This window comes from Vanessa cardui, chromosome Z (genome assembly GCF_905220365.1).
Source record: "Vanessa cardui chromosome Z, ilVanCard2.1, whole genome shotgun sequence".
NCBI lineage: Eukaryota > Metazoa > Arthropoda > Insecta > Lepidoptera > Nymphalidae > Vanessa > Vanessa cardui.
This window is the reverse complement of record NC_061154.1, coordinates 2,118,019-2,341,456: the sequence shown is the minus strand read 5'-3', so window position 1 is coordinate 2,341,456 and position 223,438 is coordinate 2,118,019. Positions and strand designations below refer to the sequence as shown.

General features: G+C 32.3%; 5 protein-coding genes across 11 annotated transcripts; 2 read left to right on the top strand and 3 right to left on the bottom strand.

The window, feature by feature from the left end:
- Window positions 1-7,687: 7,687 nt before the first annotated feature.
- LOC124543180 (probable cytochrome P450 305a1) lies at window positions 7,688-21,260 on the bottom strand. The gene is made up of 8 exons (XM_047121261.1): window positions 21,109-21,260; window positions 15,260-15,514; window positions 14,243-14,461; window positions 12,558-12,739; window positions 12,078-12,174; window positions 10,262-10,439; window positions 9,401-9,660; window positions 7,688-7,974 (listed from the first exon to the last, which is right to left on the bottom strand). The coding sequence occupies exons 1-8, from the start codon at window positions 21,191-21,193 to the stop codon at window positions 7,787-7,789; spliced, it is 1,464 nt and encodes a 487-aa protein (XP_046977217.1). The 5' UTR covers window positions 21,194-21,260; the 3' UTR covers window positions 7,688-7,786.
- Window positions 21,261-23,156: 1,896 nt separating this feature from the next.
- LOC124543368 lies at window positions 23,157-33,613 on the top strand. 2 transcript variants are annotated; one of them, XM_047121565.1, is made up of 8 exons: window positions 23,157-23,405; window positions 23,816-23,915; window positions 24,202-24,244; window positions 24,849-24,898; window positions 26,568-26,661; window positions 27,992-28,130; window positions 33,162-33,219; window positions 33,340-33,613. In XM_047121565.1, exons 1-6 carry the CDS (start codon window positions 23,259-23,261, stop codon window positions 28,125-28,127), a joined length of 570 nt encoding a protein of 189 aa, XP_046977521.1. In that variant the 5' UTR covers window positions 23,157-23,258; the 3' UTR covers window positions 28,128-28,130; window positions 33,162-33,219; window positions 33,340-33,613. The 2 variants fall into 2 exon arrangements, with proteins under 2 accessions (XP_046977521.1, XP_046977522.1); XM_047121566.1 differs by lacking the exon at window positions 26,568-26,661.
- A 5,615-nt stretch (window positions 33,614-39,228) lies between these two features.
- Window positions 39,229-81,420, top strand: LOC124543231 (cold shock domain-containing protein E1). Of its 3 annotated transcripts, none has more exons than XM_047121371.1 (16): window positions 39,229-39,379; window positions 40,088-40,541; window positions 40,623-40,846; window positions 41,105-41,481; window positions 41,620-41,827; window positions 43,636-43,824; window positions 51,718-51,869; window positions 57,275-57,407; window positions 58,943-59,140; window positions 63,448-63,570; window positions 64,612-64,793; window positions 66,220-66,437; window positions 70,141-70,317; window positions 73,880-74,051; window positions 74,705-74,865; window positions 76,563-81,420. In XM_047121371.1, the coding sequence occupies exons 2-16, from the start codon at window positions 40,424-40,426 to the stop codon at window positions 76,577-76,579; spliced, it is 2,649 nt and encodes an 882-aa protein (XP_046977327.1). In that variant the 5' UTR covers window positions 39,229-39,379; window positions 40,088-40,423; the 3' UTR covers window positions 76,580-81,420. The 3 variants fall into 3 exon arrangements, with proteins under 3 accessions (XP_046977327.1, XP_046977325.1, XP_046977326.1); XM_047121369.1 differs by having other exon boundaries at window positions 74,702-74,865; XM_047121370.1 differs by having other exon boundaries at window positions 39,320-39,379; window positions 40,091-40,541; window positions 74,702-74,865.
- A 3,675-nt stretch (window positions 81,421-85,095) lies between these two features.
- LOC124542940 (peptidoglycan recognition protein-like) lies at window positions 85,096-112,713 on the bottom strand. Of its 3 annotated transcripts, XM_047120885.1 has the most exons (5): window positions 112,246-112,702; window positions 92,864-93,022; window positions 86,477-86,678; window positions 85,967-86,079; window positions 85,096-85,572 (listed from the first exon to the last, which is right to left on the bottom strand). In XM_047120885.1, exons 1-5 carry the CDS (start codon window positions 112,454-112,456, stop codon window positions 85,295-85,297), a joined length of 963 nt encoding a protein of 320 aa, XP_046976841.1. In that variant the 5' UTR covers window positions 112,457-112,702; the 3' UTR covers window positions 85,096-85,294. The 3 variants fall into 3 exon arrangements, with proteins under 3 accessions (XP_046976841.1, XP_046976843.1, XP_046976842.1); XM_047120887.1 differs by lacking the exon at window positions 92,864-93,022 and having other exon boundaries at window positions 112,246-112,706; XM_047120886.1 differs by lacking the exons at window positions 85,096-85,572; window positions 85,967-86,079; window positions 86,477-86,678; window positions 92,864-93,022 and adding exons at window positions 102,941-105,668; window positions 105,871-106,029 and having other exon boundaries at window positions 112,246-112,713.
- Window positions 112,714-120,809: 8,096 nt separating this feature from the next.
- LOC124542899 (UNC93-like protein) lies at window positions 120,810-209,873 on the bottom strand. 2 transcript variants are annotated; one of them, XM_047120809.1, is made up of 8 exons: window positions 209,641-209,873; window positions 160,396-160,477; window positions 131,061-131,749; window positions 130,460-130,682; window positions 129,646-129,808; window positions 129,119-129,386; window positions 123,515-123,711; window positions 120,810-123,232 (listed from the first exon to the last, which is right to left on the bottom strand). In XM_047120809.1, the coding sequence occupies exons 3-8, from the start codon at window positions 131,728-131,730 to the stop codon at window positions 123,110-123,112; spliced, it is 1,644 nt and encodes a 547-aa protein (XP_046976765.1). In that variant the 5' UTR covers window positions 131,731-131,749; window positions 160,396-160,477; window positions 209,641-209,873; the 3' UTR covers window positions 120,810-123,109. The 2 variants fall into 2 exon arrangements, with proteins under 2 accessions (XP_046976765.1, XP_046976766.1); XM_047120810.1 differs by lacking the exon at window positions 160,396-160,477.
- Window positions 209,874-223,438: the final 13,565 nt, after the last annotated feature.

The following is a 223,438-nucleotide window of genomic DNA, read 5'->3' as shown; positions in this document are numbered from 1 at the left end:
ATTATGACATCATCAAAATATCTAATATGTCTGAATATTACAATAATTTGGCAAAATGATAAATAATATTTAAAATTGATATTAATTGATACTAGTTGACGGATGCGGTTTCCGTTGCCTTATAGGGTCTAGTAAAGTGTTAAGTATAATTTATTTAATTTTTTTTTTATGACATAGGTGGCAAACGAGCAGGAGGCTCGCCTGATGGAAAGTGACTACCACCGCCCATGGACATCTGCAACACCAGGGGGCTTGCAGGTGCGTTGCGGGTCTTTAAGAAAGGCTTCTTTGGGGTTCAAGCTTGCATCATACCAAAAATCATCAAATTCTGCTTTATGGGTTCTGTTGTAAGCGTAACAGACATACAGAGTTAATTTTGCATGTATAATAATAGTAAAGTCATTTTTATAGAGACTAATTGCTTTATATATGAAACATGAGTCATGTATCTATGTACACAGCATAATGATTTATATATGATTCCATGCTAATTAATATTTACATGCGTACCTTCTATAACATAAGTAATGCAATAAATTATTTATTATTCATTTTTATATTCAGCAAATTAATTAATAAAAATATAATACATAAATAATAGGTAGGCATCAATGGTATCAATCTTTGGAATTAAGATGTTATGTAGCCTAAAATATATAATTATGTGGGTAAAAATTCTGTCATACCTAACCAAACCTATATCCTTCTCAATACTGACACTAAGGATTGTTGATAAAATTATTGCTATCTCCTTTTAATGTACCCAAATTAGCTTAGTTTAGAAAGTGTACAACAGAAGAATCAGAGTATGTACGTTTACATCAATTCACACTTCAGTCTGATCTGTATGCCAATACAAATAACAAAAATATTTTTCCATCGATATTTGTTTCTAGAATATTCTGTTCGGTTTTCAAATATTTGTAGAGGTCATAGTAACGGAAAACTATATAGGAGATAATTATTGCAGTGTGTGTGCGTGCGGAAACTCAGAAGCACCCTTTACTATCATTTCCATCATCCGATGTTACGCCGTTAACTATTTCGAATTCCTAACTAACTTCAGTAGTTGATAATAGAATACTTAAATAACTTTTCAATGACGATTTGAAATCATAACTTCGGAGTAGCCAGTTCATAATATGAATCTTTGAGATGCATTTCTTTCTAATTAAACAATATTTTATTATTTAAACATACATTAAACCGATACAGCAAGTATTATTATAATGTACTGATTGAAAAAAAATCCTTTGTTAAATATACCGTTAAATTACAAAACAAAATATCTTTATTTCTACTCTTGGTTTTATAATAACAAATTTTAAAACAAAACATATTGTGTTTCGTATTCATTAATTGTAAGCGCCTGAAAATAAAATATAGCAAGCCAATATTAAGAGGAATTGCATTATACACATCTTAAGGTACTCTGATTGCATTTAATTCTGCCATGAGCTCATCACCATTCGTAATTACATTTATTCATGTCACTTCTACAGCAGACATATGACAAGTAATACGTTTAAAGTTTATATTAAAAATTAATTAATAAACAAGTCATAATAATTCAATACACGATTGGCTATAGCGATGACTAACTGCTCGTACCAACTGTGCACGAATAAAATAATGTTTTTTTTTTCGAATGAGTTATATACAAATATTTCCCAACTGTTACGTTTTCATACGCTCATGTATTTCAAAATATCCTAATATTTCTAGGAAATCAATGTTATATGAGAGATTTGTAGATAAGTTAAAACACTGAAAGAAGAATCAACGACATTAACAAGTACTAGTGAAAATAAATTAATTAGAGTTTATCGATAAAAAAAAAACTATATTTTTGTTTACATTTCAGTCATAGTTCCGCTCTTTAACCGGCCAGTAAATTCTGCTCTCTGATATACAAAACAATTTAGTAAATAGCAATTAAGAATCCTCTTTATTTTTCTACACATCTACGGCTAGAGCTCTACAAAGTGAGACTGTAACTAATTTTCTATGTGCAACTATCCTACCATAATTAATGGGACAAAAATCGACTTACGCTATTAATATAAATAAGATATCTATTATAGAACTAAAACATCTCAGCAAAAAGCAAAATCCGTTCGAAGGTGTCTTAGTAAGTGATGTAACTATAAAATTAAAACTTTTAAGTAGTGTCCCTTTGACAAAAAGAAACAAAAACAAAATGAAAAATGAGTCCAAATAAAAAAAGATGCCTTTGCGTTTAGAGCTTAAAAAGTTCAATTTTCAGACTTTTTATTTTGGTAGAGAAGACCTCGAAATATTCTGGTATAAACAACGAAAGTGTTTTTTACTTTTAAAAATTCCATTTGGATGTGTTTAACAATACCGTGATGGGATGTAAAAGCGTACGATATACAAGCCAAACAAAATGCACCCTGAAAACATACCAACATGACGAACAGCCTCGTCATTCTTATAAAAATATTCGTTAATTTTATTATTATTTCCGATCAAGATAATGGAACATAATATAAGGAACCTATAATTTTATTCTTTCGGCTAGAATATCTTCAATACAAGAGCCCTGGACCCTGGGTCCGTTGGATCGCTTGGTATGCATTTCACTGTAGACTGTGACTGATACTCTTCAAGGGGCGAAAATAATCATGCCTTCCTGCTTTACTGTGCGTTCTTTGTGAGAGAGAAAGTCGAGCAGTGAACGAACATAACCTGATAAAATTATGGAATGTAATTGATAGTTTATTTAATTAATATTAATAATAGAACCAGTAGTGATAACAAATATGAGATGCTGTATGCCCAAGAAAATGGGAAGGCAGACAGTCTATAGCCATAACAGGTTACGTTACGAAGTATACTCGAAGTTTACTCTCATAAGAAGTTATCACTTCAATAATACAAAATTCACATTATATAGAAATGTTATTATAAACTCACCATTTTCAAACAGCTCATTCACACAATGTGTAAATTATTATAAAGGTAATACTGTTAAAATATAAATTGATATGACTGTCAGTAAGCTGTGGTGTTGCGAGATATTGTAACAGTATCGATCTGAAGGGACACGTGTAACCTCGCTTGTAAAATCTCAATAAAAATGTACTTGCAATAATAAAACATCAAACGTTAAGTATAGAATATCATTGAATTACTCTGTGCAACGAATATCAAAGCTTTTTAGAAATTATATTTTATATGAATTTTCAATGGACCAGCATTAGAGCTTCTAAGTAACTTTAATAAGGCTTCGTACTTATTTACCGACGCTTAAAAGCCTGTATATTTACCACTGCTGGGTTAAGACCTCCTTTCCTTGGAACAGAAGGTTTGAAGCTTCGCACATGTTGTAGAATTTCGTCGTAATCAGACACATGCAGGTTTCCTCACAACATTTTTATTCACCGAACACGAGATGAATTATAAATACAAATTAAGCGAATGGAAATCCAGTGGTGCTTGGTTTGAACCCGCCATCATCGGTTGATGTAACTTGGCCATATCGGCCGAACAGAATTTTATTAATTACAAATTAATTTTATCACTTAATTATATGAAATATATAAAATAATCTACGTCAACGAGGAAAGCAATCTGATTGTATAGTACTTCTTAAGTCTATTTCTGAATATTGTGTAATACGTCTGAAATTAAAGTGTACCTCGGTAATCCTCAGCAAATCTCGGGAGCCTAGTGTAATAGGAAAATTATTATGAAATTTATTTGATAAATATTATTACCTTGTGATTTTTATTTTAGTATGTAATAGTCGTTATTATTTTCAATTTTTTAAATATATAAATACCAATTTGTTTTTATTTATAAAATATACTGTATACTGTAACGTACTGAATACTTTTTTAAAGACCGTCACATGTCACAAATTGTTTTTTTTTTTTAAATCGAGTGTGGTCTTACCTCATCGAATTTTACCTTCGAAAATCAAATTTTAAATTTATATTTGAAATATTCTCACCAAGCGGAGTAGCTTTAAAAAAAATGTCTATTTTCGTCATATTTTCTGTACATATTATAAAAAGGTCTGTTTGTAATATGAAAATAACCGCTTTTTACTTATTAAATATTTACGGTGTACACGGTGTATATACCAAAATATCATTTTATAAGTCTTTCTACCTGTCTGTTTGTTCCGCTCAATCTCTGGAACGACTGAACCGATTTTGACGGGACTTTCACTGGCAGAAAGCTGATGAAAGTAGTAACATAGGCTACAACAATTACTTCTTTATTAAATTCAAACACGTACGGTAACGCGGGTATAGCTAGTATATTAATATAGTTATAGGTATGTAGCACACAGTATTGTAAAATCGTACATATTTTTTTGTTTTTCTTTTATGGCATCGGTAGGCAGGCGGGTATTTAGGCCACCTGTTGACAAGTCACCATGTATGGATTTTTACATAAACAATCTCGGGGACTAAGATTTTACGTTCCTCTCCCTTATAGTTACACTGTCTTACACATCAATCAACAATGCTTAAATATATCTACTTGGTGGTATATAATATCACTGGGTGGTACCTACCCAAACAAACTTATATTCCTACCAACTAGCACTTACAGTGTTAAAGTAATTACCTATTAAGTATGTATTTTAAGTTTATAGTTTATTTCATGGTGGCATAATTTATTCGAAAAAACTAAACATATTGCTGTCTGTTGTTCACGACTTGATTAGAAAAGGCTAATATGCGAATTATATCGAAATTATTGAGTATACGAAGTTTGTGCTCAACAAATCATTAATTATTAATCATTATTATTAGGATACGATACTTGATTACGTTTTATAATGCGTAATATTTGAACGTCATTACTGTCAATGTAATAAAACCTACTATGGGTTTATTAAATCTGCTAGCGTTTTCATAATGCTAAACTCAGTTTATATAATTGTAAAGCACTAAAAATGGTAAATAGGTATGTCGAATCAAGGTTACAGCCCAAAAGTGGTCCAAAACATCAAGAAATGGTGGTTTTTATAATTAGCGGATGGTGCCCCATGTAAATTTATGGTAGAGGATGCCTTGGAACCCTCGACGACGATAGAATGTAAAGTACATACAAACGGTAACATATGATTGGTCTTAAATTTACATGGGACACCATGCGTTAATGATAAAAAATATAAAAGAAAATATTGGACCACTTTTGGGTTGTAGCCCTTTTTTTTGTTTGACGAGAAAGAGAGGCCGCCTTCCGCCCGGCCGGGGGATCGGGACGGGTATGGGAGACTCAACCGGCGCCATAAGGGCTCCGTGCCAGGGCTGAAAGTCCTGTCCTAGCCACTAAAACCATCATCGGGTTTCCACCATGCCGCCGAGTGGTGGGACAACGGGATCGCCCAGGGTATGCAACCGCGACCCCACCAGCGGCAGCCGGCAAACGTGGAAAGCGCACCTAGTGCGCGCCTTCCTCCTCATCCTACATGTGCTCATGTGATGAAATCCCCCGAGTCCGCCACTGGAGGTTGGGCGTCAACGAAACTGGCGCCCTGCGGCGAAAAAGATGGTAGGCTCCGCCGCTGACCGCCGCTGTAAAACACCTGGGAGGCTTGAGTAGCGAGCCTTACTACTCCCTCCTAGCCAACGAGGCTACTCACATGGTCCGCCCTGACGCCATCCAGGAACGTACCAGGAGCAGACCCGCGGCATCCCTCCCGCCAGTCTTAGCCGTGTCCGACGAGCAAGCTCAAGCCGGCCCCGTTGCCCAGGGTGCACCACGAGGAGGTGACTGACATGCACCCCTTTGGGCTGTAGCCCTGATTAAACATATTATTTACCCTAAAAATAAAGAATAATAAAGCTGACCTGACTGACTGAAGTAATACGTGACTACAATAAAAAAAATATACGTTGAATCTACTCAGAAATAGTGTTACTGAGGGTAAAAACGCCAAATTGTGATGTTATATAATCACTGTAAAATCTCTTCTAGAGTAGTAAATCGAGTCAATTGAGGCGTAACCTTCCATCCGTAAGTAATCGTGTTGCGCAAACGTAATTTATTTTAAATTCATTTATTACGACGTTCAAGTATAGCTGGGTTGACGTCGGCGTAGGTGTAAAAATGTGATTACACGTTCGGTTTTCATACTGTCTAATGAACAAGCGGTAAATAGTTGAGTAGCTTACTCTATATCAATTATTCAATCACGCAACGATTATAAATAACGTAAATTAGTAACGATTACTTTAAGGCTATGGAGCTACTTTTTCAGAACTCGTTTTGAACTTCACTCATTTTGAAATTGTTATTTTGAAAAAGTACTTTTATAATACGGTTTTTAAATATCAGTCTTATTTATTATTAATAATATGTGTGCAGGTCTACGATAAATCCGATTGAAATTATAAATTAAATATTAAGATATTACGATATTACATCCATAAAATTCAACGGACAACGACATGACAGTTGAACGGGCAGCCATATTTGAAATTTACGGGTGCGTTCAAAAATTGTGTTAATAGTTAAACTTAATTTATTTTTGAGCGAACGGAACCGGTTTTCATCTAGTATAACGTAAATATCATAGCGGTTACGCCTCAACCGATCATAAAGGTACTTTTTAAGAATTCGCTTTTTTAAATGTTGCAAAAATGATATGCCATTGTAATATCAATTCATAATATAAAATATATATTCCTTCTTTAATTTAATATGAATTATGTATATGTGATTTTTTATTATATTATGATGGTTTCTCTACTTACTAAAAACCTGGTAGAAAAGTACAGTACTTGACTAGCGTTGAATATAAGTTAAATAAATTCGTTTAATTTATCTATTCACGTTACCGCTTCGCAGTTAAAGCTTCCTATTTGCATTTGTCCTGGGGTCTCGGGCTATATTATATAAAATGTCGGCAATTCGAGCAAGAACAATATTAGAACAATCAGTAATACATTTTAAAGTACGACATTTTTTATATCACGAGGGAACTTCGGGTACAACGAAAAAATTTATACTTTCCCACGAATAGACTTGTAACTTGGAAAGAAAAATATAAATATGATGATTTATCTATACTGAAATTATAAATGCTGTATTTGAAATTGTTCACGCTTAACTCGCTCTAGAGATTTAGATGAAATTCGGTAAATAGTTTGAGTCCCGAGGAAGGCCACACTGATGGTTTGTGTGCTACGGGCAGAACGTTATGAATTTCGCGCGGGAAATACCGCAGATTCAGCGAGTTTCAAAATAATTACGATAAAAATATTCCCTTAATTTTTCGTTTGTCTAACCTTCAAAGTTAAATTAATCAACTCGATAATTGACTACGCAGTATGACATCATTGGTAGGAGCCCAATAGTATCATTTGATAACATGTTCTACGGCGATAACTAATTATGTATCTTCAATTTTTTTTATTCTGCTTTTAAAAATCCAAGCGGAATAGATAGTTAAATATGACACTTTACACTAGTAAATATATCAACAAAATCTTTCTAATATTGTTCTTGCACACAACGATTGCTACTGTTTTAATTTTTTTTTTTAATTTACAAACGAAATGAAGAACGATAAATAAATTATACAAAATATTCGATATTTAATTTTGTTAATCAGAGTTTCATTAACGTTCGAAAAGCGAAGGTAGTAATTGATGAACAAATTTTTTTTTTATTAATTTATTTTATTCTAGAATAAGCTTTTTTGAAATTGTCTGTCTGTGTGTCTTATATGAAGCGATCGCATTTTAAAGATATGTTATTAAGCAGCAATATAATAAATAAGATACTTTAATAATAGAAGTCACTGGTTTGATTTTCTTTTAATAAATCTGGCGGTAAATGGACGAGGTTCTGCGAGCAACCCGATGTAAGGTTCATCTGAAGGGAGCACGCCATTACTGGATACTATTTTGTATTTCTGTAAAATCGCTACCAACGATGTCAATAGGAAAGGTTTAGCCAACGGTTCCCCGGGACAGCGTCTGCGACCTGTGGGTGAAAATACAATAGGTATATATATCATAACGCGTCATCAAAGTTATACTGTTTAAAATACCTAAAGGAGTTTCTCATTTGCAATATTAAAACATAGTGTGGAATTCTTTCCGAATCGAAAGAACCTCGGAAATATAATTTTGTTAGGGTTGGAACATATTGATTTTTTTTAACTAATTTTCCGTTTGCGTTCTAAATGTTGTACTGTGTGTACTCTTAGTATGAGGGCAATTTACATCGTGTATTGTGTGCTTTGTAAGAAAATCTTAACTTAATAGTTTTATTTATTAGTTTATAATTTAGAAATACTTGTGTCAAAAATGGGAAACATGAATAGTGATTTTATTTTGACGTTTGCTGCGGAACAGTTGGACGATGATATTTGATTTATTTATTACATACATAAATAATTCTGATATCTTATTATAAATAATTCATTCGCATTTTAAATTTATATTTTGTTAAATCAAAGTAAAATAGATGCCGGCACCAGTGGACATATGTCATCTAATATTTATCATTGCTTATTTCTCACTTCTCATAAGTAAGGATTAATAGTTATTCGAAAGAAATGACTTGTCAAATTACTTTAATAGACTTTTCTTTTACGCATTAGTATATAATTCCGATCGAACAAGATAAGGTATACTTAGTATAGACTATGACTTGAATGCAATAGCTGATAAAGATAAAAGCTGTGGTATAATAAAAAGTAGTAAAACTTTATTTAAAAGTATACTAACGTGACTTTTAACGCCATCTATTGACGATTGAGAGTAAGTGTTTTAGTGACATCTAGCGAGAAACACAGATATCATAAAGCGTAAAAATAAGGAACTTGTATGTACTTTAATTCATAATAAAAACAGTAGAATGCCTCAATTAACGATAACACGTAGGATATATTTTTATACTTTTCAACTTACATTGCCCAATTGTTCTTCATGATAAATGCTTTTATTTTAACAGGATAATACCTATTATATATCTATAGCGTATTAGTAAGGTTTACTTTACAAATTAGTCATATTTTTATTGAAATCGGTTGAGCTTCGAATATTACAAATTAAATAATTAAAAAGTGAAAAAATAGTGGGCGCAGAGAGCTTTGGAACTACTTGTCTATTTTATATTAATACAATGATAATTGATTGAAAAAATTTAGAAAATGAAACAACAAAATAAAGGAATATAAAATAAGTAAAATAATCATTCAAATTCCTATATAAATGTAGGATGAAGGAGTTTAACAAAACACTGATTAAATTTATCGCATAATAAAAATCCTACATTATTGGTATTCGCAAAGCTTAAAATGAAATCAAATTAAATTAATACACAAACAATAATAATAAGCACGTTACGGACAAGTGATAGCTTTTATTACCTCAAAAAAAAAAATTAAAAAAAAAACACTTACCCAAACCAAACGGCAGTGAAAGTGTCGAAGTTTTCAGCGAGCCTTTCGCATCGATAAATCTCATCGGTTCGAATTTAGCCGGCTCGTCCCACAGCTCCGGGTCCGCGTGTAAGTCGCCGAGAGACACGAGAACAGTCGTACCCGAGGGAATTGTATAGCCATCCACGGTGACGTCACTAAGCGTCCTTCTAGCACCAGAAAATACGGCTATTGTATAAAATCTTTGGACCTCGCACAGAAACGCTGTAGTGTACACGAGTCTGAAATAAAATTGTTATTTGACAAAGTTAAAATGTTTATAGTATTGCATTAGTTTATATTATATATAAAAGCTTACAACTTAACGGACTGTATAGATCAGACTATATTAAAGTCAAAGTCAATTTTTTTATTCAAAATAGAAGTGATTACTGATTGAAGTGATATTCAAATTACACTTCCTTACTGATAGTCAAAAAATCTACCACCGGTTCGGAATTTAATATCTCAGACCTGAGAAGAACCGGCGAAAGAAAATCAGCGGTATCATTTATATATATATAATATATATAAACCAAATATACAAAATAAATTAGAATTATTAATAACGGGACCAAAAGTTGAGTTAACTGATAATTTATATTTTATGAAAGTAAAATCCACAGTAAATATATACAAAGTAAATAATGTAATAGCATCAAAATGCTTTATAGAGATTGGCTATAGTAGTTGTGATTACACACCCATTACACACACACAATTACACGCACATAAGTCTAAAAATGCCAAAAAATGGTTACAAATCATTTTCTAAACTGATTTCCATGATAGTTAGTAAATTACTCAAACACTTGTATACACAGTTTTTGCTATTATACTTACCTCTTTATATCTGACCAATTATAATCTTCTTCACCTAGAACACTAACAATTTCTTGGTATATTTTCTCTTGTATATCCGCGTATCGTAATGCTGCTAATATCATAAAATCGAACGAACTTCCCGTCGTCTGTGCACCAGCAATAAGAAAATCTAAACATATACCTATCAATTGATCCTCTGAAAGAATACAAATAAGTAAGAATAAACAACTGTGTAATTGAGACGAAGGTGTTGTAGTAGGTATGTAAATAGCATTTCTTATTATTATTATTTACTAACATTCCCACAAAAATTTAATTCAATTCAACGACATTAAAGAGACATTTTTATACTATAGGTTCATTTAAAGGACATAATTTAATTGACCATTGAAACAATAGGTTGTATTCGAGTCATGTTCAAAAATTCTAAACTTATTCATCTAAAATAAGTATATTTGTAGTATAAAAAGGACTGTTCAACTTGATGAATTTTTGTATAAATTGATAGCTTATGTAAATGATAACTAGTTTTTTTTTTAATCACGCCATTAACGAATCTTCTGAGCAATATAAGTAAACGTAAAATTAAACGTCAGTTAGGCAAAAAGTATATAATTACATATGTAGCGGTAAAAAAATTATAACGGCCTCAAATACATTTTATGTGTAATACCATAAAAAGGTGTTAAATTATCTGTGACAAGACAAATCGGAATTGTTTTCAACGAATTGAGACACTAAAAAGTTAAAAATAATGAATTATAGCTCTTTAGGACTTTATTTATCGAAATGGCATCTTAAGAATCTTGAAATGGAGAGAGGAAGAACAAGGGAATATTAACCGAATATTCCTGGGCAAGCATAACTGAATTATGACATATTTCATCTCCTTGAGTGATAGAGAAAGCAATACTACGTACGTAACCATCAAACCGCGTGGATCTTAATACAATAAGCTATAGACTGTCAAGTATAAGTTGGCGTTCTTGTGGCAGCACCGGCTACTACACCCTTTGTTTTGCCACTTTTTTGTTTATTTTACCAATATCTCTCTAGAAAATAATTCTCTACGTCTCATTTTTAATAGATTTTGGTTAAGTTTTCTTAATAAGGGCAAATAAAACAAATAAGATATAAATGAACAAAAAAAAATAGTACATGTTTTTGCCACACGCCAACTTACAATTGACGTGCTATACATACATTGTGAAAAGAATAGGAGACCATTAGATGGCTAGAGCTTAAACCATCAGTGACACAATTACAGGCTACTTATTAATACAGCTAGGCGGATTATAAAATGTGCCATGTAAATGGTCACCAACATCCATAGACGTTATGCATGTAATAATATAAACCATTCACAACATCAATTTAATTAGTGGTAATGCGCCACCAACCTTGGAACTAAGATGTTTCGTCCCTTGTGCCTCATTTACCTTTCAAACCGAAACGCAATGATACTCAGTATTGCTGTTTAGGAGTAGAATATCCAATGGGGGAATCTATTCCGGCTTCATAAATCACTACATAGTATTAAACAAATTCGCTTCCCGCTGTCTATTTGTGGATTTTGATGCGTTTTTTTATAGATATAGTAATTCAACAGGAAGGTTTTAATGTGTTACAACATGCACAATATAGTAGAAAAACACTGATATAACTTTAAAGGTTTCTAATGTGATGTCGTAAATAAATATATTGCGCTTACAACTGCAGATACTGGTTGAACCCTACGAGATAGATAATATTCAAAGACATTCTGTAATATATTTAGTATAGCATTGCACCCATTAGATGCAAATGGCTTGTTGTTTTTATAACATCAACTCACCTGTGTACGTTTCTTTATTTTGACGCATTTCATCCATAAAAGCATATATATAATCTGTTCCTTTAACTGATCTATTTTTGTGTTTATTTATTGACTCCTGAAACCAAAACGACCATTAATTAAGGATATAATCTTATCCTTTTTGATGATTGTTTTGTGGCTGCAAATTAGATACTTGAGTTGAATCCCTGTTAGGTCCATTTATGTAAAATATATCGGTTATAAGTCCCAAATGATTATTAATCCCCAAACCTCTTACAGAAGATAGAGCTCTAATAATGCTTCTAGCCCACCTAGATACCTAATCGAGGTATTATTGTCACAATTGAAGATTAGACACTTGAAGCTTCTAATCTTGAAAGAGTATTCTGCTTTGAATAACCTTAAAAGTAATGAAACAACACTTCAACACTATTGCAGGGTTATTGGGTGTTTAATGCCAGTTGAACTTTATATACGAGTGAGTAAATTTTGACTTACTATAATAATGTCATAGAGTTGCTCATTCATTCTCTTAATAACAGCATAACCACTCCATTCAGGTGCGATAAATCTTAGGAAAGGCCACTGGTTCAGCCACCCTCCGGCCATCGTAAAGATTTTCGACCTAGCGCTCAGCAATTCTATTATTTTCTTTAGTTGCGATTCTTTTATAGGTTCGCCTGAAATTACGTTAATTTTATAAATAATAACACATTATTTTCTGTTTTGTCATTAACTTGTTTATTATGTCAGTGTAAATTTACATCAATTACTGAAGATACATCCATGTTGTAATCCCTTACTGGGAAATCAGACAAAATAGAAGATACATAAAACCAACACCAGAAGGTGTAGCGCATTTTGGAGAATATTTTGCGTGGATAAAAATATGGCTATAAGTCGAAGCGCTTCGCGGATTCACGTTCTTTAAATTTAGACCATTGACGTCATTAATTAAGGAAAAACAGTATAGGTCGTGTCAAATTTATATAGAGAAGCACTAAAAATATTCATACAGACTATTGTAGTTCTTATACAATAGGAACAAAAATAAAAACCATCCAATCGACTATCTTTTAACGTCCAAAACGAAATACAATTATGGCAAGAATGAGTGAGGACCACTTCCAGTAAAATTATGTAGCGCTACGCCAGCGCTACGTAATTTTAACAAGCTAGACAAACTAGGCGTAATAGTGTTTAGCGTTGTAGCATCAATATGTCACATGTTGTTTCGCATGACTTAGAGCTGGTTTAAATTAGGCCAAACTAACATATCTAATATGACAACCGTACGTAGGTGTGAACATTTTAATAGCATGATTGATTAATACGAGAGGTCACCTATGAAATTGCCGTTCTGCAATACTGGACGTTATAAATCAAAATATTTCTTGTTTGATTAAGAATTATTATGTTAATATTATTTTATTATAGTATCGAGTATTTGTTACATATGAATACCGCCACGTTACTTGCTGATTGTTTTGTTTATCAATAAAAATAAAAATAATAGAAAAAGAAAATTGACGGTAGTTGATAGGTGCCGGTGTTTATATTTGGTAGATAACTATCGGCGACGATATTATTACCGGTAGACATAGACTTAAGAACCTAAATGATGGCAGGCGAAGAAAGACGGTAACGGAATTGTGGCTGAATTAAAGGAAGTTTAGCGAGCCGACGATAGCTAGAGTCAATTATGGACCAGATTAAATCAGGCCATATACTAGCGGCTTAAAAGAAGGACGTTGATATTGATGAAAGTTAGTTCACCATCAATAATAAGTTGACTGTAGATATGACTGATAGTTTGGTCTCGATCGATTGTAAACTTTTACGTAAAATATCTGATAAACTTACTAAAGTCTAAATTTGATACCGTCTTTGTAATACGAAACAGTAGTATCCGGTATATTAGATAAAAATTCAAGAATAAAAGTATAAGGCGTAGGTAGGACTTGCGTGGGATGTGTAGGCGAAGGGAACGTTTCGCGCGATTACTCTAATCGATCAACCTCCGATTACTGAAACGTTCAAATTCAGATTTACTAACTAAATTTTAAACGCTCATATATTGCGTCATCGGTTAACACCGACCAATTACAAATCAGATTTTGTAATCATAAATAAGGCAGCATCAGGAACTGAAGGTCTGAGCGAACGTTATTTTATACAATTACCTGCTACATACTTCCACAGTATGTTCATGGCGGTCATTGCGACTGCAGCTTTTATATTTATTGGATTTCCATTGCTGCTGTCGATAATATTCAGTATATTTGTCAAATTTTCTTTGATGTCTTTATGCATCAACTGTTTCCCATAACCCAAATTTCTTAAATATTTAAATGTGAACAATCTGTGTTCTTTCCAAAGAGGACCATCTACGAAAGTGATACCTGGAAAATGAATAATGATTATTATTAAGTCTAATCGCATATACTCCTTGTATTAATAATTAACTTGAACCTCGAAAAATTCACCAAATACCCCTAACTTTCCCATCGTTAGTGATACTATTATTAGAACTGAAAATACAAGACTAAATAAAGAAATAAAATTATAATTTGTCTAACATCTCGCTGTTTCTTAACGTGGAACTCCACTCATTTATGAGATTATGTCTTACAATGTACAGCAATAATTTCCATTGCTGAGCTCCGAATTAATGTTGAAAAGGAAGAGCACGAATATAATGGGTACAACATTATTTCATTATATTTCTATATTAATCTCTAATCTGTATACTGGTGTGTACACCGGTTTTCATGGGTACGCCACTCCGAGGTCCCAGGTTCGATTCCGGACCGGGTCAATGTAGATTATTATTAGTTTTCTATGTTGTCTTGGGTCTGGGTGTTAGTGGTACCGTCGTTACTTCTGATTTTCCATAACACAAGTTCTTTAGCTACTTACATTGGGATCAGAGTGATGTATGTGATTTTGTCTCATATTTATTATTTATTTCTTATATAAAAACATGAATGTTATCAATGACCCATCTAAATTACATTACATTACATTAAAAGCCTGTAAATATCCCACTACTGGGCTAAGGCCCCCTCTCCCTTTGAGGAGAAGAATGGAGGCGCATTTTTATATCTTAAAAGTAATATTATGTCTGATAAGTTCATTGAACTCTTAATTGTTTCAAATTGTATAATTTTTATTACCAAATTTTAAAGACCAAAACTAACCAGCCCTTCTACCAAACGACCTTAGTCTTAAGAAAAAGCTGTCTGGCCGAGCATCGAACTCTTTGTCATTGCTGACTTGCCGGATATTTTTCTCTCCATACACGACTACTACCCTCTCGTTTCCCATTTTCAATCCTAGAACATTCGTGGAATATTCTTTCGCCATTTCGGATATTGCTTTCCACTGCGAACCGTGTTTAATAGTTCTTGTGTGTAAAATATTATTACAACCGAAAAATGGATACCATCTGGGACCTGTAATTTAATAATATATTGAACTAATTATACATATATAAAAAATATAAAAAAGTTAAGGTATATAAATGTCACACTCTCCGGACTGATTTTGAGATAGTTTCTGCTAATTTAACCACGCAGTTCCATAGCTGATTGTTGGTTCAGTGTGGCAAATTATCATAAATGCAGATTTCCTTACGATGTTTTCCTTCATTGCCGAGCGTGGAAAAATAATAAAAGCAAATTAAAATACACCACAATAATAATCAGTGTTTGTCCTAGTATGAACTCGCTGTCTTCAGATGGAAATATAATTGTAATAAAATACACCAAATATCATTATTAATAATAATTATTACAGTACCATTCATTAAGTGTATATTATGCATGTAATGTTTATGTACCTAAATAATTAAAGTATTTTTTACTCCTTTTGCGTCATACGCAGGAAAACTAGTGAACGTATCTGTATTAGAGGATGACCAATCGCAATAATCCGTAGATGGTTTTTTTTTCGTTACGCCCAACGATGCGCTTGGGTAACCATACATGTAATATTCAAATTATAAATGCCATAATTCTTGTAAACTGTACACATTAAAATTTACTTATATACTTTAATCTATATCATAACTTACAATAATATTCATTACTTTATTAACATATTACTATCAAAAGTTTGGTTTTTTAAGCATTGTCGATGTCAACTCTCGACATCATATTCTGAGCATTAACTTAAAAAATCAACAAAAGGGTAATAATATTTATTATTAAATAATATTTACCGGTAGTGATAATATCATATATTAATAACGTTTCTCGATAATTAACTTATTTTGAACGACCGTTAATTCTATTATAAAAATTATATCTTATTTGTACTTCCTACAATATTGCATTAAGTTGCAATAAATTGCCAATTACTTCTATTCATTCGATACGCCGTAATGATGTTTTCAATATGAAAGAAAAAAATGTAGATCAGCGGGAGTACAAATTATCCATACAGCGTTTCTTCGAATGCAGATACCGGCAAGTTGTCGAGATTTAAAATATAAAATATTGCAGGGAATATTACCGGGCGGGTACCCGGGTATACACGTGTAACCTTGGGGGGGAGTTGAGTCTAAATGCAATGAAAGACTTAATCCGCTTGTGCGAGTACACTATACCAATATCGCGTTCCGTTTAATATGGGACTTTGTGATCAACTTATATGGAAAACGTCTAATAGTGAAACGTCAGCTGTTTAAAATTAGAATTATCTTCTTGAATTTAACATAATCTATATATTTGTATGTTTTGTTAGCTGTACTAATACTGTAGATGCAAGTAACTTCTGTCCGTCTGCTTCGCTTTTGTCCAATACACTGAACTGATATTGTTTTAATCTAAGGGACTAATTAAAGAAAAATATTGATTGTTAACTAACTCATTCTATAAATAAATAAGTGTAATATAATTATGAAAAAAACAATGTTTACTGTGATCCCCATAAAAAAAAAACAGTAACCATGACGTTCCCAGATAAAAGTATTTAAAGTTTAGTTTATTTCCAGTTAAATAATAATTAATTAATTGATTTGTCCCAGTAAAGCAAGGCCAACAGAAAAACGGTCAATTACGATTTGCATCATTATCTTAATTTCATTAACACCGATTCCTTATTGAGCATCTATTACCTTACGGGTTTAATGACTCAACTTATAAGGCTGTGAATCTACAGTCCTGGCATATATCGGATGTCGGCTCAGTAAAACATTCTCTTGTCTATGTCGACTATTTTCATTTTGTTTACTAGTTACCAACTAGCTTTATTTAGCAATATCAAATAGAGAACATTATCCATAAAATAAAAAAAAAAAACGATTCATAGAGTAATAATTTCCTGTTGTATTATTACCTTGAGCACAGATTATCAAAATAAAAAATATAAAAGTTAATGCTGACATATATGGTAGTGATTAATAGAACTTGTCACTTTGTTGTAACTCGTCATCATATGGCAACACATCAAATTTGATGCCTTTCAACAGGTCACCGTGTCAATTGGCTCCTATATAGATAAATAAAGGTCGTCTGCAGCACGTCTGCCTGGCATTAAGTTTTAAATGTTGGCAATAAAAATCCAATTAAATTTATGAAACTTACAAATTGACGTAAGTATGTACAAAGTTAAAATAGCGTGATGCTGTTTCATATGACTTTGTTATAATACGTGCAAAAAAAAACATGATTTATAAATGACATTAATTATTATTTTAGTAGTAGTTATAACAAACAATTTTTTATTCATAATAAAACTGACTATATAATATATCACATTGAATAAATTACATTGTGTTATACTTATATTGTTCTTGTAATGATTATTTATTTATACTCATTTTTAATATGAGTCATAAGAAAGAATAATTTATGAATAACTGACTATAAAATCGATAATACTTATTAAAAATACGCATCAAAAATGTAACCTTCACCTTTTTTAAATCGATTAAGACGTGTGTGTATATTGACATCAAAACCCGAATAAAAATTTAAAAAGATTTTATTTCCTATCGTTATTGCGATTTCTATAGATAAAAAAAATAATTATGAAAATGCTTGTAATTCTAAATATCTAATTAGGATTTTAAGTGGTATATGACATAATATCGGCTGCACTGTGTAATAAATGTTCTGTGTGTCTAATTAAGATACAACCTAACATAAATTTTAACAGTACACCGTGATAAAGTTTATTTTTTAAAACTGTTTCCATTGTTCGCGAGAGACAAATAATTGTTTTTAAATACCTCAAGAGTTTCATTAAATTGTGGCATGTGTAATCTAGGAATGTATCCTACTGAGTTTCCATATGATTAACTTGTGTTGTCTAATTTGAGGTTGTTATAGGGACGGAGGAATTTGTTTTATACTATGTGATGCCATTAAACAAATAATTAACTGAAATTCACAGACATACATTTAAATACAATAAAGATAGAATTCCAAAATGAAATACGCCCGCCCAAACATTCAGTATGCACGTACGAACATGAATATAAATACATATATATCAAATTTCATGTCTTAAAGTCAATATCAGAAAAAATATATTTTGCAACGTTTTTGTAATAAATAATTATTAATATTTGAGGAATATGTTTATTAGATATATAATTTTCGCGTCTATTTGGTGCTTTACGGTTGAAACACCACACAAAGTTAGACAAGGGACAGAACAGGCCATCTGTTAGACGTCACTTCGAGCGTGGAGGCAAAGGCTATCTAAGACCATCAATGGTTTTAGCAGCAGACGAAGTTCGGTATCTGTACTATAAGCAGAACTTTATCACAGGGGCAGACTAGAGGCTGGGATGGTACTAGTGATGAAGTAGATTTAATGAACGATATTTACTTACAAAATCTTTCCGTATAAATTATTCCGAATAGACAGATAAGCTTCTAACTAAAGGCACAATGGACATAACGTAGGTATTATCTTCTTAGGTTGGTGGAACATTGGTGTAATGTAAGGAATGGTTATTGTTACCTACAGCGCCAATATGTATGGGCGGTGTTAAAAACTTATCATCACGAATAACTTTTTCGTAAATATTCCATAAAAACCTATAATTAATTTAACAACTGAAAAATAATAATACTTCTTAGTAGGTAAATACTTTTTACAGATAAAATTAAAATATGGAACCGTCATCTCTTACCTACGGAACTCACTACTAAGTAAATGAATAAAATTTCATGCATAAGACTTAAAAATATTAAATCAAATAAAATATAAAAATTATTATACAAAAATTAAAATTCGCAACATAAATACAATTTCACACAAAAGCCAAAATCGGATGAATAGATAATTTCTTTGTTATTCATAAATAAATATATCAATATAAAAGAATAAACAGGCTTTTTAGGTTTTGAGAGTATATATTTTGGAAATATAATATGTTATGATAATAAACACTATCATGAAACTTCGCCATAATTTTACTTAATTAGAAACACAATATTCTAGGACACCTTTTTATTTCGAAATAGCTACCAATTAGTAATTTTACCGACAGATCAAGTTCCGGGAAATGATTGTCTGCTAAGGCAACATATTTGGTAAATCAAATACAATCGAATACAATATTTAATTTTATTTTAAACTGATCAAATGAAAAGTCAAATTAAGTCGTTAATTATTCATATTTAAATGGGTCTTTTTTATATAGTAGGGCAGGAAATGGGAAGCTTGATGTAACCGCGTATACACAGTAGAACGCCGATTATCCGAATGAATTGGGGCTGGGCTCGATTCGGATAATTGGACAAAAACTAATAATAATTAAAAAAAACTAGTATAAAAGAACACACACAGCAACAAACACAGTTCTACAAAAACGCTCACTAGAACATCTCAATCAGAGTAAGTTGCAACCACACCCAGCCTTAATTAAAGTAATATGTGTAAAATTACTTGGGTTTTACAGGACGCTCAAGAGCGATTCGGATAATTTGCGATTCGGTTAATTGGTGTTCGGATAATCGGCGTTCTACTGTATTTACATTAGCGCTGTAAGAAATATTAACCATGGCATACATCGATTGAAGTAGAACCTTCTATCACCACCAATAACTATTATTATTTATACATAATAAAAAAAATCCCTACGGGATTAAAAAAATGAAGCAAAACATCACGTTTTCAATATTAGTTATACTAATAATAGTGATCAATTAACGATTGTAAATATTTACACTTAAATACTAAGTGTATTTATGTGTAAATATATACAATCATTAATGAACACAAAAAAATTATATTGTCGAATTAGTTCGTAAAAAAAATATATTTAAATGCGTATAATATGTAAATGTGTATCTTTGTAATACTTATCTATCGTTAAAGATACTTCGATAGCTATTTTTCGTTGAAAAAAGACAAGATCAAAAGAAATATGGATACCAGAACAACCCTTAAAATTAAATATATTGTGAGAATATTTCTTAGTTCGGCTCTTTATTAAGAAATTAGCGCATCCAAGTTTTGAATGTGTTTTTTCTGACTGAGATGCACCTTATTTAAAAAAGGAATGTTCAAGTAATCACTTTGTGGGTGTCTCGGCATAACGATCGCAATGGGACATAACCACTAAACCTAACCATACCACCACCACCACCACCACCCACTAACCACCAAAACGGAATATTGTAATAGTAATAGTAATAGTAACAAGATCGCTCTGAACTCTTTATCCTCTTATATTAACCACTTTTGTGGTTTTCTATATTATTCTATTGTTTTTTTTCTCAATGATTTAGAGACGTTTTTTGTTGTCAATGAGAAAGCAATTGATTAGAATCATTTCTCCTAATAATAAAATACACATTTTTTTAGATTTCACTCGATAGGTTAAACTGTCGTTTTTACTAGCCGTTAATAATGAAAACCATTTAAATATTAACTAAAACCTGATAACTGATCGTTATATAATGTTTGTTAATTAGAAAATATATTTACTAATTAACGCGAATAAAATATGATTACAAAAAGAATTTCGCCTGCAATCTTAATTCATTCTAATTTCGATATTGTTAATAAAAGTGGGAATCGCTCTCACCTGGTGGATAATTTTTCGGCTTAACGATCATGTTGACGAGAACGGACAGCAATAGAACCGTCGTGATTAAAATCCATAATAACATGATGGTATCGAAATAAAACTATACAAATTTATTTATTTGAGACGACGAGATTCTCGACCGTTTTAGGCTAAATGATAATGTAATTGAACGCTTTGGCGCTATCATTCTCATTATATACCCCTCCGAACCTTAATAAGCATATCATAACATGACTGTTTTTCTCAGGTAAAACCTAACGTCAGCAAAATCGCTGACGACGAACGACAAATGCCGCTTCTTTATATTAACTACCGCCCCGTCCCAGCTTCGTTCAGCGCTAAATTTCTGAAGTACATAATATATTTGATCGAAAATTACAAAGAACGTCATATCATTCGATGATCCAGATATGTTAGATATCAAGACGGAATGTTCTTGGTATTATTTGCGATTTACAATTAAGATACGACTGAACGGATTCTAATGTGGTTTAGTACAGAAGTCGATTAAGCCTTCGTTCGTGCTCGCGAACCCATACTTTGCTGCCTATTTTTGATTAGGGATCATTGCACGGTTCGTCTTTTAAAATTGAAAGGCATTACGCACGATTAACTTATTGAGTTGCCTTTTACGTAGTCTTAAAATTGCAGGATACCTTTACAATCTTTGGAGCCTTTTTGTAGAACGGGATGCATAGGTATTTAATTAACGCTGGTCTTTTTAGCTTAACTTATTATGGCTATATTTATATTTCTTTGTACTAAAGAGAATGGCATGTTGACGGTGATGATCATACTTGAACATTCGGAGTTGCAACAGACTTAAATTTAAAATAATGTCATTTAGAATTGGAGTTCGTTACGAGTGACATCTATGTTGCATTGAATGATTTATAAATTGACTGTGTCAGTGGTCAGTTTCGTCGAACGAAACCACCGGACATGACAACCACAAGGACGTGACAACCAAAGGATTGGACCACTTACACAAGGACGAAGACACCACCTGGTATGACGCGGTAGCCGAGGCTACGGAGGAGGAACAGTCCGGATAAGGAGGGCAACCTCGAGACCCCACCCAAGCCTAGTCTAGGCCAGGCAGGGAGACCAGTGATGAGTGGTCAGTTGTATCTACAGTCGAACTTATGAAAATCCAGCAGATTCGGCGTTATTTCATTGAAATTGGAAGGTAGAGCCGTTGACTTTTTCCTGGGAAGAAATGTTTACAACTAGCCTACAGTTTGTATGCCGGCTGTGTTAACATCCTGTCTCGGAAGTCGGAATGTGCCTCAACGGCACAGTACATTATTTCAATCGCGTCTGTTTTAGCTTCCATAGATCGTGCACTTGTTTTAGTGGACATACAACTCGCCTCAGAACACGATAGCGATATTTCAGAATGTGTGAATTCAAATTTGACTAAAATAATTACAGAACTATACGATACCCGAAATAATAAATCTACTTGTAAATATTTCACAAGTGTTCTTAATGTAATTTTACGTGCACGTGCTAAAATTTCTGTTTTAATGGCAGTTTTGTAAATTAAATTTCATACATTTTCAAAAGATAATATTATCCATGAAAACTACTGCTACCTCAGATTAAAAGAACAAGCATAAGTGATTGAGTAGTTCTTCTCTCATGTTAATGAATATTGTATAGATATTACAAACGTTTTTTTGCCGTTTGTGCCGTTTGTGTTACTACACAAGCACACAGGCCCAAAAGTTTTTTTTGAAGTGCTTGATTAGTACATAAACATTACTTTTTGGATATGTATTATATTACTAATTATTTTTTTTACCTAATCTTTAAAACTTTGGATTTTTAACAGGAAATATATACTTGAATAAAACTTTTATAATCACATGATTTTTATTGTTTGTAATAATAACCCTATAATGTATATGTAAATATTAACAAATACTAAAAAGATAAAGATGTAGATTTAATGTTTTTTAATTTGATATTTTGTTTTTTATAAAACAATTCTACATTTTTTCTCTATACTGGGGCTGGCAACACTGCCTTAAAGGCTCAAACTCAGGAGTGTCAACTCTCAGTACTTACAATCACGAAATGCTTAGTTGCTCACGCTGCAGTTGTTTACCAAAAGTGTATCAATAAAAAATATATATAGCACAATGGTTATAAAAGAAAATAGCGATAGCGAAATTGAATACAATGGATTTGAAGTTTCAAAAGCAAGAAAGAGGCAACATAAAAAGCGAAACCCAAAAAACTCTAATCATAGAAATTCGTGCCAAGAACATACGTGCATAAATAACAATGTAAGTTTTATTAACCTTCAAACAAATTACTCAATTAAATAAATGAATGAAATAAAAGAAATCCTTATATTTTTAAATAAAATTATCGTTGATAGTACTAATAACATTAACTGACAATCGTTCCGGTCATTATAAAGTTATATGAAATATTGCTTGTGTTAGCGTCATCTAAGTCAATATGGTTTTTTGGTAAATGAGTTGTGGTTAGGTTCAGTATTATTAGTCGCAACAGACACAATCTCTTTGGAAAGACATTAACAACTTTGTCATAAGTAGATTAAGGAATCGTTTATATCTAACTCTTGTAATAACAATAATTTTAAATCATGGTGCATATCAGGTGAGTTGTTTATTACCATGTCAAATATGTATGGATCAATGTCATTAAATATCATGTACAAATTTTACAGGAAACCTGTACATCAAGTAGTAGCTCATCAAGTAATAGTCAGCTTTTACAAAGATTCAATGAGTCCATTCAAACAAGAGAGCTACATCACAATTCAGAAGGTAAAATGTCAATATACGTTATTTCTATGTATTCAATAGTACATATATATATATAAAGTAACTTATAATTTGTCAATTCTTAGAAGTTTTTGCTATTTCTTTAAAATTGAGTCATTTATCAGATTAGCTATTGCAGTATTTTGTGTATTTATTCTTAACTGTAAAAACAGTATATGAAATGCTAGACATTAGACTTTTTATGTAGTTAGCATGTGCAATTTTTTGTCCAGCGTCATTTGTTTGGATAGAATTATGTTATTATTAATGAATAATGTTATTATTACAGAACCTGCAACATATGCTCCACATCATTCTTCTGTTCCTTTTGAGTGAGTAATTTTAATTTTACTGAAATATAATAAAACTTTCATGTAAAAACATAATTTTAACTTATATAATATCCCGTCTGTATGGAAAGATATGACTACAATTTTAGAAAATATTTCTTTGAACGTTGATTCAGTGTAAAATACTTTATATAAACTATATTATATTACTTTCTCACAATTAAGAATCACGAATCCTTCCTTTGTAATGCAAAATTTCATATGCTATGATGACAATGACGGTAGCAAATATTATGTACATTTCCCAAGTAATGTATATTGGTTTGTTCATCTGATTTAAGTGCATGGTTTTATGAATGTTTCACCAATACTGCTTAACATTGCTGTTAGTCTGTCAAACAAATGAAGGCTATGTTTTATTGCTTTTTGCCATAAGAGAGATAGTTAATGAAAATTCAGATGTCGACATAACATGTTTCATCTTTTCGTCGAAAGTACATTGGAAATATACTAGGTACTAAATATAATACTACAATGTAATAAAATTACATGTTTTTTTAAATTATTTGTAATCTGTATTTGTTAAAATTACTTAAAAATACATTTATAAAAAATAAATTATATATTTATTATATTGTATTTTCAGAGAACAAAACAACTTCATTGTTCAACCATGTACTCCAACATATAATCAATGTAAGTATAAAACATACTAATATTATATAAATGTTATATGTATAAGAATATTTAGATATTAGTTTTTGTTGAGTATTTAAAAGTTTAGAAATGCTCTACTTTTACTGTTTCAGTAGTTATTTGTATGTTTCAAGCTATGAGTTAATTATTTATAATATGCAGCCAATCCGTATTTGTTACTTTATGATTATATCAAAGCGACTTTTTTACATTTTGTATTATATTATGTACTAACAATTTACTTACTACCAGACATAAACAAAAAATATATTAATAAAGAATATGATCTGAAGCATATTTTCCAGACAATAATTCTAAATCCACTTTGATGACCTCCATGGTCAAGTAGTGTGTACACTGGTTTTCATGGGTACACTATTCCGAGATGCCGGGTTTGATTCCCGGCTAAGTCGATTTAGAAAAAGTTCATTAGTTTTCTATGTTGTTTTGAGTGCCTGGATGTTTGTTGTGCCTTACTTCTGATTTTCCATAACATAAGTGCTTTAGTTACTTACATTGAGATCAGAGTAATGTATGTGATTTTGTCCAATATTTATTATTTATTAATATTTACTTTGCCGTTATCATGTTTTGTAGTCTTTATTCAAATTCAGTTTTGATACAAGTGTTGGGATATATATATTGCAAATTAAATATTCTAAGCCTTAATGGAATGTTTAATAGGGTTTAATTTAATCTGACGGGATAGCGAGTCATGCGAAGTGGGGTGGTAGGATGGGGTAAGGGATGAGGCATCAAAGCCAGCCTTTCCCTACTTCGATGCTACGGCCGATAGATGTCACTGAACGAAATTAAATCGCGCTAACAAAGTTCCCATTCGTAGCAATGTATCCCTCAGAACCCTATGACTGGTCATAACTAGTTGTAAGTGTTGAATTTGTTAATTTTAATAATATTTAACTGTCAACACCTTCAATAAACGATCAAATAAGAAAATTTTTTGAAACGGAACACCCCGTGTAAACTCTCCTTATCGTAATGTTTTGTATTCACAAGGGCCGGAATGGGATAGTTGCAACAGAAATGAGACATATGATTGATGAAATTAAAACGGACATGAAATCCTGACATACATTTTTACACATGTATGTGTTCATTGATTCGTTTATTGACTGAGGTATCTCTCATAAAAAAAACTCAATTTATAATGTGTGTTTTTATATATTAGCTGTACATACCGACTTCGTTCGTTTAAAATATTTTTTTATGTACACACTTCCCAATTGCAACGCTGCTTACCGAATGCAATCCGATTTTTTTTAAATGAGTCCTGGAGTAGTATACATATACATAAATATGTTAATTTTTTATCCTTCATCATAAATATGGAGTCGACTAATTAGAGCATATTCCTTAATTAGTATGAAAATTGAACGTAATTCTTATTGTTAATGCTTTTATTATTTATATTATTACGTTTTATAAGGTCAATGTTACATGAGGTAGTTCATTGTTTTCTTACTTCTAAATTTCAATGTGAATTTACAAAGCTCATAGACACATAAAAAATATATTTTTAAATTTTACCATACTATATATAAACTTGACGATAACTATAGTATAATTGTTCCTATTGCTAATATCAGCTAGCTACGCATGCCGACGATTTAAAATATATTGCGATCGTATTTTTTTCTTTCTTCTTCAGCTCGTAAATTGCAAAAAAAGCGAAAGATGCGCGTTCGTCGTGACCGTCAATGTTCAAAGAGAACGTGTGCAAATTGCGAAATTAACAAAAACAGGTTTGATTTAATCTTATATTAATACTAGCAATAACGTATTCCCAACCTTCCATTTGATATTCCCTTTTCAAATATTAAACAACAAAAACAACAGTCTGTAAATTCCCACTGCTGGGCTAAAGGCCTCCTCTCCCTTTTGAGGAGAAGGTTTGGAACATATTCCACCACGCTGTTCCAATGCGGGTTGGTGGAATACACGCGTGGCAGAATTTCTATGAAATTTGTAACACGCAGGTTTCCTCACGATGTTTTCCCTCACCGCTGAGCACGAGATGAATTATAAAGATAAATTAAGCACATGAATCAGCGGTGCTTGCCTGGGTTTGAACCCGCAATCATCGGTTAAGATGCACGCGTTCTAACCACTGGGCCATTTCGACTCCTAAATCTTAAATAATTAAAGCGAAATATTAAACAATATGACATGGCGTTTAGTTACTATCAAATTAAAGCTTGATTATGTCAAGACTACATTTACAGATTTGATATTATATTTGCATGATTATTGCGAAGTGTTATGTGTGTTAAAAATAAGTTATTCGTTTTATTTAAACTCGAACACTGCGAATGTAATCAGATACTTTATAATATGTGTTGTTTATTTGAAATTTCATTACGTATGTAATTTATATGGTCTACTCGACAATGAGTGGTCACCGCAACCCACAATAATTGATATCTAGAATTATGAACCCATCCTGCTACCATACTAACATGGAAACCACCGTGTTATGTTCTGTCTTTAATTGCAACAAACAGTGGCGGATTTACAAATTTGCCGCTAATAGGCTAGTAGGCTATTATATTTTTGCCGCCCCTACTTTTTTTTGCAACATTTATGATTTGTGTTCTATCGTCCTCATTACATCGGCTTTTTCCCGTTATTAGTATGATTTTAAACTATGTGATATTTCAGTCAGTTACTAGATTCGTTTTCCAAACCGCTATGCAGTGACGTGTATACGGATTACGGACGTAATGTGTATGCATATAATTATAAGTTTTTTTTTTAATTGCTGTAAGATAATAACAAATTTGGGCTAAATTTGCCGCCTTAGGCTCCAACCTACTTAGCCTATTGGTAAATCTGCCACTGGCAACAATCTTTCTGCTGAGCAATTCACCAACTCTTATTTGTCGTTTTATTGAATGACAGTGACGAGAAATCTATATAACAACAGTTGTCACATAGATTTCTCGTCACTGTCACAGTGACTGTCATTTGTTATTTAATGATTCTAATCAACAAGTGTTAGTTGTTGATTCGTTACTGTGTTTATTATTATTAATTAATTAGATTCATATTAATATCTATCTATGTCAATTTCAGGTTGCAATATAGCGAAAGAAAAGTAGAAACCATCAGAAGGACAAATGAATTACTAAGGAGAAATATTCTCCTCTTAAATAGGAGATCTGAACAATTGTACAATATACTTGTCGCAACCGGATTAACGGAGCAGTAGTAAGTAAGTTAATTTTCACTACGATTTTTTGTCGTATATTTTATTATGCTTTTTTTTAATTTTCTTTATAATATTTATTAGTGTATATAAGTATTATTTTATAAACTAGTTCACACTTTCTTCTGTCTCTGAATCTCTGGTCGCAGGATTTAGTTAGAAAAAGTAGAATATGTTCCTCCATTACATTACATTAATATATAATTGTATTTAAGTAATATGATTGTATTTTTTAAATGTTGAAAAAGAGTAACTATTGAATTTCTTGCCGGTTCTTCTCGGTAGAATCTACTTTCCGAACCGGTGGTAGCTTCACTTAATTGTTATATGTCGATTCAAAAGTGCTTGTAAAAGCCCACCTGAATAAAGTTTATTTTGATTTTTTGATCTTCGGAACCAATGTTGTTTCATACCAAATTTCATGTAATTTTAGTTCAGTAGTTTGGGCTTGAAATCATAACAGATAGACTGACAAATTAAAGATATTTGTAAGTACATGTATATATTTTTAAGTTTGTTAATTTTTGTGGATGTTCACCTTGCTTAGATTATTATAATGAGTTGTTGAGTGAGCCATCAATTTTCACAGCTGAGAATAAAGATGTAAATGACTTAATCTGTATGATTCAGAATGATATCATTGGTTTTGCACTGCATTCATTAAAATCAATCGACTGTGTAAAAAAATAAGATATAGCCACTAATCCAATTCAATTGTAATTGAACTTGTAACCCCCAGTTTTCGTTTGCATACGGTAAATAGAACGTTTTGGGCAATGGTATAAGCATATATATAATAAGATACCGGAAAATATAATCAATTTACCATTTCCAACATTAAAAAAGATTATTAAGACTAAAGTAATAAATAAATCATATTATTCATTAAAAGAGTACTTTTTATAAAGAAACGCCTGGAGTTAGGTTAGGACACTAATTACTGTAAATTGCACATTTACAACAGCATTGTAAATATATTTATTTGAAAAAAGCAACTATGCGAGTTTCTTGCCGTTTCTTCTCGCTAGAAATTGCTTTCCGAAACGGTGGTAGTATTTAATTATTGACGATTCAAAAACGATTCAAAAACGCTTCATTAACGCTTCATTGTGAAGTTTACTTGAATAAAATTGATTTGATTTGATTGATTGAATTTTAAACTACTTACTTATTGCTTCGAAGGTTGAACAATGTTTGCCGAGTGGGTTTTATTTCACATATGAATATTTAAATAAATGTAAATAATCAAAGTCTCTGCCTTAGAAGTCCTGCAAACAGGAAGCGAGCACGTCCAAAATATTTGTAATTTTTCACACCTCAGGATCTTGTACTAAACAACACCGGCACCGATTCACCATGATCACAATTTTTTTATTCATATTATGTTTGGGTTACTTGCCTCTCTGTCCTGTATTTCGAATGTCATATAGTTTCCACATTTCGAAACAAGTTTGAATCTGAATTAGAGTCGTCTTAAAAGCATGTGTGCCCATTTAACAAGTTAAGGCAGGCTTCAATACGATTTCATTAATGTCAAATGTCTGAAGACATACTGGACTTAAATAAAACTGCGAAAATGTTCTACAAATGCCGAATTCCACATATAATTCATACTGCTTATATGTGTCTATTTACTAATCTATTAATATTGAGTGCCCCATTAATTATTTGAATTTATGGGAATGCCACGAAAGTACTTTGTTTCTGTGACTTATGATTCTCTTTGCATGTTTATATGACCAACATTAAGCGTAGTAATTAATTTTGTCTCTTTACTATTGATAATATATTATACTGTTTTATTTTTCGGATGATTCAAAATTGTAAATTTCTCTTCTATTTGTTTATAAAACTGAACAAGAAAAAAAATGTTACCGAAAATATGTATCGAGTCATTCGTATCAAAAATAAAAAAACATTATTAAAGTATAGTACGACACAAGTTAGATGTAGCATCGGAAAATGCAATGGAATGAAAATAAAACCGACTACTGCCGATTTACACAACCAATAGAAATAGCTCCCTATCGCGCCATCCGACGCTATTCGTCGCTATAGATTCTCGCGTCAGAGAAAGCAAGTGCATGTAAAGCGACGTGTCAAATTGACGAATATATTAGGTCATATGATATTACAAGTTATTACGTTTGTGCAAAGATCAAATTTGCATGAGAAATAAATATTGATAATTGGGAAAGCGTACTTAATTCGGATGTGATCGCTTTTACGAATTTTGCCGATGCTACATCTAAGTTGTGTCGTACTAGGCTTTTATAAGCACTTTTGAATAGTCATTTTACAATTAAGCGAAGCTACCACCGGTTCCGAAAGTAGAATCTACCGAGAAGAACCGGAATAACTCAGTAGTTACTCTTTTTTAACATTTAAAAAATACAAAGTCATGTTAGTTAAATACAATTATTTAAATTAATATAACCTGTTTGGAAGTCAACAGGTATGAATGATACCCTGGGTCAAAATAGATCTTTGAAGGATGAGACAGACAAAGACTCGAACCCTAGAAGAGCTATTTCCATTTACATCGACCATCTGAAATCGATTGCTTAAGTACGAATATTTTAACAAGTTGTCCAACGTTGTCCATCGAACGATTCTTTGTAAAAACAAATTGTTTATTGTGTTTATCACAGTTTAGGTGCACAATTCATAATAAAACTATTATGAATTTTTCAGCTATGAAATAACAAACTTAAATATTAAATATCTAATAGAAGGTGCAATTACCTCAATCATTAAATAAGTCGTACTTAATCATTCATAGTAGTTATTTTCACTTTATCAATTACCCTAATTAATACAAAATACAAAGAGATTAATCTGTATCATTGTTTTTAAATAATGACTCGGCGATGGTAGGTTCTTTGTAATTGGAAGTATAATATTCCATCTTGGTACTGTTGAGTCATTGTTATATTTTAATATTTAAAAATAGAACTCATTATTACATTTTCTTAATGAATTCTACAAAAAAATTGAACATTTTAAATTTTTTATGTTTATGAATCACATAACATAATCGCCAAATTATAAAACATTTTATATTAAAAATATTTTAAGAGGGTTTTTTTCTATATGTCAATAAGGGTATGTATATCGACGGCACTACCCAATAGTAAAATCTAACGTATACGTATCGTAAGATATTTTGATATAGTCACGTCATATCCGCATCAGTTTAAATTAGTTTATTTGACCACGCATGCTGAGTCTACTGCCAATTTACTAATGTGAAGCTTAAAAAAGTTAATATATATATGTGTATATATATATATTTAGTCATTGATTTCTAAAGCTTTTTTATTAGAGATAACAGAGATAACAATGACAAAAGGCATCATCAGCTATACGACCTTATTCGTGTCTTATCAGACGCAGCAAGTCATTATACAAATAAGGAAGAGAAATTGACCAAAAATAAATCCCTGAGAGATGATTTTCAGACATACACTAAACTTTCGGTAGATCTCTTACCATTCACATAATCGCTCTGAACTTAATTGTTCAGAAACGAAATCACTAGATTTCCCCTAAAGCTGTCGTGGCTTCTTGGCCATTATTTCATGTTGCACGCGATCGAATATTAGATAAAAACCACATAATATGCAGCATGCATACTACATTAATCTCCCGAGCTAACCACATTTCCCGGGCTTAAAATTTTTTAAAACACTAATAAGCATCGTTTTCGGGCAATCGTTGTAAACCCAACTAGTATTTTGAATAGCAACTTATTTTTACATTTGAGTAGCTATTAATTTTTCAAAGAGCTTGCTGAGAGTTGGCAGAGCAGTGATAAGTATATTGTTATTGGGATCTGTACTATTTGGTTTAATTGCTATTAATTAACCATCAAATTCATAAGATTATGAAACACGACACTAATATAACAGGTGTTGAATGTTGTGACCGAATAGCTATAAAATCAGTTAATAAATTGGATACCTTTACATAGATCCCGTGATTATCATTATCATATAATAGATGTTTAATATGTGTTTAAAATAGACAGTGATGTTCTTTAAAATTAACAATATCCGCAGAATCTTTTAATCCTCTAAGGACGGTAAAAGCATTGCCATGAGTTTATTTATACTTGATAAATTTTCAATTTTAGAAATCACAAAGGATCACTTAAATATTTTAAAGTAAGTTTTAACAATAATAAAAAAGTCCGATTATATGATTTTTATTTTTCAGGAAAAAATTAATTGAATTGATAGGAAATTCCTCAAATTGACTTTCTATTAAGTAAAGATGACATTAAATTATTTTTTTATTATTGTAAGTAGTTTTCTTGAAAAATCCACTTAATACCTACAAAATCGAATAGCTGGAATGGGTCTTTGTCTTCTTACATTAAAAATTAACTAGATGGACCCATGGCTTTAACCGTAAATCATTAATTTTGGAGGCCGCCTAGATCTCTCACAGAGCTTTTTTAAAATTTTAATTTTAATAAGGATTTATATATCGTTTATAGAAACAAAATATTTAAATTTTCAAGTAGCACACATAATGCAGCGTTGATGAAAAAAATCACATGTATATTCCACGGAGTTAGTTGTAAGACCAATGTTTGTGTAATATTTAGTTCATAACCCAATGATTTAGTTAGCACACCTATAAAGCAGCTCAATAGCGCTTTTTTTTACTTTCACACTAACACCATTATACTAAATTTAAGTCTATATATTGCTATCTTATGCGATATATGTATAATGCATAACTTGCAAAAAATTCTGACGGATTTGGATATAAGATTTGTTAAAATTTAATTAATTAGTTCGGAAAAGTTCAGTGATTTCAAAGAAACAAATCTCCTCTTTATTCTGTTCTACAGTGTCTATTTTTCGAGAAATCAAAGTAACCCATAATATAATAGAGACTAATCTGTACCAGTTCTAAATTTCATCCAGATCCGTGCAATTATTTTTGCGTGTTTGTGTAACAAACAACAATCATCCATCCATCTTTTGGCTTTTATAATATTAGTAAGATTATATTGTCTTGTTTCAGAACACGGACTGGACCATCTTCGTGTAAAGAAAATAGCTTTTATTCTACAACTATCTAAGTATAATAGTTTTTTACTTATGCATAATCTACATTTTTATGCACTTATTGTTTCTGTTAAAAAAAATTGTGTTAGTATCAAGCGATGTCATCGTTCACATCAAATGTTTTTTTTTTTCAGGTACAATGGATATTGGTCCTTCAAAATTTGTGAATATTTTGTTAAGGTAGAAGTTATTGGCGACGGCTCCGGCTTTTGATCTGTTAATTTTCGTCTTATCTACTTCAATCCGTTCGAATACGAAAAGTATATAAATTAATGTGGAACATTAAATCCGACGGTATTTATGTAAGTGATTTTATTTTAACAATAGGTTACTTACGGTTTTACTCTTCAAACGTATTTTTTATGTTTTTGTAAACACTTCCTTCTTTAATAAATTAATAATTTATGTTATAAGTATTTTATTTTAAAAAGTGTAAGTGAAATTCAGATTCATCATGTTAATATTGGAATACTATGTCCAAGAATGTAGATCAGATATATGGCTGTAGAGACTGCTAGTATATTATAAGGCTGCCGATAACGCTATGTTTAAATTATTGGTGTAAAAAATTCAGATCAAGAAATGGATACAAATAAATTAATTATAGATACGATATTATTTCGAATTATCCGATTGTTTTGGCTATTATATAGAAGTTTATTTTAGTCAGAAATTGTATAGAAGAAAACTAATAGATTTGAAGACAATTAGTAACTAATACAGTTTTTAAAATTATAAAACACGATGATTATTGGATTCGGTTTCAGATGTACTTATTTTTATTTCGTATGTTCGGAGAAACATATTGTGAGGAAGGCCTTGAGCATGGATGTGGATGGATATAGAGGTAGAGGACGACCAAGGAAACGATGGATGGATTGTGTGAAGGACGATATGGTTAGAATGAATGTTACTTGTGAGATGTCGTCTGATAGAGAAGTATGGAAGGAGAAGACATGCTGCACTAACCCCAAATAAAATTGTGAAAAGGGCAGGATGATGATGTCCGATAGTTTCGGTTACCGTTATGGTAATTCATAATTTGAGCATCGCTAGTTTCAAAATCTTATGAAAAATTTCGTGGTAAATTTTCCCGTAATCTACCGTACTCGTTACTTAAAGTAGGTGGACTGAAATGGAAACGAATATAGGATAAGGAAATGTTTGCACTATAATATGCTGTGAACGAAAATGATTAGGAGGACATCTTCATGTTCGTCTCAATCGAATAGAAATGTATCTCATTGTTATCAGACAATTGTTCAGATTTGTTGTAAGAAGTAACAATATGCAGTGTAAAATAAATCGAAGCTACCTTGTTTGTTACCATTCCCTATTTCCCAATTTCCATGAAAAAAATATGTCCATTAATAGTAATCTAGATGGTTTCGTTAAATCATAACAATGAATGAACAGTCTGCAAATATTTCGTTGCCAAAATTTACAAAAGGAGAAAAGTGCCTATTTGCGCATTTAGTACTGACTTTCTCGTTGACATTGCTCGTTGCAATAATATACTTGGTTCATTTGTTCCTTGTCGATCATAATGTTCACGAAGTTTTTATTACTAGGAAATACTTAGCTGATAATAATGGTGAGTACGATTAAATTGTCATTATTTATCTATAAAATATTCTGACCAGAACTATTTTTTACTAATTTTCCCGTACTTTTTATAAACATTCAACTGGGTCCGTTATTTTGAATACTAACTATTGTGGCAGTTTCGGTTATAAAGGGTTTATGTGGGATGCAATCGACCGCACTAGCAGACAAGTGTCAAGCATACAAGTAAACAACATGTGCTTAAGCAGGTTTAAAATAATATAGACTGGCTTCAAAATGGATATAATATTAATATTTTTTGTGTTCTGTTAAATCAAGTACCTGTGAAAAGTCCAGTGACCCCGCCAGCCTCTCCGTTAAAAATCTTATAGATAATGCGAAAAGAACATAACTTAATTCCTATGAACTATTTAAGAGAATTTGTTTAAAGGGAATGCCATCAATTTATTATTTTTAAAGGAACACCATGTTTTTGTCCTCCAAAACCTGTACATAGCTTGTACAGGTACGTTCGAAGAAACTACCCGAAATCATTATTATTTACAGATTATCCTGAACTCGATACCGTACCGGTAGGGCAATTGTTTATAAAAGTCAATCCTATTATTAATATTTGTAACATTATGTTATTGACACCTGGGTGGTCGGTTGGTCCTGGACATTGTATGGCCATGAAATCAGACCCAGAACTCTCCCATCTATTATACGCTTGGAGAATAAAGTATAAATTTAGAAATGCAGGTAAATTCTTAAAAATTAAATTATTTTATATTCAATAATAATATCACAGATATTTTTCACACGGCATTTGTTTGTTAATAAAATATCTGATAAATACAGATACAATGTGAATATGAACTTGCATAACAGGATTTTAGAGACACTAAATACTACTCTTTACGCAGATGTTACAATCAAAAGAAGCATTGTCCATCCTCATTTCAATAGGGACACGTTTGCTAATAATATTGGACTCGTACAACATGTTACTATTCGTGGTCATATGAAGTATAATAGTAAGTATTTTAATTCACTGTGAGCATTCAAGAACTTAGTGATGAATTCTTTTCAGGCAAACGTTGGGGTTCATAATCGAATAAGGATAATGTTTTTTTTTTTTATTTATAATAATGGGCTTTACTTCTTCATTGAAGATGGCATATCTCTATGATACAAGTACTAAGACATTGTTGTTTTTATATACTTAATTAGATGAAAAAAGATTATTTCAAGCTAAGATAATAATTTATTTTGTTAATGGTTACATTCATAAAAACTGTTTTTTATTTTAAAAAATGGGATTTTTTTTAAGACTAACTTAAGTAATCTCTAAACGTGTTTTACCTGATGGCTTTGATCACGCCCGTGGGCAGGTATCAACCAATCATCATATTATATTCTACCGTCAAAGAACAATATTTATGTGTTCAACTGAGAAGGTCCATTTTCTATAGGCAAAGGTCACTCAAAACAAGGTAGCATATTTATGCACCCGACAACAATGTGTTATAAAAAAATGTTAATTCTAAAGCAATGCAATCAATATGATTACTCGAGTTGTGACATAAGTTGATCTTGACTGTATCCCTGTTACTTTTTGTGTTAAAAAATTAAGTCATTTAGTTGCGAACCAATAAGTAAAGAATATATATAAATTCGTGCGAACGTAACGAGCATTGTAAAATAACTATTTCCAATCAGTCAGTTCTTGTGGAACGAAAATTTAAAATTGTAGTTTATTAAAAAATATATACCAACTTATTACGCATAATCGATTATCGGTAGGTAAGAAGCATCTAGTTAATATGTTATTATGTATTATTGCAAATCTTCGACTAAGTACTATAACAACCGTATTACTATTATTGATGGTTGGTTCCATGACTATTTTTTTGAGGATGTTATTTATCTTTACTAGTTATCAAGTATACTACCCATTTAACTTTTTAAACAATTTACGTGGAGCTGATTTAAATAAAAATATTTTCATAAAAAATAATCCTATGGACTAGATACTTGTCAAATAAAGCTGTGAAGGGAATCTCGTAATACTTTTCATTTCATATAAAGTCGATGTGAGGGGAATCTTGTTGTTTTACTACAGCTTTGCTAAAACGCCATGATTACATGTCTACCTGAATTCAAAATGTAACTGGAACAAGACATTTTTTCATTTGTAGTTTATAAAATTGTTAAAGTTTATGTTATCATTCCTTGGACTTGGCAAAAAATTCAACAGATTTTTACTTTGTGGTGGTTTCTCTTTTTTTCTTAAATATGCAAATATTTTATTTTATCTTTATCTCCAAGATTAATTTCTTAAATTACCTTAATTTATCTTAGTGTTACAAATTTAATTTTTTACAGCTTTATAATTCTTTGCAGTGGGCAGTCACATCGACAATAACTTAATTAATGATAAAATTGATAACATTGTTATAGTAAGCTGGAATTTCGATACAACTCAACATAAAGGTAAACTCGTTTTTGTGAGAATAATTTATGGGCATTTTTTTTTTTCTTTTAACACTAATAACATTGGAAAAGGATGATTATTCGCCAGTGTTCCGTTTCGTTTTTGAACCTCTGTATCATAATGCCGGCAGTCTTATACATGGTTACTAATATATGTAGCTAGTTTTCCTTTACCGACGAGAACGAGATCCATTATTAAAAGTGGAAACCTTTCAGTTGCAATAAGTAGAGCTCTTCGGTAGGAGCGGACGCAGCTAAGACTTTCAAAAGGGGTTCATGATTATGAAATATGGGTATAAGGTAAAAGGAAGCCTTCTTATATAATTGGCCAGCAGATTATATTTGAGACTGGTTATAGAGATAACCATTCAAGAGTGATAAAATTAAAATAATCAAGATTTCTGGTTCTTAAAAATTTCGAAATTATTTCTTGTATATTTTTGAAAGATTTTAAATTAACATATACAGTTTTTCATGGCCCTATGAATATTCCTACAGAACCTCTTACATTCTTATGACTATGGAATGACTCTAAAGCAAGTACTTCACCTGAACTTACTCTACTTATCTCTTTAGAATATAAATTTTAATATCGAAACTACTCACGACGAAAGGCAAACATTTATTTTGATGAGAATACTTAATCACTCTATAAATTCAATTTTATCTTATGTACTCCTCAGCTATGTTATATAGATTCTTTATAAATAATGAATTCCTAAGGAATACATGGAAGTTTCGAAAAAAAATATATAATACTAAAAAGCATTGTTTTCTTTCTTTACTTAACAACAAATATATAAATATTTTTTAATTGATACTTTCAGAATACTTTAATTTTTGTAAAGGACTGTGGACCCATCGTAAATGATATTGATGCAGTTGCTATTTTCAAATAAATATATTTAAAATATGATCTCATTTTAGATGAAAATATTGTTATAAATCCTATTCAATTTTTAAACAAGGAAAACTGTACATTCTTTATGTCACCAATAATAGAATTGAGAAGCTATGAATTTTGTACCACAATTGGAAATCATATTAATACAATAATAGGTTAGTTTAGTTCATATGTTTAGTCTATTCTCACTAAGGGTGAACTACAATATTTAACTACACATAATACTTAAAAACCTAATAAATATAATTCTTCACTAAATATATTTTTAATACTTTGTAGTCCACATTTTTCCTAAGTCACAAAGAGACCCTTAATGACCGTTGGTAGTTAACACAATGTACCTATATTATTTTTCGTACTTAATGAAAATTTCTACATTGAAATGAAACATAATCAAGATTTTTTTTTATTTTCAGGCCATGGAGCTTTGATTGTTAATAGGAAAGATTCACGTACTTTGGGATTTTTTACATGGGGAGAGAGACAGGAAAGTTTTTTGCCACTCGTTATTCTTAACCTAACCAATTTTCAAGAGTGGTTAAAAATTATTGTAACATAATTAAAATATGACATTTGCAAATATACCTATGTGCACTAAAATTGTTTTATTTCAACAACTGAAAATTTATATGCGACTACAAAGAATAAATCACACTTCCTAATCTTACTTCATAAAATTTCCGTGTAGAGGATTTATGGTAAACAACAATAACAAAATACTAATATTAACAACAAACACATGTCAAAAAGTCATCTGTGACCTGACATAAGAAATTCCAGCCACAGATTAGCGAACGAATAAATGAAACTTAATACATTGCCAAAGGTAATAAATTACTAATGATCATATTATTTGTAGAATTAAGTACAAATAATATGCGCAATAAATACAGCAAAAAAGTAGTTACACGTAATTAGTACAAAAAAATATTTATTTAATTTAAAAAGTAAGTAACAAACATTAGCCACCTCATTTTTTAATGAAAGCTATAAAATAGAGAAAAAATAAATGTATGATTGATTTTTCGCTTTAGACAAAAAACAAGCACAAAATTTTAAAAAATTCTTTATATTTACAAATCCGTGAGTCAAAGTAAATTATTTTATTAACAAACTTGGAAATAAAGGAATTTGAAACAAAGTTAAATTTGTTTGTATGGCATGATCAAAGGCGCGATTATGTTGACATTCAATATGGCGGTATGTCGTCAGTGCTGTGCTGTGTCGTGGTGAGATTTGATAATTTTATGGATTGTGTTTATATACTTCCTCTATTATTTATTTCCATTTAGTCTTAATTTGCCATAAGCTAATAAATTCATACGAAGTATTAAATTAGGTTCGATATATGTCGAGTAAAGTCGAGCGGTAGGGGACAACGTTATAATTTCTGCACATCGTCGCTCGGGTCGGGCAGCCGATACCTACCTAGATAGCAATAATAAAATGTAGAACGATATTCCGATGCGACGCTTTGTTATAATTCAGTTGTTTCATGAAGTTAACGTGCATAAACGAGATAGTATTTACTTATAAACGATTATTATCCGTGGAGGCAGTTCTCACGGCTCGATTTTCTGATTAGCAAGATTTTGTATCGTTGTTCGGATAGTATTTTTCAATTGAATCAACTATAGGCATAAAACGTCAAGTGAGTTTGTGAGGGTATGAGTACATTGCGCTATCAGATGTTACCCCACTGTTGGCGAGTACGGACACATTTTTTGCTAAAGGTTTAATAAGAAAATTTGCGGCGCGCGCAAGCAGTCTGTTAAATTACTTTAAATTTAACATCTCAATGTTCAAGTTAGATTCAAGTAGGTAGTGTTGTGTTTAAAACGTTTTCAATACAAATCAATGGTTAGATTGTGATAATTAGTAAGGATTAACCTGAAATCGAATAACTGTAAAAAATAATGAATTGTAATTTGTTGCAGTAGGTAGTGTGAGTAACCAAACCATACAAATCCAAACAAGCCTATGCACAGGAGAGCTCCGATTCAGCAAGCATTGAAGACATCTGAGGATCTAGTGTAGTTTATTCTTAAGTACATATTCTTTTGCAATAAAAGTGTTTTGGTGTATAAATTTGTGACTTCTGTGAAGAGACTTTGTGTTATCCTAAACATTTAGTATAAAAAAAAAATGTGATTTGTTTTTTAAAATTTATATCTGTTAGTAACTTTAACACCACACCTTCTTCTGTGATATATTGGTACATAATACTGAGATTTTTTGACTTATATACAAGGAAAGAAATACTGTCAAAAATTATGTCGAGTAATCCTCAGTGGAAAATGTTCCAGCCGCCAGATTCACACTCCTCACCTTTACAGGAAATATTAGATCTACAGCAATCAAATATGCAGGCAAAACAGGGGTACCGTAATGGTAAGTTTGATAAAATCATTATTAATATATCTATAATTACTTCTATTGTATCATTTACAACATTTGCTTCATTATTTATAGGTACTTACAGTAGTGAGTATCCGAGTTCACCGAGAGATAATTATCATAATATGGGCAAGTCAGGTGGTAGTAATAGATTTTCCCTTGGCAATTTTAACTTGGACTCATGCCCTATGGGAGATTCAGCGGGAGTGTACTCATCTAGTTCGAACAACAGCCAACCTCAATATGATTCTATGAATCATCCTCCTATTAGGGAGACAGGAATTATCGAAAAATTACTTGTAAGTTATTTTTGATTATTAAAGAAAATGAAAATGTTGCATATTATATATATTTTTTGATTAAGATATATTAAAATACACTGGTAAGATTTGGTATGATTTTAGCTTCTTTGTGTGTGTGTAGAACTAAAAACATATTATAAATTTTGTTAACAATTAGATAAAAATATATTTATATGTATTAATATGGAAATATGTTTATATTGGATAATGTATTTGTTGGTTGGATTGTTGTACAATTTATATTTTTTATTGTAGCATTCCTATGGCTTTATACAATGTTGTGAAAGGCAAGCACGTCTGTTCTTTCACTTTAGCCAGTTTGGGGGCAATATAGACCATTTAAAGATAGGAGATCCCGTTGAATTTGAAATGACATATGACCGTCGTACTGGTAAACCTATCGCTTCAACCGTAACAAAGATAGCACCCGAGGTGGTGTTGAGCGAAGCCCGTGTCACAGGTGTTGTTACCACTGAAGTAAAGGGAGAGGGTTCAGGTGACAGTACGGGAAGGATTTCCTATGAGAATAGAGGGGAATGTTTTTTTCTGCCTTACACGAAAGACGATGTTGAGGGCAACGTCACTCTGAGAACCGGTGATGCTGTAAGCTTTCAAATTGCAACCAACCAAAGGTGAGAGCTATGGATTGCCTAATTAACACTTAACAATAGAAAGACCCATCTAACAACTGATTTTGTTACTTTGATAAGGTCCTACTTGTGACAGTATGTATATAATATAATTAATACTAACGTCAAAATTGTTTCCAGAGGTACTTTAGGTGCGTGTCACGTGCGTTTCGAAAATCCGGCTCATCCAGTGAAATATCACGGTGTGGTCTGTTCCAAGAAGGAAAACTTTGGTTTCATTGAACGAGCCGATGTTGTCAAGGAGATATTCTTTCACTATTCCGAGGCCAAGATAAAGGAGGAGTTGTCTCTCGGTGATGATGTCGAATTTATTATTCAAACTAGAAATGTGAGTTTTTTTTTTAAATTATATTTACATAATACATTCACACCAAATAAAAAAAAATTAATTATCTATATATTTAGTGACAAATGAAATCCAAAACATAGATAATAGAACACTGCCGTTGAAATTATATCAATAGTATATAGATGCCTATGTACTTGAATTGACAATACAGGGATGCTTACATTATGTACAATGATATAATAATTATGGAAGGGCTTAAAGCCGGTTTGATTTTAACAATGTGCATTACATTCGGACAATATGTGTTCGTAATGCAAAGTGCACAGTGAAGCGTGTTTCGTCGAGTTACACATTTCGGATTAAAGAGACTTTCATTAAACGGAACGTTCAGAATAAACGGAGAGATGGTGGTTAATTTTGTTTATTGTCGACGTCACCTGTGACGTCATATAAATATATATGTATATGTTTTATAAAAGTGAAAGCTTGAATGTTATCGTCGCTCTTTTAAAAGTTAAACGGATTTTCATATAGTTCATTGTCAGTTTATTTTGTTATTGAACGATCACGGCCGATTTTTCATATCGTATTTTAATTCAGTTAAAAAACGTTGCGTATTCTAACGAAGTACGTTTAGTCTCGAATAGTTTTTCATTTGATTCTATTAAAAGCACTTGAATCCGTCGTAAAAAGAGGAATATCACTCCCGATACGTTAGGAGTGATTGTTTTATTTCTTTTTAAATTCGACGTACCAGAACTATGGAAAAAGTGGAACGGACGCTAAACGAGCGAGCTCGCAAATATGCAAATATTTTGCATACTCACCCCGCTCGGATTCGCGTCCTTTTATCTAATCACGGGCGCTGGACGGCGAAAATACTCAAATCTTGCGTTTCGAAAAATTCTATTCAATTCCACAGACAGTTGATCACTTGTTCAAACGACAAATATATGCAATAAATGTTTTCTATATGTGTATAAACTATGCCCGCGACTTAGTACGCGTTTGAAATTAACAAAAATCCTATTATTGTAGCTTCAGTTACTCCTTATTATATCAGTTATCTGCCTGTGAAAGTCCCGTCAAAATCGTTCCAGCCGTTCCAGAGTTTAGCCGAAACAAACAGACAGACAAAAATTGTAAAAAAATGTTATTTTGGTATATGTACCGTTTATATGCATTGAGTAAAAAAGGGCTATTTTAATATTACAAACAGACACTCCAATTTTATTATATGTACATATAGATATAATCAATAAGTTACTCATTAGTTCTAAATTCATTAGATAACAAGTCTATTACTGTTATTTGATATATTTGATTTGAAGTAATAACATTAACACGATTCGGGAAAAGCCGCGCGAAACACGAAGCTAAATACGTTACCGCCCCCCCCCCCACACGCGTCTGTCGCAGTTTAATTGCGTTAATTAGTAAATTAAATGCATCGCATGCCCTATCCAGGGATTATTGTTCGCATGTTTTCCATTTCGACGCGTTATTCTCTCTCACAATTCAATGAAAGGAATATCTTTCACTCGTATCAATCAAATTTATACGAGCTGTAAACATACCATACAAAACGTACGCTGTCGACGATAAATGGTAAACTACGCTGTTAATATTTTTAAAATGTTTATTGTTTTATTAAGCAAAAAGTTCGTTGTAAATAAAAATAGCTTTTATATTTTATATAACGCAATCTTCGTCTTCTCTGGTCGGTCCTCAGATTCGTCGTTAGATCATTTATTCGTTATACTTTGCCTCTTTTAATCGATATGTGTAACATCACTAGCAATTATATCGAGAATGGTTTACTTGACAATATTTAAATGTATGTTTAGGGTAAAGAGGTGGCGTGCAACATAACAAAGCTGCCCAGTGGTTCAGTCGTTTTTGAAGATGTCAGTCCGGAGATAATGCGAGGTCAGGTTTTGAAACCTCTGGAGCGAGGGAACATGGTACGGGTACCGCAGAACGATCCCCTGCCAGGGCGGATTAGATATCGTGCCGCCGATCACTCTGAAGTTGAGGTAAGTTAATTTCAGATATAATATAATGCAAGTACATATTAAAATATATGAAGATAATCTCGTTGTTCTTTTAGAAGAGTTACAACCCTGTTTTAATTTGTTAACAAAATGGTGTGTTCGCTTTTTAATTCACGAACTATTCGACACATTCAATGAAGATATTTTAAAATATACAAAAAACATCTATCAAGGTATATTAACATAATATGCGGGCTATTTATTAGATATAGTTAAATTTGTCTGAGGAAAAATTGTTGGTCCAAACGCTTTCGTAGCGAACGCTGCCAAAATTATAACAAATATCTAAGAGATTTGTAGGTTTATATTTTAAAGATACAGGTAGATACAATAGGTATTTTTTATATTTAGGAAAAAAAAGAATGTCTTATTACTTCGGACTTATCGAAATATTGTCTTTTACATTTTCGAATCAGTACCCATTGATTATTTTTATATCTAGATATGCTTTCTAAAATGTGAAACGCCAACGGTTGGCCTATAGGTCTAAGTAAACGCACACAAGTAAAGTAGAATGACTTGGCGAGTGTTATGCACACCAATATAAAAGCATGGCTAGTTATATATATCTTTTATAGTACGACCCTCTTTCTAGAATTATAAATAATCTATGCCGGTGGCTTTATAAATGTTACGAGATGTTTCAATTAAAGTATGAAAATTAAGCGGGGCGTGTTGTACATACATACATACATAGATTCACTAACACAGTACGGGCGATTTGGTAGGAGGGCTCCGTGCGAGACCGTCTGGATGGGTACCACCCATTCATTCAGATTCTACCGCCAAATAGCAATAATAAGTATTGAGCCAGTGTCATTACAGTGCATGAGATACATAACATCTTAGTTACCAAGGAATATGGTTACTATTTCTTACGCCGTCAATGTCTATGCCGTCATTTGCTGGTCTACCCACATATTACATATGTACGAAGTCGGGTTAGTGTATCATGTAAATGATTTACTGTGCAGAGTGGCTCGTTTGAAACCAATAGAGATGTTAGATTAAATTTAGTGTTCCACTAACGTTTCTTCGCATTCACCCCTGACACTCCCTCGCGTACCTCGGCCTAGTTGAATCTCTTATTTTATTAATACCTATTCATTTCACATCTTGATTCACTTTAATCAACTTGAAATCTGACTTATATTGCCTACAATTGTATTATGCTACTTTGAATTTGAAAAAAGTCTACAAAGGATTTTTTATACATAGATATAATTCAAATAGATACTGCTTCTAACTTATAATCTTTATATATATACGTACATAAATTGATTATATCAATTAGATAACATATGTTTTCATAAGTACGATTTTTTTAATAGTAGGTAGGCTGATGGGCAAGTATATAATCGTCGTGATAAGACGAGAGACGAAGAGATTTTAACCACTAAGGGACCCCTAGATGTTTCATCGGAAACATTTTTAGAAACACTTCAAATCTTCTAATGCATTGAATTTATTGATAACAAACTTACATCCTATGTACATAAACCCCTTAAGCATACAACCTTTAACTCTTAAGTAGAAGTCATAATCGAATTCCACATGCTTTTCATTTTACTCTGGTAATTGATAATTTTTCGGAAAAGCTTTACAATCGTCTCGACGTCATTACCAAAATCCAACTACCGATGTAAATTCTAACGTCTGAAATTATGAACTTCCAAACAAATTTTCATCTATTTTGAAAAATCCTTTCATAATGTTCACCTACTTCATATAATGAATTCCTCTGCAAAATTACATCCTGTTAACCCGAACAGTTAGGTTTTGCGTTGCGTACCAGTCAGTCTTTTTAACGTTTTTTTTTTAAAGTAGTTATGAATTTAGTAGGAAACAATTACTGTATGTAATTACGTTTCTTTTTTCATATTTTATATTTAATCTCCATAGGACGCGTCCGTGCGCTTCTGTAATTTTAATTAATGTACTACAGATCTAATAGTAAAATGTGCTTATATTATCTGTGTATGATTAAGTGAAGCAATAACTTTGTAACCCTTTTTAACATATTTTTTATAAAATATGCATTAGAAATACATAGAAATAATAAAAAAAAAACATTGCACACACTACGATATATTTAACACATACATGTTTATCTATATAATATTTAATATGAGACGTTCATAGTTTACTTATATACCGGCAATGACTACACACGCCATGTCAAAGATGAAAAACAATATCATATTTTTTTAATTTGTTTTTTTTTTTTTTTTTTTTTTTTAAATTGTATTAGTGACAATGTGATAAGCAATGCATTTTATATTCTATTAGCAATGAATTACGGTCGAATTTCGACCAAATGCGACCACTAGTATTTTATAATATAAAATAGTGAGCAACTGATTCTCTTGTCGGGTCTTCTCGATACTTACTCACGCTGCTTTGGCTTTTCGTCTAATTGACATCGTAATCTTGTAAAATGACATTTTATAAGTTGTTACTAACTTCAGACTCTTTACGCGAAGTTTATTTTAATTCAGTATCTGAATTTTACTAACAGAATATTGTTATAAAGCCTTATGCATTTGTTCATAACATGAACAATATGATTTTGTATTTTTTTTTAAATGTTCTCTAGGTATAATTATCACGAATACCAAGAAAAATTGTAGATTATATTTCTGCATACGGTATGGATAATTTATAATAGTGGGTTATTTTTAAATATAAAACCTATCTTTGTCATATAATGGTTCAAACTTCGAGGCTTAAATCAATTTGTTCTTCAATAAGTGTCTTGTATGTATATATATAATATACATAATACGAACGGTACATATTAGACTAATTTTTCCTCTTATATATATTTTTCTTACTCATTATTTTATTTTACAGACATAATCATTAATATAGAATTATAAGTATATAAGAGAATGTATACATATTTTCGGTGATGATACCTTGGAAACCGATGTATAAAAATAAATATATAATTGTCTGGGTATATTTTCTCGAGGTGGGTGGATTTTAACAATCAATAAGTGTATCGAATGAACATTTTGACTTTGATTTGACTTTCAATATTACTTGAAAATATAAATATTACATTAATTTGTTTTAATATTTAATATATTATAAATAACTTGGAAATTATCGTAGTTTCTTTTGACGGTTCTTCACTTGTTTTTCTTTCCGTAGCCGTGTTAGGATTTTGACAATCAGTAACAAAAGTTATCAAAAATAGTATATCGACTAAATGAAAAAATATGTTGATATTAATACATATTTGACTCTACCACTATGTACCTAATGATAAAAGTGCGAGTGTTTGTTAGTCTATCCATACCTAATTCTATGAAATTCGGTACGGAGCAAACGTAACCCATGGAAGGTTATAAGCTACTTCTTATGACTAACACTTATAGACCGATATCTAAATTGAGCAAAGTCACAGGCGACTATATGTTTGACAATTTCTCATCCCGTCGTTCACTTCAATCCAAAGTTAATATTTCACTTCAATTCGCATTGTACAATGTCAATACTAATTATGCGATCGAGATGAATATCGAATATTACCCTATCGCAGACACATCGCCGGCTAATTTAATTGACAAACTACACAGTACACATGTATACTGTTAATAACGAATTTGACTATTGATTCTCGACTCGACTGTAACACGTTGATAACCCATCGTCGGTGATACTCGTCGTATGGATCGTATCGTTTATGGGGGTCGAAAAGAAAAAGGTTATAAAAGAAAGTTAATGCCGGTCGTCTGTTTGTTTGCTGGAAGGGGGTTGCTTTCATCATACGGGTTTTGAGGCGTAGATTGCTAATGTTATGATTATTGCGTTATGCTAGGTTACTATATTCAATTCGTTTGTGATACTGATATTTTAAGTGTCTATCGGGCGCAATTCAGACCCGAACTTTAATTAAGATTGCTTCTTAAGCTTACGAATAACTAGTATTTATTTAATGTACACGACACACAACGACACTTATATACATATGTACATCTAAAATGAACGTTTTGATTGGTTCTTCTGAAACTCACACATTGAAATGTCCCTCTATTGGTAATTGGTGGTAACCATCGTCATCACAAATGCCTGTATCCTTTAGTCGCTAACTTTTATTGGTCACAAAAATAAAGGTCCGTCGGTTTCCTTCGAAATTATGACAAGGAACTTGTGGGAGTTGTCATGTTTCATTTTGTGTTTAAGGCAGAAAAATATCGCGAAGACTATGTTTTAGAAAAGATGTTCGACACAACCTAGATGTAGCAAGAGAAAATTCAATAAAACCGATTATTTCCGATTTATACAACCAATAAAAATATCTATTGGTTCTATCTCGCTATTCGTCCCTGTACCTTCACGCGTCAATTCAACCCGAGAAAGCAAATCGAAGACGAATATATTAGGTCAAATGATATTACAAGTTATTACGTTTGTGTAAAGATCATATACGCATAAAAAATAAATATTGACAACTTGGGATAGCGTACTGTATTCGGATGTGATCATTTTTACGAATTTTGCCGATGCTAAATCTTAGTTGTGTCAGCCGCAACTGTATAATAACAGCTGCGGCTCATTTTTAGGTTGTTTCCTTCTAATACTATAATTACACAACATACATATATTACAAACAGTAATGTTCCAATTTCTAGTCGAGTCTGTTCCGATGTTATTCTGGCAGAGAAGCCCGCACAGGTTCGATTCCTGCAGTAACCGTTGTTACGATTTCGAAATGTTTCAATATAGCATTTCATTCAACGAAATTTATGAGTGTTTAAATAAAATTTTAACTTAAAAGTCTTAAGTTCTCGTTGCGGAATTAAAGCAATTGTTTAGTTCGTTAGCTGCGAACCCCTAGAAGGTTGTAACGTATTTGATTTTCTTCAAAAGTCCGGAGTTTAAAACCGCCTTTGTATCAAACGTTTTCCCGGTGATTTTGCGGTGGTTATTATTATCGCTATAAAATATACTTGTAAATTAATTTATTGTTTACTTTTTAAATTTGAATTTTAATTACGAGTTTTACATAGTTAAATTTCGTAAAGACTGTGTACTATAATTTATATAATATTTGCATGTAAGGAGATCGATATATTTTTGATTATAAAATACAATGCTAGTAAAGTAGAAAGCATAAAAAATGTCGATTGATGAGCATGATGATTAAGATATATTATCTCAAATCCTAGTCATTTTAAAGTTATACTAAATGAATTAAAATCATTGTTGTATAACACGAAAAAATGTTGTTAAATATGTAATCGATGAAAAAAGATACTTTTATAAATATTGACTCTATGCCTTGTCTAGAAGCAAAGCTTTGTACCATATTAAAAGTATTGATAAATATTCTACTGCTAAGCAACCGCTGCTGTACAAAGGCTTTGAATTCCTGACCGGGTTAAGAGAATTTGAAGCGTATTGCTCTACGTTAATTTAAATTCAAATTAAGAAAATTTTCTATTATCCGACTGAATAAAACTACAAAACCAATATACATAATAATTACACACCAACATTCTGAAATTGTTTAAGTATGAAATGTTTGTATTTTATATGAATACAATAACATTATTGTAGCCTAAGTTACTCCTTATTATATCACTTATCTGTCAGTGAAAAAATGTTATTTTGGTATATGTACCGTGTACATATACATATGCATTGATTAAAAAGGGCTATTTTAATATAACAAACAGACTCAAATTATATGACATGTATAGATATGTGCTTCGCAGTTTCTCTGTAAAATTTAGAATTGACATATGAAGCGTGAATTTTATATTTTTGTATTATGTAAATAATGATTACGATATTTAAGCGTCATCGGTAAGGTGTATATTACGTGTCAGATCGCTACGAACACTGAATAGTACGATCAAGGTAGGATGATATACAAAACTAGTGTTTCAGTAAGAAAATTTGTAGATGCCAAATAGATTTGTCTAGTTTTTTGAATACATTAAGCTGGCCTCAGAAAAATACCGAACCCGAGTGGACTCATGAAGGAAATTTGATGGTATTTTAGTTGCGATCTACATTTGTGTCTTTATAAATTTGTGTACAATATAATAGCATAGAGTAGTAGATAGCTATATATGTTTGAAATGAACTTGAAACTTAGCTTTAAGCAAGTTCCACGTTATCACACACTACACTACAAAACTTTCCTTGGTATTGTTGTATCATGGTTTAAAGGGAGAGTGATCCAGTGTTTCTAACTGTTTTGGTGCACTTACGATAAAACTGAAGGTTAATTTTCATAACAGTCTCTATAGTTGGTCACCTTATTATCCAATAAAATTAAAAATGAATACAATCTTATACACATACATGCGTCAGAATTTCTTTCGACTTTCAACAAGTTATCTCACGATGATCTCGAATCACGGAATGAATTATAAACCGGAAACTCCCCTGGATGTTAAACCTAACTAACGTAGGTAACTTTATCTAATTTAGTTCACCCAGTAGGTATGTCATCGCGACCCTAAATTTAATCAAGCTGTTTGACAAACACTTTGGAATCATCATTTTTAAAAGACTAATTAAACATAAAATTCGTTTCGTAAAAGTCAATTATTTTGAAAGGAAACGGAAAGGAAATATTCAGTGGTTTTATGAATTTAGCTTTTTAAACTTTCTTTATATTCATTATTAATTTTTATAATTTTACGTGTCAAACAATGTTATATTATATTAAAGATTCATGACTATGTTTAGGCTCATCGTTACCTTTCCTTTCTTGCTTTCCTTTTAAGGAGGACACGGAGGTTTCCTCACGGTGTATTTTTTCGAGAACGGGATACATTATAAACAAATTAACGCTTGAAAAATGTTTGTATATTTACGAAAGAACGATATAAAAAATAATTTATTCTTCGATGTAGACATGTATATGTTTTGTATCTATGTAAATATACATATAACGATACATTTACTAGAGATATATCTTTGTTCAATTATATTAAATCCATACAATTAGATTAAATTTATTCAGAAACACTCACTATGGTGTTGGATTTATTGATAAATGTAATACATATTGACATTTCTACAGTGCTTAATTCAAAGAATTTTAAATAAAATCTATATTATCTATATCTTAAGAAAATTAAAAAAAAAGTTGTCCGCCTTTGTTAAGGCAAAGGTATCTCGACAGTGCAGCTTTGTGATGTTCCTTTGAAGAAGACCAGATTTAAAAGGAAAACCTATGGCAATAAAAAAAGTAGAGTACAAAGAAGGATTTTCATAGTACTTTACTACTATGAAAATCCTACTAGCTTTTCATATTACTTTGCTGGATCATTTTTTTTTAAATTCAAATTATAGTTTTGATAATAGCTCGTAAATGAGATAATATATCTCTTTTTCGAATATAACATGATTAATTTTCAGTATGAGTCGAATGTTTACATAGTCATTTAGGTATGAGTGTTATTAATCTACAGAAGCACTTTAACATTATGATGTTACAAATATTCGTATCGCGCTTTGTAATCCAGATTATCGGTTTTTTATTCATAATATTTTTTATATAAATAACAACTAATAAATATAGGACAACATCACATACATTATTCTGATACCAATGTAAGGAGTTAAAGCACTTGTGTTATGGAAAATCAGTAGTAATGACGGTACCACAAACACCCAGACCCAAGACAATAACTAATCAACTTTATCTTCATCGACTCGGCCGAGCATCGAAGCCGGGATTAGGGTGCCCATGAAAACCAGTGTACACACTACTCGACCTCAGAGGTCGTCGTAATTATATCTACTATATACTACATGTAAATATATACTACACGTATAGATTTTTATTTAAATCAGTCATCAAAATATCCAATTATGTGTTGTTAAAAGATCGTATTCCTACACCAGGTACCCTTCGGGGATAAAGACCAGTGTGGGGAGTTCACGCTGCGGCACGGCGATTGGGTCCAATTTCAAGTGGCTACGGACAGACGGGACCAGTTGAAACGCGCAACTAATATATCGCTGCTCGACGAATCTTTCAATGTTTCGGGTGAAAGGTAAGAGAAAGAAACTTTTTTGTTTTATTTTTATGGTATAGGTTGGCGGACGAGCATATGGGCCACCTGATGGTAAGTGGTCACAATCACCCATAGACAATGACGCTGCAAGGAATATTAACTATTCTTTACATCGTCAATGTACCACGAACCTTGGGAACTAACATGTTATGTCCCTTGTGCCTGTAGTTACACTGGCTCACTCACCCTTCAAACCGGAACACAATAATACTGAGTACTGTTATTTGGCGGAAGAATAACTGATGGGTGGGTGGTACCTACCCTGATGGGCAAAGCCCTACCGCCAAGTAGACTTACTTGGTGGTGGGGTAACTTTTTTGTAGGTCTATATTTGATTATGTTTATACATATGTACAGTCGGGGTTAGAAAAGGTTCGCCACTTTAAGATCCATGTGAGCGATAATCTGCTTTACCGATTGAGAATGACATATTGCGTCGCAATGTCATTATAAGTCGCACTTTTTGAAATTTGAACCAAGTTATCATTATATTTAAGTTTAATTTTATATGTCTTTTTTGTGCTTTAGTTTCAAAAGGTATTAAGAGTTTTAGACTTGTTAATGTAATGAATTTGAAAACTGACGAAGGTTTAAGAAGAATTCTTACTCTTGACTGTACTTTTATTCATTTGTTTTTATTTTAATCTGTTAATATGTAATAATATGTGACGTGTGTCTGGTTCCATTGAATTCTCTATTTGTTTGATCGCGATAAACGTTCTTGTTTTTGGATTGGAAATTTATTAAGGTCCTTCGTAGTTTGATAAGTCTAGACGTATTCATAGACCCGAGACACGAGACGGCTCACAGTCAAAGTTCCGATACTTCTCGGACTTTCGAGACGTTTCTAAATAAACAAATACTTTAATAATAACAATGTAACAATACTATTATTATTTTAAGATTTATTTTATTATAACCCAAACAGTTTGAGAAGTCTCGAGTAATTTTATATTAGATTATTTTAGACAATAAAATTTTGTATTTATAATACAGACTAGTAAATTGTTATACTAATTTGCCGCCTTGTAAAATACAATGCGAGCTGTTTTATCAAAAGCCATAGAAAAAATTTAGTGGGTATTTTAATTTTATCAATCAATGTCAATAATTGCTCTGTGAAAAATGAAGGGTATTTTTATTGATGCCGTATGAAAAACCGACGAATGGAATTTTATTTTGACTGTTTGTAAAAGCGAGCATCTACATCATCCACTCTGATATCAATTTTCAAATTTTCAATCCAAAACACAGCATACGAATAAAATGGACCACATATCCCGTTCTATAGATAAGACTGCCTTTGTGCTGCATATATTTTTTTCGTATATTTTCAACCTGTTTGATTTGACGATATATTTCGCGTCCTGAACCTCCTAGATGTTAGGGTATTTTGTGTATGAATGATTTTATTTTGGCATTCATATAATCAATATAGGTTTAGTTTGAACCAATCTCCGATCCTTTGTTCATTTATGCGCTTAAAACGGATATGAAGTTTAGTACAATGCTTAATTACAATAAAAGTAACGCTCGAAAATAATGCATATTTGTGCCACTTATGGGGCTTATATATCGTGGCGGAGTAAGCTTACATGCGATTAATGTATATTTTTCCGAAGAATTTTCGTCTGAGTATTACTCATTTGTTAAAGATATTAAAAACATATATGGAATAGATAAACCCTTGGCACCACCAGAATCCCCTCCCCCCCTCTCATTAGACGTCTGGTCTAATACAACAACAGGAGTGTTAAAGACAAACAAAGAACTTGGAAATAAATTAACACGATATCATTGAGATCAATAATAATCTGCGATACGCGTTATGGATTCGCGAAAAGAGTTTTTAATCCCAGGGAATTGGCTATCGAAACTTTAAATTTAAAATTAAAGTGGATATATGTAAGTATTTAAGTGTAGCAACGTATTATAAATAAATATTTTAATTGTGAATTGTTTATCGTACACGATATAGCAGGGCTGTTACCAAATAACTTGAAATATGTAAGCTTTGCTGATATGGCCCAGTGGTTAGAACGCGTGCATCTTAACCGATGATTTCGGGTTCAAACCCAGGCAAGCGCCACTATATATATGTGCTTAATTTGTGATAATTCCTCTCGAGCTCGGCGGTCAAGGAAAACATCGCGAGGAAACATGCATGTGTCTAAAATTTCATCGAAATTCTGCCACATGTGCATTCCACCAACCCGCATTGGAACAGCGTGGTGGAATATGTTCCAAACCCTCTCCTTAATGGTAGAGGAGGCCTTATCCCAGCAGCGGGAAATTTAGACTGTTACTTTTTTAAGCTTTGTTCAAATTAAATCCTTCATCGATTCGAATAGGCTAAGAATTCAACATATGTTTTGGTTTGGGTAAAAATTCAAAGTGGAATTCGATCGTTACGTTTCTGACGCGAGGTTTCCCTGTCACCGATACTGAAATGTTCGCACTGTAATTTTTTATTTGTGTCTGCGACCTTCCCTAAAATGAATGCCACCGTACGGATTATTTCGTGGTCATGTTTAACTTAAATCTTTCTTTATTGGAGATTTAATTATATATCAAAGGATCTATGTAACATTATGTTTATATTCAAAAATTATATCATTAGTAATAGACATAAAAATTGGAATACTCGTTGATATACAATTCTTAAATATTAGTAGCGTAAGTCGATTTTTGTCCCAGTAATTATGGAACGATATGTACTTATCACACTGCAAAAATCGATTATAGTCTCATTTTAAAGAGCCCCATGTGCTGAAGAATAACCAGGATTCTTGATTGAAATTTATTAAACTTACAAATTAGTTAATGATTCATTTTAGAGAGCGAAGAAAAGTTACTGGCGATTATAGAAAACTAATGTATTTGACATTCCAAATTTAACTAAAAAAAATCCGTCAATAGTTTAAAATTAAATAAATGATTTGAAATACCTAAAACTCTATAAATCGGGCGACTCACTAGTATTTGATTCAAACTACAATTGATTTTCTTAATGCAGTTACTGTTATGGAAAATTATATTATTATTACATTATACGTTGAATGAAATTTGTTGAAAGTCTAGTCTCTGTTGCAAGTTTTCCTTAAGCAAAACAAAAGAAACGTTCATTGATAATATTATTGAATATGAGGTTGTGGGTTAAAGTCCCTGGTTGGTTGGCGAAAGAGTTTAGACTGTTTCGGATTTTTCGATTTTCCGTATTATTTTGAAAGGGAAAGTCGTGCCCAATTCTGCAGTAGTATATGTCGGGGCCAGCGGTCTCGTGTCCCGGGTCAAACTTTGCTACCGATTCATACACGAATATTTGTATACAACAACAACAACAACCGGTAGATTCCCACTTCTGGGCTAAAGGCCTCCTCTCCCTTTGAGGAGAAGGTTTGGAACATATTCCACCACGATGTTCCAATACGGGTTGGTGGAATACACATGTGGCAGAATTTCTATGAAATTTGTCACATGCAGGTTTCCTCGCGATGTTTTCCTTCACCGCTGAGCATGAGATGAATTATAAAGACAAATTAAGCACATGAAACAGCGGTGCTTGGTTTGAACCCGCAATCATCGGTTAAGATGCACGCATTCTGACCACTGGGCCATTTCGACTACGAATATTTGTATATTAACTTTAAAACTATGTATACATTGAAAAATATTTTAACGATCCCCGCTCATCCATTGATAATTAGTCATAGTTTCCTTAAGATTTAATACGAATACAGTAACGTGACCAGATTAAGCGCAGGTCGATTGTTCTATCACCTGTGAAATGGCAATGCAAATCACAGTGATTTGATTCAAATTATTCGTCTATCTCGAGATAATAATTATCTATAGATATCAATTTGCGATAACAACCGGCTAATTGTCAATCGCACCGGTAGTTGTAATCCAGTGAACGTTTAAAATGATCGTATATAACAATTAGATGATATGGCGATTTAACTATCTATATATTTTAAACTAGCTGTGCCCGCGACCTTATACGCATTTGAATGTATCGAAAATAAAATATTATTGTAGCTTCAGTTACTCTTTGTAATAGTAGTTATCTGCCAGTGAAAGTCCCGTCAAAATCGGTCCAGCCGATCCAGAGATTAACCGGAACAAACAGACTGACAGACCGACAAAAATAGTACAAAATGTTATTTTGGTATGTGTACCGTGTATACATACATATGCATTGAGTAAAAAAAGGGCTATTTTAATATCACAAACAGACGCTACGATTTTATTATATGTATATATATAAAAGTAACGAAAATTTGCTTTTATTTTGTTATTGAATGGCGACCGATATACTAATGATATTCTGATAGCATTTGATGTCGAAACCGAATACGTACAACGCGTAATTGCACCTAGGATGCATGTTTTATTAATTTTTAATTTAAAAATGATTGACGCATATTAATATCCGCCCAACGAAGCGAACAAGAGATCACAACATATTATAACATCGATTTCCTATAAACCGACTTTACAGCGTCGTACACGGTGCACCTCATGAGTACCAGATCGTTTAATATTGAAGCTGGCATTTTTTTTCCATGGTACTCGATGCATCAAAGACAAGTAGTATTATGATTTAATCAACGACTTTTTCCCGATGTGTGAAGAGTTTAATGAATGAATCTATAGAGTAATTCATTGAAATATGACATCGTTTAATATTTCTTTTACGAAATGTCATTAGCGTCGTCGATTATATTATAGTTTAATTAAATACTTAACCATTGTATTAAGTCAAAGATACGGTCATCATTACATAGAACAAAGCCGCTTAAAACGGTCTGTTTCTATGCATGCTTAGATCTTTAAAATTACGTAATGATTTCGATGAGATTCTTTTTAATAGATAGAGTGATTCGAGAGGAAGGTTTTTGTATATAATACATGGACAATATAGTTAGGAAACACTTATAAGTTTAGAAGTTTCTAATGTGATGTCGTAAATAAATAAATTATGTGCTGTATTTGGTATCAGTATTGCATCCGTGCGAAGCCGGGGCAGATCGCTAGTTACAAAATAAATAAACAGATACATTTATTATGCCTCAATTTCATTTTATTTGATTAGTACTTTGATATGAATTCGGTTTATTCGATTTTCGTCTCGCCTGACATGAATTATTAGGTAAATATTGGCTTACATTGACAAGTTATACGCTTGCTAGTTTATAATCTGTGGTACATGAGCACTATGCCAATTAACGTGCTTCAATCTATCCGCGTGTCGGATTGAACGACGAACGCTCCAGGCGTTTCGGCCGGATTAATGAATGACTCTTGGACATGTATAATGCATTGGAAATTTGGATAATTGGTTTGTTGGATTTAATTTTTTTTTTTTTAATTTTAAACAGGAGGGAACAAGGCGTCGTCTCTTCCCTTAAGGAGGGCTTCGGGTTTATACGTTGCGTCGAGAGGGAGCAAACAATGTTCTTCCACTTTGCCGAGGTGCTCCGTCTCGGACAGGAGCTCAGTGTTGGTGATGAGGTAAGAATAATGCTTTTTTATACTGCTGTCATCGAATAAAACCTTTTTTGTAACTCGATCTTATAAACTTATTTTTTTTTAAGAACGTTTTTGAATTTCGTAAACAATTCAACAGTACGTAAATAAACGGAGTTTATTTTTCTGAATATTGTGACGTAAATATTATTATACTCAAATAAGATGCTTGTACCTAACAATACAGTACGCGAGCTTGGTTATTTTTATGACAATTTATAGGTTTCTGTAAGAGGATTCCGGTTAAAGTGTTAAAAATATCAATTGTAGAATTAAATATACCAATAAACGATCGCCGTTTAAAATAAAAACAATATGTAACATATATATTACAGTCAATTTTGTTTTGTTTGTACCGTTTGATATGATACTTTCATATTATTTTAGATTATACCTTCCGGTTGTGATATAGTATGTTGTAGTTGCATTGAGAGTTTAATATGTCGATGTACTTGGCGAGAATATTGTCGGCTTAATTGCTTTTAAAACGAACGATGTCCGAACTTTAATAGGTGGACGGAAATTTCTATAAGAGTTGACTCTTCAATATATATTTGGCTATGAGTTTATAGAACTACAACAAGTCTGTAAATTTCCACACTGCTCGACTAAGGCCTCTTCATTTGAGGAGAAGGTTTGAAACATGTTCCTCTACCCTGTTCCAATGTGCGTTGGTGGAATACACAACAGTATTTCTATGAAATAACATGCAGGTTTCCTCACAATGTTTTCTCTTTCGGCCGAGCACGAAATGAATTACAAACACAAAATAAGCACCATGATACACTCGTTCTAACCACTGGGCCAACTCGCTTGGTTGTGAGTTTGATTGGTTTTTTTTTATGGTATAGGTTGGTGGACGAGCATATCGGCCACCTGATGGTAAGTGGTCATCACCCATAGACAATGACGCTGTAAGAAATGTTAATATTTCTTATTTCGTCAATGTGCCACCAACCTTGGGAACTAACATGTTATGTCCCTTGTGCCTGTAGTTACACTGGCTCACTCACCCTTCAAACCGGAACACAACAATACTGAGTACTGTTGTTTGGCGGAAAAATAACTAATGAGTTGGTTGGTACTTACCCATACGGGCTAGCACAAAGCCCTACCACCAAGATAGGGTAATATTTTTTGTAAGATAGATTATATTACAACAACAACAACAACAACAGCCTGTAAATTCCCACTGCTGGGCTAAAGGCCTCCTCTCCTTTTGAGGAGAAGGTTTGGAACATATTCCACCACGCTGTTCCAATGCGGGTTGGTGGAATATACATGTGGCAGAATTTCTATGAAATTTGTCACATGCAGGTTTCCTCACGATGTTTTCCTTCACCGCTGAGCACGAGATGAATTATAAAGGCAAATTAAGCACATGAATCAGCGGTGCTTGCCTGGTTTTGAACCCGCAATCATCGGTTAAGATGCACGCGTTCTAACCACGCGGCCATCTTGATTCAGATTAATAAGATTATGTTAACAGATAGTTTAATACGTTTGATGTTTGTCACCAGGTCGAGTTCACAGTGGACCCCGTGTCGACGTTCTCGAATATGAACACGCGTCAGTCTGCGATACGAATCAAGCATCTGACGCCCGGCACCGTGCAGTTTGAGACTCTTCTCGAACGTGGCGTGCGCGGCATCATCGCCAAGGAAGCGCAAGCGTTTTCGTCTTCTTCGTCTTTCAGCCCCACTAGACAGCCGCCTGTTGTGAGTTAAACATGCTTTAAGTATTGAATTAAGGACCGATTGTATTGATAACCAACGCGGTCTTACCAATTTGTTACCAAAAAAGTGGCCTATGTCCAATGATATTCTAATAAACAGATATGTTATACCCATACTAAATAACAGAAAAAAGTGTGCGAGTATGATATGTATTGATAACCAACGTGGTCTTACCAATTTGTTGCCAAAAAGTTGCTTTTGTCCAATGATATTCTAATAAACAGATATGTTATACCCATACTAAATATCAGAAAAAAGTGTGCCGCGCCGGGGACCGTTTATTTTACATTTCGTTACAAGTAAAAAGGATAGCTTGATAAAAACAATAAGTAAAAGGGATAACTAGATGTTTTAATTACGCAAAACGTATTACTACGTAATTATGATGTATTATGACGTATTACTACGTAAAACGACTAAAGGCAAACGTCCCAATTAGGACGTTTTCTAGTCTTCACTTTTTCACCGTAATAACATTGCATGCATGCGTTTACTAGAACATCATTGCCTTTGTCCTTTCTCGGGTTCCTGACTGTTTCGTGTACAAACTTTCATTAAAATCGATCCAGTAGTTTTGGCGTGAAATCGAGACAGACAAACAGAGTTACTTTTTTACTTTCGCATTTATAATATTAGTAGGATTCCTGGCATCGTCAACATTAAGAACAAAGATATAATGTTCCGATACACTGGCTAACTCAACTTATTAACCATCACAATGATACTAAGTATTGCTGCTTGGCGGTAGGATGTCTGGTACCTACCCAAAGTCCTACTACAAAGTTAGTTGTACCTTTCGAGATTAAAATTTATAAAAGGTTTACCTGAAGTAAAATGTTTTACCAAGCGATTTAATTAATCATCCTACGTCCACCTTGCTCTATAGATTACATATTACTTCGTCGTTGTGACCAAATAATGATATATGAAGTAATTATACAAGCAGGTAGACAACAAAAAAGTTTTTATATAAAATAATAAATGTTAAACATCAGGATGCAATCGCTCTTATTCATATACCTTGTTACATTTACGTCTATATATAGAGTTGGGGGAGAGATGACGAAACCGCGTCATGAAACTGTAGAATTACAAATCGATAGACAGGGCGGCTCTTTGAACACCTCTGACGTTGATTGGATATAATTATAGTATGTCATGTAAAATAAACTCCAGTCATCAAATATAGCTTCCATTATTGTTTCAGTAACCTAGATATAAAAATAGATTCAGTCGACTTCAATTTGTACCAAGCTAGCGAACCGGGTCCGATGTTTATTTATAAAGAATATTAACTTAACTTGAATTAAATTTATTTTGTTTGATTATATAGAAGATATAAACGCGTGGGATTAATAATTTTTGACTTCCAGACAGGATATATTACATACATATATAATTGTATATAATCATGACTAATTTTTGGATGTTGAAAAAGAGTAACTACTAAATGTCTTGCCGGTTCTTCACCGGTGGTAGCTTCACTTAATATAGTTGTTAAATGACAATTCAAAAGTGCTTATAATGCCTTCTTTAATAAAGTAGTCTTTGATTTTTTTTATTATGAAAATTTTAAGAATACATTTCCTTTAGATAACGCTTGTTTCACGTTATGAGGATCATTAAAAGTGATCAGTTGTTTATATTTAGACTATTGTATAAGAGTTTTGCTTCTTATAAGTATATTTTATATTATAACCCACGCCGTCTTTCCACGGATGCATTTATTATTAAAGAAATTGATGTTATATAAATATTATTTATAACGTGTAACACATGATTATGCAACTTTGTACCATTTATAAAAAATACTTGTTAGTTCCGTGTTATGTATAAACAAACAAGTTTGACATCATGATAATATTAGTACATATTTATTTATATGTAACTATTTTTATTTGAAAATATTTTGATACATGTTATATTGGCTAAGACATTAACATGTGAAGTTACACGAAGGTTCTGCTGCTACTAAAACTATTGAGTCAGAAATTTAACTGATGTTATGGAAGGTTTTTTTTTTATTTATTGTAAACTATGGTATCGCCCGCGGTTTAAGTAAAGTAAGTTTAAGTAATTAATCATCTCATCAAATTTAATCAAATTCAGCTTCCACTGTTTTGGTCGTGAAAATATAGCAGAATATGCAAAATGTCTGACAGAGTTATTTTCGCTTTTATAATATTAGTATATCATAGATTATTTTCTCATTCAAATATTTTATAAATAGTAAATTGGAGCCGAAAGCTTTTATCTCATTAGTGTCTCTTGACGTGACTGCAAAATAATTTGATCAATTTTTGCAATAACATCATCAGTTTGCTTGAAGCGTTCACACGTAAAGTTCAAACGTTCCAATATAACGCTGGCGATTAAATATCGTTTGTAATTTCGTGTATGCTATTTATACGCTTATTACGTTTGTAATAAGGTACATTATTGTCGAAATCGTAACACCCCCCCGATGGTAGGGTACGCACGCAGCATTAATGACTAACGTATAATCTGTTGTGTATATCGCACGGTTTTATTAGGCGGTTCGGACGGATTGTGAATGCAATTTTTGATTGTGCACGAATCTTTGTATGGTAATTGGGAATTGAATGCTAGGTCATATTTATTGATCGTGATGCTTGTTTATGTACTATATGTCGCGAATTGCTTTTTTTTTTATTTTGTTTCAATCAACTAATGGACTTTGGTTGCTCTTTATGTTTGTTGAAGCGTTATTTTTTTTGTAGGCTCGTTGGGATCATTTTTTGATGTTGGTAATGTTTTAAATATTCATTTATAAGGTCTCGACATGATTGCGGAGTAATTAGTCTTAATATCGTATTATTTATGTGAATTATTTTTTTTTTCTTAATATTGATTTCCGTTGCCTTAAAAATAACAATACACGATACCAAGAAAATTAAGCGTTTTCTGTTTTTTTTTTTAGTTTAATTAAATTTAAAATATTTGTGCTGGCAACACGTGTTAACAATTTATCTGGAATACGTTAAGTTGTCAAGAAAAAAATTATGTACATATATCTGAAGAATTGCATTTGCTACAAGTATTTCATTGCAACAATTTCAGTGTCATGCAATACTAGTTGTAAACTGTGCTTGAGCAATGGAGTTATAAATTTGCAACTTAAAGAGTCAAAGTAACTTAGCGTATTCCAGCTAGCCGACCTCGCTGTCCCGTTTATGTCATTTCTGCTTACGAATTTATTGTACGAAGAAAAGTTCTATGAAACAAGTCGTTGTGGGAAATGAACGCGTTTGCGGTAAATTGTATTATTCTATTGGCGCTAAGTGCTTTATCGATTTTATAATACGTTTTCTTGCTGTAAGTTTTAGAAAAAAATAATTCTTCTATTCATATAAAATTCGCTTTTATTACGAAATTTAATTTTTTTTTTATTGCTGTGATCCAGTATTAAGCACGAAGGACATGTCATGTTAGGTCTTGTAATTGACAGCGCACTAACGACGTTAAAAGCGATTTATAATTCTGACTTATGATATGCAGATGACTACTAGTAGTCGCGCGCGGCTTCGCACGGGTTTTCGTGTGTTAGTTGTCACGTGTCAAGCTAAAAAGGTAGCCTATGTTCTTTCTTGAAGTTTAATTTTGCTTCATACCAAATTTCATCAAAATCGGTTCAGCGGTTTGGTCGTGAAAGAACGACAAATAGAGTTACTTTCACATTTATAATTTTCTATCTATATGAAAAACGTTACGACGGTTTAAGTGATCATTTTCATAATGAGAATATTAGCACTTTTATATACTTAACCCGTTCATTTCATTTAATGATAGGGTTTTGTGAAATCCCGACATTGTAGTTACCTGCTTATGATATTAATGGTTCTATCTATACAGCAATAAAATGTTTAACTGTTTTTAATAATTGTGTTAAGTTGAGAGTGACCCAGTGTATCTACGGGCAACTTAGGTATCTGTGTTGTCAAGGTTGGCGCCGCGTAGGCGTCTGGAACGATTTATATTTGTCACATTGTCTATTGGTAGCGATGATCACTTATCGTCAGGTGGCCTATAAGCAACGGGAGTTTGTTATATAGCAACAATATATATATTTTTAACGTTTTTATTGTACTTGTCTTAATTAAAGTGAATGGGTAGGTTTTATGACGTCACCCCCCCAGGCGTCATTTTACCCCCAAGTCTCTTTTAGATCAGGTTTTTTCCACTTTAGTTTTAATTATATATATACATCCATATATTAAATTATTGACTTTTTTTTGTGTTTATAATATTAATTATATTCTTTTTTTTAGGAAACTGGTATAATAACATGTCAAATCAACAATATGAAAAAGTCAATCTCGTATACGGCAAAGAAATGCGAATCGAAAATGCTTCCACGCGTCGGCGACAAAGTCACCTTCGATATATATCAGGTGAGCAGTTTTTTTTTTTTATGAAAGTGAAGTAAAGCTAATGAGGAGCTTCGGTTATAATGGTGTATTTACGGAGCTTTAGAGGGTATTATCTATTTTTGTACGGGGATTATCCGATATTCAATCTCTAGTGTTCGACTAACCGCTGTCCTTATTTTCCTCGGCCCGAGATATAAATAGTTGTATCTTATAAATGTTTCTAATCAATATTAACACATTTAAATTTTTTGCTTTATTAAAATAATCATACAAACGTTTAATAAGAATTTGTTTAGTGTTACAAACTTATACATCTCGAGCTGAGATGGCCGCGTGGTTAGAACTCGTGCATCCGATGATTGCGGGTTCAAACTCAGGCAAGCACCGCTATATATATGTGCTTAATTTGTGTCTATAATTCATCTCGTGGTTAGCGGTGAAGGAAAACATCGTGAGGAAACCTGCATGTGTCTAATTTCATCGAAATTCTGCCTCATGTGTATTCCACCAACCCGCATTGGAACAACGTGGTGGAATATGTTCCTTAATGGAAGAGGAGGCCTTATCTCAGCAGTGGGAAATGTACAGGCTGTTACTTTACTTTACAAACTTATTATGATTATATGTGTTAATTAAGACGATGAAATCTTTATTAATAAAGACAGTTGTATTTTTAACATACTATTTGTATGATATAAATATATTTTACTCTATAAGGAATAATTAGTATTATACACGTAAAAAAACGATATTTTCCCCTGTATCCAAACAAACAATATGAGACAACATCACATACATTACTCTTATCCCAATGTAAGTCGCTAAAGCACTTGTGTTATGGAAAATCAGAAGTAACAAAGGTACCACAAACACCCAGACCCAAGACAACATAGAAAACTTATGGTAATCTACATCGACTCGGCCGGGAATCGAACCCGGGACCTCGGAGTGGCGTACCCATGAAAACCGGTGTACACACCACTCGACCAGGGAGGTCGTCGAAATAATAATATAAATATAGGTTAAAACGATGTTAACATCTTATTGGTTTTTGTTTCCCAGGTGAAAAGGACGAAGGAGTTAATTGCGATGTCAATCCAGATACAGCACAGCCTCACGAACGGTAATACGAACGGCGGTAACAACATGCGGCCCATCATGCAGGGCTTCATAGCCGCGCTGAAGGACGGATTCGGTTTCATCGAAACAGCTGATCACACCAAGGAGGTGTTCTTTCATTTCAGGTGAATTGAAATAAGTTAAGAAAAGTATCTTTGAACGAATATGCATTTTGTATTGATTTGTATGTAAGCGTTGCGACTGATTATTCATAGCGTTCTTTTATTTTATGAATGTATGTAATTATATTTTTAAAACGATAAGCGCCTTCGCTTTGTGGTTAGTTCGTGTTTTGAATGTTCGTGTATTGAATTTTGTTGCGTTGCGTTTTTTTTTTTTATTTAATTATTAATTTTTCATTTATTTTTTGTACTCTGTTGTCTATTGATATCGTTGCAATGCGAAATTGGTGATTATTTTGTGCTTTATTTTTATTTGCGTCTTTTTTCGTTTTATTTTTGTTTTAATATCGTGTGCCGAGCGAAATGTATGCGTCTTGCTGATTTATTATTTGACGAATGCGTTTGTTGATTTTAATTGTATGAAAGTATTTTAAGTGACAAATACTGCAAACCGATTAGGAATATACACAGCACGATTGTTATAATAAGAAATCAATGTGAATCCAGTTTGATTCTTTGATGAGCTATATCAGCGTCTTTGTCAGTGATGGTACTCTTGTGAAAACGCTCCGCTTTATTGATCATTGCACATCGAATATATCTACTAACATATTTGTCTTACAAAAGCAAACATGAAAAAAATATCTAAGTAACATATCAGTACAAATTATACTTTTGTATGTATATATAATTTATGCCATATGTTGTACATTGTTCGGAAATAATGGGGTAGGTGTGTGCTTGTGTGTAATTACGGTATATTTAATAGTTGAATTATTTTTGTAGTGCTGTGTGGATTGTTTATACAGTGTGATGTTATTTACAGTTACAATATGATCGATTTTTCCTTTAAAATAATAATTCTTTCGACCTACTTTTTTATTTAAATTTGTGAATAATTTATTTGATTGATTATAGTGTTGGTTGTGCTTTATTTTGTATTCAATCGTATTATAATATTTAATGTAACGGTAGCCGTTGTACTGGCTGTCTATAATAGTTGATCTACGATATTATTTTAATAAAACACGTATTTAAGTTATATGATTATTATATATCAGATATAATATGATAATATATGGATCTAGGTCGATTACATTTGCATTTTATGAGCTATGATTTTTGTACTAAAATTTTCATCCCAATTTCACTTTCTCGAGAGGTGAAAAACAAACAAAAAAGCTATATGCCTTGTCATAAACTCAAACTATCAATGAAGGAAATTCCATTTAAATCGGTTCAGTGGTTTAATCGTGAAGATATTACTTTCGCATTTAAAACAGATTGATGTATAGGATATGATTATCATATAAATTTGTTTGTGTGTTTGTTTGTCGAAATTTAAAGGAGCATACGAAATACACCATTAACAAGCCACGTGTTGCTAATTTATTAACTCTTGAATACGATAAATGAAATTTCGTTTCAGTAATTTGGAAGGCAGTCCCGACGGTTTGGAGTTGGGTACGGAGGTCGAGTACAGTCTCGGTCGCATCAACGGCTCGGGCGGCGGCTGCGCCAGCGCGGAGTTCGTGAGGGTGCTGCCGCGGGGCACGGTCACGATCGCTAAGCCCCTCGACCCGACCCTCAATGGAACGGTCACGCGCACACTGCGAGCGCTGAATCCGGATCAGGCGAAATATTCAGGTATATTATAAGAGAGACAACATCACATACATTACTCTAATCCCAATGTAAGTAGCTGAAGCACTTGTGTTATGGAAATCAGAAGTAACGACGGTACCACAAACACCCAGACCCAAGACAACATAGAAAACTAATGGTAATCTACATCGACTCGGCCGGGAATCGAACCCGGGACCTCGGAGTGGCGTACCCATGAAAACCGGTGTACACACCACTCGACCATGGAGGTCGTCAAATTATATATATTGTAAGAGTCGAGATGATTGCGGGTTCGAGGCAAGCACCGCTGATTCATGCGCTTAATTTGTCTTTATAATTCATCTCGTGCTCAGCGGTGAAGCAAACATCGTGAGGAAACCTGCATGTGACAAATTTCATAGAAATTCTGCCATATGTGTATTCCGCCAACCGGCATTGGAATAGCGTGGTGGAATATGTTCCAAACCTTCTCCTCAAAGGAAGAGGTGGCCTTAGATCAGTACTGGGAAATTTACAGGCTATTGTTGTTGTTGTTGTATATTGTAACTAGCTGTGTCCACGGTCTTGTACGCGTTTGAATGTGACAAAGAAAAATATTATTGTAGCCTAAGTTACTTCCTATTATATCAGTTATCTGCTAGTAAAAGTCCCGTCAAAATCGGTCCAGCCGTTCCAGAGATTAACGGGAACAAACAGACAGACAAAAATTGTAAAAATGTTATTTTGGTGTATGTACCATGTATAAATACAAACGCATTGAGTAAAAAGGGCTATTTTAATATTACAAACAGACACCCCAATTTTATTATATGTATAGATGGACATGGTTGGTCTGGGACAATAAAGATCTCAGTGTATAACTTGTCATTAAACGAAATATAGATTAGGGGCTGGTTATCCCAGCTAGGCTAATTAAGTAAAGGATAATCACTCCTGAAAGTTGAAATAATCGAAAGACATATAGCTTAGTCTATTACAAGACATGTTCTATGAATAAGATTTTTATAAAGTATTAACATTTTAATAATATTTTTTGACATTTAGAGATATGACTATGATGAATATTGGTGAATTTCAACCTTGAGCGTCAATGAAGTTCTAAATAAAACGTTATTATTTGAGTCGATTTACGACGTTATCGTCAGATTAACTTGTATACCAGATCCCCTTCGTGTTGTACTTAATATATTATTAACTTGACGGAATAGATCGAATGCACTCAAATATACACATTAACTGACTTGTTGCTGAAATGGTTAGACGTTAACACGGATTCCGAGGTCCTGGGTTCAAATCCCGGGCCGATAAAAAATACACTTATGATTCAGCTCCCGATCTCAATATAATCATAACTACAACCACAAGGGACATAAGATCTTAGTTCCCAAGTTTAGTGGCAAATTGACGATGTAAGGAATAGTTAATATTTCTTACAGCTTCATCGTCTATGGGTGATGGTGACTTACCATCAGGTGGCCCATTAGCTCGTCCGTCAACCAATACCAAAGAAAAAATAATCGTATCGGATTGTGATAGTCTGGGAATAGAAAGTGCACCAGTGTTTACGTTCACACTTGTTCACGATATAACTTCCTGTTTAGTTGGTTAGCCTCCCTTGAGATTGATTGATTGGAGCGTTTGAATCGGCCAGGGAAACATCATACACTTGAAACCTTACGCGCGATGAAATTCGGGAAAGCACTACTAAGTTATCACGTGGTTTATTTTGTGTTTCTAATCCATCTCGTGTTCCGAATGGAAGGGAAATTAAGAGATTGATGACTCGTATAAAATGCAACCTGCACAACCAATGCAGCGAGTCGATGTATCTTCAATTAAATATAACCTTTCCTTAAGAGAAAAGTAATAGGTTGGGGAAAAAGTTTCTTCGTATTTTATATGAAAATTCAAAAAGTTTTTTTTATAGTTTATTTACATTTGACTAAAGTATGTAGGTGCCATTTTGTTCCATAACTTTTTGCCATCTTGTTGGTAGTGACATGATCCCATTGCTGTAAAAATTTTGGGGCTTCTGATCGAAAAACTGCGACAAGTGGTTTTGGCAGTCCTCTCGTGATGTTAACCTGACACTGCCTAAGGAATTCTGCAGAGACCGAAACAGATGAAAATCTGAAGGTGCAAGGTCAGGACTATACGGCGGATGCATTAATACCTCCCAGCCAAACTCTCGTAATTTTTGTTGAGTGGCTAAAGAAATGTGAGGTCTAGCGTTGTCATGGTGAAAAACCACACCCCTTCTGTTGATCAATTCTGGCCGCTTTCTCTCAATTTCTTGCTTCAATCCCATCAATTGTTCGCAATACAGTTCTGAATCGATGGTCCTGCCGGGCGGTAACAGCTCATAATGAATGATGCCCTTCCAATCCCACCATACACACAGCAATACCTTGTTGCGAGTTAATCCGGGTTTTGCCACAGTCTGTGAAGCTTGACCGGCCTTTGACCACGATCTTTTTCGCACGTTCTTGTCTTATGTGATCCACTTTTCATCACCAGTTATCAGCTTCTTCAAAAATGGTTCGGTTTCATTACGTCGTAATAAAGAATCACAAATGAGTACACGGTTCATTGGGTTTCTTTTAGTGAGTTCATGAGGCACCCATATATCGAGCTTTTTTGTGTACCCAGCTTTATTCAAATGAGTCAAAACCGTTTTGTGGTCAATTGCCAGTTCTTCAGCTACATCGTAACTACTAATATGCCGATCTTGCTCCACTTTTTCAAAAATGGCATCAATTTTGTCCGTAACAGGGCGACCAGAGCGAGATGCATCTTTGATATCAAAATTTCCGGCTTGAAAACGCTTAAACCAAACTTGCGCTACTCTCACAGATACTGCATTAGGTCCATAAACATCACAAATTTTTTTCGCGGCTTGAGTTGCATTTTTACCTTTTTTATAGTAAAATTTGAAAATGTATCGAATTTCTTCTTTAGATTCACTAATTTTAACAACAACAAAAACAAATGAAAATCACACAAATTCCTAATTTGAAGTTGGAAGTGCCTTCTTTAAAATTAAAACTTTTTAATGATACCAAAACCAGCCAGATACAAATGGTATAGCCAAAGAGATTTTATTACAAGTTCATACATACTATATGCGAAAAGACTTTTTCCCCAACCTAATATATATTTGCTCAGCAGTTAATGTTGAGTTTCATACAATTATAGTCAATCGTAGGTTCATAACAAAGATTTATTTTTTAATTAAAAATCAAAATCAACTTTATTCAAATGGGCTTTTACAAGCTTTTTTGAATCGTCATTTAACAATTAAGTGAAGCTACCACCGGTTCGGAAAGTCGATTCTATCGAGAAGAACCGGCAAGAAACTCATTAGTTACTCTTTTTGAACATTTAAAGAATACAAAGTCTTTTGTATTAATTTAATAATTACACATAAATAACACACAAGTATTTATTTCGTACAACATCAAAAACTTTTAATGTATCTCTATAAAATGTATATGTCACAGTAAGATTACAAAATTCGTTACATTACAATCTAACGAGACAGATCGTAATCTGTCGAAATATTGTGAACCATGAAATATGATTGCAATTTACAATTCGACAGTTTACAATCTGACGAGACAGATTGTAATATAACGAATTTTGTAATCTTACGGTGACATACATATATATCTGAACTATACTTGAACCGGTTGCAGTTGTTATAAAAGTCTGTTATTTTCACTAGGTCTCATTCAAATGGAGGGAGGGACAACCTACGAGTTTGGAATCATGGGTCTCGCGTGCAAACGTGAAATCCTCCAAGTGGGCGACCCCGTCACGTTTCAAGCAGACGTCGAAGGCAGAGCTACCAACATTATACCAATCAGGAAGAAGAGACGCGCTACTGTTGATGCTATAAAAGGTAAACGTGTAGTCAGTTCGTGCGTTGATAGACCTCTTTGATTATGTAGTGGACTACACTACGACTTAAGTATAGCTATTGCATTTTTATTCCACCAACCACGCATTGGAACAGCGTAGTGGAATATGTTCCAAAAAACCTTCTCCTCAAAGGGAGAGGCCTTTAGCCCAGCAGTGGGAATTTACAGGCTGTTGTTGTTGTTGTTGCATTTTGTGCTTATGATCTATTTATGACATGTATGATGTATTTTTCATAGTCTCTGTAAAATATACTTAGTTAATGAAATCTGAGAGAGCGAGTTTCGCTCTCTCAGATTTCATTCTGGTCTGGTCAAAATCTGAGGAATCTTAAAACCAGGCGGTTAGTCATAGGAGCAAACGCTTTTGGTGCTGACCTAGAGCCAAAAGGGGCACTCAAGATGGACTCCGGATATTGATACAAAACAAATAATAGAGAGTTTTACCTCAAAATAAAACTTACCTATTATTTTTTCATCAATATCCGGAATCCAGGTAAGGTCTACTTTTTCATGATGAAAAACCTGATTCCTTTTTGTTGATATACATTTTTGAGATATATTTTTCTCTATTCCTAGCTTGAGTCTCACTAGCTATTGGCAGTAGTCTGCCGATGCGATGGTTTTACCAGGAAGTAACAGATAATTAATGATTGCCTTTCAATTGCCGTGAACATATATAAAACATATATACATATATAAATATAAACATTATCATCTGAAAATTATAGACTAGAATAGAATATACTATAACATCAAAAGACAAATAAAATCATAGACGGCTATGGGCGTTCCCACTTCTGATAGCGAGGAGTTAGATTCGTTATCAGACATGATATTCCAAATATAAGGCTAGTCGTTCACGTTCGTAGTATATTTTGAGCCATAAAAAAATATATATTGATACAATCTTCCGCCACAAACACGTTATTGCTCTGTTCCGGCTGAAAGGCAGCCTGCCTAATTACAAGCAGACATTATATCGTCGATATAATGGCTGTCAGAACATTGAAGACATAACACAATAGTAACGATACAACAGAATAGTATCAATTACAATGATTAACAAGTGTCATGATTCGTGAATAGCCTCGAGTAATTAATTGACCCTAATTGGTTATCTATAATCCGCTCTTGCTGTTGATTGGTTATGATAATCATAATAGAGCATAAAGGATTATATAAACACTCGTTAAAACTGCGGTTTTGCCCCTATGAAATTTATAAAATGTAACCAATAACACAGATACCGTCACTTTATTTTATATACATTTTACCCTCTGAGGGTGAATAAAAAAGAAGCCTATGTCCTTCCCCGGGGACACAAACTGTATAACAAATTAGATCCTATATCGGTTCGAGGGTGAAGAGGTAACACACAATTACTTTTCCATTATGATAACCGCACCGGTTTGGACAGCCACTAGGCCGCCGGTTGGGAACAGTGCTACGTTATACATATGTTGAATTATATTGTATGATAATATCTAGTTAAAATTATTGAGTGATGAGCGTTCAAATAAACAATCGATGTTTTTTGTATTTTTGTAGATTTAATTAACAAAGGTCGAATAGGTTAGTTGAAGGAGTTTCTAAATCGTGCTTTGTGCAGTAGATAATTTAAGGCTGTGTACGTAAAGTCCTTTGAAATTTTCAGTGGTATATAACTTTCAGTGGCATATTTAGTGCATTTAGATATTTTCACTACGACCTACGAAATACATACAGTGTACTTTATTTATATTTTATTTTATAATATCACACTTTATATTCGATTGAATTTTACTTATAATATAAAACTTTAATTCAAAACGCAATATTTCCACCAATCTCTATCATTTGTGATTAGTATAAGAACCCAAATAAACATACACACTTACCCATAAAACATACGAAAACGTCACATTCATTATATAAATACTTGATAGGATTTTTTTTTATACTAAGATATTATAATATTAAAAATCTACACTTAAGATTGCATGATTAGCGTAAGTAACGCCATACAATCTTAAAATAAAATAAATCAATTAAGTTCCGTAACGGGTGATCTATTTAAACCCCCGTTGGCTGCTAAAATAATTTTTCCATATATAGCCTGTAAATTACCCACTGCTAGGCTAAGGCCTGCTCTTTCATTAAGGAGCGGGTTTGGAACATATTCTACCACGCTGTTCCAATGCGGGTTGGTGGAATGCACATGTGGCAGAATTTCGATGAAATTAAACACATGCAGGTTTCCTCACGATGTCTTCCTTCACCGCCGAGTACGAGATGAATTCTAAACACAAATTAAGCACATATATATAGTGGTGCTTGCCTGGGTTTGAACCCGAAATCATCGGTTGAGATGCACGCGTTTTAACCACTGGGCCATCTCAGCTCTTTCATATATAGTGTATAGGAAAAGTCAAAAAGTCAAGTTTAAATTATAGTTACATACCGTTTCGAATTGATTGTTTCCAGTGATACATCATTTGTGACCTTTTCTAAGTTCATTCGTGATTAGATTTTAATTAATTAATTTTCTGATCGTATTATTGTATTAAAGATAAATAAACTGTTTAATGAATTAATTCTGAATATTATTGAAATACATTAAATAGATCAAACCAATATTGTATGATGCTCTCTTATCTAAAGACATGTTTGTGTATAGAATAATTAAATTTGTAGTTTAAAAAAAAATCCAATTCAAAATGATGACTATTTACTATTAATTATGTTCACGGTTATGTACCGTTAACATAATAATTGGTGAATATATACTAATTTAATTAATTATCCCATAACTCTGAGCTTTGGATTCACGTGTAACGACAGAAAAATCTTGATAAGATGTTTTAAATTTGAAGATACTTTTAATACAAGAATTATACTAGAATGTACTAAAAAAATCCATGAGTTCTTCTCTCTAAGTTTTTATAGGAGAATAAACACAATACTATAATTGATTATAGATTTATTTTACAATTTATTGCGGGTGTCGACTAGACTTATATAATAATTAGCAACCCGCCCCGGCTTCGCAAGGGTGCATTGCTGATACTAATTATACTACAGATATTTCTTGTGTCTGTTTTTTGTTTTTATGGTATAGGTTGGCGGACGAACATATGGGCCACCTGATGGAAAGTGGTCACCATCATCCAAAGACAATGACGCTGTAAGAAATATTCCCTTACATCGTCATGTGTCACCAACCTTGGCAACTAAGATGTTATGTCCCTTGTGCCTGTAGTTACACTGGCTCACTCACCCTTCAAACCGGAACACAACAATACTGAGTACTGTTATTTAGCGGTAAAATAACTGATGAGTGGGTGGTACCTACCCGGGCGGGCTTGCACAAAGCCCTACCACCAAGAAACTACTACTACTATATTGTCCATGTATTATATACAAAAACATTCCTGTCGAATCACATCTATTAAAAAATATCGGCATCAAAAATCCGTTGCGTAATTTTAAAGATCTAAGCATACATAGAGACACAGCGGTAAACTAAGTTGTACTATGTAATGATGATGGTATCATTAATTACAGGTGGGTTTGGTTTCCTATCAATAGAGGGTGAAGATAACCGGCGGCTATTCTTCCACATGTCCGAGGTGCGCGGCAACCCGTCAGATCTGCAGTCTGGTGACTCGGTCGAGTTTGTTATGTTGACCAATCCCAGGAACGGGAAGTCGTCAGCTTGTAATGTTGTCAAAGTCGGGTAAGATATTGGTTTCAACTATTTGTTTCTTTGTAGATTGTTTTGTATTGCCACAGTATTATAATTACTCAATTTGAATATTAATACTTATGATTATAACTATAATATATATTTTGTTAATATTTGAATTTAAACATTACTTAAAAAAAACTGGCAAAGGTTTTCTTTAATTTTGAAAATATAATTTTACGGAATTGTATATTGAGTACATTTTAATCTCATACGATACACATTCTATTATATATAATAAATACATTTAATTTATTTTAAAGTAATATTGCATACATACTCTATTTGGAATTGATTGTTATTACATATGAATTTCATAATAAGTTAATATTGTAGAGTTAAAGATATATAAGATACAGTATATGATATCATATAATATAATTATATAATGAGAGAGAACTGATGAAGGAAATTTCATCTACTTCCTTAAAAATTCCCCCTTACAAGTAAATGACTATTTGCCAACTAGTGACAAAAACTCAGTACTATTAAAGTATATTAAAACTTTTGCCAATTTAATAGTTTATCGATTCATTATAAACTGATGCTAAAGTTGAATAACTAACTACTTTTATTTACACAATAATTCGGTAACAATCGATGTATATTATTTGTTTATCTTAACGATACAATATTTACAGCAGCAAGCCGATAACGAAAGCCCGCAGCGAGCGTCCCGAGCGACTACTGGCGAGGCTGCGTACCGTATCGCTCGAGGACTCGGCCGGGCCGCGCGTCGTCGTGGCCCGGGCGCCGAAGGGACCGGACGGCAGTCGCGGGTTCAGACCTCGACGGCCGCTGGCCGGTGAGATATAGAATAGAATAGAATACTAATATATATATTATATATATACAATAATATACTTACTATACATATATAATATACTTACCATTTTTTTTTTATGTTTAGCTAGCACTGCTAATGGTCGTAATGTTAAATTTGAAAACTTACACATACTGATAGTATAGATTCGAAAGTAACTTTGTCTGTTACCTATTTTAGAACAGTGTTGTAAATAGTTTGAATAACGAGGGAGAATATTGACTACTTTTTATTGTCGATTTTAAAAACTTTACCTCTTTAGCTAAAGGATGATAAAGAATAATAATAATTTATTTATTCCATACTAAAAAAATCTTTATAAACAATTCAATGTTGAACAACGACAGAAGTTTCAATGTATTATGACATAGTCAAAAGAAAGTGAACTAGTACTGGCTATCCTAGCTAGACTAATTAAAAAGGTTAGAGGATGACTGTTATGTTGTAGAAATTATAGGTGTAATTTTATAATATTTATGCACATAAAGCTGCAAGTTCAGCTAGTGATTTAGTGAATATGTATAATTCATAGAAATCTTTAAAAATGAAGTGTAGTAATACTACGAATAACGCGCTGTGGCCCGCAGTTTCGCTGAAAATTTAAGGATTAGTCATCATCAGGTGTTTGACATTCATGAAGTCTAAAATTGGTTCATAGCAGGTTGGAGGACGGGCATATGGACCACCTGATGGTAAGTGGTCACCATCACCCATAGACAATGACGCTGTAAAAAATATTAACTATTCCTTACATGGTCAATGTGCCACCAACCTTGGGAACTAAGATGTTATGTCCCTTGTGCCTGTAGTTATGATTATATTGAACACAACAATACTGAGTACTGTTATTTGGTAGAATAACTGGTGAGTGGGTGGTACCTCCCTACCAAAATTTGGCCACCAAAGAGACTATTAACAGATAGACAAGAGTATTTTCATGTTTATAATATTAGCATAGATACATACAGATATAAACTATTCCTGATGAAATAAGCAACATACCTATTTGCACTTATTTCGGCAACATGATATTAAGATTCACCCTTACACAACTGTCAACTGTGTGTATTTGTCGTTTTGGTTTTTTATTTAGGATTACTTGTTTATTAAATTCTCTTTCTTATATCCCTTAGTTGAGATGATTTACAAAAAACATAAACAAGTAAATCTAATAACCCTACTTTCAATACATATGTATAGTACGACACAAATTAAAAGTAGCATCCAAAAATGCAATTAAATGAAAATAAAACCGATTACTGCCGATTTACACGACCAATATAAATAGCTCCTTAGCGCGCCATTCGACGTTATTCGTCGCTATAGATTCTCGCGTCAGTTCAACCCGAGAACGCAAGGGCATGTAAATCGCCGTGTCAAATTGACGATTATATTAGATCATATGATATTACAAGTTATTACGTTTGGTTAAAGATCATATTCACATGAATAATAAATATTGATTGGTATATTGATTTGGGATAGCGTACTCAATTCGGATGGTTTAACGAATTTTGCCGACGCTACATCTAAGTTGTGTCGTACTATATATGTATCTAAATTATATCAATCCTAGGAGACTATTCGTCTTGAAAAAGTCATAGTCCAATAAAGCGTTTAGTATATACACATAAGATTTCATTCACATTATACTAACCACACGTATGTATCAATTCCAGAACAATTGGCCGAGTGAGACCAGAAGAGTGATCAGCGAGGCCTGAAAAGTTACATTACTGCTACGTAGGTAAACATCCTAGGTTTGATTTTCAAATTATCAAAGGAACGGTAAACTATAACAACTACGGCACCCTCCATTATAGGAAGACTTAATAAGTTTTAATGAACACGCAAGTCCAATTACGTGTGAAATTTTTTGTAATCTATTTGTAATACTAGCCGGGCGCTGCCGTCGGCTGTCCGTTTGTTTGTTGGAAATATTTTCGGTGTTCGGTAAAGCACGGGATGTTATTTTGTAAGCGATATATTGCGACGCTGTAGAATTTAAAGAGAGAGTGCCTTCTCGTTGTATAGTTTACCTGAACGTCATTTGTATTCACGAGAGACTGATCCTTTCTTTAGCAGCATTTAGGGAATTTTCGTTATTTTTACTAATATAATTTAGGTGAAAAAAAAATATATATTAAAATAAAAAAATTTAAATCAGCTGTTCATTAAACGAATCGATACATCACCGATTATAGTTTGTAAACGAGCGAGGAACATATCAAAGTAAACTAATATTGGTTTTGCTTTTTAAGGTTTATGTTTATATGAGGTTCTTTTTCGCATAGACACGTTGTTCAAAATTCCGTTCCGAATTCCGAGTGCGTAACCAATGTTCGATGTCGGCTGACGCATAACATCTGCAGTTGTTTAGACACGGACGTCCGCGATGTCCTTAAACCCTCGAAGTATCAAGGTCAACTCTAAATACGAAGCGATTGCTTGTTTTATCGATATCGATATCGAAATTAATCGATTTCGATTTATTTAATCGATAAATTCTCTCGTTTTTATGGTAACGCCAATTATGATTGGTTTAATTTTAAAACTTATATTTTAATACTTTTTGCATGCGTTTTAAGTATTCGCTCTATATGAGGTTAGCTGACGTTAAGTTTTCTTCTTTAATTGAAGGATAAGGGGAAACAAAGGTCATAGCAAAATCACAAAAATTATATGTTATTTTTAATATATTTTATTACAACGTAAGTTCGTGACAGACCAAAGAGAATGGTTTTCGTGATATCGATTTTACGGGGACATCGATTAATCTTTATATCGATACTTTTATCATCACAACATAGTTTACGTAAAAACAAACTAGATGGCGTTCTTATCTCAAGTTTGTAAAACACTGACTTTGATCCTTCTTATCCTTTCAATTCATTTTAAATTATTATCGTTCGAGAAACGATTATTGTCTCTTCCAAACTGGTTACTCGGTATTATAATAGATTTTAGGTCGATATACCGCACCTTTAGAATTTAACTTGTATATTACGAAGATTTTGACACAAAATTTCTTCTTGTTGTAATCTGTCATCTTTGCTTCGATATTAGCATCCTTTATACTATAAACGCTTATAAAGCTATTGATAAAATATATAAATATATCCGTAGGTGTTAATTTTGCTTAATAATTTTAGTGGAGTCTCATTCTAAAGGTGCGATATGATGTTATTTTTTTAAACATATGTATAGGTTCTCCATAGTGAAGCCTTCATTTCAAGTTTACCTACAAATATCACGTACCGCTAGTTTATGATACAGAACTAATTGCATATCGTAATGAACGAATTCGTAGGCAAGACTGGATGGTTATAAAGAATATAAAATAATAAAATTTGGACTTTTTGAATTTTTTGATAAAGATACCACATCATCACAAACTTTGAAATTACCTCAAAGTATGTTTATTTTTTAAAGGAGCTTATTTATTTTTGATATACACAATTTAAATTTTTTTACTCGGATCAAATTTTCAAAGAACAATTTATACTAGTTTTTTTTTTAATTGATTAAAAAGAAAAAAAATTATATATGAAATTTGTGATTAATAAATGAAATCAAATAAAATTATATTTGTTCGATTTCGTTGTCTTTAATATTAAATGATTGTAGATATGTATGTTATCATCTTATGTTTAGAAATTAAAAACTTTGGAATTATAAACTACAAACGAATTTGTGTTCGTGAGAAATATGATTTTAAATGACACAAGATCAACTCGATATTGCCAAGACAAAGTGTTTTCAGATATTAAACAGACGACGTTTTGTTTAATGACTTCGTGTATAAATCCGTTGAAAAATATTTATTTTTTATAAAAAAAGGATTATATAAAATTTTGAATGTATTATATTTTTTCGTGTACAAACTTATCCTTATTACCTCCAACAAAAACGCGTTAATTATAAACCTTATAGACTCTAATAGATCTCTATCGGAATAATCTGTGATTTTGGATAATTCATGTGCAATAAAAAAAGAACAAAAGTATTGAAGTTTTATAAGCTCTTAGGGCGTAGAAATTAGTTTTATCCCAGTTAGATGTAGAAATCGGCACCACAGTTGATAACGTTCATACGTACTCAGTATATATGAAAACATAGCGGAGATTTGGGGGAAATGTACGTTTGTGTACCGACAGCAGAAAAATAGCAAATTTATTTGCTATAAACGTTTCTATATAAATAATTAAAAAGCACTTTTGGTTATACTAATGCCGTTGTAGTTTCACATACATCAACAAAACTAAACCTCGTAGTAATTATTTATTACTTTGTTATAGTCAATACCAAAAATTTTATTGAAAAGAGGTCTTGCAGATTAGCTCAAATAATTTTGAGTTTGTTAATGTTTCTGCTGTCGGTACACAACGTAGCTATGTGTGTGTGTCACGTTTAACTAATGCCGATGTGTATAACTACAAATGATATGCGTCTCCGACCGACCCTGAGATTGTAACGAACAAAATTTTTTATATTTAGCTAATAAACATTATAATCGGAATAGAGCATTTAAAATTATGCTAAGTACTGGAATGGAACCAAAGACTGACAAAATATTTATTGCAATAATACTATTGGTATTAAATTATTTTAATAGGAAATATTTTGTAAACTCATGTGTTCTATGTGGAGTCATTTTAAGGGAAAAACGTCGTAACTGTTTAATTTAAGTGATAACGATAAAAAAAATATATTTAAAAAATCGCTAACAATGGAAACTACAGCAATAATTCTGTTATGATCGTAGGTGATATTGAATATTTCATATAGTAGTTAGGATGTTTTTCCAAAAAAAAGTATTTCGTCGTGACATCATCGATTTAAAAAAAATATATAACATTTTTAATCTATGCAACGATGAGGAGTGATTTGTAAAAATAAAATTGGTTTATTTTTTTTTCTTTTCTTTTCTAACTATTGTATTTTGTTTTTTTTCTCTCTCTCTCTCTCTTGTATTGTTAAAATCAGACTGATGTTAATAAGAGCAATATGAATTGTGTTCATATTTGCATTCACGGATTAATTAGATGTCGTAGATTTACCTCGGAGTGTGAAATTAATTGAACAGAGAACGTTGTGTCTAATCTGTAGATGCTGCATTCACAATGGAATGATTGATCCGTCCGAATGGAAAAGTGTCGCGATATAGATTAAGTTTCGAGTTAATTGTTAAATTATTAAGGTCCACTATATAAACTCAGTCTTTTAATTGTATATATATAATAAAAATAAAACTCGATAATCGATTAAACGGAATTTATTCGATAGTAAAACTTTGATTCGATGATTACGTTACTATCGAATAAATACGTTTCGATTGTTTAGTTAATTTTAACATTTAATTCAGTGTAAATATAAATGGCAGATTTTTTAAATAATTCGCGACGATTTCCGTTCGGATATATAAAATTGTGTGATTCATGTCTATGAAATTGTTTATGAATAATTCCAAAGAGATATATAGGAATTTTGAACAAACGTTATATGCTGTAAGCTTAAACCGCATAAGATTATTTGCTTGTATCATATACGCCCATGTAACCATATATAGTAATAGTGAAAAAAAAAGATATAATAATCAGGATATTGATGTTGTAGTGTTGAAAACAATATGTCCCGGATCGTTTCGGGTATAGTTATTACTATATACTAGTCGTTAATTGACGCCCGGTGGACGAACATCGCAAGTGTACTCTCGAAACCTATCGCTATACAATGAGATCTGATCGAAGCCGACGTCACACTGAAGCAACGTTCCGATGCTATATATCGCGGCGCAGTGTGGTGCCGTCCGAAACTGTAGCTAAGAAATTGGCTAACTTTTTAAAAAATATATATATATGTAATGCAGTGCCTAAAAGAACCTCGATTTGAGATACCAAAATAATGTCTAAAATGATTTTTAGCCTTTCAGAATTACAAAACTTTGGAATTATCATAAGGGTTTATTTTATTTTTAGTTCGTCGTTTAACGTAAGTTATTTATGCCAAATGTTAATGCGTCGTGTATGTTTGATAATAAAATGTGATTATATGTACACGACTTCCGACTTATAGCCCCCGCAGACTACAGACCTGATCGGCCGACTATTCACTTAATAGTTTTTTTTTATACCACCAGTCATTAGGCTAATAGATATTGAGGAGAAATCAAAAATTATAACACTTTTTTATTTTATTATATTAACTAATCATAATACATTCTTTGTTTGCATATATTCTCTGAAAAATCCGATGTATGCGTAAGTATGTACAGCGATTAAAAGTCTTGATCATTGTAATCTTGACTGCAATATCGACACTTGTTTAGTCTGCGGGGGCTCTTAGACTCTGTCGCCAATGAGGCATGCCTTCCTAGGGTTCAAATTAATCTTAACATAATCGTGTCGTTCACGAGTAAGTCGATAGTATATGTGTTAAGACGGTCGGTCGACTGTTGCCATGCCAACTATATTTAGCTATACGATACTTGCAATAAAGTTCATTAAACATATACTAATAAACAATGTCATTATATCATTCCGGGCTTTTAGTTATTTGTGTCAACGATAACATACAGTGAACATATTTATTTTTACAAAGAATATGTTACACGATAAAAAACCAATTTACGCACTGATATAATTGTTCGTTGTGATAAAAACGATCTTCCTCGACATACCGCTTGTGGTCTTTGACGTCATTTCGTTATCTGTAAGTATGTCTATCAGTTTTATCTAGTCATTTCATAAGAAATTTCTTTTATACGATACGAATTTATCAGAAGATAAATGAAAATAATCTCGCACACTGTATGGAAGAAATGTGCAAATCAACAGTTTGTATATATATGTATATATTTTGAAATAATTGCGATTGATAATAAAGGATCAATATTATACTAATAAATTACTTATGACCGACAATTAATCATCTTTAATGGGAAAATGGACGCAAAATTATACATGATATCGACATAACTTCGGTTTTCAGAATAATTTCACGAAATGAAATATAGGTAGGTACTATGGATTATAATCCATTCAACATAATTCTATGGATTATATTGAACAGGTAAGCTATTTCGATATTTTAGTCCACGCATTGCTAAAACTTCTAAAATATTTGATATTTTTTGAGTTATGTTTGTTTATACTTTGTTTGAGTTATGCGTGAGGTTTCGAAGGTTACCCAAAAGAAAACCAGATTCAATGCTTCCTATATTTGTCCTTCAATGTATATATATTATACGTAGACCCTTTTCAATCAATCAATGCCAAGATGCGACTACTGGATGGATAAAATATGGTAACACAGGGAACGGTGTTGCCATCTTGTTTTTCGACAATCATTTTTAGGTGGAAAGTAATAAGTTTTTTTTTTTAAATAAAAATCGTTTTTAATAAAAGTATTATTTATAGTAAATAAAAAACATAGTATTTCCTTATTCTATAAAGTCTTATAACTGCTCTCTGTAGCATTGTAATTTTTATATTATCTACGACGACGTATTCCCTAAAGGAGGATACCCAACAAGACAATACAACTCGGTAAGTATTACAGAGTACTGTAACCTTTTATCATATTCATTGCGCTTTTAACATTACACTCGTATTTCTTGATGAGTAGCCTCATGATACACCTTTTATAATTTCATTCGTACTTCAAACTTTTAAACTATATATGGTACATATTACATGCATTTTGTACAGTCAGGGTAAGAAAAGATTAGTCACCGTAAGATCTATTTTCGTGTGCTACGTATGAGCGATAATCTGCTTTACCGATCGAAAATGACAAATTGCGTCGCAGTTATTTGATGTTTAGATCCAAAAGGTACTAAGATTTTAAAACTCGATAAAGGAATGAATTTGAAAACTGACGAAGGTTTTCTTACTCTGGCTATACATAACAAATATTATATAGTATAGTAAAGTAAAGTAATAGCCCGAAAATGTGCCATTGCTGGGCTAAAGCCTCTTGTCCGTTTGAGGAGAATTTGGAAGTAAGGCCATCAGGCTGCTACAATGTGGTTCATCAATATTCTCCTTCTACTGAACGAAGCGAAAACATTAATTAAGCACATGCAAATTCATTGTAGCTTGCCTGGTTTTGACTCTACAATGAATCTAGAAGTTAAAATGCTCATATTCAAACATCTGGGCCATCTCGACTTTTACGCATTGTATGATGTATCGCACAAACAATTACATATCGTGTTTAACAATTCCACTATAAAAACATCGCTGTTTTTTTTTTGAACGCACAACTATTATGACAATATTATTATATAAATATTATGACATGGAATGTGTACCAATAATGGCTAAACATTAAATTCATATAATGTAATTAGTGTCTGTAATATTAATATAACCACTTTTACTAAATGCAGATGTATGTACACAAGGTATATATACCAAAATAACATACATATTTTATTTAATAATGTTTGTATTTGTCTGTTTGTTTGTTCCGGCTCTATATCTGGAACGGCTCGACCTATTTTGATTGGTCTTTAACTGACATATAGCAGTAACTTAGACTACAACGATAACTTTGTTAAATATAAACGCACACGATGTAGCGAGCATACGATTGGCGATTTTGCTCGTGTTCTATAATTGTAATCTGATTCGTGGAAAACCGCAACGCAGCTTAGAACCGTCAACGGGATGATAACAGTTTATTTACAGACGAGGAAACACGAAGAAACTGCAACAGCTGTTCACGAGCCGACAAACAACAATTGATTGTTAAGTATGAAATAGTCTTATCGTTGTTACAAACCGTACAAAGCAATGCTTCATGTTTTACACTGATATAAAAACTAAGTGCATTGCAAACTAAATAAAGTATAAAGTAAGTGTCCAGTACTCTAATGTAAGTTTCTCTTCTTGGAATCTTATCATTTAATTTAACAGATTAGTTTATTTCATTTAAATGATAAATAAACGCAATGAAATATGTTTATATACATTCGCAATCATAACAATTAGTCTGCATGTTTTATAAAATTGAATCAATCGATCATTGGATAAATTATTTAATTATTTACTTCGAAATAAATTCGTCGTTATCTGTTTATGTTGACAATTATCAGATATTTAAGTGAACAGCAATAAATAACAATGAAAATTATGTTTTCAACTTCGTTCATAATTTTTTTTTTATTTTACGATCTATTTTTAAAATTCACTTGTATGTGTGTGTACAAAAATTTAAGCAACAAATTTCAACACTAGCGATTAGGTATTGTACGACACAAATTAGATGTAGCATAGGAAAATGCAATGGAATGACAATAAAACCGATTACTACCGATTTACACGACCAATAGAAATAGCTCCCTATCGCGCCATTCGACGCTATTCGTCGCTATAGATTCACGCGTCAGAAGAAGCAAGTGCATGTAAATCGACGCGTCAAATTGACGAATATATTAGGTCATATGATATTACAAGTTATTACGTTTGTGTAAAGATCATATTCGCATGAAAAATAAATATTGATAATTTGGGATAGCGTACTCAATTTGGATGTGATCGGTTTTACGAATTTTGCCGATGCTACATCTAAGTTGTGTCGTACTATACACAGTTTAGGACACTTAGTAGTATATATCATTTAATTACATTGATGTAATAAACCATTTTATTTAACATAACTTGTAAATGCTTATTTATTGAAATTCTATCTCATTTATGAACTAACGAAATACATAGGTAAGTTTACCAAATAATTTTATATATAGGCCAAAAAATTTTATATCGAGATTTTTTTTATCTAAATATAAATGTCACACGTGCAATTTAGTTATCACAGTAGTTGCTATTTATATTGTATTTCATTACTTCAGGTAAATTGAAATAATAATTTTCATAGGACTAGTTCAATATTTTCAGCAGATTCCACATCAAGATTGGTATTTCATTTTAAATCTCTTAATATGCTACCGAAATCATACATAGTAAAATCTATCAAGATTCTATCAATACACAAATAATATCTTCTTTTTGTGGGTAAGGATGAAAATTTTTCATAATAACACAATTATCGTGTAAAGCGAAATGTTAGACTGGCAATATATTTTTAACAGACAAGTAATAATCACAAAAAAAAATATTATGAAGATTAAAAATTGTGAAATATATGGAACGTTCCTTTTTTAATATTCGTGAAAAAATAAAATAAAAGCATATACTTGTCGAGTGGTATGAGAATTATAAATGCGAAAGTGAAACCCCTATGTTTGTCGTATGTGATCAAAATTTTGTCTTTGATGTTCGTACGTGACTACAACCTGACTACAATAAGACGTCACTCGACGACGTACATATGTGAGTATGATACCAAAAATTGAACTACAAAAAAACAAACTAATTATGATTTAATTAGCCTCTTTTCTCGTTTTCTAAACGCCTCTTAAAGGCTGATCGCCAAACTTTTCTTGTATCTGTGTGCAGTTTAAACCCCGAAATCGGTGTTTGTGGTCATAGTTATCGAATAAATACAACGCATGTAAAAGGTTCGATCCAGGGCTGGCTGTATCTTGGATGTCCTTCGCGCCGACGATTAAGAAATCGGGTCGAAGATATCCCATTCTTACTCCATCCTCTAGCAACATTCGTGTCCTATTCAACTGGCTTTCCGTTACTTGCGAATGATGGGGTCTCTCTCCTCGATAATCTCCTGATGATAAGTATTAAAAACAGTGTATAATTTAATTATAATAGCTATGTGCATTAAGCTCTATCTATTACGTACTAGTTAATAATGTTGTTTAGCGGTTTTTTTATCTTTGATTTGACACAGATAAAAAATAATAGAATTGTTTATAATAACTAAACAATATGAACATGAGTCGGTTTAAGGATAATTGAAAAATCCAATTAATGTTATTCAATTAATCAATGACAGATAAATATCGAATGATATGCATTTATGCGTAGTTTATTGTTTTCAATTTAGTATTTATTATGAAGAATTTGTTATTCGAAATGTGCTTTGATAATTATGCACAAAAATACGTCGATTATTGTCCAAAAAGATGTTGGAAAGTGATTATTAAGAAATAAATAATTACCAACGAAACCTATTCCCACAGAGCACCTATTATAGCCGAAAGTGTGTGCACCTTCCTTATTCCAACCGCGTCCTTCGTATACGCGACCGTCATTCCCGATAAGGAAATTATATCTGAAAATAGAAATCGATGAGGGTATAACTTTATAGATACATATCATAGTGCACCTCATTCAATAGTGTCTAGGACATGGTCGTCTTTTGTTTAGAATTCAATCATAATGTACATGACATATTCTATCGATTTTAAATTTTTTTATAATTAGGTATATAAATTATCATGATCCATACTTATTTCCTTGAACTCAGTATAATTTCATTTGAGCAATCATGTTTAAGTCACGTACTGCTATCGTGCTTCGACTTGTGCACCACCCATTCACTCATAATCCGATTGGACAGAATACCTACATACATGATTTCCGAGGCTCCGAAGAAAGATACTAATAGTTGCCCCCTTGTAGCCGTATAAGCCCCATACCAGACTAACGAAATACGATGTATAACTTACGGAATATCATAATCATGGAGTGCTATGTACCATCCCTGCATGGTCCGAAGTTCGGCAGCGCATTGAGCAAACTTCGTGCACTCCCCGCTCACGGTATGTTGGACGACCACCAACATCAATGGATCGAACTTTTCATTGATGTCTGTCGAGTTGAACGGCTGTGCTAGCCACATCTCACGGGTTATGTTCCATTCGTGTGGAGCTGTTGACAAGAATATATTTAAAACAGGTTCAATTTACCTGATGTAACTCACTGTTAAGACACATTAGCACTAGGACATATAAAATATTTAACCAATCCTAATCCATATTCTTTTGACAATATGCAATCAACTATGGGAAATAAAATTTGATGTTCCTTTTGTATTTAAGTAATAACATTTTCAAATAATATCATGGTCTTTAGTAATGAGTGGAATCTTTAACTACCCATAAAATTAATGGAAAGGGTAACAAGGACGCGTTTTTGGCGAAAGCGAATGAAAAATCCTTTTATTCAAAAGGATGGGTGGTATCGTACCTTACTATAAATCTTCTAAAGACATATTTTCTCTGCTTGTTTCACAAATGACGCATATTTTTCTGTTTAATTTTTTTTTGTTGTGTACCTATTTAATTATAAGGGTATGTATTTATCTATTTTGTCAGGTATTATATACCGAGCTTATTTCTTGAAATAATTGATTGTATCCTAAAAGATAGATTACACAAAATTCCATTCAATTAAAAAAGTAATTAGTTGAATTTTTAAGAGACTTCTCTCCTAGAATGTTAGGGATAGTGAATTAATTTAAGATCATATTCATCTTGCAAACTCTTGATGACGTGAACATTTTACGATATACATTATACGCAATAGCAAAGCTGATAGTGAACCTACCGTAACTTTAAATTACAATATGGTACTTGAAAGTCACATGACTAATGAAGTGGTCCACTGTTCTAATTAATTATTTCAAGAACAGACAATCTATAACATATTCATTCGATAGCACACTTGTTATCTACAAAAATGACCGATAAATTAACATCGATGGATCGATCTCTATATAGATATTACTTTAACACGAAACGTCGAATACTATTTAATTATTTTTTCATAACAAAGCACAATGTGTAGTCTGAATGATGCAGGAAGTAGGTATAAGCACGTTGTTTCCACTTCGTAATGGCCTCGAAATGACGGAGCGTTGGTATTGAACGAATACAAATTTGAACTCTAAATGAATACGTATATTTTTATAATAAACATCTGTCAAAAAAGACTCTTAATAACTCAGTAAATCAAATTGTTATAAAGACTAATGTGTGATTGATTAATTTTATCCATCGTTTATCCTTCCAACTTAATGTTTGGACGATATATTTTTTCTCATTTATCGACACTCAATCAACCCTTCATTGTGAATGGCCCGTATCGTTGGTAAAAGTTTCAACATATCATATTATTTTTTTCATTTAGGTAGGTACCTACTAAAATATACAATTATTAGGGACAGAGTACATTTAATACGCTAGGTTAGATTTTTGTAAGATATCAAATTAGTTCGGATAGTTGCATTCGGTCGCTCTAAATTTTGAATATTACTAAATATTATCATTGGTCGATAGCATGATTTATCTATGATATTCTCTATGACTTTGCGAAAAAATGGCGTTCTGAACGTCAACGAAACCGTTGTCGAAATTTTTGAAATCAAACTAAATTAGTAAGGTTTCTTAATTTTCTTTATATCTTTTAGAAATAATAAATAATATCTTTATCGAATCAATACCTATTTAGTATGCGAAGTATAGATTATATATATGAATTAAATAATAGCAATTAATCATTTGTAACGGGAAATTCTGTTTATCCTTTGACACATAGCTAACAACTAGGTACACAGTGCTCGAGTCACATCAAACCGACCAGTCAGTCACGTATGACTACTGAAGAGATTTAAGAAAAGGCAAATGGACTACTTGACGATAAGAGGTAACGATCACTCATAGACATTGTTGCCGTAATAAGTATTAACAATTCTTTAATACACAAATTTGTTAAGTCTCACGACCGCAGTTGGATAAACTCACTTTCCTTCAGACTTCAAACTAACCGGTACAGAACTACCGTGAGTATTACCTACTGTTTATATGAGGTACGGGGTACTACTCGTAGGCAGAATATGTATGTGATGACTTGTTCAAAATACAAATAAATTAATTTATAGAGATAAACCACATTAGTATAGAATTTATTCAATTTATTTTCAAGATAAGAAATAGGCAACACCTGACTTTAAATAATCAATGTTAGATAAGTGATCGATACGAGTGATTTCAAATATTGATTTTCTGTTTGTCAATATTTGATATTGTAAAATGTACATCCGATCAAACGCAACTATATCATTTATTAAACTTACATTTCACTTAATTTCTCTTAACATTTCCAAGATTACGATTCCAGCATAAGATATGCTGGCAGTTGCGTAGCTGTTTGAGGAAGGGCCCAGTGCATGGAAAAAGAATCGGGCCCTCGACCCTTCTTTCCCATCCCTCTTTAACTAATAGTTACCCTTTAAAAATTATAGATATCAAAGAAGAAATCTTGTGATTTTCTAGCTATAGGAGCTTAATTTAGTTTAGAGAGGGCTTCGTAGGGTTTATAAGGTTTCGTAGGGCCAGGAGGTGCACTGCACCTGTGATAGCTACGCCACCGGTTTGTATTCATGGATTTTCCTTTTTTTCCAGGATGACTTTCACCATCAGAGGTGATCATGAGATAAAATAATTTACTAACCCTACTTATTTTACAATTTTAAAGCGCTATATTTTATAAGGAAGTTTAATTGACTGTAGAGCCATTCTGTGAGAAGAAATTCGAAGTTCACCGTCGAACAAGAACGTGTAATGTCAGGATGTGATACGTGATATAAAATTATCATTACAAAATTTAAATGATACACGTATCAAAATTCGATTAATATCAAAAGTCGATGGAGAAAATTTACAAGTGAAATGTAAAGTGAATTCTTACGTGACTAAATCGATTCTTAATCAATATTATCAGAGTGAAAAGTCCAAAGTCATCTGTAAATGTAATTTTGGAATGCTATCCAAAAGACTTTACTAGGCTCTATTAACTGAGCCACCCTGTAACTCCTGATGTGTTTCTAATCAATAAATGTAAATACACGATTGTCAATTAAAACGTAAAAATAGATAGACTAGCTTTCTAATTGTTATCAATGTTATTAGAAGATTATCATTTACAGTGTTTATTTAATGATTGTATCAAATATTTAAGGGTATATATGTATATGCTATATTTTCAATTAATACTAGTTAATCATAGATTCAACGTATAAATGCAATTTAGCGCTATACTGGAAAATGAGCCATTATATTTCAGCCAGTCACCGTTTAAAGGTGAGAATTTTTTAAACTTTCCTAGGCTGCCAGAGAGACAAAAATATTTTTAACGAATATCATGCCTACCAACTAGCTTTATAAATTAGGATTATTGGTTAATAACTAAGGTTTACTCTCCACGGGCAATACAATTTCGTCTAAACATTTTAAGCTCAATGTGTTAATATAAGATGAGCGTAACCTTATTGTTTTGAATTGATGGATGATGTATGTGTCTCAAAGGAGAGGCATATCGAACCGTATTCGGTGGTATGGGGAAGGGGGTGTGGCTCAGTGTCTACCCTTACTGATACCCCTGCCAATAGATGGCACTGTACGAAGTTAAATCGCGCTGACGAGGTCCTCGGGGAAATGTTTGTAAGCGTTGAATTTTTCCGACGTCAAGCACAAAACGCCACTGCCTTGAGACCATGTTAGTTGTTAAGTTTATTCTGTATTTAGTTTAGACTTAAGTTACCAACTTCATAGAATCTTGGCAATTTTTGAAAACGGGCGATTATGTAAAACCCGTATATGTATTCTGAAATGTGCTCAAGCAAAGCAAGTGAAATTGTAGTAGTGTGTTTGTTATAAGAAAGTGTTCTTTATATGTTTGTACCAATTAAACTTAATCTGAATTTATACAAGACTTTCCAAATAAAATTCAAATTAATATAGAAATGAAACATGAATAATGAGGGGACAGTCATCGAAAAATATTGTTTGAAGCATATAACATAGGCTGCAGTAGTATTTGATGAAAGCGATATTTACGTATAGTACGACAAAACTTAGATGTAGCATCGGTAAAATTCGTAAAGCCGACCGCTTTTCTCCGCTATACACGCAGCTGATTGTTATTTTCGTACTTTGAATTATTTAAACAATCACGTAGTTCAATTACATCCGGCGTACTATGACTATATTGTTTTTTTACAAGTCCATGCGAGCCAGCTGACGCATAGTCCCCCCTCTACGATGTAGCTGACTATTTTTTTTCAGCTCAGCATAATGTCAACTATTCATGGAAAAAGTTTGAGCTGGCGTACTATTACTTAATAATTATTTTTTTACCACTTAGCCTCCTTCACCCGCACGGTTCAGTTATTAGTCATATAAGATCGACAACAACAACTATCGACCTTAATATCAGCCGTCGTACTAATGTTGTCTTAAATTTTCGTATTGTCCTATTGTAAGCCAAATCGATACACCAACATATAGATTGGCTCAACACATAGCAAGGATATTATCACCCCTCCGAGGACACACTGCGGCGTATGTCAAGGATTCTTACCAGTTTGTTGGTGAAATCAAAGACCTTAAATTAACCAACAACGAGACAATGGTTAGTTTTGATGTCCAGTCATTGTTTACATGCTTACCCATACAAGACTGCATCGAAATTGTTAAGAGGAAGCTACAGACACACAACATGCCTATTGAATATGCAGAGCTGTTACATCACTGCCTCACATCAGGTTATTTATTGTGGAATGATGAATTCTATGTACAAGTTGACGGGGTAGCCATGGGTTCTCCAGTATCCCCCGTGGTCGCCGATTTATTCATGGAAGACCTGGAGGAGAGGGCTCTTCGCTCCGGACCAATAACACCTAGGTTTTATAAACGGTACGTAGATGACACTTTCACAATATTACCTAGTGATCTGACATCTGCATTTTTAGTACATCTTAATTCTATAAATAAAAACATTCAATTTACTATGGAATTAGAGGCAAATAATTCTTTAGCTTTCCTTGACATCCTTATTATCAAGAATCCTGATAATACATTAAGTCACACAGTTTATAGGAAACCCACACACACCAACAAATACCTCAATGGTGACTCGCACCACCACCCCAGTCAGTTAGCTACCGTTGGCAAATCTTTGTTTCAGAGAGCCCACCATCTCTGCAATGCTGAACACCTAGAGGACGAGCTACGTCAGGTCAAGCTTGCACTCCACCAGAACAAGCTGCCCGTGCCTCGCCAGCATCGCAGAAGCCGTATCAAGCCACCCACAGTTGAGCGACAACCTGCATTTCTACCATATGTGAAAGGAGTTACAGACAGGATTGGCAACATCTTGAAGCGAGCTTCGATTAAAACCGTTTACAAGCCTCATAAGAAAGTGAGCCAGTTCATGAGACCTATCAAGAGTAATATCCCTTTACAAACTGCAGGAGTATATAAACTCGAATGTGAGTGTGGTTTATCTTACATAGGCCAAACAAAGAGAAGCATCGGTACCAGGGTCAAGGAACATATAGGAGATGTCAAAAATAGGCGTTCTTCAAAGTCTGCAGTCTGTGAACATGCTCTGGATAAACCTAACCATTTTATCCGATTTGAAAAACCACAGATCCTCGCTAGAGAACACAGATTCATTCCTAGAATGATACGCGAGGCTATTGAAATTCAAAAACATCCGAACTTCAATAGAGAAGATGGTTGGAGACTTTCTAACACCTGGGATTCACTTATTAAAAATTTAAAATCCCAAATCCAACAGACTGCAAGACCTAAAGATACAGTTAGTGCCTTCTGCGTGCAACCGGAACGTTACTCAAGATATCAATTAAGAAATCGTTGGCGGTAGTTGTTATTAATATTTCCTTTGTTCTTCAAATAGACAAATGTCATCTTAGTCTACCCGTGACCTCGAACACTGCAAAGTGCTCGAAACGTCGGGATGTTTTAAAAATAATTAATATACGCGATTTATCCGTTATAATTAGTTTTATTTAAAAGCCGTCGTACTATGACTTCTGCATTTGCAACGCTACCCCCCATTTATAGCGACGAATAGCGTCGAATGGCGCCATAGGGTGCTATTTCTATTGGTTGTATATATCGGCAGTAATCGGTTTTATTGAATTTTCCGACGCTACATCTAAGTTGTGTCGTACTAAACATAATTTTGACATTACATGTTTCTGATAAATTGCTGAAATTGCATTTCTTTATACAATAAAGATGACTCACGTCTATCCGCACCGCCGCCAGATTTCGAGCTCTGTACAGTGAAATAAACGATGAGTGTTATGCAGACGACGAGCACGACCAGGGCCGCAGCGCACACCAGTCTTTCGGTCCTCGAACTGTTTTTCACCACGTTCCAGAGGTACCGTGGTAGGGGTAATTCTGAAACATGATATTTAATTATAAAAATTACATTACCTATTGTAGTGGAGATGGCCCAGTGGTTAGAACGCGTGAATCTTAACCGAAGATTGCGGGTTCATACCCAGGCAATCACCGCTGAATATTCATTTGCTTAATTTGTGTGTATAATTCAACTCGTGTTCTGCGGTGAAGGAAAACATCTTGAAAAAACCTGCATGTGTCGATTTCATAGAAATTCTGTCACATGTGTATTCTACCTACCCGCATTGGATCAGCGTGGAGGAATATGTTCCAAACCTTCTCCTCAAAGGGAGAGGAGACCTTAACCCAGCAGAGGGATGTTTAATAAATGTTGCTGTTATATCTTTTATATATAAAATGCAACGCTTAGTGCGATAGTGGGAAAAGGACGATTAGCTAAGCTCAGCGTAGTGTGACTTACGTAATCATTTAGAAGATAATCTTTTAAGGATACTGTTGCGGTCTTCTTGATAATTTATATTATTGTATCGTATTGTATCACTATAAAGTTGACATCCCGTCTACTAATTAATATTACAGAGTTCTCAGAGATAGACAAACAGACAGTCCTTCTCTAATAAAGGTTTTTGATGCAATCTTAAAATATCTATAATTATTATAAATGCAAAAGTAATTCTGCCTGAAAAGTTTTCACGTCAAATCAAACCATCAAACATCAAACCACTGAACAGAATGTGGTGCTGTAATCCCTAAGAAGGATATATGATATTTTAATGCCTTCGCTATCTTTTTAAGAGCAACCACTAAAATTGGCTACAAGTATTATTATCTATTCTCTGCACATATAATTAAACTAGAGTGTCTGTTTGTAATATTAAAATAATCGCTTTTTACTAAATGCATGTCTATTTATACAGGATATATGTATATACTAAAATAACATTCACTTTTTTTAAACCTGGTTTGATCTGTCTGTTTGTTCCCGCTAGTGTCTGGAACGGTTGGACCGATTTTGATGGGACCTTCACTGTCAGTAACTTAGCCTACTTTTGTTTTAGAATTATAGATATGACGAAGTAGTTTGTTCCGGCTTATACATTATCTAATCGAAGATAATGAGATTTATACAAACACGAAATTGCTACTTTCTACTTATTCTTATATTTCTTAGACATTACGCGTAAAGAAAAAAAAATATTCTGGTGTTTTTGTCCGTAACCATGAGCCTTGTTGAAGTTGTAATTCATACATACGTTTAACAACAAAAAATCTCAGATCACTCCGATGGACTTGCCTTTTGTCTATTTCAAATTAAATATAATTATTGCTTGTCAGTCGCGCGCTTGCCGATCGCTATCAATAAAAAAAACCCTATACTTCTGCTAATACCTGGTATTATCGTAATTAGCCAGTTCAATCCAGTCTCCTCAATATTTAAATTAGTGATTAAAAGTACGTGTAATGATAATATAGAGAATAAATAGTTAAGTCTTTTGCAAGTAAATAAAAATTAATAATACTTAGAAACATAGACGATGAAGGTTATGTATATAGTTTATATATCTCTTTTTTTCTGAGAAGATTCAATGTTTTCATAATCATCATTTCATTACATAGTATAAAACAAAGTCGCTTATCGCTGTCTGTTCCTATATATGCTCAGATCTTTAAAATTACGCAACGGATTTTGGTGCGGTATTTTTTTAGTGGATAGAGTGATTCGAGAGGAAGGTTTTTGTATACAATACGTGGACAATACAATATAAGTAAAGAAACACTGATAATTTTAGAAGTTTCAATTGTAATGTCGTAATTAAACAATTTCTTTAGCATATTTAGTATCAGTATTGCAGCCGTGCGAATCCGGGGCGGGTCGATAGTTACAAGTAGATAAATGTCGTATTTAGTAGTAGTAGGTATATAATAGTTACATCAACAAGCAATACTATTATACAGGTCTTTAAACTGATTGTAAATGACAATCATCTGAAGTAGGTATATTTTTTTTTTACGATTTACGTTTACAAATCGAATTTAATAATACAAAGTACAATCCGCTGCTAACAAATCACAAAGACGCAATTATTTACATCATTTTAAACGAAACAAGTTCCTATCGAGAATAAATTATCATACGATGAATTTACATATTCACAATTATTTCTGTAAAATATATTTAAGATGAGTTTTGAAAGTGAGCGTTTCTTTAAACAATATTATCATAGAAATTCCAAATATGAGCCTGTAGCGCCACGAGTCAAACTACGTGATATGGCTTTTCTTTCTCTAATATTCTTAAAAGACAAACAGCAAATCTTACTGGACAGATCTTGTTTTCCGTAATATAAGAGTCTATAATTTATTTTTATAATAACCAAATACATAGATTATATTCTATATATGATATATTGATATTCTATTAAACATTATTGCCATATATAAAGAAATATGTTATATTCTATTATTACTTATATTATTAGTAAAAGCCTGTAAACTACAGTAAGCCTGTAATCACTCGTTCCTGAAAAAAATATTTCAAATTTCATTATATATAAAATTCTTTTGAGTAATAAAACGAACTAAATTTTCGCATGCAGTTTGGGAACCTAATGTTGACTTGCTTATAGTTTTATTTACATCTGTGGCATTTTTTTTTCAATACGGTTTTTTTTTAATATAATTGGTAATGCCTGCTGTTACGTTTAAAAAAAAATGATGTCTGTTAGAAAATTAATTCTGCCTATGATATCAGTTGTTTATTGCCATTGCCTCTTTACATTTACGAAACATTAAAAGGATTTTAAAAACTTTATTAGCTCTCTCTGATTCAAGCGCCATGCTAAAACGATATCAGCTATTAATGTTTTTATAAGTAAAAAATGTAAGTTAGATTCTTCTTCAAATACATAACTTATATAGCTTGTGTGTGTGTGTGTGTGTGTTTGTGTGTATCAATTCTGCAGACGTTTGACATCATATTACCATTAATAACTAATCGTAAGAACCATAATGATAATTGAATTTTGATAAAATTTAATCTCTTAATAAGGTTTTAATATGAATCAACAAACATTATTTATGTCGGAAAAATGTAAACACTATCCTTCTAAACGAATCAATATTTGCTGTAATAAATATAATAATATCCGTACGCTTTGCTGGCTTTTATATTATTAATAATTAATTTATTTAATAGTGATTAGGAGTTGAGTTAATTTTTTTTCTAATCTTGTTTATATTCTTACGATATACGTATGTAACTCAGGTTTGCTTGTTAAGTATTATCGGACTTTACAATTTAATTAAATTAATTTTATTCTTCAATCAAATTACAACTAAGACATCACTGGCTGTATTTTTGACATCAGCTGCGATGTTACCTGTTTACTAAAATAAAAACAACATTTAAAGAAATTGCGATGAACACTTTCTTGATTATTTGTTTAAATAACATTAACAGGATTTCAATATAAGAAATTCGAAGAATGCAATGTTAATATTTTTCAAAGTTTCTGATAAATGCAATTTATGGTAGGATAATGATGAGTATACTATCATCGAAATCTAGGAACAAATTCATACAAACGTATTTGATAATTAATTACTTTTATTTATCTTTATAACAGTCAGTGAAAAATATGGAATTAATCATAAAAATGAAACGCATTGTCATTTGTAGATAACATTTGCAATCAGATAAGTAGAAATAATAAAATACTAATAAAAGTCTAAGTGTTTATTTTGTTGACCTCATTACTGAACGTTGACATATCAGGCATAGTTACTTATCAGAGTAATTTCAATCGAAATAATGGTAGGATTAATTATTGTGTTGTCAGCTGCAAAAATATATACCTACTCCTAGAAATAAAAAAAAAATATCATTGTAGTTTTTAATTGATTCTTTACTTATAAAAATAAGTTTCTATATCTTTGTTCCAATATTTTTGTACCAAATATATATTGGAATAATATATATTTGGTACAAAAATATATTGGAACATAAATAAAATAATTATTACATCCGAAAAAGACAAAATTGTTTACTGATCTGATAGATAGATGACGTGAGATACGTCGACTATTCCATGACATATTTTAGTACATACTTGCTAACAAATTGCGTACACAACTTAGTCCATTCGCATTTTAGAAACTATATTAAATGGATAATACTAACGTTGTATGTCTTTTTTTGAAATGTGAAAACGAGTAGGTAATAAATAAAAAAGACATTCCACATACTACGACACGTTACACATAGACGTCGACATGATATATTTACATATGATAAAATCGGAGTTAGACTGTGTCATTTTATTTTAGTATCCTTACATAGTACAAAACAAAGTCGCTTACCGCTGTCTGTCCCCTTGTATGCTTAGATATTTAAAGTTACGCAACGGATTTTGATGCGGTGATTTTAATAGATGGAGTGATTCGATAGGAAGGTTTTTGTATATAATATTATAAATACATGGACAATAGAGTAATGAAACATTGATAATTATAGAAGTTTCTAATGTGATGTCGTAAATAAATAAATTCTGTAGTATATTTAGTATCAGCATTGCACCCGTGCGAAGCCGGAAAACATCGTGAGGAAACCTATATGTGTCTAATTTCATATAAATTCTGCGTCTTCCACCGACCCGCATTATATGTTCCAAGCCTTCTCCTCAAAGTGAGAGGAGGCCTCAGCCCAGCAGTGGGAAATTTACAGGCTTTTGTTGTTGTTGAAGCCGGGGCGGGTCGTTATTTATACGTAAAATAATAATAAAGTCACGTCGCAATGTCCAAATAATGTCCATTAACTCGCGCAGCCCGCTTCGCCGTCATTCTGAGTGCTCTCACACCAACGATTTAATATCACAAAAGCTGTCTAATACAAAATTAATAAGTTATAGTAAAAACAGCAAACTTAACAATAGATTTTTTGTTAAATACAAACGCGCTCGTAGTGCGTGCCCGCAAAAATTCGTGCTCGTTTGAATTAAACAAAAAAGTTACTGTAGTAGCCTAGGTTACTCCTTATTACATCAGCTATCTGCCAGTGAAAGTCCCATCAACAGTGGTCCTGACGTTCCAGAGATTATCCGAAGCAAACAGACGCAGAGAGACAAAAATTGAATAATGTTATTTTGGTATAATGTACCGTGTATAGATATAAATAAATTGTCTAATTTTATTATAACTATGGGTTAACAAGGAATTTAAGAATTCAAATTTCGCCAAATATTCGACCACTAGTATACGGAAATATTCTTATAAAGCCTATTCTAATATAAACTATTTAAATTTCAAATATAGAATAGATTCGTGATAAAAAAAGGATCGATTTTTATTTTTTATACAGATAAGATTAGACAATGTAAGGAAAAATATTGGATTTGTTTGAACAAAGTGCACCGAGTGCATATATTTCAATCGTATGTAATTATAGTATTAAGATAAGGAGTGATAGGGAAATGATAAATGAAAAAAAATAAATAAAAGGGATTTGTTTGCCACGAACGCTGATAAGTGGGAGGAGTCGGCGAGGAATGGCCGACTGGTGAGTCTAAGGTAATTACTGATTTGAAAAAGATAAAGATTTGAAACGATTTTTTTTTACATCATACCCAATCTAATTATAAATAATCTCACAATAAAGATTGTCTGCGGAGATTACTCGACGCAATAAGAAAGTCTTACTTCACTTTTAACTATTAAGATTATTTATTTATTTCATAATCCATCAATTTACGTGCATAACTTATCGACTGTAATTTTCCTACTGCTGCGATAAGGCCTTTCCCTTTGAGGAGAAGTTTTGGAGCATTTTTTACCACGCTGCCCCAAATCGGATTGGTGGATCCACATGTTATAGAATTTCGTTGAAATCTGATACATGCAGGTTACTTCATGTTTTCCAGTAGCGCCTAGCACGATTCGAATTAAAACACAAATTAAGCACATGAAAATTCAGTTGTGCTTGCCTGGGTTAAAAGCCGCAATCATCGGTTACGACTTAAGATGTACGCGTTCTAACCACTGACCCATCTGGGCTTAACTTATCAGATTACATATTACATCATTTAAACCAAAATAGGATTAGTTATAATATATACCACACTATAACTTATAAGACAGTAATTCACTACAAACTAGATAGAAACTAACCTAACCTAACATTATTGATTTGTATTAAATTTTTTTGTGAGCAATGATGTCTTAATATATATTTGTAGTGAAATAAAAAGCGATATAAGTCTGTTAAATCAAAAAAGTTGACCTCCATGAAGGTCCGTTGAATAACGATGAACAATTGTATAAAACACGGCATCGAGGATATTCGCGCACGTCACACGAGGAAAATATGTGAGTTCCAAGCAATGAATATAATTAACGTCGAGCGAACGTGTTAACATAATATTTACACTTCAATATTTATAAAATATACGATACAATTTATAAGAGGATCTTCATTGCGTTTTACTTGGCGGTAGGGTTTTGTGCAAGATTTCTACCGCCGAACAACAGTACTTGGTGTTGTTGTGTTCCGGTTTGAAGGGTGAGTGAGCCAGTGTAACAATAGGCACAAAAGGGATGGTTTATCTTTCTTACAGCGCTATTGTCTTTGGGCGGTCGTGACCATTTACCATCAGGTGGCCCATATCGTCCACCGACCAATATCATCAAAAAAAAATCGCAATGATTTTTAAAAATATTAGAATTGCCTAACTTATAATCACGAATTTTCTCATCTTTACTGAATTATCATGAATGGAAAAATCTTTGGATGTGCTATTTTTAGCAGTAACGAATAGTTGTGAATTTTTCCATTGAATTTTTGTCTTTTTCTGTATCCGTACCGCTATTCTGTACCTCAGTTCGCAATGTCGTGACAAGCTATTTTTGATTATTCTCTTTGTTAGTTTTAGAGTTTGTTATTTTAAGAAATTCTGTTTGTCTACATCGCACGATTTAATCGAAGTTAATGTCTTTTTTACTTATAGGAATGCTGTAGGTATATTTATATTGTATTTATATCTCAACAAAAGATCAACTGTATAAATGTTATCAATTATCTATCAAGCATTATATAATAGTGTCTAGTATTAAAAGTAATAAAATACGTGAAAAGTTTGGATGCGCTGACTTCACTAACACGATAGCTCATTAATTAATTCATCATATACATTACTCTGATACCAATGTAAGTAGCTAAAGCTCTTGTTTTATGGAAAATCAGAAGTAACGACGGTACCACAAATACCCAAGACAATATAGAAAGCTAATGAACTTTTTCTACATCGACTCGTCTGGCAATCGAATCCAGAACCTTGGACTGACGTACCCATGAAAAGCGGTGTATCATCGATCAATGAGGTCGTCATTTCGTGTACCTAATTCTAGTTACCGTCTGCGAATGTATGTGTGTGGGGAAGAAGAAGAATGGCTAGGAGAAGGTGTAACTTACCCTATGTATTTTTCTGCTCACTGATATGTAGTAGATATACAATAGTTAATAGGTACGTGGAAATGTAATAAATAAACAGATACATACACATTTACAGTATTAAGTAAGAGTTATATAATGTGGTACATAATTGTTGATCTAGTGATGTCATGAGTCCAACACGTGTATGGACCATTAAAACATGTTGGGTTTTAGTCTTAGATTGCCAGTGCAACAAGCATAATGCAACTTATTAGTTTACACCTAAATTTGTACGTTATTATTAGTCGTACTGACACAACTTAGATGTAGCATCGGCAAAATTCGTAAAACCGATCACATCCGAATTAAGTACGCTGTCCTAAATTATAAATATTTATTTCTTATGTGAATATGATCTTTACACAAACGTAATAACTTGTAATATCATATGACCGAATGTATTCGTCAATTTGATCTATCAATTTACATGCACTTGCTTTCTCGTGTTGAACTGACGCCAAAATCTATAGCGACGAATAGCGGCGAATGGAGCGCTCTTTCTATTGATAGCATAAATCGGCAGTAATCGGTTTTATTAAATTTACCGAGGCTACAATTAAGTTGTGTCGTACTATACCAGCGCCCGATTTCTCAGCTTAAGTCAGAACATCTTTAAATCGGACTATGTGAGTTAACAAATAAATACCACGACTGTACTGCAGACTCACGCCTCTATATAACACCACAGTATATTTTGTACAGTTGACGAGTCTTATACATTAGCCTGGGGCGAGATAGTCTATCAGGAAATCATTATACAGTTCTAACACAATAACGTATTACCGTTTCGTTTATTGAGACTCTAATAAAGCAAAAACAAAAAAAAAAGTGATTTATAACAATTAATAAAGTACAAAGCAAAGTTCGTTCACTTTTTCGGACTATGTTGTGTTCCGTACGTGAAGGACAGAGGTTAACGCGAAGATTGGCTGACGTTTAGATAGCCACGAATCAACCATTAAAGAAATATTTCGTTTTTCTCTTATGTCGAATTGAATAGGAAAAAAAACGCTTGGCCCTTGGAGTAGTGGTGCAAAAAGCTTCATCAAAAGTATAACACTTCGCCTCATTGCCTCCACTGGTGATAGGAGGGCTGGTTCGTTTTTTGCCCAGAGGATCGAAATTGTGATTCAACAGGGAAATGCTGCAGTAACTATTTTTAGTTCATATTTGTATATATATTTAAGCATTTAATGTTGTTAATTCTTATGTTAATAATTATTTTTTTTTATGTTTATAAATATTGAATAGGACTATAACAGCAAACTTGACATCGCAAGGCCTTAAGGCTGTCACCGTATTAAATTAAAATCCTATTGAATACGTCAAGGACAATTTCGTAAGACGTGATCGAAGTCGACTACAATAAGTTAAAATAAGATTTGTATGGATACAATGCGAGATCGTTTGAAAGAGAAAAAAAGGTAAAAAGTACAAATCATTATTATTACGAGAAGTTCTAACTCCATAACTGTTGTTCATTCGTGTTTTATTAACTTTTATAAATAAACTAGTTGTACCCGCGACTTCGTTCGCGTTTGAATTTAGCATCAGCTTTCTGCTAGTGAAAATCTCGTCAAAATCGGTCAAGCCGTTCCAGAGATTAGCCGAAACAAACAGACACACAAAAATAGAAAAAAAATATTTTTTTTGTATATGTACGCGTCATAAACACGTCTTAAATATTGATTGTTTTAATATTACAAAAGGACACACAAATTTCATTATATGTGTGGATAACAATCAAATGCACCTTTTTTTCTTTCCTTTATTAGACTTAGTAGGTACTTAGTAGATAAATTATTAAATATTATACCTGTTGTACAACAACAACATCAGCCTGTAAATTCCCACTGCTGGGCTATAGGCCTCCTCTCCCTTTGAGGAGAAGGTTTGGAACATGTTAACCAGTAGAACATTAGAACATTTTTATAGAAATAAATCTATAATAATATTATATTTCTAAAAGTAGCTACGTTTATATTATGCTATCTGTTACGCTTTGTCGGTTTAACCAGTGAAACAAATTTGATGAAATTTGGCATGAAGCACGCTTAAAATCCAAGGACGAGTGTAGTTTTTACATGACACTTACACAACAACAGTTAACAGTTTTTAAAACGCAAATAAATCTGCGGACGTAACTATTAGAACTAGCGCGCACTGGTCACTTTTGTCACGGTGACTGTTTCGTCACTCTTGTCGAGTCCATGAATATGTATGGAGATGCGCGCACTTTACGACGTGACATTTGTTTCTGCATCTGTACATATTCACGGATTTGACAAGAGTGACGAAAAAGTCACCGTGACAAAAGTTACCAGTGCGCGCTAGTGCTTACAATAAAAATTCTGTGTTGTAACATCATGGTGACAAGTTGCTTTATACAAAATACAACACAAGGTAACTTTTTATTTAACAATGACGCGTAGAAAATAAGGCTTTAACATATAGGAAACATAAATAAAAAATATACATTTATTGTATATAAAAATCTAATTTTATTTAATTAACGTTAACCTTGGATTGACTATAATCATTTCACATATAAAACTATATTATGTACAAACATCTGTTGCATACATAGACTCGTGTTTACTTCACACACACATATGCTGATAATATGCATATATTATATTAAACTTAACATTTATTTCAGTATGACGTCGTTTTTAATATACAGGGAATCATTAACATCAATAATTATATAAAACAAGTTATAATTTGGCAGTCATTTTGGAAACATTTTATCTTTATTTGGTAATTTTGTATTCAGTCCAATCAAATGATAAGCTAGTGTAAGAGTCCCTTAAAAAACGATTTTCCTCTCACAATGGTTGTATTTTCACTTGTATTAATTTCAGAAACTCCACAATATGTATATTATCATCCATCATCCTTCTGCCCTTATCCCAATTTTATTTAGGGTCGGCGCAGCATGTCTTCTCCTTCCATACTTCTCTATCAGACGTCATCTCACAAGTAACATTCTTTCTAACCATATCGTCTTTCACACAATCCATCCATCGTTTCCTTGGTCGTCCTCTATCTCTATATCCATCTACAGCCATGATCAAGGCCTTCCCCACAATATGTTCCTCATTCCTCCGCATTACATGCCCATACCATGATAGCCGCCTTCCACGTAACTTCTCGGCTACCGGTGTCACTTTTAAACTTCCTCTTATGTACTCAACAATAAGTATAATTATTATTAATAAGTTTGTAGCGATGTTTGTGCAAATCAAATAGTAAGATACTGATCTAAGAATAGACTTATATATAGAGTATAATATAAAGTTAGTTCACCAAATCATAGATAAAATCTATATTTTATTTTATAGGTTATCTGTGCAATTAAAAAGCTACTAATTAAACTATCTACCACGATTAGCAACAATATTTAAATTAGGTAGCTCATTTATTAAGAACAATTAAAGATTATGTAACATCGATCTATATAGGAAGTCGAGCAGGGTGAGAATTAAAGCGGTAAAATCGCTCGGAGAATCTCCTGTAGTATATCATCCGTCTAAAGAAAGAAGCGCTGAAGCGGCAAAATTTTACAAAATATAAAACAAAGATACGCAACGCTTAGATCAACAGACATCAATAGACAGAATAGAAACATTTAATATATAAATTAGATGCATATTAGAGCCGGAAAATAACAAATTATCTTTTTAATGTTTCTTTTTCATTTCGTATTCTCTGTTTCCATTTTATAGAAGTACTATTGTGGCGTTTCAGCTCTTATTTCTTTCAACTAAACACTAAGTAAGCCACACGTTTTAAATACATAGCAAACAGCATGTAGCCCACAGCTGGGCAAATCCCTTCAATACGTATGCAACGCATGTAGAATTTTGCCCAACATGTTTCCTTACGACGTTATCCTTAACAGCTTAGCGCGACATGAATCTTAAACATTAAATTAATTTGCATTTTAATCGCTATTTTTATTTAAGATCAGCCTGGCTCTCTCAGGGTTTTTATGTGCATAGACAGAAAAATAAAATAATATGAAATATTTTATATGTTTCGAAGAATATATTTAGACTGTTCATTGCGCTATGGTAATGAGATTGAACACTAAATGTTATAAAAAGGTCTGGAGATATTTATGAATTACGGAAAGGACGGTCACTTCAAAATTTCAAAATTAAGATTAAATCGCTACAGATTGTATACAAATTTCTTCTTCGAGTATAAGGATTACAGATAAGTTTTGGTAACATTCGGTTAATTTAATATTTAAAATTTTATCGAGACTTAAACTCAGTCTTATGATGTATTAATTTTACAACATTTTATATTTCACATTTTTTTAACATATGTTTACTTATAAATAAATGGAATCATACAACTGATTCTTTTATAATAATATCTTTATGTTTCTTGTTATAAACAATAACAAAATTAATAGTTTTTGAGATATAGCCTTTCATCATTTATGTCACATGACTAACAAACACATACGAATGATAAAAAATAAAAAATTGTCTTTGGTCCGATGTGACCTTGAACACCGAATTCTGACACAAACTTTTAGGTCTCTACAACTCTTAACGAAAACTTTTTATATCAAACACCTTCAATAAATATTGCTCATGAGATGCTATCACTTGTAAAACTCACAAGGGCATATTGTGTGTTCACAGCGTCGTCATCTTTGGAGACAGCCGCTCGTATTCACCGGATCCCAATTTGAAAAATAGTGCAGATTTCTCATTACATGAGGTCCAGGGCTGACCGTTTGCGGGTTCACTTGACACTGTCCATAAAGTGAGTAATTTGGCTGGAGGACACCAATATTTACCAAAGTTTCGAGTAAGATATTGGTGTGATTAAATTGGGCGAGATCGGGCACGTCCGTCACATAATTCCCTACAAACATAATTGATATACTTCTTCTATTATACGACGTGACCATCGCTCCGAATACATTTGCTCCTCTCCCTTCGAAGACGAACCCGTTCCCACCGACGAGGAAGTTTGGCCCGATGTCGTAATAGCCTCGTCTTAAATGATTCTGCTGTATTTCCAGCACTTGTTCTATGCATCGATATCTTTGGTTACAGTAATTGGCAGCAGAATGTCCTATGATTACTGTTGGAAGTGGTAACTGGAGAAAGTCTTGGCCGTACGCCGGCATCGCTTGCCAATCGTCACGACGGAGATACCATGACTCGTTCAAACCTTAAGTAAAAAATCGTATATGAGCATTCCAACATGATAAGATAAGCAGAAACATTTCAAAATTGAAATGATTTAGAAGAAATAAAATTGATTCGAATAAATTATATAAAATTGTTATTTTAAAGAAAATGATTTTGGGAACCAGGGTTAAGTTAAGTGATTAATTACTTGAAGATTCAAAAGAACAAATAGAACAAGTTACCTATATCTAGCCGCGTCTGCTGGTTAGGCAGGGCAACGTAAATGAGATAGATGATTAGGCCAGTTGCAACAATCAAGGCCCAACATACGAAGACAGCCACACTGCATCTCAATCTGCGGGCTTGTTTCGATGACACCAGTTCGAGGCCCAGAAAGTGGCCTGAAACAATTGGAAAAAAACCATTATTGGTGAAGAATAAAATTTAATTCTTAACATGAATGAGGACTATCTATTGACGAGTTCAGCTTCCGTGAACGTGTTAAATACGAGGCAAACAGTCACACCGGTTTATTGTGATCAAATGTAATGTTAACGATATGAATCATGTGTATTTAATATCGATTTATTAAATACTAGTAGTCGACCGCGGCTCGCGTTTTGGGGTGTTGGTTGTCATGTGCTAGGCAAAAAAGTAAAAGTGTCCTTTTTTGGAGTTCAAGTTTGTGTCATAACAAATTTAATCAAATACGGTTCAGCGAATCGCTCGTGAAAGAGCTACAGACGGATAGACAGACATCTAGAGTTACTTTCACATTTATAATATTAATATAGATATATTCTTATGGTATTTTTCGAAAATAATTCTAAGAAATAGATGCAGATTGAGATCGTTGTTGGTTATATTTTCTCTTTCAATTCTCAGAACAGTTTATTTTGTGACTTCACGCTAATTGTCTGTAAGTGGTCTTGTATACATTTTCACACGTAAATGTGCCTATATAAACAAAGTACTGGAAATACCACTTTAGTTATCACGTGACCGCAAATGACATGAGTTTAGCCATGACAGATATCTTTAAACATGTTAGAATAGTTATAAAATACTCATACTATCCTATACCTTACATGATAATGAAAACTACGGTTTGAAAAATGATATTCAAGTATTTAATACACATGAAAAATAGATTTTTAATACATTGTGGACTAGAGAAACTCATAATGACCAAAAACCTAGGTCCGTTTTGCTTTTTTATACTTGACATATCCAGACATATTAACATCTAAGCTGTGTTTTATATTCGACGTATTTAGGCAATGATATAAAAATTGCCTCGGGCGGAGAAATCATTTGATTCGGGATTATTGTCATGTAATTTTTGGGAACAACTTAATCACAATCAACAAATCAACAAATGTTCAGCATTTTATCCGAATGTTCTCCAAAAACAATATCGAATATGGCGTATACTGAATATGGAATACGGAAAAAATTATATTCATTTCGTTTTCCGTGTGGGTTTAAGGCTGAATCTTTAACTGTATCTATATCGTATAGTTTATTAACTTCTATAACGTTTGACCAATCGCCATGACACAATCGTCACCAATGTTAATATTTTCTCTCTTTCTTTATATTTCAGCTACTAAGGCTATTTAACCGTTTATCTATTTTATGACCAGACTTGCTATATGAGTGCAGATGTTCAGGCCTTACAATTGAGTTACTAGAGATGAGGTGCAAGATATACAGACAAGGACGAAATATACCAGGTTTAGTTAGTATACAAGAGAATAATATATTAATTAGTAGTCAATGTTTACAAAACAGCACACAAGTACTAAATCGAGGTAGACTGGCTGATAATGCTATCAACGTTTCCACTTATTAATAAAATATAATTTAATGAATTAATTAAATAAAAACACAATACGTTTTTGCAAACACTATCCTTAAACGTTAAATATTATTCTGACAAGTATTTATACATTATTCTGACAAAGCGTTGTGTTGTTTACAGGACAACGCGCGATGACGTCATTTTCTTGTAAACAATTTGATTCAATAGAGTAATAGTATTTGATATTCAATTTTAATAATATTCTTTAATAACTTAATATTTCTATGATATTTTTTCTAGGCGACAACATTTGAATCTTGATTGAGGATTATGAGGTCGAATCGTGCTCGACGGGGAACTAACATCGTTAAGAGAATCGAGTCGAATTGATACGTATTTCCTATTAATTTTTAAATTATTATAGTCAATATCGTAAACGTTGTATAATAATGTAATATTTAAAACCTTTTTTACATAATAAAAGATGAAATACGTAGTAAAAGAATGCTGTGAATTATTAGCCAGTATAACGAGTTTTGAAAAATGTACAAGACGCTAAGGCCTTGGAAAACTACTTGTACACAGGTAGGGTCGACCTGGGCCGGTAGGGCTCGGTTAATAATTATGAAAAGAGGTAAGTTGAACTGGAAGTTGACGCCAAGGTGAATCATTTTCAAATTTTTCGTTTCATTTCGAGTAACTATATTAAATTTAACGCCTGGCCCACATTTTTCTGAGCAAAGGGTAAAGGTAGGGTCACAAGGAAGGTCTCACTTTATACACGGCATACGTAACCTCATCAATCCGATACTGTGTATAGACGAATATTATTTTGTAACGAACGGGTCGAAATGCTCAAAATTAGTAATAATATTATATGGAATATGTTTAATTGTTGTTATAAGTGAGGATGTAAGCGATGTAAATACTGCAATGGATATATTTTTCAAATAAATTTGTTTCTGTTTTTATTACAATGTTTTAATTGAATGTGAATTTATTAGCTAACTATACAAATAGTTATGACTGCACTATACAAATATCAATATTACGTATAAGTTAAAGTAGTAAAATTATCTGTATTTAAAACTCCATTGTGTCTTTGATTATTTCTTGTTATATGGATTATATAAGATTTGATAATACGCTAGAAGACAAGCAAGAATATATTCGTACTAAATAGTAACCACAAACATTTTAAAAGTGATAAATACAGTTATTTTAAGTTCTGCTTTTGTATTAATCTGTAGCGATTATAAAATGATATTCTCCGATAACGTACATTTGGAAGCACTAATCTAGATAGATAGGGCACACTGTTTTACACGGGTACTTAGTATACTAGCATTCTTGCCACCATTCTACACGATTTATACAGTAACTTTTTTAATTAATATATGTATACTCTATATTTAAGCAATTTACTGCTAGCGCGCACAAGTGATTTTTGTCATGGTGAGTGTTTCGTCACTCTTGTCAAGTCCGTGAATATGTATGGAGTTGCGTGCATGTAACGACGTGACAATTGGGTGACATTTGTGTACGCCGTGACGAAACTGTCAGCGTCTTTACGTTTTTTCATAGCAATGCGCGCACTAGCGACAAATTTGTCAGTCTCGTCGTCAGTCGTTCGCTATCTTCACTTTGACTGCCGACTTTGGCGCGCACAAAATGACGTCACCATCTATTCAAAACTTAAACATTCGTGAAGACGATACTGATAATGATGTTCTAATAGAAGAAGTGGAAAAGAGACCAGCTCTTTATGATAAAAAATTGAAAGAGTATTCAGATATTCACGTGAAAATTAAAGCGTGGGAAGAAATTAGTACCGAGTATTCCCTTCGGTTTCTTTTTGTCCTGTAGAACGACCGTCTCTTCGAAATCCATAGTGGCAAACGACACTTCGATTTCGAAAATGTTTTGTCATTGTCTCTATTAATGAGCGCACGCCACCTAACGACGTGAAACGTGACGTGACAACGACAAAAACTTTCAAGTCACCGTGACAAAAATCACCAGTGCGCGCTAGCTCTAATGCTATTAATTCTTATGTTAATAAAATTTATAATGTTTCAAATATTCATCTTTTTATCATTTATCAAAACTATTATTGACACATTAATTATTGTTTTAAAATAAAAATAATCTTAACGTTACGACTAAAATTAGCTTCATAGCATTGTGATATAAAAACAAAACTTATCAACAGTTTAAGCTCTTTCCACAGATAATATATGATCTTTGAACGTTATAATTTGAACCGGTTGATTTACAGATAGTTAAATGTTTGACAGATCAAGTGAGATTTGCGAACGCATGAGCGAGTTGCGAGATGTCTTATCATTGGACAGAATGACTTGCATAGAGATCTCGTATCTCGAGATTATTAATGTCGTAGTATTCATATTAGGTACATATAATGATTTTCGAAGTGAAAATTATTCAGATTTTTATCGTTATTTAACATACTCTCAAGCGTAGACGCTTTGTGTCGTAGTAATTATAAAAAATGTCCATTACCAGATATATTGATGTCAAAACCGGTTATTACCGCTTATAACCATTTCAATCCGGTTAATATGTATATAGATAGAAGTAATACAAGAACCGATGGGTAGGTTATGAAAGGATAGTTTGGTACGCTCATCTCAAAAATGATAATCATTAAAATCGATAGTTATATAGTTCCCAAATATCTTCAAATTGAGTTAAATAAAATCTCACTGACGTCAGCAAGAATAAACCGATCCAATGTAATTTAGGGTAAATTTTCCTTATGTATATATTCTCGCAAGGAATAATCATACCATATTGTCACATAATAATTTTATTATTTATCGTTTCATTAGTTTTTTCTTATTGTTTACTCATATATTTTTAAATATAAAATACAAAATATATTTAAAATTTGTACTCTACAACCAGTGGCGGGAATAGAGTCCAAGCCACCGGTGGTCAGGGCTCCAGAGAGAGGAACTTCCTCACAATACGCGCCGTGCCGAGGAGTACTGCCTAAACGTCATATATATTAAAGCAACTTGAATAAAACAAAACAAACATTACTTTATTTTAACATCACACATCACTCACGAGACATCCTTCGTCGAAGAGAATGATGTGATATTTACCTAGATGTAATTAAAGGCACAGCTGACATTATGACATACGCGAAGTATTAAAAACTAGCGATCCGCCCCGGTGTCGCTCGGGTGCAAAGCTGATACTATATGTACTATGAATCACATTAGAAACTTCTAAAGTTATCAGTGTTTCTTTACTATATCCATGTATGTACAAAAACCTTCCTCCCAAATGACTCTATCTATTAAAAAAACTTAAGAGATTTTATTTTAAAGATTTAAGCATACATAGGGATATAGGGAGAGTGAAAGCGACTTTGTTTTGTACTATGTAGTGCTTCGAATTTAGAAGTACCTACTTAGAGTATTTTTAAATGATTTTATACAAGTTAACGAGTTTAGTTTAGTCAAAGAAACATTTAAATTAAAATTTATTTTAACTGTATAAATCTTCGGCGTAGCTTACTGTGTATAATTACCTCTTAATCACTCTTGATTTCTTTGTTGTTTATTTTTAACTTTCCCATTCGTTTCATAAAATAAAATCATTTGTAAAAAATTTTTTGGTAAACAATAGATGATAAAAAAGCGTGGAGCTAATACTTGTTGACTATATATATATAATAGTATTTAACTAACACGAATTTGTATTTTTAAATGTTGAAAAAGAGTAACTACTGAGTTTCTTGTGGGCTCTTCTTGGTAGCTTCAGTAAATGTAGTTTAATAATGATTCAAAAGTATTGTTAAATGATGTCAAAAGCCTGCTTGAATAAAGTATATTCTCATTTTCTTTTTATAATTTTAAGAAGTTATAAGAAAAAGGAATTTTAATTATTGCAATTTTTTTTTGTGTTTCTTTATGTTTTCTTTAACCTTAAATCATTAATTTTCTACATAATTAGTTATCACATTATTATAAACTTTTAATTATGTCCGTGAGGGACAGAGATAGCGAATAGAGGGAGAAGTAATGACGAATAACATTGTTCTGTTGAAATACGATTTCCATATTCCAAGTCGTCAACATTCAGAGATTATTATATATTTAATATAAAATGTAAATTTTAATATTATAATGAAGACAGTTTATCTGCTGAATTTATCCTAAAGCAAGAAAGAGAGAGATGGAGAATGGGGGACAGAAACGTATATACCTACGCCCCGGCCCATTGGCTATTTCCTCAGACGACTAGAGCGTTTAAATATCAAGACAGTATACACCAGAACCAGTTACATATGTTAAACTGGCTTAAGTACTAATAACCTCAAGATTTTATCATATATATTCAAAATTATATTTTTAATTGGTGTTCGAATTTTGAATTTTTTTTTTAATTGTGATATGTATCAATATACAGTTTATCAGGACATCGATGGACTGAAGGAGCGACAAAGGGCAACATTGAAATAATTATTTACGCACTTAAGCCTCTAAATCACTTTGCAAATGTTTGCACTGCCGCCTTATCACTTGTAAACAACTGCGGCCACATACTTATTTATAACTGGAATATATATTTACAATGAAATTCGCAATTCGCATTCGCAATCGTTCCTATATCATATAGTCGTTGGCAATAGTTCTAAAAATATCATTTAATGATAATGATTTTATGTCCGAAAAAAAAAAAATTAATTATTATAAATCGCAAGCATAAACGCAAGCTTATCGATACAATTAAAATGGCGCAGAACAAAGACTGGGTGACATGCGCATGCGTCGCTCACCTTTAACCATCTCCGCGTTTTGGACATTCTGGGTGACGGAGACGAACTTGGGGCCGATGTGAACTTTGGATGACTTGGTGACGTTGAGGGTCGCGACATTGGGCACGGGCATCGCGGCCGCGATCGCCCTCTCGTCCATGACGACCAAATCCGACCCATTGTTCACTCGTCCTCGTTCCTCGATGCTGTTCCCATCGTTCGGTGTCCACATCACAAACACAAAACTTGTATGACGTAATCAATGACACGATCGAGACGACGGCTCGCGTCGTTGTCCGTTGCGCTACTAACTTCGCTTCTACAGTCAACAGCTCTGACTCAATCGGTAAATCCTGATAATAAATTGTAATAATCGCTTGCACAGATTCGCGTGCGAAATATTTTAAACGTTTCTATTTATTTATTTGATAAGGGAATAAACAATGTTAGACTATTGGAGTCGAGAGTTCGGTTGGGTTCAGTGATAAGACTCTCTCTGACTGTCTCTATCGTGTTATCTATTTCGCAAATAAAAGTGTTAATAAAGACTCGCTGTCACATGTAATTAGGACACCTACGTTTAACTGATAAAGGTGCTATGTGAGGTCATTGTTGACTTTAGTTATTTTTGCAGAATAATTTTGATTGAATATTCAACGTCGACACCTTTAACTCTTTTCCTCTTCATAGAAACGTCCTTGTTCTATTGTTTTGAAGATATTTCGTTTTTGTTCGATTAATATCTCTATATTTAAAAACTACAGATTATACAACAAACATTATAACAATATACATGAGAATAATAATTATTTTCAATATTTTAAATTACAAAAGTTTCAAGGAAATAGCGTTATGGACTTTTACGTAATTTTATCAATTATTTTTAGGTTAATATTAAAATCCATTTCCGGGTGTAGCAAAGTTTTTTTTGGGGGAATACCTTAAAATCTGTATCATATAACGATAAATTATAATGTCATGGTAGCGACGTACACGAGTCTTTAAACATAGATAATAATTAGTTACAAGAAATGGGTGAGGAAAACATGATTACAAATTTCTTATAAAAGATACAAAAGAATTAATCCAATGAAAATAAAAATAAAGGCTCGTACTAATAATGAAATGATAAAAACAATATTTTAAAATTAATATTCTATCCTAACCTAATTTAATATTGCGACTATAAATAAGAGAAATTTAGTTTTAATATCTAGGGTTATTGGTAAATCGACGTATATCCGTTAGGAGGTAAAAGGGGTGACTATTTGCAATAATTTTAACCCACATATACAAATCCAAAATTGAACCATTTTTGAGTTATCACGTTTTTTAGTTTTTTCAAAATTTGTCAAAAATGCAATTTCAAACATTTATTTAAAAATGAGTATTTGTATACTTTCTTACTCCAAGGAACATGTCATTATGATAGTTAGTAATCCCATCTTGATCGGATCTGGCTTTTTATGGTTCACAGTTTTTTTCTAAACAAGACGCGACTCCTGAATCCGCATTAAGCACAATTTTTTAAAAAATAACTTTCCTTTCAGAGACTTCTTCATGAGAATAAGAAGTAAGGAATAATAAGTAAGGATAGAATCCTGCATTATTTATTGTAGAATATGCTGTATGTGCTGTGCTCTGTTATAAAGAGTTTCTCGGATTCGCTTATTAATTAACTTTATTTAGGCTATATTACAAAATGTCTATTTTATAACTTAGCTATTGAACTGTTTCTGTTTCTAAATTTTATTTTAAATTTGTTTTAAGTATGTCAGTTTAGTAAGTAATTAAGTTTTTTTTTATTGGTTTTTATTTTTAGTCAATTTTGTGACAATTTTAAAGAGCGAACCTTAGTACGAATTCCATGTGGACGAATGTCCACCAGCGTCCTTCTGGGGATTTTATTTCGATTGATTTGAAATAATTTCCTTCTTTTTATACATTTTTGTAAAGCTAAAAAAACGGTTATGTTTTTAAAATAATCTGCAGACAAAGTTTCATAAAGATTATTTTAGTTTTTGAGACATTTTTGAGGAAAAAAAATCAAAAAAATATTGTTTTAAATACGTTTTCTGTCTCGCATTTTGGACCGATAATTGGTATTTATATATTGACAAATATCCAGTGTTTAATCGTTTTTATAAAACAAAAGAAAAAAATAGATTTTAATTGATACTTCTTTTAAATAAATTTTTGAAGTTCCATGTTTGACAAATTTTGAAAAAAAAACTAAAAAACGTGATAACTCAAAAATGGTTCACTTTTTATGCACATGGGGGCACCAATAACCCCGTATAATTTTATGTCAAGAAATCAAATTATTTCTAAATAGTTATATATTAGGAAAAAGTTACAAAGTTGTCTATATATAAAACAAATTGTCTTTGATTACTAGATCAGTTTAATTACTAGTAGAGATAAAACAAGATTAAGAACTCAATAATGTGATAATACATAGTAAACTACACCGAAGATTTTGTCAGTTAAAACAAAATTCAATGCGTATTTGACTAAACTAAACTAGTACGGTTATATGAAATCTACTAAATTGTAATTCTTATTGATACTTCTTTTATTGGATGTCAATTGTGCCCTTAATTGCATCTGGGTAACTGTCGCATCATTCTATTCGACGAAGGATACGAATAATTAACCGACATTAATTACATGGGTTGACTAAGGAATTGATGATTTGAAAATTTGTTTTCAAATAAAAGTATACTGTAAAGCATTGAATTTCCGCAGTTTAACTCTTCTTCTTAGTTGCTCCAATGTGCGACTATCTTTTTCTTTTGGCATATTTACTAATAATTAACCAATACGCCGCTAACCCTTTTGTCTGTTGTCTGGCTTATTCACTCTTCAAACCGGACCACAACGCTTGCAGTAGTTTGGCTAGTATATACCTATGCACAAAGCCACCATTGACAAAAATATTCTCTTTATTTCTATATATACAAAAATGGTAAATCCAATTATATAAGATGTGCAATATTTTTCATGTCACAGATTGTGCTGATTGTGTGTCAAACCATGCCATCAGGTTTGACACACAAACATGAATTGTAAACAAAATTGACGGCACCTTTGTATATATCTGAAAAAAATCGATTCAATTTCGAACGCCACTCAATTTTCACGAGCTTCATTTATGTTTATAATTTATCTTGTGCTCTGCGGTGAAGGAAAACATCGTGAGGAAACCTGCATGTGTATAAATTAAACGAATCTCTGTGAAATGTGTATCCACTAACGCGCAATGAAGTAGTATAACTATGCGAAGAGAGTGACCCAAGATACAATATAAAAGATACTTCCATAAAATTGCAGTATTATATTTTGCAGATACGATATTCGACGAAAATAAAAATAACAGATAAGTAACGTATTATTATTCTCTATTATAATCTTATGTTTATTGCTATTTAAATTACTTTGACCGATAACATATGTATTACAATACAAAAAACGCCACTAATGTTTCTCAGACTTACTTCTGTAGCTATAATTAAATATGGCGTATCATTATCATTACATCGTATAAACCGAAGTTGCTTACCGCTGTCTGTCCCTATGTATGCTCAGATCTTTAGAATTACGCAACGGATTTTGATGCGGTTCTTTTTAATAGATAGAGTGTTTCGAGACGAAGGTATTTGTATAGACAATATGGTAAAGAAACAAGATAATTTGTGTAGTTTACTTAGTATCAGCATTGCACCCGTGCGGAGTCTGGGCTGGTCTCCAGTGTTTATTAAATAATATGAAGTAGTTTTGTCATTGTTATTTTGTTATGGTTTAGGTTGGCGGATGAGCATATGGACCACCTGATGGTAAGTGGCCACCTTCAAACCGGAACACAACAATACTGAGTACTGTTATTTGGCGGATGAATTACTGATGAGTGGGTGGTACTACCCAGACGGGCTAGCACAAAGCACTACCACCAAGTATGTGTCATGTGTTATGAAGAGGACATCATAACTACAATAATTAAGTTAGTTACCCGTATTGAAGTCACATCGTGGAATAGCCTGAACATACTCTCGCCATAAGAAGAATCATTCACTCAGTTGGACTGCGGTTCAAATTTTTATTTTGCTCATTTTTTATAACTATAAAATCCCGATCCTCTTTCTAACCGTCGAATGCATTGTCTTTAAATAATGTTGTCAAGGACGATTAATGTAAACGGTAAAATATTGTTCCCTCCAACTCAATTTGCAAATAGTAATTTTATTCTATTGATTATTTTAAAATTTTAAATGCTGAAAAGAACTATGAAAAAATAATTCTTGCTTACAAGAATACAAGCGTCCATAATTGTCATAATTACCAGACCACTCAATGTCCAATGAAAACTAGCGTCCTGTTTGGATAGCTACTGCAACGAAAGAGTGTATCACAACCTATTGGCAATCTTAAATGTAATCTATAGTACTGAGTAATCTCTATAAAATATAGCACTTATTTATTGTCCAACAATGAAATAGATACAAAAAATTATAATTTAATGAATGCAATGTTAGGTTAGTAAAACCATTAAAAATAATATCTAACTTCGAATTTATCTTAATACAATGAAATTACTACTTATACAAACTAAAACCGCCACTTATTCAGCAATCATAAAAACCCAAGAATAATAAAAAAAAAACAAACTCTTCTAACAAATTATAAGTAGCGCCAATAACGATATTACTGGTCGATCCAGAACAAATTAAATATTAATGACGGTTCAATACACATTAATGAATTTTTTTTTCTATTTTTACATTCAGGTAAAATAATCTCGTTAATCGTTCGCTCCTAAAGTCGTGACACCCTCGAAGCGCCGGAAGAGAAACCACCACAGTCTCTAGTGGAACCCGAATCCTCTGACAGGATCTTATGTCTACAATCTTCACCTCGTTTTATGAAGATAGCAATGAATGACAGACCCCTGCGTCATCCATTGAGGAAACCATATTTGTTTTTTTTTAATCAATAAAAATCTGTACATACTTTTGCGTATATGTGTAATATATAATATTAATATATTATAATATATAATATTAATAATTAATATATAATATTACACATATACGCAAAAGTATGTACAGATTATATATTTATATATATTTCAATGAATAACATAATGACTTATGAATAGTCTTCCGTATTCCGGGATTAAGTACAGATTTTTTTTACAATCTGATCTGTTTCGTTGAGTGTTCTTTGTATAGTTGTTAAAAATTAAAGAGTTTAAGAGTTATAACAATTAAAATAGTATTAGAAGAAAATTAAAATCACAAATAACAACACTGTGACCGGATGTATAAGGACGACGGTTGGCGATAATCGTCCATCCGCTTAGCTGACAGAATATTTGGCGATTAGCCTGTCATAGAATGAAAATGTCTGTTGGCCTCCATTGAAATATTTAACAAATATCATTTCGTAATTATATTTGTAATAATAGTATATAGTAGTAGTATTTGAAGCGCCTACGTTCTTTGTCACTATAACGCGGAGTTCAAACATTTGCTATTATTAAAGGTAGGAGACAGATAGTAAATTTAAAACTATGTGATTGTAAAAACCCATTTATTAAGCCGATTGGAAAGTAAATAATAAGATAATAAAGGAATTAAAAAAAAACTTTAATGTACTTTAAAGTAAGGAGGATGTTCTTAATTCGTTGAAATACTTTTTTACCTCAGTTTCTTATTCCTATTTCCACAATAATATTTGAGGGGCGTGACGTGTGCCTGGTCTGTTCCACGGGGGAAATAGCAATTAAAACGCTTGATATTTCTCTTGTCGCGTTGTATCTCCATTTCAGCTTAAAGAATATTCGAAAGAATTGTATCTGTGCACAGGCCCCTGTAATCTGCGATGGCCCAGTGATTAGAACGCGTGCATATTAAACGATGATTTCGGGTTCAAATCCAGGTAAGCACCAATATATATATGCTAATTTATGTTTATAATTCATCTCGTGCTTGGCGGTGAAAGAAAACACCGTGAGGAAACCTGCATATGTCTAATTTCATAAATTATCTGTCCCATGTGCATTCCATCAACCCATATTGGAACAGCGTGGTGAAATATGTCCCAAACCCTCTCCTTAGTGGAAGAGGAGGCCTTAGCCCAGCAGGGGGAAATTTACTGGCTATTACTTTTCTTTTACTTTAACGGGCCCCTCTTTCCCAGGGCACGTTGGGTAAGAAGAAGAAGAAGCATCTGCATATTTTTAAAATAATTATTCTGACTTTTACGATGGTAAAAAATCAGTAACTAGGTATTACAACAATGTATTATTTATTCGCAAATTGAAGATCAATAAAAGTTTCTTCGTCTATTAGAACAAAATAACATTCTATCAAGGTCATTCCCCATTATCCTAATATGCCCAGGCTTCCAATAGGATAAATACGGCCCTATCTGTGCACCATGGTGCGCAGTTAGCTAATCTTCAATTATGATGTCCACTTGGGACATTTATGACAATGTATGACCTGATATATGAGTGCTTAAATGATGAACGCTTTCTAAAATAACTTGATGTCACTCACGTTTGATGTGGGTTTTTATATTCGAGCAACGGGAAAACCTTACGAATTACTAAGCCTAGGTTTTTCTGTACATCAATAGCCTAGATCAAAACTATGACTGTTACGCTTTCACGACTGAACCAGTGAACTAAGTAAACCAAGTAAGGACGTAGCTTACCAAATATTTAACATCTACAAACCTAAAAACCCATCCCCAAACCCAACTGGGAAATTTAATAGGGAATATAACCGACCGGAGATTCTTACATTATTAGTTATCTTCTTAAACATTGGATATTGGGCAATATTTAAATAATAATTATCGAGAAAACGAAATTATTGTACGTAAATATATAATCCTAAACGTAGCTGTTTAAATTCCCACAAAATTAACTAAAAACAATATTCAATGAAAAACAACCTACTTACTTATTTAACTGACTTACCTTATACAAATTAGAAATAAAATTTAGAAATATAAAGAGTTTACTACCTAAGTTATAAGTAAGAAATTTTGTAAAGCCTAAATAGAGTATGAATAAGCGAATCCGAGAAACGCGCTATAACAGAACACTGCACACACAGCATGTTCTACAATGCAAAATGAAGAATTCTCTCCGTATCATTATCTTCACGATGAGGTCGCTGATAGAAAAGTAACTTTTTGGAAACTCGTGTCTAATGCGGATTCAGGAGTCACGTCTGTTTGAAAAACTCTGGACCATTTGAAGCCATATCCGATTAAGATGAGATTACCAACTTTCATAAATATACGTTTCAACAATTTATTAACAATGATAAAGTTATATTATTGTTATTGTGACTGACGTCTACAGTCTGTGGTTGTGCCAAGTTCCCCTTACTGGTCTGTCATTATGATAAATCGATGTGAGTATACAGCATGTTTTTTTTTTAATAAATAGATTATTATTCAAACCCAAACAAGCGATTTGCTCATGACTTTTCTGTTATTGACGCCACATTCAGATTCTTATCACCCGATGTATTCTTCATTCTTATCGCTCCCCAAAACCACTTGAATCTCTCGTATCTGCTGTATGCAATCGTCTTCCGGATTCTTTGCTTCCCAGAATTTTGATGTATAAATAACGAAAGAATATATTACGATATTCACTATGACCCGATATACATATATCGGCCATCGCAGTGTAGTGGTACCCTTATAATAATGGGTAAAACATATTCGTAATATATTGTAAGCACCTAAAGATTATGTACTAAGTTTTAATAGATTGTTTTTATGGCAAATACATAAAACAAAAGTGAATCGCAAAACAAAACGCCTTGACAATTACATTCAAAACAAATCAAGATTACGAAAAATATGTAATTCCCTGAATAATAAATTTCAAGGTCCTTTAATTCAATGCCAGACTTTCATTAGATAATCTTATAATATTATAAATGTGAAAGTAACTCTGTCTGTATATCAGGTGCTCTGTCACGGCCAAATCACTGAACCGAATTTGATGAAATTGAGCAAGCTTGAACTCCAAGAAAGGTCACGGGCAATTAACAAATTTAATTTCAATTATAATGTTTAACACTTAATCGTCAACCCCTGATATATGTGTTAAGTAATGTTTTATTAAATAGTATGAATTATATCGTTATTATATTGAAAGAAAACAAGTTATAAAAATTAGGTTGAAAGTACAAAGAACAAATGTCATACTTCATTTGTTTTATTGGTACAAATATTAAATATGAAATTTAAGAGCGTTGATATTAGTATCCGAAAAATGACAAGTTAATAAAATGTACCGATAGCAAAATAAAATCGATTTCGTATTTTTTTTCGTATTTTTTCTTTTTCGCTAATCTCCCTTTATTAAGATATAATTAATGTTTTTTGGTACAAATTTTAATTGGTATCTGAATAATAGTCCAGGAAAAATGACAAGTTAATAAAGTGTACTGATAGCAAAAAACATCGAAATCTTATTTTTTTCAATATTACTGTGTATTCGCCAATATCTGTAGATAAAATAAATTAATAGTAGGTTTTCAAATAATACAAAGTTATGACCAAACAACTTTTGTTTATTTTCATCACAAATTCATATGACATAATATTATAACATAATCTTATTTAATGTTATCTGAAAAACAATGTTTAATCGATAAAATAGCCTTATTACTTACCTACTCTATGATTGTAGATTTATAATTAATTTACAAAAAAAAAATAATATACGCTTAATTTTTTTTACAGCTAGAATGTTATCACGTGGTTTTTCACCCTAAAACAAAATGTTATTTGAAAAACACACCTTTGGTATTATTGTGAATCAATAAGTAAAACAAATCGTGAAATATGAATTATTTTGTGCAATAAAACGTTATTCAAAAGTGATAAGTGAAAAATGTGTTTTTCAAAACGGGTATACTTATTCAACTATGTCTAAGTAATTGTTTATATATTTTCAATACTTTTAATATTTAATAAAAAAATAATTATTATTATTTATATATAAAAATACAATATAAATTATATTCCGAAATAGAATTCGAGTTTAGATGGTTTCACACCTAAAATCGAACATTAGTCATTCAAATAATTAATTTTAATGTTCATTTTAACTTTTTTTTAAAGAAATCTTAAAGGAGCCTCTCCTTAAATCAAGGAATTCCTTTAAATATCATACTTTGAGACAATGTGATGATTTTTTCTACAACATCGCTATTTAACAACGGACAATAGATACAATAACTTAAAAACTAAATATTTTGATTTTTATCAATATAATATTAATTTATTTGATCTAAGTGCCTACAATAATCGAATCTGTTACCTATTGTAAATCTCTATTGAATATTTTCGGCAACAAATTCACATTTTTATTAAAGTATCGTCTATATTAAAACGCGTTGTCAATACCAGTTTGTACGCGTATATCTGGTAAGACAATGTTAGCGGGATAATAAATAATATGTAATTGAATTTTGTTCTCCATTTGGAATATTAAGACCATGTCAGTATCGCTTATACTTTACATAATGTAGTACGGAAAGTGACAGTAAACAAAAGTGCATTCAATGTAAAGTAATTTGAAGATGGAATTAAGTAACAAATTGTTACGAAAAACTTCGTCAAAATTTTATAGATTTTTTGGTTGGATCAATCGATTTTTTTTTTTGAATGTGAATCACGCCAGGTATTACGAAATTTCATACGATTATTTGAAATTTCTTAAATATCACAACATTTATATTAACTAAAGTAAATAATAAATGTAATATAGTCACAGATAAAAAAGCATTCTAAAGGTAAACGATGATATGTCATCACAAAATGTAGCTACAATATTTCGTTACATTGGAATGTTTTTTTTTTTTAAATTATAATAAAAAAAACAATAGACAATAGTTTACTTTTAAATCTAAGACCATATTATTCCGTTTCAATTTTAGCGCTAATAAATATTTATTTGGATAGACCTAATTTCAGGGACCTTTTAGAGTTTTGTTAGTTTAAATTTAAAATATGTTTTTACAAATCTTACGAAAACTAAAAAGTTTTTATATTATTGAATTAAATAAATAAAAAAATATCCAAACACTATTAAAGACGAGACAAAGAGAATGATTACGATTGAAGGAAATATAAACACAGCTGTTTTACTCATTCACTAAAACAATAATAAATTAACGCGTTTGCGCTTTATTAAAATTCTTAGAAGTCAAATACGAATTGTACCTAAAGTGGAAAAATAATACACAGAATACGTGACAAAAAAATTCAATTAATATTTTTTTTTAATGAAACCACAAGATCGTATAGAATTCATATTAAGAATATTTAATATTTATAACATATTGAATAACTATTACAATATTGAAGCTGCCAAGTTTTTTTTTTTTTAATAAAATCATTGACTGTCCATGATCATATCTTGACAGAAGAATGAACTGCAGAGCTCATTGATACAATGTTACGTAAATAGTTGCCAATATGCCGTCAACCTAAATCATAATTTCGTGTCGTCTTGCGACGTTTAGCTATACATTTGATGGAGAAATATTATTCAAAAACTCGATATATTGCACGTCCGTGACACTGATCGGACCGAAGTGTACCAGAGAGTTGGAACAGTTTTGTGATGCGTTGCGTACCCTCGACGCAAATCGTACACGACAAATAGGCCATGCGAAATGTTTGTACTTGACATATCTTTGCTTCACATTACACTATAACTATTGGATACATACATATAAATATAATAAATCGAGATTACTTCAGCTCGTGGTTTGTACCTAATATGTGTGTATGGCAATACAGCGCTGAAAGCGCTCGGAACGCTGGAGCTCGTCTAACTCAGCGTTTAAAGGTGTGTTATGATGATTTCGTCATCGATTTCGTCCTTTTCATCATCTTCTTCTGGTGGTTGCTTGGCAGCTTCAGCCGCAGCGACCGGGTTCTCGGCGATAGCCTTTAGACGACGAGCCTGAAATTAATTTTTAAATTCATAATTAACAAGGAATATTAATTACGCAAAATTTCTTGGATTTTAATGAAACGTTAAAGAGTTGTACTCTTCTTCTATATTTCATACATAGTCCACCTAAGGTGGATTGATTTAGTTAATAGCCTTCAGCATTTCTCTCTGCATATTTAACTGAATGTGTATTAAGAGCCGTAAAAACGATTATAGATTTTGCAATAATCATATGACCAATAACCAAATATTCTATTTATGAATAGCTCATTTTTATTGAACAGTAATTACCTTTCTCATGTGTAGTATCTCAACAATGATGTATCCGACGACACCAATAAGCAGGGCCACCATCATCACATATAATTTCATCCTGGCGCAGAGGTGGGTGGAGTAAGCATAGGCGACAACGAAACCAGCGCTCTCCCAAAGCCTGTAGTTGGAGAAGGCGGCCTCCTTGTTTCTCCGGAACAACACACCGTATAAACCTGGAAAATTGAACATTTTTTTTCTCATTCAAAATCTTACATGCCATGACATTTATGTCTAATATCGCTAAGTCAATAAATCCTTTTTGGGGCAAGGTATCCGTTTCTATAATCAAAATCCACAGACATTTTTAACTTTGCCGATTCTTCTCGGTAGAACCTACTTCCCGAGCCGAGCTTCACTTAAAATAGTTGTTAAATGACGATTCAAAAGTCCTTGTAAAAATTTACTTGAATAAAGTATATTTTGATTTTTTTTTATTTCTTGTCACAATTAAGGTTAGACTTTTACAGAAATGTTCGTCCGTATATTTATTATATTACACCATTCATCATCAAAGAAAACTTCGTTCGTACAAGGAAATACTTCTTATTTATCGACAGATAATTTTCTCTGATCATTTTATACATTAAAGGTAATTAAACGATTCAAACGTGCTTACACACTGAACACGTGAGCCATTTTCATTTTCAACAAGTGGTATATATAATGTACTATGTACAGTGGTAATGGTCTGTAGCATAACATAAACGTGTAGGTTGACGTAGTACAACCGGTATAAGCCGTCCAAGTTAGAAAGTCTTTTACTTTCAACCGGTTATGCTTGCAAATTAAAGTGTCATCTTTGAAAATCAATTATAGAACACAAGAATTACCACAACTACGATAATCTTGTCGCTAGTTTTTGAGTTTATTGCGTTCTAAGAGACAGACATGCATATTTATATTTATTAACAGAGAAAATCCCGGAATTAAAACTTTCCTAGCCGGAAATAAATAATAAATTTACTTTTCTTATTTTTTTCTGCAATGTAAAGTTATTAAATACTCGTAGATCCTTATTATATATGCATGAAACCTTGATGTGTTAAATGAGGCTATAGGAAACCGGATCCTTATTACTTTTGAACTTATTATTTAAAGACAATTAAATAGATTTTTATTTTAAGACTGCGCATGGATCAGAGCCAGCAACGAGCGATCTAGCCTCATTCCACTGAGACTCCAACCAAAATTGTGTACAATGATAATAAATAATGGATTTCAATAAACATATTTCCACATTTGATGTCATGGTGTACAAGAAATTGACAAGCGGATCGAAGCGAGCACGTTGCCTGACACTTGATCAGCCTTGAATGTGCCGCGTCTTGTGAGGCGCCTCTGATCGGTACGCAGCTTTATAATTTAAGTTTGAAACATAATTTTCCTAAACGTTGGGATTTATTTGTTTATTTGGAGATTCATATGAACGCTTCCTTTACTATATCTCTTCTTTCTTCTCTTTCTTCTCGGTAGAATCTACTTTCCGAACCGGTGGTAGCTTCACTTAATTGTAAAATGACGATTCAAAAGTGCTTATAAAAGCCTACTTGAATAAAGTTTATTTTGATTTTGATTTTTTTTGATATAAAATCGAAGGGGTGGATGATACTTGTTAAATGTTTTTAGCAGAAGGGGTCCATATTTAGTGGACGTATGGTTATATAAATGGTTGCAACCCAGTATTACTTTTTTCTAATCGACGTTGGAATTCAAGATCTCTGGATCTGCGGCCTTATAAACTATCACCAACGAGTCAGTCATGACTTTAAGTTCAAGGGACAATAAATCCAAGGGATACAGAAGTCCATTATACTTTATTAAAATAAAACTGTAACTGCTTTCGTATTTTTATTGTGACTGTAAATTATAAAAAATATATATTTTACAACAAAATATTCAGAATGTGAAATAAAACATCTATTTCCTGGACAAAACCGTTATAAAGGTAAATAAAAAATAAGTTTCATGACAATAACAACATCACAATTTATGTATATTTCTTTTGATAGTTTTTATTTATTGCGGATGTTAATAATATTGTTATATAATACTTGTTTATATTATATATTAGTTTGTGTTTCATCACGATTCTGAGAACAAGTTAGGGTATTTGTTCCGGTTATTATTATGAAGTCATTGACCCTTAAACGTTTTACTCTACTTTGGGCGAGACCGTCAGGATTGAACCACACACTCATCAGACATTCTACCGCCAAATAGTACTCAGTATTGTTGGGTTCCGGTTTGAAGGGTGGGTGAATCAATGTTACTATAGGCATAAGGGACATAAAATCTTAGTTCCCAAGATTGGTGGCGTATTGGCGATGTAAGGAATGGTTGATAATTCTGACAGCGCCTGTGTTTATGTTTTGAACATCAGGAACATCAAGTGGACAATTTTCTACTAACTTATAAAATATCGTTTTATTTACTTATTTGTGTAATACAATATAAGTAAAATGCACAGTGTAATGAAAAAGAGACAAGTTATTTTGAATAGTTTTTTGGTTTCGTGAATTTTATGAGGATATTAACGATATCGCACGCAGTCAAAAAAATATAATCGCTGGTTCTAATGCAAACTAGATATCAGCGTTTTTTTTTGTAGTCTATTATAAAATAGTGATGGAATAATTACGAAATTTTTTTAGTCAGTGAAATTATTTTAAGAGTTGCTTGAACATTTATTTTAATCTCTTTGCTTCCAAACTTATGAAGATTCTAATTTTAATATTATTTATTTCCTTCTTCGTTTATATTTGCAGCGTCACATATTCATTGGTTACAGAGATATGAAACTTGTTGAATGCTTCGTTTCAATTGGTGGGTTTATCAAAATGATCAAAATCCATTTTGCTTTGCATTTGCATCTTTTGTACCTAGCTTATTACTCGGGTAGCAATTATAATCTTGCAGTTTTAGGAAATAATAATATTTACCAATGGATAGATATTCTCTTTAAATAATAGCTTGTGAATGCGCCACTGCTGATCAAGACTCCAATTGAGGAGTTTGAAACTGTCTCAACCCACAAGGCTGTTGCAATACTGGTTGATGGTTTTATTTCAGAACACGAATTAAGCACAGGGAAATTCGATGATTCCCATTCTCGAACTAATCATCGACTAAGATTCAAGTGATCTAAGCTATGGGACTTAACGACTCAAGACTATTTTCACACAACGCCTTGTTTAAATCGTTTAATCAACAGTTATTCAGGCGTATTTTCCTATAAAACCTTACAATAATCCGCTGCACAGACTCGCGTAAGTAGCCTGTGATTCTTATCTTTTTGATGATAGTTCTTTGCGGATTGGAGTCACGCTGACGTCAGACAAGCCAATTACTGGCCGTGATGTAATTGATTTTCTTGCTCATTTTCAGATTACTAACGCGAAAATTATAGAACCTTCCAGTTTGTTCGGATGTTATTCTCTCGTAAAACGTTTTGACAAAACAAAAAAAATCGTTTCTTACGTCGGCAAAGGCTAATGTCGATTTTTCAATGTCTGTAATTGAAGAATTCTCAAGAATTTTAAAAATAACTCTTTAATTTTAAGAGACTTTAACTTCAAAACAATTTTTAATGATTGCCAAAAAACATTTAGACTTCTTAATAATTAGACATGAACTGAATTGTAGTCTTTTAAAGTGGTGTCTGGAATTACCGAATGTTACAGAAAGTTTCAGAATATTCCACATATTAATTTTATTTATATAATATTAATTTAAAATATACGTGTGCGTCAGTCTGTTTTAACTTAGAATAATAGTGAAAAAATAAACTACCATATAAATTTATCTGAAAGATTCATAAAACCGACATTGTTTCTCGGGATTACATCAAATGTACATTATCTGTGATAATCTTAATGGCATAAAAATAACATGCATTTAATATTGAAAAAACACCAAGTTCGAACTTGCCATAAAGTATTAAATTTTTACTGAAAAACGAACTAAGAAAACCTTTATAGGGTCGCAAAATTCTAACATAAAATTAATGAGTTATAAACATATTCATAAATAGAATAACGCTGAGGCTTTTAAGATATTACTTCTATTTATATGAAGATTCCTCAGCTAGTCTAAAAATATCGTCGCCCAGTTATAAGGTTGGTAGCCTATTCCCGGAACTGGCTACGTTAGTCCTATAATAAGACCCAAGCAACTAGAATGTTCGCACTCCGCTCTACCGAGGGCCTGGCCATTCGGTTACTTAAGCGCGATATTATATATCTGAGGCGGTTATATTATCTGTTGACTGTAAACGAATTTCATTATATTTATGTAATAATATATTTACAAACGTTTTGCGAACAATTGTTATGAAATGAGGTTGATTTTATGTTACAAATTTGTAAATGATATTTACTATTTTTGTTTTTCGATTATATGTACAGTTATGTGTTGTTTTTCTATTAGATTTAAAAATATATTAAGAAGTTATTTAAGTAAGTTTTAAGTAATTAATAATTTTACACATATTTCGAGAATTCATCACAGTCAGATACAATAATATCTTCGATACCGGTTTTTTCGTTCGTAGTGTGCGTTCCTGCGCATGCGCCTACCGAACCGTGACCAATAATCGCAAATCTCGCGTCCCTAATAACAAAAACGTGTAATTTTTTACCAATCGGTTTTTTACCGAAGGCATCGGATCCTTTCGATCTCGTAACTTAATGATGTACGGAGTCGTACGTAATGTAATCATTACATATAGGTTTTTATAATAGCAATCTGTGTTGTAATAAAAAAGTCTAAGTGTTAATTTGTTAATTCTGACTAAATTTTGGAGGCCATTGCCGAGGTTTAGGCTGTTACGTAGAGAGAATTACAACACGGGTGCACCTCTAACCTAACTCGGCCTATCCGCAACGATCGGACGAAAAGTTTCTACGTGCTCTCCGAGGCATGGCTTAGTGCTATTCAGAACCGGTTTCAACGAAGAATTTCTTAATAGAATGTTCTAGTGAAGCATGCCCAAGTTAAAGATATAATCGTTTAAAACCACTGAACTATTGACTATGTTCCTTTGTTTTGATAACATTAAAATATAAATAATAATCAACAAATCGAATTGTAATAGTACTTTTTGTATTAGTTACATAAGTTGCCATGTAATGTTTGTTTGAATAATTAATCTGTCATTCATTAACATATAATAAGTTATATATAAATATCGATGTAGAATAACACATCGGCCTTCTTAATACTTCCTGTATCTTTAATTACAAACTGTAAATAAGATTAATATAATAATAACGCTTGACCGCATAATGTGTATACGATTTGTATTTACGATGAAATTGTATTCCTTTAATTTATCATCTACGACCAGACGGTTTCACACTTAACAATAAATAAAATTTTTGGGTATATTTGTCCATACGGATTCACCAAATTTAGTTGAAAATGTATATGACTTTTTTATTCTAATCGGTATACCTCATTCAATTTTTTCATAGTCATTATTGGACTCTAATGATATCCTATCGATATTTAGATTTTCTTTCAGTTTGGGTTCTGTATAAGAATAGAGGCATAAGAATATTGGATATATAGATAAAATCTTACCGTTGACTTGAGTCTGCCACACAGCATCTCCAACTCCCCACAAGCCGGATATCACGAAGAATACTGTCGGTGAGTCAGGGTTCGGTGTCCAGATCAGCAGCCAGACGATGAGACCCAAGTGAAGAGCGGCTCCCATCACCAATATTGGGAATCGTCCGATGTACTTCATAGCTGAACCGAAGAGCAGTGAGCATAACGCGTTCACGACTCCAAAGCATATCATAACATAGCCGATGGATCGGATACCGAGAGCACATGAGACGTAGGCCTGAAAGAGATTTTTATTGTAAGTCACATGTAATATGAAGAACTTAGTTTTTTTTTAAATTTTGGAATACGATCTTTAAATTTAGAACGCAAGAAATTAAAAAAAAAAAGATCTAATGTGTGACCTCAAACCGGAACATAGTATTCCAGAAATTAAGTACGTTGTGTAATTGATGGGGCGGTAATCCCTATCCATACAAGCGGAAAACTGGTAATAAGGTTTTATATATTATTTATTTTGGTGTAATTGTGGTGCTTACTTGAGTGTAATCAGCGCCGATGAACGCTTGCTCCATCCCGATCCACAGCGTGATAGGGATGAGCAACTGTTGATTGGGTTTCTTTAACTGGTATGCTGTGGCCGAGAGCAGCTGAATTCCCGTCAACTTGGATGCATCTGATGTTCTTTGCTTCTCTCCGTATCTTAATAAACATGCTATAATATTAATATTTCACTCGCTTTAAGTATAGACTTTAGTAAAATCCTTTAGAAAATATCCTTTTAGATAGTACATCTAAATTGCCACGTATAACCTTTTCAATGACAACGTATCAACGGATCTTCTTGTAATGTTCAAGAGTTCTCCGAAATCGGATAATAAGATTCTATTTTCCGAAGGTAACTCAATTAAAATATACAAAAAAGAACAATGATTCCAAGAGGCTATTGTAACAGGCGTTTAATGAATTTTAAGAGAATAATTACCGTTTGTCTTCCTTTAGTATTTTAAAGCTTCGAACATGACAGGATGAATGACTAATAACGAAACACAAATATAACATACGCAAAAAAGATCATTAAATTTAATTGGCAAAGATATATTTAAGTTATTCTGTAATAATTTGTAAATGTAATATGACACATTGCAAAACTGAGAACAAGATCTAGTGTACATACATGAGATGGATTATTGTAGGGATTATATTATTGTGGGTATTACCTAATAAAGCATACTCAAGCTGAACCAAGACTAGTTATATTGGGTGCATTCTTAAATTTGTTGGGTTATACATGCCTACATACATTGTAAATATAAGATTTACTCGTTGCTAACGTACATAAGCTGAACATACCTTGAAAGAGGATCGACAAGGAAAGCCACCATCAAAACGGCTACCACCACACACGCGAGGTATATGGCACTGATCTCGTATATCTCGCTGTCTGGTGGTCGGTGTAGGTTCTGGTTGTCGTGATGTCCTCCACCGATCATGCAGAAGTTGGCTCCGCATGATAGAAGTGTGCTACTGGTGTTCTCTTTGGATGTATTTCCGCTGTGTACTCCCGATGAGAATACTGTCCAAGGATAAAACAAATGTAAGCTGTATGTCATGATTCCTAAATTGACTCATACAAAATGTAGCCATTTAGTATGTTTTTATAAATAGTAGGAACAATTAACCGTGCTATATACTTCATTTACGAGGATGCATCATTTACACGTTTACAAGAAACCGCTAAACATAAATAAATGGGATACTTGTATCATCAAAATTAAATTAATGAGAATCTTCAATAGTAAAAAAAAAACTCATTTGTATCGTCAGGGCATTGAACCCGGATGCCTGCCGAAACCCATTGTAACATCAGAAACGAGTTTAATTTATACTTTAACAGCCTTAATCGAAATTTTTCATGCTGTGTAGTTTGAACGATAAGTATCAGTTTACTTACCTAAGCTTGAGATAAGGTTTCCCCATAATTCAGCTGTTTGCCAAGCAAGGAAGAAGAACCCGAAGAATCTTACGATTATGCCATCAACGGCTTGATCTGTTAGCTTTGCGTACACACTTCCAGCTTGAGTCAGATATGTAGCCTTCGAGGTCCACATAGGAGCTGCTCCAAGACCAACAATCACTCCAGCCGGTACAAGCGTGTAAAAGGCGGGAAAGAATTGAGCGCCAATGTACGGCGCATAGCAGAGCATTGAGAGACACAAGGTCCATTTCACAGTTAGCCTCTTAATTAGGAACGTGGGCACAAATATGCAGGACACAACGAGTGCCGCGTAAATGGAACTCAGTGAAACTGTACCCAGCCCATCGGCGGCGTTAATAGACGACTGGAGATTCGCAGTTCCCTGAAAAGCGGTGAACTGTACCATGAAAGCGCAGCTCACGGCCGCCACATTCTTCAATATCCTCCACTTCTCATTCCTCGAAAGTTTGACCTTGCCCGAGGCGTAGGAGTCGTCTTCGGTAGGCAGGGGTGGTGGTTTGACGATATCGTCGTTGGAATCTCTGTCGTGCTGGTAGCCATCGTTCTTGAAGCCAGTTTTGATCGTGTATACGGAATCCTTGTCCGGGCGGTGGTCTTCACTGCCGCCACCGTGCGTCGCAGTCATACCGTGTTCTCCGTTTGCCCTGCAAGCAAAACGAACCGTTAGATATTTTGACAATACAAATGAAACTATTTCTGGTACAACTCATAACAACGCTCTTAAGTTATAATAAACGATTAATATTACAAAGCAATCGTATTTGCAATACGATCATATAAGGTTTCAGTCAATGTTTTTCGAGACGTGGAGGAAAAAAAATACAATCGACGAGAGGCCATGTTTTGCGAATCGCATCCACGAGCTACCTAGTACAATGATGGAGCGTGTTGTGATCGACAAGGAGGTAGTTTCTGTAACAATTCCGATTTGATTCGCATTCAGCGCCACAATGGACAACATCGGCTGAGTACATATTGTAATATTGTGTTGTTTCACTTGCTCTTTCGTCATATAACCGTCGAGCGACCGCACGAAGTGTGTAAACTTTATTAATATAGGTTTCTTTAAATTGTAATTGACAAATTTCTCAATGAATATTTAGGTACTGTTTAAGAATATTATTATCAGTATTTTGGAATCAATTGCGCAGAAGAAATTTTTGTAAGAACGTTTGTAACTTTTTTATGGCAAATTAATATTTATTTTAATATATCAGACGAATTAATTTTAAATTATCAGAGAGTTTTTCTTATATTGTAATCGATGCTTATAAAAAATAAATATTTACACGGTATAGTTTTTTTGTAATGTACCAATTACTTTGATTAATTAATAGTTTATTACCATTAAAATAAAACTACTTTTGGTTTATGTAATATTCTAGTCAGACTTTCACACCGAAGCATTCGCATGCGGTAGCGTAATCATGTCTCGTTCTATCTCACACAATTTGTATACTCTTGTCCTTATCGGTGCATAGTGTCGCACAAATAACGCGAGCGAAAACATCGGTGTGAAAGCGCCGTTACTACCTACATTCTTATAAAGTTGTTTTTGGATGATAGTTTACACTAATATTATTTATAGACGTTACACGGCCTACATAATGTCTGGTAAACAAACCATTAATTTACAACAACAGCCTGAAAATTTCCCACGGCTGGGCTAAGACCTTTTCTCCCCATGAGGAGAAGCTTTAGAATATATTCTACCACGCTGTTCTAATGCGGTTTAGAGGAATACACACGCAAGTTTCCTCACGATGTTTTCCTTCACGAGCACGAGATTAATAACAAACACAAAATTTGAACCCGCGATCATCGGTTTAGATGCACGTGTTCTAACCACTGGGCCATCGCGGTCATTAATTTATTTAACAAAAGAAATGTAAATGTACGCATATGTAGAAAATATTTTGTAATATTTGCTTTTCAGAATGTATGACTATAGTGATTGTTGTCGTGTTCAACGATTAGTCTTTCGGTAATCAAACCTTGTGTCTATAATATTCCGGACGGGTACGACCAAAACAAATACGATCATCCAATGTTCTATTGTGTAACTTTATGTGTATGTGTATGAACGATAAATCGGTTATGTTTTCGTTCGTCGTTGTCGATTACCTGTTTACGAGTTTAAAATTAAACTTACACTGGGGACAGAGTTGTACTACGTTTCTGAGAAGCATTTTAATTTAGACGGGTATCATTTTATCGTCGAATTAAGATGAGGCAATGATCGTTTTTGTGATAACATACAATTTATATTAAATTTTATGATAAGTTGGAAACTACTGAAGTAACCATTAATTACATGTCCAATGACAAACTTGAAAGTTAAGATGTATGTCCCTTGTAGCTACAATAACACTGGCTCATTTGCCCTTTAATGCCAAACAAAAATACTGAGTACTGTTAATACTTATCCTAATCCTAATATATTATATATTTGAATCGAATAAAGTTTCCATTTTTTATTCCAATATACACCATTATTTTTTAGCGTTAAAATTTCCATGAAATCAAATTTTATTCACGTAATTTACTGATACCATATTTTGATATATCTTGTAAGTATTTATTCAACAGATTATGATTGCTTAAATTTGGATTTCATTAAGATGTAATTTATGAATAAAAAAAATGATATTATACAAATATTACATTCTACAGCACTCAGGAATAATGTAGCTTTCTTTTTACTGCTAGTGTTTTTTTTAAATTTAGAACAGTTCTTCCGTAGGCACAAAATAATAAATTTTACCTCGTAATAATATTAGTGTACATTAGGGTGTGTGATTACTGATCATCATACGTTTAATATTCCCGAGTACATAGGCTTATGTACTAATGTATATATTGTAAATACAAAGACTGATGATACCGCTCAACTAGCTGGCGTCAGATTATATTTAAATTAATATTTTATCAATGTAATAGGCTTTTAAAGCACGTCTGAGGTGATTTTCAGCTGACCTCATAGTTGTAATCGACGTATCTATCAGGCTATATACGTTCTTATCCTAATAGACAGAAAGGTGAATATCGTATAATAGTTATATAGGTAATGATTGCAAGGTATGTACAATACGTGGTAGCTAGACGCCTATGATAAGGATAAAGCTATTCATATTATTATTTCTGTTTTGATTACTCATCAAAATATTTTATGCTACCGATCACAATAGCTGGAATTTGATTAGACGGTCAGTATGTATTTTTATTTGTAGTTATTATTTTTTTATTTCTTACGTGGAAGAATTCAAATACAGAATCAAATTAAAAATTAAAAGAGTAGACTGTTTGAATGGATTCATTGATTAATAGCCAGTGTCATTTGGGATGAGGTTATACATCGGATATACAAAAATGTTAAGGCACAAAGCAACTCATATACACACATGAGCTCTAAAATTATTGTATTCCACTTTTGGGCAGTCGTGTAAAAAGTAACTCGTATTTGTCCCACTGTTGGACATGCCTCTCTTCTCAGTACAAGTATACAATAGCGGTTGGTGAAAATTTTTATATGTTGTAAACAAACATGCTTGAATTAACTTTGAGCGATCTTCCATTAAGACTCGAGATTAAATTTTGTTCAACCCAGATGATGCCTCGGTTAAAAAATTGATATTAATTTTTATTGGCAGGTATTCTATACCTGACTATTTTTTAACTCAGACAACATTCTATATTTCGTACATTATATTATGTAAAAGAATACTTATACCTAAAGCTTTTCGAAACATCGAAGTTTAAAAATCGTAAAACGTCTAAAAATTATAATAAAAAAAAAATTAAGTATTTTTTTTTATTCAGTCCATTAATACTCGTATCAATAACCCAAACAGCCTTTAACAAAATAATCCGAAGAATCGAAATACGATACAATGATTAGGACATCGTCACCAGAAACACTAATAGTCAACCAGCGTATCTAAATCAAATAAATTCATTCCCACGGTATCACACACAACATTGCCTGCATCATTTCCTGTCATCCCCGCCAACTTAATAAGTCTTTGGAGGTCAGGTGAATTGGCAAAACGAAATTGGTGACGTAAAAACATTTTGTACAAAATTAGCCTTTATTGTTAAGCATTTATGTCAAATTGTTCGCGTCGTAAATGAACCTGTACTTGTACTTGCTAGTACGCGTTTTATTTTATCTCATGCGTGTTACGTGATACCCGCTATTGCGTTACGTTATCGTTTCAGAGAATAATCAGTCGAGAGTTTAAAAATGGATTAAAATTAATAAAACAGAATAAAGACATTCTTAAAATAATTTGTAATATGTTTAATGTTTAGTACGTTGGTACTAATCTGTACCAACCTGCTGGCCAAAGATGGACATTATCATCCTCCTGTCCTTATCCCAATTTACTCGGGATCGGAGCAATATGTTTTCTTCTTCCATATTCACTAATTGTCGTCATTACACAAGTAACATTCTTTCCGCCTATTTCATCTTTCATACAATCCATGCATCCCTTTTTTTACTCGTTCACGCTTAAAACCTTCACATAATGTTCCTCATTCATAACATAACCCATACTATGATAGTCTGCTTCCACATAAGCTTTTATAAAAGTAACACCTGATGAGCTACAACAGCTAGTTTAAATAATCTTTTTGAACGATAAACGAACTATAGAAAAAAAAAGAATTTAAAAATGACAAAACCGACTTTGATTGAATGTTAAACTTTTGAAAGCATATGAGACTTAAGTTTAAAACATGATCGTCATAGTATCGACTAACGACCCGCCCCGGCTTTGCACGGGTGCAATACTGTTACTAAATATACAATATATTTTTTTTCTCGTTCCTTTAATATATTGTCCGTGTATATATACAAAAACCTTTCTCTCGAATCAATCTATTTATAAAAAAAAAAATCATCAAAATCCGTTGCGTAATTTGAAAGGTCTAAGCATACATAGGGACAGACAGCGGTAAGCGACTTTGTTTTATACTGTATCTATTAAACTTGTATTCAAATACTTGAAATACAGCCTTACCCTTGTAGTTGTTCAATCAATTAGTGTTTACGTCTAATTGGCGTAATGTCTAATCGTAGTTCAAGTACGATATGCAATTAATCGCTTGCTTTAAAATCAATTATTTTAACACGGATACGATTATTTGAATTTTATATTCGTTATCCGAAAATTCCGAGTGTGTCAGTAGTAACTTTGGAAATAAATAAGAGTACGGATATTTGCTCTAGAATATCACCATGTGCTGTTGTTGTTGTTCAACACTATTCTAAACTATTCTAAAAATTTATTTTTGATATTTAATACAGTTAGTCTAGGAATATGATAGATACATATTCATATAAATTATGGGAATTCAAAGGAAAAATGTCGGATGAAGTCGCAGAGAACAGCGACCACAATACGATTTATGTTTGACATCATACTTTTTTTGGTGAATTGAAACGAGATTCACATTCACAACATTTTTTTATGGTATAGGTTGGCGGAGCATATAGGCCACCTGATGGTAAGTCGTCACCATCACCCATAGATAATGAAATGAAATATTAACTATTCCTTACATTGTCAATGCGCCACCAACCTTGGGAACTAAGATATTATGTCCCTTGTGCCTGTAGTTACACTGGCTCACTCACCCTTAAAACCGGAACACAACAATACTGAGTACTGTAATTTGGCGGTAGAATAACTGATGAGTGGGTGGTACCTACCCAGACGGGCTTGCATAAAGCACTACCACCAAGAATACATTCCCAAATATACTTCTTTATAAAGTAATATAAAACTACATAAGTCGTTTTATTAGTTAAGAAGGTTTGCAGACGCTTTTATAATATCCGCGAACACTTTGACAGGTAGTTGTATTTCTGACTTTAGACTTGTTTGCATGATAACAATGAATAATAAAAAACTACTTTAACGGTGCATGAAATTGTTGGTAGCCTTTTGTAACGGTATCGAAATTACTTTCATACAAACTATACAGGATCACGCCGAAAAGAATAGTATAGAAATAAGATTCTAGTCATACGTCGTATCTTCTAATCAATTTGGCTTTGTATAAAGATCAAAAGACTTGAGCACCAGAAGTTGCGAACAGTTATTCCGGCTCACGCGAAGCAAACTCGTACTCCAAAAGTATAAATATATGTTCGTCGTCAAACGTTTCGACAAAATATTTAAGATAATAAAAAGAATGTTTATTTGTATTTTTACTCATTATAATATGTATTCTTTAGGATTTTTATTCCATTGACGACCTCCGTGATCGAGTAGTGTGTACATCGGTTTTCATGGGTAAGCCACTCCGAAGTCCCGGGTTCGATTCCTGGCCGAATTGATGTAGAAAATTCTTTACTTTTCTATATTGCCTTGCGTCTGGGTGTTTGTGGTATCGTCGCTACCTCTGATTTTCCATAACACAAGTGCTTTAGCTACTTACATTGGCATCAGAGTAACGTATGTAATGTTGTCCAATATTTATTTATTTGAAAAAATAAACTTGCCGCAAAGTATTATTGCTATGATTTTATATGTATTATAATGAAATGAAATTTAGAGCTGAGAATAAAAACACAGATGTAATATTTCGAATTCTAAAACCAATAAACAATCCATCGTACGTATTATTTAGTATTTATGCAAGGACTAGCGGCCACGAGACAATTCACGAGCGAGTGCTAGTGATGAAACAAACTCGTTCCACGGTAAGGACACCCACTGTTGTGATATGCGCAGGCGCATCTTGACCGATATTTACGTTGCCATAACTTAATCGGAATTTATTGTTGCCGACGTTCACTATGCTGTGATAAGATCTAAACGCGACAAAATGTTTTTATTATGTAATATCAATTTTATCCGACGGTTATCAACAAAGATTGTCCATATTTATGTATTTTGCTATTATTTTTCTATTCAACAATAATTTTTTTTATCTGTTGATTATTGATCACAAATATATTGATTTTAATTAAAAAGAATAACGACCGAAATGCCCATCGGTTGGTGAGAAGTAACCTCCCTGTCCATATAAAATAAAAGAACCCATAAGAAAAATATGTTATACACTGTATCAACATAAATTGATTTTTGTTACAAACACTATTTTTGGTATAAATCAAGGCAAATCAAATAAAAGATTATTAATTTTATTTCATCAAATATAATACTTCGATCGCCTTCAATGAAATAATTACAAAATTACCTGCGAATCTCATACCTTTGTTGGAGGCCAGTAATTTCGAAGATTATGGCGTGTTTTATAAACATATATCAATCAGCCCTTTGTTTAATCCCCACAACAAAGCCATGAACTTGGCAATAAAGTTTCAAATAGAGACTCGACACTATCAATTAATATCAAATGACACAAATTTTCTCTGACCGGAAATGAAGGCATGTCAAAGTATTACCCATTTATGAATAAACCAAGGACAGAAGACAATGGCGACGTTGACAATAAGTTCTAAAGCAAATACAATTTGTAGTTACAGTCGCTAATGATTTTTGGAATTGTCCTCTGAAATTAACTCACACATACATTGAGTGTGTTTAGCTTATACGGTTATGACAATAATAGTAACAGCCTGTAAATTTCCCAATGCTGGGCTAAGGCCTCTTCTCCTTTTGAGGAGAAGGTTCGAGCATATTCTACCACAGAGTTCCACTTGAACTTGTGATTAATTATTAACAAAATATATGCACATGAAAAGTCAATTTTAGGGTTTGAAGATTTTGCGGTCTATTGGACGATCTCGGCTGATCGATATGAAACAATCACAGAAACTCCAATTCTATATAAACAATATTATAGGAACACGCGTTATGGTTGGAAAATTTAAGTAAACATGTAAAGGTCCTAATCCAAGCTTTCCTTGATGAAAAGTATACGGAAAACATCATTGGGTTCAGGTTTAATGGGCCTGAGTACTGTGCATGATGGAGTGGCTTGAATATCGTTTCTTTCTGATTCTCTTTTCGAGTTTAAGGGAGCATTCCCCATCCTCCATAACGTCACCTCTTTCTATATGATACAGAATATGCCTTTCATGAAAGTACAATATGTAAGAACTATTTCGATAGAATTAAATGTTGGTATTAAAACAATAACAGAAGTAACCTCTTTATAATGATAATATTGTAATGAAGATCCGTATTCTGATAAGATCTTAAGCTCGGTATTTGTATTAGCATCATAAATTATAATTTGATTACAAAATACAGTGAATTATTGTTTATTTATCTAACAAAGTATTAACATTAGACGCATCTATTTATGCTAATGTTATGTAAATTAAATAATCAATTAAAACACGTTGATTTGTAATCGTTCCTGTACCATGTGATAATACATATTGCTTCTCGATTTAAAGTGTTAAAAAATATTGAGGAAGATTACTTCGAAGTCCTTTAAGAGAAACTGGTTATATTATTGATAGAGGATAAAGTTTGAATATTTTTTTTTATTTGCAAATTTTGTTAATGTTCTTGGAATACGTATTAAGTTTAGTTTTTTCAATTGATTTTCCTTATTACTAAAAAAAAAGGAAATCAATAATAATCCTTAACATGTTTCCTTAAGTTGTGATATAATTTTGAGACATTTTAAGCGATTTTTAAATGTCATTATTTGCATGTAGAAAGACATGAAAACAAATAATTTCCTATCAAGATAATCCTTAGCAGAACTGTTTTAGAAATATGGTTGTTTTACACTCTCATGCCTCCGAAATCAAGTAAATCATCTATTTTCAGTCGTATTTCCGTACCATAGGACTAAGATTGAGAGTGAGATACTCCTAATCTTAGTCCTATGTTGTCAAATACACTCGTCCACAATAATATCTATGCCTAGTTTTCAGGTTTGTGTTCGTGACCAAGTGTCAGTCAGGAGTGGAGACACTTCGAGAGAAAGAGAGAGCAATATGTTTTTTTATGTCCCAGTTTGTAGAGTAAGTGTAAATCTAGATACAATAGCGACAAATTCAGGTGTTAAGCTTATTTTCAGGAATTGAGTCATTAACCCCAACCGAAGAGCCGGTTTTCGTGAACCAGTTACAAAAGGAAGGGATCTGAATGGTATTATCGGCACGTTACAAAAAAAAAGTATTTGTTCGTCCGGCCGAGATACTCACTGTCATCATTATACAGTAAACCGCTTGTGGAATGTAATTCCGGGTTCAAATCCCGCGTTGGGTAAGGTCGCACTCGTTTCGCGAGTTTGTGACGACTCTTGCGCGCGAGACGAACTTATTATTGACAAATAATCGTGACATTTATGTCAATCGAATGGGTGTTTGTTTACGAGGACGTTGATAAGAGAAGAAAATATTTAAATTAAAATTATTATTCAAAAGTTTGTTGTTGTTTGGGAATATAATTTAATAAGAAGATACATCGCTTGTTATAGACGTCAAATGGTTTTGTATACTAAAAGGCTTGTTAGCTACAAAATCTACCTCGAGTGCTATTTCACAGTGTTCAATATATAACGTTCAGATTTCAATATAAAGCAAAGTAAAGTAACAGCCTGTACATTTCCCACTGCTGAGGTAAGGCCTCCTCTTCCATTAAGGAGAGGGTTTGGAACATATTCCACCACGCTGTTCCAATGCGGTTTGGTGGAATGCAGATGTGGCAGAATTTCGATGAAATGTGTCTACACATGGCAGGTTTCCTCACGATGTTTTCCTTCACCGCCCAGTACTAGACGAATTATAACACAAATTAGGCCCATATATATAGTGGTGCTTGCTTGGGTTTGAACCCGCAATCAACGGTTAAGATAGGTGATAAATAGAACGTAACGATAATATATAAACAAAAAATATGCTTCAATTGCACACAAGACAAATATAAACGCGTCCGCTGGATTTCAGTTTATAAATAGCAAGATAAATGTTACATTAACACATTGTAACTACCACAATTAATGTTCACGCCATCTGTCTGTCAGTACAAATTTATAAAAGTAATCGCGGCTTGAGAAGCCCGAAACTGACCAAGATTTTTTCAGACACTTCACAAAAAAATCCAATTTTCATTAAAGTCTAATAAAACTACTCACATAGCATTAATTTATGTCACTATATTAATTTACCAATCCATACATATATTATTTATCCGTTTATTGTATATAATTAGATCCTTTTTCCGCCCATCTACGAATCTAGCTTTCTTCTGCCCTGCCCATTCAAAATCCACCGCCTTTTGTTTTTCTCGTGCCAGGCAGTACCAGTCGCCGCACCACGCCACGAGAGGAAGTGACGGGAGTCCCACAATACGGTGTCGATAACCGAATCAATAATCATACTAATGAATGGTTTTTCAAATAAATATGTATTTAAAAATCAAAGCCGTATTATAATTATTATTTCAATTCAAAATAATATTACTTTACTTTACTTACTTTAAGTATATTTAAAAAATCATGACAAAAGAGTATTTTTGTAAGGATGAACTGTTCCGTCAATTTTTTGATCATTCTATTTGATTGGGAATTTGTTTAGCTGATTTAAACCGGATTAGAGAAATACTTAATTTTTCAAAAATATTATCATGATAGACAATCTTATTACAAAACTTTGTACGATACATATATATATTGAGCAATATTATTATCAGCACAGATGTGTAACAGAAAAGTGAGTGTTAATCTCGTCCCATGAGTTGACAATCTGATAATACTGGAGAGAGTGCAGGTGCCAACAGCTTTTAAGATCTTGCTCACGAGAGTGTAATACTGACAACTTTCTAACTATTGGCTACTACTGTAAATTTCATCATGAATAACCCATGTAGGGCCATGGAGAGCTGCAGCTGAATATACTAACCACTAGAAAGACGAGCACCGACATGGGAACCATAACGTAATTTTGAGTTTTCTGTAAGACATCTTCGATAGACATGATTTGCATCAATCAATACATCTATACCAATATAAACGGTCTGTTAAACTACGGCCTAATCAAAGAGAAATTACAAAATATGTTTTCTGTCTAACATTTGAAGAAATGGGTTGCTCTGTAAATGCAAACGAAGCTATGTCGGACAACTATTGCTTATAAATGAATACGATATTTATTTATTTACATTATAAATGAAAAACTAAAGTCTACGAATTCTAATATCAATTATGAATATGATAAGATCAAAGACTGAAAGACTACATCACAAACATCGGAATACTAAACGTTTAAGTTTAACGCTCGCATCATCACGCAATATTATCGTTAATTCTTGTTACAATTAATCAGGCGGCTGCATCTGGTTGAAAGTGGACGGTACCACATCAATCTGACGGCGTACGGTTGGTCTGGATGGAATCGGTTATATGTCGTTGCTCCCTCGTGTTTATTTTAAGACTCATTAAGAACTTGCCTGCGAACTGTCATTATGAAAGGTTGAGAATTTTCCTTGACCCAAGATCTCATTCGGACGTTTGGAATTTAGGTGAAATTGTGAGCCGGCCAGACTGGTTGATAATTATATTGTTTTGGTCGTAACGTAAGCAAGTTGTATATACAAACTACGACCTGCCCCGGCGTCGCACGGGTGCAATACTGGTACTAAATGTACTACAGAATTTGTTTATTTACTATATTGTCCATGCATTACAAAAAACCTTCTTCCCGAATCACTGTAATCTATTAAAATAAATCACAACAAAATCCGTTGCGTTTCTTTAAAGATTTAAGCATGCATAGGGATATAGGGACAGAGAAGGCGACTTTGTTTTAAAAAAATATACTTGAGTAGAAACTACATTTTGAACACTATTCATTACTGTACGGTTGTAAACTAAACTAAGCAAAACTGCAACACTACTGCAACCTATACATTTTATACGACTGTTAATTGGACGAAACATAGATCGATTATCATTATGACGTCTATAACTAATTTTCAGACTGAATAGGATTTCTATATAAATTGCATTTTCATGTAACGATAAATTTAAATGGTCGTATATTCCTTTATATTAAATTAGTATATTGCACAAAATCCTATCCTGAGCTATTCCAATATTATATATCCTGTGTGTAAAAAAATTATACTTTTTGCGTATGAATGGATGATTGAATGACAAGATTAATTGCACTCATAAAACTGTTTAAGACATGTCGTTTCCCTTGCAACAGTTGACCGTTAAATATTCAAATGCAATCTGTTCTCAAAGTTAGCAAACATGTGTTGTTGTGTTTTAAATCCCGTCTACGTTCATTCTATCAATTCATTGAATGAATGGAATGACTCATGACTCATTCCGTAGAGGATTTGAAAGCGACACATTACGATCAATTGATTGATGAGCATGCAAGATCCAACCAATCAATGATCGTTTAATTAAAAACTTTCTGAATATTTTGCATATCAATGTTTTGCTTAGTGTAATATCGTGCGAATTTTTATTTTATAGCAGAATATTATTGTATCGATTCGAAATTTAAATTTAAATTAGGAATATGAACGAGGTTTGTCACTGGTCACGTGTCGAAGTTTTTTTTGTGAGAATGTGAAAATGCAGATTATACTTTTGACATTTGATTTTTTTTATCGAAACGTGATATCGCTAATTAAAATTAATCTCGTATAATAGCGGAACTTATTAAATTGGTATTTAATGACTGGACGCAATAAAACGTCTAAACAACGCAGTTTTAAAAATGTAAACGTCATACTTACGCTATTTTATCGTGTTTATAATTTGCAAGATACTATTTCGAAATAACGCTTAGGTATAATTAAGGCTTTTTGTCGGCGATACTCGTTCGAAACGTTGTTATATCATTGACGTTTATGGTCTTAATTATGAACATAATTTCAAACATCGGTAGAAAAATACGTGTACTTGCGTTTTTAGTGCAATACGTTTAAATACCAAATCTTCTATAGATAGATATAATAAAATTGGGAGTGTCACTTAATAATATTAAAATAACCGTGTTAATTGAATATGTTTGCACAAAGGGGACATATACCAAAGTAACATTGTATACAATTTTTATTTGTCTGTTTGTTGCAGCTAATCTCTGGAACTGCTGGACCGATTTTTACAGGACTTTCACTGGTAGAACGCCGACGTAATAAGGAGTAACGTTGACTACAACGATAACTTTTTTGTTAAATAAATAATAGTCGCGGGAACAGATAGTATTTAAAAACAAGTCATTTTATATGAAATGGTAATATGCTTTGACAAGTGACCTTTAAAACAGGTCGATTGAATGATTTTGTTAAACACTAGAAACCCTCTCGAGTTAAATAAATAAAATTTAAACAAATATGTTTCATCATTTACTTTTCATGTAACTCTTTTATATAGGATTATCAAATATTTATAATTTTTATTTAAGGTGGTGAATACTAACAATATTAATTTTTAACACAGATTTCTGAACGCACCTGTAAACGTCAAACATGGCCGCCCCTTGTGCTGTCAAAACATTGAATTTCATGGATTTAATATCGAAATATCTCTTATATTACCTATATAAGCTATCGATTAAAAATGATTATATCTTAATGATCCATAATTATGAATAGGTTTCGATCGGTTCTAACGTAAAACTGCATGAAATTATTAATATAGATTATTGAGATGCAGTCTCCTTTATATATGTTATATAAACATTTTGAGATTACTATAATTATAATAGCAAATATTATATGTATTTTTTACTGTATAACGTAGATCGATGTCAATACAAGAAGTCCATTTATACTATCAAGTTGTCTGGTTCAGGGTTACTTTCTAATATTAATTTTATATGTGTACATCTATACTACTCTATAGATGTACACATATAAAATTAATATTAATGTTGTCTATAATAGCGTACCTAAGGTGTTTTTGTATGAAATATATTTTCGAATACCTACCAAAAAACAAAAAATGTTTTGATAATATAAAGTTTTTCCGTTTCTTAATTCGAAGTTATTCCACGCTTTGTTAGAGGTGAATAAAAATACAAGAAACTTATTTTTATAACAATAAAAAAATTGAATTTGATAACATCCGTTCGTTAATTGTCTTCGGAGGATTGTGAAATATTTACGCTAATTAAAAAAAAAAATGTTGCCAGTTAAAATTTTATCGTCACATGAAAACAATTAAGTGTTAATAAATGCTTAAGTGTGTTCGAAATTCGAATGATACACTAGTTGAGTTTTAATAAAATTTCGGATAAATCGATTAAGGCGGGGAATTACTCGGATAAATTAAATCCTTGTTTTTATTATTACAAAAAAAAAACTCAAACGAATCACTGACGGTCATTTGGCCGACAGTTAGCAATACGAGCTTGTTTTTACGAAAACTCGTTAGACCACGTCACGTCAAGTCACGTCTACTACTCATATTCTCCCGTAGACGAGTAGTAGTCGTAATTATAACGAACACGTCAACGTGACGTTCAGTTGACGTGACGTTAGTTTTTTCGACGAGATAATTTGTAGCCATATTCAAGTTAAACGTCATTTGTTTTTATAAATCATTATTATGCAATTATGCCATTAGGCTTATTTCAATATAATTCATAAGCTGTTATCGTGTGAGATATAAGTTTCTTGTATGAATCGAGATGGCCCAGTGGTTAGAACGCGTGTATCTTAACCGATGATTGCGGGTTCAAACCCAGGCAAGCACCGCTATAAGTTGGCGGACGAGCATATGGGCCACCTGATGGTAAGTGGTCACCATCACCCATAGACAATGACGTTGTAAGATATATTATCTATTCCTTACATCGTCAATGTGCCACCAACCTTGGGAACTAAAATGTTATGACCTTTGTGCCTGTAGTTACACTGGCTCACTCACCCTTCAAACCGGAACACAACAATACTGAGTACTGTTATTTGACGGTAGAATAACTGATGAGGTACCTACCCAGACGGGCTTGCACAAAGCCCTACCACTGTGTTGATGTTACACGGTCCAAGTTATATTTCCAGGATGGCTATGGTTATTTTAATGGCACTGATAGCTGTGCCATTATTTAAAAAAAGGGCTATGTAATGTACGTCGATTATTATGGAGTATTTGTTATAAATTAATTAAATTATTATTTTCATATAAAATTATTTGTATTGAAATCATTAAAATAATCGTATGATAAATAATAATAACATAATACATAACTACGTGTGCTTAACGGTATTTATCTAATTAAAATTAGCCGCGCAAGAATTTATGAATAGATCATAGCAAAAAACAGTTGATACAAAATATGTTGAGCACAAGAATTGTTCGTGGCTTGTTAAAATAACGACAGGTTATTTAATTAGATTTATTTATTACATATTATGTCGTATTAGTAAGAGCACAGATGGCCCAGTGGTTAGACAGCGTGCATCTTAACCGATGATTGCGGGTTCAAACCCAGACAATTACCGCTGAATTTTCATGTGCTTAATTTGTATTTGTAATTCATGTCGTGCTCGGCGGTGAAGGAAAACATCGTGAGGAAACATGCATATGTCTAATTTCAGCGTAGTGGAACTTATACCAAACCTACTCCTCAAAAAGGAAGGGGAGGCCTTAGCGCAACAGTGGGAAATTTATAGGCTGTTGTTGTTGTTGTTGTTGTTGTATGTCATATTAATCTTAGATCTCAGAGTTGGTGAATGTGGTACTGCGTTAATATAAACAGACTCTTCGAACCTAGGTTGCAGGGGTTCATAAACGCTTAGCGCTGGGTGCTTCGCAGATAATCATTATCATTACATAGTAAATAACAGAGTCGCTTACTTTTGTCATTTGTAAAAAAATAGATTGGTAAAAAAGGCATATTATTCGATAGATGATTTTATAGATGATAAACAAGCGTGGAGTTAATACCTGTTGACTTCCAGGCAGGTTTTATTACATACATATGTCATTGTATATAACTAACATGACTGTATATTTTAAATGTTAAAAAAGAGTAAGACCGAACCGGTGGTAGCTTCACTTAATTGTTAAATGACGATTCAAAAGTGCTTGTAAAAGCTTAGATCTTTAAAATTATGAAACGGATTTTGATGCGATGTTTTTAATACATAGAGTGATTCGAGAGGAAGGTTCATATAATATTGATATAAATATAGATGTATATAATAAGAATGGACACTATAGTAAAGAGGCAAGAAATATTCTGTAGTATATTTAGTATCAGCATTCCACATGTGAGAAGCTGTATAATAGTATTTAATACATAATATCATCTGAATCTCCGTTTCTATATTATATAATTGACTAATTAGCTTTCGAGATTAATACATAAGAATCCCTATTTAGATCCCCGGAACTCAATGAATCTGCATTATATTCAGCATTGTAGCCGTAATGTGGTAGCAGAGTTACTGTCGCATTTATAATATTAATATAGATTTACATTGGAGAGGTCAACAAACAATCTCTGTATACCGTACAAGCCGTGAGTCGAGATGGCATAGTGGTTAGAACGCGTGCATCGTAACCGATGATTGCGGGTTCAAACCCAGACAAGCACCGCTGATTCATGTGCTTAATTTGCCTTTATAATTCATCTCGTGCTCAGCGGTGAAGGAAAACATCGTGAGGAAACCTGCATGTGACAAATTTCATAGAAATTCTGTCACGTGTGTATTCCACTAACCCGCATTGGAACAGCGTGGTGGAATATGTTCCATACCTTCTCCTTAAAGGGAGAGGAGGCCTTTAGCCCAACAGTGGGAATTTACAGTCTGTTGTTGTTGTTGTTGTATACCGTACAAATATAGGGTGCGTATGTTAATATTTAAAATTCTTCTAGACTAACCGAATCGAGGAAGGAGGATTATTTAGATACATAGATATATAAATTCCGAGTAAAGAACAATTTTGAATAACGACGTGCATATATTTAAAAATATGAGATAAGTTTTTTTGTAAAAAAATATACAACATAAAGGTATGTATATAACATTATCGTGTTGAAAAATGGTAGATTATTTAAATGTACACATAGGATTATATAATTAGTTATTAAGTATAAGTTAAAGTCTGGCAAAAATAAATAATAAAACCTGATATAAAACACAAGATTGCGGTGAATTCGAACACTAACCCTAGCAACATCTGATCACAGCGCGATAAAGCTTCTAAGCGCCTATTTATATACCCAACTTTACTATGCGCCGTGAATACGAATCCGTTTATTTTTATCTGAATTACTTTCTGTATCTTAATGCAGTTTACGCTCGGATCTAGTTAATCTAGTTTCCATCAAGAGAGCGCGGCCAGACTCGCCCAGTTGGAAATTACTTTAATTTGTAGTTTATTAGCAACTCGCCCCGGTGGCGCTCGACTTTTTTAGATGAAACCAGTGAAACTATTTTTTATATGAATTTTAATTGGTTCATAAACTCTTACTTATGAACAAATAAACATTTTCTTTTTAACCGATTACAGAGAAACGGCGTATTTACGTTTGATGTCAACAACCTCAGTTCAAAACACTTTAACTGACTCTCATGATGTGTTATCCCCATACTTCATTTATCAAAGGTTATGGTCAGGCTAAATTATGACCATATAAAATGTATCCATAATATTAATTAATCTTGTTAATTTTTCGATGTAAGTCGGATATTAGTATTTATTGCGTCCGTAAAGTATTTGTGAAAGTCTACAAATTTTAATCAGTATATAAAAGTAATTTGTGTTCAATCATGTAAAGGAGATGAATGTTTTAAATGTAAATGCATTTATCACAATGTCCATATAAAATAGATGAAAGTATGAAAAATATATGATATTCATCTTAAAGCTAGCGACCAGCCCCGGCTTCACACGAGTGCAATGCTGATACTAAACATATTACAGATTTTTTCTTGTTTCTTTGCTATATTGTCTATGTATTACATACAAAAACCTTCCCCTTGAATCATTCTATCTATAAAAAAACGTTATCAAAATCCGGACAGACAGACAGCGGTAAGCGAATTTATTTTGTGCTGTGTTAATAAAATGCAAATAAAGTGAAGTGTTTCAACATTAGATTTTCTTGAACAGACATCATTATTGTATGGGAAATATTGGATTTTTTTTTGATTAAAAAAGTTTTTACTCAATTTATCAACATGATTTTTTTCTTTTTAAATATAGATTCCATTAAGAAGAACTGGCAAGACACTCGATAGTTCTTTTACTACAGTTCAATAACCTTAGATAACTATGTTAATGAAATTAATCGAATTACTTTATAAATTGATGGTTAAAATATCAATAACTTAGCCACCGAACATTATTTGTATATATTTAAATATACTGTACACTACGAGTAATGACCTATTTTATTTATAAACATATTGCTTTATTTACCATATAAATGTGAATACGACGTTACTTCAATTTTAATAACATATGATAGCGCTAACGCATAAGTAAAAATGCTTCATCTAAGCGATTTTCGTTTTTAAGTCAATGGATTAAGACGTATTTTAGGATAGATAATAATAAAATATGCTATTTTATAATTATAAGTAATTCCATAAGCAATAGTAATAGGAAAAAATAAATTATTATTTGCACAATCGCTTCGTTATATAATTTATTATTTTTATTTCAACTGTTAATGTTTAAGTCTTTTCATACAGAATTCGAACGACATGCGATTGTTGTTACATGCTGAGCCAATTTGAATTATTTATCTATAATAATAAAGTTCAATATTGAAGTGCGCTCACATTTGTCTTTGCGTGGATAACCTGACGATATAATACTGAAAGTGCGCATTATATCATACTAGTGTTTAACTTAAATTCTCGTCCGCTTCCGATTTGTAGATTGAGATTGCTTTCTTTTGGATTTCGAATTTGAAAATAGAACCGATCACTTATTTGTAGGAATTAGTTTTTTCGAACTTAAACATCATTTATGTACAGTAAGTGGTAAGGCTTTGTTCAAGTCCGTCTGGGTACCTACCATCATATATTTTTGAGCTAAACAGCAAACTTTTAGTATTTACAAGTATTTTGGTGTGCCAGCTTGTAGAGTTTCAGTGAGAACGCTCTATAAAGTTTACATAATCCTTATTTCCATACAATTAAGAGAACTTAAAATTATTAGTAACATTTTTCCTAATTAGCGACCTTACACAACACATTCAATCAATTATAATAAACAATATTTTTTATACTAATAAAATATTAATGAACCGATACGTGAAAATGTCGTCTTGAATTTATATCGTGTCGTGATCGACAAGGTTGTCTCTGAATTTTCCTTTTTAAGCGCATACGTGACGCGAATACCAATATGACGTTTAATTTTATACTTAACGATTTAAATATTGATAAAGAGAGAGCGCACATACTAGTCTGCACGTGAACGTCTAGGTCATGTATTTCATTTTAGCAAACATTATCAGGAAACAAATTTTCATATTTGGAAGGCGCTATGGACTGCCAACAAAATGGAACAAAAATTCAAAAATTATGACATTAATTTTTTTTAATTTATAATTGTATCGCATCAGATATCGGGCACGCGTCGAATGATATTCTGCCATATCCCCGTCGTGAAAAAGCATAATGATGTTCTATTATTCGCTCCGTTAAAGGTTCCATATGAATAAATATTTGATTTAAAAAATCAAATAAAAATTGGTACCACGTTGTTTAGTGTCTTGACCAAGTAAGTAACAATGCTAATGTAAATTTTAACTGCGGTCTATCTCGGTTGTAACGTGCAGCGCCACTGGTTAATAGTTTATGGAGTACCGCTTTGTTTCCGAGATTGTCAACTTCGTTTAGATCTAAGAGGCTTTGGCTCGGAAGAGGAACTTAAATGTTGGTACAAAGCATTACACTTACATAGTTGTTATATATGTTTTAAAATTAAATACTATCATTGGTTTGCAAAAGAAATACCCTGACCTAAGCAGAATCAGTGACCCAACTCACGAGGATTTTTTGTCGTTGTAATTGTTTACATATTTGTATTTGGTAAAGAAACAGTCAGAAACCTATCGTTTCATTTTATTATTAAAGTTATTTCTATTAAGCTAGATATTAACTTTGTGTTTGTTCTTTCTACCAATGTTATGATTCGTACCCGGATTTCAATGTGATGTTGGTATGCCGAAATGTATTGTTAATATACATAATGAAATTATTACATAAAGTGTATTGTATAGTTTTTTTTTAGGTAAGTTCATTACTCATTCAATTATTTTATCATTAATGAATATATCTGTTATAGTTCAGATCTCACCTAAGAATTTATCCGATCGTCATTAATATATATTAGTATGCGAACACGGTACTCGTTGTAATTTTATTAAAGTCGGTGCGTCATAAATCTATACATGGTTTGTATATGTGTCTATTATCGTCAAAACACAACCATACGTCATTAAGAACAAAAACGCGATGACCGCCATTCGATACGTCCGGGAACAGATCAGACGCAGGACTAGAAGAGTTCCGTTTTCGAAGCACGGAAATGTATCTAAATCTTACATAACCTAATATTTAATTCTATTTATTGTAAATATTACCTCATCCGATTTTCACTAAACGTTTAAAATTATTTTTTGATGTGGGTAACATTCGAAATTCTTTATAGGTGTAAATATCGTAATAGTCTGGTTATTAATTAAATCAATTTTATTCCGCTTTTATATCCTTTATTGTTATATTTTTAAAATATACAATAGCAATAATTGCCCGCGGCTTGGTCGCGTTTTAGGGCGTTGATTGATGTATTAGGAAAAAACGGCAGTCTATGTCCTTACTCGGAGTTCAAGTTTATTTCATATCAAAATTTATCATTTCAGCGGTTTGGTCGTGAAAAGTGATAGAGGGTAATGTAGTGTACACAGTATCTGTAACAATATAATAAATATTATTGGACTTATATTGTATATGGATATATATATTATCTGTGTATTTATGTATCTGTCCCCTCGAGTGACACACATCGCGGAAAGCGCGGGAATATAAAATATATGATTTGGGCGCGGGTGAAGACGGTGTGTATGCACGGCGAGTGGATATTTAAATATAATATGTATTTATATGTAACTTGTAAAACGATCTTACATTCATATAGGTATGTGAACATTACAGGTAACTTTCACATTTATAATATTAATATAGATTAAATTGAATTCTCATTTACTATATACACTTATATATAGCGCACGGTGTTATAAAGGACACAATTTAAAGTTTATTCATCTGTTTCTAATTAGGTTACTGACGCGGCTTGCGTGACGTATACTCTGACGTTAAGAACACTGATGAATATACATAAGCGAGCGAGAATCATCTTAGACGTGCGTTAAACCACAATTATTAAAGAGCTGTTATAAAAGATCTATTAACAGACAAAAACCGGTAACTTTTTTTTTTCAACAAACATTCGTAGTCACTATGGCAACGGCATCCGCCATTTTGAATTTTTGGCGCCAACATTGCTGACGTTGACAAATGACAGCAAAGTCGATTTGATAAAATTATAAGTAATTATAAAACGGCTTTACGCATAAGTGATATTGATGATTAGTTGACTAATTCTGTCCCCTTTTTTCGAATGTCAAATCAATAACAATGTCAAATCAAAAACAAAGTCGCTTACCGCTGTATGTTCTATGTATGCTTATATCTTTAAAATTACGCAACGGATTTTGATGTAGCTTTTTTTGATACATAGAGTGATTCGAGAGGAAGGTTTTTGTACATAATACATGGATAATATAGAAAAGAAACTCTGATTATTTTAGGTGTTTCTAATGTGATGTAGAATATTTATAATAGCGCAATACTGATAGTATTACAGCTGTCTCTCTATAAGTAAACAAAATGCTTGAAAAATCTTGTTTTATATAAGTGTCGCGCGACTGTCGTGTCTTACGCGAGCACGTGACGAGGCATTGTTCTCTCGTCTGTATTATTATTGCATGCGCGTAGACGTGTTCAATAATCGTTGCATTTTCACTTTTCGCTCGGTTTGAACTAATTTACATGACCAAATTATGTGTGACGTGTCACATGTCTGTTGTTTGTGTGTTTTCAATCATTTTTATTTAGTCGTATTACCTGTCTCAATAATTAGATAGTATTTTTATTAACTAAATATATATGTATGTGTCATGTCGCGTTACAAAGTAGGTTTTATATTATAATGCTGAGGCTTGAGAAATGTTAATATAATAATAAGATATTAATCATAGAAATCAGGTTAATGTTGCTTTCGTCTATTTATCATTCAACTATTTAATTCATTACAAAAATATATTTAAATATTATCTTACGAAAATGTCATGTTTTTTTTTTCTTTTCGTTGCGTATTATGATTTCGATAAAGACAGTATAGAATATAGATACTATTGTTATGACAAATGAACTTTTTCGAACACGTATCGTAATAGCGGTACACTTTTTTTGCTTAACTCTAAAATACGATTCAATTGTCTAGAATCATTTTATATACCGGAGTAATTCTTTACATAGTATAAAACAAAGTCGCTTACCGCTGTCTGTGTCTATGTATGCATGGATCTTAAAAATTACTCAATGGATTTTGATGCGGTTTTTTTTAATAGATAGAGTGATTCGAGAGGAATATTTTTGTATAGTAAAGAATTGCTGACAATATTAGAAGTTTCTTATGTGATGTCGTGAATAAACAAATTCTGAAGCCTGATTCTGAAGGTTGCTAGTTATGTAAACTTAGCGTCATACTGATTACACCAATATCTACCATTGACACCATCAAATTCTATAAAACGCTACCAAGCCAAACGGTAGTTCATAATTAGATTAATTTACGCATTATTTAATCAGACGAGGATATCTAATCTTAGAACATTTGAAATGGTCTTCCCTTGTAGAGGACCTCTCGCTTAACCTATGTAGGGTGACCACAAATTTTAATTTTCATAAACAACAATCGAATTTTCCAGAATGTCACGGTAAATATACTTTGATATATACTGAATAAATTTAATCGTACGCGTAATTGGTATTCGTTTTAACATTGATAACGAGTGTTTTAATTAGTTCGAATAATTTAGTTCATGGCTTCGTTTATTTCTTACAGTCTATGTATCCTGTTTTATCATAATGTATTTGCATATAACGATCACCACTACAGAGGTGCACATTATGTCCAATAAATACAACCTTTGAAATACCCCATGGACTTATAAAAATTAAAAAGACGTTAATAGTAAAACAAAACGTTCATATAAATCAACTGTAACGTGTATTTTTAATTTTGCTTCGTTTTAAATAAAGAGCGCAAATGTTAAAATCGGGAAAAGCGCTGTTTTTTAAAGCACTTGTGTTATGGAAAATCAGAAGTAACAACGGTACCTCAAGCACCCAGACATGAGACAAAATAAAAAAGTAATGAACTTTTTCGACATAGATACGGCCAGGAATCGAATCCGGGACGTGAGAGTGACGTGAAACCGATGAAAGTCGATGTACACACTACTCGACCATGGAGGTTGTCATAATAATACTTAGCTTTCATGTATATTTCACCATACTGGATAGTGTTAAGTTAAATAATTATATACAACGTATTACAAGACAGAAAACTTGATAAAATTCTAAGGCATTTGCACCCAAAAATGCCAAAAGTACAGATGCATACAGCTAACAGCTGAAGTCTGACATGGATTCTTAGTTTATTTAAAACTAGACAAAGTCTCACTACAAGAGAAGTAAAAGAATCGGAACAATTTTATTAACCGTTTATTTATTATTTAGTTAACTTGGTATCCGTCACAGTACTTTACTAATGTACTCAGAGCTAAATATGTTTATGTTTTCGACGCGTTTCTCATCTTTGACCGTGTATATAGACGTGTAAATACAGTCTATTATTTTACTGAGATAAATAATTGTTTTATAACTCGTATCTTTATAACGAATGGACATCTTAGCGAGCAATTGAACGACCAGATGACTCTTCCATTGTTTTTTTTTTAATTGTGGTAATTTCCGCAGCCCGTTTCGTCGAATCACGCAAATATTACGAAATGAGTGTCGAACGTCTTGTGAGAAACGATAAATAGATATTTATGTATGGGGAAATGTGAGCTATAAATATTTTGTGCGTCTCGTACCTGGAATAGTTTTTTTTCTTATTTACTAAGTGTCTACAAATCGTGCCCGTTTAAATTTGTTGAAAGAGTTATTATTCAGTTCGCAGTAAAGTAAAGTAACAGTCTGTAAATTTCCCACTGCTGGGCTAATTGCCTCCTCTCCCATTAAGGAGAAAGCTTGGAACATATTCCACCACGCTGTTCCATTGCGGGTTGGTGGAATGCAAATGTGGCAGAATTTCAATGAAATTAGACACATGCTGGTTTCTTCACGATGTTTTCCTTCACCGCCTTAAATATCTTACGCCTTAACTAACTTATTAATTCTTCAGCTTTTTATATTAAGTCGTAGTTGGGAGACACCCGATGTGACGGCGCTGTGGTGTCATACGGGGGGGCTGCGCGCAGTACTGGACAGTATTTTTTAGCGTGACTTTATTATAGTTCTATCAGAAAAACAGCGTAAGTTACTCCTTACAACACCAGCTACCTGCTAGTCTAAATCGGTCCAGTCGTTCCAGTGATTATCCGGAACATACAGACAGACAGATGACAGTCAAAAATTAAAAAAAAAAAAGTTTTGGTATATGTAAGTTTATTTTAGTACGATACGTACGTTATTTTAATGTTATAAACAGAAAATCCAATTTTACTATACGTATACAACATTTTTAAAGATAGCTCGCTTTTTGTTATATAGCGAAGATATTGGTGAACAGTTACACTTTTTTAAAAGGTTTTCCTCTCAACGTTTATATATAACATATAACTGTCACATGTTCATTTTAATTCTTATTTCAAAACGTTCATCGCATTGTATTGGACAATTTATTATGTGTTATTTGAATAAATATTGTTTTTTATTAAAACACATATTTATAATTGACAAACATTTGTACGAGTCATACATGTATTATCCATGAAATGGGTGTGTTATGGTCTCTGTTTGAACGTTATAAATACTTCATACATATCGAGCTGCGTACTTAACGCGTTATTCGACGGAGATTTGGTCATCTTAATATTTCTAAACAAAATATTGCTAAATTTATGAGCTGAGATGAAAATATTACCCAGCGATTTAGTGATTAGAACACCTATAAAAAAATTCAATGTTGTTGGTTCAAGCCTGGGATAGCACTGTTCAGATTTGGTTTTATAAATTAGTTGTTATTCAGGCATAAATGAACTTGCATAAATAAATTAATAAGCGTACTGAAACATCATTTATATAAAGACAAAATTAAATTCCTTTAAACAATTACCATATTTATATTAATTTATTACATGAAAATTCATTGAAAAAAAAAACACGTGTAGTCTCTTTGGTAGGTATATTTTTTGATTCATAATATAATTCTATCAAAGCCTATTTGTTTTTAGTTTAAAAATGAACGTGTTATATTTGATAAAACATTAACACAATTTGTTTACCGAACTACATATTAAATGGCAAATATTATCATGATGGTAATTTATCCGGCCAATATTTAGCAGACACTTGATAACTAGATCGTTATCAGCGATCGAGTGATAACTACTCTTGTCAACAGGTGACAAATGATAAATTAAATTTATATTAGCAATGTCGTATTTGATAAGTTTGACGACCTCCATGGTCGAGTGGTGTGTCCATTGGTTTTCATGGGTACGCCACTCTGAGGTCCCGGGTTCGATTCCCGGCCGAGTCAATGTAGATTACCATCAGTTTTCTATGTTGTCTTGGGTCTAGGTGTATGTGGTACCATCGTTACTTCTGATTTCCATAACACAAGTGCTTCAGCTACGTACATTGGTATCAGAGAAATGTATGTGATGTTGTTTCATATAAATAAATAAATTTAAAAAAAATAATTGCTTATTTAAAAATGGAATTGTGATTTTTAAAACTCATTCATTGATTCTATTGTTAAATGTTTGGAAGACTTGATTATACAAGTGTAATTCGTCAATTACTTACTAGTAACCCGCCTGGATTCGCACGATTGCAATGCTGATACTAAATATACTGCAGATTGTCTTAAAATGTTCACTGTTTTTCATTCATTCTGTACTATATCGTGCATGTATTATACATATAGACCTTCCTCTTGAATCAATCTATCTATTAGAAATCGCTTCAAAATCCGTTGTGTAATTTTAAAGATCTAAGCATACACACTACTACAGCGGTAAGCGACTTTGTTTTATTCTGTGTAATGATGTTAATTTTGATATACAGTGAATACGGTTTTAACGACGACAAAGAGACTAAAGTGTTGTGTATGTATTCGAAATAATAAAAAGTCGTGTAAAAATGTCATCATATCAATAATTTAATTATATTATTGAAAAAACGTGTTATAGTGCACTGTTTAAGTCTATTTTTTTCGTGCACACTCTAAGCTGTATTCCATATTCAAAATTCCTTCTACATCTAAATTATCTACATATAATAAGATGAAAAAAAAATCTCTTATGAATTCTAATTTCAATCTGTGTGTGTGTGAGTGTGTTCCTTTGTTAACAATTATAAATTGTTAATGAAAACAATAAATTAGGTTTAACTAAAGATTTAAAATTCAACGATGCATGTCGTTTAACGATTAACGCTCGCTCGTATAATATGCCAATCACGATGCAGCGCAAGTGTGAACGCGACTCTCGTATAAGGCTTCAAATTGCTAATACACTGTCTTTAAGGCTGTCGTCCATTACATTTGAAATTCGACGATTCAGATCTTTAACAAAAATCTTTAAAAAAAATTATGTCTGATATTTGATACCTTGTATATTCATTATAAGTTATATCAATAAAAATAATCATTTTCTTTATTTAAATAGACTTTTACAATTACTTTTTAGTGTTCAAGCGTTACCGGTTTCGAAGCGAATTCTACCGATAAAAGTCCGAAAAAAACAAAATATATATCAATACATTCACAAAAATTAACTACATTCCTATAATATAAACACAAAACCCAGAAATTATTCAACATATTATTTATGAATGAATTAAAAACCCACTGAAGTTAGCGTGTTAAACCGTAAACATATCTAAGGTGTAAAATATTGATAGAAATAAAATCATTAAACGGAGTCCGATCAACTTTTCTTTCTTTTATCCGTAACCATCTTAGTCTGTACCACGACACCGGGCTAAATGTCTAAAAGGACGTACGTTGCACTTTATTTAAATACACCATGTTATGAAATTCGTTAGAGATTACAGTATATTTAAAATCAATATGATACAACATCACATACATTACTCTAATCCCAATGTATGGAAAATCAGAAGTAACGACGGTACCAAAAACACCCAGACCCAAGACAACATAGAAAACTAATGATAATCTGCATCGACTCGAAGTGTCGTACCCATGAAAACCGGCGAACACACCACTCGACCAAGGAGGTCGTCGAAAGAGCTAAAGTATATGATGTTTCTGTAAATGTTTTTAAGTCTCCTCATTAAGCTCTTTCAATTTTATGAAGCTTCTCAAAATACTTGAAACTCGTTTAATAATTATTGTATTCGTCGTAACTTGGTACGGAGTGATACCGTATAAAATACATGAGTACGTAATAATATGTCGTCATATGATCATGAAATCCATTAAACGTAACATTGAGCTCGAATGTGTCAATGTTTATTAAACGATGAACGTAGGTACCTATCTGTCTATCAGTCCATATAACAGTTCATTCATCTTGACCTTCCGTCGCGTTCCGTTATAAGCAATTACTACATGGGAGTATTGCTATTTGACGTAGCCAAGGTAAATCAGGCTCATATGAGTGAAAACATAACTTCGTGATTTTGCTGGATTATAATTATGTTTCAATATAGTCAGATATAGCATTTGCTGAGTGGTTAGCTTTATTCTGTTGTGTAACACGCTGTATGCAAAATACGATGGTGGTCCAGCCGCAATTTTAATGATCGTTAATCCCAACAATCACCATTAAATGTTTTTTTTTTTAATTTAATGATAAACGGCATACAGACGTTGAAGATATTTTTTATACACATTTGTTTTTTGTGCTAAGGATTACTTACTTAATACGTATTACCTACAATATTAATACACTTATGCATTTGTATTATTTTTATCTACGTATTAAAATTATATTTATTTCCAAATTGCTGATAAATAAAAATAACAGAATAATTTAAAGAGTCATTGTACTTAGAATTCCAAATTCAAATTAATTATGAAATATATTTATAACATTCGAAAATAAAACAACAACAACAACAACATTTGCATTTATTTGTTAATTTCTTATTTCGTATAAAATTTTAAGCAGCCGTCGTTTCTTCGTTGTAATTGGGTTGTTTCTTCGTTTGGATATTTCGTGAGAAAATTTACATAGGGTTGAATTTTTTTAAGTAATACCAACACGAACCGTCTCTTGGTAAAGAGGTTTTTATCTATGTCACCGTAAGACTACAAAATTCGTTAGATTACAATCTGACGAGACAGATCGTAATCTGTCGAAATATTGTGAACCGAGAAATATGTTTGCAATTTAACGAATTATTTTTCGCTATATTGTGATCTATCGATGGGAAGCTGTCGAATTGTGAACTGGCAGATAAGAACATGTCGCGCGCTGATTGGTTGAAATAAATTAAAAAAAAAAAAGAATGCTAGAGAAATAGCAAAGATAGGTCTGATCATATTTATATTTGAATATCGATTGAGATTTGAAAATGATATTTTCGATGTTGTATATCAATTGCGTATACATTTTGTTCAAGGTCGCTGTCCCCAGTGAGAGCTCGGCCTTGCCTCACGTTCATTCGGTTGCAGGCTACCGGTTATGTGGTTTTCGTCCAATTTAAATTTCACTAATAAAGGATAACTGGTTACAGAAACCATTAACAAAACAGTTAGAACGAGCGAGATTATCTGAGACGGGTTTTGAGTGCAGCGAATATATTACACTTAGAATACATTTACTGTTAAGATTTAATTGTTTTCCGTTCTGTTTTTGATAATTCTTTATTAAAAAAAAAATAAAAAATTGCCAGCATGAACTTCAATTATCTATTTTTCGTTTTTATTTAACGTATACAAACTTTTTAGTTTTTTTTTTTTCATAAAAGTTCCTTTGTAATTTGTCATTATATTATAACTAATTACAATTGTGATATAATGTTATGAATTGTGAATAATATGTTATGAAGTATAACACCGTTGATTGTTATTAAAAACAGTCAATACATACTACGTGTTTGCAGTTATCGTCGCTACGTAGAATCGCCGCTGGGTCGCGACGGGTCCGGGCGAGTGGCAGGCCAGCCCTCGCGCTACAACGAGACCAAACTATAAGTGCTACGCAACGCAACGCAACGCAACGCAGCGCAAAGCAACCGCAACGCACCTTACACAATCGCTCGCAAATGTGACAATCGCAACGCTTAGCAACAAGAAACATTGATTACAAAATGTTATTAATAATATGTAAAAAGTTATAATATTTTTTGCCAGTTGATGTTAGATAATAATTATTACATTGTAATATGGCTTTTAATAATACTTACTGACGTCGTTCTTTTTTTTTTATTTTTTCCTCATTCTTAAGTCCCGTTTTATTTTGCATATTAAAATGCTCTTATAGTGCGGACGAAATAACTTTGAATTAATTAGCATTTACCGAGCCGAGCCCGCTTATATATGAATTTATTGAGGCGACGCGGACGGTAAACATAAGAACGCATTATACGAAATAATGTGATATTTTATAATATAAATTTGTAATTACATATTTAATAAGACTTGATCTCGACATATATTTTGGATGAGCTTCTAATATAGTATATATATAGTGAAGTAAGTTGTTTTAATTAATTCTTTAATATTATGTTAAATTTAGATGCAACAAAACTGTTAATATCCATATAAACAGACGTGATCAATGACGGAAATAACATCATTTCTCATAACCAAATCGGTTATAAACACAATTTAATAAGATCATGTAAAGTTCAATATCCTCTTCAGCCCTTTATGATCAAGAAAAATTAATACATATTACATAATATAAGTTTAAATATCAATAGAATTAAAAACCGGAAAATACGAGATTTCCTAAAGAAATAGTTCAATGTTACAAATTTCAACAAAAAAATTAATCATAATTTTTACCTTTACAGTATAAATTGTAGATTTTGTTGCAAAGGAAACAGGACTGTCGTTTCGCACTGTTTTATTTCAACAGTCTAACTCAATGTCTGTGCCAATGACTCGCTTTGTGGACCAGTCAACGCGTGTAAATACCATTTAATATTGAATATTCATTGTATTTAGAACGGATCGAAACGTTGGCCTAAGCGATTATACAAATATGTTTAAAAGGTTATAACGCTTGCCGCGTAAGGTTTTAGAACTTTATTATCAATAAAGACACACAGTCACTCGTGTGATAATATAAATTAAAGTAGTAGGTAACATTTTGTCGTCGTTACCATTCAATGTATGACTATACGATACTATACTTAAAAATAATTTACAATAATAAAAAAATAGAAATAAATACGGTTTTGCTCGATTTTGTGAAGTTTTCGTGAAGTGAAGTGTTGAATGTTGTTCCAGTGCATAATTTTTTAATATAGAAATATTCTCTAATTCAATTGTTTTTCAAAAAATAACAGACCTAAATCTTAGCTGCGTATATAATTATACTTATAAAAATAATAATATACTTATAAATAAGTATTATCATTCTTAGTATTGCAAACTAAGTATTATCATTATTAGTATTGCAAAAATCTAAAAATTAATTTAATTAAATAACAATATTGCAAATTATTATAGCAAAAAAATAGAATATTAATTATACAAAATATTATTTATATCCAATATATACATAAGTACAATTATTTCTTATTTCTTTTTCGTCTAGATAGTTTTGCTAATTCAATTATTTTCCACGATACAATTTATTACAGTAACTTTATCCTCAATGTTAATTCTTATGTAAAACATAAGGAAGTGATACTTTTTTAAATACTAAATACATAGCGAGTTTTGTAAACAAAGATAGCTATAGTTATTGTAATTCAACATGCAAGTTTATTGTATGACCGTGGCGTAGGAGACGGATGGACCTGGCTTATTTCCAATTTCCGATAATATTAATAAGTGTTAAATAATGACAGATACACGTTGAATCACAAATATATCCTAGTTTGTATAAATATTCGAATGGCATTCGTTTTTCAAACTCTATCAAACAATAAGATTCTACGTTTAAATTTCAGATGCATTCAAAAATAAATGATCGTGAAAGTAAAATGTCCCAAGTGCATGTGAGCCCGTACTAGTTATTACGAATAAAACAACATACGAAGCTCTTTTCGATGTTTTATTATAATTATCGCGATTTGAGTTTAAATTAGGTAATTCGTGTCTTTTTTTGAGAATGCATTTATTTGTCAATATTACATTATGTTGTAACATCAACAATTGTTAAGCAATTTTAAATAAATATTTACACATTTAGTATGTGTAATAATTCAAAAATACTTTTTTTTTCTAAGATAAGTCACGATTTCTAATTTATATATTTACTATTTTTTTTATAATTCATTTAATTCACTCCTATGAAGGTGAGAAGCTATATTTTGTAATAGACAAATTCGAAATTCGTCACTCGTTTCGAAATTCAGGCATTGAAGTCGATCGCGAAAAATTTTTCAGCCGACTCACGTTTAAACGACGCAATGTTCCTAAAATAGTATTTAGGCAATTTATTATACGACACTGGCTAAAATAAAAGTGTATCTAACAATTTAAGACTTCTCTTACTTACTGCATAAGAGCTGGAAGAGCTGGAGGTTGGAGGGAATTTGCAAGAACTCGCGTATTATGAGATCCAATTGTTTTTGGGAAGTAAATCTGACACAACTGACACTGAAAAATAGCGAAGTACGCTGAATATAAATGGATGCTATAACTTCCAGTAACCCTCACAAAATCTCTATTAAAATAAACAACAAACAAACCCGTCACCTTTAAAGACAATACAACAAAGTCTTGGCACACGTTATAATCTGAATATAGTTTTAAGATTAATGTAGTCACAAATATTCATTTCAATATCATACACCTGTTAAATAAAATCAAACCCAAAAAACGCCATAGTTACACGAGCAAAAAATCGCATGAGCAAAATAAAGCCAATAAGAAACTGATAAGTGTTCACGTGTATGAATAAATGGAATAATTATAAAATCGTAGGATCGACTGCGATGAGGTCGGTTCTTGGCTTGCGACGTTTGTCAAGGTCGTAGCCGAATTGTAAAGCAATGAGAACCTAAACCGGATTTAAATGTTAATTTTTTGCATTACATCATCCATTTAGAAGATTCGTTAGATGTAACGTATTCGCTCAAGCCATCAACCCGCTGCGACGCACTTGGGCCCAGGTGCGCTTCGGATTTAAACCAATCAATAAGCAAGAATGTCATCCGTACACATCGTGGGCATAGATGACCGATAACGACTGTTAATCAAAGTTATACTTAGCAGACATCTCACTTGTATTCTGATATTTTGCCAAATATATGCAAACGAAACTGATTAATTGAATTTTTTACATGACGGCGGTTTTGTTAATAACATCAACATATACACGTAGCATTTGATTCATCACATTTTCTCTATGTAATCGGAAAAATAACATCGAACGTCGTTTTGAAAAATTACTTTAATTATACTAAAACGTTGTAAATCTAAGTCGTTGGTGAAATAGTTTTGAAAATAAAAAAAGGCGTCACGTGACGCATTCGTGAAATACCGAACGTGATGGTCAATAGAATTAATAATAAACAAAAAACCGGCAAATAAATATGATTGAAATTGAGTAATATAAACAGAAACATTGACTTTCGTGACTAAAATAAAAATATACAAATTATTTTTCCAATTTTTGTAATCACATATAATATCCCATTTACACCTTAAGTATTAGAGGAGGAATATGAACGTTAAGAGAACGCCATGGGGGTGAAATCGAGTTGTATGACGTCATGGAATCAACCCCGATATACACAAGACACGGAAAAAACTAGAAGACTAAGCCTAAGCCAAAGGTAACCCGACAACTATTAATTTAAAAACGTATTTTATAAGACATAGGAAACAATGTGAATATTACTATTAAGTATGAAACATACTTCATATGTGTACCTATGTAGCAATTTATTCAGTAAATAAAATATATAATTTATTACGTTTTCGTAATTAGAATGTTAGATGTTGAGTTAAGTATGTCACGTCCGAAGAACATTTCAGTAAGACCAGCACGAGTGGTCGTATATCCACGCCATAATAAATGAAATGCAGGCTGCGAGTGCGGAAAGGCAAGCATCATAATGGAACCATGACGCTCTGTGCATCGCTGATAAAACTTAGCTAGACGATTTATGACAGTAGTTAGTTCCGCTTCTCAGCACCGACAGAAAATACGTGATGTATGTGTGTTTACAATAACTTGCCACAGCTTCCGCTAGGTACGAACGTGTTTAAGCGTCCGTTGATAAACAAGTTTCTGGAATTTTTATATTTACTGCATTTCGATAAAAAAACATCATCGTTTTGTGCTGGAATTACGAATTATTTAATTTTCAATGATTATTCATTTTGTTCCTTAAACTTATTGTAGCCGTCATAAATGTATACACGTATTTATTTCGTATATTTCATATCGTTTTGAGCCTAAAACGTTGGTGCACTGCATTTATTCAAGAATAACGTTATTTACGGTTTTTATTATTAAGTATATATATTTTCATGAATTCCCATTGTGTGAACTGTAATTGATAAATATGTCCGAATATTACACTTATATTTAAAGTATTTTACAGGAAGACGTATTGAAACTTTGTCGGTGAAATTATTAATATAGTAGCATTGATTTTAACATTTTTAATACAACTTTTATACAGTTCTACCAGATTCTACAAGGGTCTCGTTTGCGTAATGCCAAACTATATACATAAAAAGAATTTTCTTATATAATGAGTGAACTTTGTAACTATATATGAGGAGGTATATATAGCTGTCTAAATTATTACATTTCCTGCGATAAAGCAAATGCAACTTACAACGAGTGTAAGAGCGACAAATAAGAGATCCATTTAAACCCATCCTATAATTTCCTTACTTTGTTGCGTGGATCTCGTGAGGAAATAACTTGACAGACAATTGTGATCAGATGTACGTACATTGGCGCAATTAAACTTTTCAAAATACATTTCTTGTACTGGATTACAAGGCCGTGTTGCAATTTTTATTATATTTAAAGATATTTTATACATTGTAAGGAATTTATTAACAGTGATTGCTTTAAATATTAAGCATTCTCAATGTCATTATTTGTATTTAAATTATAATACATACCTAAATATGTTAAACGTAAAACAGTGGAATATCATTTTACTCCTCTTCCTCCTTGTTGTCAAACATTTTTTTAATAAATTTATTTTCTATTTTCAGTCCTTTAATAAAAAAATAAGAGTGGAATAATATACAAAACCTGTAATCCCAGTTCTAGTCAATATTTCGCTCATTTAAAACAAATGAAGTTAATGAAGGAAGAATCTCCATTAGCGCGAAAAGAATAAATGTCCCATTCATTAATAAGACGATTAAGTTCAGACGAAAATCGAATCAATATTTATCGTTTTTAATTACTATTTACTTAAAAAAATATATTTAAATATCGAATCTCATTTCCGCGATCACATGTTCCAAATTTTCATCTGTTCTATGTTTCTTTACGATGTTTCCTACGCCGTTACGCATAACGCATTCAAATTCTCATTGGTACTTTTTATAAATCTGATCACGTGACTATCAGTATTTACATACGTGTTCTATCTATTACACTATCCAATGTTATTGAAATTTAATAAAAATAATACAATAATGTCTTGAATTTTTCCAAGTATTTATAACATAAATTTTATTTTTAATCAATAAACACCTTTATTCATATTGTATAATAGAATGTTTAAGATACATAAATGACAAAATAAACAACGTTTTATTGTATTGATAATAGTCAGGAGTTTATTTGTATAAGTTTTATAACGCTATTTGAAGGTAAATTGTATTTTAATGATGGCAACACTGAGATAGTAGCATTTGTAAATACTTAAACAATATGATTCTACAATTGACATTGACATAAGCCTTTTATTATTAAATTTTCAAAAATTGCATTCACAATCAAATATATAAATTATATGCGAAGTAACTCAATCCGTAAATACGTCTTCACGGCAAATCCACTGAACTTTTTTGTATGTCAAACCTGACGAGAATCTCTTAAGAAACGGGTGACCAATATTAACAAAATACCCATTAATTTATATCTTGAAAGAACATTGATTTGAATGAAACCTTTTTTTAAATCAATGACGCCATAATTACAACTTCCCATCTATAGCCAAATTTACTGTCTACAGTTAAATTTAAATATACGAAAACCGCGTTATATACACTCTATGCGTATTGAAGGATACAGAAAAAATATAGTCAATTTTAATCTTCAAAATTAAGAATCGAGGCGTAAAATATAAAAAAAACTAAACTTTTTTTGTCATAGTGTTTTTTTACACTGGCTCACTCTCAGTATAAAACGAAACACAACAGTTTTGTTGTGCATGTCAGGCACAGTCCAAAGCCCAATCACAACATCAGATTGGATTGTTTTGTCAATATAGTATAAAACAAAATCTCTTCTGTAATTCTAGATCGGTTTGAGTAATTTGTTTTGCGTGCCTCATCTCGGAGTACTGTTTATTGACGATCATAATTACTTTTTGCGCGATACACGAAACGTGTCGAGGTGAAGTTGATTATAATATAATTAGTGTATTCGCATAAAATGTACGATAACACTTGATTTTCATAGAATTATTTGATTATTCAAAGTTGTACACGGTGACATTAATTTGTCAACGTCTTCCCGTCATAAGTATCCTCTTCAGCTTCTATTCTATTCAGCTTATTTTAAGCTGGATAGTTTCTTTATTTGAAAGCGATAATCTTCACTTCTATTTTACATTATTAGTAGCCAGTAATCTTCATTGGCAATTAAATAAGAAAAAGTGATTAACAGAATTGAAAAATTAATAGTCTATAATCTATGTACGAACTGGCGTCAAATGCTCTCATAGCTTCAGTTGTTTTACGAGAGTCAAAGAAAAAAGGCATTAAGTGTATAGGGATTTGCGTAACATAGGCCGTTTACGCTATGAGGTTAAAATAAGACCGTAAAACTCAAGGAAATTACTACTTACTACAAACTTATACGTCCCTGGTTCCTTTCCAGTTTCATTTTCTTTTTGTACCGCTCATTTAATTTTAATTACGAAAAATATAATATGAAATATCTACAATTTAATCGAATAAAAATTGTATATAAACTATATTAATAAATTTCGGTCGAATCTGTCCATAATTATAGACAGTAAAAAAAATTTTTTTAATCGACGAAATATATGTGGATTTTTATGTACTTAGTAAATAATATAGAAACAATAAATGTTTAAGATAAATATTTGGCCTGTTTTATATGACAGCTAATTACCGCGTCCATCAAATTCAATCGTACCAAACTCCAATCACTGAATCTTAATTTAATGAGATAAATGACAGTAAATAAAGAAACGTTAAAAGTAATTATTTTTAATCAAACCTGTCATAATCACTTATCGCGTATATAAGACAGAATCCTGAGCAATCCTCTGTTTATTTATACGATTTTCCTTAATCTTCAATTAGCAATTCGTTTCAATATTTTTTTTATTGTTATAGTAATACGATCATTTTAATGGGAGCATTAAGAGGATACGGCAAATCTTAAAAGCCATAAAATTATCAAGTACCTATCTTTAATGATGAACTAGCAAAAATGTTGCCATTAAAATAAATTAATTTTGTAAAAAATCTAAATAAGCATAATTCCATAGAAATATAAAATCACTTTGAATTGTTGAAATTATATTTATTGCCTCATGTATCCTGTAATTAATCATAATTAATCATATCTCGGGACATCTCGACGTGAGGTGCGAATACAAAAACGACCTGAGCGGGATTCATTTGCAATTCGAAATTATAATAATATATTTGAGTTTTTGCGTTATGAGTGAGACAAATATAGTGTGATGAAAAGAGAGAAACCTTCAGGCAGATTTTCCTACTTGCATTCTTTTTATTAAAATCTAGAGCGGGAAATCTTTAAGCTAATGCCATTATGAAATTAATTAAAAAAAATGGATAGTAAGCGATTTACTCTTCCAGCTGATCTGTCATCTTTGGTATATTGTTGTTGTAAAATTATCATAGGTAATCCCTTCTTACTTCAAGTTAAGTAATATTTCATGATATGATGATTACTTACTTGCTTTGAACGAATAGAAAAGTGTATAAAATTATAAATTTATAAAATATCGCATGTATATATTTTTAATCTATCTGACTTCCTTCATTCTAGAAAAGACCAAATCTTATCAATAATTAACATAACGGCTCAACAGTGTAGGTGAAGAACAAACCTATTCCAGGTAACGCTTTTCTCTTTGGGATCGACAAGAGTTGGTCGTGCTATTTTAGTAAAAATTTCTATTTTTAAAATACACTGAACCGTTCTCTAAGAACAAGCGAAATGTAATATTGCAACCGTTTAACACTATTAAAACATCAACTTATCTTTATCACGCAAATTTACGATAATAAAAAACATTATGACATGATTTTCATTCCCTGATTAACGTCGATATGAATAATTAGTTTACGTTTGTAAGGAAAACGTACTTTTATTTACATATACAGGTCAAGGATTTATCACTGTTTCCGCATCATGTCAACAATGATTACAATTGCGAAGAAATAGTTTTATCCTAATATGTCATTTGCGAGTATGGCGAAATATATATAAAGGGGCGCGGTTACTTTAGTTGTTGATTTACATAATTAATGAATTTTGTAGATGGCAATATTCTTTCATGGGTGATTTACTTTTAAGAGCGGGTCACACCGAATGGAGTTGTAAGTGTCATGGCATCGCGGGCCGTTGTTTTGGACAAGCGACTCGAATGCGATCGTGTCTTGCAAACACATTTGCTCTTAATCGAGACGATTTTTATTTTTATGGTATAGGTTAGCGGACGAACATATGGGCCACCTGATGGTAAGTGGTCACCATCGCCCATAGACAATGACGCTGTAAGAAATATTAACTATTCCTTAAATCGTCAATGCACCACCAACCTTGGGAACTAAGATATTATGTCCCTTGTGCCTGTAGTTATTATTGATATTTTAGTGGTGTACGATTATTGAATCAATGAATACTAAGTATAATATTGTAAACATCTCCATTGCACGCTTACATAGTCTTCCAAATGTCGGATCAATCCCCGATCCCAACTGGTCGGCATCCTGTTCCAACATATATATTTCGAAGCGACAAAAAGTCTACTTAGCTACTATTATTTTATCGCACATCATCGCGGCGACGTCAGTATGACGTAGAACACATGACAGCGAAAAAAAAAGAAATTTCAAAAAAATATCGAAGAAATCTATTACGAACGTGAACGACCAGACTTATATTTTGAATGTCATCATGTCTAATATCGAGTACATGCTTAACACCTCGTGTTATATATACTTATAGCTTTATCGCATGTAAATGGCCCTTCTAATCAAAGTTTAATGATTCTTAAGGCCGTGTATAATCCAGCTGTTCTCACCGCGGCTCTCAATGCTTTATTCCGCGTTCATCTGGTAATAATTTGCGATGTCCTGCAATCAATTATATGTTTAAGTGGTCTCCGAGGTAACGGTTGGCACACAGCACGCAACCTAACTGTTATTATAATCATATTTTTAGATATATACATGCTAACATCAATGTTTTGTGTTAGTTACGATTATTTTTAACAAAGAAGTTTTGTTAATGTTTAGAGATTATATTTTACGATTCATTTTGTCATTGCTGGGTTAAAAATTATCGAAAATAAAAAGTCATTTTATGTATGTATTCAGTGCGACTACATACTTAAAATGCCTTTTTAATGTTATATGCGATTTTAACCTACTTCTGATAGTATTATCGATTTGTAACTTTACAAGTACATACGAATTGGATGACAATGCAAATGTAACATCGAGCTGATGCGGAGGTAGAACAACACTCAACGTTTCTTTAACCTTCTAGAAACCTTCTAGAAGCTTCTAGAAACCCTTCAAACATTTAATTTATTTATACTATCTTTCATATGCATCATTATTTAAATCATCATTACAATCTTGGAAACTTAAGGATCAACAAAGAAGCGATACGAAAACAATAGCATGTGGAAGGATCAAATTAAGCTTATATAATTAAGCGGTGACGATTACAAATGGTCAAATCAATTAAGCATCCCGAGAAAAACAATTGACTCGCGTCAGCGTCGCTTCAAGCGCTTTGATATGTATTAATTAACGAAAGATCATACCGCTTATTAACAGCCGTGTGATCGCGAATAGATGCGGTGTCATAAAAGAAAAATAAACCGACACGTAGATGTTTGAAATAGCAAACAATGATCATTGTCCTGAGTTTTATTAACGCGCTACGATTACGTTTGACTTTCTGACTTTCTCACGATTCTCTATTGAAATCTTTCATTTAAGGGTTTTTTTTTTATTTTACTGAAAATAAGTAGGTAGACTACCAAATAGGTACATTATCTGTCCTTACAGGGTCATGCGCTATCAAGCTTGGGGAACTAATACGTTATGTCTCTTACGCTTGTGTACACTGGGTCACTCACCTCTTAAACTTGAACACAACAATACTAAAAGACGCTGTTTGATCTCAGAATATTTAATGAGAGTGTGGTGGAACACTGACGGGCCTGCACTCAACATTTATTTATTTTCGGCCTCAACCACGACCAGTAAAATCTTACAAACATATGTATATCGGATCGGTAACTTTTCGTTTAATTAAACTTTAAAAAATCTTATAATGAAGAATAGAATGGTAACATTATTTAAAAAATAATGATCTATATTAGCAAGCGTATACATATGTACACATGCACATTAAAAACTTTTTCGTAGAGATGTACCGTTTTAAGTGCACCACAGATAATTAATAATTTAAATACATGTGTCAAGTACACATTATATAGGAGTCGGATTGATTTATTAAAGCCGTCTAGACAAATAACACGCCCTTGTCCTTACGTAGGACGTGAAGTTCTTTATCAGATGAGAGAAGTTTTCCTCAACTCCTCATAAAGTATGTACTACGCAAGCAAAGTCGTATTCTAGGCGAGAACTGTTATGAATACTAAGTGATGGCCGGTTCTGAATTAAAAATAATTATTAGAAAACAGCTTTTGTGTATTCGAAAATGTAATTATTTATAACTTAAATTTCATTCTATAACAATTGCAATATTCGTTAGGAATAGATTAAATATACATTTAGTCATCTCCAAATTAAACAAATCTTATATTTCCGTATGTCACACGAATTCCTAAGAGCTAAGATTAGAAGTGTGTAATACTAACAGATCTAAATTAATCTATATTTTATAATACCAACTAACACTGTTCCAATATACTACTGAGCAGTTTCGTCTTACTTCAAAACTATAGGTACAAAAATGTTTTATACATTTTTTTTATTTTATATGGCCATATATGTTTATTTTGGTATAGTCATATTTAAAAGGATACCTAACCAAAAATAAAATGTACTCAAATCCTAATATCACTAATCCTCTATTCAAAAGTTTCTGTCTTATTTTGGTATAACAATGCGTTTATACGCTGTCTGGCCAAATACCAAATTGGTGAGATGTATGTTTTTAAGTTAAGATTGAAACATTGATAAAAGAAACAATTGCATTCATAACCGTCTGGATTATTCCACATGCTTAATTACTTTATACATTAATCTGCACCCAGCTTAATCCTAAGTACGTATAATGTGCGTTAACCCGCAGAGAAGCACGTGATATTGTTTATGGTTACCGGCCATTACACGTAATAACTCCTAATTGTTATAATTAAGTTAATTCGTTGTATGAAATCTTACCATGACATCTAATAGTATTATTATTTTCATTGATATTAATAACTGTTTCCGTCTCACATATTTCATTATTCACAATTAAAGTAGTTTTAATTTACATTCATTTTTAATAATAACTTTTTTAGCTGTGTGTGACTTTTTTCGAACGGCGTGTATTTAAAATAAACGATATGTAAATTAATTTCATTTTATTTTTATGATAAAAAAGGTAATCATTTTTCTCATAATTGGTTTTAACTATAGTCGAATTCTTTTTTTAAATTTATTTCTGTGAAAAAAATATTGGTCCAAAATCCAAGTACTGAGTGTTTGATCACATTAATTTGTTCTTAAAACATATTTATCATTTAAATAAATTACGTATAAATTGATATTTATTTAATAATAATCGTGTCTATTATGTCGAAGAAATCAAATCGATTGCATTGTAATCACAATGCGTTCGAAATATAGACAAGAAATGTCAACATAGTTATATTTTTCCTCGTATTAAATTCTATGAAGTATTTTTTTTACGTTATTTTTTTCACTTAAACAGTTCAATTTCAGTTGAGAAATGTCATTAAGTGTAATAGAGTAATGAATAAAAAATTTCATGCTCAGATAGATACGACTAGTATTGTTTTCGGTTGGTTAATATTTTGTTCGTATCGTAAAATTTCGATACCTGTCTTGATATTCATTATCTATCACCTATTTTAATTCATTATAACTTAAATCATTTCCGATATTCTACCGCTAAACAACACGCAGTATTGTTGTGTTCTGGTTTGAAGGGTGAGCGAGCCAGTGTAACTACAGGCACAAGGGACATAGCATCTTAGTTCCCAAGGTTGGTGGCGCATTGACGATGTAAGGAGTAGTTATATGCTATATGCATATGCATATGCTCGTCCGCCAACTTATACCATAAAAAAAATTAAAGTCTTAATTAAAAATGATTAAATTTCCCACTGCTGGGTTTAAACGTTCTATCCTTATTCCAACACACTTCTCCTAGAATACAAAAGTAAGCATATATCTGACACATCACAATATGTTATTATGAGGTTAATTGTAAAATAAAATCGTCCGGATTTGAATCCAACGACTTTAAGCTACGATTCACACGTTTTAACCACTTTGCAAACGGCTCTTAATCTACGTCCATCTCTTAACAATGAATTAGCATAATTTGCAAAGCGTTTTTTTTTATGTAGAATAATGCGAATTAATGGAACTATACGACTTATTCATAACTTAAGAACAATACCAGTTTACAGGAAATCCTCTTGATTATCATTCAGATAAGGATAATATGTACTTCCTCTTATAAAAGCTAAAAATTCTCATAGTCATAGTAATGGCGAAGAATACAGATACGACCATTGTGTGATAAAAAGTCCAGACGACTGAAATACGTCACGTTACGAATACTTTACGTATTGGTAACTTAGTAATCTTTAGACGATTACGATACGATTATATATACATACGATTTTCTTCATGACCTTGATAATCAAATAATGTATGTAATAATCGTGAAAAATTTCACGTATTTAGTTTGTATGTATTTATGTATGGAAGTTTGGGAAGGACATTTCGTGATATATATAACGATGTTCTGTCGCTCGAATACCAACGCACACATGGTCTATTTCACCACTCTCACCCAATAGAATAACATTTAAAAGAAGGGTAAATCCAGATGTGAGTTGATAGCCTGATAATTTCTATTAATTCTGATATCAATATCAAATGTAATGCAATATAAAAAAAACGAGATATTTTAATTCTACGAACGACTAGCCAAATTACATTGAATAAATTTCAGATAAAAATATAAGTGAAGGCTTTTTGATAGAACAAATTGACAGATGCTCTAAAATTTATCTTAATATAGAACTGGTTTTATTTTTTGTTACTTCTAAGAAAAATAATTATGCGCAACAATTTTATTACCCAACCAGCGGACCCGGTCACGCGTCGTAGCTGCGTTATACGTTGAAATATATTGTACGACAACATTCAGCCGAAAATTTCTGAAACACGCTGACTGTAATAGTACAATACTTCACGTCCAAATATTCAGCGGCTATTGCGTAACGCGGTCAAAAAGAACAACGATCTTTTTAAATATATATCAATAGAAGTATATTTTAGTCTACTAAGATTCAATATTTATTTTGTAATTTATATATTATTTTTAACCGAATTTTAAGCGTTAGTTACAACCTTCATGTAGATGTAGTAATAATATTTAGTTTCTTGACTACTATAATTAAATAAAAAAATTTCGTTCTTTTTTTGAAATTGGAAAATATTGAACATTTATACCATCAAAAGGACAACTTAGTTTTCATATTGTTAATGGATGGGAAAGACCACTAATCCCGTCAGTACTATTGAAAATGAGATTTAAATAAAAAACATTAAATCCCATTTCCGAAAACTACCATATTGGCGCTTTAGCTTTTCTACATTTCCACTGACGTGCTTAAATTGTGTTTATAATAATTCATCTCGCGTTTTGAACCGAAGGAAAGGTACATGCGTTCGGCACGCCACATTAAATTTACATATTAAATTAACATAAAAAATAAAATGTACACTTACAATACTAGCAACACTTAAAGTACATATCTGGATGGCAAATCACAAAAAATAAATATTCGAATTATTAAAAAAAATCTTTAAAATACAACAATATTATAATGTTAAAATAATGTGTATAAAATTTCAATTTTTTCTTGTTACCTAATAACTTCATCATTTATAAGCGTTCCTTGTTTGAGGAAAATATTTGTAGTCACTTAATTTTCTTGTTAAAATTTTACTTTAATTAACACATCGGCTAACTATACCACCATTTTTAGATTTCATGTGACGTCAGCTTTGGGGCCACTCTGTATGACGTCACATGAAAAGGTACTTAATCGCTTGTAGTCTGAAAAAAATGCAATGACATTCGTTTTTTAAAATGCATTGTGAAACAGAGTTGTACCCGATTAATAAAAAACAGCAAAATTAATATCCACTGCCGTGGTCGTTTTATAAACATATCCACCTACGCAATCAAATACTTAATTCGAGTCAATTCATTGTATTACATGAAGTTGTTTAATGCCTCAGAATAACACCAGTGATAACATCTAGATGGCTCCGTAATTACTAACTTTGAAATACTCTGAATGCGATGTTCTCGTACACGGAAAATAAATGCATAATCTCTGAAACGTGTATGCGGGTATATTTGCATTGTGCAATTCAAAGAACCTTTTAGTGCCGCGTTTAAAAGATGTGCTAAAACAGTTTGAATTTAGAATGCGAATGAATGAACGAATACAGGAACGTAACGGTTTTTGAATTGGTTGTCACGATTTGTTTTGAGTAAATAAATTTTGGACGTTTTTATGTTATTTTAACAGTTCTTTAAAACTTTTAATTCAAAAATACACTTATAAATGTTTTTAAAGAAGTATATAAGAAAAAAAAACTATGGTACTTATACAAAATGGTTTCGTATATCTATGTACATACGTGTAAACAATATTTATGGGAAATGACTTGACACAATGCCGTTGTTAAAAAAAACTTAAGTACAATTTCAAATAAGTGACTAAATGTTGGTAATTTGAATAAAAAATCTATTAAATTGAAAAATGTATAATCATATATGCGATATAATGAATCGTTACGATGTTATGGAGTTGAGAATGATGAAAAAAGAACGTTACATATTTTAGAATAACAAAAAATGTACGTGATAAAATAAACGATGTTTCGAATGAATTTATTTTTAGTAATCTACATACATAAGTGAACGAATTCAGGTTTCGATTTGAATCATACAAATATAATATACTCGTCTAATTATTTCAAATAAAACTACGTGGAATTTATTAAAAATTTAGGATGACAGATTGCATCAGACACATTTAAATTATATTTTTTTTTCACGTAGAAGTGTTACACTCACTCGAATATGACATTTGACTCAACGCGTGTAAATGTATAAAAATATTTTTAAATGTAAATTTTCCACATCTCTCATTGAGCCCTTTGACACCTGTCATATATCTATCCCTTTCAGTATTCGAAAATGTTACAAAATACGGTTTAAAACGATCACTACAAAGTACTCAAACAAAGTCTTTGTGACAGGCTATTTGCGAATTTCCATTGAACGAAAAGATTGTCAGCAAATATTCTTTAAGCGAACAATACATATTTGCACAATATATGACGCGTGCTTAAAAAAATACGTTCTAACATTTCACATCTTTAAAATATTTTTTGTCATAGCTTAAAGCTGAAACGGAGTACTGAGTAATATAAAATTAATTTTTATTGTATTCATTTACATTTGTTGACTTGAAAAAAATATAGTCTCATGTATTTGCCGTTTACAATTTTATCGGTATTCACGTTTACAATTATATAATATTTTTGAATATCGTATAATTATTATTCAAACAAAATTAATAATTTAATATAACTATAAATTTATTATGTCTGTCTACCCGTATCGGAAGTCAATTTATTGATATTATTTAACTCAGTTTGATGATGAATCTACATTCACAAAAAATACACAATCTGTAATTTTTAAAGAAAGAAAAATATTGCTATCTCTTTCGTACGTGTGTTGAAAGGTACACTTTTGACTTTTATGTCTATTATTATTTAAGTAGTACATATTGTTCCGAAGCAACATTAATAATCTCTAACTTTACAAATGCTGATCAGAGGCAGATTAAATAAATTTACGTTTATCTGACACTGCTCATCATATCACAAAATATCGGTACTCTTAACACGCTATTACTAATACACATATTTTCTCGAGTATAAGAATTAATGTTTTGACGTCTCTTGTTTTTAGGTTAACACGACACATTAATTTGTTTGTTCTAACCAACTTACTGAGTCAAAATTGTCCTATTAGCTAAGCTGAGACGAGGTCGCGATGATTTTTGACCTTCGATGTTCAAAACATTCTGGACACAAACCGTTAAATGCGTGACCAAGTGTATTTAATTATCGTGTATTCACGTGTTTCATCTTTTGGATTGACATTTCTACTTTTTTTTACCTCACGTATAAAGTGAAAAAGTATTGCACCATACAGCCAAGTCTTATTAATGACAGATGATTTATTTCAATTAAAAAAATAATAATAATAATATATTCCTTCATCAAGGAAATACTGTACTGTTTTGAACTCTTGCATTTTTTGCGAATAAAACAAGATATACGAATAAAATGATACATCGCCGAATAAAAAAGAATTATAAAATATTTAAGATATATAAATACGGAATAAATACAAGTTTTTGCGAGGATATTGAACGTCAGTTCCGCGAGAGACCAATAAAAGAAAACAGTTCACTGGAGAAAGTAAATGTGAAATCTTTGAAACACAGACATAAAAATATATTTACCGTCCAAAAAGGACATTGCCATCGACGTTTAATATAATCTGTGGTATTTATGTGTGTATATTATGTTATGTGAGTTCGTATTTTTTTTTATATTTACTAACAAGATATTTGTGTTTTCTATAATAACATTGTGGTCAGCCGGCAGTGGAGTGATTGATTATACTGAATCAATAACAAAAAAGTATATGTGTATAAAGAGTTTATACAGTTCTTAATTTAAATTGTATTGTAAATAGATAAAAAAAATAAATAACGTCCATTACATCATATACGTACATCAAGTTGTTAAACAAGCCGAAAAAAAAAAATTAAAAATAGAATTTGAAAATCGTCATCCTTTAGATTGCGTTTTATAACACGATCGATTCGAGGTTCGAGTGTCACTTTCGTGCAATGACAATATTTATCGGTATTTATTGTATTTGTATAACATAACGAGAAACACAATATTAGCCAGTAATTAACAGCTAGATTCACGAGTAAACCAACTGTGGATTTCTCACCCTTATTAATTCTCAAATCTGATTGGTAGGCGGGCAAGTAAATGGTCACCTGATGGTAAGTGGTCACCACTGCCTAAAGCCATTTTCAGAAATAATAACACCAATGTGTCACCAGCGTTATAGCATTGGCTTACTCATAATTTACACCGGAATACAACAATAATGATTATTACGAGTATTTCTGCTTGGCGGCAGAATATCTAATAAATACTTACACCGAGTTAAGAGAATTAAAATAAGAACTTATTAGAATCTGAGTCTCTCATTCTATCATATCTTATTATATTATATACTTACTAATTATTTTAGCGTATTCTAAATTTATTTTCGTTTTAAACTACGACACGAAAACGATAAGATAACTTTCCCAGTTACCCAACTATTTATAAGGTCGAAATTTGCCGTAATGTACGCCGTGCCATGCGAATACTAATATAGATTTGTAAAAACTTTGCGTTATTCTAATGAAATCGAAACGGGTTTTAGTTACATAATAAGAAATTCTGTCTAACGCGAGGATCTATCTCGACCTGGCTCGTTTTGATATTTGCGTAAACTGTATAAGTATGTAAAAAAAAGAGAAAATGTAAATAAATATACTATTTTTATTATATGACGTCATTTGTACGATAAGTCCGTTTTTTATGCCAATATATATTAATATTAAAAATACATTTAACAGTAAATCGTAAAGGTAGCGACAGACATTTGTCAAGGCTTCGAATAGTTATATATGAATAATTACGTAATGAAATACAACGTTGTTGTACGTATATGAAATACACAAGTCCGGCGTATCATGTGTTCTTAGAAAAATGATAATTGCACGAAAACCTTCAACGGTATAAATTCAAGAAGCGAAAAATAGCGTAATCAGTGGACGGACAGGTTTATTGTAATTCACTGTTTGTTTGTCTCTGTGAAGTATGTAGGAAGCTTAGGTTTAAGTTACGGATTTTCCCGTTATCGAAGAATCGAGCAATTAACAAGCCCAGTAAGAATTATATCTTCATACAATACTTCTATTAATTATAAATAAAAAAAAATACATTAATAACGGATGGTATGAAACAAATGACATCTGCGACAAATTAATATAAAACAAATTAAATATATTGCTGTAGACTCGATATTTCTTTATATTTTTTCCTAGGAAGGAAAAGTACTTTCGAACATAAACATTGAAACCTTGGCAATCTTGAAATCAAAGATCTAATAAATCAGGTTTAATAGGTACCAATCAATTATAAAATTGAAAAAAAAATCTAGTCATGAAAAAAAAAATTAAAATTAATTACTTAATTTCTATCACATGTAAATAAACTCGCATATTTCAATATACCAAATCATCATCTATAATTATTTATATATAAATATAGTTCTTTTTATTTTGCAAAACATAATTTTTAGTTCCGGCATCTAAATCTGACATCACTATTTAAAGATGCAAAATTTAAATAAACTACGTACTAGTAGCGTATGTGTAATATTAATTTTTATAAAATAAAAAATATATAATACATAAATTAGTTAATTTTGAATTGTAAAACAGGCTTAATATTTCATTATTGACATCATTTAATTTAAGAACACTTCAATTCTTAACTTAACCATTTCATTATTTACTGTCTCTTGTATATCCTTCGTCTAAATCAAAATATAATCTATAAAAGTAAAAAAAATACATATATTTTAAGATTTGTAACCTATAAAATAATAAATAAGTGGTAGCTTCACTTAATTGTAAAATGACGATTCAAAAATGCTTGTATAAGCCGACTTGAATGAAGTTTATTTGGATTTTTATTTTTGATAACAAAATAAATATAACCATAATGCTTACAATTATATTCAAGTGTTAAAGACAACAATATCAAGTGTTGGTTTTCTGTATAACGAACATTATTTACAAATCTAAAAATGTTTGTCAAAATTTGTCTTACACGGGTGACATAAGCTTAATATCATCGTCAGGATTTTGAAATTAAGAAATCGTTAATAAAATAAAAATTAAAAATACACATATATTTTTATAAATTAAAGTAATTAACTAGAAAATTGATTTGTCTATCGACTTTACTGTTACTCGATTTATAAAACGGTACATTTTGTCTTCATCGGATATAAAATTAAAATTAAAAAAAAACACGACTTCAAACGATTTAAATAAAACGTTTTATTATTTAAAAATAATCTTTGGTTGTATCACAGTTTTGCTGCCTGAGGCTGAGCATATAGTTCGCAAAGAGTTTGGTTTATTTTAGCATTTGATTAATATTTATTGTTAGGATGTCTTGTCATTGAAAATATTCAAAATGTATTATTAGGATGTTTAAATAGCCGATGTTCCGTCAAGGCACTGTCAAGGTGAAAGTTTGACATATAAAATTAATCAAAACAAATATTTGGCTTTACGTATTCACATCTTTGCATTCAGCGGTTCACGAACAAAAAAAGAACTAAACCGTTTTCCAAATATCTAAAATTAGACTAATGATAACACAATTGAATGATTGAGCCAATCATTCAATCGTATTATCATTCATTAGCTCACTTATTTCCATTCGTGGTAGTTTTATTTTGAAACATACTTAATACGTTACATTTTTTTATTTTAATATTAATATGGTAATCGTATTAGTGGATTCCAATTTTGTGGGTTGTTAAGGTAAATTGTATAGGCAGTAATTTCGTACTCTGCAACGTACGTCGATAGCATTGGGCACATTATTTGAACAATGAGATATAAGTGCTCATTGTTTGTATAATGCTCCTGTCATAATTTAGTTTAACGATGCCACCTACCGCTTAGATGTGTTGAGGTGTTATATTGTGGATGGTGACTTATAGGACAGCTTTATAAACTATTTATAACATAAAATATATCACAAATATTTATTTAAGTATATTTTATAGCGTAACATTAATTTATTTCCGATACTTTTTTAATATTTATATGATAAAAAGTATTATGTAACGCTACAGATACAGTATTTCGTGGAAATCGTATTTCGAATTCATGATTATCGAGGTATAAAATCATAGACACTTATTAATTTGACAACTAATGTATGCTAGTTGCAAGTTCCAATTACAAGGAATAAATAAAGTTTATTTGGCATTTTAACCTGTATCAAAATTACATGTTATAGTTTCATGTCCTTCTGCGCAATATACATAAAAACAGATAGCTGTCTCAGTATTACTATCATATCTATTGACAATTGACTCTATTCGGACATCCAAAACATATTGTAAGTATTTACCAATGTTGATAAGATTGATAGGTATTAATGAATCTTGATCGTATATTGGCTTCGGTTTAAACACAAGGAGTAGCCTAGTTTGAAGGAGACTAAAGTCCGCTCCATTTTAATCCGATGGGAAATCTAACACGCCTATAGTTAAGCTAACAATGACACAGGAGGACAAAATTTCGTAAAACTAGGTAATCGACCTGTGAATTGTCAAGACAAAAATCTAATACAATTTTTATTCTTATCTGCATAATTATATGCTAACCTCTAGACGAACGAAGCATGTACTCTTGTTCTATTTGGTAAAATATTAATCAATTTGATCTCGTTAGAATTGGTACACCGTTCTTATCGAGTCTAAATTTAGTACCTGATTACAATCGTCTAAAAAAAAAAGGTATTAAAAAGCTATTAATTTAAATTCATTTTATCAACGAAAGTAATTCGTACATAAAATTAACATTACAGTTCCATTTATAAGATGATTAAGATCGTATTCTAAGAATCGAGCACCTAGTTCGAAAGTAGGTAGGGCCGAGTTTGCTTCGTATGTTTGTCAAACTTGTTTTTACCGTTCGGCGGTCTTATGAACGTTTGTGTGTGTGATGGGATACGAACGACGCTGAAAACTCAGACGAACAAATAAACTACGTACTTACAGTCAGTAGAATAAGTAAACATTACATAAGCTCAAGTTTGTATCGGGAAAATCAAATTTGGAAACTTGGAATTATTACCAATATTATTATCCTGAAAATAAGATAGTTGGCTTACTTCCCGTCAAGAATCTAAACTATATATTATTTTGAATTGACATAAAATTCCCGAGCTAGTTTGAATACCTCTTTCAATTGTCTCGTATATTTTTGTCAAATGTATGGAACAGTTATGGGGACAATTTGAACGGATACAAATACGATAAAACAAATACAACATTTGCCAAAAACATGAAGGGTTTCTATCGATGAAAGAGAAGCAAAGTTTATAAAGAAAAAAAGTGTAAATCGATATCCAGTTACACATATGTATAGATATGTCTAATGTCTATCGAGAAACACAACACTACTTTAAATAAGTGTGTCACAATAATTATCACCCCTAACTTCTAAAAGAAATATCGACGCCAAGTTCATTCGTTGCAAACTATTTATCTTTACAAACAGTCCGGCACGAAAGAGGTAATCATATCGGCACGTTTAAACTTATCTTAAAAACATACAGTGTATTTTTAAAAACACAAAAAATATTTTTTTTTTATATAAAATTAGTATCTTTAGATGTCTCGGCGCTGGGTTTACTAAGCCCGATTAGCTTATTCCAGATTACAAGAAGAAATAGACATACATTTACTTCATAACTAATTACCATTTCCTCGTAGAAATCGAAAGAAACAATTAAAATATATTTATGATAAAACGACAATTTAAATGGAACTTTTTTTCAAAGCAATACGTCCCTGACTCGCTTTTTTCCATTACTACACGACGACCTAAATATTGTATCACAATCGCACTCGTGTGTAAATAGCAATAAGTCAATGGCGGATGTACAAACAGTCGTTATTTAGTCAATTTGTTTATAAATTAACCTTGCTTGTTTGATATTTACAAAAGGATAATTCGATGTCCACAGTAACAACGATCTCTCCCCTAACAATTCGATCCTTGTCAAATTTCAAGTCAATGTTCTCTTAACCTGAATTACATCGTCAAATAAAAAAAAGATTAGATTGAATTCCATACTACTGCTAATATATATCAATCACATAGTCAAATGGAGTGTTACAAAACGGAATAGCAAAACAGTATTAACACAACGATCAGGTTCAGTGGTAATAAATGTATCGTTGAGAATCAACACGCGGTGGATTTGCAAAATATATGTTGAGAAGAGATTGTGAGTTGCGGTATTCGTGTCGCGAGGATGGCGCCAAGCGACCGGTCGTCGGTCCAGAGAAATCATGCGCGAAACCAGCGCCGGCGCAGGCACCGTGCAACACACCGGCCGTACGTTACATAAACTCAGCGTAGTGTGTGCCTTTGGCCTCATTCTGAACATTTTATACGAGTTCAATAACATAATTATTTCGCATCACGCATCGTCCACCGTTGTTCGTATCTATTCGTTATCTCTTGTTTTTAAAATGGATTTTTCGAAGCCATTTGGATGTGGATTGTTTTTCAAAAAACAATTAATCGCCTAATCACTTGCACGCTAATAGTAGGTTAAATAGTATACATATTAATTGATGTTGCGACCTCAATGTTTAGAATATTTTTATAGACAGATCGTTAGTGAGCTAAATATACACACTTCTTCCGATCTCGTTCAAGATATCATTGTAATTATGATATTTATTTCGTAACATTTTAAATGATCCTTCGACCGTTATTTTTTAATTGTGTTTATACAGGCGATGTAATTAAAATCGATATTTTTATTACGTTTTAAACGTTTGAAAATAAAACGAATGAACGAATGCTTGGCGAGTGTTCAAAAACAGGTACAAAGAGACGAAAGAGGTTAAACATTAAGTGTATGTGTAGCGGTATTTGCAGACGTTTAAAATTTGTCATTTGTGGTAATTTCTTCCTTGAGCGTTCCTTAGTGGCGAACTTTTGAACTCGTGTGGAACGTGATCCAGATCGGAAGATATATTAATTATAATTATTTCGCTGCGTATTCTGCAAGGCTATTACTGATGCGGTGCACGCAAAACGCCGAAATAACCTTGTGACAAGGCTTTTCTGGTAGCTCGTATGCTCGACGGCCGTGTGGTAACATTTGACACACGAACTCATTGCTATAACTCATCGCTATTTGGACTAGCGCGTTTATTAATTAAGCTTATATAATATAATTGCAACTGAACGGCGTCCATACATAAATATTAAGTTTGAAATATATTATTTATTTCTTGATGCGCGTATTGTACGACGCGAAAAATTTACGTAAATAAAGATGAAACTGTAATTAAATGTTTAAAGCTATAATTGTACATTTTTGACATTTCTAATTGTTTGTATAAAATAATCTATGAAAATTATCGTAATTCCTTACGTTTGAGGTCAGATCAAACTTTACGAAGTCCACATTAATTCCACTAACATGAACCAATCGAACTTCGTGTGGTATATAAATTACAATATTTTGGCGACCATTACGCTCCGTGTTTGTAATTTTGATGTATTTAACTGTAAATAGCGGGCAATGTAAATTGCACTTAAGCGATAACAACTTGAATTAGCAAATCATGAGCACATGTAGTTAACGCGCTGATGACATTTAGGTGCGGCGACGAGAAGAAAATGTTAACAAAATAATTATCATTGTCTTGCAAAATTTATATTTTATCATAGAGTTCTAAAAAATATTTCGAATATATAAATTTGATACTGCTGGCCTAAATATATCTTGTCTTTAATTCAATGCTATAAGCACATTCCAGTTATTCTGAAAATAGGTTTTCCAAGGCATTCTCGGATGAAGAATGCACTACCCGATCTGTTCCGAAAATTTCAAGTTGAAATGGCTCACTTTAAAATAGTCTTGATTCGATCAGTCTTGGTGTAGTCAGATGTTTCTGTATATGGAAATACATTCTTGATCTGAATGTGTCTCGAATATATCTCGACAGCAGCAGAAATAAACAAGTCTATATTTGAAACGAAAACATCTATATTTGTTTGTTATGGTACGTTTTATTAGTTGGCAATTTGCGTGATTGCAGCGGTACGAAATTCGTCAGAAAATTTCCACAATTACAAAACGTTGTATTTTCGTTGACAATTTTAGTTAATTACTTGAAAAGTTTTCAAAAAGTTGCATTTAAGACATTCGTTGAGACATTTCTGTTAAATGAAACCTAAAATTACAAATTATTCAATTAACAACACGAATATCGTCCATATATACGATATTTCCGAACAACTAGTGCCATCAAATTTCTAGACATATTCATGTAAACCAATTAAATCTCTGCATTACATTAACAGCTTTGTAATTTACTGATTCTTATCAGATCTCAACACATCGCGGAAGTATATTTTGAAATCACAGTTACAACAGTCAACCTCTGAACCTTAATAATTACCTGTACACGTAATGTTTAAGTTAAGAGTAAATACCACTGACAGCAGTATAGCATGAATAATAAAACTGAGAATATTGAGCCCTTGCAGCTAAGCACAGCACTACCGTACCATAGGTAAGTCAAGTTAAGGCGGCAACAAAGTAAGATTACGAATAAAAAGAGATCCTTTTTTCCCCGATTACGTACATACTCGTAAAGAAAGAAATAATTCTTAAATGTGACCAAGTGTGATGTTCGATTATAAACCAGGGATGAACTTGAAATTACATCATTCATCATCTCCCTTATCTTTTTGTTTTTGCATTACAAGCCCTGATCGCTATTGTTTTGTTGAGATGTAAAAAATAAACTCGTAACAAGAACAATAATTACGTTCATTCGATACATGGAAATAAATAACGTATGTCTTAAGTACTAAGACCGAATTTCGTTTAAATAGAACAAAACGGATTTATGAATCTTTGTGGCTTGTATTTCAACATAGTTACAGGTTGGCTCGGGCTTGAAACCTGTTTCTAGACAATATTCGAGGCTCAAGTTCAATTTTTATCAGAATTATTATTCATCACGATCCTGGTTACAATCATGAAATCGTTTAAACATTACAAATACAATGTTTATTTCATGAACTTGATATAAAATATTGTATCTAGTTTAGACACGATGATCTACTATAACACATATAATTAAATCGTATCAGCGGTGTCTGTTCGTAAAATAATATTTAACCGATTAGAATTTGACCAAGGGATAATTGATATAATAGCTGTATAAGTATACAATTGAACAGTACACAAGTGTGTACTGATCAATTTTGTCCTAATTCTACTGGGGTTTATCAAATGCCGAATAAAAACCTCCTTTCTCTCCTTTGAAATTGAAGATTCGGACATCCTACCAAGTTCGCTGTGGAGCGATTCGATCGAATACTTTTGTCGGAATTTAATAAGTCGGTTTGGTCAATAGGACTTAATTTCCATAAACAGGATAAGCCAATTGTCTGGCCAGGAATTGAGAGACAGTAATTCCATTTTTCATAACACAAGTCGGAATTTTAGCAATTTCAAAGAGGATCAATACTGAGAAGAGATTTGCGTTCGACGATGAACTTCTTTTTTAAATAAGTGCATGTTTCTGTAATAAGTAGGATAATGCAAGTTCCACTCTCTCGTCTAATTTTTTTTATTACATATAATTAGGAGGGTTTGTCTATAAATAAGTTATTATGGGAAGATGTTGCAAAAATTGCTGAGGTTATCTTCAACGGTGCAGTTTTCCATCACACGAAACGAAGACGATCTTTATCGACGGCGTCGTGACTGCACAATAAAACGTACGACCTTTTTCAAAGGATAATTATGCTTGCACACACAAACGCTTGGCTATAGGAACACGGTACACACGCAATATAATGAATTTCGTGCATAGCGTGTGCATAGATGTGGGAAACGGTACATATTTAAAAAGCCTTTGCTCTCTAGTAGACTACTTACTACATCCCGGTTTTTTAATTTTTCTGTATTTTCAATTGCATTCAAAGCCGATTTAGCAAAAAATGCACCTTATATGTATATCGGCTCAAACCTTCCAAGAGGAATATTATGTACAGGATATTTTTGGTGACTCTGTAGCGATGACATCAAAGGTACACGCTTTGATAGACCTGAAAGCCCACAACGAGAAAAGGATTCAAAAGAGTATGATTATTTTAAATACTGTAACAAAAATGTAGGTAACTATGGCGTCATATTTTTGAGATTAAAATAAATAGTTTGTTAGGCCTATAGTCATTTCGTAAAGGCAAAATGTCAAGACGATTAATAATTTTTCCGCTTAGCGTTTCTTGCGTATAGATCTTGATTATTTATCATTTACTCGTAATGCCTTTTTCACATTCTTACTCGATGTTTCCAATAACTTTAAAGATTTACACAATTACAGTTTTTCTTAGAAATTACCTCTCGTCATTGTACCTTGAACATGGTTTATATGGAATATATTTTTGAGTATTTTTTTAAAGCACGATTGTTCGATTCTGGGAAAGATGCGTTACATATGTTTAATTTGCATACTGAAAAACGTCCTAAGTACATAAGTATTCACGGAGACATATTGCCTTCTCAACGCCATGTGATGGGTCGTTAATTTCAAGTATAGTAGTTTTAACGCCATTTCTTTTATGCAAACTGCCTTTAATTTGGGCGGTAGAAAAAGTAACGCATAAATATACTCAATTAATTTCTGTGTTCGGGTTCAAAAAGGCTGTGAAAACATAGGCACAGATCTATAGTTCCCATGATTGATTATGCTATAAAGATTTGAAAAATATTTCTATTTACATATAAAGGTAGGTATAGGTATAGGTACACATTTACCCATCCGCATTCCAAGCATTAACAAAAAAACTATATACAACTACGGAACACAATTGGTACGAAACTTTTTGTGTGGTAGGTCAATGACCAAATATAAACAAGGAAATTCTTTAGATCCAATGTTGGGTACAACATTGGCTATGTAACAAACGGCCAACACCAAACGTGTTCAGTAGTAATCAGATACAATGATGCTAGTTAGTTATAAAAATTTACTCGGAAATTAATTTTACAGTCTTTGCTAAGTGTTTAGCTAAACAGTTAACATACAACCTTAGTAATTTAATATATTTCAAGAAAAGCCGGTTTATTAGAACGCATTGATTATGGTACGTATACCTTTAATATCAATATTGGGCACCAACACCCATATGAATTGACTCCTTAAGAGATTTTCACCAATGTGCCAACCTTGGTACATTGGCATGTTCATCCTTCAAACTGAAACACAACAATAATGAGTATTGTTGTTTCGCGGTGTTATGTGATGTGTGGGTGGCACCTACCAAGACAGGCGCAAGCCCTGCCACCAAGTAACATATCTTCTATATAAATAAAAAAAAATGTGTTTCTGTTTGCAATATTAAAATAACCGCCTTTTACTAAATAATATGTACTATATGTATATTATGTATACACGATACATATACAAAATATATATATTTGTTTATCTGTCTGTCTGTTTGCTCCGGTTAATCTCTAGAATAGTTAGACCGATTTTGACGGGACTGTCACTGGCACAAAGATATAAGATTAAGAGTACAAACAATATCTGTTTTGTTAAATTCTACATGTAACGCGAATGAATTCGAGAGCACAAATAGTACATACTTACATATAAACATTATAACGTTCGTGGTTTTTGAAATACATTGCTATGCGGTAGCACATGACAGGCTTTTAGTGATTTGACAATTATCAATTATTATGAGTAGCGGAAAAAAATGTTGCGTAATATTTGAAGGTTTAAAAAACTGATTAACAAAGGCCTGTGGTTAAGCTCACTTGACTACCGTTGACGTGCTGGTTATGTGGTAATAACGTCAAATTGCCGCTTCGCGATTGGTTGGTTCATGCCATGAATAGTATTATTTGCATCCTGATTGGCTAATATCACAAGTATTTCATACGAAATTAAAACGTTCAGTAATAACCGTCGATATGACACTGACCTTGACTTTTCGATCGTAGGTCAATAGTTTTATTGTTACAGTAATAAAAACTGAATTTGCATATATTTTCATCGAGTTAAAATATTATTAATTAATCGAGATAGTCAAATGAATAGAATATCTGAATTCAGCGAAGATTTAAGATTCAAATCGAACTTTTGAATGTTTTTTTGTTTTTGTAAAAAGTTTTAAGAATTGTTATCTTAGGGGTTTCTTGGTTATATGCGGCAAACGAGGAGGAGGCTCACCTGATGGAAAGTGATCACCACCGCCCATGGACATCTGCAACACCCCCAGTGTTGCAGATGTCCTGCAGGTTACAGGTCATGATGGCTTGCAGGTGAAGAGGGAGAAAGATAGATAATTCAAAGATGTTTAATATTCTTCTTTTAATCAAATTTAATAGCTTATAATTGTTCTTAATTTTGTTAATAGAAATTAATAAATAATTTGAACCGTAAATCAGCCTATAATATGTAAATTATATTTTAGCATAAACCAAAGGCTGTACACGACACGTAGTTTAAATTACAAACTAAATGTAATGTTATTTTAAATGCTCTGACGGAGATTGACCTTTCATGAACTTTACAAAAAACACAAATTATCTTGGTATTGAAATTACTGAAGACGATTTAGAACTCTTTAATTATGTATTATACGTTTTATAATCGCGTGTTAGGAAATACATCCTAATAGTTATCATAAATTCGAATCTGACCCCGATCCTAGGTCACGGCGTTAAGATAGAAAAAAATGCAAATGGGACATGATGGATCAACCACCGCTATTGGCGCTGTTGGAAATATTAACCTTACATCCCCAATGTGTCACCAACATTTGAAACCAACATTGGTATGATATGTGTCTCGTGCCTGTAGTTATACTGACTCAATTTGCGCTGTTGGAAATGTTAACCTTACATCGCCAATGTGTCACCAACATTTGAAACCAACATTGGTATGATATGTCTCTCGTGTCTGTAGTTATACTGACTCAATTGGCGCTGTTGGAAATATTAACCTCACATAGCCAATGCGTCACCAACTTTGTAACCAACATTGGGATGCTACTTCCCTTATGCTTGTAGTTACTAAAACAATCATACTATTTGTTATAGAATACATGCTCAATGGATACCCAGATGTATTATCGCAATTATTTTACACATATGGAAAACACACAAGCATGTCACAGTCGTAATACTACGAAACAGCAGTCTATGAAATATGGTCGTCGACCTGCGCCCTTGCTGGGACTATTCTCAGAATACTTTTACACAAGGTTAACGCTCCTATTACATTTCTCTTGCCGTATTTACATACAAATATCATATAAATACATTCACGCCGTACGCAAATATTTCGTGTAATCATTAATTATATTTTTTTACTATAATTCTATATTGACGTAAGTACATAGAATGAATGGTGATTTTTTTTTAAATTTCTACGGTAGTTTATACCGCTTTCAGTGGTGTGACAGATTGTTCTAGATAAAGCTAGTTGCAGTGCGTCAATATGCGAATTTAATTTCAATTACTTTACACGTGCACCCATCCACATTTATAGACAAACTAGCGACCCGCCCCGGGTTCACTCGGGTTACTAATACGAAATATACCTACTACAGATTTTTTATTTACGACATCACGTTACAAACTTCTAAAATTATCAGTGTTTATTTCCTATATTATCCATGTATAATACATATAAACCTTCCTTCCAAATCACTCTATCCATTAAAAAAAACGCACCAAAATAGCATACATAGGGATATAGGGACAGAAAAAGCGACTTTGTTTTATACTATGCAGTGATAACACTAGCTGCGTATCCCGATTTTTCATGGATAAAATTTAAACCTACACTGTATTAATTAGTCACCGCATTGAAAATTGTATCCCTTTTTTCCATAAAGTAAATTCCTTGACATATATAGTTACTTGATATATGTATAAATTGTGCGTCGATAATAGTTGGTCAGAGAAAATTATTTAACCAACTTTAATGAAAGGAAGTTATCAACCTTTGTTCATTCGGTTGTATTTGTACATCCGTCAGGCTATTTTATGTTGGTCCATTAAATTGATGAAAAAATACGACCACTGAGGTACAAATTGTAATGGCCTAATGTATATCGAATTAACTTTGGAGCGCAAAATATTTAACACGTGATTGATGAAAACAGTGCAAGCTTATGTGACATATTATGAGCGCCAACATTGGTCCAAATTTGAACATCGAGTATCCAAAATGTCCAATAGTATTCGTCGGTACTTGTCAGGAAGCTAGCCGAATAAGCTCATTCTCATGAGACCCCGTTCGGCTTAAACGATGTCAGACGTTTTTATCTATGCCAACTTAACGGTCGTCTGTACCTTGAATATTTGCTTTGTCAATCTCAAAACGGATTCTCTTCATTGGAGGTCGTTAAATAAATGAGGCGATTACTAAGTAACCACTGAGGATATGAATATAAAAATTTGAAAACCACCTCACAAAAAAAAAATATTGGCTATTTATAGAAAACTTAACAGTACATATCGATATACATTTCACTAAAAAGGTTTTACAATGCTTTATTTTTTTTTGCGCTTCTTTTTGTGGCGAATATCTTCGCTTATTCAGCCTGAGCTCAAAATATTCTGACTCATGTTTTGTAGAGAATAAACATAGGGTATTAAGTTTTTATTAATGTTACGAGAAGGAATAATACAACACAATAGTTCATCTAAAGATAGATAGTGATTAATAATACGTTTCATTATATAATATGTTTTGTTACCAATGACGTCGATATCTTTGAACTCGCTTGCCAATAAATTCCTACGTGTCATACGCAAAATAATATGTGCCAATTTTATATTACGGGTTTTATATTCGCTTCACTATGTAGCAATATTTGAAATGTGTAAACAAAACAAATTATAGTAAAGAAACATTTGCCATATGTAATTCGGATGACAATATTGATTGACAATGATTGTAGTTTACTACCTAATCGACCTACCATTAGATCTAAATAAAAAGTATGATATCCAATCTCTTTAATCGATCTCTCAAGCTCTGGTTCGTTTGCTTTGAGTCCGGCATATTAAAGTCGTATTACTTTTTTAAAGTATACCCAATTTGTTTCCATGCCATTTTTTTAGGAAGCAACATTAAAAAATAACTTGTAGCTCCCACTATTAACAAGATACATGATTGCTAATTGAAAGCACGAAAAAACGAAACGAAAGGTCAACTCAAATATATTCAGAAAAAAAATAATATCTAGTAATATTTATTCGGGTTTTACCGACCACAGACTATAAAGAACAGATTAAATTTATGTTAAATCTAATGCGACCTACAATACGTTAGCGAATCATTAGGAAGCGTTTTTCGATACGGAATATTCATTAGACATAGTTGTCGACCTCAAGGAAGAATCGATTCAGGGAGGATCAAATAACAAACATCGATGAATCGAAACATAGCACTAATACTAGAGATTTTTATAACATATGTTTGCGAAGTGTTACATCGTGTTTCTCGATAAGAGTTTTAGTTTTGCGTAACTATAACGATATTATGAAACAGTAGGATTGAATGGTAGGAGAAACGACAGCGAGTGTTTGAAATGTTTACAAAATAACAATTTTTTATTTATCCCGCGTTGTATTTTTAATGTTTTAAAATATAGAACGTTAACATAAATACAAATGTATTACTATAAAATTTTATAACTTTGACCATCGTAAATGAATGACAATGTATTTTGAAATATACGTATATATTCATATTTACATAGACAACGATTGATTCAGTTATATTGTTGTTTCAATACTTCTTAAATGTGCGAAATTTCCATTTATTATATTAACTTGAATAGCTCAACGGACGATTTAAATACTTAATAGTCTTAATTTTGATGCTCATTCTCGGGGCTATTGTGGTTTAGGGAGAGAAATTACATATTCCTGAAACTAGACTTTAATATATTTTATTTCAGTAAAATATAAGTTACGTAAGTACTAAACGCGTAATAAAGAATTATCTCTACGATAATGAGGTTTTAATGAAACTAATGGTTTATATTCTTTATGACATCAAATTTTCATACCAGTTTAAAAACGTTTCATCTTTTTTTACAACTTTAAACTGGTTACATCTGTAACTGGCTTACACAGTACATTACACGTGAATTAAAAAAAAAACTCTAGACTTAAATAAAGATCATTACATATGCGTTACGTTCAAATAGGTTTTATATGTTTTTATCCAAAACACTTAATACTTGCTATCATAACGAGCCATGAAGCAAGCAGTAATTGAATACAAATGCCATAAAAATTAGTCATACATACAAAAAAGTATATTATTATTTTTAATAGAAAGCAATACACCAGTTTAAGACATTCGGACGCTTGACCTGGGCCGGCGATGTGCAATTAATGTGTCAAAACGTCATATACTTTAAGCTTATTGACACACACACACACACTACAACTATTTACAGCTTACCGTTATTCGTTCCTGTTCACAATTCAACTGACTAATACCTATTTAAGTAATTAAGTACATCGTACCGGACATTTGTCATTTTACACAAATTGTATCTATGCTATATTGGCAACAATGGATCTTGTATCTCCGTAAACAATGCCTCAATACAAATATAACTTCAAATATATAGATGTTATTATAAATGTAATTGTATTTTATTGATACTAAATCTGAAATAAAATCGTGAATAACAGTTACGAGCGATTCTATAAGCCCATTTGAATAACGAATATTTTGATTTGATTTTATGTAGTGTTTTCCTGACAAAATTTGCCCACCTCCCCCCCGGAAGGTTATTTCAAAGATTAGAGATTAGATTTGATTTTATACAATACGTGTGCAATTCTATGGTACAGCAAAACGACAAGATTCACCCCCAAGATTAATTGTTAAAAAATAAGTAAATTCATAAATTACTTAAAATATTATACAAATATAAAAGCAATAACAGTTTAAAGAAACCACTTTTGATAGGTAATAAATTACAATCGCTACGGCTATAAATTAAAAGGCAAAGTAGAGAAATTCAAATGAACAATGCATTTATGCAGTACGTATTAGTTGGACGAAAGAGATAGAATGATAAATCAATTATGAGTGAAAGAGATGTATATATGCGAAAGAAAATCCTATGAAAAGCAAGACAATATACCCCTAAAAGATTCGACGTAGAAATGATTAAATTAATATATAATTGTTCATGTATTTAATGGTTTGTACGCATTTATATAATCGTAACTTAATTCACTCGTATTTCACCGTTTGAACAGTAAGCGATAACATTGTATGGATTGCACCTTGACTCTTAATGTGTTTCAAATACTGCACGCTCGTTTTCGGAAGATTTGTTGTTTTTTCCGTGCACGAAACCTTCGAATGGGTTATTTCTATATTCTACAAACGACCTTGTTTATAATATATTAAGTGGAGTTCAGTATTTGCGATTATTTTAACTGCGTTGTGCTATCTGTAATTGCAGATGTTTGACATACTTGTAACCATTGATTTGTCATAGATGTTTTAAATATATAATTGAATTTAAGTGGGAATGGCATATTTGTATACGCTGACTATTTTGTTTTTTTATATAAAAAGGTTGATTAGCTCTAACAAACGCTGACGCTGTAAGTAATGTTATCCTAAAATGCATACGCTCCACCAACCTTGACAAATAAGGTGTTATATTCTGATACCTATAGATACACTGTCTCACTGATATTTCAAATTGAACTAGAACGAAACTACGTATTATGGATTAGGCTTAGGCGGAGCCCTACCTACTGACTGCGCAATCCTTATTCTTTCTACGCATAATCAGATTTTCGCCGAATTCTAATTCATTTACTCAATTAATTAAACCATTTCAAAAATAGAACGTCAACAAAACTATAATATGGCGGTCGTATTAAATAATCGTTAAAATGTTTGTCTCTCTGCAATCACGGAATGTAATGTTCCGTTATCATTATTACGTGTTAACTGTTGTACTTGTAACTCGTAAATACAATTGTTGTTAAAACCTTCTTAGAGGACATCGTTTGAATGACAAATCTTGTATGATGTCCTGTGCGATTATTGATGGACTCTAGACCGTATCGTAATGCATAAGTATGTAAACAAACAAGTGCATTGTCAAATGCCTTACACATTGTCGTAGCTAGGTATGCAATAAAAAACTGGATGCTTTGCCTAGAATTAAATAAGGTAGGGATATAAGTGAGCTATCATTTTATTTGTCCAATTTTGGGAAGCGTAGTTATATATATGCCTCACGCTTATAATCACTTATGACAACAAACCAGACACGGACGCAAAGAGTTAAAACGCAATGATTTTAAGATTTTTGATGCTGAATACTTTCCAATCAGAAAACCTCCATAAAAATATTTCTATAACACAATTTATTATTTCATATTGATTCGGTATGAAGCCAGGATAGAAGGACAAATCTTTGTCACCTAATGATGCTTGAAATATTATCCGTTTAATAAAAAAAAATCTTCTTAAAAAGAAGGAAACTATCGGTTTTATTTATTCCATTTTATATAATTGTAAATAGTACACAATATCATATGTTAAAATACCGTATCTAAAAATGTTTTTAATAAGATTGAGGGTATAGAAAGAGTTCCTATGTTTGCCCAAGTTTCTAGCAATGCAAGTCGACTAAGAATCGTACAGGAAAGATATATGATATATACATAAAACACTATGTTCACATTTATTGGATAGATTAATAGAACCAAAACTAAACCATACTAAATTACAAACGCTATTAAAAATTGGTGTCAAATTATTTTACGTTCATTAATTAATTCGAGTACCTTCGCACGATACGAACTTCGCGTAAAATCAAACAAGATTCTATAACTCTTTAAATTTTCCCTCTTCACGACCAAACCATTGAAACAAATTTTGGTATGAAGACAAATTGAACCGAAGAAGGACATAAGGTTACATGACACCCGACGCCTTACTAAGCTAGTCATGAAACAAGTCATGAATATTTTCATACATGACATCAGATTCACAGAAAGACATACCAGCCTTAATTTACATATGCATATACCAAAATATTTTTTTTTATAATTTGTGTCTGTCTGTTTGTTCCAGCTAATGTCTGGAACTGTTGGACCGATTTTGACAGGACTTTCGCTGGCAGATAACTTATATAATAAGGAGTAATTAAGGCTACAAAAATATTTTAGTTAAATTCAAACGCGTACAAGGTCGTCGCACAGCTAATTTAAAAATAATTTGAAACATATTTAATTACCAATACATAGGAAAACAAATATATTGCAAAATCCATAGCCGTCCTAGGGCCACACAGCTAAGGAATTCGTGTCGAAATAAGGAAGTCTGCAATTCGACCCACTCTCAGAAACAATTTCTAGTATCGAATCGTCAACAAAATTAATCATCACACAGCAAACAGAAATTAGCTAACGACTAAAGTGGACCGCCTCTACGTTTTTATATCTCGATTGATAAAGAATACGACCGACGGTTTGTTAGCGGAACTATTCCGTACGAACAAACTCGAAACTCACAGAACACAATCTTGGAAGACATTTGTATGTTATATTTCATTTATATTATATTTAGTAATTTAACGATAAAGATTTTTTTATCGAACGTGTGACAAAAATGCATACGTCTTTCTATTATTTGTTTTGTTATTCTTCAAAAACAATGAAATAATTATTAGATTATTGTATTCGGTAAATTTGTCTGAATGAATCAATGTTATATTTCATGAATGTCTACTATTATATATATACTAGTAATCGCCCGCGGCTTCGCTCACATTTTAGGGCGTCGGTTGTCATATATTAGGCAAAAAAGTCTATGTCCTTTATTGACGTTATAGTTTGCTTCATACCAAGTTTCATCAAATTGTTCAGCGGTTTGATCGTGAAAGAGCAACAGATAGAGTTACTTTCACATTTATAATATTAAATTATATAGATAATTTATAATTCTGCGTTTGACGAACTAGCAGCTCTTAGCTGCTTTAAAATAACCCTACAATCAAAACTTAATATCCCAGAGGAACCGTTCAAACGTTCGTACAAAATCACTAATAATCATAGAATCGTGTCACATTACAGTTATTTTGTGTATGATCATAATTAATCAACATGTTTTATTGTGATAAAGTACTTGAGCTAATTAATTAATGGACATGAAATAAATTGACACCAATCTTTTAAACGGTTTTGAGATTTCATGTGGACTAAAATCTATAATTATACGATCAATACTTTTCAACAAACGCATCAATCAAAAAGCTGGTGAATATATTGAAATAAACATTGCACTTTTATAGTCATCGTGTTTCAGAAATTATTGATTCGTTGATTGATTGATTGATTAATTGATTAATTAAATGTTTTCATATAATATAAACATAATGTGTAATTAAGCTACGGCAATGTGTGTTATTCTTCACAGTAGAAATTACAATACAGTTCGATTTTATCTCTATATGTGAAGTACTATTTAAAAAAATTATATATTTAGTTAACAATTAACAAACTTTTTTAGTGATATTCTAAAAACAGGACGTATGAAATGACATCTTCTTTTTTTTGAAATCTGTTAAAAACAGACTCCGAAAAAGGCATCAATAACGCATTTTTCATTGAAGACAATGATGTTCTAGTAAATAGATATCATTGTCATTAACGCGCAAAAAGTGGAGACTAGGAAACGTCCTAATTGGGACGTTTGCCTTTAGTCGTTTTCATCATAATTATGCCAGTAATACGTTATAATACATCGTTATTACGTAGTAATACGTTTTGCGTAATTAAAACATATAGTTATCCCTTTTACTTATTGTTTTTATCAAGCTATCCTTTTTACTTGTAACGAAATGTAAAATAAACGGTCCCCGGCGCGGCACACTTTTTTCTGTTGTTTAGTATGGGTATAACATATCTGTTTATTAGAATATCATTGCGTGAAGATCTGCAACTTTAATGTAAACTGCTTAAAAGAACTGCATACGAAAATCAATACGCATAAAACCTAAGATCAAATGATTTAATAAGGTTTGATTTTTATTGTTATCGAATACCCGAAATAGCCCCTATACCGAAGTCCTTGACACGAATCCCCAAAAGGGTTCGACTAAATAAACACAAGGTTATCCGTGATAACTGTCGCTTTTCCTCAGTCCAATCGTTCAGTAAATAACCAATCGCCTTTATCACAACGCAATACGGTTTACATTTGCGTAATTAAAAAACAAGTGAATCCTGTCACCATGTAAAGATGGAAAATGAAAGTTACTGTGAATAGACTTCCTATAGCTCAAGTTGACACTATACTTTTCCAATACAAAGTATTTCTGTTTCGTATATTTGTATGCAATGTGTAAATAGGTTAAAAATTTACATATTTGTATCGATTCTATTGAAAGTTATTGACAAATCATTCAAGAAACGTATCGATCGTTACCTTTCCTTGTAGTTATACTATTAGTAAAAAAAAAATCAAACAATTTTGTAAGTGATGACACTACGAGTATAATGCCTACAATTAAATAAAGACAGATGTTAGGTACAAAAATATAATTATAATATATTAAATATTTGAAATTGTTTTATTAAAATAATTTATGTAATAAATAAAAGGAGGTTTCGCTATAAAACTATTTAAAACTAAAAAATTTAACCTTGTATTCGCAGAACTCAAACACGTTTAAACAATGTCAAATTTGTTTTATTTGTTTTAATTATTTCCAAATAATTATTTATCGTGAGGTCGGGAGGTAAAGGACGTTGGCTGTTAACATACTTAAAACGGAAATAAAAAAAATAAAACCTGTTTTATATAATAAATCATTGCGGACGACCCAGATAATAATACCGTTGTTACTTGTTACACGACTTATCAATTTATTTAAAATCGATATACTAATTTTAGTGTCGCTAACAAATGAACGGGTTTTTTTTCGGTCACCCTCTCGTCAGATGTTCACGGGAGACGCTCTAAATCGTTCCACAGACTTGGGGAGTCAAATTTTAGTTTACACCAAGAATAACAAATTCATTATAACTACCAACCCTCCCGGCTTCACACAGGTACTTGATATGTATAGGTAGGTACATTATAACATAAAATAATTATAATTTGTAGCCTATGTGTTATTCTGATATATAACCTATGTTACTGTAAAATTTCATCCAAATCCGTTCAGTAGTTTTTTCGTGAAAGAGTAACAAACATTGCGAGGATGGCTAAAAATTTTATAATATTAATAGGATTAAGATGTCCTTATAATATTGAATGAAATATATGTTCTTGTTTTATATTAACGTATCACCGCTCCGACATCCGAGATACATTTCTTGTGTAATGTATATTTTTAAAAATAGAAATTTTTATGTACTTCAATACTATAGCATCACAGATCCGATACAAATATCGGTCACGATTTAATTATCGTGTCGTCTATAATTTTTTATTTGTACCACCATGTATAATGTACAGTGTATTCGAACCGCAAGAGTGCAAAAGCCAAAAAGTCAAAATTTGACATCAAATTGACGAGATGTCATTGGCCAAGAGCTTGAATAATCTATGATATTCATTATGGCTTTGCGAAATGCCGTTTCGAACATCGACGAAACTGTTATCGAAACTTTGGAAGCGAAATTATAGAGAATAATAGTCAAATGAAATATTGTCGTATAAATAAATAAAGGTATATTAATAAAGAATTTTTCGTAGAGTAAAATATGGCCGAACTATTAGAAAATTGTAAATTTCCCACTGCTGGAATAAGGCCTCCTCTTCCATTAAAAAGAGAGTTTGGAACATATTCCACAACGCTGTTCCAATGCGGGTTGGTGGAATGCACATGTGGCAGAATTTCGATTAAATTAGACACATGCAGATTTCCTCACGATGTTTTCCTTCACCACCGAGCACGAGATGAATTATAAAAACAAATTAAGCACATATATATAGTGGTGCTTGCTTGGGTTTTAACTCGCAATCATCGGTTAAGATGCACGCTTTCTAACCACTGGGCTATCTCAGCTCAGAAAATAAAAAATCGTATGGAATAATAATCTAAAGAAATTGGATTGGACTATAGCGGATAGCCAACGAATGTGAACCAATCAACATCGGATGTGTCTCATGAGCAAATGACCATTAGAAAGTGTTCTCAGGATAAACACTTGATTGATCATGCATTAAATAATATAGATATCGATTTAAATTAATTTTATGTTGTCAAACTGGAAGCAGTACAACGGATGGCGTGTTTACGCTACTTATTAAATGTCAGAGTTGTATCTCAACGAAGTAAATCGGAAATCGCTACACAGTAAAATGTTTATATTAATTAATATTAAAAGCAATAATTTGTATTGAATATTTTTGTCGTAAATTTTCAGTTCAAGATTAACAAAACTAATAAATTGATGTTTTTAATAATTCGTATAAACTTTCTATATTATAAAAAACACACGGCTGCACAAGGGTGCAATGCTAATACTAAATATTACAGAATTTATTTGTTTACGTCATCACATTAGAAACTTCTATAATGATCAGTGTTTCTTTACTATATTGTACATGTATTATGTACAAAAAAATCTTCTCGAATCAATCTATCTATTGAAAAAAATCGCATCAAAATCAATTACATAATTTAAAGATAACATATATCGGAACTAAAATCACGTCTGCTGAAAGTCTGACAATATTTAAAACGTATTTAATTTTGATATCAATAAAAATACACGAAACATAAATTAACGATTTCAATATTAGTTATAACTCAATATATATCCATTGATATATATTTGTATAAACTTCAATCAGATAAAGTAATTATAATATTCTCCATTCGCGTCGCTTGAAGAAACTGCTACGTTAATACGACATCAACGCGATCACCTGGCCTCGTTCTCCTTGGATAACACCGCATTGTATTCGCGTTACGAATATCGATTCGTTTTTATAATGATAACAAATTTATTAGTATAACAAATAAAGAGGCTATTAGACCAAATTATTTTGAAATTATATTACGTTACAGAGAAACACGTGTCCTTCATTGATAATTATTTCGGCTGTTTTAGTTAGAAATGTCTAAGGAGACTCTATGCCGTCAAAATATTTAAACGTCATTTTTCAATTTTTCAAATATTTGTATGACGTTTTTTTTTATTAAATTATGGACATTAAGCAAGTTAATCATTTACGTGATACTTATAATACTACTTGTAAATAAAGGAAATATTTGAATTAAGATTCAATTAAATTCTCAACTGTGATTTTGGTGGGTTATCTCAGATGTTAGCGTTACGTTTAATAGAGTTCTGTCAAATGACAATTGAAAAGTACATGCCCACTTTTATCAAGTATATTTTGTAGTTAATTAAGTAGTCACAACTGATTCACACGATTCATACGATGCCGGCTCCTATTGTACAAAAATTTAAACGAAAATTTGAAGAGTGAACGCATACTGTTTGCATTGATAATTATCATTCATTCAATCGAGCTGCTCTTTCCGTGTATATGTTATCTGTGGAACTAATTTAGGTAAAAATAAATAAGATATTTAATGGATTGCATTTTTAAATTTTAATCACTATGAAGTATATGTACGTATGCGTTATCGGTGTATCTACGTAATTAAGTCAATGTAAGCGTTAATACTAATGAACCGCGATGCTCTACCGGTCCCTATTAAATGTTCATTAACATACCAGTTTATTTTTAGATAAATAGTTTATTTTAACACGACGAGAGATTTTTTCTCGAGATATGAAAAAAAAAAGGTTTCGAACTAATTACCGTGATAAAATATACACCAGTATGTAATATATTATAATTGAACTTTTTTTTATTTTTTTAAAGTAATCGTTTTTTTTTTTATTTAGAAGTTTACGTCAGACTGTTTAATATGTCGTCTGTGCCAAGTGTCAAATTTGCTTTTTAAACAGTTACATTCTAAACTTAGAGGCAAAATGAGTATAATTTTTAAAAATAGAATTGGTAAAAAAAAAATTCTAACCGACCCAACAAATGAAACCTGTTCGTTCTCAATTCAAATATTATGTTTGAAAATGAAAACATGGCGTAATAGTAAAGTGTATTGCTTGTTAGTTTGCGTAGTTTAGTTCGAATGAAATGTATACATTTAAATATATTTGGAGTGAGGGTTTTCAGCGTACATTCGTTATATTAAGTAGGTCAAATCGGAATCGCTATAATTGGCTACCGGTGACATTATCTCCTATGTAACAAGAAAACAACTCAACTCAACTTTATTCGATTTGGAAGCATTACACTTATGATAGTCAAGTGAAGTTAACCTACCAGAGAAGAACCAGCGATAGAAACTCAGTGGATGTTTTTTGTAGTCAAATTTATGAATACATATATTGAATATCAATAGAAAAGTACATCAAAGAATGATGATTAATTGTTATTAACGATTTTGCCAATGGGACACCAATGGTAATTAATGATACGTCCCTTACACCTGATGATGTATTGGCTTATGTTTTTGAAACGCCATTTCATAACATCCTGATTTTATCATTTCGTGTTCTTGTGTATAACATTCCATTTACACACACAAACACAAAATTACATCAAATTGCAATGACTATCGACAGAATGCAATTAATAGTTATAGTTCAGGATCGCAGGTCCATTTTTGCATATAATTTCTATCAATGTTTCATGAGTAGTTTCATTATGATGAGATACCCAACAATTTCCTGTAGGGAATCTCTTCACATTTCTTATACTTAGTAGTTGGCTGCCAAACTACTTAAACGCTTAGGAAAATAAGGTCTAGGATTTTAGAACTGGCGAAAGATATTCAGCGATATTATAGATCCCGCTTAGTCCTTTATCACGATTGAATTAAAATAATTCGAATACGAATTGTGACATTTCCGGTTTTTTAAAAATCGAATATAATGTTATTACCGCTGAATGGCCGACTAATTACCGGTACTGTCTAATGTTATTTCGTAAGGTTTTGACGGGTTTCTATCTTAAATACGGCATAAATGTAATTAGTTACGGAACCTTGAATATTAGTCAGTGACAAGTGTCTGTTGCAAAATCCTAGAACGTCATAAAAACGGGAAACCAGTTTGTTTATAATATTATTATCCAAATACTGGTACGATAAATCTGTTAAATAAGGCATTTTCATTGGTCGTTTGATTTATCACCTTTTTGTCTTGTGGTAAAATGTCAGCATTGGAAAAATGTGTTCTATATTCAATTTCTGTGAAAATGTAAATAAGGCAGTTTCATTGGTCGTTTGATTTAACACCTTTTGTTCTTGGGGGTAAAGTGTCAGTCTTGGAAAGAAAGTGTTCTATATTCAATTTCGGGAATGGGTGAGGCGATATTGTTCACTATTCCAATTGGAAGAAACTATTCAGAATATATGCGTGTTTTCTTTACTGAATAAATATTAATTTTAAAGTATCACCTACATTGAATATTATGGCCTAGTTGATTTGGGACAATCAAATTTGGCAGGATTATATCTAGGACGCAACCTCACCTATACATGCCAAAACGATCACAATTTTTTAAGTTACAGTTGGCAAAATGATACTTACTTGATAGTTGTAACCTTATCTAAATACCTATCATCTTATTTCTGAAGATTTTCACTGTATGAAAAACAGTACAACAAGATTTTGTTTCATGCATTAGTTAAGGATAATACGAACTAAGCAATAAACAATCTATAATATAAGTAAAACAAATGTAGCTGAATAGTTGTCATAAGTGTTAAATTGCTAAACAAAATTATGTTCTGTTTTTAACGAAAACGAAACGACAGCTATTCCTCAACTTGTACATTGTGCTGTATTAATTCTATGTATATTTGTAATTTCTGTCACAAAGATTTTAATCGTATGTTATTTTATTCCACGCATAATGTTTAAATCCTGAATGTACGTCGATGAATTATTCATATAATTTTGCGTATTGAATATTTTCACCATAAATACAATATGTTTGTAGATATAAATACTCTTTCTCTATTGTACGACGTTTTAGAACTGAGACTATCCACGTTTCGAGATATCGGATAAGAGGTCTGTTAAACGATCTCATTGTGTTTTTAAATACATATGTAGGTACTTATGTAACATATTCGCGTGGTATTGTGATTAAAATTAAACAGCAGCTAAATTTTAATGCTATCGCTACAGGTCATCGTATTTGCGCAAAGCATTATTTAAAGATCTTGATACGCGGAGATAAAGTACAGCCAGTAAAAAAAAATGTTATTGATTTTTTATGTAACTGATTTTATTTAAACGTATCCAAGGATTCGTAGTCTTTGTGATTACTCAGATATATTGTATAAACATCGACAAACTGTTTTTATAAAATTAATGATTTTGATATTTTATTTGACAAAAAAAAATGAAATTAAAATCAGATAAATTTTAAAAGGATGATTATATATCAAATTTTATTAATTTCCTATTTAAATAATACGACAACTCAATTCTGTACGATAAATGTTTTAATTTAATCATCTAATTATAAGGTAAAAAATCCAAATAATCAAAAAAACCAGTTACAGAAACCAAACACGAAAATGACGCATATAGAAATTATGCATTAAAACGTCGTTGTATAAAAATGTTGCTATTTGAACATTCATAGGGTAACCACTCACTAAAAACGTCGCTATTCTAAGCGAAAATGGCTTATAAATTATATTAATTATTACAATGACATTTGTCATATATTCTAACATATATATGAGACGAATTTGCTATAAGTCTTTTAAGGAAAAATCGCAATCAAGCGATGTGTCATTGCGTCGATATGTGTAAAATAAAACCTGCCATTAAAGCGCTGCGTATCGCTACATTTCGATGGAATAAAACCTTTTATAATGTTATGCAACACGTCTACCTTCCATGTTTCCAACAGACCAATAGAACAGTTTATATCAACCAGAATACACCGGTTATATCCAGTTCGATTCTTTTTATACGCGCTTTATTATACATGCAATAAAATAATATAATTGCTGTATCTTAGAATTTTAATATCGATCGATAGTTGTAAAATCAATTATCATATTTTATTAATATAAAAAAAATATATATACAATTTGACAGAAGTTAACTATTCCGTTCGAAATTCAAAATTACTTTGTAACGAATGAAGTAAATATGAAGTTTCGTTTTGCAATTTTTTTTTGTGAGAAATGAAATAGTTTTTCTCAGCGTCTTATACAATTAGTGACAGTAATTATCGCGCAACGATACAGCCACTGTAATCTATCATAATCGATTCATAAAACCTACATTTTATCGACATAGTTAATGAAAAAACACACTCATATTTTAGCAAAGACATAAATAATGAATGGTTAATACACTTGAAGTAAAATATTATTTATAATATCATGTTGTGTTCGTTTGTATTTTATACTTTATTGACGGACAGACTTGTACTGACTTTATCGATAAGAATTATATATAGGTAAGAATCACATTATTTATATATAGACAAACATTAACAGAAGTGTATAAATCTATGATCTCAAATGATTGACCATATTTTAAGAACCTTGCATACACATATCAAATAAATTTTATTAAAGTAAACTTCGTAATGAAGCCTTTATATATACAAAACTACCACCGTTTCAGAAAGCAGCCTCCAGCGAGAAGAAACGGCACCAAGTTCACAGTTGCTCTTTTCAAATAAACAGATTTACAATGCTATTTTTCATAATTATCAGTGTCCTGTGATGGAACCCGAGCTAAAATACATATGTATATGTAAATAGGATAAATACAGAATTGTTTTTCTAAAATGTACCCAGTACATATATGCGAGAGCCGAAATCGTTCGGGTAGATAAAAGTATATATAAATAGTCTCAGTTGTTCCGCATATCTATTTCTGACAACTTAAACCATAATTAATAACAACTATCATCAATTGATTAACCATAATTATTTCAGCTAAATAACACAAAATCTTAATAAAATATACACCTAAACCTCACGTTTAAAATCAATTTTCTAATATCACAAACGATAGTGAATATTAATCTCACAGTTCTGGGTTAATAAATATATATTTTCATTCAAAGTTTATTTATTCAAAACTTAAATAAAAACACAAGAGACAAAAGGACGAAACACTAACAATAAACACTTTACAATGTTTACAATTTTTAATTAAATTTCGCAATTCCCATTGAAATTAATGTCATTGTATCAATTATAATTTACTTAATTAGACGTTTTAATTGATATAAACTGCTAACACCAGATACAAATGAGACGTAATTAAATCCAAAGTAAAATCTATTTGAAAACCCATTAAGACAGAACGAGTTTTTCATTGATTAACGAAGATCACAGATTTAAATCCGAATGCTTTCGTGTTCTCAAATGTGTTAATAATCCATCCCATATCATAAGCAAATCTTTTTGGGATGTTTCTCTGAAACATCCGGAATGCGTCTGAATGGAATACAGCATTGGATGGGGCGTTTACAGACTAACTTTTATTTTTTAGTATTGCATTTTTTTCTCGTTTTAATTTATGCATTACATTATCATAACGCTATTACATCAAACGCCTACGCATTGCAAAAGTCCGATGCGTTGATTACAATGCACCTTGAGGACGATAAAATTTATCGTCCAACTGTCGACAGGCTTACTGCTAAAGGACAATGCCGTTACCTCTCAACATTATGATACGTCAAATAAATTATATTTTAATGTTATATAAAACCTTGTTTTGCGTGCGTGCTATGTAAATGTTGTTGTGATAAAAACTGTCATCGCATTTATCGAAATGGTCGATTTTGTTGATAATTAAGAAAGGTATCGATTTGCTAATCGATTAATTGGTCAATAGTATTTTTGAAAAAGGAACGCCATTGAATATGTTTGATTGAAACATATAATAAAACTAAACTAAATTATTTATATAACAGGGGAACCGTTAAATTCAGTTGTAAGTTGCATGTTTTTTTTATGTATTAAATAAAAATTTGAAGAAAAAAGAATGTGCCTTCTTTGCAGATTCAGAAATTAGTCAGTAAATGGCAATACGATAAAGAGAGTTTCATACAAGATCGTGAAAAGGAACACAGTTCGTATTCCAACAAGTCGACACAGAGAAAACTGTAAAGCTTCCACGATACAAGCCAGGACACAGTAATAACATTTATATAAGTTTCACATTCGATTGATTAAGGAAAATTTCTTCAATAATAATGTGTTGGAAGTCGTTAACAGATAGATAATTGAATAATTAGAAACATGCGATCTGTGTTCAGTTTATTTCAAATAGTTTTTATATGTTATTTTAAACAGGAAACGCCTGAAATTATTCTTGATTGTATAGAATGTTGTCTTTGCTTGATTTTTACAATTTTATCAGTATGGTTCTAAATTTGAAATTCAAAAAATATATATGTACTAATTTAACGGAAAGGGGAGAACACAGCTAAATGTTAGCGTGTCAATTCATATCAATCTTGATTCATACGTTTGACTGGAATTCATATTAGATATTTCTTACGAAACATTTGATTTGTGTGAAAATTATCATTTAAACGATTATGTTTTTCAAATTTAATATCGATTTCAGTGATTTACATGAAATCATTAAATAATTCAACATATACCGTATAAACGGTAAGATTTTTGGTGATTTTATATAAAGAAAAGAAAATATTTTGTAATTAAATAATGTACTGAGTTAAGTTGCGATATATTCAAATTTCCTTAGAAAAATACAACTCAAATTTTTATATTATTATGTCTAAACAAAACCGAACAGACTTGTCAATTTGTACACAAAGAAAAAAATATATACGTACTCTACCTACTTAATTATATTTCGACAGCGGGAAAACATTTGTCCCAATTTAAATCACAATTGACATTTACGAAACACGTTATAGTAAACCTACCTACGTAAAAAAATATCTAATAATATTTAGTTATAATAAATGCCAACGAATTAATACAAAGTAAAACAGTTTATATATAAGAAATATTATAAAGGTATTTGGTCAAAATTCATATTACTCATATGATATTTCGCTTCTGTAAATATTATCAAGGCTTCGAAGTTATTTTACACTGTTAAACGTATTTAACAAGTGAATTTCTACTATATTTTTAGACCGTCATTCTCGTACTGTTACTTTGTAGCCACACAAGTTGGACAAGAAAATTTCTCAGTTATGCTTACAATAATCACTTGATAGAATAATGAAAACAGTTTGTCATAAGGCTTTGAAACAATGGCAATTAAAATTAATTCATTAATATTTATTCATAATAAAGACAAAAAAATTAATTTATATGAATTATTTAACATTTATTTACAAGTCCAAGTTGTAATTATAACAGCGTACCTAACTACCAACAGGTATTAAATGCGGTAGTTACAATAAGAACATTGATTAGGCATTTTAATTAAATTAATATATTATATAGTTTACAATATACACGGATGTAAAAGGTGATATATAGTGTCAAAATTTTAAAAGAAATGTATTGTTTACTAACCCATTAAAATCAGTTGCTTAACAAATATTTTTTATCGCTAACTAAGTATCTTCCGAGCACGTCTCACGGCGATAGACATCGTAAGCATTAACAGGTTGGTCTATCATAAATATTTTTACAATTGTATGGAATATTCTTATGTCTATTGAGCGGTGACAAAGTGACGGGTAGGTTTGTGTCGTCGCTGATAGCGGTCGGAATGTTTACTCGCGAGTACCTTCAATATATCTTATGAACTTATTTCGTATCGCAGCTGTCCATTATTTACTACATTATACACAGGACAAACTCGCCTGTTTGCAAAGGTCAAATCACCCCCGAGATAATTACACACAAAATAAACAAGAAAAATAAATAGTTGAATATTTATGTTTTTTTTTTTTTCGATCGACTGTCGCGTTATCGACGTATCAGAATCGCTTCGTTTAAGTATTTTATGTTTTTCATTATTACCCAACGAGTTTACGCGAGCTAAAGGTGTTATAATGCTTTTTGTATTTCATACCTGTCGCGAGTGAATAACGCGCGAACAAAAGAATCAAACATACGCGTCGAATCGAGGACCGCTTTTCACTGCGACATCGATACGAGATATTTAAATTTACGAACAAGTCGACGGGAGGAAAACAAAAATAATTGCTATCGGCATATTATGTCGTATTAAAATTTTTCGCCTCGACCATATTTACAAATACCGTCAGAGCTGTTAACCTTAGCGGAGGCGTGCCGTTCGGAGCAAAGAGCCCGCAAAGGGAAGGGCCGAATGCGAAACGCCAACGCATATCTGCAAAATTATCCGCGACGACCGCGGCTCAAGGAGCGCGGGCGTTTTGGAAAGTGCCGTCCGTAATCTGCGAACTCGCTAAGCGGACACTCGCTATGCTGATTGTCAAAGCACTCACCCCTTAGAATGTTTCAGATGTCCAAACCGCGACGGATTCCTTGGCGTTGTATCGTGTCAAGAGAGTAGTCCGGTTTTGCATTAACGTACCGAGGCACGATCACACTGCGTGAGAGAAAGGGCGCGCGTTCACAGCGAACACTATCGCGTGTTGATGCTCGGCGGTGCAGTGCGGGAGTGGGTGTCGCGAAAGCGTGTTGGCGGTCGCGGGTCGTGGTTGGGACTGAAGGCCGCGCGGCGCGGGGGCCGTTTTATGTTGCGCGCGCGCAGCGCACCCCGCAGCAGCCTGCGCCGCCGCCCGCGCCCACGCCGACCACTCGCCGGATCAGCCCTCGACGCTGATCACATCCCACAACTTCAGTCCAATTACAACAATATATAGCCACTAAAACCAATTCGATAATTTTACAAAATTTTCAGCAATAGTCACAAATGAAAATTTAATTGAAACATTCGCATTCTATTGTAAAAACATCTTATGTTTCCTTTGCTTGAGCAAAGATCGCTTGGACTTATAAATCAATATCAAGAATAAATTAATTCTATAAAAAAAGATTCAGTACCTCAAAAACGTTGTCCTTTATCTTAACTATTCAAATATATTATAAACTCGTAAAACCGTACAATTCAATGCAAATAAAGTTTGTTACTAAATTATTCATCAGAGAATATCAAGTTCAAGTTGAATTGTATATAAAAAAAAAACACAAAAATATTCTTATTAGCTGTATTTTAATCTTCGTATAACATTTAGTCCTATGAAATAAAGTCTAAATATTAAAAAAAAAAACATATCTAAAGTAAAAATAACGAATTTATGAAATAAAAATATAATCTAGGTAAGTTCATAACCTCACGTAAAAATAAATTTTATTCATTTATTGATTCAGTGTATATGTTTATTTTAAGTATTTACTTTATTGCAAGGATGAGTCAAATTTTCCTTGGATAATCTACGTCAGTACAGACGTTTATAGTAATTATATTTTTTCGGAGAAGTGTAATAACTAATATTAAAGACGAAGAATAAAATGTTATCAAAATCACCAGCTGTAATCCATTCGAATAAAAAGAGTTAGACGATTGAATTGTTGACACGTAAATCTTAAACCTGTGGTAACGTACGAACTCGAGCCAGCACTTTTATAACCCTACTAGTTGTTGCCCGCAGATTCGCTCGCGTTATAGGTATTGGCTGTCATGTATTAGGCAAAAAGTAGCCTATGTCCATCCTTGGTGTCGATTTTGCTTCATATCAAATTTCATCAAATTCGATTCAGTGGTTTTGTTAGTGAAAAAAGGACAGACAGACCGACTTTCGCATTTATAATATTAGTATAAATTTGTACATATAATTTAATGTGTGTAATTCATATAGTTCAAGTCTTGCATTAAAACTTCAACGAAATATAAATAAATAAATATGAGACAACATCACATAGATTACTCTGATCCCAATGTAAGTAGCTGAAGCACTTGTGTTATGGAAATCAGAAGTAACGACGGTACCACAAACACCCAGACCCAAGACAACATAGAAAACTAATGGTAATCTACATAGACTCGGGTGGGAATCGAACCCGGGACCTCAGAGTGGCGTACTCATGAAAACCGATGTACACACCACTCGACCACGGAGGTCGTCAATATTGTCACATATTGTATTGTAACAGTGGAGAGCATACAGCTCTAAGCCATCAAATAGGAGAGGCCTCATCCCCAATTGGACTCACAGCTTGCCATACCTTACCAACCAACTTAGTTATAGTCATGGTAGATTTTACTCTATTATTGTTCGAAAATTATTTATGGGCTAGCATCCTCGCGTGCTTAGCTGTGCGAAGACATTGGTAATCATCTCCAATCAGACAGCCGATAACCATAGTGTCTTACTTAAAACATACAGTAAAATGTCTTTAATATCGATAGCAGTACAAAAAAAGAGGCATGTCGAAATTATGAGTTTTAATTTTTAAAGTAAATTGACATACTTCAAATATTTTTTTTTTAAATATAATATTATCACAAACAATCTAAACTTGAGTACTACAAATAAAAAGCCATTACAATATTCATAAATAATATTTAACCTAATACAAATATGTTGATAAGATTTTGGGATTTTTTTGGAATACATCCTATACTTGAAAAACTCTGAAAGATTGTACACTAATAATACAATAAGATAAAAAATATCATCTGCGACGCTTAAGGAACTCTAAATATAGCGTGTCGTTTAAAATGTATCCAAAGTAACACGTGTTTAAATATACAACTACAACAGACTCATAAATCTGTAACTAGGTATCCATAGCTGCGGATTATACGTAATACCAATGAGCAAAATAATATGATTACCCCATGATATTTTTTTAAATATTATTCCATATAGGGATTTGAAAGAGAAAAATGCTTATGCGCCAGTATCAAATTTTTGTAATATGAGATTTAAAGTAAAAATTTTAAATATCATTTCCCAAAGTTACTATTGACGACATGTAACTGTATTTATTTTGACTTATGCAGATATTCTTAAATATTAAATAAAACAAATACGCTAGCTGTTGTGACTTATCTATCAAAAACAGGTACGGTCAATTTTGATACATTAAGTTTCGACTTCGCGATGTCAATTCATCCCTCCCAGTAAGGGCAGATTGTAATAAATAAGATCGTAAGATTTTTCTTTAGACTTTTTTTAGTCTATAAATTTATATTATTATGATTCTGTTCGATTACCTCCGATTCAAATCAAAAATGTACTTAAAAGTACTTTTACGTCTTCTCTTTATGCGATAGTAAATATAAAACCTTCTTAAAATTTGGGCTTACAGCGAAGTATCAGCTATATATAATATTATGGATATGGCTTGTATATAAGAAATTCGGTACCCTTTTTTAACTATTTTTTAATTTATTTTTGATACTAACACATTCATTGTTTTGTTTTTAATTGTTTTATTTGTATATGGATTAATAATATGAAATAAATGTTTATTTTTATTATTATTATTTAACAACATATACATTTGTAACTTGCTGTCGTCCGCGGCTTCGCTTGCTTTTTAGGGTGTCCTTGGCGTTTAAGCCTTAAACTTAGAAAGGAAAAAAAACACAATAGGTTATCCCTAAGAGATAGACAGATACAATACTGTAGAATATTATTTTTGAAATACAAGGGGAAAATAATATGCTTTTTAGGACATCACATAAGAAACCTCTAAAATTATCGGTGTTTCTCTACTATATTATGCATGTATTATATTTGTATAGTAATATTTGTCTTCAATAATTTTGTCTATTAAATAAAACGGAAATAAAATCCGTTGCGTAGTTTTAAAGATGTCAGCGTACATAGGTACATACAGAGTGCGAAAAGCGACTTTATTTTATACCATGTAGTAATGTTGTTTTACAGAAAAAAAATTAGTACCTACCCAGACTTGCGCGTTATAAACCATTTAGTATAATTAACGATTAAATTATATAACATCACTTTTCCCCATATTATTTAGTTGGTGGTCTTTGAGCACCCGTTTGGATAAGTACCAGCCCTTTAACAGACATTCTACCGCCAAAAAGTAGTACTGAGTACTGTTATGTGCTGGCTTGAAGGGTGAATAATGTAACTACAGGCACAAGAGACATAACAACTTAGTTCCCAAGTTGGATTCGAATCAGCGACGTAGGGTATGGTTAATGTTTCTTACTTCTAGCTCTATATATATATATTCATAGACAATGATCTATGAGCGGTGATGACCACTTACCATCAAATGGGCGAATTGTCCGCCTCCCTGTATTATTTAAAACAAAAAATATTTCCCTTGAAGCCGATATCAGAATGATGTTATATAATCATAATTTCCAGCAATAGTTCTTAAATGTTATATTTAAAGGCTTCAGTTACAATGAATAAAATAGTTTTCTACTTACCACTCTTGGTATTAATGGTTTGCTACAAATTTCCGTTTCTTGATTCCACTGTTTTGTTTTCAATAGCTCCTAATAGCATTTAAATCTCATAGAATTTATCCATGTAACGATAAGCACATCATCACAATATTATGTAGTCTTAAAAGAAGCAAGGGAAAATCTTGAACAAGTCCGAGAGACTATTTATATATAGCAGTTTAAATGATTTAAAAACGTTACTTAAGATCTGTCCTTAACCTCCTTGCGTATAAGTATATTTAAAAAAAAAACAGAATCATCATGGCGTCCCTACATTTTTCGTATAATATATACATAATAGCTACTATCGACTATTTATCATCTTATAAAATATTATCCTATATTTTTACACAGATATTTAACACACAGACATACGTAACATATTATAATTCGTAGAACTAAACTATCAACAGATTTCCAGGCTTCTGGAAAAGTACAGTCAATTTATCAATTATGAGTAAGTTAAATTGAGACAAAACATATTAGTCATGCTCTGCAAATGTAACATCATCACCGTTTAGAAAAGGCATGGGTGCCCATTGTAATGTACTTTTCAGGATTGCGCAATATTAATTAGAGGAAATCATAGTTTATATGTGCTCGAGCATTTTAATAATAAGCTTACATATTTGATCTTGCTTTGTCTTTGTTTTTTCTCTATATATCTGATAACTGAAAATACTGAAAAAATAAAATAATAAAATAAATAAAATGGCAAATAATAAGGAAGTGTTAAGCTACCTAGCACTTGAAAATGATTGACAAATTACTGGAACCGTTTTGTGTAGGTATTTCTGAATTTAAAACAAGAATCTTAAATTCACTGGTAGAGCTGGTGAAACAATAATATTATATACTTAAACTTTCTTCAAAATGTTCTGCACTTTTGTATAACAGTTTTATATACATTGGTTTTGTAGGTTTTTTCTGGTTGTACTTTTCAATTAGTATATGTAATGATTTTTGCTTTTTATAAAATTAATATAATAGTATTTGATAATTTGGTATTTGTAATATCATTAATTTAATATATTAAGGCTTCAAATTGTATAAAAATTATAGTCTAGAATATAGTTATATATTTATGTCCTAATTTAAATCATTCCATTTACTATTCTGAATGACATAGTCTTTGTTGCTGAATGAGATTTAGAAGAATTGGAAGGTGGTATTGAATGGCTAAACCTAAAGGTCCAGACACACGATGAACACAAAATGCACATGTTAAGGACAGTTAACATGTTAATGTTTATAGAAAACAAAAAGTTTCTATAGGTCAGATGAATTATCAAAATAACAGTCCTGTCAAATTTTCGACAATGACTGCTACTCAAGGGACTAAAGCCTTCGAATAGAGAATTTAACGACATTAAAATCCTTTTCTTCTTATGATGTGTGAATGAGCTAAGTTTTTACGTTGTTTGTGCCTGTAGGATAACTGGCTTACTCACCCTTCAATCCGGAACACTAAACATTGCTGTTTGACGGTAGAATATCTGCCAAGTGAGGGGTACCATCTGTCGTCTGAGTCGGCATTCAAACGATCTGCGTCTGCAATCTTTCGCGTTCAGTAAAACTTCTATCATAAAAGAATATTTATATAACATATAATATAATACTTCATACTTTAATATAATGTTAAATGTAAGTATACATATTCACACATAGTTTTATTAAATACATCCACATGTATCGTTTCTATACACTATATACATATTAATAGCCTGAGATACTCCTTATTACATCAGAGTGAAAGTCCCGTCAAAATCGGTCCAGCAGTTCGAGAGATTAGAAGGAAAATACAGACAGACCGACAAACAGACAAAAATGTAAAAATTGTTATTTTGGTATGTGTCTTAACATACATAATATTATGCATTTAGTAAACAGCGGTTATATCAATATTACAAACAGACAATCCGATTTTATTATATATATAGACATGATATGAGCTAAAATATTAAAGTTGCGGAGATTATGAGTTACAGACGCAGCTAAAAGGAAACGTTGATGAATCAATGAAACGATCTAAATCTTCTGTTTGTAAATCATTATACTATTACATAGTATAAAACAAAGTCGCTTTCTGTGTCCCTATGTATAATTTTGATGCGGTTTTTATTAATAGATAGGGTGATTCGAGAAGAAGGTTTTACTATATAATACATGGATAATTTCCTAAAGAAACACTGACAATTTTAGAAGTTTTTACTGTGATCTCATATCATCGCATCCGTGCGCAGTCGGGGCGGGTCGCTAGTATAGAAAAAACGACTGTTCCAAAAAGGATTTATTATAATTAGTATTATATAGAAACAGTTAAAAACGACTTAATTTAATACATTATTAAAGGATCATTCATGTCTTTATAAAACGGTATACATGATACTTTATTACCCGATATCGTTAGCTATAAGTTGTATATGTCATATGAACAAACGAACAAATTGTATGTAGTCGTCTAAAGTCCGTAACGAGGGGAAGTGCGCATCATGATGGTACCATTAGTATAATACCCGAGTATTATCTTGGTTATTCCATTGTAATCTTTTAATTAGTGGACAGATTTATGCAAAAACAGACATATTTAAACTTGAATGTTAAGTCTTCGCTTTATAGCCCAGGTTTTTTAATTCTTAATTCAAAATATGCTTATTCATCCGTAAACAAAAGATATTCCAATCGCTCCAATTTGCGATGATTAATGACGGGAATATCCATAATAAGGTGGTCCATGTAGCAAGGCGCCCAGGTTGAAAAGGTCCTTATTGTCAAGTAACTCGAATGACGATGAGCCCTATCGATTTTAAGATCGATGTTTACTTAACTTATATTTCATTTATATGTATATACAAAAATATTAAATGATGTTAAGCCTTCTTCTATTGGCAGTTTTTTGTAAGATATAAAAACGACTTCTACGCTAACTATATGAGTTACAATATTTCCCTCGTGTATGGCAACTGTAATTTAATTCGCCGGCGGTTTTCCGAACCGATACGAGTGGGAAACTTCAAGAAAAGAGAAACTTCCTTGCAGGTGCATTGCCGGGCACCTGCAAGCCCCCGTCTATTGCAGATGTTCACAGGTGGTGCAGGTAATCACTCCTCTTCCATCAGATGAGCCTCCTGCTCGTTTGCTCCTATAGCATAAAAAAGTAAGTAATATTTATAGAACTAAGTCCAGCCATGAAATAAATAATACTGTTACATAAATGTTAAATATATACTGCTTTTTATATAGGTGTGACGTCACCATGACGTTTTTTTGCGGGATTAAAAAGGTTTAAATTTTAATTTCATTTTCGGGCAAGAATTGTATTTATTTTTCCAACATATATTTTTAGTGGTTTTTCAGGAGGATATACAACATTTTGAAGTACTATTTTTAACACGGTACAATACACTATTATTTTAATTTGAATAACGTAGGACTTTCAGGCAAACCTCCATACACCCCTCCCGCCATTTTCCCTCCTTAGTGATGCAATTGACGACATGACAAATTTCAAGTTTGTAGGTGTTTGGTGTCTGGAGTATATTTTGTGATTAATCATCGAGTAATTTTTTGCTTTTGTATATAGACTTACAAAAATGGTTTTAAAAGATGCTGTCTTAAGCCCTTTCTCTCAATTATGCTTGAAGCTTGAATTTGGATTAAGAAGTCGACATAATATTTCCATTGAAAAATCTCTTAAAATATTATTTTAGGCTAGCTTTTGGTGCAATTTGTAAAAAGATAAAGTAGCAGATTTCATTTGAAAAGTTTTTTTTTCATCCACACATTTATTAAGATCTTTATATTAAAATCGGAGTGACTGTCTCTGTGATCCAATTTAATCGGACAAAAATATTGCATCACGTACCATTGAGTGACATTTGTGTCCAAGAATTTGGAAAAAAATTCATAAACTTATGTTTTGACAAGCAAAAAAAATCTAAGCATTTATATACCTACGATATTTATTCGCTGAATGCGATACACATGCATGCACATTTACGATGCAGAAAACTGTCGCAGTGCCGCCAATAGATCATCAGAAGACCGATCAATCTCTATTCAGCGCGACCTTTGAGTAACAATTCGCATCAATACATATACGAGCCACTTAATAAGAATTGACTCGAATTAAACGATACGTGAAATATGCGCAACCTAAGTTTGTCGGCATGAAGTTCGGCTCGCCAAGCGGGGAATTAGAGGGGGGGGGGAGGAAGATTGTTTTGACATTACTCAGTTACCGAACCTTTTTCACTTTTTAAGTTTAAAATATTTCGTATGTATTTAACATCAGCAAAACATCTTCATTTTGCTAAGTGTCTCGTAAGCAAACTGATGTCTTCAAATGTAGAGGATAAATTCATTTGAGGTGTGAAGAAGTGTCTGTGTTTTTTATTCTTGTATTTTTAAGGTGTCTTTAAAGGCAGCCTATATGTCCGCCCCATCGTTATACGTTAAATTCAATCAAAAAAATGATTAAGACTAACGTAATTAAGTTCATATGCCGACGACAAGTGTGAAACATCTTCTTAGGCCTACTTTGCCAACGATTATAGCGAGTTTAGTCACCTAATCACGGACATAGCAAGTGTACTTCGTACTTTATTCATGTAAATCACAACTATTCTAATGTTCTACCAACCAAGCCAAGCTTAGCTTGAAATTTACAAGCTTTCACCGCGTTTGTCTGAAAAAATATATCTGCGCACACGTTACTAACATCTGATCTAAAAACAATAAGAGCACACGTATTTGTGTGACATACAAATATAAGCATAAAAAAATAAACCTTGAGACGTTGATTATAAAAATTACTTTCGATACCATTTTATTTCTATAATGATGAAAAGATTTTGAAACATTTAATAAACTTTATAAACTACCCAGATTTAGGTACCCTATTTGTACCATAAAACTTATTTTACTTGAACACTGATTGTACATTAAAATAAATAATTGTATGATACAAACAATAAAACCATTACTATGATCTGCAAGCAAATAATGGTAAAAAAAGTAAAGTAACAGCCAAATGTAAATAGTAATGTAAATTTCCCACTGCTGGGCTAAGGCCTCCTCTCTCATTAAGGACTGGGTTTGGAACATATTCCACCACGCTGTTCCAATGGAATGCACATGTGGCAGAAATTAGACATATGCAGGTTTTCTCGTGATGTTTTCACAAATTAAGCACATATATATAGTGGTGCTTGCCTGGGTTTGAACCCGAAATCATCGGTTAAGATGCACGCGTTCCAACCACTGGGCCATCTCAGCTCAGCTGAAAGCAAATAATGATAAATTATCCAATGGCTATCTAATACTAAATACGTACTCGTACGATAATGGGACGCAGTACTGAAGTTACGTAGGTTATAAAAGTTCTAGAAAAAAATTGTAACGAGCGAAAACGTGTCTCGTACATCCAGTAAATGATGCGACATGCGAAATAGGATGACAATACATTTCGATAGTACCTACACTCTTAACATTATATATGTAAGTAATAACTTAAAATAAATATAAACGTATACGAACTAATCCTTAGTAACATTAAATGCTTAAATATATACAAATATGAACTAAAACTAGTTACTGTATAAATCTTGACCGCGTGAAATGGTGGCAAGAATGCTAGCAGCTTTTATGCTCTGGGCAAAAAACGAACCAGCCCTCCTGTCACCAGTGGAGGCAATAAGGCGAGGTGATTTACTTTTGATGAAGCTTATTGCACCACTGCTCCAAGGGCCAAGCGTTTCGACGGCAAATGGAACAAAGAAAGTAATTAGATATAATACACGAATACTTAGCCTTAGTTATGCACCAACAAAATATAATGAAATTCATCAATAATGCAAATGACAGTCACAAATTTGTTACCGAGATAACTCAAGAGGGATGCTCCTTTCTTTCGCTACGTCTACAGCTATTAAGTCGTCCCTAATAAATATATTATTTTGATCAATAATGTATTAAAATGAGTAGTGTTATATACTACAAACTATAAGACAAACTATAATGTAGGGAATAGTTAAATTTTATAAAGCGCCCGTATATTACGACACAACTTAGATGTCGCATCAGAAAATGCAATGAAAGCGATTACTGCCGATTCCCACAATCAATAAAAACAGATCCCTATCGCGCTATTCGACGCTATTCGTCACTATATATTCTCACGTCAGTTCAACCCGAGAAAACAAGTGCATGTAAATCGACGTGTCAAATTGGCGAATATGTCAAGTCATATGATGTTTCAAGTTATTACGTTTGTGTTCAGATCATATTCACATAAGAAATAAATATTGATAATTTGAGATAGCCTACTTATTTCGCGTACACGTATACGTACACGTACAACAAGGGGCTCATTTAATTGTATGCCAACATACTCAATAAAAAAGTTGAACGATATCTAATTCCACTCTTAAAAACTGCCAGTGCTATCTGAAGCCAGGAGCAAAAGAAATGTACGCTATGTTTTCTTCATACATCCTCTAAACTATCTTTTAATTTACATTGATCTGGACATTCGAAAAATGAACACGAGTTTTCAAAGATATCCAGTTACACAGATATATTTCAGAATCATAAATAGAATTATTACGATTTAAACATTTGAAAATCATCTTATTTCATGTGTAGGTAGGTTTCATGTATAATCATAGAATTAATAAAAAAACATTTTTAGTATCCTGACACACAATTAAAAGAACAGTATAAACCATGGTCACAACAATTTTAAGTAATTCATTAAACTTATATTATACTCGTGAAAACTCAGAACATAACATCGCGTGGGAAGAAGGCAATCAGTGGTATATTGTTAAACATACACCCATTATTACCAATTACGTTATGTAAGCTCGTGTTAATACCTGAACTGCGCAAATGAATTCCGACCAATGTCATCGGATTAAATACTAATATAACGTGATAGCTAACATAACGAGATATCCCAGTGGTTAGAACGCGTGCATCTTGACCGATGATTGCGAGTTCAAAGCCAGACAAGCACCACTGAATATTCATGTGATTTCCTTCACATGAATATTACCTGCATGTGTCTAATTTCATTGAAATTCTGCCACATGTATTAATGCGTGTTGTTGGAAACCAACCCGCATTGGAACAGTGTGGTGGAATATATTCCAAATCTTCTCCTCATCGGGAGCTTTAGGGCGGCAGTGGGAAATTTACAGGCTGCTGTTGTTGTTGTATAACGTGATTTGTGTGAAGTGAAATTCAGGGCCGCCGTAAGCGGGTGTGCAGAGCGTGCACTGCACGCGGGCGGCACGTCCAGGGGGCGGCAAATTGAGCAATACAATACATGTACCTAATTCAAGTCATTATTGTAATTCCCACAAATCCTTAAGTAGAATAAATTGTTCAAAGCATCGAAAAATATCGCACTGAGTAAAGTTAAAAGTCCGTCGTCTGTTATCCTATGAAAACAGTACTGTCGAAGTTAGGAGAATCCCCTTTAAGCTTCCTTATCAATTGGTAGATTAGGTATCCGTTACTTGTCGTAGGGCGGCTTGAAGGGTATCGCGCCGTAAAAGGTATATTGGTGGCCGCTCGAAACAGCAGAGCTATGCCCTCCGCGGCCGGTTTGACGGGTTCGCTGTTGCAGTCGCAACGTGCTCAACGCCAACTTAGAGGTACAGCTGTGGGCCGCACATGGCCAGTTGAAAAAGGAGTTAGAAAAGGCGTTAAGTAAACAAAGAGCAAACCCCTATCGTAGTTTGCGAGGGAAGCTCCGGACACACGGCGCTCCTGATACGGAATGACTACCGCCAGATCTCCTGCGACTGGTCGGGGAGGTTTTTCCGAGAAACAGGGCGGGGCACTCAACCATCGATGCCCTAAAACACCCTAAAGACCCGGACATTGGAGGCGGTAGTCCAAGGGAACGTAGTCCTAACGGTATCACCGGACGTGGCGAACGACTTTAATAGTCTTCCTTTCTTTTTTTTTAAATTTCATTTACGACATCCTCGCCATGCCTTTTTTATATTTTACATTTATACACTTTGGCGTTTTATATTTTATATTTTTACTTAACATCAGCAGATATTCGCTGGACTTCAAGCTCGCCGTCGTCCTTTCGAGACCATAGGGGATGCACTTCGATATCACGAGTTGCCTTCCTATCTCAGAAGGCCGTTGGGGCATACCTCCAGGATCAGGTGATCCTTTGGGAGGGGGCGATGGACGACTTGTCCGGCGTCTGAAGTTGGTTTTGACTGGCTCCTGCGGGCACCGACCTTACCCGGGATGGGTGTGTTGTCCTACGCAGACGACGCCCTCATTACGGTGTCGAGGCAAACCTTTCAGATGGCGGCCCTAAGGTCGGAGTGTCGCTCACGGTGGATCGAGTCGAGATGCTGGTCTTGAAGGTTTCTCTAACTAAAACGGAGGCCCTCCTAATCCACGGTCCTCGCTGAGGTCTCCTCGAGGAGCATCTACCGCCCTCCAAGGGACGGTAGTTAAGGCGTAGACACATATGAGGGATCAGGGCCTCATCCTGGATGGTAGATGGAGCTTCGGGCAACATTTTGTCCAACTCAGCTTGAAGCTCATCAATGCCAACGTGGGAGGACCTTAAACACCTTGCCTGCGTGCGCTCTATGTCATGGTATTTTTTTATTTATTGTATATCAATAAATCTAATCCAATCCATCAGCCCATTTCCATCCACTGCTGGACATAGGCCTCCCCAATTGCACGCCACTGAGATCGTTCTTGGGCTACTCGCATCCAGCTCCTGCCAGCCGTCTTGCGTAAGTCGTCACTCCACCGTGCCTGAGGACGTCCTACACTACGTTTGCCGAGACGCGGTCTCCAATCTAGAACACTTTTTCTCCAACGGTCGTCGGTTCTGCGACAAATATGGCCAGCCCACTGCCACTTCAGCTTACTAATCCGGTGGGCTATGTCGATGACTTTGGTTCTCTAGCGGATCGCCTCATTTCTGATGCGATCCCGCACAGAAACGCCGAGCACAGCCCTTTCCATAGCACGCTGAGCGACTTTAAACTGGTGGACCAGCCTTGCCGTGAGTGTCCATGTTTCGGCTCCGTATGTCATGACAGGTAGGACGCACTGGTTGAAGACTTTCGTCTTAAGGCACTGTGGGATCGACGGTGTAAAGATTCGACGTAATTTTCCAAACGCTACCCAACCTAGCTGAATTATTTTATTCACCTCGTGCTTAAGGTTGTTTCTACCTAATCGCAAAGTCTGCCCAAGGTAGATATATTTTTGAACAACTTCGAGACGGTACCGTGTATCGCAATCGGTTCCGGTAGAACATGTTTATTAAACATGACTTGGTTTTATCCAAGTTCATTCGTAGGCCGATGCGCACAGAAGAATCAGCCAGATCGTTCAGCATCTGTTGTAGGTCAGCGTTTCTGCCATGATGACGTATTCGCCATTGATGTTGATGCCACGTCCTTTCCAGTTCAGCGTCTTAAACATATCCTCAATTGCAATATTAAACAATTTTGGTTAAAAAACGTCCCCTTGTCTCACTCCTCGATGTGATGGTTTGGGATTTGTTTGCTGATTCTGTACTTGGACGGAAAATACACCTATTTGGTTGGACTCCCTTAATGTTTATAACAAGGCTCTTATCTTACGGGACCGTGGGAACAGTGCTGCTGATCCGCTTCGCCGAAGAAGACCAGAAGAAGGGGTCTTCACTATGGATGTCTTCTCCTCCCGCCATAAGTGTCCCGGGGTTAAGGGTTTTTGTAGTTATGTAAGTCCCCTGAGAACTCCCTAGGAAGTGGAACCCCGCAGAGGTGAGCCTACCGTCAGGACGTCACGGTAGTATGCAC

Excerpts from the sequence above, each read along its gene's own strand:
- LOC124543180 (XM_047121261.1), bottom strand. The coding sequence starts at position 21,193 with ATGTTATTATGGATTTTAATCACGACGGTTCTATTGCTGTCCGTTCTC. Across the intron at positions 15,515-21,108 it reads GCCGAAAAATTATCCACCAG|GTCCCAGATGGTATCCATTT; the intron begins GTGAGAGCGATT and ends ATTAAATTACAG. Across the intron at positions 7,975-9,400 it reads TTCACTGCCGTTTGGTTTGG|GTCGCAGACGCTGTCCCGGG; the intron begins GTAAGTGTTTTT and ends TTTCACCCACAG.
- LOC124543368 (XM_047121565.1), top strand. The coding sequence starts at position 23,259 with ATGGTTATAAAAGAAAATAGCGATAGCGAAATTGAATACAATGGATTT. Across the intron at positions 24,245-24,848 it reads CATTCTTCTGTTCCTTTTGA|AGAACAAAACAACTTCATTG; the intron begins GTGAGTAATTTT and ends TTGTATTTTCAG. Across the intron at positions 26,662-27,991 it reads TGCGAAATTAACAAAAACAG|GTTGCAATATAGCGAAAGAA; the intron begins GTTTGATTTAAT and ends TGTCAATTTCAG.
- LOC124543231 (XM_047121369.1), top strand. The coding sequence starts at position 40,424 with ATGTCGAGTAATCCTCAGTGGAAAATGTTCCAGCCGCCAGATTCACAC. Across the intron at positions 40,542-40,622 it reads AAAACAGGGGTACCGTAATG|GTACTTACAGTAGTGAGTAT; the intron begins GTAAGTTTGATA and ends CATTATTTATAG. Across the intron at positions 43,825-51,717 it reads CCGATCACTCTGAAGTTGAG|GTACCCTTCGGGGATAAAGA; the intron begins GTAAGTTAATTT and ends TTCCTACACCAG.
- LOC124542940 (XM_047120885.1), bottom strand. The coding sequence starts at position 112,456 with ATGTGGACACCGAACGATGGGAACAGCATCGAGGAACGAGGACGAGTG. Across the intron at positions 86,080-86,476 it reads CTCCATGATTATGATATTCC|ATATAATTTCCTTATCGGGA; the intron begins GTAAGTTATACA and ends TTCTATTTTCAG. Across the intron at positions 85,573-85,966 it reads TGTGGGAATAGGTTTCGTTG|GAGATTATCGAGGAGAGAGA; the intron begins GTAATTATTTAT and ends ACTTATCATCAG.
- LOC124542899 (XM_047120809.1), bottom strand. The coding sequence starts at position 131,730 with ATGACTGCGACGCACGGTGGCGGCAGTGAAGACCACCGCCCGGACAAG. Across the intron at positions 130,683-131,060 it reads AAACCTTATCTCAAGCTTAG|TATTCTCATCGGGAGTACAC; the intron begins GTAAGTAAACTG and ends ATCCTTGGACAG. Across the intron at positions 123,233-123,514 it reads AGATACTACACATGAGAAAG|GCTCGTCGTCTAAAGGCTAT; the intron begins GTAATTACTGTT and ends AATTAATTTCAG.